We start from the raw sequence: 233,582 nt of genomic DNA, 5'->3' as shown, positions 1-233,582 counted from the left end.
TTCTGTAGCATAAACCCCATGGCTCCACTTGGGAGGCACCATGAGTGTGTCACCTTCCATGTGAATAGCATTCCCAAGAGCTGCCTGGGGCTCCCCGTGTGAAAGCCTCATCACACACACCCTCTCACTCGGTCCTCAGGACACACCTGAGGGTAAATACCACACGCTGACAATACTTTATACTCTGGGGGCAGATGTTTTCAGAACTCAGAACTTTGGATTTTACAAAGTAACATAGTATATCTATCACAGAACATTCCAGCAGTCAGCGGGAGGATCCTATCATGAAACACAGTAGTATTTCTGCAGCTAGATATACAAATACTCACTCCTGGTTGGATAAATAACTATTATAAAGAGCATCACGTCAGTTCAGGTTTGGTCCTGCTGCCAAATGAGTCCATGTCAAACTCAGGAAAAAAAAAATCTGTTTACAAAGCTTTTGGATTCTAGAAGTGTGTATGTGTGTGCATATGAATTACTACCTGCATTTTGCATATGAGGAAACTGAGGCTTAGAGGGACCAATCTGCCAACGGTCTCACTGCCAGCAGATTACAGAGCTGGGAGTCAGACATGAGTGGTCTGACTCCAGATGTCTTAATCTGCACACTGCATTGCCTCCCAATAAAAGAAAAAGGAACAGAACAAAAAAGAATACAGCAACTAAAAACCACAATGAGATAACATCTCACGCCAGTCAGAATGGTGGTTATTCAAAAGTCAGGAAACAATAGATGCTGGCGAGGCTGTGGAGAAATAGGAATGCTTTTACACTGTTGGCGAGAGTGTAAATTAGTTCAACCATTGTGGAAGACAGTGGGACGATTCCTCAAGGATCTAGAACCAGAAATACCATTTGACTCAGCAATCCCATTGCTGAGTATATACCAAAAGGATTATAAATCATTCTACTATAAAGACACACCCACACACCTATGTTTATTGCAGCACTATTTACAATAGCAAAGACTTGGAACCAACCCAAATGCGGCCGGGCGCGGTGGCCCACGCCTGTAATCCCAGCACTTTGGGAGGCCGAGGTGGGCGGATCAGGAAGTCAGGAGATCGAGACAATCCTGGCTAGCGCAGTGAAACCCCGTCTCTACTAAAAATGCAAAAAAAATTAGCCAGGCATGGGGGTGGGTGCCTGTAGTCCCAGCTGCTTGGGAGGCTGAGGCAGGAGAATGGTGTGAGCCCGGGAGGCGGAGCTTGCAGTGAGCTGAGATCGTGCCACTGCACTCCAGCCTGGGCGACAGAGCGAGACTCTGTCTAAAAAAAAAAAAAAGAAAAAAGAAAATGTGGCACATACACACCATGGACTACTATGCAGCCATAAAAAAGAATGAGTTCATGTCCTTTTCAGGGACGTGGATGAAGCTGGAAGCCGTCATTCTCAGCAAACTAACACAGGAACAGAAAATCAAACACTGCATGTTCTCACTCATGAGTGGAAGTTGAACGATGAGAACACATAGACCAGGGAGGGGTACAACACACACTGGGGCCTGTTTTGTGGGGTGGGGGGAAAGGGGAGGGTCAGCATTAGGACAAATACCTAGTGAATGCGAGGCTTAAAACCTAGATGATGGGTTGATAGATGCAGCAAACCACCATGGCACATGTACACCTATGTAACAAACCTGCACATCCTGCACATGTGTCCTGGAACTTAAAGTATAAAAAAAAAAAAAAAAAGAAAGAAAGAAAAGAAAAGAAAAAAAAAGAACGTAGCAACTAAGAGGACAGGGAAAAAGAATGCTTCTCAGCTTCAGGGCAAAGGCTGAAGCCTAGGACATCATCATAGCCACTCAGTTCCCTGTCCTAAGTGTCTTGCAAACAATGATTTCACTTCACGTTGACATTAACCCTGTGATGTGGATACTATTCCCATTTTATAAGAGGTAACTGAGGTTCAGAGAAACCAAGTAACTTGCTCAGAATCATTTGATGAGTAAGGGGTGGGGCTGACTCCCCAGTCCCTGGTTCCTACCCATGTGGTCAGAGTGCCTCCTCCAGTCACGCTGCCCTGTCTGTAGTTGAATGAACTCCTCATTCTTGCCATTCTCAGTTGTCTTGTCTTTTCCCTTCTCTTCGTTCTCTCCTTTGTAAGCTTGGTAATTGCAGAAATCTCATGGAGCATGAAAAACTAGTTCACCAGCTGACTCATAGTAGCACTCAATAAACACTTGTTGGAATGATGGACGGATGGACAATTTTACAAAGATAGGTGATAAGGTGCTTACCCAGGAACTCATGAATTTTCTGTCCTCCAATACACCCTCCCCCATTGCCAGATGTGTAGAAGGTTAGACCAGAATGATCCCACATCCCAGTATGCTCAGAACTACCCTTTACTCTTGCTGTCCCAGCAGCCCTTTCACTCTCTAAAGTGCCCCAGACTAGGGGAAGAGTCTGGAACTAAACAGAAGATTCAGGAACCTAAAAGGGCAAGCCTGGGTGAAGTTGCTGTAAAGACATACTCCACCCACCACCCTCCTCCCACTGGCTGCAGCAAGAAAAGCACCGGAGAGGCCCAGGCAGCTGACACTCAAGACGCCATCTAGGTAAGGCCCTGGAAGGCAGGCCCAGCCCCAGCTCTCCAAAAGGGATCCAGTCCCAGCTCTCCACCACCTCCTGGAACGGGGCCCATCTCTAGCTCTCCACCACCTCCTGGAAGGGGGCCCATCTCCAGTTCTCCACCACCTCCTGGAAAGGGATCCAGCCCCAGCTCTTCACCACCTCCTGGAAGGGAGCCCATCTCCAGCTCTCCACCACCTCCTGGAAGGTGACCCGTCTCCAGTTCTCCACCACCTCCTGGAAGGTGACCCATCTCCAGTTCTCCACCACCTCCTGGAAGGTGACCCGTCTCCAGTTCTCCACCACCTCCTGAAGGTGACCCGTCTCCAGTTCTCCACCACCTCCTGGAAGGGGACCCATCTCCAGCCCTCTGCCACCTCCTGGAAGGAGACCTACATCTCCAGCTGATATGGTTTGGCTGATATGATATGATTTGGCCCCACCCAAATCTCCTCTTGAATCGTAACTTCCACAATTCCCATGTGTCATGGGAGGAACCCAGTGGGACCTGACTGAATTATGGGGGCGGATCTTTCCTGTGTTGCTCTCATGATGCTGAGTGGGTCTCATAAGATCTGATGGTTTTAAAATGGGAGTTTCTTTGCACAAGCTGTCTCTCTGCCATCCACGTAAGATGTGACTTGCTCCTTGCCTTCCACCATGATTGTGAGGCCTCCCCAGCCATGTGGAACTGTAAGTCCTTTAAATCTCTTTCTTTTGTAAATTGCCTAGTCTTGGATATGTCTTTATCAGCAGCATGAAAATGGACTAATACAAAGAATTGGTACCAGGAGTGGGGTGCTGCTGAAAAGGTACCCAAAAATGTGGAAGCGACTTTGGAACTGGGTAATAGCAGAGATTGGAACAGCTTGGAGGGCTCAGAAGAGGAAGGGAAAATGTGGGAAAGTTTGGAACTTCCTAGAGACTTGTTGAACGGCTTTGCCCAAAATGCTGATAGCAATATGGACAATAAAGTCCAGGCGGAGGTGGTCTTAGATGGAGATGGGGAACTTGTTGGCAACTGGAGCAAAGGTGACTCTTGTTATGTTTTAGCAAAGAGACTGGCAGCATTTTGCCCTTGCCCTAGAGATTTCTGGAATTTTCAACTTGAGAGAGATGATTTAGGGTACCTGGCGGAAGAAATTTCTAAGCAGAGAAGCATTCAAGAGGTGACTTGGGTGCTGTTAAAGGCATTTGGTTTTATAAGGGAAGCAGAGCATAAAAGTTTAGAAAATTTGCAGTCTGGCAATGTGATAGAAAAGAAAATCCCATTTTCTGAGGAGAAATCCAAGCTGGCTGCAGAAATTTGCATAAGTAATGTGGAGCCAAATGTTCACACTCCCACCCAGTATCTCCCAGGTACTCTAAATGGGGTATGGAAGTGAACCTAGGGAGCCAAGTGTGTAACATGGGGGGACAGAGAGACCACTGTGGACCCTGTGACCAGAGGTGACAGTGGGCATGGGGCTATCACCAGAGACCAGGCTGGATGAGTCAGACCTTCACAGAAGGCAAGAGGTGCCAATGAGGGGCAGCAATTAGATACATCCCCTCCCTGTGGGTGCAATAAGCCCTCCAGAAGCTTCAACACATCCTTCTTTCCCATTCACTTATCCTGGAAGAAAGGGCGGAGGGTTAAATCCTGACAACAAGTTGAAGCCTAAGACAATAGAAGCCACTGTGAACAGCTGGAAGACTACATTCAGCTTTCTGGATCAGACAGAATGGGGCTCATGCCACATCATGAGGCCATGAAGAAGCACATGGAGAGGCACACCTGGTGAGGAACGGAGGCTTCCTGCCAACAACCAGTGAGTGAGCCACCTCAGCAGCAGAATCCCAGCCCCAGTTCAGCCTTCAGATGACTGTAGCCCCAGATGACATCTGAAGACCCCTAGCCAGAACACTTAGCTAAGCCATTTTCAACTTCCTGCCCTCAGAAACTGTAAGATAATAATTGTTTATTGTTTTATGCCAATTTAAGTTTGGGGCAAAACAAATGTGTTTTGCAGTAATAGATAATATTTCTGTTATACACACACACATAAAGGTAAAATTAATTTCCAGAAATAGAAAAGTAGAATTAGTGTTGGGAGGCCGAGGTGGGCAGATCGTGAGGTCAGGAGATCGAGACCATCCTGGCTAACACGGTGAAACCCCATCTGTAATAAAAATACAAAAGATTAGCCGGGTGTGGTGGTGGGCACCTGTAGTCCCAGCTACTCGGGAGGCTGAGGCAGGAGAATGGCGTGAACCCGGGAGGCAGAGCTTGCAGTGAGTGGAGATCACGCCACTGCACTCCAGCCTGGGCAACAGAGTGAGACTCTTCTCAAAAAAAAAAAAAAAAAGAAAGAAAGAAAAATAGAATTAGTGGCTTATAGGATATGATAATTTCAAATGTTTTTGACATACATTGTCAAGCTGCTTTCTAGAAAGATTACACCAATTTATACTCTGACCAGCATATATGGGACTGCCTATTTTCAGGATACCAGGCAACACTTGGTGTTTTCAGTTTTTTAATAGAACACTGGAATGCAAGGGAGAAGATGGCTTCACATATGTACAAAACGCCCGTTGCTGCAGTTATGTCTAGAAACTTGAGAGGAGACACTCTTGGAGATGAATGCTCATGAAACTGGGATGAAGTCTCTCTCCTCTTCCAACCTGCAAGTCTTGCTCTCTGGACAATACCTGCCAGAACAGGAACTATTTGAAGGAACAGGAACTATTTAGAGCAACCACAGGGAATGCTGGAGTCCAGCTGAACACAGCCTGAGCTCCTTGTCCTTGCTCTCCAGGGCACCCTCAATCCACCAGAGTTGTTTTGTAAAAATGTGCAAGTTGCCATGAAGGCCTCCCAGCCTCAGGGCATAACTCCTCAGACACTGGTTCTATTAAATACACCCCGAGATGCGACAAAACAGTCGTGTGGGAGGGGGTGGTGGAAACCCTGTGCAGAGTGCTATTGACATAGAAGTCTGGGCTGCACAAAATCTGCCATCTGAATCCAATCACGGGATTATTTCCAAAAACATCTCCCAAAGTTGCTATACACAGGTAACCGCTTCTTAGTAAATGCAAAAGAAAGCCATGCTTTCTCATAAAATTGGAACACTGGGTCTCTTGTTGGTGATGGTGGGTGTTTCTAGTTTGATTACATATTGGAAGCATTTCCTAGCAGGGGCCTCTGACAGTGTCTCCAATGCTGAGAACATGAAGGTGCTGCTTCTCTCCTCTTCACCTCCCACTTTCCCAGTCATCTAGATGTCAAATGAAGCTCTGCAGAGAAAACATAAGCCCCACAAGGGCATGAATGTGAAAGTGTGTGTGTGTGTGTGTGTGTGTTTGTTGGTGGCAGGTAGTGGGGGCTGAGACAACGGAGGAGACGGGATGGGAGTGAGTATACCTCATCAAAGTAACTGACTTGGCAAATACACTTATGAAATCTTTCTTGCATATTAAAGAAGTCACCCTCATCCTTTATATAGTTTTTGTTGTCTCCATTCCCCTTCCTCTTTGAAAAACGAAACACACAGAAAAATATAAAGGCTAATAAAACACACACCTTGAAATGACCAAATGTTATCCTTTTGTCGTACTGGCTTCAGATTTTTCTATCATGAAGTAAATACAAATGACAGATAGTTACATCTCCTTCGTTCTCCCTGATCCTGTTCACTTCTCTCCCTCCCCTTAGGTAAGGACCATCATGAAGTTCCTGTTTTACTTTCTAATTCTTTTAGCACACAAACACATTCATAAACAATGTCTGAATTATTGTTCTGTGTGAGTTGACATGCATTGGTACTTATTCAGCTTGCTGTATTCACTCAGCCAGGGCCACAGGTTGGTTGCCCAGGCGATGCACTGCACAGTTCCTGAGGGTTGCATTCATACAGGACACTATGATGGCTCCCTTGGGGATGTGCAGGATGGCAGCCTGCACTCCAAACTCCGTTTTTGAGATCAATGTTGATGCATGACAGTGAGTTCATTTTCATTACCTGATAGCTTTCATCATGTGGCTGGGCCGCATTTCATTTTTCCATTTCCTTAGTGGAAGGCAACATTTTGCTACTGCAAACAGTGTTTCAGGGAACATCCTTATGCATGTCTGCATATGTGCAGGTGCACACATTTCCCTGGGGAATCATCATTCTCTGTTTGAGTTAACTGTGATTTTTAAAAAATGATTCTACTGAACAGTGTAATAAGAAAAAGACAAACGGTAAAACTGAAAATATTTATTAGTATGAATCAGTGTGTGTTAAACCAAAAATAACAGATACAATTAGGCATTGTTGATGGAAATGCTTTACTACAGAATAGAATACATGGCGGAAAGGTCCTAGCTGACTGCAGCGGTGTCTTGTATGTGCAAGAACTGGGTCCAGCCCAGATGGAAGCTCTTTACAAAAACACGAGAAAAAGGAGCAGTTTGCACAACAGGGCAGCACCACTGGACTACAGGGTCTGGTTTCAACAATGATGTTAAAACAGTAAGCTAGATACCCAGTCGGTCTGAATACAGTTCAGAGCTCTTTAATTTATAAGCTAGCTCACCATTCAACTTGCCATGAGCATTGCAGAACAGTGAGAACTGGAGCCCACACAAAAAAGCTCAGTTTCAGCCACCACATGCCAAAGTCCTTGACTGTAGAGGAAATATTTCAGTCATCCAAACCTTTCTCAGAAAATGAACTCAGTTTCCATTGGGGCACAGCCCTTATTGTTAGCTAAAAGTTAGTTTCGGGCCTTCAACCTTTTAGTCTGCAAGGTAACGTCATATTCAACTGCCTAATGTGCCGTTTTTAACCATAAAATGGCAAGTCAATTATGTGGCAATGTAAAATGCTTGCACAACTCCACTGTCATTCTCAGAGATTTCCATTGGGAAGCCATGCCTACTTTATATTAACACATGGCTAGGGGCCAAACTCAGCCAGTGAAATGGATTACATATCGGAGTAACACATATACAATCATATTTACACAGATACACACTCATGCCACACACGAAAGAAAAAAAAAAGGGAGAAGGAACAAATTTTGGAAAACGATGCCAAGGATGCTACACTACATGAAACTACATGACTTTTTTTAGCAACAGTAATTTCCAGGCCTTTACATAATATTACATGGTTATGGTTCAATTATTAGACAGCCAGGAAGTAATCCCGAGCCAAAACAAAGGAAGGTTGTAAAGCCTCATTGTAGACAAGGCCTGAGCATCCACAGAGAAGATACAATGTTTATGTGAATCCTGGTGTGCCCAAGTGTGATCTACTCTCTTCACTGACTACTCTGAGTGCTGATGAGAATATATATATTATCCTCTGACTGGCTTGAATAGCTAAGACAATACAGAAAGGTAACAGAGTGGTTTCACACCCTCATGTGCTTCTGAAATAAAACCATGGGCTCATTAGTGGGTAGCTCACTATCTGTGGCAAAGACTAGACATTTTATGCAAAACACAACCACTGCAAACCCAGCCCAAAGATGCAAAACTCTCAGCTAGGATACTTACCCCTCAGCTAAAAAACCTGAACAGCTATCTAGAGATAAACCCAGGTTCTCAGGGAAAACTGGATGAGGAAAGGTTACAAAATAAGCCTGCAACTCAGCTGGAAAGAGGTCACTTCAATTTTCAACTCATTTTTTTTTTTTTTTTTTTACCTTTGGCAAGGGGTATGATCATTTCTTGGCCTGCAAGCACAATCATGCCAACCATTAATGTGGACAATGTGGAAAAAACCCTAAAAATCCCTGCAAAGCCCCTGTCAAGACATCCAAATGCCGCTTGCTAACAGTTTTTGAGGTACCTATTTGGGAGAGCCAAGTGGAACTCTTGAAGCAAAATAAGTGTTTCCCAGCCTTCACATCCTAACACTGTCAATGAACTCTCTTAAGTTGAGTGAAGTGGAAGCGTGCTGAGTTACTGAAGTGCCAGGTCTTTAATCCAATCAGCTCACAACCTCTTTCCTGACTTTTGCGATATAGATTGTCAATAAAGGTTAGCCGTCCCTTGAATGCTCATGGCAAAGAAGGTACCAGCTGGCCCTGGCTAGCACACAGCATGATTAACCATTTCTGAGCACCAATCCTAATGTCCTTTAAGAATCACCCCCTAATATAAGCCCTGGCAGGAAATCAGCTGCTTCTTGATCCCAACTTTTTATGAAAGTTAGAATGGTAATAGAATTTGAATTTTCAGTAGGAATCAGTTCTCTTCCTTTCCATGCTTTTTCTTCCTTGACTTCCTTTGGATTCAAACATCTTTAATTGAGCAGACAGGGAATCTGAAAAGGAAGGTTTTCATCGGAGCCCATTCTCAGTTCCTTGGCATTCTAGGGTCAGACCTCTGGTTAGCCCTAAAGCCCTTCTCCTCAAGCTAGAAACATAAAAATACTTTTTCTGATTTTGTAGTTTTTTGGGGTCTAGAATTTTAAAGTGCTGACACTTCCTCTGGCTGGCTTTCCTGTAACCTATTATTAATTGTTATTATTAGAAGTTTGCCCAATGATTTAGATTCAAACATTAAATTTAATTCTAGTTAATTCTCTTCCCCTAGATATGACACCAAGAGATATTCTCTTAGTAAAATAATACTATGTGCGTTAAACTTCTCTAAGAGAGGACGAATGTATTCCTGCGGAGGAGATGCATGTCAGGTGGTCTCTTGAATAATGTGTATGTCCTGCATCTCTCACCACTTACATAGTGATTACTTAAATCACTCTTTCAAACTAGGCCACCCAATCCCAAAATTATATGCAGTAATTTAGTTTGATTTGGTTTGTTTGGGTATATATGACCATAACTTAGAAAAATTGTTCACCAATTAAAAGTGGTGTAGACAACAGTTTCTAATACACTTTTCCTGGCTTCTGTAATAACTCAAGTCTCAGTCTGAGTGACGGTCCATTGACACTTCTCTGATTTCCTCCAAAAAGTAATAAATAAAGGCTTACTTCCAAAGCTAGCTAAAAACTAACCTCCTGAACTAAATTTGCCTTTCAGTGAAGGTTGGTTAGGTAACAAAGGCAATGACACTGAAGTAGTTACTGGAATTTGGATAGGTAGCACAGGAAATCCAAGTGGAATGCCACTTTAGAATCCCATACACATAATAAGGCAGTAAGACTTTTGTACACATCCAACAATTTTTAAAGGTTTTTTTTTTTTTTTAGCAAAAATGCAACTACATCCCCTCCATGTGCATTTCATACACTAAAGGCCATTTTGTGGTGGTGTGGTGGGTTTTCCCAGGGTTTTCTAAAATCCTTTTCAGGTACATTTCCTGCCCCGCCCCCTGCAGGTCTTCCAGGATGCAAAGCCAGTGTGCTCACTCTTCTCAAAGTGAGGTGCCAGGCCACCGAGCGTAGGGTCCTTCAGCAGTGCACAGGATGTGGGCTCTGGCTTCTTCAAGTACCGTGGACCACGGCCCTTGGGTCAACAGCACCGGCGGCTGGCTTGCATGGTTGGCTTCTCAACTTTGATTGTTCCATTGTTTCCATTTTCATGGGGGTCCAAGGGTGGGATCTGGCGGCCTGCAACAAAAAGGAGGCCAAGGGTGAGTTCCCTTTCCTACAGCCAACACTGCACACACAGATTTTCACCCTGCTTCAACACTCCTGCTTTGGGCTGTGCACAAAATAAAGGTGTTCCTGGAGGGGCTCCTTTCTCCTTCCTTCCTTTCCTTCCTCCCTTCCTTCTTCCTATCCTTTCCTCCCTAGTTCTGCTGCATGAAGCCCAATTCATGGGCTTAGGAAGTTCAGGTAAGGAACAGTCCAGCAGTTTCCTGGTGGTGTGGAATTCCTGGGCTAGGAAGATCCACTCCTGGGGGCAGCTCCCATCCAGCCTCCGCTCATCAGCGCGCTCTTCCCTCTCCCTGCCTTCCCAGAGACCCATCCTGGTTTAATGAGCGGCTTTCATGGTACCGTGACTTCAACAGTAACAGTGAGTACTCATCCATCTTTTCTGCTTCTCAAAATAGAAATAGATTTGAATTGTAATCTTCCTAGCAGTGTCATTTATTAACACTTAGCTCATCATCCCTCATCCTGCCAATGCATTTAGATCATTAACTGGAAAGCCCTACAGAGACACTTTTCATAGGAAACAGTATTTTAATGTCATCCACAAGTAATCTTATTTTTACTTAACTTAATTTTAAAAATTATCAGAAAGTCTCTATAAATAAACACAAAATCAAAATTAAACAGGCAATGGAAGGGGCCAGGGAGATGACAGCTAAAGGGTATGGGTTTCTTTATGAGGTGATTTTTCTAAAATTGACTGTGCTGATGGCTGCACAGATCTGTGAATATACCAACACCACCGAATTGTACATTTGAAATGGGTGAAATGTATGGTATGTGAATTTTATCTCAATAAAGTTGTTTTCTGAAAAAAGGCAATGGAATCTGGAAATAACCTTAGTAGCTCCCAGTTTTCAAAGATTTTCACAAACACCATCCTCACCTCGCCCTGTGAATTTGATGTAATGGTCGTTATTATCACCATTTCACTGTGACTCGAGAACTTGAGCACTTTGCTGAAGGTCCCATCAATAACAGGCAGTAGTACAGCTGGTGCTTTGATTATAATCTACACCTTGACTTCCTGATGGGTCGCAAGGCCTGTGCTCTTCCCACTGAACCACATTAGGTCTCTTTGCTACTTTTCTATGCCCCTTGAAAAAGGCATGAAACACTAGCTCTAAAATGAGGATTTTGTTTTATTCTTGAGACAGGGTCTCACTCTGTCACCCAGGCTGAAGTGCAGTGGCTTGATCATGGCTTACTGCAACCTCGAATTCCGGGGCTAAAGGGATCCTCCCACCTCAACCTTCTGAGTAGCTGGGACTATAGGTGTGCGCCACCATGCCCCGATAAATTTTTTTTTTTTTTTGTAGAGATAGGGTCTTGCTATGTTGCCCAGGCTGGTCTCAAACTCCTGGCCTCAAGTGATCCTCTCACCTTGGTCTCCTAAAGTGCTGAGATTACAGGTATGAGCCACCAGGCCTAGGCTAAAATGAATATCTATATCTATCTATCTATCTATCTATCTATCTATCTATCTATCTATCATCTATCTATCTATCTATCTATCTATCTATCTATCTATCTATCTATATTATTGGCTAGTTAGTGTATTCATTTGCTAAGGAACCAGTAATTAGAAGTGGAAGGGAAATTGGTTCTAAAGACAAAGTCTTTTTTTTTTTTGGTTGTGGTATTGATTTATTTTTCCCCAGCACATCTTAAAAATCACACATGGGCATTTGCTTAGAAAACAGTACAGTCTAAGAAAACCAGTAAGAGGAGAATCTGAACACACACTGATAGCACGGAATACTGACTATGCGCTGGGCCCTGACAAAGTCTTTTAATGCAAGTGGGTGTTACCTAATGACAATATAGAGCACCAAAACACCCCAGCAGAGGTGCATTTCCACAAGGGACAAAAAGAGTTGATTTCAAAGGTAATAATACATTGTGTAGATCAGATGGTATAGACAGTCACCAAAGCTTCAGCATAAAGATGAAGGTCACCAGCATTTAACTCCAAACTCAAAAGTAATAGTAGAGATCTTCATTTGATGATGAAGCAAATGAAAAGTTTGCAACAATTTCTGCAGCTGTGGCTTTTGCCATTTTGTGTAGCCAACAGAGATCTACAGAGCTTTTGCAGGACATCTCCAAAAACTTCAGTCCCAATCCAGGAGGAAAGGAGACCATAAGTATGAATTTTCCTTTTCTGGACATGCTATTCTTTTAAATTTATCACAATTAAAAGGGAGTAAACAAAATGCCTCTTCTACTTGGTCAACCTTAAGTGATAAATAGAGAAGGAAGTCTCCAATGACTACCAGTACTCTTTAAAGATCTAGCCAAGTCAGATCTTGCCAATAAAGAGTTACTTACTCCTGAAGAGAAAGGGGTGACAGTGTCGAGTTACATCATTATTGAAGTTAGTAATATTTCAGGAGCCTCCTGAGTGTGTTACACACTGCAATCAGGACTTTTGCTTTTGCACCTGAAATATTTTTGGACAGTACTATAATTCTCATGGGTACAGCTGTTGCCCTAGTTAGCCAAGAGCTGTTTACTTATCAGTAAAAGGAGTTGACATTTTAGCATTTTTCACTGTATCAAAATCAAATTCTATGTTAACATCAAAACTTTGTGCTGTCCTTATGCTAATCCTAATGTTAGCAGAACAGCATTAGCTTTTTAGCCCTCCATGACTTTATTTCCCTCATGTCTTGTTTTCATAAGTTTTTTGCTTTGGAAAGTACACAAATTAAAGAAAAAGTTTATATGTAAGACAGTTATTAAAGTGACAAAAGTATAATGAAAATCTAGAAAGGAAGAGCGTACAGATAGCAAAGTAGGATGCCAGGAAGGTCTGTCCACACCTTTCCCCGCTTTCCGCCACCTCCTTCCTCTTTGCTGCTTCTCATTTCTCTCCCCAGTCAACAATGAGCACTGATGCACAGAATGCAAAATTGAGGAAGGCCTGGCTCTGTCTCAAGAAGACTCCCCTCCTGCATGTTTTGAACTCTTAGCAGCACTCTTGAATCAGCTGTTGAACATGGCTTCTTAGGAGTGCCAGGTTCTTTTATCTTCAGAATATTCAAAATTTCACTTATTAGAGTAAAATATTTCTCAGACTTCATTTTTCTCCTTTGGTAGGAAGAGTTTTGAGATGTGAGAGAGTCAGCATTCCAGTTCAATGAACTTGGACCAGTTATTTAAAACCTCCGAGCCTTCCTTTGTTCACCTATAGAACGAATGTGGGAAAGGAACACACACAGCCGTCACTAAAAGGGGAGGAACAAATGATGATGGAGGGAGTCCCCAGCAGTTGAGGGCTTCTGGGCACGGCTCATGGGTTTTGCATGGCGGGGAGAAATGCTGTGTGATTCATGGTCACGGTCAATTCTCAGGGTTCAGTTAGTGGACCGGGACCCATCTCATCTACAAAACTCTCAGCCTGGGATAAGTCACACACATGCCAACCTTAAACACAGGGAGAAGGAAATGCTTCCACGCAGAGAAAGAGAAAAGCCAGATCATAACAATGAGGCCGGCACCTTTAAAAGGAGAAGGGAGCCTGCACCAGGAAACCAGAACGCAAAACAAGAAAGCAAACGCCGAACGCAAACCCCGATCTTAGGGCCTAAGGTATTCAGAATTTACCGGAAGGTTCAAGGCACTTACACAAAGGCATGGTTTTGGAAAATGGCCATGGCTTTCTGTACCAAGGTGATCACCTTGGAACTCTGTTGAATCAGTATTATTTACACAGGCATAGAGCAGGACAAAAATATATACAAAAACATCTGAAAAGGCTCTGAGCCTAGTCTGTAGGTTTCCACTCTTACAAAATGTGCTCTAAGTAGTCAGCCTCCAGAACAAGTTGTCCTTGAGCATAAATTTGAGGCCAGAGTGTTTATTTTAATAGGGTTTGGATTTTGTAAGATGCTGTCTAGGAGAAGTTTAAAAGACTTTTTTTTTTTTAAGTTCAGTTTTCCTGAAAGTTGACAGTCTAGAGGAAACGCAGGTTTTAGAAATGATTCCACAGGAACACAGTATGTGAAAACAAATTCCTAGCCTGTAAGTTTTATCCTGGCTCGGAACTGGGCTGTCATGCATTTACACACAACAAAAATAAAACAGCAAGCTTAGCTGGGGCTGTTCCCTTTCCCCGTGGACCAGCCATTTCCTGCGCAAGCGCTGATTCTCCCGCTAACCATTCCACTGTATGTAATTCTTCTCTCCTTTCATTCCAGTTCCAGTATTTACTTGGCTTGGTTATCTTTTGTTTGGTGTTAGCAATGCTGGCAGTTGCTGTGTAACATCCATTTCTTGATTTGATTTTCTGAATCATCTAGATGAGTAACTTGACCAAGTTTGCTAGGACTTGGCAGTATTCACTCTTGATAATGACCTTTAGCCTCTAGCCATGTAGAGAGGGGGTCTCTGGAACACAGCAATGACTCACGATCATGGAACATCGCCCTAATAATGCAGAACTGGGGGACACACACATGCTACTTGAAGTTATTCCCTATCACTGTCCTCTTGCTGCCATAAAGAAGACAATATTAGGATTACTAGAAGGCCCTGAATATTAGGATAAAGAGGAACGCGCTACATGCTATAAAGGACCGGAATGGATTCTCAGGTGGGAAGCTCATTAGGTCAGGAGGCCTGGAAAGCCCAGGTCAGGGGTTAGGTGAGCCTTAAGTGTGCCACGGGGAAGCAGGAAGCACAGATGGAAAGGGAAACTGTGGAAGATGCTTGGCAGGAGGTGACAACTGCCTGGAGGCGGGAGAGTCAAGACAGAGACCAAAAAGCCTGAAGTTAAAAGTCTAGGGAGGTAAAGAAGTGGTGATGCACCTGCACGAGGGGAATCAGGGGAGGTCACAATTGCTCCAAAATGCTGAGGTGTCCAACAAGGAGAGACTTAAGCTACTTTAAAATCATTAGGCTTCCCCTCCACGTTCTCAGCAAACTAACACAGGAACAGAAAACCAAACACCACGTGTTCTCACTCATAAGTGGGAGTTGAACAATGAGAACACATGGACACAGGGAGGGGAACATCACACACCAGGACCTGTTGAGGGGTTGGGGGTGGGGGAGCGAGAGCATTAGGACAAATACCTAATGCATGCAGGGCTTAAAACCTAGATGACGTGTTGATACGTGCAGCAAACCACTATGGCATATGTATACCTGTGTAACAAACCCGCATGTTCTGCATATGTATCCTGGAATTTAAAGTTAAAAAAAAAAAAAAAGAAAAGAAAAGAAAAGAAAAAAAGAAAACCTTAAAAAAAATCATTAGGCTTCCCTACCACTCAAAGGCACCTTTCTCTTTCTTTTTTTAATTGATAAACTTTATTTATTTATTTTTTGAGCAGTTTTTGGTTTATGGAAAAAAATTGAGTGAAAAATAGAGAATTGGCATATACCTTCCTCTCCTCATCTTCAATTTCTCCCATTTTTAACATCTTAGTTTAGTGGAACATTTGTAACAACTGATGAACCAACATTTGCTGAAGACATTACTATTAAGGATAGTCAGTCTATAGTTCACAGGAGGGTTCCGTTTTGGCACTGTATATTTTATGGGTTTTGATAAACATGTAATAACATGTATCCTCCTTTATAGTATCAGACAGAACAGTTTCACTGCCCTAAAAATCCTGTGACCCACCAATTCATCCCTTCCCTGACAGCCCACAGCAACCACTGATCTTTTCACTGACTCCACAATTTTGTCTTCTCCAGAGTGTCATGTAGTTGGAGTCATACAGTGTGTAGCCTTTTCAGATTGGCTCCTTTCACTCAGCAATATGCATTTAAGGTTCTTCCACATTTTTTATGGTTTGATAGCTCATTTTCTTTTTATCCCTTATAATATTCCATTATATGGATGTATCCCTTTAATTTTTTTTATTTTAACATTTAGAAATTATAAGACAGAAAAAGCACAAATCAAAAGGGAAAAAATCTGACAAACTACACTTCATCAATAATTAAAAACCTCTTTTCTCCAAACAACACTGTCAAGAAAATGAAGACAAGCCACAGCTTGGGAGAAAATAATTGAAAAACAAATATCTGATAAAAAATATGTATCCAAAATATATAAGTAACCTTTAGAACTCAACAATAAGAAGACAAACGACCCATTACAAAATGGGTAAAATTTGAAGAGGCTCTTCACCAAGTTATACAAATTGAAAACAAGCTCATGAAAAGACACTCAACATTACTAGTCATTAGGAAAATGCAAACAAAAATCACAATGAGATACCACTATACTTCCTTTCGAATGGTTAATATTTTACAAACCGACGGTACCAAGCGTTGACAAGGACTTGGAGCAACTGGAACTCCCACACATTGGTGGTGGTAACATACTGTAGTAAAACCACTTGGAAGACAGTTTGGCATTCTAATCTTAGAAAGTTAAAAACACACCTACCAGATAAGACAGCCATTCCAATCCATAGTATTTACACACACAAAGACTTGTAAATGAATACTCATAGCACCTTTACTGGTTATCACCCAAAACTGAAAACAATCCAAATGCTAGGTGAATAGATTAATAAATTGTGGTTTATGCATGCAATGGAATACTATTCAGGAAAAAAAAAAAAGGAACTCAGCAAAATCCATATTGTCTTAAACTCTGCAGGAAAACTGATCTAATTTCTTGGATAAACAAATTGCATAAGGGGAAAAAAAGAAAGATGGAATGGAAAGCTATTGCTTAAGAGAGGCCTAAAAGACATACCAACTAATCCCAGCATGTGGAGATTATTTCCATTCTGATGTAAACAAATGGTAACATGCAAACAAAGAAACCATTTATGACAACTATGAACTTTTTGGAAATTTGACCACTGACTGTTTATTTGATGATAGTAATTAATATGATAACAGCATTCTGGTTATTAATATGATAACATAGTTGTCATTGTTTAAAAAAATTATGGACAAAATATTTATAGATTAAATTAGATGTCTGAGATTCTCTTCAAAATAATACAGGTGGTGAGCACAGGATGGGATAGAGATGGCACAAGCTTGGTTTTGAGTATACAATGGTTCACTATATTATTCAGTGCACTTGTGTATATGTTTGAAATTTTACATAATAAAGTGTTTTTTAAGTTCCCTGGAATCTGACCATCATGAAACAACCACTGTTAACATTTTGATATGTATCCTTCCAAGAAGGATATATTCTTGGAATAATATTTATCATTATATATATTGAAATATATTATGAAATATATGAAATATGATATTGAAATATATTATGAAATATGATATTGAAATATATTATGAAATATATGAAATATGATATTGAAATAGATTATGAAATATTATGAAATATGAGATATATTGTGAAATAAGGATATTATATGAACTGCTCTGTAACTTCCATTTCACATTCAATGATTGATCTTTTTATGTCAGTAAACAAAGATTTATGTCATCCTTTTGAATCACTTGTTTATATGGGTGTACCATGATTTCTTAAAAACTATTTCCTAACTTTTGGACAGTTCAGTAATTTCCTGTTTTCTGCTGTCATGAATAATGTTACAATAAACCACGCTGTGCAATGGGACATGATATAGACAAGCTAAGAGCATGTGCCCCGGAGCCTGCCTGCCTGTCTCTCACTTATTAGCTGTGTGCCCTGGGGAAAGTTACAAGCCTCTCCAGGCCTCAATTTCCTCATCTGTAAAACAGGGATGATAACAGAGCCTACTTCACAGGATCAAGGGTGCATTAATGAGCTAAGTATATATTTCAGCAATTGCAACAAAAGCACAGAATCAGAGCTCCGTACATATTAAACCTTGTTATTATGTTTGCACACCTGAAGAATTTCTTCTTTAGAATTGCTGGAATAAAAGACATGCCTTTTGAGACCCAACTTGCCCATATGCCGAAATGACATTATTTTACATTCACTAAATTAACTTTCTTGGTGTAAGAAAGTCTGTCCACTTTCTTAAGTGGATTGCATTTGGTAAATTAACTTTTTTTGGGGTGAGAAAGTGGACAAACTTTGTCTTTGTCCTTTCCTTGTTCCTTAACTGCTAAACTTACCTTCACCTGACAGCTTGCTGACTATTATAAAATCTGCAAACCTTTTGCTTTGCTTTAAAATTACTTTAACCTGCTACTAACTAAAGGTGCCTAGAGCACAACACTCTGTGAACAAATGTTTCCAGAACAAGACATGATCACTACCCACAAGTCTTAACTTGTTGTCTTTCATATTAACACCCCATTCCAATTTTCCAAGCCAATATGCTTGTACCTCTAAATATATTTACCTTATTTATTTATTTATTTATTTATTTTAGAGATAGGATCTCGTTCTGTTGCCCAGGCTGCAGGGCGGTGGCACAGTCATAGCTCACTGCAGCCTCAAACTCCTGGGCCCAAGTGATCCTCCTGCCTCAGTCTCCAGAGTAGCTGGGACTACAGGTGCACACCGCCATGCCCATATATTCACCTTAATAAAACAAATGTTTCTCACCTTGCTCTCAAACTAACAACAAATATAAAACCTGGTCTAATGTCTCTAGTGTCTCCAAGTGTAATTTTCAGGAGAAAGTCCTGCTTTCTCTGCCACAGTCAACACTTAAATTAACTGGAGCAAAATGCATAGCTATTTTGCTGGGTTCCACCCCAATCCAGACATTTTTCTGCTGAGCCTGCAGCTCCACCTCTCTTTGCCCTCAGGAAAAGTTAAAATACTTTTAAAGAGATATTCGAGTTAAGTAATTAAAATCCACAAACCAGCTGGCCATGGTGGCACATACCTGTAATCCCAGCACTTTGGGAAGCCAAGGCGGGAGGACCACTTGAGCCCAGGAGTTCAAGACCAGCCTGGACAATACAGCGAGACCTCATCTCTAAAAATAAAAAAATAATAATAATCTACAAACCAAAACTTGGGTTCACCACAATCCAGAATCCTATATGCTAGGCTCATAACCAAATCCAGCCCAGATCACTTGTTCCTATGCCAATCCTCCTCATTCCGGCAAACAGAACTTGGGGATGACTCTTGGTAACGCTGTCTTCCTCATTCCCCATCTCCTTCCAGTGTTATTGGTTCTTCTGGAAGATTTCTGAAATCCAGCTCCACTTCCTCCACCCTCGTCCAAGCCACTTCTCTCCTGGATTATTACAATCGCATGCCAACTGATTGAGACATGCGGAGACTTTCCTCCTTTTAAGTGTGATCTTTTTTTGTAAATGTAAATTGGACACTCTGCACTCCTGCTTTAAAAGCTTGAGGGGCTTCCAATTGTTTCAGAGTATCACCCTTACTCCCATGGCAAGGCCCTGCTGAGTCTCTAACCACAACTTCCCACAGCACTCCTTGCTCTTCCTTAAAAGCACCACGACATTTCCTGCCTTGGGACTTGGCTCCTGCGGTTTGCTCTGCCTGATAGCTCTTTGCCCACTGGCCTTTTCTCGTTTTTCAGGTCCAGCTTAAAATCATTTCCCCGGGGAGGCCTTCCTCACCCAATCTAAAGCCACTCCCTCGCCCCATAGTAACCTCTCACAGTCCACTCCTTCGCCGCGCAGCACCAATTACCAAGAGTCACCAGACACCGATCTGACTGTGCCCACAGCTGTCTCCCCGACTCCACTGTCACTGCGCCTTGTCACCGTGCTGTCCCCAGGGTCTAGCATGGCACCTACCCATAAAAGAGTACAGTATATATTTGTGAATAAACGAATCAAGAGTAAGTAGGCTTGTCTAATTTGCTGTTCTTCAACCTTAAATTCCCAGAGAAAAGTGATTACATTTCACTTTATATCATGAGATGAGGACGGAGATCCAAATTCAAAGCCCCGAATTCAGCACCATTCCATTTATTAGTCTCAGCTTCATGGGTAATACAAAAGACAAGCTCCCAAAGAACTTGCAATCTCCCTAGAAGAACAGGCACATACCTAAACGCTTGGAGAATCAATTAAAGATAAAATATGTTTAAGTGTCAAAATGGCAGAACAAACCAAAAGTAACCTCAAGTTTTTACTTTTCTTCCTTGGGTGTAAGAACCCAAGGAAAAAAAAATAAACAAACCCTGGGTAGAAATGCATGGAAGAGAATTAGCCACATGCAGGCAGACAAAGTAGGTCTAAAAATGTGATTTAGAAAAGGGTGCCTGGAGGAATACCAATCAGACGACAATATATTATATGAGGAGGACAAACTGCACAGACCACCCCAAACAGAGCAGCACCTAAATCCTTTACAGGGTAGCTTCAGTCTTTAAAAAGATAACATATTTTTGTAAGCAGTCTCCAGTTAGACACTGTATTTGCCAATGTTCAGAAAACACAGTTGTCCCATTTCTGGTTTATGAACACTATGGGACTGTAAAAGAGAAACATTCATCTCTTCATCCGAGTCAATGTGAATTCATTTTGTTTAAACACACCTTTTTAAAGGGCTTTTATTTTCACAGCTCCTTAACTTTTTATTGCATTTTTTCTCCAGGCATAGTCGACTGTGGAACATTGCTTTGGGGAGCCTAGGTGTCAGCAATATGTAGTTCTATTTTAAGCTCAGGGAGGAGCACATGTAATGTAAGTAGGAACAGGGAAAAGAAAAATAAATGAAAAGTCTGCTGCAGTATATTTAGGTGTACTTGGAATTGTGTTTTAAATTAACCTGCAATTAGGCTACAGAACTCCATTCTGAAGAAATTCACATGAAGGAGAAAAGAGGCAAAAGATCCAGTGCTTACACATGCAGATAGACAGGCGGACAGATGGACAGATGGACAGACAGACGGATGGCTAGATAGACAGATGACTAGACAGACAGATGTACAGATGAATAGATAGATAGACGGACAGATGGATAGACAGATGGACAGCTAGAAAGATGGATATACACACAGATGGACAGAAGGACAGACAGAGACAGACAGGCAGATGGACAGATAGACAGCCAAGTGGACAGATGGACAGACAGATGGAGGGAAAGATGGATAGACAGACAGATGGATAGCCAGACAGATGGACAGACTGAGGTTTTGCCATGGCTGTGTATTTACAAGCTTTCTTTGTCAAGGCAGTTACAACCAAAGTATAATAAAACAGAAACAAACAATTGTTTATGTGACATGAAAGATGAGGTGATATGGGTATTTGATGGCTTATATAGGAATTAATTACTTTGAAACCATAATTACCCATGTTTGAGCAAAGCACTTGTTTTTTCATAAAGTAGACCACCAAGATCTGAGGAATTAACCTGTTCAAAGTCCCTGTCACACACAGGAAGGGATTTATACTGGATAAATGTCTTTTAAGTTATTACTACAAGCCATGTGTGGTGGCTCACACCTGTAATCCTGGCACTTTGGGAGGCCGATGGGGGAAGATTGCTTGAGCTCAGGAGATTGAGACCAGCCTAGGCAACATGGCGAGACCTTGATTCTACTAAAAATCCAAAAATTTAGCTGAGTGTGGTGGTGCACACCTATAGTCCCAGCTACCCAGGTGGCTGAGGTCGGAGGATTGCTTGAGCCCAGGAGGTGGAGGCTGCAGCGAGCTATGATTGCACTACTGCACTCCAGCCTGAGCAACAAAGACTCTGTCTCAGAAAAAAAAAGAAAAAAGATATTAGTACAGTACTTCCTACTCAGGCTTCTTCTCTTTCAGGTCCTTATTTGATATTTTTAAATTTTAACAATGACTTTCATAAACTTCAGAAAGCTTCCCAGCTGGTGCAGAGATCTCAAGCTCAAGTTCAGGTCATACAAGGCACCAGGCTCCCCTGGCTGACCACTGATATCTGTGCTGGGGGTCTTCCAAGGCCAGGGAGCTAAGGAGGAGGAGGGGGCTCTGCGGAAGACGCGGGGCTGTAAGGATGGAAGGTGCTAAGGCAATCGTCCTCAGGAGCTATCTAGCTTCATTCATTAAAACCACCTGTAAAAACAAAATGTTTCATAGCTGAGCATAGCAGAAGAGCCTAACGCCACCAGAAGAGAATGAGTTTAATCTGAGGAAATGTGAGGCTAATGTAATGAGTTCGAGCCCAAACTTAGATGTCACCCAGAGTGACACAACACCAGAGAGCATCTGCACCCACTGACCATGATGGAGAAGGGAGAGGAATGTGGGGACATGGGGTTTCCCACATGAAATTCCAGCCCCAGCCTGCTAGAGTTCAGCCATTCAGGGCAAGGAGCCTGAAACCATTCTGTTGAGAGTAAGAAATCAAAGGAGGAAAGAAAGGGAAGGTGGAAAGAAGGGAAGAGAGTGAAGACCCCAGTGAAGGAAAGGGCCAGCAGCTGGGGAGGGGAGGCTCCAAGCCATTCTTTTGCACATTTCTTTTGCATATCTCTGCATAGTGTAGGTAAGACAGGTCAGAATTCCCCATCTCCAATGAATTCTCCATCAAGCCAACATAAACAAAAGATTCCCTCCTGTGGGTTCTTGGAGTCTAAAGTAATGCACTCAAACCAGTTAAACAGAAATCAAAACTGTTCTGGGAAGCCACGGCTTCTCTGACTTTGAGAGCTCTGCCAAAAACGATCTCAGGCAGGAAAGAGATCAAACCATCAGTTTCCCTTCTGGAGTTGTCTGGAGCTAAGATATTTGAGGACAATTACTGTTTTGGGGTTCAACTCCTCCTAAGGTGGCTATTCCAGGAACTTCAGGGCCAGTATTTCATCAAACACCTGTACTTCTCCCAACGTCCCTGATAATGCTCCGGTCGAACTTTCCTGAGGGTGTCTCAGAGCAGTTTTCCCAGATGGCTGTCAGCAGGGACTTCTCTGGCAGAATCCGGAACAGAATGACACAACCAGAGAACTTATGAAGGTTAAATCTGTTGAGCTGGAAGCCTCACAGCTGCAGATAGATGTGTTGGCAGAGCCATTAGCTGGGAACCAGCTCTGGTTGATAAGGTTATTCCCGGGGAGCCGGCATACAGTGAGCATAACGGGACCCAGCACTGGGACCAGGAAGGAGGCTGTCACCCTCCCTAATTAGCTCACCAGACACATGGGGTACCTGTACACGCCAACCCTGTATCCAATTCCCAATTTCAGGTCAAACAGGATGGAGACATTACTTTTTGTAGGAGATGATCAGGCAAAAAAAGTTACTGGAAGGTTCCCTCAGTTTACCTAGAGTCATCCCATCTAATGGGTGACCTTGAGTTCTATACCTTGTCTATTTTCTCTCTCCTCCTAACATAAAATGCTACAGAATGCATAATTTTCAATTAAAATAAATTTTATTTTTGCAACAGGATTACTTCATTTTAATTTACAGAACTCAGAGTGAACAGGTTCCAGTACAGAATCATGGAAATCTAGAATCGAGAGGATAATAGAAGTGGGTATTAACAACTGCATAGCTGTAGATTTTGTATCCATGGCATCCGATAAATTCACACAGAGGAAAAGTTCACTTCAGAGTTCTAAAATGTTATCCTTTGACTCCCAGAAGCATAAAAATGCAAGTTGGGCTGAAAACCCAATTTCAGGTACTTACTGATTCCTTGAAAGAGCTCTTCGATATTAATAGCATTTTTTGCACTTGTCTCAACCACGATGGCACCTATGGATTCAGCGTATTCCTTAGCATCCTTCAGGGGAACCTCCCTGGAAAAGAGGTCAAATGTAGACAGGAAATGAATGTTTGTTTGTAAAATACAAATCACCCAAAAGACCAGACAGCTTGTGCGGCAACAGCTCCTTTATCTTCTTGTAGAATAATAATTCAATCACTCAGCAAGAATGGACACCTAGTATGAGTGAGACTTTTTAAAGTTTAAAACCCAGTCTCTGGCATTCATGAAGAGAAGATATGCATATATAAAATAGTGTTCCTGCTCCCACAGAAGAATTCCAGAACAGCAGGGAAAACCATGACAAATATGGCAGTACACATTTCAGCTTTCAGAGCTACAGCTGATTTCAACTTTTTTCCCCATTACATGACTCAATATTAAAAAACACCAAACCTCTGTTAGTATGTTTGTGCACACATGCTTTTGTGAAACTTTTTACATATTATCTTTCACAAATCAGAGAAAATATGCAATGTGCTGTGACAGTTTGGAAACGAGCATGGTTATACCGACCATGGCTACAATACAGGATGGCATATCTGGACTTTCATCTGTAAAAGGATGTTCTCGCAAAGGTTTTAGGGCATGAACTCTATTTAAATGAACAATTAAAAAAATCTCCTCGGGAGGCTGAGGCAGGAGAATGGCGTGAACCCAGGAAGCAGAGCTTGCAGTGAGCCGAGATTACACCACTGCACTCCAGCCTGGGTGACAGAGCAAGACTCCGTCTCAAACAAAACAAAACAAAACAAAACAAAACAAAACAAAACAAAACAAAACTCACCTGAACGCACCTGATTTCATCTGATCTTGGAAGCTAGGCAGGGTCAGGCCTGGCTAGTACTTGGATGGGGTCTACGGCCATACCACCCTAAAAAAACCTACTGACCTCTTTTCAATGTGAAAATGCTGTGGTGGATCCAAAGATAAAAAAGATGCAGTTCCTATTCTCCAGCAGCTGCTGCATGCCAGTCCCTCTCCCAGGGGCCAGAGAAAACACAGGTTCTGCCTTCTGGCACCTGTGCTTTAGAACACAGACAAACAGGGCTCATCCAGGGGCACTCTAATCCACAACACTGCGACATAAAGTGCTTCAGGAGCAGAGGGGCAGGAAGTGATGTGTTCTGTTCAATAGACCCCAGGAAGATGCCCAGAGGTGGTCACCTTAAGTGTGGCCATGAAGGCTAGGCAAATGCAGGTCAGACTCTGGGATGGGACAGCCTGAGCAGAGGCCCAGAGACAGGAGAGTGCACACATTCCCGGAGATTATTAAAAGTTGATTCTGCACCCAGCACTGCTGGGGATGTTATGGCGGATTTGCAAATGAATGACACGGGCCCGAATGGAGAGAATGTCAGAGAGGTTGGAGCTGAGAGAGGGAGGCACACCATGTCTGTCTATACCCAGAGGCCACTGAAGGACAGGAAGTGACAGGGTCAGCTCCACAGTCTAGGAAAAAATGGTGCATAGAATGGATGGAGGTGAGGAGAAGAATCTGGAAGCTCCTCTAATGCTGCAGGCAAGAGTATCACAATCCTCGACCAGAAGGATTGCTATTGGAAAAGAGAAGGAAGACACAAAATCAAAACAGGGACAGAGAGTGATGGGAGAGCGCCCACCTCCCCGCCCCTTCCTCCACCTGCCCCAGAGCCTGTAAATGGCTTCAAGAGGTTTAAAGTTACCAAGGAAATTCTACTTTGGCATTCAAATTCCTATGGGACTCAAACCATATGCGGGGAAGACCCTTCAGTCCTAGCTGGAAAAGCGCCTGACTAGGGTCTACCATGTTAAAGGCGATGGCCCCAGCCTCTCAGCCAAAAGAAATATGTCCCTGGAGCCAAGTCAGTGGGCACCTGTGCTTCCAAACTGCAGGGAAAAGTACACCCCGACATTCACTCTCTTGTTTGTAACAGACAAGACCCAGGCCTGTCACAGGGATTATGCTGGAGTTTTTCTGGCAACAGAATTTTATATTTGAAAGATTACAGAAAAGTGCTTTTCTCTGTGCAGTTTGGCATGATACCTTGTTTTTTACTTCCTCCTGAAGTTTTTTTTTTTTTTTTTTTTTTGACAGTGTCTTGCTCTGTCGCCCAGGCTGGAGTGCAGTGGCATGATCTCGGCTCACTGCAACCTCCGCCTCCCGGGTTCAAGCAATTCTTGTGCCTCAGCCTCCTGAGTAGGTGGGATTACAGGTGCGCACCACCACACCTGGCTAATTTTTGTATTTTTTGGTAAAGACGGGGTTTCGCCACGTTGCCCAGTCTGGTCTTGAACTCTTGGCCTCAAGTAATCCGCCTGCCTCAGCCTCCCAAAGTGCTGGGATTACAGGCTTGCACCACTGCGCCCAGCCTCTTCCTGAAGTCTTTATCAAAGCACAGATAAAGGGTGGGGCTCATCTCTGCCCACAATGGGGTGCAGGAGGAGATGTCACCTGCTACCCTACTGGGGGTGGGGTGAGGAGCACCTGGCAAGCAAGGATGCCTCTGGGCCCGCAGGTGAGAGGAAATCACATTCACAGGTGAAGCACTTCCTCAGCCCCTCTAATCAGTCCAACTGCAGGACAAGAAGGAGCGGCACAGGTTCACTAGGCTTACAAAAGAACAGTTATCATGTACCACAGCCCAACATCTCCATCCTTAGGATGACCATGGCCAAGAGGCTAATTCCTTCACAGTCTACAACATAAATATGGAGATGGGAAGATAAGAAAAGCACACCCTCAGACTCCTTCCATGGCTAGAGGTGAGTCTCATTAAATCATCGGCCTGCCGAAGTGACATGCCTAATGAGAGGTGAGACAGGGCTTAACCCAAACCCGTGACTCTGTCCACCTCACTCCTACAGGGCTGCAATGGCACAAGCACCCACCAGCACCACATGCCAGAGGCTGTTATTTCCATCTTGACAGACACATGTGGGGCTCAAAGTGTTTCAAACTGTCACATGCACTGCAGTTGGGGTGGGGCGGGGCAGGAGCCTACTCCATCCTCCTAAAGAACAGGTGCTTACAGGAAGAATCTGGAGGGCCAGTGAAAGTCCCTCCAATGTGAACTAAGATTAGAACGACCAATCACTCTTGAGTCTGCCAAAATATGCTCCCATTACTGTGGCATAATAAAAAAATACAGATTCGGTCTTTGCCCTGGTTCCCGGCACAGTTCTCCCCAAACCCTCAGAGTTTCCTGGGTGATAGGAGTGTCTTCTGGTATTCTTGAAGAGCCCCTTCAGCCATGACTGAGTTTGATAGCGTGTGGCCCTAGACCATCCTGTGGCCTCTTCAGGATGAGCCTGGTTGCTGGAGGAATCAACCACATGGTTAGAGGGTTGAATCTTTCAGCCCCAACGCCAGCCTCTGGGGCTGGAGATTTAATCAATCTTCATTAGTCATCTAAGTAATGAAGCCTCAATACGAACTATTGAACACAAGGCTTGAGAGGGTCCGGGCTGCTGAGCACACTGGTGTGCTGGGAGTGCTACCCCTGAGAGGCTGGAAGCTCCTTGTCCCACTCCCACCCCTCGCCCTCACTATCTCTTCCATTTAGCTACTCCTGAGTTGTGTCCATAACAACAGAACTGTATGTCAAATTAATATTATAGGAGGCCTTTGTTTCGGGCCTAAGCTCCTGCATTAGGCCCCATGAGACCAGACTGAAAATAAAAGTAGTCACCCATGCTTAAGTTCCCCTTCACCAAACCCAAACTAAGTAGTTATCTGACCTTCTGAGAAGTCACAAGAGGTAACAGCCAATTTCCCAAATAGGCCAGCTGAAATCTTCAGTAGCCATGGAATGCAGTTCCCTTGGCTTTAATCCTTACATGACATGTTAACTCATCTGATATTCCATCGTTCTGTTTCCCCGTCCCTCCCTCTGCCTGTCCCCCAAGAAAAGTATCTTTGAAACGACTAGCAGGCTACTGTTCCTTGTTCCTGCTTTCTTCAGCCCTTCTCTGTCTATAAAGCCAATCCCCTCTGCTCAGCCCATGGGAACACTTATTCTATTTTATGGAATGATTTGTTGCCAGTTCTAGAATCATGAATAAAGCCAATTGAGATTTTTTTTTTTTTTTTTTTTTGAGACAGAGTCTCACTCTATCGCCCAGGCTGGAGTGCAGTGGCGCCATCTCGGCTCACTGCAAGCTCTGCCTCCCGGGTTCACGCCATTCTCCTGCCTCAGCCTCCGGAATAGCTGGGACTACAGGCGCCTGCCACCACGCTCGGCTAACTTTTTGTATTTTCAGTAGAGACGGGGTTTCACCATGTTAGCCAGGATGGTCTTGATCTCCTGACCTCGTGATCCACCCGCCTCAGTCTCCCAAAGTGCTGGGATTACAGGTGTGAGCCACTGCGCCTGGCCCAATTGAGATCTTTAAACTAAATTTGGGCCATGCACAGTGGCTCACGCCTGTAATCCCAGCACTTTGGGAGGTCAAGGCAGGAGCATCGCTCCAGATCAGGAGTTCATGACCAGCATCAGCAGCATAGCAAGGCCCTATCTCTACAAAAAATAGGAAAAATTAGCCAGGTGTGATGGTGTGTGCTTGTGGACTCAGCTACTCAGGAGCTACTGAGATGGGAAGATCGCTTGAGCCTGGTGAGTTTGGGGCTGCAGTGAGCTATGATTGTACCACTGCACTCTCGCTTGGGTAACAGAGTGAGATACTGTCTCTAAAGAATATTTAAAAATAAATTTGTTGTAATTCCTTCCTTTGACAGTAATCATAATTCCTTCCTTTGACAGTACAGTGCTTTCCTGAGTTCTGTGAGTCCATTCTAGTGAATTACTGAATTTGAGGAGAGGTCATAGGAGACCCCAAATTTGTAGTCTGTTGGGCAGAAATGCAGATAACTTGGGGATACCAGAAACTTGCAGCTCTAGTCTGAAATGGGAGGCAGTCTCGCAGTATTGCACTCTTAACTTGCAGGGTCTACACTAACTCCAGGTAGTCAGTGTCTGAATTGAACTGAATAGTAGGACATCCAGTTAGTGTCAGATAAATTGCTGTCGGAACAAATGGTGTGACTACAATCTGTGAGGAGAGTTTTGCGAAGGTGAGAATTCACTTCCCAGAATGTCTTGCAAACATGTAAAACTGGGAACATTTGAGAACTCCAGCTGCACTTCAGGAGAGGCCACTGCACAGACCCATGATGCAGAAAGGCTGCCACCACAGGCCTCCCGTCATTACGATTATGGGAGGGTACGGCATCCCGTGACTTTTGTTTATTTTTTTTCAACAAGTGTATAGGGTTTACTATATGCTGGGCATTGTGCTAGGCGTTGAAACAGGTAAACTGAAACGAGTTCACCCAAGCCAAGGTATAAACATGCAGAGAGTTAGTTTTGACGGTAAAGACTATTTTTAGACTTTCTAGACCAATCTATATGCAGAAATCACTGAGAATTACTACGACTGCAGGAAGTGTGGATGCAGATCCCCCCAGGCCAGCCCTGTCCCCTGGCTGCTCCTTCACAGACATTCCCGGAGCTGATCATAGTCTGCGTGGCCCATCAATGTCAGCATTACTCAGGGTTTCTTCTCTGACTGTCTGAAGCACACCCCCATCCCAAAGCAGCAGCGGTGGCCAGCTCCAGTCAGGCTGAGTGGTGAGGATGGAGGGTGGAATTCAGAACCCAGCTGGAGTCCCTCCTGAGCCGCTGCGGGATGGGGAGGGCGGGAGAAGTGGGAAAGCTGGAGACCGCAGGAACGGCTGCGGGACCACAAAAGAGACCAATCAGGCTCAGGTGATGGGAATGAAAGCACTGAGTCAGGATGAAGGATAGGTGACTGCCTCCCACGGTGGACACTGTCCTGCAGAGCATCTTAGGGACCTGCCGTTCATGCTGTGTGGTTACAGGCTCGGGGGCCACAGACTCCACCCTTTCTCTTCCACGTCTGGACACATCTCCCCCTTGAGCTAGCTAGCTGCTGCTCAGGGCAAATGGACTTCACAAATGCAACTTGTCAAAGCCCGACCAACCACCTCTCACCTACAAATCTGCCACTCTTCTTGCAAACCTCAATGCTCTGTGATAAAGCCTGCTTTACCCTCCTTCCAGCCTCACTGCCAATCCGCTGCCTCTGCTGCAGTCACCCCCTCTTCGCTTCTCACAGGGACACCCGCAATTGCCTTTCCTGGTCCTCTAGCCTCCTGCAATCCATGTGCCCATGGTGGGGACTCTTCAAACTGCGAATCTACCAAGTATTCCTGTGAATAGGATTCTCCAACATCTTCTGATTGCTGGAGAATCAAACCAACGCCTTAGCAGGACGGGGCTTCATGCCTTACTCTTCCCCTGTTTGCCCCCGAAGCCACAGCCATTTTAAATCAGCTGCTGGTGATGGAACTTTGGGTTCTTGCACCCACTTCTCCCTGTTCAGGTGGCAACATCTCACACGGCCTCCTAGAGAGCTCAGTCTGGCAACCCCTCCACCAGGCTAGATGCTCTTCCCCTCTTCCTGTCATACTCCTATCGTCATACCATCTCCTTGTGAAGCTGTCTCTCTGTTCAAACAGGCTGTGGATGTCTTCGGACCAGAACCGTGGCTTTTGTTTTCATGTCCAGGGATCCTCACATTACCTGGCTCTCAGGAGGCAATCAGTAAGCATCTGCTGAATGACTAGATGACAAAAATCACCCCAAGTTGCCTTCAGCAGAAAGGAGGAGTGGGTAGTGGAGGAATCTATGGACTTAGTGGGAAGTGTGGTGAGTGCTGAGAGTCAACTGGAAAAGATCCGGGACAAGAGGCTCACCCAGCCTTCCAAGTGGGCTGGGAGGGAGGCTTTGAGGGTAAAAACATGAAAGGGAGCCTCCTCTGAGTCCCAGGCTCTGATGTTAACCAGCCTGTATTCCAGCGAGGTGAGCCCTGAGCTGGTCCCTGGCACTCAGAGGCTTCTCAGCAGGGGAGGGGATCAGGAAACAACATTCTTGCGGGCTCCAGCATTTCCAACAGGCCTGTGCTACCCAATAGGGGTGCTTGTTTTGTTGTTTGTGGAAGTAACCTGGCAACATGGCAGCTGCCTCGGTCTAATTTCAGAGCTGGTTAAATTCTTTGTGGTCCTCCTTCACTGATGGCTGGGGGAATAGAAGACAGGTACACCAGAAGGAATCCTGAAGCCCTGCCTGTGAGGGAAGGGAATCAAATCCACAGGCTAAGGGTAGAAGAATGCTTTTCCCTACGGAGGTTTACTGGGAAGGTTCCTTTGGAGAGAGATGAGCTCCACCTCCACACCAGTCTGCCTGAGTACACTCAGGCGTCTTGACTATGGGTTTTGGCTCAGAGTCGTTCCCAGGTGGCCCAGATGAGCACCTCACATGAGAGGGTAAATACAGGCAGGCAGCCCAAGTGCACTGCTCACAGAAAGAAAGCGATCGTCTCCACCAGTAAATACCCTTCAGTGCTCACCTCCCTCAGGTCTATGTCGTCCATGCATTCCACCAGGCTGGGTGGACATTTTACAGCAATGTTCAGTGTTTACGTAAGGGAAAAGGAGGTTGATATTATAAAGTGCTCAGAATAATGCCGGGCACACCATAAGTGTTATATCAATGTTTCTTAAATGAATCTTTGCAAAGCCGTCTCAGTGAGGATGACAGCATGGCACTACTTTCTTACAGAATGCCAAAAAGACTGAGGAAATGATGCGAGTAGAAGAAACAAGTAAAGGCCCTTTGTAGTGTTATCCAACTCAACCCCTTCATTTTATGCCCAGGAGAGCTCCCGGTCCAATTATCAACATTCCATAGAAGCATGAGGGGAGCACAGGCCAGATCAGCCAACTTGACAAGTATATTAATGTTCATAAGTCACCCCAAGAGTAGAACTGCATCGTACTTTGAAGTCCTTTCTCAATGAAAAAAATCTGACATTAATTCTGAGAAACTTTTATTCAAGGATGGTGAATAACTTTTTAGAAGCCATGAGTGTTTCTTGTTCCATGACATTCGTGTACATGTTCTCTGCCCAGGGTGGTTTTGGATTATTTGAGGGTTTTTCCCTCTTATTTATTTGTAATTGTTCTTTGCATATTATGGAACCTAGCCCCTTGTAATACATTTTCCGAATTTTTTTCAACCTGCTGTTTGTATTTGATTCCTGTTTATGGCATTTATGCCACTCAGAAGTTTCCATATAGTCAGGCTTATTCATCATTTTCAACCATGGCTTCTGAGTTTTGTATCACGATTAAATAATTCATTCCATTTTTAAGATTATTTTAAAAATTATTTGTCTTCTGTAAGTCTCATGATTTCATTGTTTTACATTTAAATCCTTGTTCCATTTTGAATTTATCTTCTCTTATTTTTCCTTCTCTTATTTATTCCACCACTATTTACTGAATTACCTCTTTTTTGCACAGATTTCAAATATCTTTATATACACTAAATCTCCCTATGTATTTCACACCGTTCCTCAAACTGACACTTCTCATGTTTTCCCCCGTTCCTCACATACTGAATCTCCCCGTGTGTCTCACCCCATTCCTCACACTGACTCTCCCCAGGTGTCTCACCCCATTCCTCACACTGACTCTCTTCATGTGTCTCACCCCGTTCTTCACACACTGAATCTCCCCATGTTTCACCCCATTCCACACACACAGACTCTCCCCTTTGTGTTTCACCCCGTTCCTCACACACTGACTCTTCCCATCTATTTCACCCCATTCCTTATGCTGACTCTCTTCATGTGTTTCACTCGGTTCCTCACATGCTGACTCTCTCCCTGTGTTTCACCCCATGCCTCACACACTGACTCTCCCCGTGTGTTTCCCCCCGTTCCTCACACACTGAATCTCCCCATGTTTCACCCCGTTCCTCACACACTGACTCTACCCATGTGCTTCACCCTGTTCCTCACACTGAGTCTCCCCTTGTGTCTCACCCCATTCCTCACACACTGACTCTCCCCATGTGTTCCACTCCATTCTTCATATACTAAATCTCCCCAGACCTACAGAATCGGAATGTCTACTGGGCAAGCCCCAGAAATCTACACTGTAGCAAGCTTCCCAGCAGTTCTCAAGCCTGCTAAAGATGGAGAATGATTCTTGTAGGGGGGACTATAAAAAGTCAAGTCTGATATTTTTTCACTCTATCCAATTCATAATCTGACACTATGAAGCCAGTAGTTTGGAAATCTGTATCAAGATGACTATAGCTAGGGCACAATAAAATATACACTGCTCAGGCACCATTTTACAGTTAAATAAAAATAAAAATAAAAAGAAGAGTGGACTCATTAGCGCTTCCTAAAACAAATTCTCTGGTGGTTCATACATGTTCTAGCATGCATATTATAGTTCTAAAATACTGTAACAGAAAAAACTAAGTATATTATATTCTGCCAGACTCCTGGAATGTAACATTTAACGTCTCCTTACATGTTTTTTGCATTATATTTTTACTCTCTCCCCGAGCCACAGCCCCCTTCCAAGGTCAAGCATAAAAGACCAATTAAGCCGGCCACGAGCAGCACAGCAGCGGTGAGCGGGAGACGGCTGTTAACTGTGTGGTGGAATTATTTTCTGTCAAAACCATCCCACATGTTTAAGGTATTGCAGCCAAAAGCAAGGGAAATCATTCACAACATCTCATCAAAATCAAGCAGAGGAGGGCTGCAGGGCTGTGTGTGCTCTGACGCGTTCTCACAGCAGGCCCCGTTCCGGCAAGCACCCACTGAAATGAATAATCAGAGTTTGTTATGCTCCCCCTAGCTCATATTTTCTCTAAATACCCAAGATGTCTATGTAACACACAGATGAGGCAACCATTTTAACAATAATTAAAGCAGCAAAATCTCTGTTTAAAATGCTAGTTCTTACAGACACTTGGATTTTTACCTGTGAGAAGGAAAAAAACGAAAATAAACTTCTTTGAAAAAAACAAAGAATAGCTACTCCCTTCACAGCAAATATCTGAGACAATAACACATTGCAATGATCTAAGCACTTACAGCTAAAGCACTTGACAACCGTGTACCAGCAAAGAATTTCTGCTCCCAAGGGGCCTCACCTACTTAATAACACATGTCCTTAACTGCTATTCACCTGGGGCTAAATTCCTGGTGTCAGGTTCAAACGAGCAGTGTCAGGTTCTCGCCACAGATTTAAATGGGTTGTTTCTCATGGAAAACATATCAGAATTTGGAATCCAACAGGGACTGGGCAGAAAACAGGTTCTCTAGGGGACTTGGCCATTCCTTTGCCTCTTAATCCCCTTCTGCTGACAGAAATTCAGCCTAGTCCTGAAGAGGCCAGAGAAAGAACCACTGGAAAGAGTTGTCGGCTCCAAATCCTCTGAGCGGATCATACCAGCTGCCGTTTTCTCTCGGGGCAGTTTGGGAGTTCCTGTTTGTACTGTGGGTCCTGTTTGTACTTCTTAGTGGATGCAAGATACCATGACGGTCAAGAACACAGGCTCTGGGATAGACCACTTAGGTCAGAAGCTGGACCCTACACCGTCTTAGCTACAGGACCTAGGATCGACCCCTTGACCCACCTGTGTCTCGGTTTCCTTGTTGATAAGATACGAAGAGGATATTAACTTCATGGGATGGGAGGATTGACATAAACTACACACATGCACACAGTAGGCACTCAGTTAGGGTTGGCAGTGATAATAATTAACTTGTTTACAACCCACTTCCTAAGTAAACAGGAGACAGATCAACTATAAGTAAAAATTGTGCCATTTGAAAGTAATCACTGAGATAGTTGTAGTTCTTAATATTAATATAAGTTACATTATGAAATGCTGAAACTTCTGGGCAGTATGTGAAGTGAAGGCAAAAGAGATTACTCTGTCTTCGAAGAAAATCCCCAGGAACAGAAGATTAAACCACTCTGTTTAATCACTCAGTAGCTGATGGCTTTTAGCATCCTTCCCCCACCGCCAAAGAAGGTTAGAATAGGGCTTGTGGTTCTGGATTAGAGTTAGAGGCATCAATAAGAACTTATGTTCATTCTTTTTTTGAACTTTGAATATTTCTTTATGACTTCTTTCCTTATGTCTCTGTAAATATTGTCTGAAGTTGGTAGAACCTTCCCCTTCAACCCCAGAAGAAATTTATTGCTAATTGTCACAATAGGACTGACAGCTGAATTAGTGAGGAGATCCACATGCCTATAGGAAAGGTGTTTTTGAGCCTACCACCTGCTGTTCAGGTTTGTCCCTTATTAAAAGGCTGCATACTGGGCTGGGCACAGTGGCTCAAGCCTGTAATCCCAGCACTTTGGGAGGCCGAGGAGGGTGGATCACCTGAGGTCAGGAGTTCAAGACCAGCCTGGCCAACATAGCAAAACCCCATCTCTACTAAAAATACAAAAATTAGCTAGGCGTGGTGGCGGGCGCCTGTAGTCCCAGCTACTAGGGAGGCTGAGGCAAGAGTTTTGCTTGAACTTGGGAGGCGCAGGTTGCAGGGAGCCAAGATTACACCGTTGTACTCTAGCCTGGGCAACAAGAGTGAAACTACATCTCAAAAAAGAAAAAAAAAGGGCTGCATAGTGGAGAACTATTTGTTGGACAAAAGACTATATAATTTGTTCAATGTGTCTACCACTGAATCTCAAGGACTTCCCTTAAATCTCATTAATTGGCTCTATTCCAGACGGTCATATCTCTATCAGTATCCCATCTGTCTCATAAAAAGCATGAAGGGATTGACTTTACCCTACTTATAAGTCAATAAAATCATCTGATACAGTCAATGGATGCTGACAGAAGACCCAAGAATTCTGGGTCAGAGACAAAGAACTTTATGACACTTTTGGCACTGTTTTAAAACCAAGGTTTATTCCAGCCAATTTACTGTACTATTTTCTAATAACAGCTCATAGATCAGATATGGCTTATGTCTTCCTATCCATAACGAACACAATGATGTTGAGGTAAGAGAGGCCCTTTTTCTAAACGAAAATGAAATACTTATCCTGCGTACTTATGGAGGGTCCAGAGATGTGGAAATCGTGTATGTGCCAGAATTAAACAATCTTTATCTGAAAAATAGTACCTTACAATCCTAATGCCATCTATCAAACATCAATATAAGCAACTTCAGCATCAACCAATGAACTAAACTAACAAGAGATCGAGCAAAAGTAACTTAAAGGGAGCACCACTGGCTGATGTTCTGCTGAGGCTCTGGGCGTTCAGGACCTGGTTACAGGGAAAACAGAATCAAACCAGCAGGTACTCTGGACCCAAACCCTCACATTGTGACCTGCCTCCCTTCTGGGGGCCCTGTCGTCCCATGGTCCCCCTGACACTTCCGGGCCCCTGTGGGCTGCGGGCAGAACCCCAGGAGCCAAAGCACCACCCCGGAGAAGCTGGAACTTGGCCTCAAAATCAGCTGGCTTCTGCCTGCTGTGGTCATTTTCTTCCCGGAGCGGCTGGAGCGCTGTCTCAGTGGATACAGCAGCCATCCGGCCTTCCTGGGCCATTTTCTCACGGAAGAAGATCTCCCTCTGAAAATTGGAAGTGTCTTTTTTCGATTCCTGGGCCAGGTCTTGGGTCATCTTCTTGTAGTGGTTGCAAGTCTGACACGGCGGTTCACGTTTTCGTGCACCTTTCGAAGTCTCTGGTCGAGGTCCAGGCAGTAGGCGTTCTCCTCCGTGGACTCCCGTGAGACCCCATCACGGGAGTTCTCGGTGCAGTGTAGGCAGCGGGAACCCTCAGCTGCAGTTTTGGAAGCTCCCTCTCCAGCTGTGCCCTCGTGCCCCGCAGGGAGGCCTGCAGGAAGACTTTGGACTTCCGCTGTGAGTTCTTTACACCTTTGGATTTCTTCCCAGGATTGCAAGTCTGCTTTTCCAATCTCCCCCTCAGGATATTCAAAAGACACACCTAAGTCACCATCATCATTCACTCTTCAGAGGGACTTCTGGCCGGGATGCTGAGGGACTGCCATGTCCTGATTCCCTGTTCCCCACCATTGCCAAGTCCTTGTCCTCCACGTGGTCCCTACTGCCCTCGAGCACATGCTCGGAGGGGTGTGGGCCAGGAAGGTCTGCACTTCACTCCGACATTCGCGGCCCGTTCCACTCCTGCCCCTGCCTGCTCTGGCCTTTCCTTCTTCTCCTCCTTCGCCTGCAAGCGTTGCTTCCGTCTCGTAATTTCTTGGCCAGGCAGCTCTGCAGGTTGCTGACGGTCTGTGCTGTCATTCAGATCGTCCACGGTTTGCCCCTGATGATCTTCGTGCTGTGAACCGTGTGGGGTGTACTTTGCATCGGTCATTCCAGGATGTTCAGGAGGTTGTTTTGTCACACTTGTTTTCAGAAGCTCATCTGGGCCCTGATGGGAAGACCTGCTCATTTCCTTCTGAACCCTTGAGCAGAGGGTTTGGAGCAATCGAGGACTGACCTCTGGCATGGGTGATGTGAGGCCACCACCGGCCTGGGGTGCTGGCTGCATCTTGGCCCTGGCCTTTCCGTGGACCTCACCCTGGGCTGAATCCCTTTGGGCCAGTTCTTCCCTTCTTCTCACTGCATGTCGCCTCCTGACCATAAAGGCCACCACAGCAGTGCACGCCCAGATCGCTCGGCGTATCCACAGAGTCACTGGCACTAGTCCCAGGATTCTGTCCATCACTAGCACTGCCGTCCACAGGGGGCCAGTAACAGCTGAGTAGGCATTTCATGACGGGTGGCAGGCCCTCCGTGGCTACCAAGGGCTCCACAGCTCTGCCTCCACTTGCCAGTGGACTGTGAGCCACAACTGGCCACTCAGAATCCTGCAGAGCGTTCTGTCTCTAACACAAACAAGGGCCCACCACCCAGGGTAGACCAGCATGGGCTGCAGGGAGGGGAGGCACCCCGTGTTCGAGAAAACTGTGTCCCTGATTTTGCTGTGCAAGTAGAAAGTGACATTACTTATGCAATGCCTTGGGGAGTGGAAAGAGTTCACGGCAGTCCCCAGCTCAGGCCACTCCAGGCTCCACCTGGCCCTACAGCATAGCTAGAGGGTCAAAGCAGGGCCATGCCACAGCGCCGTGCCCACACACGATCCTCTCAGGGCAGCGTGGTGGCCCGTCCCTGCTGAGGCTCATTACCCTGATTTCAAGTTCCCTTCTGCTGCAGAGAAGCCTGGTCCTGCCTACAAAGAAGCTGTCTACTGCTAGGCCGAGCTCCTTGAAGAAGGGACTGTGTTTCCTGTGGAGTCCTAATTAGGGAAAAGGAGTCAGGCCGACTATAGGGCCGGAGCCAAAAATATCCAAGATAAATCTGAAACAGCTTCTTGTGCCAGAAAGTAAGAAAGTGCTCAAAAACCAAAATGATAGGCATATGTCAAAGGGACAGGGGAGCCAACAGAAAGAAACCCCAGTGGCCAAAGTTGGAACCGTTTGAGCAACGAAATAGATAACATAGTTCTGCATCATAACCCAAAGTACAACATAAGCCCAGTCTCCACCAGACCATAACATGTCCACACCCACACTTCTATGTGCTCATGAAATCTTTTCTGGGGCCCACAAGTATTGATTAAAGATCCCAGAGCATAAGTCCAGACTGTTTATCAAGACTCACGATAAAGGTATCGTAATTAAGTTAGTGCAGTGTTGATTTAAGGATGGCTAAGTCAGCCGATGGAACAGAAGAGACGGCCCAAGAAACACTGTGCACATGACACGCAACGTATGACAGCTAATACTGCAGGTCAGTAGGAAAACAGTGGACTTCACATCCAATAATGCTGAGACAACTGGGTGTCTACATGGGAAAAATTAAGCAGCATACATATCAAAATCCATTTCAAGTGATTTGAAGACAGATAGGAAAACCAAAACTGTAAAGCTTATGAAAGATAGTTAATATTGGGGGAGTAAGTTAATATTAGGGGAATAACTTCCTGATCTTGGAGGTATGGAAATATTTTTAAAATAAGATTTCTTAAAATTAGGCTCTTCCCCCCAAAATAAACCATAAAGAAAAAAATTGATAAATCATGTTACACAAAAATTAAGGACTTCTGATGATGAAAAAACAACACAGCCTGGCATGGTGGCATGCACCCGCAGTCCTAGCTACTCAGGAGGCTGAGGCAGGAGAATCACTTAGCCCCAGAGTTCTGGGTTGTAGTGCACTATGTCAATCAGGTGTCTGCACTAAGTTGCATGGCAATATAGTGACCTCCAAGGGGTGACGGACAATCAGGTTGCCTAAGGAGGGGTGAACTGGCCCAGGTAGGAAATAGAGAAGGTGGAAACTTCAGTGCTGATCAGTGGTGGGATTAGGCCTGCGAATAGCCACTGCACTCCAGCCTGGGCAACATGGCAAGACCCTGTCTCTTAAAAAATGAAAAAAAGAACTGGGTGCGGTGTTTCATTCCTATAATCCCAGGGCTTTAGGAGGTCAAGGTGGGAGGATCCCTTGAGGCCAGAAGTTTGAGACCAGCCTTGGCAATATAGCAACACCCCCATCTCTACAAACACATAAATTTTTTTAAAAAAATTAGCTGGGTATGGTGGTGCACATCTATAGTCCTAGCTACTTGAGAGGCTGAGGCAGGAGGATTGCTTGAGCCCAGGAGTTCAAGGCTGCAGTGAGCTATGCACTCCAGCTGGGCAACTACGTAAGACCCTATCTCTAAAATAATAATAATAATAATAATATTTTTTAAAAGCAAAAGACAACATAAAGAAAATGAAAATATAAGACCTAAATTCGAAGATGATAGTTTCAACACATAGAGATAACAAAAGAATAGCATCAAGTATATATTTTTTTAAATCCTAAAAATAAACAAGATTACGGTAAACAATCCAATAGAAAAAAATGGCAAAGATTTGAACAGGCACTTCACAGAAGAAGAAACTTAAATGGCCAATAAATATATAAAAAGATGACAACTTTATAGGTAATTAGGAAAATGCACATTGAAATGACTGTCAGATAGCACTATATGCCCTGAAGGATCACAATTCTGAAGCCTGGCAAGGAGGCAGAGCCTCAGGAAGTCTCACACACGATTGGCATATTCCATGCCACCGTGAAAGACGTTGGCATTACCTAGTAAGACTGAGGGTGTGCACCCCCTGAAACTCAGCAATTCAACTCTTACCTACCCCAGTCCAGAGAAATGCTTACACATGTGCAAGAACGTTCAAGCAGCAATGTTCATAGTAACACCACGCCAGAAATAACTCAAATATCCACCAATAGAATGAATAGATAAACTGTGTTCCACTCATAAAACGGAACAGTAGACAGCAATGAATATGTAGAAACCACAGCTAACCCCCATCAGGTGAATCTGACAAACATGCTGAGTGAACGACACGTCATCACGTGACACATACAGTCTCATTCCGCTTACAAAGTTCAAAAACGGGCAAATCTACTGCTTGGAAAATGCAAATGTAGGTGTAAAGCATAACGAAAACAAGTGGTTATCACCAAAGTCAGCAGGGTGGTTACTTCTGGGTGGAGAGAAGAGGATACGATTGGGGAAGGGTTCTCTGTGGCACACTTACACGGCTGTTCATTTTATTACCACAGTATTCCTTACGATATGCTTGTTTTATATATTCTTCTTTAAGAATGTTTTAAATTAAGAAAGATTCCAGATGCCTTTGATGGGCTCTCTGGGCAGCTCAGTCTTCAGCTCCCTCCCTCCTCCTGTGACAGCAGCAGGTAAATGGGAGGGGCCACCCGCACCACATCAGTCGCAGAACACGGACAGGCACATCTCAGAGCACACACATTTTAACAGCACAGACTCTATTCTTCCTCATTATCTCACATAAGGAAAACGCATCGTGCATTTAACACTTGCCATGATTTTTCAGGCCTTTTGATGTTCACTGGCTTTAGTGCTTTTAGTATTTGGAATAAATTGGATTTTTAAGGTCCAGCATTTCAAATTCTGTTATTTGGTTTGTATAATTTCTAAGAAACTCCCCTACTCAACTGTGGCTCACTATCAAGACTGGAATGAGTTTTAGAGTCACATGGAAGAGATGAAAGCAATGTAAATTTATTATTCTTAGTAAAAAGTATTTATCTCCAAATATATTTTTAATCTGTTAAAAACCACAACTTTATCCAAAAATGTAAAACAAGTGAGGAGATGGCTGGTGGTGTTTCTAACTTGACCGTGTACACTATGGAAGCACAGGCTCACCCTGGTTTCCAGCTATAGATTGCACAGGAAATTGCATGAATCACACACTTACTCAAGACACTAGAACGGCTCCCACAGCCTCCTTGGAGGATGGCCAATAGGTTTGATCTCTTTAACTGGTAGTGACTACCCGAGGCATTGCATTAAGGAGGAGCCTGGGGCCACAACAGGCTCAGAAGAAAACAGTGTTCTGACTGCCTGGCAATGGGGAAGCCGAGGCGGGCACCATCCTGGCCAGCACATCGAGCCCACCCACTCTGCATGCTTCTGAGACCCACACCATCCCGCCATCTTTCCCACTATTCCCCAGGGCAGGCGCAGGGTAGATATTCTTGACGGCCCCTCCCTGCCAACACGTGCCAAGCTCGCTCCCACCTCCAGGCCTTCGTTCCAGATCTTGCCCCTTCCTGGAATTTCCTCCTCCAACACATCCGTAACTGCCTGTGGCACATACCTCACCTGGGACGCATGTCGTCCCATGCCTTTCCTAGTCACAACAGATGATTCTGACCTCTCCCCTTCCTGAACCCCTCTGTCCTTTCTGGACTGCATCAGACCAACTGGAACTTCATTAAATACAGTCTTACATTGCTCATCAGATACTTCCCCACCCCCTTTCTTGGCTGCCCAAATAGAAGTAAACATTAATAGCTCAAAGGAAAAGACAGTCTCTTTTCTATTCTCACAGCACTTTGCTGCCACAAAAGGACCGTCAAAACGTATTTGCTAATCAAATGACTGAGAGCTGATAGGACTAATTTCCTTCCTCCTACCCTACCCTATTTTCACTTCTAACACTAGATGCCCTTTGTCTTGGTGTATGACCTCTACTCCAGGAAGGAATTCTGGACTCCCTGGCAGCAGTCCCACCCATCCCTCCCAATGTTTCTGTAAGAGGCACCAGAGTGCTTCCGTAAGATGTTAAGAGACCATGATTCCATCCCTCAGAAGAGGCGAGAGTGCATGAGAACAGCCCCTGAGCATCTCCTGGGTTGTATTCATGGGGAGGGTAGGAGGAATCTTAGGCAGAGGCAGCCAGTGACAGCAGAGCCATCTCAAGGTCATTACCCACCACCTCTGAGAAGAAAGTTCTCCCACTTCCCAACCCAGCCCCCATCGTCACTGTTGTTGGGTAACTTCCCACTGCTACCACTTGTAAGATAAAATAAACTAGGTCTGAGGGGTCTTCTCCCATCGGCACTTCCTGATCCCTCCCTCATCCTTCTGATTCATTCGTGGCCCTAAATACACCAGTGAGAGGTGGAATTTCAAGGAAATGCCAACAGGAGACCCCTGAGCTTGAAAAGCAGTTCCATTAGAAGCCATGAAATGAAGGCCAATGTCCAAAAATGACCAGGAAAGCCTGAAAGAGTTTCAAATTGGGAAGAGTCAAAGGGGATTTGTGTAGAGCCAAGAATTCAAAATCAGGAAAACAAGATCAAGCAGAAGAAATGTAGAACTAGAACCTGCTATGCGGAATGTATGGGGTTGGAGTAATTTCTCCCAAGGAATGACTTATTATGGCAGCTATAGGTCAAGGCTGCCCATGCTTGTCAGAGGAAGTGTGAGGGAGTGATTCTTGCTTAAGGGCCAGGGTGGGATAGGATATGCTCTTCTTCCTCTGACCTTCCCTCCTTCGCGGAGGATCCTGGCCACATGGCCCTAAAGCAAATGGTTCCTGAAATACCTGCAGGTCCTCTCACAGAGGTCCCAAAGCCAGGTACCCTTAACCCCTTACCCAAGCCAAAGGCAACCAAGCACAGGCTGGATATAAGGGAGTCGAACCATCCAGAAGAGGGATCATACATTACTTCAGTTTCACAATAATTTGAGCAGAGGAAGAATTTGTTTAGGGTTGTTCAAAATAGGAAAATCTTTCACCAAGATCAGGAACCTAGAAAAAGATCCAAGCTAAATAGGGTAGCCTCATATTAATTTGAACCCAATCACATCTCTTCTCCTGGTGATTATGAATGTGGGGTGTGAAAGGGGGCAGAGAGGCCCTGGAAATGCTTTGGAAGAGATTAAAGATGAAGGGCCAATGGTGTCACTTTTGTGTTTTGTGTGTGTGTTTTTTTAAATAATTTCAACTTTTTTGTTTGTTTGTTTGTTTGTATTTTGAGACAATGTCTCGCTCTGTCACCCAGGCTGGAATGCAGTGGTGCGATCTCAGCTCACTGCAACCTCTGCCTCCTGGGTTCAAGCAATTCTCATGTGTCAGCCTCCCAAGTAGCTGGGATTACAGGCGTGTGCCACCACACCTGGCTAATTTTTGTATTTTTAGTAGAGGGGGGTTTCATCATGTTGGCCAGGCTGGTCTTGAACTCCCAACCTCAGGTAAGCTGCCCACCTCAGCCTCCCAACATGTTGGGATTACAGGTGTGAGCCACCCTGACCAGCCAATAATTTCAACTTTTATTTTAGATTCAGAGGGGTACGTGTGCAGGTTTGTTACATGGGTATGCGGGGTGACACTGAGGTTTGGGGTACAATTGATTCTGTCACCCACGTACTGAGCACAAGAGGAAGTTTTGCAACTGTCCCCCACTCCTTCCTGCCTCTGAAGCTCCCAGTGTCTGTTTCCATCTTTATGTCCGTGAGTGCCCAATGCTTACTTCCCCTTATAAGTAAGAACATGCAGTATTTGATTTTCTGTTCCTGGATTAATTTGCTTAGGATAATGGGTGACACTTTTGAATCCTGAAAGATGATGAGTCATTGTTTTCATTCTCCAGGAAGCCTGAAGGGCAAGAGAGAAGCCCAGACAGTGCAGCCTGCAGTTAGAGACCTGTACAGATGCCAGGATAGATTCTGGGACTTCCTCATTCTTCTCTACCATAAACTCCTACTGACGAAAGCAATGCTTTTCCGAGAATGACCCTTGGACCACTTGTAAAAGGATCACTTTTTAAAATGCACATACCCTTGCCTGCCTCTTCCTATTGAATCAAAATCTCTGGACCTGGTTCCTAGAACTGGAATTTTTAACAAGTGCACTATGGTTTCTTGAATTCATGAAACTTTTAAAACCACTGAGGCAAGGTTACAACCTATTTCTCTTTTTTTCTTTGCAAGACTCAACTGCCCTGTTTTTCCCACCAGACCCAGGAAAAGGACATGCAGCGTCCTGTAGGGCTCTCCAGACTTTCTGAGACAAAGCTTTCTTTTCTATTTAGACCCTAGGCCAATCTGCTGTCCTAGAATAGCACAGACCTTGAATTAGCCCCATGCCATGTGCTACTTGTTCAGAAACTTGCTGCCAGCCCCAGCTCGCACACAGACTAGGTTCTCCTGCCATCTTGACCAGGCAAGTCAGCTGGTACCCCAGATCCTGTGGATTCAATCCATTTGAGGTTCTTATTTTCTTGCAACTCTGACAATCCCTTAAATGTCCCCAACTGTGCAAGCCTAACTCCAGCATCAGCAGATGGTGGAGAGAACAGAATGGCCTGCCCCACCAGGAACTGCACACTCTCCACCCCTGGGAGCTGTGACCAGAACATTCATGGGGAGGGAGAAGAGCGGCAGGAAGGACGGGGGGTTACACCCCTGAGCACCTACTCTGTGCAAGTCCAGGACAGTCTTCTCACATTCCACTTTGCTTTCATGCCTCAAATTCAGAGGGACCATACATTACTTCAGTTTCACAATAATTTGAGCAGGGGAGATTTTGTTTAGGGTTGTTCAAGATAGGAAAATCTCTCACCAAGATCAGGAACCTAGAAAAAAATCCAAGCTAAAAATCCTGAGTGTACCTGACCGGATGCCTCTGAATGCCTTCCACTCTGGGAGTGGGGCGGACCTTTATACCATCTTCTGGAACATGCAAGAAGATGAAACACACTGAACAGGCATCTCTGCCAAGTACTTCTGCACTCAAATGCCTTAAGTGGGCTGAGCCAAGGTTGGAGGGCGAATTCCATTTCCATCCAGCAAATTCTCAAAATAGGCCAGGCAGAGCTCCTTCCAAGAATTGACAAGCTTACACAACCAAAGTGTGTTGGATGAGATCAGTTCCACCAACACACACACACCTACACACACACATCTACACACACACTCATACACACACATCTACACACACTCATATACACATACATCTACACACACACATACACATCTACACACACACACCTATACACACATCTACACACACATTTATACACACATACATCTACACACACATACACATCTACACACACATACACACACATCTACATACACATCTACACACACACTCATACACACATACATCTACACACACACATACACACACACATACAAACACATCTACATCCACACATATCTACACACACATATCTACATACTGTCCTGCTACAACCCTCAGTTAAAAATCAAATACAGTTTTCTGGGAATTACAGGAGAGCAAAGTACTTTGGGATTAGAGTAAAAGAAGGTCAAGCTCTGAATAAGGTCTGGGGTTTAGAGGTTTGGCTAACTCCCCAGAAAAGTTATATCAGCAGGCAGAATCTGGAGCAGCCAGATTGCTGACCAAGAACCGATTCCCCCACCATAGAAACGTGTCAACAAGCCGGTGCCCACTAGGTTCCCAGGCCCTATCACTTACCGACTATTCCTGTCTCACAGGAGACAGACATTCTGGGCAGAGACCCAGGCAGCAGTCTTCCCCTTCCCTCTTTCCTAAATGGGAATTTTTAATACAGTTACCCTGTTTATCTTTTGTACCTTAGGTGTGCTGGAGATGGTTAATTTAATCATTTGGCCCAGTGTGTTTACAAAATTTTTGTCAAATACATCCCCCTTTGTAATTTTTGCCATGTGTATATAATATATATAATGCATATGTATCACACATACCCTCACCTGACTGTTCCAATATTTATTATTTTTATCTAAATCAACTTTTTGTTAATCAGATTTTTTACTGAGATAACCGTAGATTCGTTTACATGCAGTTGTAAGAAACAGTACCAAGCGATTTCTCATACACTTCGCCCAGTTTCCCTAAATGGTCACATCTTGAAAAACTATGGTATAATATCACAAAGAGGACATTGTCATTGATGCATTCTATCTTATTCAGATTTCTCCAGTTTTACTTGTATGCACTTATGTATGTGAGTTAAGCTGTATACAATTTTACCACCTGTGTAGGTTCCTGTGTCCACCACCACAGAGAAGATACCAAGCAGTGCCGACACCACAGGGTCCCTTATGTTGCTCTTTCAAACCCATGCCCACTTTCCTCCCCGTCCCCCACCCCTACTTCCCCTTATGATAGGCCCTGGCAATCAGTAATCTATCCTCTATTTCTAAAATGTTATATAAATGGAACCATGCAATGTGAAACCTTTGGGACTGGCTTCATTCACTCGGCACAATTCCCCTGAAGATGCATTTCGAGCTGTGTGTATCAGCAGTTTGCCTCCTTTTAGTGCTGAGTAGTAGTCCATGGTATGGATGCACCACAGTTTGTTTAGCCATTCGTAACTGAAGGACATCTGGGCTGATCCCAGTTTAGGACTATTACAAATAACGTGTCTATGAATATTCATGTGCAGGTTTTGTGTGAACATAAGTTTTCATTTCTCCAGGATAAATGCCCGTGAATGTGATTGCCAGGCCATATGGTAACTGCACGTTTAGTTTTATAAGAAACTGCCAAACTGTTTTCCAGAGTGGCTGTGCCATTTTGCATTCACACCGGCAACGTATGGATGACTCAGTTTTTCCATATCCTCACCAGCATTAGGTGTTGTCGCTGATTTTTATTTTAGCCATTCTGATAGGTTTGATGATGATATTGAACGTCGCCTTATATCCTTCCTCACCATCTTCCTATTCTCTCAGGTGAAATGTCTGTTTATGTCTTTTGCCATTTTCAAATTTTTTCATGTAAATTTTGTGAGTTCTTTATATAGTCTACATACTAGTCCCTTATAGATATATAGTTTGCAAATATTTCCTCCTAGTCTGTAGCTTGTCTTTCATCCTCTTCACACCTCAATATTTCACAGAGCAAATATTTTTAAGTTTTTAAATTTTAAGGGTGTCTAATTTATCAGTATTTCCTTATATGAATCGTGCTTTTAATGATAAGTCTAAGAACTCTTTGCCTAACCCCAGATCTTTAAATTTATTTTCTTTTAGAAGTTTTTCTAAAAGTTTTATGGGTTAACATTTTACATTAAAGCCTGTGATTCATTTTAGACTAATTTTATATAAGGTTGAGGTTTGTTTTTGTTTTGCCTATTGATGTCCGATTACTCTATTTGTTGAAAAGGTCATTGGTTGAATTGCTTCTTCTGTTGAACTACCTTTGCATCTTTGTCAAAAAATCAATTGAGCATATTTGTGTAGATTTATTTCTGGGTTCTCTATTCTGTTCCATTGATCTATGCATCCGTCTCACTGCCAATACCATACTGTCTCGATTACTGTAGCTATATGGTAAGCCTTCATATAGAACAGAGTGATTCTTTCCATTATATTCTTCTTTGTCAATATCGTTTTAGCTATTCAGTGTCTGTGATTTTCCATATAAATTTTAGAATAGGCTTATTTATGTTTACAAAAAACCTTGCTAAGATTTGACAAAAATTTCATTTAAACCTATAACTCAATTTGAAGAGAATGAACATCTTTACTATGTTGAGACTTTCAATTCATAAACATAATATGTCTCTCCATTTATTCAACTCTTACATGACTTCTTTCATCAACATTTTGTACTTTTCAGCATACAGCTCCTATATATGTTTTGTTAAATATATGCCTAAGTATTTCATTTTCTTTGGAGCAATTGTAAAGAATATCGTGTTTTAAATTTCAGTTTCTGCATATTTATTGTTAGTATTAATATATAGAAATCTGATTGATTTTTCCACGTTGCTTTTGTATCCCACAACTTTGCTGAACCCACTTAGTATTTTTAGAACTTTTTTGGTAGATTCTTTGGGCTTTTCTGTGTAGATAATCATGTCATGTGCATAAATCAACTTTTTTAACATTTTAAAAGAAATATGATATCACTGTCATAAATGCAACACTAGTGTCAACTATCATAAAAAGAATGTAATCCTAAAAAATAAATATGATAAAGACAAAATATAATTAAACTCTAGTTAGACACACTTGTCTGCAGAGGGCCCTCAACCTTAGACTTTCTCTCTAAGGGAGAATAGCAAGTGTAAAAATAGGTCTTAAAAACTTAGTGTCATCGGGCTCACTTAGAACATTCCCCAGGACAGACCATATACTAAGCCATAAAACAAGCCTCAATAAATGTAAAATAATTAAAATCATACAAAGTATGTTTCAGATTACAATGGAATTAAATTAGAAATGATCAAAAGTCAAAATTTGGGAATTGCATATGCTATTAAATAAACAATGGGTTAGAACACGAATTAGAAAATATTTTGAGATTAGTTAAAAACAACATATCAAAACCTATGAGATGCAGCTAGAGCAGTGCTTACAGGAAAATTTATAACTATAAATGCCTACATTTAAAGAGATCTCGAATAAATATGCTAACCTTTCTCCTTAGCGAACCAGAAAAAGAGGAACAAAGTAAATCCAAAGTAAACAGGAGGAAGGAAATAACAATTAGAGGATAAATAAATGAAAGAGAAAAACAATGAAAAGAAATAAACCAAAAACACTGGTTCTTTGAAAAGGTCAACAAAACTGACAAACTATCGACTAGACTGAATGAGAAAAAAAGAGAGAAGTTTCAAATTTCTAAAATTAGGAATGGAAAATGAGACATCACTACTGACCTTATACAAATTAGAAGTATTATTTAATTGGTCATGGGATTAAGAAAAAAAGATTATGAGATAATACTATGAACTACACAGCAAATTAGATAACACTTAAAGAACTGACATCATGGAGATCAAGTTGATGTAGAAAAACAAAGAGAAATGACATCAATCCTTCACAAACTCTTCTAGAAAACAGAGGAGGTGGGAAAACTTATCAACTCATTCTGCAAGACTGTTATTGCCCTGATACCAAGGCCAGACAAAGATATTCTAAGAAATGGAAACTACAGACTAAAACCCTTTATGAATATAGACATAAAAATCCTTAACAAAACACTAGCAAACTAAACCCAGCAATGTATAAAAAGGATTATGCATCATGACCAAGTGTGATTTATCCCAGCAATGCAAGACTAGTTTAACATCCCAAAATCAATTAACATATAATTACATATGTAAAAAGTTTTTTGAAAAAATCCAACATTCAGTCATGACAAAAAGCCTTCAACAAACTAGGAGCAGAAGGGAATTTCTTCAACAGAATAAAAAACATATATGTAAAACCAGTTAGTGTGATACTTACTGGAGCATTTTATCCTTAAGATCAGGAAGAAACAAGAATGTGCACTCTCATTACTTTTATTCCAGGCTGTTTTAGAGATTCTAGCCAGAGAAATTAGTCAAGAAAAAGAACTAAAAGGCACCCATATTGGAAAGGAAGAAGTAAAATAGTCTTTATTCCCAGATAATATAATCTTGTATATAGAAAACTCCAGATAATTTACTAAAAAACAACTAAAATTAATAAATGAGTTCAGGAAAGTTATAGGATACAAGATAAACATACTAAAGTCAATTGCATTTCTACACACTAACAACAAGCAATGCCATAAATAAGAAAACAATCCCATTCACAATACCATCAAAAAAATCAAATACAGAAGAATAAATAAAACAAAAGCAAGACTTGTAAACTGAAAGCTATAAAACATTGCTAAAAGAAATTAAAGAAGACCTATTAAAATGAAAAGACATTTCACACTGATGGATCGGAAGACTTAAAATTGTTAAGATGGGAATAATACCTGAATGGGCCTAAAGATTCAACACAATTTCTGTTAAAATCAAAGTTGCCTTTTGTTTTTCAGAAATTAAGAAATAGATCCTAAAATTCATATGAAAATGTTAAGGGTCCAGAATAGTCAAACAATCTTGAAAAAGAGAACAACGTTGAAGGACTCACAGTTTTAAATTTCAAACTTACTACAAAGCTACAGCAATCAAAATAGTATAACACTGGTGTCAGGACAGACGTGTAGATCAACTAATAAAGTTAAGAGCACAAAAATAAGACCACATTTATGGTTGACTGCTTTTGGGCAAAAGTGCCCCCAAAAGATTCAATGGGAAAGAAACCATCTCTTCAACAACTGGTGCAGGGGTAATTAGATATCCACATGGCAAAAGATGAATTTGGACCCGTATCTTACATTACATACAAAAAGTAACTCAAAATGGATGACAGACCTAAATGTAAGCACTAAGAAAACATTAATAAATATTTGTGATGTTCAATTAGCCAATCACTTGTGAACAAGAGATAAAAGAAAAACATGATAAGCTGGACATAAACTTTTGCACACAGTAAAAATTGTGAAAAGATAATCCACAGGATGAGAGGAAATATTTGCGAATTACATGTTTGATAAGAGACTTTTATTCAGAATACATAAAGAACTCTTACAACTCGATAATAAAAAGACAATCCAACTAAAAATTAGGCAAGGGATTTGAAGAGACATTTCTCCAAAGAAGATACACACATGGCCAATAAACATATGAAAAGACATTTATTAACATCATTAGTCATTAGGAAAACCACAGTGACACAATCTCACACCCACTAGGATGCCTATGATCAAAAAGACAGGCAATAAATGTTGGTGAGGATGTGGATATCTTGCAGTTACTTTGGAAAACAGTCTGTGAGTTCCCAAAATTATTACAAAGAGTTATCATGTGACACAGAAATTCCACTCCTAAGTACATATCCTAGAGAGATGAAAACATACATCCACACAAAATTTGTACATGATTGTTCATAGGAACATTTTTCATAATAGCAAAAAAGTAGAAATAATTCAAATGTTAATGTGTGAATGAATAAATAAAAATGTGGTATATCCATACAATGAAATATTATTCAGCCATAAAAATGAATGCATCACTGACATTTGCTTAACTGAAAGAAGATGGTCACAAAAGACCACATATTGTACGATTCCATGTATGCAAAACGTCCAGAAAAAGCAAATTTAGAGGAAAAAAAGGTACATTAGTGATTACCAGGGCTGGAAGGAGGTGGAAATTGAGAGCGAGTATAAATGGGCATGACGTTCTTCACAGAGTGATAGAAATGTTCTAAAATTAGATATGAGATGACTGTACAACTCTAAAAATATACTAACAGTCGTTGAACTGTATACACTTAAAACAGGTGACCGTGATGTTTTGTAATTTACCTCAATACAACATATTAAATGTTTAAAAATTAAAAATGAATTAGTGTCCAACTAGTCTTTCTCACTGACCTAATCAGAGTTTTAAAGGCAGTCAGCTTCTTGTTGCTTGATTCAATAACAAGTACCATCTAAAATAACTGTGTATAACAAAAGATATACATGCCACACTTTAAAACGCAACTGCAGGATCTTGAGGAGCCACATTCCGACCTCACTGAGGCCAAACAAGAGGAGAAAAGATACTACCAGGGAGGCTGGATGCATGGGACAGTGGCCCCATGACACTACCACTAGAGGTAGCAGCTGGATGGCCCTGCATTTTCTCCCACTGGGGATAGAGAGGCTGTGAGTAAATTCACGGTTGGAAGTGAGATGAATAGATTATGTTAGCTGGGGCACTATGAAAATTGCACATATAAGAATCAGCTGAGCACAAATCAGAACACCCATCAAGAAGAATGCTGTACCTGTGCATAAAAGGCAAATTCCACCCCGAAACACAGCACATCTTTGGGTGCTGGTAGCCACATCTATATGTCACAGATATGTTTTATCTGGCCAGGCTACACTTTTCTAGGAACTGTCCCTCTTCAAGACCACCTGCCTTCCCATTCTAATAGTAATGTTGGGAAATATCATCTCGTACTACCAATCCCCTCTTGGCCACACACGCCTGTTCTTAACCTGGGGAATTCCTCCCTGGCATTTTAGACTGGAAACGAAGAGAATGCCAGGCCAGTATCTCTCCAGAGACTAACTCTGGAACATGTCAAATGCCAGAGCTGAGGGCAGTTCTGTTTTTACCATGTGGATTACCAGTATCTTCCAATAAATTCCCCTTTCTCCTGAATTTCAGTTGTGCTTTGGTTCCACATAACCAAGAATCCTAAGTGATACCATTCAAGTTTAAATCGTTTTCTGCTTAAATTCTAGTCCACCAGCATTCCCACAATACATAAGACTCGGTTCCACTTAAAGGCGCACATTAGTCCCATAATTAGGGGGATTTAGAGATAGCACCTTCTCTCAGCAAAGGTCGTCTCTACCCACCCACCTCACCCTTCCCATGACAAAGGTTAAGGTGATTCTGCTGGGAACACTAGATGAGTAAGCTGTTTGAGGATTACAGTAACGAAGGGAGATAACTAAGTCTGGGAAGTTTGAAGATTTGTCCAAATCCCAGAAAAGTGGTGTTTATGGCTGTTATTATAAACCAACCAGATGCAAGTTGATGCAAACTTTTGAAATCCTAAAGAAACAGAACAGTTCGTTAAATGCTATGTTAAGAGCTTTTGCAAGATCCACTTCCATCCATTATTTATTCCTCTTTGGTTTAATCACACTTTGATTAGCAAAACCAGAAGCATGATGTAGTTGTCTTTATGAAAATCAACGACTAGAATTCCTGAGAATTAAATTAACCAAGGGAATGGAGATACCACAAATTCGCTATTTCCTTTTTTAAATAATGTATTTATTTAGCAAAACAGCTAGCTTACCAGGCTAGGTAAAGCTATCATCAAATCTCTAATTCATGTGTACTGGATCCTCACAACCTCCTTCAAGATATAAGAAGTTCAATAACCCAATACCACTGGGGAAAGTCAAGGTACTCACATACAATGTGTCGTATTCTGATTTTAGAACTAAATAGTGAGATTATGTACTTGACTATATCCTTAAGATAAAATCTAGAACCAAAACAAACAGGTATGCTATGAAAAATATTAAGAATTCTAATGGTCATTACCATAGGAAAGTGTTAGTAAAATTGTGCTAGTAGTCATAATGAAAATAATAATGGAAAAAGTAACAACAGAAATAACAAAACCATCTAGCCCAAAGATATGTAGAGTCAGGGATGTAACTGTGTTATGTACAGGAGTTATAATTTGAACATTTATCATTGTATGGTACATCAGATCTGTATTTCCCTATCATTTTCTCTTATTTCTTCTCTGGTTGAATCAATGCCACATTGACTACCAAAAGTGAAAGGCCATTAATTAAGTTACTACACTGAGGGCAGACATAACAAAGGCATGATACCTTTGTACACTCAGGGATGACACTCAGGGATGGAGGACAGCATCTACACGGATGACACTCAGGGATGGAGGACAGCATCTACACGGATGACACTCAGGGATGGAGGACAGCATCTACACGGATGACACTCAGGGATGGAGGACAGCATCTCCACGGATGACACTCAGGGATGGAGGACAGCATCTACACGGATGACACTCAGGGATGGAGGACAGCATCTACACGGATGACACTCAGGGATGGAGGACAGCATCTACACGGATGACACTCAGGGATGGAGGACAGCATCTACACGGATGACACTCAGGGATGGAGGACAGCATCTCCACGGATGACACTCAGGGATGGAGGACAGCATCTACACGGATGACACTCAGGGATGGAGGACAGCATCTACACGGATGACACTCAGGGATGGAGGACAGCATCTACACGGATGACACTCAGGGATGGAGGACAGCATCTACACGGATGACACTCAGGGATGGAGGACAGCATCTACACGGATGACACTCAGGGATGGAGGACAGCATCTACACGGATGACACTCAGGGATGGAGGACAGCATCTACACGGATGACACTCAGGGATGGAGGACAGCATCTACACGGATGACACTCAGGGATGGAGGACAGCATCTACACGCATGACACTCAGGGATGGAGGACAGCATCTACACGGATGACACTCAGGGATGGAGGACAGCATCTACACGGATGACACTCAGGGATGGAGGACAGCATCTACACGGATGACACTCAGGGATGGAGGACAGCATCTACACGCATGACACTCAGGGATGGAGGACAGCATCTACACGGATGACACTCAGGGATGGAGGACAGCATCTACACGGATGACACTCAGGGATGGAGGACAGTATCTACACGGATGACACTCAGGGATGGAGGACAGTATCTACACAAAAGAGATTTCAATGCATCTTACCTAATATCTGAGAGGTCGCACTTGTTTCCAGCGATGGCCATTACAATGTTTTCTGGACCATGTTCTTTCAGCTCCTTGACCCATTTCTTCAAGGTATAAAATGAATCCTAAACCAACAGTGTACACAAATCATTAGAAAGACCCCTCAATATAATATTTCAACTAAGCAGAAATACAAGCCCAGTACAATTTAATGGAGAAAAATATTTTTAGGAGACTCATGCAGATTAACATACTACCTCTGTCTAGGCACAAAAGTTAATGTTAGCTGAAATATACTTAAATAGACCATATCAAGTTTTCTAAAATTAAAACTTGATCTAGTTAAGAAAATCATATCAGTGATTTTTCTCCTATAAATAACATTAATTTAAAATGATAGCCTGGACTCCACATGAATAAGAATAACAGGACTAAGTAAATGCTCATGCTTACACCAAGGAAGAAACATATATATTTAGAGTCCTGTCTTCCTGTTGGCCCTTCACTCACAATTGTCCTCTAGAAAACAGGCCAAGGGCAACACACCACATTTAGGTAGAAGTGGTCAGGAACTCGTGGAAAGTAACAGTGATGGGTCATTAAACTAACAGTCTTATGTGCTGAGTCAACACTCCAGAGAAAAAAAAGTAAATAATTCAGTTTGCAGGAGTGGGAAAAAATGTCATCAAACTACTGCGGTTATTTGTTGATGGAAGTCTAAGACCTTCAACGTGATAACTAAAAATATACTTATATATACACACACAAAGATTTACTTACATACACACGAATGTTATGCTTGGCATTTTAAGTATGTAGTATGATTGAAACAGTAACAAAAATAAGTATTCTGTAATTATAAAGCATGCAGAAATTAAAAATGATTTTCCTTTTCTTTAAAAGCTGACATTCTGCAGAATAGTACTAGCAGGCATGACTTTGCCTCTACAGTCAATTTTAAGAATGAATGGTCATTATTGTTTAATTTAGCAGATAAATATGGGATGCTTTGTTACATATACATGAAATAAACTCAATATATAGTGGCACGCTACTGGCAAGATGCAAGCAGTGACGTCTCTGCTCCAGTCTCTCTAAGTGAGAGAACCACCATAAATGACATCTAAATTCTGAAGGAGACATTCTTACCTGCTTGGTAATATCATACACGATAACAGCTGCAGCTGAGCCTCGATAGTACATGGGAGCCAATGAATGAAACTGTTTAAGAACAATGAACAGTTTTAGGCCAAAGTGAACAGACTTTATTCAATCCCAAATTAAACATAAACGTTTTATCCTACATCATCCTTACAGGATCCCTAAATTCCTTCCCTATATAATTTTTCCATGGTTCATATTATTTATTTATTTTATTTTATTTTTTTGAGATGGAGTTTCACTCTTTTCACCCAGGCTAGAGTGCAATGGCATAATCTTGGCTCACTGCAACCTCCACCTCCTAGGTTCAAGCGATTCTCATGCCTTGGCTTCCTGAGTAGCCAGGATTACAGGCATGCACCACCACATCTGGATCATTTTTGCATTTTTATTAGAGACAGAGTTTCACCATGCTGGCCAGGCTGGTCTCAAACTCCTGACCTCAGGTGGTCCACCTGCCTCAGCCTCCCAAAGTGCTGGTATTACAGGTGTGAGCTACCGCACCCGGCCCCAGAGTTCATATGAAATAATAAATCTTCCTCCTCATCAACACATATGTATGCTTGTGGTTTATTGACCATGAAATCTACTGTTGGGTAAAGGCCAAAAACAAATTTTATTTTAAATGTTACCATCTTGTGAATTTTCTTTTCCCTGCTGCTCATCATTTCTCTAATATAACTGACTGACCCAGGGTAATCTCATTAGAATTATGCGGCAGTAAAGGAAAGATGTATGGCAAGGAGAGGGAAAGGGAACACTGGCAAAGATCACAGGACCCTTGCTGAGCCATTAATGAGGACCAGTCAGCAAGGGCAACCTTGGCAGCAGCTGCCTCGGGTCTGGAGGGGCTGCCACCTCTCCAACGCGGGGCTTCACACCTACCTAAGGTCCACAAATGACAAGACAGCAGAGGAGCTCCATTCCAAAATGTTAACAAAGCAAGTGCTGCTGGTCACTAGCATCGTTCATCCCCAGACAGGAGAGGTCATTAGTCTCAGAATGCATACATTTTATGTATATTTTGGAGAAGGGTCCAGTCTTAATCTGCATATTTTTTTAAATTAAAAAGTATCCTGGAGGGGCCGAGTGCAGTGGCTCACGCCTGTAATCCCAACACTTGGGAGGCTGAGGCAGGCAGGATCACCCGAGGTCAGGAGTTTGAGAACAGCCTGGCCAATATGGTGAAACCCGTCTCAACTAAAAATACAAAAATTAGCTGGGCATGGTGGCAGATGCCTGTAATCCCAGCTACTTGGGAGGCTGAGGCAGGAGAAATGCTAGAACCCGGGAGGCAGAGGTTGCAGTGAGCTAAGATTGCAAAACTGCACTCCTGCCTGGAAGACAGAGTGAGACTTTATCTCAAAAAAAAAAAAAAAAAAAAAAAAAATAGTATCCTGGAGGGGTTTTGAAAGTCAATAAGAAAAAGATGGCTTAATAGAAAAATGGACAAAGATATATATAAAGGTAAATCACAGAAGACATATACATTGCCAACAAATATTTTAAAACATGTTCAATTAGAATCGGAAGAACACCAATAAAAATAAGGAGACACTTATAAATTATTAAATTGTAAAAAGATTTGTGCTGTTCAGTGTTGGTGTGGGTTTGGGAAGGGAGGCACACATACTCTACATGGAATGTGCTGAATATCTTCTTTCAAAGCAACTGTTGGTAATATAATCAAAAGTTGAAATGTGTGTCCCATTTGACCCAGCAATTCCACTTAGAGGAATATATACTGGAGTGACCATCACACGCAGGAAGACACATCCCTGCGCTGTTTATGGGAGTAAATGGGAATTGACTCATGGTATAATGTTATGAACTGAATGTTTGTGTCTCCCCTAAAATCCATGTATTGAAACCCTAACTCCCAACGTGGCGGTATTAGGAGGTGGGGCCCTTAGGAGGTAATTAGGGTTAGATGAGGTCACAGATGGGATTAGTCCCTTATAAGGAGAGAAGGAGACCAGATCTCCCTTCTCTCCCTGCCCTGCCCCTATGTGAGATACAGCAAGAAGGCGAGTATCTGCATACCAGAAAGGGGGCCCTCACAGGCACTGAATCTGCCAGCACCTTGATCTTGGACTTCCCAGCTCCCAAATGGTAAGAAATCAACGTGTGTTGTTTAAGCCACCCAGTCTATGTTATTTTGTGCACAGATTAATACATATATGTATGTAATGATATTCTATAGCCATTAAAATGATGATTTTTATTTATAGGAAAAGAGATCTTTGACATACTGTTAGATGAGAAATAGTCTCAAAACAGCACATATAGCATATAATTTATCATTTATTATGTGGTTAATTTATCATTATATGATAATATAATGTAGGGTAAAATGTATGTGGGAGTATGTCTCTGTGAGCAGGAATAACACGAGGTTCCTCTAAATCTTAACAGGTGGGATTTCCAGCGATTTTTACATTTTCCTTACAAGCATCTGTATAGCATAAATTTTTACAATGAGTTTTAAATAATATGGTTTTTAAGTTTTGAACAAAGCAGCTGTTTTTATTGGGCAGTGGGGAGAGAGCAGGGAGGAAGGAGAAGTGGATCCTGAAGCTTTTCTGGCAAGCGACAAAACCCTAACTTATTATTTTCTTTCCCACGATACTCATCATTGGATCAATACTTGCCAAACTGAAATGATGGTATTTGGAAATCTGAGTCCCCAGGTTTCCCTGTTACTGCACTGAGGAATGCTGGTGAGGCACTCACAATAGTGTGGAAAGGAAGTGGGCCACCCTCCCTGCCTCCAGTCCCTCCATGCAGGTCTCCATCCTGAAGAGAAAGGACTCTGGAGCCTCTGCGGGTTTCAGAAAAGGGAGAAGGTTGGACGAAGCTCAGGGTGAACCAAGGAGTTCACAGCTGAACTGTGCGGTGGCCGAAGATGCTGAAGGGCCGGCGCCACCCACTGCCCCCATTCCAGAACGCACTTGGGGACAGCGACATTTGCCATGCATGCCTTTCCGTACTCACTGACGGCCCAACACTGTGTTTGGCATAATTATTAGGCATCCATAAATCTATTTTTAACCCACCATTTGGCAATCTACTCCTTACACTTAAAAAACAAAATCAGAATTCCTGCCCAAAGGAAGGAAAAAGCAATAATTTTTTTTAAACATTCCTACTTTTCAAAGGGTAAGGACCGCAGATTAAGTATCCTTTTACCCCAATTATACAAAATGCCCATTTTTTTCAAAATAGCCTCCATATAAGAGTGGTTCATGTAAACGCACAAAGTAGCAGTCAATACAAACTTTATTTCCCAAAAGTAAAGATATTCATGGACTCAAGCTCAAAGAGGAGCAAACTGCGGGTGTCTTCTAAGACAGAGAGAGTTCACTTTAGGCTAAAACACCATGAACTGAATCTAAAACGGTCACTGGCATGGAGGTCTCATGAATTATTGAAGCGATCTTGGTATATAATGCATTACTCATTCTTTCCTTCCTCCAAATGGAATCGCTTTGAAATAAATCTCTGTTGGTGAAGCCACTTAAATGACTTTATTGCTGGGGACTTGAGGGTTTTAATGAGTTAGAAGTTCACGTCTCAGTTCCAAAACCCAATAATGCATTGACCAAAGGGTGATCTTGGTGGAGGACAAAAAGATAAATCACTTCTAGTCTACAATGTTTATGCTTTTCCCCCTTACAAATAGAAAGCAAAAGCACCACAATCAGCCTCAGTCCTCAACATGACATAATTCAATTCCTGTGGGGTCAGAAATAAGACTGATGGAATGCTCACATAAAAAGATTCTTCTGGAAATAAAGTTCACAGTCACAAGAGGCTGATAAAGCTTTATTTTTACATCTTACCTTGAAAGGTTATTTGAAAATTAGCACAACAGATGCCAATTCAAAATCCCTTCTTCCCTGACTACCCAGCAAAACATCTAGAAGACCAAATTAAAATGTTGAGAAATTTTTCAGATGTCATTCAATTATTTAGAAACGGCACAGGGAACTGTGAAAACCCAGTGTGTCTCCTCAAAAGAAATAGCTGTTTATGTCCTTAGTGTGTGTGATTATTTGTTTTCTAATTGCTGGAGGTCCCTGTGGCAGGGGAGACGGGAACGGCCTTCTTCAGGCTCTTGGAGCTTCTCCGGCTGCTCAGCTTTCGCAGATGGACATTAACCCTGCCCGCAGCTGGTAGAAAATAAACGAGCATGACCTTTCTGGAAAGCAGCTGGACAATGTGTTTCAAGAATCTTGCAAATGTTCAGATACTTTGATTTGACAATTCCACCTCTTAAGGGAATAATCAGAGATGGTTACAAAGTAACCAGAATTCCTTTGAAAATTATCAATGATGCTGAAAAACTGTAAGCAATCTCAATGTCTAACAATTAAAGAATGGACACATAAATTTTGGCTTAGCCATATGATGGAATATCCAGCAGCAATTAGACTTAGGTGTTTGTAAAATATTAAATGGCACATGAGGCAAGACAGCCTAGTGTGGTATTTTCCTGAGGGTCTTCTGCAGAACACCAGGCCACGTGGAGGTGGCCAGGAAAAAAGGTTTCCTGGCCAAATAAGTTTGAGAAACACCACATGCTTCCCTGGAGGTTTACAAAGCATAATTAGTGCATTAAAGGCTCTGAAAATTTTCTACAGTAAAGAAACCTATTTATTTTGGTTTTAGTTCAGAATTCCCATTCATTTTTAAAATCTTTTTTTCAAGTAGTATTTATTAACATCTAGGGACCTCGCGTGATCAAGAATCACCTTTGGGGAAGTGAAGAGAACTGGACTCAAAGAGAGTCCTGAGGCTTGGCTTGGCTCTATCCTACTTTTCTTATTTTGTGAAACTGGTGCAGTGGGTGGGGTCAGACACAAAGCTGAGGTTTTTCCAGCTCTGTGACAACCCTCCAGAGCTCACGGCCAAGGTAAAAACAGGCTCAGGATGGAGGCTCTCGCCTTCCGTGTAGTGTGCACTACACTTGTTTTCCCATCCTGTACTGCCTTATGTGCTCGCACACCCACGCGTGCGCGCGCACACACACACACACACCCCTCAGCAGCACAGTGGAAAGTCTTATTCCAGGAAATCTCCTAATCCTTTAGAACACCTACTCTGCCTCAGGCAACATTCCTTAAATGCAGGTTTGTGGCATCGTAAATTCTACAGCAGCAAAATCCTGCAAGTTGGGAATGAGCAGTGGTGGAAAATACATGAAGTTTCCCAACAAGCACAGCTCCAGCTGGGCTCTGCCTCCCAGATGAGAATTATCCAAGCCAGAATGCTCTGGCATCAGGTCCAGGAACTCGGAGTGATGGGCTTTGTATTATGATTTCCAGAGGACGCTCTGTCCCTGTTGAGTCGCTCAGGCTCGGCCTGGGCGCCTATGCTGCTCTGTGGCAGGTCAGGTGCAAGGCCACCATAAGGGAGCGTCAAGGGCAGATGCCAAAAAGAGCCCAAGGTCCACTGGGATTCAAACAAAGAGAGAAGGGGTAGAAGAAAATTCCTGAAATTCTCAACATTCTCAGCTGGCAAAAGTTGAATGGAAAAACACATTACTGAATGTTCTTTCTGTGCCATTCAGAAGAATGCTTCCGACTTTTACATAGACCCTCTCTCTCCACAGAAAAGCAGAGGCCTAGTTAATATGCCTACTCAGATGTCCTAAAACCCGAGTGTATGCAGAGTTGAATGAAACGGGACTGGGAGACAATACATCGAACTGTTAAGATGTTCTCTCTGAATAACGGCAGTACAGACAAACCACCACTTGCTTTGCTGTTTCTGAATTATTCAAAAAACCTTTCTATTATATCATAATACATTACTTCTGCAATGACAGGGGGTGTCTTTTTCTTTTTTTCCCTTTCTTTCATTTTTCTTTGAATGTGTTGTTAGAGCCAAAAAGCTTTCTCAGCATTCAGGGATCCAAGGGTTGAAGCAACAGTACCAGGAGGAAGCTGGGTTTTAGAAGAGACCTGATGAGCACCTGACTCCTTTCTGACAAATGTGCTGCAAGCCTCATTTAGCAGAAAATGACACAACACAAATCCAAACATCTTTCCACAAAAACGATGTTGGGAGGAAGGCATGGATTACTTTTATTGATTGACTGGGACAGGGTCTCGCTCTGTCGTCCAGGATGGAGTACAGTGGTGCCACCACGGCTCACTGCAGCCTCAACCTCCTGGGCTCAAGTAATCCTCTCATCTCAGCCTCCCAGGTACCTGGGACTACAGGTGTGTGCCACCATATCCGGTTAAGTTTTTTTTTAAGTTTTTATAGAGACAAGTTCACGCTATGTTGCCCAGGCTGGTTTGAAACTCCGAGGCTCAAGTGATCTTTTTGCCTTGGCCTCCCAAAGTGCTGGAATTAAAGGCATGAGCCACTGCACCCCGCTGGATTAGTGTTTTTTTAAAAGACAATGTAATGAACTGGAATATTCCAATCCCTAGAATAATGTATAAAAAATAAATCAATGATTTAAGATGCTGTAGAAATGCATTTTTTCCCACCCATGAAATCGTCCAAGGGCAGTGAACGTCAGCTCATGTACCTGCATGTTGGCAAACAAGTGGAATTTCCTAAAACTCCAGAACTATGCCCCACCCCACTCCTAGGTATGTCTATTCGCATCATACACAGCCACCGTGATATGCATTTGCGGGGAAAGCCAGGATGGCCATGACGATCACAGAAAGTTAGTCTCATCTTGCCCTCTCTCCGCTCTGCCCAGGCTGGTTTGGTCTCTCCCATCCTTAGCCTCAAGGTCACAGTAAGCGTACCATGTTCAAGACAAGAGCCCACTGTGTGGGACAGTATCTTCGCTGCACAGCCCTGAGGAGGCCTCCGAACATGCCCCATCACACCAGATGCACTCAAAAACATACGGTGTCATTTACCCCCATGTGCCTAGAGCCCTAGACTCTGCACTTTGCTGTGTGCCAACCCAGGCTAGCCAGCACGGCCTTCAGACCCAGCCCCAGCTCTCACGCAGCCGCACCTCCCTCCTGTCCGAGCAAAGTTCGTCTTGCCTTGACTGGACGTCCAAAGTTTCCACAAGAGCCTTCAGATATCCAGTGAGCTCCAAACTGGCCACACAGCCACCAGAGAGATCCTGTTTTGAAGTGCTGGATTATGATATTTATTTACACTGACCACAGAATGTATTTATTTTTAACTTTCACTGTGGAAATTTTCAAGCATATCCACAAGAAGAGAGACTAGAATAATGGACTTCCATCTTCTCATCCCCTGACTTCAAGATCACCACTAACACATGGACCACTGGCTTCCTTTCTACCTCGTCTCACCTCCCGCTCCATTCCTACCCCCTGGAGTCTTTTGAAGCAAATACTTGACATCATCTTATGTTAACTGAACATCAGAGTGATTGATTTCTTCCTATATAAATCCAATTGTTTCACTTCCCTGTTCAGAATCCTTCAAACTTAGTATAAAAGCCAAGCTCCATTCTGTGGCATCTTGGGTGGGACCTGGTCCCTTCTTGGGCCCGCCCTGGTCCCTTCTTGGGCCCCTCCCCTGCTTGTCTCCAGCCCCGGCCTTCTCGCTGCTCCCTAAACACAGAGGCAGGCCCACCGAGCCTCCGCACCTTCCCTGACGCCTTCTAGCAGCCTGGACCCTCCTCCACCAGCATCCTCAAGGCCCCTCCCTCACTTCTGTCACACCTTTAATCAACTGCCACCCTCCCTGAGAACCCTTCCCTGAATCCCTATCTGGACCATAGCAAGGACTCGACAAATATTTAATGACTGAATGCATGTAATAAAAGTCAATAACCCTGTGAAACCAGGGAGAGAAGACAGAGTTGTTCCTGTTATTCAGATGAGAAAACTGAGGCTCAGCATGGTTAAGTGAATTGCCCAAAGACACACAGCTCTTCTTTTTTTTTTTTGAGACGGAGTCTCTCTGTGTTGCCCAGGCTGGAGTGCACTGGCGCCATCTCGGCTCACTGCAAGCTCCGCCTCCCGGGTTCACGCCATTCTCCTGCCTCAGCCTCCCGAGTAGCTGGGACTACAGATGCCTGCCACCACACCTGGCTACTTTTTTTGTATTTTTTTAGTAGAGACGGGGTTTCGCCATGTTAGCCAGGATGGTCCCGATCTCCTGACCTCGTGATCCGCCCGCCTCGGCCTCCCAAAGTGCTGGGATTACAGGCGTGAGCCACTGCGCCCAGTCGACACACAGCTCTTAAATGGTGGAAAAGACTTTGAACACAGGTCTTGACTCCAAATTCCATGCATTTTCCATTCCTGTGTTGCTTCTCTGAAATGAAACGTTGCTTCAGTTGATATAATTAAGACACAGGTTTACATCAAATGTATTCATTCATTCAACAAACAGTATCTCACTGTTTGAACGCTCAGTATGTGGCAGGCACTGTTCTGAGCAGCAGAGAAACTGGAGTGTGGTGGGCAGAATAGTGTCCCCCAAAGAGGTCCATGTCCTAATCCCCATCACCTGTGACTATGTTAGGTTACATGGGAGGTGGAATAGGGCTCATCAGCTGACCTTCATATGAGGACATTATCTTGCATTCCTTGGGTGGGCCCAGTGTCCTCACAAGGCTCCTCAACAGTGAAAGAGAGAGGCAGGGGAGTGGGAGAGAGATTTAAAATGCTACTCTGCTGGCTCTGAAGACAAAGGAAGGGGCTACAAGCCAAGGAATGCGAGTGGTCTCTGAAAAAGGCAAGGAAACAAGATTCTGCCCTTGTACCTCCAGGAAGGATTAAGGTCTGCAGATATTTTAATCTTATTCCAGTGATACTTATTTCTTTTTTTTTTTTTAATCTTTTTATGTTTTTGTTTTTGTTTTGAGACAAGGTCTCATTCTGTTGCCCAGGCTGGAGTGCAGTGGTGCAATCTCGGCTCACTGCAGCCTCAACCTCCTGGGCTCAAGTGGTCCTCCTGTCTCGGTCTCCTGAGTAGCTGGGACTACAGCTGCATGTCACCACACCTGGCTAATTTTTTAAAAACTTTTTGTAGAGATGGGAGTCTCATTATATTGCCCAGGCTGGTCTTGAACTCCTGGGCTCAAGTGATCCTCCCATCTCAGCCTCCAAGTATCTGGGACCACAGGCATGAGACCCATTTCTGACTTCTGACCTTCATAGCTCTAAGGGAGTCTATCTGTGTTGTTTTAAGCCACTGAGCGTGTGGCAATCTGTTACAGCAACAACTGGAAACAAAAAAAGAAAGTGAAGAAGGTAACAAGGTCCCTGCCCTCAAAAAGCCTCCTCTTTTTTTTGGAGTGAGGGGGAGTCTGGCACCTTCCACCGGGCCACTCTGGATGCAGAGGTCTTCCTACCACAGGTCCGTGCTCACTGCAGCCCAGCTGCCTCTGTTAGGACAGGCTGTCAGCGCCTCAGGAACAGGTTCTTCTGTTACCAAACAAAGTCTATTTGCTAATTTCCTATTCAAGAGTGACACTCATAGGCTTTATAGGGCTTTTCTACTGTATTTTAGCCAGACGTAGGAAATTAGCTCCATAAAAGAAAAGAAGAGGACAGAAGGGAAAGGGAGTGGAAGGGAGGAGAGGAAACAAAACTAGTTGAAGTGCTTCTTAGATTCTCGGCAAATCCACCTCCAGACCCCCTGAAACTCCTGTCTCAGCGGCTCTGTGTTTTGGCCCCACGTCCTCTGAGAGTTGGCAGAATGGAAACTTGGCCTCCACCCAAGAGGCACAGACAGTGCCTCATAATTAGAAGCTACTCAGGGCATCCCAGACTAAAACACACATCAGCAAAATGTCATTGCCTGACCTGGGAAGGTGTTCATCTAGCGCAGTCACTGTACCTCCCAGAGCAGCCTGTCCCCACCAAGGAGGGGGCATATGGAAGAAGGGGACACGCACTGGAGAGCAAAGGGCAACAGCAGGGTCTCCAGTGACAAAAGAACCCCCGAGGGGCAAGAGCAGGGCAGAAGCCCGTGTGTAAGCAGAAGAAGCCTGTCCACGCAGCTCTGAGGCTTTCCCCTCTGGCCGCCTCTGTGTTCCCACGGCCCAGGCCACATCCCTCACTGCCAGCATGGCCACCTCCCGGGCTCAGGGCAGAGCTGTTTACAGTGTTTCCCTAAGAACTCCCGAAAGGTATCTTCGTATATGAACATGTCCTTCCTCCTTCTCTCCTGTCGCTGGCATTCTGACACCCAGGAGGGCTGTTCTGCACCTAGATTCCTATTTTCTTACAGGACACAACCCCCGCAAATGGCACGACAGTTCTGGGGGCCACGTCTGTGGACCGAGGCAGTCCCTGCTCCACCTGCACAGCTGCCGTCAGGGTCCCCTCATGCCCCTCTCCAATACCTCTGCTCACACTTTGCTTTTGTAGTTTCCAGCACCAATTTTCAAATATCAATGAAACTCTTCAGCTGTAAAGTGCTTAATGAAGGATTCCTGGGGCTTCTCCTTAAAGGAGCTCAGCAGGCATGGCCCTCACCACAGCTGTTTATCTCACTTCAACAGCATAAACCCTATCTTCAAGCTCCAGGCCTGCCTCCTCCCCACACAATCATCACTCAGTTTTCTCTTTCAAGAGAGTTACTAGGGGCATGGAGGAAGGGAATATTTCCCTTGCCGGGATCTCAGTTTGCATTGGTAGAAAGCACAGTCATCCCAGCCTGGACAGTATAGTGAGACCTTGTCTCTGAACAAAAAACAAACAAAAAATATTAGCCAGGCATAGTGGCTGGTGCCTATAGTCCCAGCTACTCGGGAGGTTAAGGCAGGAGGATTGCTTGAGTCCAGGAGGTCAAGGCTGCAGTGAGCTATGATTGCACCACTGCATTCCAGCCTGGGTGACACAGCAAGACCCTGCCTAAAAAAAAAAAAAAGAAAGGAAAAAGAGAAGAAAAGAAAGCACAGTGCTCTTGTGAAAGGGTGGGAGGAGAGCAAAAACTCGCATGTACTCTATCCTCTCCCATGAGGAGGAATGCCTACAAAAACGTTCTATCGTGGGCTGGTGGGGATGGTGCAGGTCAGGAGCAGGATTCCGGGCTGTGCTGCTGGCTGGTGTTGCCAGCTGGGACTGTATTTCCAATGCCTGCAGGAGAAAGAAAGGAGCTGCTCATTCTGAGCTTGTAAGAGGCTCCATTCTTCAAGAACTTCCAAAGGTCAAAATTTCCTCTGACTTTACTAATGGCCTATGAATAGTGAACCACTTTTTTGACCATAGATGTTGGGGCCCTGAAGAAAGCAGGAAAGACAGCAAAAGAGTTTCTTTGGATGTCTGTAAAGCCTGAATTTGACCTCAGCTATCTGCTGCCTCCAGTTCCTTTGCTTTCTCAAGGACCCATTCAGACCCAGCGATTCCGCACAGCTTTGTGCCAGTGCATCCCAGCCCTCTGGGCACATGATCTCCAAACACCTAATCTTTCAAACCATGCAGACTGGCAGTCACTTGCAAAATTAATCTGAAGGAGGTGAACAAGCGGTATGGCTGAACAGCCTGGGGTGGCCAGATCTCCTGACTGCATGCATTAAACCGTGGGCTCCTGGAGGATGTCAGTGTGGATCCCTCTTATAGGCATGCACCACCACACCCAGGTAGTTTCTTATTTTTTGTAGAGACAGGGTCTCACTATGTTGCCCAGGCTTATCTTGAACTCCTGGGCTCAAGCTATCCTTCCACCTTGGCCTCCCAAAGTACTGGGATTAAAGGTATGATTCACTGTGCCTGACCTAACTCTTTATTCAAAATTTTTTCTCTGAGGTCAGCATTTCTAACCTACATGTAAATTCCAAAGAGTTGAAAGACAGCTGGCAACTTGCTTATCATTGATAATTTACAGGTTTAAGGAGCAGGTAACCCCAAAGTCATCTACAAAGTCAACATAATCCTGACCAAAATCCCAGTTGGATTCTTTTGATAAATATTTACAAGCTGATCCTAAAATTCATTTGGAAATGCAACATACACAGAATAGCTAAAACAATCTTGAAAAAGAACGAAGTTGGAGAACTCACATTTTCCAATTTGAAAGCTTACTACAAAGCTACAGTAATCAAGACAATGTGGTATTGGCATAAGGAGAAAAAATGTATATCAAAGGAATAGAACTCAGAGTCCAGAATCAGAGCCTCAAATTTATGGTCAGGTGATTTTCAGTAAAGATGCCAAGACAATCGGGCAAAGAATAGTCTTTTCAATAAACTGTGTTGGGACAACTGGACAGCTGCCTGCAAGGAATGAAGCTGGATCCTGTCTTTACAACATGGACAGAAATTAACTCCAAATGCATCACAGGGATAAAAGTGAGAGCTAAGACTATAAAACTCTCAGAAGAAAATGCAGGAGTAAACCTTTACGACCTTAGGTTAGGCAAAGACAAGTGTTGGTGAGTATATGGAGAAACTAAAGCCTTACACACTGCTAGTTTTCCACTTTGGAAAACAGTTTGGCAGTTCCTCTAAATGCTAGTCATAGAGTTACCATATGACCCAACAATTTCACTTCTAGATACATACCTAAGAGATTTTTAAAAACATGCATCTGGCCGGGCACGGTGGCTTACACCTGTAATCCCAACACTTTGGGAGGCCGAGGCCGGTGGATCACCTGAGGTCAGGAGTTTGAGACATCTGGCCAACATGGTAAAACCCTGTCTCTACTAAAAATACAAAAAATCAGCCGGGCATGGTGGCAGCTGGCTGTAATCCCAGCTACTGGGGAGGTTGAGGCAGGAGAATCGCTTGAAAGCAGGAGGCAGAGGATGCAGTGAGCCAAGATCATGCCACTGTACTCCAGCCTAGGCGACAGAGAAGACTCCATCTCAAAAAAAAAAAAAAAATCTACACAAAGAATTGTACATGAATGTTCACAGCTATTCATAATAGCCAAAAAGTTGGGGGAAAGTGGATATCCATCAACTGATGAGTGGCTAAACAAAATGTGGTCTATCCAGACAATGGAATATTATTCTGCCATAAAAAGGAAATACTTTTATGACCCACACCACAAGGTGAACCTTGATAATCTTATCCTAAGTGAAAGGATCCAGTCACAAAGAACCACAGGTTGTATGATTCCATTTGTGTGAAATGTCCAGATTAGGCAAATCTAGAGACAGAAAGTATCCCAGGGCTGGGGGATGTAGAGGGGGAACTGGGAGTGACTGCTAATTCATAAGCGTTTCTTTCTGGACTGATAAAAATGCTCTAAAATGGATTGTGCTGATGGTTGAACAATTCGGAACACATCAGAACCCACCAAGGTGCGTACTTTAGATGGATAAATTGTATGGTACGTGAATCGGATCTCAGTAAAGCTGTTTTTAAATAAAAAAAAAGGGGGGCTGGTCATACTCCACATACTGATAGTCAACACAGAAACAAATGTGGACAAAAGCAATTTTCAGTGAATGTGATTTCTAACTGCTAAAGCTCCAGAGTGGGTTATCCAGAAAAGATGAAAGTTGGCTCATCTGCTTCCAAGGCCAACAGAGAATGAGGACAGAAAGCTCAGAGACAGAAGCTTGAGTGGGTCTAGAACAGGTAAGAAGGGGGTCAGGGAAAGAACTCCCTGCCAAGGAAAAAGTACAGAGAATTCCACCACTGCCGCTTCACTGGGCTCTTTTTAGAAACCATTTTCCAACATGGGGAGGGGCCGTCTGAGCCAAGAGGAAGGAATAAATATATCTTCAGAGCCATGGAAAGTCAAACATTAGCTCTACAGCTTCAGGTTTTTTAATGGGAAATTTGTGTTGGAACGTCATGAACTGTGTAAAAGTATAGCACGGTGGAAAAAAATGGAAGGGAGATGGCTGAAGAAAGTTTCAGGTTGGAAGAAGTTGGTCCTCCATGGTATATAGAGCAAGAGAACCCAGGAGGGGCCGCTGGCAGATGAAAGTATTATCCCCAGCTCTTCACCTCTTCATGAACGCATGCCTTATTTATGACAATGTTGCTTTTCAGCTCCTCTCGCTAAAAGCCACTCTATGTGTTGACTCTAGGCTCCCGCAGGGAGCTGGGCAGGTAAATTACCTTCTGTCGGCTATGGACCGCTCTAGGCATGGCTCCTGTGTACATCCTTGCAAAGGTGCCTGCTGACCTGCTACTCTGTACTGTTCACAGCTTGGTGTGAAGCAGAAACCAGCACAATAACCCATTCCAAGAGGACAGGATAAAAACTTCCCAAAGGCCACACTGATGGTACAACAGAGGGAGCCCAATGGCACTCTTCCCCTCTTCATAGTCCTTGGTGGTACAACACACCATGCACAAATCTTACTAATGTCAAGCTTCCAACAAATGGGATTCAACTGGGAAATGGTTAAATTTTTCAAAAAACATTTTTGTTAATAGATGCACCCTATGAATTACCATATCACCACTGAATGAATGAGATAGGATGCCCATGACACACAGTTGGATTAAAAAAGCAAAAGCAACATTCAGACAGTATCAAGAATGAATAGGCTGGGCACGGTGGCGCACCTGTAGTCCCAGCTACTCTGGAGGCTGAGGCGGGAGAATCGCTTGAGCCCAGGAATTTGAGACTACAATGAGCTATGATCATGCCATGGCACTCCAGCCTGGGTGACAGAGTGAGACCCTGTCTCTAAAATAAATAAATAAAAATAAATAGAATGAATACTCTCTTATATAAAGAGGAGGAGGATCCTTTGAGATTCCTGTGCTCAGGAGAAGAAAAAATAATTTTCCAAGAGTACAAATTTGTACCACAAATATAAGATAGAATTATTACTGGGCAGTAAGTAGGACATTAACCAGAATGCTGTGTATGTTAGGCAGAACTTGGTGCAATCATTCCACAAATAAATAAATATTGAATCATGAACACAAGCAAAGCACTGAGCGGAGCTTTCTTCCTTTAAGGACACAGAAATCCATGTCTTTGGCCAGGCTTGGTGGCTCACGCCTATAATCCCAACACTTTGGGAAGCCAAGTGAAATGGATTGCTTGAGGCCAGGAGTTCAAGCCCAGCCTGCACAACATAGCAAGACCTCATCTCTAACAAATTTTTTTTTTGAGGTGGAGTCTTGCTCTTTCACCCAGATTGGGGTACAGTGGTGCAATCTCAGCTCACTGCAACATTCGCCTTCTGGGTTCAAGCGATTCTCTCACTTCAGCCTCCCAAGTAACTGGGACTACAAGTGCCACCACGCCCAGCTACTTTTTCTATTTTTAGTAGAAACGGGGTTTCACCATGTTGGCCAGGCTGGTCTCGTACTCCTGACCTCGTGATCTGCCCGCCTCGGCCTCCCAAAGTGCTGGGATTACAGGCGTGAGCAACTGTGTCTGGCCCAATTTTTTTTTTTTTTTTAAATTAGCTGCGCATGGTGGCATACACTGGTAGTCTCAGCTACTCAGGAGGCTGGAGCAGGAGGATTGACCAGGCCTGGGAGTTTGAGGTTGCAGTGAGCTATGATTGCATCACTGCACTCCAGCCTGGCTGACAGAGTGTGACCTTGTCTTAAAAAGATAAAATAAAATAAAATAAGAAAGAAAAAAAGAAATCTGTCTTTATATTGTCAAATCATAAACCCAAAGTGATTGTTTGTTTAAAATTATGAAAACTAAAAGAACAATAACATTTCTATGATGATAAAGAGGGGTAATAAAATTCACGGGACTCCAATAATTAATGAGACAGAACAAATAGCAATAGGCACAAGCAACAGCAGGGAATTTATTTTTAGCTCAAACATTAGGCAACATCATTACAAGCACAATTAAAGCCAGCAACAAGCTGCCAAAACAATTGAAAAATTGCCATTACTGGAGAGATGCAAGACTCCACCAGGGGACACCAGACAAGGACAGCCCAAGGATAATGAAATCAGGCCGTCGAGGGCTGGGGAGATCAGGTGACCACATAGCCACATGGATATCAGTCACACACTCTCCACAAATCTAGACTCTAAAAATGTTCACTTTGAAATCGTTATCCCAAACTAAATCCGTCTTCCTCGAAGTATAAAGAAAGAATATCCCTACTGTGGAGTCATGCCTTGCATGTATAATGCTAGTGATTTCTTTAAAATTATGGATGTATCAATGGAGTCAGATGTCTACAACCTCTAAAAGTCAAATTTTAGGAAAAGCAATCACAATAATTAGAAATATGGTCATCTGAAAACTTCCCACTGGTATTTTTCTTTGCGATGGTAAGTGGAACAAACTACAAACTACAATAGTCATTTTCGCAGATTTCAAGTTTCATCAAAAGACTATTCCTTGAATAGCCTGTTAGAGGTAAGTGTTAAACATTCTGTTTTGATCACACAGAAATCTTTCCTTTGTGACACTGTAATATCAAATGAAAACAGCAGGTTATAAAGAATCACAATCCCATTGATATAAAATTATCAATCACGTAGAGATATCTGAAGAACGATCATCTAATATCCATAGTGGAAATATCTGGGTAGTGGGAGTTTGGATAGTTTTACTTTCAACCGTATGGTTTTTTGTGTGATTTTTCAATCAAAATAAAACTACAAAGCTCAGGACCCAGACTGCTGGATTCAATTTTCAGCTTTACACCTTATTAGCTCTGCGACATTGTGCAAGTTACTTAATGTCTCTGTCTCAGTGACCTCACCTGCAAATGGGAATAACGACAGTTTCAACCTCAAAGTGCTTTTGCGAGGAGGGCTGAATGCATCAGTACACACAGGCACTCAGAACAGTACATGGAACACAGCAAGTCATCAGGGAACGTCCGCCAGCAGGAGAAGCAGAAGCATCGCTGACATTAAGCCAGCGATTCGCAAAATTGACTTATTGTGTTCATTAAAGGCAGCTGCAAAAGCAACTATTTCATAGCCAGAGGTAAAAAGAGAATCAAGAAACTCTCTCTGTTTAAGTTTACATAACAATACAAACAAAAAACCAGCAGATCAACTACAAGTAATACACACGTATATCAAGAAGTGAGGTCTCTAAGTAGACATTTTTCCTTGAATGGGTCACCTCATTTGAGGACTAGGCAGGCACAGCTGATGGAGTTAAAGAGGTGCCCCAGGCAGCTGCTTCCCGTGCACAGAAGTCTGTGTTCTCAATTTAGCAGAAAAATAGAAGACTTTCTAATGAGGTTAGCATTTGTAGGCCAGAATATTCATCCTAATTTATTTCTTAAAACTGTTTAAAATGTATTTTTAAGAAAATGTGTTTTATTTAAATATTTAATATAACTTTAATTAATATTTACTTTAGCATTCTGAAGGTCTTTTAAAGCATGTATTCTAAAGCAGAATTCATAAAAGACAGGATTATTGATTTAACCCTAAAAAACAAGTTTGACCATTAGAAACCTAAAATAGAAATTAAAATATAAATAACAAATGGAGACATTATGTATAATTTAATGTTAAGAGATTCTTACAAATTACTCAAGAAAAAAGTGGGTAAAGCTATAATCATTCAATTATTAAGATCAGAAATGAAATAGCTAAAAAATACGAAAGAAGTTTAAAGTCATTAGAAAGCAAATATATATTTTTAAAGGATTATTTTTTCTTTCTCATTTTAATATAATACTTAATTTGGGTAAAAGTGAAAGTACATAACAGTGAAACACTGGGTCCAAATAACAGGTGGATTTTACAGTATGTATCAGAGACTCTGAACTAGCAATTCCACATCTACAATTTTAGATTAAGATTAGGTGCATATTTTAGCTATATTTTAGCATGCTTCTTTTAGCTTTATTTTATTATTATTTTTAAAATTTCAGTAGGTTTTTGGGGAATGGGTGGTGTTTGCTTACAAGAGTAAATTCTCTAGTGGTCATTTCTGAGATTTTGGTGCACCCATCACCCAAGCAGTGTACACTGTACCCAGTGTGTAGTTTTTATTGCTCACCCCCACTCCCACCCTTTCCTGCAAGTCACCGAAGTCCATTGTATCATTCTTATGCCACTGTGTCCTCATAGCTTAGCTCCCACTTATGAATGATAACATACGATGTTTAGTATGTTACTTCATTTAGAATAATGGTCTCCAATTGCATCCAGTTTGCTGGAATGTCATTATTTAGTTCCTTTTTATGGCTGAGTAGTATTCAGTAGTATTGTATGGTGTATATATATACCACATTTTCTTTATCCACTCATTGATTCATGGGCATTTGGGCTGGTTCCATATTTTTACAACTGCAAATTGTGCTGCAATAAACATGCGTGTGCAAGTATCTTTTCTGTGTAATGACTTCCTCTGGGTTGATACGCAGGAGTGGGGTTGCTGAATCAAATGGTAGATCTACTTTTAGTTCTTTAAGGAATCTCCATACTGTTTTCCACAGTGGTTATACTAGTTTACAATCCCATCAAGAGTGTAAAACTGTTCCCTTTTCACCACATCCACGCCAACATCTATTATATTTTGATTTTTTGATTATAGTCGTTCTTGCAAGAGTAAGGCCGTATCATATTGTGGTTTTGATTTTCATTTCCCTGATAATTAGTGATGTTGAGCATTTTTTCATGATCATTGGCCATTTGTATAAATTCTTCTGAGAAGTGTCTATTCATGTCCTTATACCACATTTTGATGGGATTGTTTGTTTTGTTCTTGCTGATTTTGTTGAGTTCCATGTAGATCTGGATATTAGTCCTTTGTCAGATGTATGGATTGTGAAGATTTTCTCCCACTCTGTGGATTGTCTGTTTACTCTGCAGATTGTTTCTTTTGCTGTGCAGAAGCTTTTTAGTTTAATTAAGTCTATTTATCTTTTTCTTTGTTGCATTTGCTTTTGGGTTTTTGGTCATGATTCCTTTGCCTAAGTCAATGTCTTGAAGGGCTTCTCCAATGTTATCTTCTAGAATTTTATGGCTTCAGGTCTTAGATTTAAGTCTTTGATCCATCTTGCATTGATTTTTGTATAGGGTGAGAGATGAGAATCCAGTTTCATTCTCCTACATGTGGATTGCCAATTATCCCAGCACCATTTGTTGAATAGGATGTCCATTTCCCACTTTATGTTTTTGTTTGTTTTGTCAAAGATCAGTTGACTGTAAGTATTTGGCTTATTTGTGGGTTCTTTATTCTGTTCCATTGGTCTACATGCCTATTTTTATACCAGTACCATGCTGTTTTGATGACTATGCCCTTATAGTATAGTTTGAGGTCGGGTAATGTGATGCCTCCAGATTTGTTCTTTTTGCTTAGTCTTGCTTTGGCTATGGAGGCTCTTTTTTGGTTCCATATGAATTTTAGGATTGTTTTTTTCTAGTTCTGTGAAGAATGATGGTAGTTGCTTTTTTTGTTTTTTGTTTTTTTGTTTTTTGTTTTTTTGAGACAGACTCTCTCTCTGTCACCCAGGCTGGAGTGCAGTAGCATGATCTCAGCTCACTGCAACCTCCGCCTCCCGGGTTCAAGTGATTCTTCTGCCTCAGCCTCCCAAGTAGTTGGGACTACAGGTATGTGCCACCACGCCTGACTAATTTTTGTATTTTTAGTAGAGACAAGGTTTTACCATATTGGCCAGGCTGGTCTCGAACTCCTGACCTCATGATCCACTCATCTCAGCCTCCCAAAGTGCTGGGATTGCAGGCATGAGCCACGGTGCCCAGCCTGAATGAAATGATGGTGTTATTTTGATGGGAATTGCATTGAATTTGTAGATTGCTTTTGGCAGTATGGTCATTTTCACAATATTGATTCTACCCATCCATGAGCATAGGATGTGTTTCCATTTGTTTGTGTCTATGTCTATGATTTCTTTCAGCAGTGTTTTTAAAATGTTTTAATCTACAAATATGGGAACTTTTGTTTTAAAAGGGAATTTAGGTAAAATGAAAATTATATAAATTACCACTTGATTAGTTAGGAGATGATAATGAAAATTATAGATTATCCTGAATCCTGGATTCTTCCTTTTAGAAAGACAATAAACAGATCAATAATTGAATTAAGGCCCCAAATGGTAGCTCACACCTGTAATTCCAGCACTTTGGAAGGCCAAGGCAGGAGGACTGCTTGAGCCCAGGAGTTCAAGACCAGCCTGGGCAACATAGCAAGACCTCGTCTCTACAAAAAAAATTTAAAAATTACCCCAGAGTGGTGGTGAGCACCTGTGGTCCCTGCTACTCGGGAGGCTGAGGTGAGCTGTGATTGCACCACTGCACTCCAGCCTGGGTGACAGAGCAAGACCCTGTCTCAAAATAAAGTGAATTAAATAATATATTGGAAGATGATAATAACTGTGGAGAAAAATGAAGCAGGAAGTGAGTGGAGTAGGGCAAGAAAATGAGGTGGTGACATTTTAAACAAGGAGGTAGAGAAGGTGACATTTGAGTTTGGATCAGACAAGGGAAAATTCTACCAATTTTACTCCATAGTCATCAACTCTGATAATTTCAATCAAGCTAACAGCTCTTGGCTAAGACAAGGTATTGGTTATCTCTGCTTGGCTATCTGGCTATCCGTTTCAACTTTTTTTTTTTTTGAGCTGGAGTCTCACTCTGTCGCCCAGGCTGCAGTGCAGTGGCATGATCTCGGCTCACTGCAACCTCCGCCTCCTGGGTTCACGCCATTCTCCTGCCTCAGCCTCCCGAGTAGCTGGGACTACAGATGCCCACCACCACACCTGGCTAATTTTTTGTATTTTTAGTAGAGACAGGGTTTCACTGTGTTAGCCAGGATGGTCTCAATTTCCTGACCTCATGATCCGCCCGCCTCGGCCTCCCAAAGTGTTGGGATTACAGGCGTGAGCCACCGCGTCCGGCCTCAACTTTTATATTATGACTGACACCTGCAATCCCAGCACTTCGGGAGGCCAAGGTGGGAGGATTACTTGAGGCCAGGAGTTCAAGACCAGCTTGGGCAACATAGCGAGACCCCAGGCTCTACAAAAGAAAAAAAAAAAATCAGCCAGGTGCAGTGGCTTGTGCCTGTAGTCCCAGCTACTCAGGAAGCTGAGGCAGGAGGGTCTCTTGAGCCCAGGAGGTCAAGGGTGCAGTGAGCCATAATTGTGCCACTGCACTCCAGCCTGGGAGACACAGCAAGACACAGCAACTTTTATAATATACGCTCTAGTTATTATGCAAGTATCCAGCAATAGACACTGTGCTAGTATTCGTCATTTCCCTTTTTTGAATCTAAAGGCATGACCTTCTAAAATATATAGTCTTCTCCATAAGTATTTTCAGCAAATACAGAGAATTAGGAGTAAAAGAGAAGTCATCCACTGTTTTGATAACCCAGCATCCATTTACCCACTTTTCCAGTAAGAGACCTCAGATTTTCCTTGGGGCGCTAAGCCTACCTGACTTCCTGAACCAACATGGTTCAGGTGGGGCTGACACCAGCCCTTGCCTCTAGGGGTCAGTGTACTGCCAGATCCCACCAGTAGGGGCACCAAACCCCCAAGAACAAGGTACCACCTGAAGTTCAGGAGTGGGCATGGGGCCTAAGGCAGGCCAGTGAGAACTCAGAGGCACTAAGATGTATGTTCCCACTTGCAGAAGAGGTGCATGCTCAGCCAGTAGTTGCTAAAAAGGCTGAAGGTAGGTGTAGAGATGCTTTTGGGGCCATGGTTACCACCCTTGAGGTAAGGAGGGAGGGTGAGTCTGCCTAAAAATGAACCAAATCGAGAGTGCAACCACAACTGCACTAAATGGAAAGAAACAGAAATAAGAGAGATGGGCTCCTCTCACAACACATTTGGGGACCTGAACTCAGCCCCGCCTCACCCTAGGTACCCACTTAGACTTTTCACATAGCTAATGAGTACATTTTCTTTTTGCTTACATCATTTCAAGCTAGGTTTCTGTCACCTGCAACCAAGAGTCTTGTCTAATGCAAACAAACCTTCAGAAACTGATCTTATTTTCACTGGATCTTGTTTTCACCAAAAAACAGCATATACTCACCCGTTCCTGACCAGCAGTGTCCCAGATGAGGAACTTGTGAAGTTCATTTCCACAAGGCACAGTTTTGGTCATAAAAGATGCCCTGAAAAAAGAGAGTCAGCATCTCCACATTACTGCATTGTTTCTTCACAAAGATTCACAAATCAAACAAGTTAAATGCTACACCTCAGCAGGACCCCAAAAAGCCCTGGTCCTTGGGAACCACTAAGACGAGAAAAGGGCTAGAAGACTCATGACACCCAAAATAAAATATTTCTCATTTTCTGTTAGTTCAACTGGGGGTTTTGAAACAAAACAAAACAAAACAAAGGAGGCATTCAAAAGACTGTTTCTGGCCAGGCGCGGTGGTTCATGCCGTAATCCCGGCACTTTGGGAGGCCAAGGTGAGCAGATTACAAGGTCAGGAGTTCAAGACCAGCCTGGCCAATATGGTGAAACCCTGTCTCTACTAAAAATACAAAAAATTAGCCAGGCCTGGTGGCGGCGTGGTGGCAGGCACCTGCGGTCCCAGCTACTTGGGAGGCTAAGGCAGGAGAATTGCTTGAAACCAGGAGGCAGAGGTTGCAGTGAGCCAAGATGGCACCATGGTACTCCAGCCCAGGTGACAGTATGAGACTTCATCTCAAAAAATATGTATATGATAATAAAATAAAATAAAAATAAAACAAAAATTAGCCGGGCATGGTGGCGGGTGCCTGTAGTCCCAGCTACTTGGGAGGCTGCGGCAGGAGAATCACTTGAACCCGGGAGGCAGAGGCTGCAGTGAGCCAAAATCGCACCACTGCACTCTAGCCTGAGTGACAGAGCAAGACTCCGTCTCAAAAAAAAAAAAAAAAAAAAAAAAAAAGACTGTGTTTCTAAAACCAGTTAGCTTCAATTATTAAAATACCCCCAGATCTCAGGAAAGAATACAACCTTGGATTTTAAAAACTTATTACAATAATTAAGAGTGAAAATAGCAGCTGGTATGTTGGCATGTAATGTTTTTGGTCTTACAATGGCATAAAGAAAAAGTTGTCTTACATATTTACTATGCTAATATGAAACCAACACTAGTAGCAACTAATAGAATACTACATCTAAGTCCCAACCTGCTTGCATAAATGCAAGGACGATGATTGGCAGCTTAACACATACTTATGTTTTCTCTATAAAAAAGGAAGGATTTTTTTTCCTCCCTTCTAAGTCCAAAAAGAAAGGATTTTAAAGCCTCAGTAGATCATTAAACACTTACTATTTTCTTTTTTGCATATTTCCTTTTAAAAAGCATTTTCTTTGTGCTCATGAACAGTATAAAAATACCAGGAATGTTCAATAGCCTTGACTTTTATGACAGAAAGTTTTCTATTCATTAAAAAATAGCAAGCATCCCCAGTAGTGGGACAACCTGGTATGAGAGCCTCCTGAAGTGATGGAATAAGAAGTAGATACATCACCTATATAGCATTCTGGCCACAAATGTTTAGTCTGAATTTAATTGTAAGAAAACAATGAGGCAAATGTAGAATGTGAAACATTCTGTAAGACAAGCTGGCCTGAATGCTTCAAATAAGTCAATGTCATGAGAAGCAAACCAGAAAAATACAGGGAGATTATTCTAGAATCTAGATTGAGAGGAAAGAGATAAAACAACAAAATGCAATATATGAACCTTGGCTGGATCCCAGATTAGGGGGAAAACAGCTTTAAAATATATTTGGTCAGGTGTGGTGGCTCTTTTTTCTGTAATCCTAGCCCTTTGGGAAGCTGAAGCAGGAGGATGGCTTGAGGCCAGGGTTTCGAGACCAGCTTGGGCAACAGAGCAAGACTCCTTCTTTACAAAAAAAAAAATTTTTTTTTTTAAATCAGCTGAGCATTATGGCACAGCCTGTAGTTCTGGCAGCTCAGAAGACTGAGGCAGAAGGACAGCTTGAACCCAGGAGTCTGAGGCTGGTAGTGAAGCGCCAAGATTGCCCCAGTGCACTGCAGTCTAGGTGACAGAGCGAGACCCTGTACCCCCTACCCCCACAAAAAGATATTTTAAGAACAACTTTAAAATTTTAAATTCACACTATATGCAAGATATTATCACTGATTCAAATTAATTTTGTAGGTATGATCATGGTGTCCTCATTATGTTCTTATTAGGAGATGGACCCTGGGGTTTTCGGGGTAAAGAGTCAGGGGTTCTTCACCTTACTTTCATATAGTCCAGCCTGGTCAACTAGCATTCATCATAGTAATATTTCCTCAGCCTCTAAATCTTCTAAGAATAAGAGGCCAACTACCGAAGTCCCAAGTAGAAAAGTCTACTGCAATTCCCACACTATCCCCACAAAAACCAAAGGCTAATAATAGTTAGAGAGTTCTAATTACCAACCTACAATTGCAATAAATGAAAATTCTAAGTATTCTAAGTGACAAATCCAGTAGTATCAAAACCACATCTATTCCTTTATTTCTTTAAAAGTGTTTAAAATGTATATCCAGACTACCGGGGAGACCTAATATATTCCAAAAATGTTAATGTCTTTATTACTTTTCCCATTTTAAAAGCAACATATGTATTTCATAAAAAAAATTCAAAAAACCAGAAAGAAAATAAAAACCAATCATATTTCACCACCCAGCCATAGTCACTGCTAATAAATTGGTATATGTCCTTCCCAATTATTTTTATATGACTTTTAAAATGGGATTATTCATTCAGTTCTTTGTTTCCTTTTATTTTTAGCCGGTACACAATAATTATGCATCTTATGGGATACAGAGTGATATGTACATACATGTATGCAATGTGTAATGATCAAATCAGGGTAATTGGCATATTCATCACCTTGAACATTTATCATTTCTTGGTGTTGTGAACACCCAAAATCCTCTCTTCAAGCTTTTCGAAAATATACACTAAATTATTGTTAGCCTTATTCATCCTACAGTGCTACAGAACACTAGAATATTTTCCTCCCGTCTAGCTATAACTTTGTAACTGTTAACCAAGCTCTCCCTATCCTTCCCTCCCCCAACCCTTCCCAGCTTCTAATAACTACAATTCTACTCTACTTCTATGAGCTCTTTTTTTTCAGCTCTTGCATATGAGTGAGAACATGTAGTATTTATCCTTCTGTGTCTGGATTATTTCACTTAACGAAATGTCCTCCAGGTTCATCCATGTTGCCATGAATGACAGGATTTCATTCTTTTTTATGGCTGAATAGTATTCCAGTGTGTATATATACCACATTTTCTTTATCCATTAATTCATTTTTGCTTTGTTTTGTTTTTTTGAGATGGGGTCTTACTCTGCCAACCAGGCTGGAGTGCAGTGGCACAGTCTCAGCTCACTGCAACCTCTATATCCCAGGTTCATGCGATTCTCCTGCCCCAGCCTCCCAAGTAGCTGGGATTACAGGCATGTGCCACCATGCCCAGCTAATTTTTGTAATTTACTTTAGTAGAGATGGGGTTTCACCATGTTGGCCAGGCTGGTCTCAAACTCCTGACCTCAGGTGATCCACCCTCCTTGGCCTCCCAAAGTGCTGGGATTACAGGTGTGAGCCACCACGCCAGCCTCCATTCATTTGTTGATGGATGATGGACACTTGGGTTGATTTCATAGCTTGGCTGTTGTGGATAGTGCAGCAATAAATCTGTGAGTGCAGGTATCCCTTTGATATAGTGATTCACTCTCCTTTGCATAAATACCCAGTAGTAGAACTGCTGGATTGTATGGCAGTTCTATTTTTAGCTTTGTTGAGAAACCTCCATACTGTCTTCCATAATGTCTGTACTAATGTACACAGTGCTTAATTTACCAACAGAATACAAGAATTCCCTTTTCTCTTCACCCTTGCCAGCACTTGTTATTTTTTGTATTTTTGATGATAGCCATTCTAACTGGAGAGAGATGATATCTTCCTGTGGTTTTTAATTTGCATTTCCCTGATGATAGTGATGTTGAGCATTTTTCCACAAACTTGTTGGCCATCTGTATGTCTTCTTTTTAGAGATGTCTACTCAGATTCCTTGCCCAATTTAAATCATTTTATTTGGGTTTTCTTTGCTGTTGAGTTGTTTGAGTTGCTTGTATATTCTGGATTTTCGTCCCTTTTATTTCAAAGTTCAAGTTGAAAGTCATAAATAGTAAAGTAGCCTTTTCAAGAATCTTCAAATAATTGAATAAAATATTTCATAACCTGAAGTTAACTGGCCACTGCCCAACATCCTGGTACCTTTGATAGATATCATGTCATGAGTTTTAACATATTTTGACTTGTAATTGTTCTGCAGTATGAAATGTCGAAAGTTAATCTTGGAGAACTAAAGACTGAGTCATTCCTCATCTGACTCCTCTGATGGTCTACAGTTTCGATCTTTGGGCGACAGCCTCAGCAGGCACATTACATTTCTGTGGTTTCATCAAAAATGCTTATTTCGATGTCTTGTGAGTGTGAAATGTGGATAAAGCCTCTCCTACATACATTACGGTTCTATGATTTTTCTTTAGTATGGACTCTCTGATGTCAATTAATGCTTGAACTCACGATGAAGGGTTTGCCATAATCATTGCATTTGTAAGGATTCTCCCAAGAACGAATTATTGGATGTTGTGGGAGAAGTGAATTGTGCATGAAGACCTTGCCACACTCATTTCATTTGGAAGGCTTCTCTCCAGTATGGACCACCTGATGGTAAGTGCTGACTGCACACTGAAGGCTTTGCCACACTCATTACACTTGTAAGGGTCTTCTCCAGTGTGAATTCTCCAATGTCTTGCAAGTTGTGAATTGTGACCGAAAACCTTGTCACATTCATTACATTTGTAGAGTTTCTCTCCAGTATAAACTCTCTCCAATGATGTGCAAGGTTTTATTTTTGACTAATAACCCTGCTACATAAATCACATTTATGTCATTTCTCTCTGGGATGGATTATCTAATATACAGCATAGAGTGAGTCATGATTAAAGGTTTTGCCACACTCATTTCATTTGTAAGGTTTTTCCCTAATGTGTGCTTTCTGTTCTTGTGTAAGGAAGAATAGATTAAGTAAGTCCCATACTTGTTAGAAATATGGATTTGGGCTTAGAAGGAATTCTTTGGGGTGGTGAAACTGAGGAACCATTGCTGACAGACTTTTCAACTTGACGACATTCATAAATTTTCCCTTTAGCTTGAAATAGCTGTAGTTCAGGCAGATATGACTGAAAGCTTAATCCAAGCTGATTTTTAATAGGCTTGTTGCCTGCATCCCTTCTATCATGTTGGTCTCTTCTAACAGTGAGATTTTTTTTGAGGCACTCTTGTAACTGCTTTCATCACTTCTCCACTGAGACTCAAAGTAGTTTCTATTTTTCTGGATTTCCCTGAAGCAAGTCTTCAACGTCATGGCTTCACGTCTTTCCAATGACACTGTGTGGAATATTTCTCCTGTATTACTTTTCTCTTTGGCAGATAATTCCTTGATTGCATATACAGGAAAGATATCCCTCCGAGAGAAGGAAGCAGAGTTGCCAGAAGCCAGATGTGTAGGAGATAACTCTCTAGAACCATGTTTTTCCTCTGTTCTCACACCACAACCATCAACACAGAAGAGAACCTCTATGACCAAATCTGTGGGGGGTTCTCCCACCACCAGCAGCAGATACCAGCTAGGTGTCCTCCAATTCAATTCTGACACTCTCTCCCTGGAGATACTGTCAGATCCCACAGGTTGAGGGCTCAGTACCCAAGAGTGCTCCTCCACAGACACCAGTCCCAAGTCCGGGCCTCTAGAACTTCTGATCGACAGGCTTCAGGTTGGGGTTCCCACCAACCCCTCTTTGAGTTTGATTAATTTGCTACAGCGGCTTACAGAAACCAAGGAAACACTTACTTATAGTGACCAGTTTCTCATAAAGGATACTGCAAAGCATACAGATGAAGAGACGCTTAGGGCAAGGTAAGCAGACAGGGGCACAGAGCTGCCATGCCCTCCCTGGGCGCCACTTTCCAGGAAACTCAGCTCTCCAGAAGTGCCCTGAACACTTTTCTTTTAAGTTTTTATGGAGGCTTCATTACATAGGCATTCTCTTTTCTTTCTTTCCTTTTCTTTTCTTTCCTTCTTTCTTTCTTTCTTTCCTTTCCTTTTTTTGACAGAGGCTTCATTACATAGGCATTCTCTTTTCTTTCTCTTCTCTGTTACTCTCTTTCTCTTTCTCTCTTTCTTTCTCAGAGTCTGACTCTGTCGCCCACGCTAGAGTGCAGTCGCATGATCTCAGCTCACTGCAACTGGGTTCAAGCGATTCTCCTGCCTCAGCCTCCTGAGTAGCTGGGATTACAGGGATGCACCACCACACCTGGCTAATTTTTGTAATTTTAGTAGAGAAGGGGTTTCACCACGTTGGTCAGGCTGGCCTCAAACCCCTGACTTCAGATGATCCACCCACCTCGGCCTCCCAAAGTGATGGGATTACAGGCGTGAGCCACTGTGCCCGACCTACACAGGCATTCTTAACAATCTTGTAAAAATGTGATTGGACAAAAAGTGCATGATCAAAACCCAGCAAGGCCTGTGTGTTCAGGTTCTTCTTGGCCTCTCTGAGTAGCATCCTTCCTCTAGAAGATGGGGCAGGACTCTCTCTGGAATGACCTGCGATCAGATTAGAGTCCTGCCTTGGGCAGGTAAAAGGAGGACAGGAGAAGGTCAGATAGTGATTCTGTTTTCTGAGGCCTAAAGTGCCCCAAGATTATAACAAGGGTTTGGGAGTTAGGAGCCAGGAACTGTAAGTGAAAACCTATATATATGCAAATATGACATATATATCATGACACCCTACCAGATGAAAGCTGTCCACCATGATAAGATCTTTGCATGTGTTTCTGTTTGAGCTGCAGCACCAGTCTGATCACACCTTTGATACGTTCTCACTCTTTTGGCTTTCTTGCTATTTTCACTTGACTCTCCACTGTCCAGTGGTCTTTCCCTTGCTCCACCAAGAAGATAATACTCAGGTTAGGAAGAGAATTTCCTGCCATGGAGACCAGGTTCCTGTAGCTCTCCAACATCAGGTCCCTGTATAGAGGATGCTGTGCAGGGTCCAAGCATTCCCACTCATCCTCAAAGAATTTTATAGCCACATCCCTGAAAGTCCAGCATCCCTGAGTAAGAGCTGTTCTCGACTCTTTTTCTTTCCTCTTCCTCCTCTTCCAGGCTTCTTCCCAAGTAACATCGGTCTTTATGTCAATCACACTGCAGTGTGACCACCCCTTGTGATCTGCTTCCGAGTTTGCAGGACGCTCTATTTTAACATAACTTTTGCTCTGAAAATTGATCATACTCTATCTAAATTTTGCTTTTCCTCAACTTTATATATCCTGGAAATCTTTCCTTTTCTATGAATATAGATCAATATCATCTAAAATTGGCTGGGCGCAGTGGCTCACACCTGTAATCCCAGCACTTTGGGAGGTTGATGGGGGAGGATCACTTGAGGTCAGGAGTTCGAAACCAGCCTGGCCAACATGGCAAAACCACGTCTCTACTATAAATACAAAAATTAGCCAGGTGTGGTGGTGTGTGCCTGTAATCCCAGCTACGTCGGGGACTGAGGCAGGAGAATCACTTGAGCCTAGGAGTCAGAGGTTGCTGTGAGCTGAGATCACACCACTATACTCCAGCCTGGGTGACAGAGCAAGACTCTGTCTCAAAAAAAAAAAAAAATCACCTAAAATCTTTCCATTTCTATGAATATACATCAATATCATCTAAAATGACTGAAGATCATACATCATGTTATGGAATTATTCAATACCCTAACGATGGACATTTTGGTTATCTATTGTTCACTATTACGACAATGATTCAGTGAATATCCTTATAATTACATCTTTGTGTCCCTGTACAACTATATCCTTAGACTTAATTTTTAAAAAGTAGAGCCGAGCATGGTGGCTGACACCTGTAATCCCAGCACTTTGGGAGGCCAAGGTGGCAGGATCACTTGAGGCCAGGAGTTCAAGACCAGCCTTGGCAACATAGCAAGACCCCTGGCTCTACAAAAGAAAAAAAAAAATCAGCCAGGCACAGTGGCTTTTGCATGTAGTCCCAGCTACTCAGGAAGCTGATGCAGGAGGATCCCTTGAGCCCAGGAGGTCAAGGGTACAGTGAGCCATGATTGTGCCACTGCACTCCAGCTTGGGTGACACAGCAATGCTCTGTCTCTAAAAATATATAAATGTATAAAAATACATAAATAAGCAAATAAAACAAAAATAGATACACTCCACTTTTGCTACATGTGCCAAACTTAGTTGGTACCAACCTACATGTCCATAATGGTGTATGAGATGGCCTTTTCCTCACCATTATTAATCTTTCAAATCTCTTTCAATGTGTTAGGTAGAAAATATCTTATTCTTATATTCATTATGCTTATCACAAGCTTAAACATCATTTTAACATTTATTGTTCGCTTGCATTTTTCTTTGTAAAGGAATTTTTCTCAAGTTCATGACCTTGGCCCACCTTTCAACTGTGGTATTCATCCTTTTCTTATTCATTTTTTGACTATTTTCCACTAAACTTTTGTAGTAGTACATTTTAAATAATATTTTTCCAGTTTAACATTTGCCCTTTAACTTTGTTCTAGATTTTTTCCATAAACTCATTTAAAAATTTTATTAGACAACTCTATCAAAATTTTGTTTTTGTTTTCACTTTTGATGTTAGTCAGATTTTCATTTATTCTTCAGTATATTCTAGGTGCTGCGATAAATAATACAGCAACCCTACTACCCTTAAAAAGTTCTCCTCAGGGTTAGAAAACAAAGTTCATGCCTTTAAAATCTTGGAAAAAATATAAAATATCCAGTCCAACCCCTCCACAGTGCAGGTAAGGGGGGGGAACCAAAATCCCAGAAGACTGCCTGGTTCCTGGTGAAAGAAGAGTGCAGTGGCCTAACCAGGAAGAGGAAGCAGAGGCCCTCACTGCCAGACTCAATGAACCAGCCCGTAAAGCCCTTTGGTTTCCTGTTCTGTGAAATGGGGCCAATACCTACTCTGCATTGAATAGAAGGTGTTTGTAGGGACATATAGGGAAATGGATACCTGCGAAATTCCCCTTGGTTCACAGTGAGCTGTGAGGAGCAACTTTAGTAATAGTAGGAAGGCACACCTCACACACACACATATCCCTCTGTGTTCCTGATCTCTCGCCACTAGGAGAAAGACTCTCAGTATTTGAAATGAGGACCACGACAATCATTGCTTTTTTTTGTTGACTGAGATTTGTTGTTGGTTTTTAAGTCTTTGCTAGCTTTTGATCTTAAGAACCTCATCCAGCCTAGGCAACAACACAGTGAGACCTCATCTCCACAAAAATAAAAAGATTTAATTAAAAACAAAAATTTAAAAACAGCCAGGTGTGGTGGCTCACACCTGTGGTCCCAGCTATTCAGGAGGCTAAGGTGGGAGGATCACTTGAGCCTGGGAGGTGGAGGCTGCAGTGAGCCATGATTGCGTCACTGCACTCCAGCCTGGGTGACAGAGCAAGATCCTGTCTCAAACAAATAAACAAATAAGAACCTCAGGCATCTTTTCTTCTGTGTAGATTACCCTCCAAACTGGTGGAGGAGGCGCACTGGCCCTGATAAACTGACTTCATTATCTGTGGAAACCAAAATCTGGCAGAGAAGTTACACAATTTCCTTACAAAAGTTGAAATAAAAAGGGAGACACACACATACACACACACTCAAGATGTTAATGCAATCTGCTTGAATAGCAGAGCCAAGGTTTTTCAGTGTGAGTCAGAGAGGCCATAAGAGTTAACTCTTTTAATGCTGAAGCAATGGCATTTTACAGCCCATGGCATTGTACCAATGGTCGTGTGATTCCAGTGGGAAGAACAAGGGTGGGCTTTGAGAGTGGACTCACTGGTGTGAGCCATGAGTGGGCTGCTCACGGGCTGTGTGCACCTAGGCAAGTCCCCTAACCGCCCTGGGCCTGGGGGTGGCCAGCAGGGTTACCGCCAAGAAGGCAGTGCCAGGGCCAGGAACTGAAATGTCTAGGGACCAGGCAGGACATATAAATGAGTGAAGCAGGCTAGGTGTGAACGTTTATACTGATGAACATAATAGTAACAATACCTAGCGGGAATGGCATGAAGCCGGGAGGCCTGGCCACCCATGCGGAGTGGCACCGGCTGGCTCCCACCACATGGGAATGGGCACCAGGGCTCCAAACCCACTGATTTTTCAAGAGAAACCAGGAATGCAAGTTTATTACGTGCCAGTCTCCTGATTCTCTATTGGCTTAAAGTCTTTACAGCACTGTGAAGGCTGAACAAAACAAATATATTAATATAAGCCAGTTCCTCAGCCCACCGAACCTACCAGCTTTTGGGAAAGCACTCAAACGTTTTAAAAGTGTTCCATTTATGCCACCTTCCAGGAAAACTGCATGTGTCACTTAGAAAGTGTTCCCACTAGCTTTATTTTTCTGCAACTGGTGTTTGAAAACATTTTCTCAAAATTCCAGAGGGAAAATTTTCATCAATTTTTAAATCAAGAAGTTAAATTATATCAAGAAGACAATACATAAGGGTGGAGGGGCTGAGCCTAACATTGACTCCAGAGGAAAAGCAAGGGACGAGGTAGAAAGCGAACAGGGCTGGGCGCGGTGGCTCACGCCTGTAAACTCCTTTGGGAGGCCAAGGCGGGCAGATCAGCTGAGGTAAGGAGCTCGAGACCAGCCTGGCCAACATGGTGAAACCCTGTCTCTACTAAAAATACATCAGCCAGGCGTGGAGGCGAGTGCCTGTAATCCCAGCTACTTGGGAGGCTGAGGCATGAGAATTGCTTGAACCTGGGAGGTAAAGGTTGCAGTGAGCCAAGATCGCGTCACTGTGCTCCAGCATGGGCAACAGAGAAGACTCTGTCTCAAATAAAAAAAAAGAAAAAAGAACAGCACACAATACCATGCTGCCATCATGTAAAATTGTTTTAACAAAGAAACATTAAGCTACGAGAAAATGCGAACATTTGAAGTTAGAGGAAAAGAATAGAATTCAAAATCATACAAACTTTTACAATTTTATAAAGTTAAAAATTGTACAAAAAAAAATACCTAAAGCTGGTACAGAGATAACCTTTCCGAAAAACAATTTGGTAATATCCATTGAGAGCCTTAAATAGATTTTTATTCTTGGACTAAATTATTCCATTGCTAAGAGTTTAACCTAAAGAAATAATCAGCAGTATACATGGGTATCTATGCCCAACGAGGTACATCATAACATTATTTATTTATGTTTTGTTTTGTTCTGTTTTGTTTTGTTTTTTGAGACAAGAGTCTCACTCTGTCTGTCACCCAGGCTAGAGTGCAGTGGCACAATCTCGTCTCACTGCAACCTTTGCCTCCCGGGTTCGAGCGATTCTCCTACCTCAGCCTCCCAAGGTAGCTGGGATTACAGGCGTGCACCACCATGCCTGGCTAATTTTGCATTTTTAGTAGAGATGGGGTTTCACCATGTTGGCCAGGCTGGTCTTGAACTCCCGACTTCAGGTGATCCATTTGCCTTGGCCTCCCAAAGTGCTGGGATTACAGGCGTGAGCCACCGTGTCTAGCCTCATAACATTATTTATAAAAGTACAAAAGTGTTTAAACAACCTAAATGCCTGAAGTGAAAAATACAACCATTAAAAATTGTTTTTAAAGACTATTTAATGGCATGAAATTCACAAAATGATGTTGAATAAATAACGCATACACACACTTATACAAGAAAAGGGCTGGAAGAAAATAACAAAATGTTTACAGTAATTACCTCTAAGAGGTAGATTATGGGTTTTTAAAATATTTTTCCTCATGTTTTTTTCATTTTCAGTTGTTTATGATGAGTATATAATACTTTTATAATCAGAAAAAATACTTTCAACATGTTTTTGAAGATTATGTGACACTGTAAAAAATGTTCAAAATATATTAAGTAGAAAACACAGAGTAAAAAAAAACTGTATGTACACTAAGATTCCTAGTTTCATGAATTCTGTGTTCTTTGGGTTTTTTTTAGAGTGAACATGAACTTTTTTTTTTTTTTTTGGAACAGTATTTCACTCTGTTGCCCTGGCTGGAGTAGAGTGGCACAATCATGGCTCACTGCAGCCTCAACCTCCAGGTCTCAGGTGATCCTCCTACCTCAGCCTCCCAAGTAGCTAGGACTCCAGGCACATGCCACTACACCCAGTTAATTTTTGTATTTTTTTGTAGAGACCAAGTTTCGCCCTGTTGCCCAGGCTAGTCTCAAACTCCTGGGCTCAAATGTTCCACCTGCCTCAGCCTCCCACAGTGCTGGGATTATAGGCAGGAGCCACCACGCCCAGTCGAACATGAACTTTTATAATCAAAACAATTAGACTTTAATCTTGTCTGTGTCACAATTAAAGTTGAGTCACCTGTGTAAGCCCTATTGCACAACTGCCTGCTTCTATTGAGGTCCCTTTGGTTGCAAGACTCGGAAACCCAACCAGCTTGGCTTAAGCCCAAAGGAGGGGTGAGGTAAGGGTTGTGACCTTCAGCAAACACAAATACAGGATGCCAGTTCAATTTGAATTTCAGATAAAGAACTAATAAATTTTTAGTATACACATGTCCCAAATATTGCACGGGGCATACTTGTATTATACCCTAATTGCAGCCTGCAACTTAATAACAAGTTAACAGTCATCACTTGGCAGCCTGACTCAGTTTCCCAGAGGCTGGCAACCAGCAGTGAAAAAGAATAAGGAGGACCTAAGTGGACTGGGAATGTATGTTGTGGCTTGTTAGGTAAAGTGTGATACGTTTTCATTTTTAGCTTGTATACCTGCATGTCCACAGAAAGTACTTATAAGAAATATGTTTAACATGCACTTTGGACTCTAAATATTGGTTATGTAAATTGAAGAATACGGGATTGAAGAGCTAGCAAAATCCTCTGACTTCACTTTTTATTTTATATATTTCTACATAGTATAAATTTTTTCATAATTTTAAAAACTAAGACATAATTTTTAAACTAATAACAGTTTTTTAGAGCACTTTTAGTTTACAGGAAAAACTGAGAAGAAAGTGCAGAGAGTTTCCATAGACCGTTGACCCTTGAACATGGGTTTGAATGTCATGGGCCCACTTCTAATTCGATCCCTTCTGCCTCTCCCACGCTCAAGACAGCAAAACCAACCCCTCCTCTTCCTGCTCCTCCTCAGCCTACTCAATGTGAAGACAATGAGGATGAAGACCTTTATGATGGTCCATTTCCACTTAATGAATAGTAAATATATTTTCGCTTCCTTATGATTTTCTTAGTAATATTTTCTTTTATCTAGCTTACTTTATTGTAAGAATACAGTATATAATACACATCACTTACAAAATATTTGTGAATTGACTATGTTCTCCATAAGGCTTCAGGTCAATGGTCAGGTATTAGCAGGTAAATTCTGAGGGAGTCAAAAGTTATATGTGTGGCTGGGCACAGTGGCTCACGCCTATAATCCCAGCACTTTGGGAGGCCAAGGGGGGTGGATCACCTGAGGTCAGGAGTTCAAGACCAGCCTGGCCAACATGGTGAAACCCCGTTCCTACTAAAAATACAAAAATTAGCTGGGCATGGTGGCGTGCAACTGTAATCCCAGCTACTTGGGAGGCTGAGGCAGGAGAATCGCTTGAACTCAGGAGGCGGAGGTTGCAGTGAGCTGAGACCTTGCCACTGCACTCCAGCCTAGGTGACAGAGCAAGACTTTTGAGCCAAGTACCGTCTCAAAAAAACAAAAAGTTATAGGTGGTTTTTCAACCACTCGGGGCTCAGCACCCTTAATCCCCGAGTTGTTCAAGGGTCAATTGTAATACATAAGTTTTTTAAAACTCCAAACCACCGAAATGCATTTACTAGACAAAACACTGTCAACTGTGTTTGTTTCCAAAATGGTAGCAGCAATCCATCCCCGACCCTCCCTCCATGCACACACGGCTCCTGCCACCACAAGGCAGCCTGTGTCTCCCCCTTTAATCTGGGCTGGCACAGCAACTTTCTTTGACCAAGAGATTGTGACCAAAATTACGTAACTACCCTATTTACGATGCCTATACCTATGCTTAACACTTACGCTTGTCATTTTTATGTACTGCCCATAATTTGTGGTATGAGTATGCACTGTCTTTTTACTTTAAAAAAGGTCATTACAGGCCGGGTGCAGTGGCTCACGCCTGTAATCCCAGCACTTTGGGAGGCTGAGGTGGGCAGATCACAAGGTCAAGAGATTGAGACCATCCTGGCCAACATGGTGAAACCCCATCTCTATTAAAAGTATAAAAATTAGCTGGGCATGGTGGCGGGCACCTGTAATCCCAGCTACTCAGGAGGCTGAGGCAGGAGAATCGCTTGAACCCGGGAGGCGGAGGTTGCAGTGAGCCAAGATCACACCATTGCACTCTAGCATGGGCGACAGAGCAAGACGCCGTCTCAAAAAAAAAAAAAAAAAAGGTCATTACAAAAAGATTTTATTTTAAAAAAATTTTTAAACAAAAGTTTAGAAAGTAGAAGGCACAAATCTCTCCTCCATCTTCTGGAACCATACTTCACAGTTAATCACTCTTATCAGTTCTGCTTTTTATTATTAAAACACATACACACACACACAAAGTGAAAAATAAGAGAGAGAGAGAAAAAAGTACATTCAGAGCAGAGTGAAACCAATTTCTTCCATAAAAAGTATACCTATCATACAAGCGCGCCTATGTTGGGAGACAATTCTTTATGGTCTCTCACAACGTGCACATCTTGCAAGTAAACACTTTTTTCCGGATTGTGTTTTCAAGGATGCTTGTACATGTTGAGTATCCCTTATCCAAAATGTTTGGTACCAGAATTATTTTGAATTTTGGATTTATTTATTTATCTATTTACTTATTTGAGATGAAGTCTCGCTCTGTTGCCCAGGCTGGAGTGCAGTGATACAATCTCAGCTCACTGCAACCACCACCTTCTCTTGCCTCAGCCTTCCGAGTAGCTGGGACTATAGGCGCGTGCCACCACATCTGGTTAATTTTTGTATTTTTAGTAGAGAGGGGTTTCACCGTGTTGGCCAGGCTGGTCTTGAACTCCTGACCTCATGTGATCTGCCCACCTAGGCCTCCCAAAGAGCTAGAATTACAGGCGTGAACCACCGCTTCCGGTGGATATATATTTTTTTAAATTTTGCAATAATTGCATTATACTTACCCAGTTGAGCATCCCAAAGCTGAAATTCCAAAATCTGAAATATCCCAATGAGCATTTTGAGTATTACCTTTGAGCGTCATGTTGGCACTCAAAAGTTTCAGATTTGGGAGCATTCTGGATTTCAGGTTTTTGGATTAGGGATGCTCAACCTGCACAGCAAGCATCCTTGGAGGGGAGAGTCTCTCTCTGTAGCTGAGGACAGATGTGCTCACTGCCCCATGTAGAAGACTTGCGTTCCCTCAGCTTGGGGTTCCGCTCCCGTAACACAGCCCCCTGCATGTGAGGTGTCTGACTCTAATGTCACCCTATTTTGTGAATACTCTGGCTATTGCTATTGCCTCTGTCTGTGACTCGGGGGTCTTCTGTCTTCTGCCAGCATCCCTGAAACTGAGTCAGGCTAACAAGTCACAACTGCTAACTTGTTAACAAGTTGCAGGCTGCAATTAGGGTAAAATCTCAGACCTTTCCTAATTCTTGATATTTTCATGAGTATGTTTCTTTAAGTCATTTTTAATCTACAAAATGTGGGTTTTCTCAGCTACACAGTTCCAACTACTGGCCTATCAGCCAAGTACTCTTGAGCATCTATTTATTCCCTGCCATGATTTTTCTCCACTTCTGATACACTCTCCCATTCTCAACAATCCTACAGGTTTCCCAAAACATACAGACAAAGACATACATTGCCTACAAAGACTTGATATCTTCAGGGTGAAAAATAAGCAGAGGCCACGTTCTAAGAATGAAAAAGCAGGCACTTCCCGAACAGCAGAGCCAAAGCACACGCGGCCAAGGAGCCCACTGGAAAGGGGAGATGAACAGGAAAACAATTTTGCATCCCAAGCTCAGGAGAATTTAACAATGCACTTCCACCCCTCCCCACACATGACAGTGGAAATGCTGGCATTAGATAATTCCAGAAAAGGGGCTGGGCGCAGTGACCCATGCCTGTAATCTCAACACTTTGGGAAGCTGAGGCAGGTGGACTGCTTTCAGTCAGAAGTTCAAGACCAGCCTGACCAACATGGTGAAACCCCATCTCTACTAAAAATACAAAAAAATAGCCAGGCATGGTGGTGCGCACCTGTAATCCCAGCTACTCAGGAGGCTGAGGCAGGAGAATCCACCCTGGAGGTGGAGGTTGCAGTGAGCCAAGATCACCCCACTGCACTCCAGCCTGGGCAACGTGACAGAGCAACACTCAGTCTCAAGAAGTAAAAAAAAAGATAATTCCAGAAAAGGAAAGTCAATCTGCTCCACAGACTTTGCAGACAGTGCTGAGGTACGGGTGGATGGCATTTTCAGGGTTTATTAGCAGGCAACTTAAAGCAGAACTATCAGGGGTTTGCTCTGCATATCGTCTTCCAACTGGAAATAACGCCAAGATTTGCAGAATAATGCTCTCAGAGATCAAGGAAATGACCTTAGGAGGTAGCATGAGGAAGGCTGACTAGGAAAAAAAAAATGACCGACAGGGACAGTAAGCCTGGACACATACTCAGAAGTCCCTGAATTTCTGTCGGTCTACAGCTGGGATTGATTCTCACTGGCTGGGATGAAAACTGTGGCCCTGCCTGAAGGCTCAGGCACAGACAGAGTGGTCATTCTGATGCCGTGAAAGGAAGCAACGCGAAGGAGAATGACATACAGGAACTTACCCAATAGTAGGGCTGATGTTGTGGTCAAAGTGATCCTGGACAAATCGACACACGATGCTTGATTTCCCAACCCCAGTGTCCTAGGAAAGAATGAGGATACAACCGTGAAGATGAAGGGCGGCAACTCACAGGTTGTGAGGTTAACTGACCTCACAGATTACCAGAGGACACGACTGGCTATTTCTGGTTGATGAGACTGGGAGAGGGAGTGGGGGGATATTTTCTTCTATTTCTCACCAATATTTTCTATAATAAAATTGTATTGCTTTCACAGAAAGAAAAGAAGTATGGTAAAAATCAGTTTCAGAAACATGTCTGACATGTATACAATATTTAACCAAAAATGAACATGTTCACTATGGATGTATTTTCAGAAATTCTGAAATCTTGGGAGGGCTCTAGAGAAGAAGTACGTGAACATACCACATTGTTTGGGCAGAAACAGAATTCATTCTGTTCAAAACCTTGCATTCAAAAGACACGTAATCTGTTTCTCTAGGCATCACCCTTTAAGACCTATTAATTCTAGTTTCTATGTTTCTAGCATTTTCTCTGTAGAATCTGATGGTTGGGTAATAACTTCCAAATTTTGCTTAATTATATAATGGTCTTGTCTCAGTTCTTTCTCTCTTAAATAATTCTTTAAAGCTGATTATGACGAGGGTCCAATTACACACTGGAAATTCAATGCACGCATTTATATCCACTCCCTTCCAAAGCCCTTGTAAAGTGGTTTAAGAAATAAAAGACACAAATTCACAAAGTCAAAGAGATAGGAGAAGAGACAACACCAGACAAGTGATATCAACAAAATCCAGGAGGACAAGCGGTCCCTGAGAATGAAGAAGCTGAAACCAAACTGCTGGCAGGGAGAGAAGCCAATAAAGAAGCAAGTCAATTCATGCCGCAGAACCTCAGGAAACATCAAGCAATGGAGGGCTGAAAACAGATCAGTTGAAAGGCCACACAACAACATACCCTTGGAGCCCCAGGCCACATAACCAGGGTCAGAGCTTTACTCTCCAGGAAGCCTGCATCGGACGGAGCTGGGCTTGGGGACATCAGGCACAGGTAAGGGAGGGGCCAGGTGCTGTTCACCCTAAGCTGGATAAGCCCACACAGAAGCAGTGAAGGCTCCCCTTTAGGTAGGAGAAAAAAAGCTCTAGAGTTCCCGATATTTGGGATCCCCTAACCAAAGGCCATGTGTGCAGCAGTTGACAAGCCCCAATACAAACAGAGCTTTCAACTTACATTTTTAACTTTTTCAATATAATCACTCACTAAGAAATACCTGACATTTATATGCTCCCCTCCACACACACACACACACAAAACAGCAGGATGTTATTTTAAAAGATCGTTGAGAATACAACCAACCTCTTAGAAATTTAAAATATGGCTAGGTGTAGTGGCTCACACCAGTAATCCTAGCACTTTGGGAGGCCAAAGCAGGATGAACACTTGAGGCCAGGAGTTCAAGGCCAGCCTGGGCAACATAGCAAGACCCCTGACTCTACAAAAAAATGTAAAAATTAGCCGGGTGTGGCGACATGGGCCTGTAGTCCCAGCTACTTGGGAGGCTGAGGCAGGAAGATGGCTTGAGCCCGGGAATTCAAGGGTGCAGTGAGCTATGATTGTGCCACTGCACTCAGCCTGGGTGACAGAGTGAGATTCTGTCTCAAAAAATATATATATTAAAAATATGATGGCAGAAATTAAAATTTCATGGAGGAGTTAGAAAATAAAGTCAGGAAGTTGCCCCAAAAGTAGAAGAAAGTAGAAAAAAGCATCTGCCCTCAATTGTTAATGGCTGCTGTTCTGAGACAGGCAGGAAGGGCAGAGGACACAGGACCCAAGGCTTTATCAACACCGATCGCCGTTGCCAACATGTTCCTACTGGAAGGATCGTGGAGGCGTTCTGAAAACTATACACAAAACGGGAACAAGTGATTTATCGAGAGAATGAAAAAATAGCTGATTCAGTTCTCTTACATTAAAGGTATAAATTTGAAAGCCAAAAGATCAAGGATGAAATGTTGAAATTCAGAGAAATGTGGTTTTCTTCAGACACTGAAATATGAAGTGGGATTTGAAATACCAGTTGGCAATCTGAATTATTTTTACTCCTTCTCAGCCCTGTGTTTGGGGGACAATTCCAGCAAACCTGGGGCAACAGGGGACTTGGCTTTTAATACTCATCAGAAAACCCCTCTCCAGAAGGTCTCGCCTCCCAAGGAGAGCAGCCTGCACTGACCCTGAGCCCTAACAAACACAGCACCAAAGCTGCTGTTTATCTGCATCGTGCAAATCGATGCACAGAGTTCAAAGAGGTGACGGCAGAATCAAAACATCAGCTCCTGAGATGCCAATTGATGCCGCTGCTATTTCTGAGCTGCACCTCAAGTATGGATTCTGGCTCATGTTCCCTCGCAGTCCCCCAAACCACAACTCTTTTCATCTCAGTTGTTCTTAAGACCCCCTGTGGAGGAGCAAATCCTTGCCAGACTGTAGCCCACGTAGCCCCCAAGAAACTGGACACTGAGGAACTGTGACAGCCTGCCCTGCCCTGCCCTTGAAGATTAGGAAATTGCCCCTTACAGCAGGCAGCACACTTTCATGAGGCCAGCTGATTCCTACAAACTGCCAAGGAGGCAGGGTGGGGACCTCTCCCCAACACCGACCACGCTCATTTCTACCTTTCTCCATCACAGTTTAGGAATTCTCCTTCTCAGGGCTATTCCATTCAATCGTTCATTCACTCATTCTTCACTCGCCCAACAGGCATTCCCCAAACCCTCCCTTTCCCATGCCAACAGCAGGCTAGACCCCATTGGCGGGGAGATACCATTCCACCCTCCCTGGCCTCCAGGAGTTCTTAAGCAGGGCCAGGCACACGGCAGGAGGACCAGCACACAGTGGTGATGGGGCTGCCCCACCTGTGGCCCCTCTGAGCTCAGGAGACAACTCCTCGATTTGCTCCTTTTTTTCATTCCTTGATACCCAGGCTTACCCTATCACCCAGTGACAAACCTCGCCTGGTTTCTGTGTGCCCCGGGGCCTTCCTCCTTAGGCTGCAGGTGCTTGCTCAGTTCCCTCACGTGCCCCTGGGGCACAGGGCTGAGGGTGCATCTTCTCGGTGGGGGCGCTGGTCTGAAAAGCACCCCTTTGGAATCTATCATTTACTCTCCCAAGGGATGTGCTCAAAACAATGGACACAAGTCTCAAAGCAGCCAACAAATCAATCCTGCAAGGCCAGCCCCAAAACGCCCTTGAAGGCGGAAAAGGGAAGAAGTCACTTGACAATGCTCAATGTTCAGCTTTACTCATCATCCTCTACAAAGGGCTCAAGCGTCAACGCCAACTTGTCTGAAGAGTTACAGCAGCAAGTCTGCTCAAATTTAGATATAAGCACTGATTTTTCAAACAACAAAGTCACTGTCTCTTTATTTTGAAACATTTTAACTCTCACCTCTTTTAGAATGCACTGTCAAATGTACATTCTTACACACTTGATAGGAAAGAAATAACAGGACGAAAGGATAGACAAAGTTTTAGTTTGTCTCAGAAAGGGAAACATTTCTGCAAAGAACACCACCATCGAATCCTCTCTGACCCGTGGCTTGGGACCGCTCAAGTGGATGCAGTTCCCGACCTCCAGGGGCGACTGCTGTTCCTCGGCTGGCCACCAGGGGCACACCCTACCCGCGGTTTGCTGAGGACAGGCCAGGAGCCAGGCTAAGGAGTCACTCCGCGCTGGGAATGCCCTTCCCCGCAGGAAACTCGCTAGGGCTGTGACACACACACAAGGAAAGTGCCAGGGTAATAGTGGCTGTCGCATGTGAAGACACAGAGGTAGGACTCAGAAAAGAGAATGAAGCCTACTGGGTGAAGAAGGAGCCTTGGAAGAGAGAGACAGGATCAGAGAGGCCTGTCTTTAGGGCCACACTGACGGAAACCCATCTATGTATATATTATTCCATTTCGTAAGATTCTGAGAATACCACAGGCCGTCTTGTCCAGTCCCCTCGTTTTGGTAAAGAGGAAACAGTGTGACTTCCTCAAGGTCACATAGCTGGTTGGTAGAGTCAGAACCAAACTCTTTTGAGTCCTAGTCAAAACCTCTTAAGGCTCTCACTAGGTTAAATCAACTTCCCTGCTAAGTGTACATTTTTCCTTTATTTTTTTAAGAGAGAGGGTCTTGCTCTGTCACCCAGGCTGGAATGCAGTGGTGCAATCATAGCTCACTGCAGCCTCGAACTCCTGAGCTCAAGTGATCCTCTCGCTTCAGCCTCTCCAGTAGCCGAGACTACAGGTGTGCACCGCCACACCCTGCTATTTTTAAATGTTAGGGGTTTTTTTGCAGAGACAAGGTCTTGCTATGTGGGGCAGGCTAACGCAAACTCCCAGGCTCAAATGATCCTCCGGCCTCAGCCTCCCAAAGTGCTGGGGTTATAGGCTTGAGTCACCACACTGGCCTAAATTTCTCAAAAAAAAAAAAAAAAAAAGTCAAATTTCTAGAACTCACAAGTACTTTACTAGTGCTTTCTGGTTTCACGTTGCATAGCTCAAGTTACTCATAGCCTGACAGGCTCTGAAGATAGCCGCTGCAGCCTTAACAGTAATGAAAGGGGCTCAAATTATTGACTGCCGGGGAGACATTAGAATAAACCCGATTCTGACTCCAGAACCTGAAATAAAGTACAGTAAAACCCTACCTGTGGGCCAGATAGTGTTTCATTGTATAATCATTTGTATAGTCGATATCAGAGACGTACTCATGCCCAGCAATTGGTTCCATCTACTTCCTGGGAAATGGATCCCTCATATGAGATTCCTCTCTGAGAACAACCACTTATTCTGAAATGACAACCCCTGCTGTTTGAATTGTCACACTTATTAATCACATGTAAATCTATAATTATGAAATCAGGAACCACAAAGTTTTGGCTGCTGCCACACAAAACGCTAGGCACCACCAATCTGTGAAAACCAAGCACTAACACTTGATTCATTCCTGGACTCCTGCAACGGCCTTCAAGCTTCCTATCCCTCCAGATTAAGAATGATACCTCCCACTACAAGGAGGAGCTGCTAACATTCCTTTTGAAACTATTCCAAACAATAGAAAAGAGGGACTCCTCCCTAACTCATTTTATGAGGCCAGCATCATCCTGATACCAAAACCTGGCAGAGACACAACAAAAAAAGAAAATTTCAGGCCCATATCCCTGATGAACACCAACGCAAAAATCCTCAATAAAATACTGGCAAACTGAATCCAGCAGCATGTCAAAAAGCTTATCCACCACAATCAAGTTGGCTTTATCCCCGGGACGCAAGGCTGGTTCAACATATGCAAATCAATAATCGTAATCCATCACATAAACAAAACCAATCACAAAAACTACATGACATGATTATCTCAATAGATGCAGAAAAGGCCTTTGATAAAATTCAACACGACTTCATGCTAAAAACTCTCAATAAACTAGGTATTGATGGAATGTATCTCAAAATAATAAGAGCTACTTATGACAAACCCACAGCCAGTATCACACTGAATGGGCAAAAGCTGGAAGCATTCCCTTTGAAAACCGGCACAAGGATGCCCTCTCTCACCACTCCTATTCAGCATAGTATTGGAAATTCTAGCCAGGGCAACCAGGCAAGAGAAAGAAAAAAAGGGTATTCAAATAGGAAAAGAAGAAGTCAAATTGTCTCTGTTTGCAGATGACATGATTGCATATTTAGAAAACCCCATTGTCTCAGCTCAAAAATCTCCTTAAGCTGATAAGCAACTTCAGCAAAGTCTCAGGATACAAAATCAATGTGCAAAAATCACAAGCATTTTTATACACCAATAATAGAGAGCCAAATCATGAATGAACTCCCATTCACAATTGCTGCAAAGAGAATAAAATGCCTAGAAATACAACTTACAAGGGATGTGAAGGACCTCTTCAAAGAGAACTACAAACCACCACTCAACGAAATAAGAGAGGACACATACAAATGGAAGAACATTCCATGCTCATGGATAGGAAGAATCAATATCGTGAAAATGGTCATACTGCCCAAAGTAATTTATAGATTCAATGCTATCCCCATCAAGCTACCAATGACTTTCTTCACAGAATTAGAAAAAATTACTTTGAATTTCATATGGAACAAAAAAAGAGCCCGTATAGCCAAGACAATCCTAAGCAAAAGGAACAAAGCTGGAGGCATCACGCTACCTGACTTCAAACTATACTACAAGTCTACAGTAACCAAAACAGCATGGTACTGGTATGAAAACAGATATATAGACCAATGGAACAGAACAGAGGCCCCAGAAATAATGCCATACATCTACAAACATCTGATCTTTGAAAAACCTTTGAAAAACAAGCAATGGGGAAAGGATTCCCTATTTAATAAATGGTGTTGGGAAAACTGGCTAGCCATATCCAGAAAACTGAAACTGGACCCCTTCCTTACACCTTATACAAAAGTTAACTCAAGATGGATTAAAGATTTAAACCTAAGACCTAAAACCCCAAAACCCTAGAAGAAACCTAGGCAATACCATTCAGGACATAGGCATGGGCAAAGACTTCATGACTAAAATACCAAAAGCGATGGCAACAAAAGCCAAAGTTGACAAATGAGAGCTAATTAAACTAAAGAGCTTCTGCACAGCAAAAGAAACTATCATCAGAGTGAACAGGCAACTTACAGAATGGGAGAAAAATTTTGCAATCTATCCATCTGACAAAGGGCTAATATCCAGAATCTACAAAGAACTTAAACAAACGTACAAGAAAAAAAAACCCCATCAAAAAGTGGGCAAAGGATATGAACAGACACTTCTCAAAAAAAGACATTTTTGTGGCCAAAAAACATATGGAAAAAAGTTCATTGTCACTGGTCATTAGAGAAATGCAAATCAAAACCACAATGAAATGCCATCTCACACCAGTTAGAATGGTGATCATTAAAAAGTCAGGAAACAACAGATGCTGAAGAGGATGTGGAGAAATAGGAATGCTTTTACACTGTTGGTGGGAGTGTAAGTTCAAACATTGTGGAAGACAGTGTGGCAATTCCTCAAGGATCTAGAGCCAGAAATACCATTTGATCCAGCAATCCCATGACTGGTTATATACACAAAGGATTATAAATCATTCTACTATAAAGACACATGCACACGTATGTTTATTGCAGCACTGTTCACAATAGCAAAGACTTGCCCATCAATGATAGACTTGATAAAGAAAATGTGGCACATGTACATCATGGAATACTATGAAGCCATAAAAAAGGATGAGTTCATGTCCTTTGCAGGGACACGGATGAAGCTGGAAACCATCATTCTCAGCAAACTAACACAGGAACAGAAAACCAAACACTGTATGTTCTCACTCATAAATGGGAGTTGAACAATGAGAACACATGGACACATGGAGGGGAGCATCACACACTGGGGCCTGTCAGGGGGCAGGGGGCTAGGGGAGGGATAGCATTAGGAGAAATACCTAATGTAGATGACGGATTGATGGGTGCAGCAAACCACCATGGCACGTGTATTCCTATGTAACAAATCTGCACGTTCTGCACATGTGTCCCAGAACTTAAAGTGTAATAATAATAATAAAAATAATAATTTTAAAAAAGAATGATACCTCCCAGGCAAATAGATCGCGACTACTTAATCCTGCTCTCATGGCAGACATCAGTAATCAATTCAAGACACATTATCTTATTGAACGTGAAAAGGGCCTTAAAATCTTTTCGACCCAGCCCTGCAGGGAATAATTGTGACTCGATCAAAGTGGGCACTGAGAAGAAAAGGCTGTCCTCTCTGGTCTCTCTTCACGACATCCACCATACTCCTACTGACTCCTTTACTACAAACTCACTAAGCACTGCTCCGCAGACTTTCAGAAATCTTCAGGTGGTGAGGTGTTTGAGTAAACTGGTAAGGGATATACATTGCTGATAACATTATAAATCAACATGATTCTTATGGACAGGAAATAACACTAACAAGACCCATCAACTCAGGGATTCCATTCCTCAGAATGTAGTTAAATAAGAAAAAAAACTAAGCACAAAAATTATGGCATACATGATAGTCTTTCAAACCTTGAGTGCATTCTTCTCAGAATGTTCAGAAAGAGAGAGAATATGATTTGCCTATAATGTACACTACAAAACTGACTCTGTGCATGACATCCCATTGGGGATCACTGATAATTCCAGCATCTCCTTCTGGTCTTGGAATCAGAGATAATCTGTATGAGAAGGATTTTTGCATTTATTTTTTGTATTCAGTCATCCATTTAGTTGAATGTTTAGACTTTAAGGCTTACATACTTCTTTTTGTTTGTTTTGGTTTGGGGTTTTGTTTGTTTGTTTTGAGACAAGATCTCACTCTGTCACCCAGGCTGGATTACAGTGGCACAACATCGGCTCACTGCAACCTACTCCTTCCAGGCTCAAGAAATCCTCCTGTCTCACCCTCCCAAGTAGCTAAGACTACAGGTGCACACCACCATGCTAGGCTAATTTTTTATTTTTATTTTGGTAGAGATGAGGTCTCACTATATTGCCCAGGCTGGTCTCAAACTCCTGGCCTCAAGCGATCCCCACCTCAGCCTCCCAAAGTGCTGAGATTACCGGTGTGAGCCATGCGCCCAGCCACATGCTTCTAAAACGTCTTCAGCATCTTCAGCATTGACAAGGAGTTAAGTTAGGGAATTCAGGAGGCCTGTACAGGGCAGCAGACCTTGTGGGCATAAAGAAATAACATAAAGAGAGAAACAGGCAGAAGTCTGCATGGTTAACAGTTTGGACTGTTCTGACTCCAAAGGTGACCAAAAGAAGTAAAGGTCCCATCAGGCACCTGGGACACCAGCATACACACCCCACCCGCCCGCCTCAGCCCACCCCGCCTGCCAGGCAGGTCCTTGTGTGGAGATGCCTGCAAGCGAAGGCAGTGCATAGTAATGAGGGCAGTGCCACGCTTGCCTGGCTCACCCACTCCGGGGGCAGATGGAGCTCGCAGATGCAGAGATGAGGTCACGCAGGAAGGCGCCTCCACATCTTGGAGCAGGAGGGTGCCTCAGCCCTGTCTGGAAAGAGTGAGAGCCCAGCTCCCGGGCCCTGGCCTTAGCAATCCAGGCCAGGGTTACTGGATGGCTACTCCTCCCCTTTCTACAGCCCCAAAACCAGGGTCAACTCAGAGCAGAAGACAAACGGGCTCAGGAAGCTCAATCCAGGAAGCACTGCACCTTCCCTTTTCGATTTCAAAGAAACCCCACAGAAATATGGCACAAATTCCATATTAACCCACAAAGCACTTTTTTGAAGCTTTGCCTAAGGGGAAGAGAATATACTCCTCCCACCCACTCTCCCCCACCCCCTACACCCGGCCCCCTACACTAGGTTTGTTACAAAGCAATCAACAGAAAACCCCAATCCTATATACCCAACAAGAGTCTCGGGTCCCCAAAGTGAAGTATTCTATCAGTTGGCTGGACCAAAGACTGGAGGTTAAAACAACGAACATCACTCCTCAAACTACCAGTGAACTCCCGGGAGAGCTCCAGTTCCTTCCTCACTTGAGTCTGTGTCTAGGCCTCCCTTTGTGTCAAAGAGATCGGAAGTACTTTGCACCTGGATCCCATTCCAGGGCTTATCAGATTACAGACTTACTGGGCCTGTTTGCTCTGGGCCCTAAATACTATGTTGGTGGTATGAAATAATTCCTCTGTACCTCAAGCACTTTTCACCAGAGGGACAATTATGCACTGAAGAGAAAAAGGTCTGATTTTTACACAGTAACCACTACCAAAAATAAGGTGCCATAAAAGCAGAAAACATTATCAAACTCAAGTCCATCCTGTGCTGTTGTTATTACCACCCATTCTATAAGATTCCTTTTGGGGTAGAGAGAGCAGATCTCACTCAAGCAGAGTAAATCTCAGTCTTCACACTCTGTTCTAGGAAAAACTGAGCTAGCAATGCAAGAAAATGCAACTCCAGGCCTGTTACTGTAGTGAGAAAACCATAACACAAAATTATTTGTGGAAAACACAGTATCAATAAAAAGCTCTGGGCAGCCGGGTGTGGTGGCTCGCACCTGTAATTCCCAGCACTTTGGGAGACCAAGGGGGTCAGATCATTTGAGGCCAGGAGTTCAAGACCAGCCTGGCCAACATGGCAAAACCCTGTCTCTACTAAAAATACAAAAATCAGACAGGCGTGGTGGCGAGAGCCTGTAATTCCAGCTACATGGGAGGCTGAGGCAAGAGAATTGCTTGAGCCCAGGAGGCGTAGGTTGCCGTGAGCCAAGATCGGCATTGCACTCCAGCCTGGGTAATGGAGCGAGACTCTGTCTCCAAAAAAAAAAGAAAGAAAGAAAGAAAGAAAAAGGTGGGTTCTGCACTGGGTCTGAGTCACTAGACTTCATTTTATCTATCTACCTCATGAGGGAAAATATTCCTTACAGAAGTAAATTTAAACTAATACATGGCATAAGTGAACTCAAGCATTTAGATTAATGCCCCGTGGACATTAATGAGCATAGCTTGGAAATGTCCACAGTTCCCTCCATGAAAGAATCAGAAGCCCACATACAGAGAATAAGGTGCCACATTTAAGATACAAAAAAATGGCCAGGAGAGATGTAAAACATCCTACCAGAGAATACGAAAAAATAAGCGGAAAGGAAGGGCATGGAAGCCACAAAAACAAGATGATTCGATGGTGCAAATGGGAGCCCGTGTACCCATGTTCACACACTTATCTCACTTGGTCCTCACAGCAGCCCTTTGTCAAGGGGAGGAGAGATGGCTTCATCCTCAATTCCCGCATAAGGAAAACATGGATTCTCCCAGTGGGCCTGTAACTAGTAAGGGCAGAGTCAAGACTCAGATTTCCCATTCCCCATATCCAGTGCACTGTTCACCAGCCAAACCATCTCTCCAGGAGGCACGCACAAATGCATGCACGAATTCATCCACTGATTCACCGTACGTGCAGTCAGCAGTATGCAAGGACAGGGGATAAAAAGATTATGTCCTGATTCCTGCAGTGAGGACACTTACAAATGAGACTTAAACTTTACAAAGGAATCAAAGGCAGGAGGTTAGGGTGACAGTGACCGAACTAATTGTACAGGCAATCCCCACTCCATCAACTGGATTGCTGATGGCTGAGTTCCAAGTGAGCATTTGTTGGCTACGCATGTGAAACTAAAATATGCGTTTTTCCATTGAACTGATGCTGTAAATAAAGAATGATTATTTCCTAAGCTTGCTGCTGAGCTACAGCACTCTACAGTGGACACCCACATTCACTGACAACATTGTTTCCATAGGAAAACTTACTCTAATTTCATATCAGATTTCAACCAGTGTGACCCCAACTCCAGGCCTTTAGTAGAAGCAGAAGCTCCAGGACTGTAAGAGCTTTGGTGAACAAAAGGCCTAGTGGATTTGGACTCTCATAAAACTGCCATCAGTGTAAATCTTCCACAGGAGCAAAGATGAGCAAAATAATAATATTGATGATGAGAAAAGCTGACATTTACTAACAATATAAAAAGTTCTAGGCACCAAGCTAAGCACTTCCTATGGAAAAGTATCAGCTATTATCTGATCTAACAATATTAGATATTGTTTCTGCTCCATTAAGTCTCTTCTATCCTACTGGAACTCCAATTATGCCTACGTTAAACTTTTTCACCATATATATATATATATATATATAATTTTTTTCTTTATTTTCTATCTCTCTGAGTTTCTCTGAATTTGGAGATTTTCTTCCAGTTCTTTCTACAGATGTATCATATATGATAACCCTATTTATTCATTTCCTAATATCAATTATTATAGTTTTCAGTTATAAATGTTTCGTTTTATTCCTTTCCTAGTTTTCGATTCCTTGATGAATTTTTAAATCTTGATTTTTATTTCCTTGAACATATTAAACATTCATCTTTTAAAGTCCATGTCTGATAATCTCATTCCTTAGATTCTCTGTGGGTCTGCTTCTATTGTCTGTTGAAAGGTTTTCATTTGAGTTGCCCTGTCTCCTCATCTCTCTGATCATGTTTGATTAGGCCTTAGCGTAAGTTTAAAGGAAGAAATTAAAGCAACTCGTCCAAGGACACATGTTACGGCCAGGACACTTTCCAGATCTTTTCAGACTCTGAGATGAAGGTTTAAAAAGAACAGATGGTCTCGGTGCCGGGACATCATCCACCCTAAAGAAACTGTTCCTAATAAGAAAATATTTGTAATATTTAAAAACACTGTCCCTTTCTGCTATTGTTAAATTTATTTTTCTCTCATTCTCGCAGAGCTGGCCTATCTGGTGGATTCCCAAGTTCAGCAATCTTTCAGCCACTGAGCATTCTGGCCTCAATGGTGGCAGCTCCCCTACCCTGCTGGTGGCAAAGGAAACTCCTGTTGCTGAGTTCTAGGAAAGCCAGGGCCACTGACGTTATCAGGAGCAAAAAACCAAAGTGCCAGAGGCTCCATGTCTCCTCTAGCCCAGCTCTTAAGGAAGCCCGCACCACCACTCTCTCCTCCTCCCCTACTCTTCAGATCAGTTAAAGAAGGAAGACGACTTTTAAATGGGGAAGAAGAGCAAGTTCCATAACTCCTTCAGTTCCGTTTTTCTTATAATAGCCCCACAGCTTCTTGGCATTTCCAGAGAGCAGTTTGTCCCGATGTACAAACTCTGTGCAGCTAAGCAGAAATAGAGAATGTGGCCTTAACTGTAAAAAAAAATAATAATTACCACAGTTTCTTACTTAAATCATACTTCCTATCCAAGGAAGCACCTGTCTTTTTGCCACCTTTCTTCACAAGCAACACATGTGTGAGCTCCTCACTGGGCAAGATGGGTCACTGATGAGTGATACAGGCACCCACCTCCTGGAGGGAGCATTCGCAGATCATATGGAATAACCTGGCTTACCAAGCAAGGCACCACGCTCCAAACTTTGGATTTTTTATTGCTACATTCTGCAATTTTTTACAAGACAATCTTTACTGTTCCTGAGTTGCATGTCTAGCAAAAAAGGATGAAGAATCATGACAATTGCAGTAGGCAGCTTCTAAAATGGCTCCCAATAATCCCCGCCTCCCAGTATTCACTCCCATATGGACTGGACCCAATGACTTGCTCCTAAGAAATGGAATGCAGCAAAAGTGGCAGATGTCACTTCCAAGGGGGAGGTTATAAAAGGTACTGGTGGCCGGGCATGGTGGCTCATACGTGTAATCCTAGCACTTTGGGAGGCCGAGGCAGGTGGATCACCTGAGCTCAGGAGTTTGAGACAACCCTGGCCAACATGGTGAAACCCCATCTCTACTAAAAATATTAAAAATTAGCCAGGCATGGTGGTGTGCACCTGTAATCCCAGCTACTTGGGAGGCTGAGGCACGAGAATCGTTTGAACCCGAAGGCAGAGGTTGCAGTGAGCCAAGATCACACCACTGCACTCCAGCCTGGGCAACAGAGCAAGACTCTGTCTTAAATAAATAAATAAATAAACAAATGAAAGATGCTTGCGACCCTCTTTTTTCATACTCCCTCTCTCCCTTTTGCCTGCTTGCTCTTGCAAGCTGCCATGCATGAAGAGGACGCAAGGCAGGGAACTGAGAGAGGCCTCAGGGCACATATACAACAGGCCACCAGGAACTGCATCCTGGTGACAACCACCAAGGGAGCCTGAAAGCAGACCCTGCCCCGGTTCCATCATGAGATGACTGCAGGCCCAGCTAACACCTGTTGTAGTGTTGTAAGAGATCCCCCAGCCCGAGGACCTACTAAGCCATGCCCAATTCCTGACCCACAAAACCCGTGACATAATCAGTGCATGTTGTTTTAAGCTGTTAGGTTTGGGGACAACAGCAATGGGCAACTAATACAGACATAATGGAGGGCATTTAGTAAGCACTGACTCTCCAGGCTTGTTACAGGTTTAATCTTTCAACAACCCTAATGAAGTAGGGTTATCCTCATTTTGCAAATCAGGACATTAAGGTTTAAGGTAGGTCAGCAGTGTGAGGGGTTGATGAGAGCAAAGTTTTATAGGATTATGAGGTTCTGCTCTGCGAGTACTGATTCTGAATATTCCAATATTCCTACAGGAGTCTACTCTCTGGGCTGTAAGAAAGGAAAGATATTACATTGCTTTAACTGACAAAACCTATTTAGAGTGATTTAAACAATAGCGATAAAGCTGCCATCAGCAAATGAAGTTAGCATGGCTACAGAGCTACCATGAAATGCAGTCATTCCATCTAAGAGTAAATCTCTAGGGAAGATATCACAGCATCCAAGATCAGAAAGAAGAGAATTGGGGATTTCAGAACTTGCTTTTAGGATCTCATTATAGACATTTCAGAGTTGCTTTGAGTAGCCATTAAAACAGCTCCCTGTGAAGCGTTATGTCATTTTATTAAGTGCCTTTTCATCTCAGTAGAAAATCTCTCCTTCATTTGATATCCTTTCCACACACTGTGACTCAACAGGGAACCTAACACCAGGATGGGGCTGTTTCAGTTCCTCCCATCTCACCTCCCCATTCCACGCGTCCTTAGCGGGGGCCTTGGGAACTGTGACAAGACATGTTAGGCGAAACAGGATTGTTCTTCCACCCTGCAGATTGCCCACAGCCAGGATCCTTAGTCCTGGGACCCGACAGACAGAGGGAGAAGGGAAGCATGAACACCTCCCGGAGCTCACTGCCTCATCTCTCGGCTTTAAATAATCCTACTGACCCTTCTCATAAGATCATTCTATTTGAAATGCAGGGAAGACTAAATGAAAAAAGAATTTCTTTAAAAAGAGTGAAAAAAAATTGTTCTGAAGAACAGCTGATGGCCCAGCATGGTGGCTTCAGGTCTGTAATCCCAGCACTTTGGGAGGCTTACGTGGGAGGACTGCTTGAGCTCAGAAGTTCAAGACCAGCCTGCACTACATGGCAAGACCTTGTCTCTACAAAAAATAAAAAATTAGCTGGGCATGGTGGTGCACACCTGTAGTCCCAGCTACTTGGGAGGCTTGGGTAGGAGGATCGCTTGAGGCTGGGAGGTCGAGGCTGCAGTGAGCTGTGATTGTGCCATTACACTCCAGCCTGGGTGACAGAGTGAGACCTTATCTCAAAAACAAAAACAAAAACAAAAACAAAAAGAAAAGAAAGAGAAGCTCATTTCATTAAACGAATTCTAAAGCACCAGAGAAAATGTGGAAGATGCATATCTTTAACCCAGGTTAAAAAAATAAAATTAAAATAATCTTTTTCAAAAAAATGGAAATGTGGAATAGCAAAGCCTTCAACGCAAGGCAAGAAACAGGGACCATTTACCCACCCTCACACTTCCCGAGAACGTGCTCACGGGGACCACCTTAGTCTGGTGCCCCCTTTTCTCACCATGTTGTCCCCTCTGAAGTGGACACAATCCTGATAACTCATGCATCATCTGTCAGAGCCCCCAGCACCCCAAGATCCTCTGTGGTGCTTTCCCCTTATAAAAACTTGATGTCACTGACACTATTTCTACCACCATAGAGAGGCAAAATTAAACTTTCCATTCAAGTTGAGAGGCCCGACCATGTATGGAAACAGGTCTCGGGATAGCCTTGCCCTTTTCACCCCTCCTGTCTCTCTGTCTTGACCTCCGGCAAGCATATACCTTGTTGGTCCTCATCACCACACCTCTGGGATGAGGCTTAGAAACAGATCACAGACCTCAGGCATCCAATATCCCCCTAAATCATATGGAAACCTTTGTGAGCAGGTAATTTTTTTTTTTGGTGAGAGGGTCCCTCATGAGATTCGCAAAGCAATCTATGACCTAAATAGTTTTAAGATCTACTAGATAGGACAGGTGCTGTGGCTCACGCTTATAATCCCAACACTTCGGGAGGCTGAGGTGGGAGGTTTACTTGAAGCCAGGAGTTTGAGAACAGCCTGGACAACATAGCGAGACACTGTCTTTATGAAAAATCAAAAAATTAGCCAGGCATGGTGGCATGTGCCTGGTGTCCAAGGTACATGGGAGGCTGAGACAGAAGGATTGCTTGAGCCCAGGAGGTTGAGGCTGCACTACACTCAAGCCTTAGTGACAGAGCAAGACCTTGTCTCAAAACAAAAACAAAAACAAAAAGACCCGCTGTATAGATAAATGTCCTCTAAGTGCCCTCCGCTCTACATAGCCGAGCCGCCATGTTTCAGGCCACCTTCCTCATGTCTGAACGTCTATTCCCAAGGCAGCCCTGGGTCCAAACCCTGGGAAGGACAAAGCTACTACTGCTTCTCCATCTCAAAGCCGCACACTGCTTGATCTCAAAGATTATCAATTCTGTCTAATCTTCTACTGCCCTACTTCCTGTCCCACCCAACAGAGCACGCTGGTTGAATTCTGCAGACGTCGTCAGTTACACTGTCTTGCGGTCCCAGCCACTGTGCTGCACTTTCAGAGCAAAGGCCTCGGCAGCGGTGGTCATTTTTGTAGTCACCCTTGCTTTTGTCCTCATGGGGAGATAGACAGGGGGATGGATGAAAGGTCATGCCACACTCGCACACAGCTGAGACTCAGAATCAGATGCACCAGACCATGTCTCACTTGTGTGACATTGGGAAGGGAAGCACATGGCTATTGCTGTAAGTCCCATGTGTCTACCCTCACAGGCTCCTGGTTCAGTGAGGAACACAGACAAGTAAACTGGGAAGTAGCATCGACTGTGACAAGTGCTGTGATGGGGATGCACAGGGACACCTGCCCGCATCTGACAATCAGGAAAGGCTTCATGGAGGCAGGGGCACTAAATCTGAAACCAAAAGGATGCACTAGCCCAGCAAAGAGACAGGCAGGACTGGTGAATGGAGAAGGGAAGAGGGGGGAGGAGAACACAAGCAGAGGCCACAGAGAAGGAAGGCTGTCCGAGTGAGTCAGCGTGGTCAGACATTTGGGGCTTTTCCCCCCAGGAGGCAAAGAAGCCAGCACCTCCCCATGAACATGTGGATGGAGGGGCCTGGGTTATGCTTTCCACTCCCCCATCCTGCTGATCCCACTCTGACTGGAATGAGCTGGTTCCGTGGTGAGCAGGTCATTTTGCAAACCGACTGCCAAAAGCCAAGGGAACTGAGAGGTCGAAGAAAGAGGCAACAAATCCAGTTTCTCAGAGAGCAACATTTAATGGGACGTATGAACAGGAGCCGCGTCTCGGGTGGCCCACAGGCGAAATGGGGGATCCCTGTGCTACCATCCCCAGGCCCAGGGCTTACGCACCACAGGGGGACAGTGTCCGTGCTTCAGAAGGGATGTGCGGAACAACTGCTTTACAGCAAGATTTACGGTAAGTACGATAACATCAAGGTTGTTTTGACCTAAGGACAAGATTTATGGTAAGTACATGCTCTTACACAAGGAAGAAGATGAAATAGAAATCTTAGAGGCATTGCCAGAACTGGAGTTAATCAGAAGCCGACATGATGGATTAGCATCCAGGATGGAGTCATCTTAGCCCTCCACAGGTGGCCTCAAAGAGGGCCTCTCGCCCTCTGCCCTAACCCAGTGGCTCTATCTCCCTACTTCTGACATTCCTGCACATTCCCCAAAGGGGATCTGAAGCACACACATGAACACACACATACATGCACATGCATACATGTGCACACACATGTCCACACAGCCCACAGAGACACTGTTACACAGACCCAGCATGCGGTGTCCTGGATCATCCTAGGTTCAACGTGGCTAAAGCTAGGAACACCACTCACTTCCCAGAAGCCCCTTCTCCATAGAGTTCTGGACTAGAGTTGACCAAAAAAGGAATCTGCAGGAAGTAAAGACTGGGCATTACTCTCTGAAGGTCTTTAGCACACAGAGATGACAAGGTTCCCAGCAGAGCCCCACTTGTCCCCACTCCTCTCTTCTGTGTCTGACTCTTCTCCCAACAGCGGTCCTCCCAATGTAGGGTGTAGAGGCAGGAGCTACGCAGAGCAGTGGCTGCCCGCAGGCACCTGCTCCATGTCCCCACTGCAGGCCGGCTTCCCTGCTGGGCACCTCTGGCTTCTCAGAGCTTCCTTGAGAGCCACAACCATCCACCATGCCGGGTGCTGCTGTTTTGAGATGTTTCTCTGATCTTCGGGCTCTGACTCCCAGGCATCCCCTTCCCCAGCCACCCACACTGGTATTAAGTGGGATTACTGTAATAAATTCCTTTTCCCATAACACTCAGAGTAGCTCTGCTTCCTGACTGAACGCCAACTCATACTGACATGCCCACCAAGGAGAAATAACCCAGAAACAAGAGAGGAATGAATGTACTGCAGGCTAAGACGTAAACTCTGGTAGGAGCATGTCAGCTAAACCCATAGTGCAGAAAGGCACCAATCAATCAGAACAGACTCCTAAACTTATACAACTGGAGCCAAGGGCACCATCAGTTACTTCGTTAGGGAGTTTGAACTTTGTTCTGAGGGCAATGGGAGCCAATGAGACCACACAGTGGTGGAATTTTAAGAGGACTGGAGGAAAGCAAAACTGGAAACAAAGGCCATTTAGGAGCTGTTCATTCATTTGCTGCATTTTTATTGAGCACCTACTACGTGCCAAGCATTATCATAGATGACAGTGGCCTGATTTAAAGTACCAGAGTCTATCGTATCAACACTAAGACTCCACAATGACAGCTTGGCTTACATTCCATGCTCACTTCTATAGAGCAGACAAAAGAAACAGTTCATAAATCCCAACCATAATAAATTTGAAAAGTCAGCATCCTCAGACCACTCACAAATATGAATTAATGCTCAAGGCTTTGCCGACTGCCAAGCCAAGGTCCTGTGCAATACAGTTAACTGCTGTAATCTCTTAATCAGGGCACTAGATTACAACAGATGTGATTTAATCAAATGAGATATATGCACACTTGCAAACTGTACAGAGAAGAGCAAGCAGTCAATACACTTCCACATTATTTATAAGCTGGGGATATTACAGTCTGCCCACAACTTACCTGCTTTCCTGACTCTACACTGTTCTAGTTAAATAATAATGGTTTTTGACTCATGATGTATTAGGAATTGTCTTATACTCATGAAGGTTAACTATATCAGGGTCTATACTTGATCGCACTGCATGAGGAAAGGAATGTGGAAGCAAGGGAGGGAGTACAGAGTTTGAGAAAACCCTAACTCCCTATCTACTGCATCCCCACAACTACCATGCTCACATGACCTTCTCATGGTTTAAAGCTTCTCCAATCATCCAGCACTTCTGCAAGTATTTAACAGACATTACAAAATATAAATAAAAGTCATCAATGAATTTCCAACTCAAGGGAAATTACTAAGCCCTCATCTTCAATCTATGCTCTTTGGAGAAAAATGCTAAAATATTACTCTTAGTTTAAGAAATTTTACCAGGAAACACAAGGCAGCCTAAACCACAGCTGCCAGAAGAATCCACGCCACATTGCAGCCTCTGAGCAGAGGGCAGCAAAAGCCCCCACTTCCTCTTCCATTGTCCAGGCCTCCTGAGGTCAGAGATGAGGCACGCTAGCATCTTTCATTCATTCAAAGGAGAGAGGGGGTGTGACGGCTGGGACTGACAATGAAAACAGAGACAGCCTCACATGTGGACAAACCTCCTGGTAACAACCTAAATCCATGTACTGCTGCCATGAGGCCATGGAAATTCAGTCTCTGGTTCCTGGACAGTGTCCTCAACTGTTCCCCAGCCCAAGAAGAGCTGAAGCTCAAAGAGGAGGGCAAGTGACTGCAGATCAGCTCCTTACTGCTATGCTGGATATCACAGCAATGAGCTAAAATTGACAGCGTGACATTAGTCCTCAAGTACAGCCTTAGCTTACCAAAAATGCCTCCAACTCCTCCAGCACAGAAAACTAATCTGAAACCTTGCTAGAGAGTACGAAGCTCCTGCTCACAGAGGGTAAGGCCAAGGGCACTGATGGGAACCTGGACTACAAAGCAGGCACATGTGGCCAGTTGGGTTGAAAATGCAGTAAAAAATGGTGACTAAGGGAAAAGTCAAGAGAAGGCAGTCACAGACATCAAGACAAAACGGAGCTAATGAGATTCCAAGTTCCACATCATGAATATCTATGAATTATTAAGACCACTAATCATGTTATTAGTAATGATGGTGATGATAGTTAACATTCTGTTAAGCTTTCCTGTATGCTAGACTCTTTTCATTTGCATCACCTCATTTAATCTTCAATCTAATTCTATGACAGACTTACTAGTGTGACGCCTTACAGTTGGGAAAACAGGCTGGGAAAACAGTTGGGAAAACCTGGTCTGTGCCTCAGAAACCCAAGCTGTAGACCTCCATACTGTACCTACTCCTGCCTCTTCACAAACACCATCTGGGCTTGCAATCCTGTGACAAGTGCCAGAGAGACAAGCAGGTATGGTAATGCCTTTATTCTTCCACTCACTAAACACATATTCCATGTCTAGGCCACACCAGGCACTGTGTTAGACATTGGAGATTCAACAGTACATACAGTTGTCCCTCGGTATCCTGGGGGCATTGGTTCCAGGACCTCTTGCAGATACCAAAATCTGAGAATGTTCAAGTCCTGATATAAAATGTTATAGTATTTGCATATAACCCATGCACATCCTCCTGTACACTTTAAATCATCTCTAGATTACTTATAATACCTATACAACATAAATGCTATGTAAATAGTTGTTATGCCATATTGTTTAAGGAATAATTACAAGAAAAAAGTCTGGGCTGGGTGCAGTGACTCACGCCTGTAATCTCAGCACTTTGGGAGGCCTAGGCAGGTGGATCACTTGAGGTCAGAAGTTCGAGAGCAGCCTGACCAACATGGTGAAACCCCGTCTCTACTAAAAATACAAAAATTAGCCGGGTGTGGTGGCGGGCACCTGTAATCCCAGCTACTCAGGAGGCTGAGGCAGGAGAATCTCTTGAACCCAGGAAGCAGAGGTTGCAGTGAGCCAAGATCGTGCCATTGCATTCCAGCCTGGGTGACAGAGTGAGACTCCATCTCAAAAAAAAGAGAAAAAAGTCTGTACTTGTTCAGTACAGACACAATTTTTTTCCCAGTATTTGAAATCCAAAGTTGTTAAGTCCACAAACATGGAACTCACAGATACTGAGGGCTGAGAGTACCTTATTGCATAAGCACGTAAGATGCACAAACAAGGACAAGATATAGTGCTAGACCTCAAGGTTTCAACAGGATGGAGTTTTGTTTTCAATTCCTCTTCATGACGCAGAGTGGCAGGAGCCCTGCACCCCTCCTGTCTTGGGTGGGACTACTTATGCCCAGTGGTGATGCACTTGGCACCGGATAGTTTTTCTCGGGCTTGGAAAAGATTCCTTACGCATGATACACTAGAACACGCCTTGCATCAGAAGTTCATGAGAAACTCAACAATGCCTTTTCTTCATCTTAACCTACCTATCTTTTAGGAATTACAGCTCGTAGAGCACAAACACGTTCATGGTTGTATTTGATCTTCTGATGACTCTGGGAGGTATCATCGTTCCCATTTTACACATTAAGAACTTGAGCCCCACCACAATTCACAGTCGCGCTACTTGTAGAAATGGGGTTAGAGCCAATTCCCATGCCTTCATCTCCTAGTACATACTTTCTTCATTGCTAAAAGACCTTCAAAAAAGCTTTACAGAATCCACACTGGACCAGGAGAGGCCTTCAAAAGCCAAGGAAGAAAAAAGCTCAGAGCCAAGGTATCTGTCTCCATCCATTTTCTGTTATTTATAGTACCTGAAACTGAGTAATTTATAAAGAAAAGTAATCTATTTCTTATGGCTACAGAGACTGAGAGTCCAAGGTTGAGGAGCTGCATCTGGTGAGGGCCTTCCTGCTGGTGAGGACTCTGTAGAGTCCCAAGGTGGAGCAGGGCATCACATGGCAAAGGGGATGAGTTAGCTCAGGTCTTTCTTTCTCCCCTTATAAAGCCATTAATGCCACTCCTGTGATAACCCATTAATCCCATTAATACCACTCCTGTCATGGATTAACCCATTCATGACAGTAGAGCCCTCATGACCCAATTACCTCCTACAGGCCCCACCTCTCAATATACTGGGAATTAAGTTTCAACGTGAGTTTTAGAGGGGACAAACATTCAAATCATAGCAGTATCACAAATAAAGCCATTCATTTCTTATAATTGAGCAACTTTGGTTAATTTTATATTAAAAATCATTTTATGCAAATAAGTATAGACAACTTAATAAGAATCCCACAGCACAGTCCCAGTCTTCTTTCTCATGATAATGTGAGAATATCAGTAAATGTTTGAAACATGAAATTCCACTGTACATATCTTAAGATCTATGGATATAAATCTCTTTAAGTTTTTTTGGAGTCAAGAAAGAAAATGTGTAGTATGTGTTTATCAAGATATGATCTGTGCCTTGTATGAACCACTGCATATTCCCACAGATATTCTGGATAAACATCCTATACGTAGTGTAGACATTCCATAAAGTAAAAGTCTCCAAACTTCTTTGATTGCACATCCCTAGTTGTAAAAGGGTTTGTGTGCATCCTCGAATATGTGTGTATTCATTTATAAATTGCGTACCTGTACTACTATACTAAAGTATCATAGAATATATAAAACATACAGAAATAGAAACTTTAGAAGAATGATGTTATATCAGTCAGGATCTGCTCAATACTGAGTCACCCAACACAGACGTCAATGGGATGCTGGAGCTGATGAAAGCTGCAGCTGCCCTCAGACCTCCAGGTTGCACAGTTTTGTCCATTTAAAGGGCCGAGCTGGGCCGGGCACGATGGCTCATGCCTGTAATCCCAGCACTTTGGGAGGCCGAGGCGGGCAGATCATCTGAGGTCATAAGTTCGAGACCAGCCTGGCCAACATGGCTAAACCTCGTCCCTACTAAAAATACAAAACTTAGCCGGGCGTGGTGGCAGGCACCTGTAATCCCAGCTACTCAGGAGGCTTAGACAGGAGAATCACTTGAACCCAGGAGGCACAGGTTGTAGTGAGCCAAGATCACACCACTGCACTCCAGCCTGGGCAACAGAGCAAGACTCCATCTCAAAAAAAAATAAATAAATAAAACAGCCAAGCTGGTGTCACAGACAGACATGTAATCAGTCAATGCAAGCACGGTGGAGAAAGGGCTCTCAGCATGTCCTTCCACGCAGAGGCTGGGAAACACACAGAAACAAAGCTGTATGAGTAGAGGCTGGAGGCAGCCTCTTTTACTCCCTACAGGAGAGTCAGCAAGGCGAGAGGAAGCTGGGTTGCAGAGAGGAGCTAAGCCAAGCAGCCAGAAGACAGCACTCTCAGGACTGCAAGGGATTCTAGTACAATCCCTGTCTTCCTGGGGCCCAGCTGTGTTCCTGCCTTTGGGTTGCAAGGGATGATGTTTTGCTCTGTTAACGGAACCTTGGGGTATGCTGTGACCCTCTGATGTTCTCTCATGGCTGGACAGCAGGCATCTAAAGCTTGACTCCCAAGAGGAATTGTCCCAAAGATTTTGTAGATGAGCCCTGGGCACGCCCCTTTCCATTTTGTCCCTTCACTTTGCCGTTACATCATTAAATGAACCACTTTTTTACGTGCACCAGCTCAAGTTTCTGCTACAAGTATTGTTTATATGTCTAACCATGACTTAATCATGTGCTGCTCTACCATTGCGGTTGGAGAGCAATACATCAAAAGAATGATGTCTCCTACCTAGAAATAAGTGGACATGCAGAGTCTGGGAAAGATTGCTGTGGCCCGATGTAAGGGCCTTGCCAACATCCAAGTCCTGCCTCTAGCCAAAGCACCAGGAGCACTCATTCAGCCAGTTATGCTCAGTGTATCAAATCTGCACCGCGGGCCAAGGTCATTGTTTAAAGGCACTGTTGCACATGCACTCAGCATTTCAGTTACAGAAAGCTGTGTGTATCCTCTAATCCATCAGAAAATGTTTGTTTTTACATTCTAGCTTTATAACTGACTGACTTTATTTTAAAAAGAAAAATGAACTTGCAGGGCTGAGGCAGGAGGATCACTTAGGCCCAGGAATTCAAGGCCAGCCTGGGCAACATAGCAAGACCTCATCACTACAAAAAATAAAAAATAAATAAATTAGACGGGCATGGTGGTGCATGCGTATAGTCCCAGCTACTCGGGAGTCTGAGGCAGGAGGACTGTTTGAGCCAGAAGTTCAAGGTTGCAGTGAGCTATGATCACACCGCTGCACTCCAGCCCGGGTGACCATGCGAGACTCTGTCTCAAAAAGACTAAAATTAAAAAACGAAAAAAGAAAAGAGGCATGAAAGAAAAATACATGTGCTAGGAAAGATGATGCCTCGTTCCAGGAGTGAAGTCATTCTGGTTTCCATCTGGACCCTTTGGTCTGTTCACGTTTTGACCCTGGGGAGCAACAGTACATTGCCCCCACTCCCCCGACACCCAGTTCTCTCTCAAGCAGGCAGGAAGATTGCAGTAGGATTGAGGCAACAAGGCCAAAAGTTTGCAGATGATAATTTGATCAGATGAACCAAAGGAAGTATGTTTCTTCACTTAGTGGTTTGGACAACTTCAGAGGTCAGGAAAAATATTGCAGACCTTCTCCGAACTCATAGCTTCAACTTCTGCTCTGCTGTGATCTGACTCTACAACCTCAGCACCTAATTTCAAACACTGGTTTCCTACCCATGAATCTGTTGTCTTATCCAAACTGGCACAAAGGCGCCTTTCCACAGTGCCCACCACACGTAAGAATGCACTGGCCAATCCGCCAGAGCAGTGCCCAGTTTTGCATGCAACTGCCGGCACCTCTCCCCCAGAAAAGGATTCATATATTTAAGAATGACTTCCCAGGGCCCCAGTGCATGCCAAGCCTGCATTTTTACAAGGCGGGATCCTTCTAGACGAATGTCCTTTTCTGCTAAATGGATCTAAATGGCAAACTGTATTGGCAGCGGCCAAGAACGCCAGGGTCAACCGGGACGCAGACAGCAGTATCCTGCTGTTTTGCTGACCTAAGGATAAAGGCAGCCCGAGTTTTCTATTACACTTCATCTTGATCCTAGATCCAAACCAGCTAGTTGTTTACACTCCCGCAAACCAGTTGCAGAAAGGCTGGCATCAGCGTGTTTCCCATTTCTTCCCTCTTCACAAAAGCCAGAACACAGATCCCGGTAGACAACCATCTCGCTGCCCACGCCTCCACAGAGTCACAAAATAGACTCACCCTGTACCTTTCGGCCTGTTCAAGGGAAGCCTGTTGGTTAGCTGCGGTTACAGCTACGTTTCAATCTGGAGCTGAGTTCAGGGAGATATGATGACACAGTGAGACAAAAAGAAAGAATGAATCAAAGGGCCCACTGGACGGAGGTCACGAGCTCAATTTTCTTGTCCCTGCTTTCATGCTGGGACCTGTTCACTTGTGGCAGGGCAACCCATAAAGCCTCAGTGTGCTGCTCTCTCATGTTGCATCCCAGAGGAACAACGAGGACTTTTCTCCCCTACAGGACAGAACCGTCTATAAAGACTTACTGTTGTGTGCAGTCCAAGCTATTAAAAGTATAGATTTTCTGTGCTCTGGACTAATATATCAAGAGCTAGTAGCCATTCATGGGAACAATTCTGCAAACCTCAATCATAACTGTTTCAGTCTTCTTGGTTCTTCCTTTTCTTTTCTAATTTAAGGAAGACAAAATCAAGAAAACCCAGTAAGGTAGAGCCCCTGGGAGACCGAAATGTGAAACGTAGGGCACACACACCTTAGGGAACTGGACCAGAAAACAGCAAAACATAGAAGCTATGTAAACTATAAATTACAATAAATCCCAGCTCTCCCACAAACTAACTGTGTAGAGGAGTAGAATTTTGTGTTGGTGAGAGCCTGGGCTCTGGAATCAGACACACAGAACTTAAATCTCTTCCTGGGTGTCCCTGCACTTCCGTTCCCTCCGCTCCCTCTGTTCCCTCTGTTCCCTCTGTTCCGTAAAATGGGGCAATGGTAGCACCTCCCTTAGAGGGCTGTGGTGAAGATTAACAATGACGACAATGTGTCCACAGCAGTTAGAACAGTGCTGGCACACAGCAAATGTTCAATAAGTGCTGATTATTATCGTGATGATGCAGCCACTTAAATGAATAAAGTACATCCTTAGGTGCTGATACGTGTGGAAAAGGCTTCAAGGTATATCAAGTGAAAAAAGCCATATGCAAATCTGTAATGATGCCTCTATTTTTTTAATTATGTCAGCATATGCACATAACCATAAAATGGTTCTTTGAAGAAAACAAACAGAAATCACAAGAATGCATTAACAGCAACTGTACTAAGTAGAGAAGCCTTCACTTTCCAGTCTGTACCTTTCTATACTATTTGAATCTTGTAATTCTATACATTTCTTATATTTATTTTTATTATTATTTTTTTTTGAGACAGAGTCTCGCTCTGTCGCCCAGGCTGGAGTGCAGTGGTGCAATCTCGGCTCACTGCAACCTCCACCTCCCGGGTTCAAGTGATTCTCTTGCCTCAGCCTCCCGAGTAGCTGGGATTACAGGCACATGCCACCACACCCAGCTAATTTTTGTATTTTTATTAAAGATGGGGTTTTACCATATTGGCCAGGCTGGTCTCGAACTCCTGAGCTCGTGATCCGCCCGCCTCGACTTCCCAAAGTGCTGGGATTACAGGCATGAGCCACCGCATCTGGTCCCCTTATATTTTTAAATATCAACAGATGTGATCTAAGTAGAGGAATTAGGATACAAATTTTACGTTCTTTAGGCTAATCTATATAAATGTAGCTTTTTTGTTTTTGAGACAGGGTCTTGCTCTGCCACCTAGGCTGGAGTGCAGTGGTGCAATCATGGCTTACTGTAGCCTCAACCTTCTGGGCTCAAGCGATCCTCCCACCTCAGCCTCCTGAGTAGCTGGGACTACCGGTCCATGCCACCATGCCTGGCTAATTATTATTATTTGGGGGTAGGGGGTAGAGATAGGGTCTCACTGTGTTGTCCAGGCTGGTCTCCAACTCCTGTGCTCAAGCGATCCTCCTGCTTCGGCCTCCCAAGGTGCTGAGATTACAGGCTTGAGCCACTGCACCCAGACAAATATAATGTTTTACACTAGTATTTTCTCCCTACACTGCTGTCCCTCAAAATTATCAAAAGTTAGAATGACCATCACCTAATCACCTCACCTTGCTTCTGCGAGATACGCCACCAGTAACTTGTAATTAATCAGAGTTAATGATGAGGTGGTATTCAGGAAACTCATCGAAATTGTGCATAATCCTGGGAGTTCCTGGGACTGTGTTTCCTGTGTGGATGCCGTTGACCGTAGGTGTTATATGTGCCATGTGTTTTCAGGGGGAGAATATTTAATACTGTTGATCTAAACCCTCTTCCTACTAGGAACTAATTACTCACATATAAACCATATCAATTTTTGTATGTGCTGAAATTCACATAGCATAAAATTCACCATTTTAAAGTGAACAACTCAGTGGCATTTAGTACATCCACAATGGTGGCAACCGCCACCCTTATCTAACTCCAAAACACTTTCTTCACCCCCAAATCACTCCATATTCATTAAGCAGTTATTCCCCATTGCCCCTTCTCCACCCCTGGCAATCACATATCTACTTAATCTCCATGTACTGACTTACTCTGCACAAGCCCTATGAAAGGAATCACACAATATGTGACCTTTTGTGTCTGGTTTCTCTCATTTAGTATAATGTTTTCAAGGTTCATCCACATTGTACCATGTGTCGGTAGTTTATTCATTTTTACAGCTGAATAATTTTTCATTGTATGTTTATATCACAATTTGCTCATCCATTCATCATAGACATTTGGGTTGCTTCCACCTTTTGGCTATTATGAATGTACAAGTATTTGAGTACCTCTTTTCAGTTCTTTGTGGCATATACCTAGGAGTAGAATTGCTGGGTCATATGGTAACTCTATGTTTAACTTTTTGAGGAATCACCAAAGCACTGTTTTCCACAGAGACTGGACCATTTTACAACCCCACCAGTGTTCCAATCTCTGCACATCCTCGCCAACATTTTTTTAAATAGCCATCCTAGTGGTTATAAAGTGATATTTTACTGTGGTTTTAATCTGCATTTACCTAATGACTAATGATGTTGAGCAGCTTTTTATGTGCTTCTTGGCCATCTGTATGTCTTCTCTGGAGAAGGTCTATTCAAATCCTTTGCTCATTGCTTAACTGAGTACTTTGTCTTTTTGTGTTGAATTGTAAAAGTACTTTATATCTGGATACCAGGCCCTTAACAGATATTTGATTTGTAAATATTTTCTCTCATTCTGTAGGCTGTCTTTTCACTTTCTTAATACTGTCCTTTGATGCACGTTTTTAATTTTGATGAGGTCCAATTTATGCATTTTCTTTTGTTACTTATGCTTTTGCTTTCATGTCTAAGAATCCATTGCCAAAAACAAAGTCATGGAGATTTCACTCTATGTTTTCCATTAGAAGTTTTACAGACTTAGCTCCTATATTTAGGTCATTGAGCATTTTGAATTGATTTTTGTATAAAGGGTATGCAAATGTGTAAGTAGGGATTAAACTTAAACATGTGGATATCTGGTTGTCCCAACACCATTGGTTGAACAGACTATTTTTTCCCTATTGACTGATCTTCGTACTCTTATTGAAAATCAGTCACCATAAATGTATGAATTTATTTCTGAAATCTCAATTCTATTTCCTTGGTCTGTATGGCTTATCTTTATGTCAGTACCACACTATTTTGATTACCATAATTTTGTAGTAAGTTTTGAAATCAGGAAGTGTTGAGTCCTTCAACTTTGTTCTTTATCAAGATTGTTTTGGCTATTTGGGGCCTCCTGCAATTCTGTATGTATTTGAGAGTCAGCATTTCCATTTCTGCAAGAAACACATTTGGAATTTTGATAGATATTGCATTGAATCTGTTGATCGCTTTGGGTAGTATTGCCATCTTACCCATAAGAAGTCTTCCAATCCATGAATAGGGATTTATTTCAATTTACTTATGTCTTCTTTGATTTCTTTCAGCAATGTGAAATGTTCTTTAGTTTTCATTGTATATGTTTTTCACCTCTTTGGTTAAATGTATTTGGTTAAATGTTATTCTTCTAAATGCTATTATAAATGGAATCATTTTGGTAATTTCAAATTGTTCACTGCTGGTGTAAAAACACACAACTTATTTTTGCATGTTTAACTTGTATCCTGTGACTTCACTGAATGTATTAGTTCCAGTAGTTGTTTTTTGTGAATTCTTTGAAATTTTCTATATCTAGGACCATATCACCTGCAACAGAGATAGTTTTACTTCTTTCTTCTCTATTCAGATGCCGTTTACTTCTTTTACATGCGTAATTGCTCTGGGTAAGACTTCCTATGTTGAACAGCCACGGTGAAAGTGGGCATCCTTGTCTTGTTCCTGATCTTTGAGGAAACGCTTTCAAGTCTTTTGCCATTGAACAGGATGCTAGCTGTGGGTTTTTCACAAATGTCCTTTAACATGTTCCCCTCTATCTCTAGTTTCCTGAGTGGTTTCATCATGAAAGAGTGTTGGAATGTGTCAATACTTTTTCAGCATCAATTGAAAGGATCAGGTGGTGTTTTTCCCTCTTTCTATTAATATGGTGTATTACATCGATCCGTTTTAGTATGTCAAACCACCCTTGCACTCCTGGGATAAACCCCATCTGGTCATGGTGTATAATCCTTTTAATATACTTCTGGGTTCAGTTTGCCAGTATTTCATTCAGGATTTTTGCTTCTATATTGTAAGGGATATTGGTCTATAGTGTTCTTGTAATATCTTTGTCAGGCTTCATCAGTATAATGCTGGCCTCATAAAATAAATTAGATGTATTCCCTCCTCTTCTATATTTGGAAGAGATTAAGAGCAACTGATGTTATGCTTCTTTAAATGTTTGGTAGAATTTACCAGTAGAGCGATCTGGTCCTGAGCCTTTCTTTTGGGAGGTTTTTGATTACTGATTCTCCTTACTTGTTTTAAGTCTATTCAGACTTTCTGTTTCTTCTTGAGACAGTTTGGTAGTTTTGTGTGTCTAGGAATTTGTCTAATTCTTCTAGGTTATCTAACCTGTTGGCTTACAAGTGATCATAGTATTCTCTTATAATCTTTTTCATTTCTGTAAGGTCAGTAGTAATGTCCCATTTTGTTTTTAATTTTAGTGATTTACTTCTTTTCTCTTTTTTTCTTAGTAATGTAGCTTAAGGTATGTTGATTTTGTTGATCTTCAAAGAACCAACTTTTGGTTTCACTGATTTTCCCTATTATTTTTCTATTCTCTATTTCATTTCTCTTCACTCTGTATTTCCTACAATTTGTAACTTTGAGTTTATTTTGCTCTTCTTCTTCTAGTTCCCTATGTTGTAAAATTGGGTTATTGATTTGAAGTCTTTCTCTTTTTTTAATGTAGGTGTTTATGGCTATAAGTTTCCCTCTGAGCACTGCTCTGAAGTTTTGGAATGTTGTGCTTTTGTCTTCATTCATCTCAAGGTAATTTCCAATTTCCATTGTAATTTCTTCTTTGACTATTGGTTGTTTATGAGTCTACACATTTTTACAATATTAAGAGAAAAACTTCCAATGTCTTAAGCCCTCAGGATTAATTCATTCTGCTTTTTGCATCCAAGTTCCTCTTGTTAGGGCCCATTCTTGTCACTGGTTAACCAGGAAGCACGGTGCCTTTGTTATTTTTAATAGGGACCATAAAATATTACGTTAAAAATAATAATCAAAGGTAAAATCAACTCTCATACAGATACAAAATGAACATGTCAAAGATTTTATTGACTTCACCATTAATTAGGGAATTAATAAGATGTTACAACCAGTTAAAAGGAGAAGTCAGAGAAGCATAAGTATATATGGAGTAAAGGAATGTTGAAATGAATTTACAAATACGAACTTTGCTTTTCCTACGGCTTGGAGGGGGTCATTTTAGCCATGCTAACAGACATTTTTGCATGTCTACAGGCAATAGTTATTTTGCATTGCTACCAATTACCTACAACTTACGGAGGTATGAAATGGATCAAAGGCTACAATCAGATACCTTGGAAGGGTATGCTCTACACAATGCATAGTTTTCCACTGGAAATACTCAGTAATGTTTTCTGCTAATTCCAAATTTCCTCCTACTATGACATGGAAAATAAAAAGAGAAAAACTAAAGGTGTGGATGAGAACAGAAATTCATGGAGGCAACTCCACCGCTAAATAAAAATGCAAACTAAAATGAGGAAAGATTAATGCACCCACTGTGCCCCATGATTAAAGCACCCACTGCGCCTACAGGGTCATATAGAGGAGGTAAGTGGAGCCTGGGACCACAGAAGATGGGTGAGGGGATGACAGTGAAGTGAGTCAGCTGCCCATCTTCCCAACAGGCACAGACCGCACCCGGGAGTCCACAGTTAGATCTGTCTGCAAACTGAGACCAACAATCAAAAGACAGAGGTCCTGGAGGTGCCAAAGGCAGACAAATAAACAGACTTGGCTGCAAGATGGCGAAACATGGTGCTGCGGTGGCTTCAGCCAAGGTCTCCCTGTGGCTTCCCAGAGGGTGGTGGTGACTCAGAGTGTGTCAGGGATGATTAACAACTGGTTTTGCATGTGGCCTGAGAACGCAGATCCCCTGAAGCCCTGGGGCAGGAAGCATATCCGGGAGGGCCGGACCCAGGAGCTTTCCCAAACCCACCCAGCGCCCAACTCCATGTCCATCTGGGAGCTGTGAGAGGGTGGCAGCTCAGGTGCTACCTCCCTAACCAACTAGCCCTCCAGTGAATCAACCCGCCAGGAAATCTAGAAAATAACAGTAACTTTAAATACTTTTCAGATAGGCACTATATAAACATTGAGGTATTATTATTTGAATTAAGGCAATACTTTATTTTCAAGGGATCAAGATGTTTATAATCCAGGTATTACACTATCTGTTTATTTTCAGTAACACACATATTGTTTTATAGCTTTCGAGTACATTTAAGTTATTTGTACATGTGTTAATCATTCTTCCTCAGGTGCTGGTCATGCCTATACAGGGAAGGTGACCAGACAGAACTGAAGAAATAAAAATCAAAAAATTCAAGGAAAATAAATTATTTCAAGCAAAACTATTTCAGTCAAAAGCAGGTCTAGGGGCTGAATTCTTAAAGCTTTGCCGCATGTCCTCATTTCCCTTGGTACAATGGCATTTCAGAGCCTGTTTACACTGCTTTCTAAATGGACAAGTCCAAACCATGTTTGCTACAGTCCGAGAACATCAACATGTTGAAAGACAGCTTTGGTTTTTTAAAATCCTACTGTATTTCATTTGCGACTTTGAAAAACATTCGTGCTTTAGTGGACTGGATTTTTTTTAAAAAGAAGAAGAAGGAAAAGAAGAAGGAAAAAGAGCCAAGTTGTGGCTCCACCCCTCTGCCACTTGCTGCCGTGAGCTTTCCTGTTCCATTTCGCTGGGGAAAAAGCACTCTGCACAGGTCAAGCCAAACTGTCCGGAGAAGGCGTCTGCACTGCTCATGAGTAAAAGAGAAGGATTTCATTCCCTTTCCTTCCCACATCAAAGAGGGCACTCAGGGAGGAAATAAACTGTAATTGGGCATGAGCCAGCAATCAGACAGCCCCCTTCCTCAGCCTTCCCCAACCCTGCCCCTCCAAAATAAAACAAATAGACATTATCCTCATCTACAACATTTATGAATAGAAACATCTTTTATTAGAAAACAAAAAGCCATGAAGAAGAAAACACGTAGAACGTCCCTAGCGTGGAAACAGGCCGAGCCAAGCAGCCCCCACACTCAGGCTGGCGCTGAGAACTGAGGCCCCTTCCTGTCGGCTTGAAGGGGACTTGCTATTCCTCTGTCTCATTAGCATGTCTTTGCTCTTCCGGACCATCCGCCCAGACAAATGGGAGGACTGTTCCTGCCAGGAACTTCCCTGAAGGCCCATCCACTCTTCAGTAGGAAGCAGTAGAAGTTTGCCCCTAGGAGTCTTTGAAGTCCTCGAAACCCTTGCTTGCTGTTTCCACCAACTCTGCGCTGCAATATCGCGATTCTTACCCAACCCTCACCAAGAGCCTGCTTTGAAAGACCGCCTTCAATCACAGTTGCAACTCTCAATCCAGTCTGACCTTGCCTTCCCACTTCGAGCCCTGCCAGTGCTTTGCCGGGTGGTCTTCCCCAAGACAACAGTGACAGTCAACTCAACTCTGTCTTCTCAACGGCCAGTGCTGGGAGGGCTGGGGACAGCGTGAGACAGGACAAAGGGCAGACAGCAGCAGCCCTATGACACCACAGGCCAGGCAGCCACTTTGGGAAGCCACTGACTCACATTTCCTGGCTCCCTCTGGGTCCCTGGGGACCCTGCCACACCAGGAAACCTGGATGAGGCAGTGGATGAGGGGTATGTCCCGCTCATAAAGCAGACAGAGGAACCGCATGGGAAGTGAGGCGAGCATTTCCAAATGAAATCTCCACCCTCAATGGCAGGCCTGGGTTCCTGTGAAAAGTCAACGGCCCCTGAGGGGGCTGCTGGAGCAGCAGGACAGCCTAGCAGTGGCCTCCACCCCTGCCCACAGCCCTGAGATCCAGCCGAGGGCTGCCATGGACATGTACGTGCTGCACACAGGCTGAGAGAGGCTGGCACTGGCGCAGGACAAGTGGTCCTGCTGGCCCCTTCCTCCCAGCACAGAAAGGACTTCCCACTGGACAGATGGTGCGTGGCTGGCAGGAAAGCTCCATCAGCTCTGACTCTGCAACTCCAGCCCTTGTGATCCATCCACGGTGGTATTGTCTTGGTCACTTAGCACTGACACCCAATTCTGAAGTTTGCCACAATCCAGGGGTGCCCAGAGCAGCTGCCTTTTTTTTTTTTTTTTTTTTTTTTTTTGAGACGGAGTTTTACTCTGTTGCCCAGGCTGGAGTGCAGTAGCGTTATCTCGGCTCACTGCAACCTCTGCCCCACCAGGTTCAAGCAATTCTCCTGCCTCAGCCTCCCTAGTAGCTGGGATTATAGGTGCCCGCCACCACACCTGGCTAATTTTTGTGCTTTTAGTGGAGACGGAGTTTCACCATGTTGGCCGGGCTGGTCTCGAACTCCTGACCTCAAGTGATCCGCCCACCTCGGCCTTCCAAAGTGCTGGGATTACAGGCGTGAGCCACCATGCTGGGCCTAGAGTGGCTGCCTATTACACTATGCAGCACACAATGCCCCAACAGGAGTCACCAGCCTCAATGCAGCCCCTGCCAGGGGTTTTCCCAAGTCCAGCATCTTACACAATAGGGTCTTGTTTTAAGAACCCAGAGGCCACTTACTACAAGCAAGGAAGGCATTGCAGTGTGCGCTGCTACTGCTGACATATCAAAGCCCCCTGGAGGCACCTCTGCCATTAGAGACCCCTGTGCAGCAACTTCCATATGTCATTTCCCAAGAAAACCTGTTTTTCTGTTTACCCCCTTTATTCTAGCATTGGTATGATGTGGACAGAAGATGTGTGAGCACAGTATGATCTGCTTCTGGGTAACATTAACCCACCAAAAGAATTTTTTTTTTTGAGACAGAGTCTTACTCTGTTGCCCAGGCTGGAGTGCAGTGGTGCAATCTTGGCTCACTGCAACCTCCACCTCCCAGATTCAAGCAATTCTCCTGCCTCAGCCTCCTGAGTAGCTGGGATTACAGGTGTGCGCCACCACGCCCAGCTAATTTTTGCATTTTTAGTAGAGACAGGGTTTCACCATGTTGCCAGGCTGGTCTCGAACTCCTGACCTCAAGTGATCCACCTTCCTCGGCCTCCCAAAGTGCTGGGATTACAGGCGAGAGCCACCACGTCCAGCCAAAATAATTTTAAATTTTGCATTTGGAGAAGTATAAATAACTTTACTGTAAAGAGGTGTCATCCTGATGCAATAATGCAAATTAAATCAGGCTCTGAGCAAATTAACTTGTTTCACTGGAAGCGTTAGGTAAGTAGATGATTTCTATGATTCATCCTATAGAGGAAGGAACAAAGGAACTTTTACTGAAAACTCATCATATGACTGGCATTATCCTGGATGTTCTCAAAATACTTGTTACAATGACTTTGTGAGACAGTTATCATTACCAGTGAATCGGAATGTCAGAGAGGCTCAACAGCCGAACTGAAGGCCACACAAACAGCAAGTGAGGGAGTCAGGATTCATCCATTAGGCTGGTCTAACTAGAATCATAGAGCTCCTCTCGTCACCCCAGGGTCTGAGGTCAGAATCAGCTCCAAGTTTGCAGATCAAAGCTCTAGCCAAGGAAGACACAACTGGCCTGGCAGTGTCCTCATTGGAAAATAAAAGATGCTTAGGAGAGAAACTGCTGGGGCTCTGTGATACTCACTCTCCCTTTCAACTATTAGAAAAAGAACCCTGAGTTTTAGCTGGGCCCCTGGTTACCCAGCTAACGATGACATTTTCCCATCTTCCTTGCAGTCAGGGGTGGCCATGTGACCAGGTGCTGGCACACAGGACAGGAGAGTATACAATGTGATGACCCCACAAGCCACCAAACAAGCCCTGAACCAGCCACCAGGAGGACTGAAAAAGCTGAAGTCACTATAATCTGGGATCTCCTGTTTCAGCAGCTTAGTCTGTATCCTCATCAATACAGTGTATCTAAGAAACTTAAAAACCTGTGCTTTACTCTCCATAGGCTAAGAATCATCCAGATAGTTTGTTTACTTTTTTTTTTTTTTTAGCACATTACATCTTCCTAAGCAGTAAATTCATCCTGCACCCTGAGTCTGAATTCTTACAAATTCTTTTTTTTGAGACAGAGTCTCCCTCTGTTGCCAAGACTGGAGTGCAGTGGCACAATCTCGGCCCACTGCAAGCTCTGCCTCCCAGGTTCACGCCATTCTCCTGCCTCAGCCTCCTGAGTAGCTGGGACTACAGGTGCTCGCCACCACACCCAGCTAATTTTTTATTTTTAGTAGAGACGGAGTTTCACCGTGTTAGTCAGGATGGTCTCGATCTCCTGACCTCATGATCCGCCTGCCTTGGCCTCCCAAAGTGCTGGGATTACGGGCGTAAGCCACCGTGCCTGGCCAAATTCTTAGAAATTCTAAGGCAATGAAATCCAAATTTACGAGATGTATTTATATAGTATGCAACTATATCATGCATTACAATCCATTTCTTTAAACTCATATTCTTTCCAGTGTTTTTATTTGGAACATGCCACCTGAGTAGAAAAACAAAATGTTTTTTCTCCTAGTCTACTCTCACAACACAAAATGCTTCTGTGACCAAATGTACAGGAGGTTTTCCCCACACACCAAGCAAGCCACTGATTCTTCAGCGGACACCAGCGTTCTCTAGTTCTCTGAGTGTTCTCTAGTTCAACTCAATTGTGAAGCTACCTACCTGGAGATAATGTCAGATCCCACAGCGGGAGGCTGAGTCCTACAAGGCTGCCTCCTCCTACTCCAGAGGCCTAGCACAAGGAGGAAGGTGTCCTGTGCTTCTGATTGATGGGCTGCAAATCAGGGTTCCCATGACCACTTCCTCAGGTTTGATTAATTTGCTAGAGTGGCTCACAGAACCCCGGGAAACACTTACTGACATTCACCAGTTTATTATAAAGGATGTTACACAGGATGCAGATGAAGAGACTTGTAGGGCAAGGCATGTGGGAAGGGGTGTGGGACTTCCATGCCCTCCCCAGTGTGCCCCTGCGCCGCCCTCCAGGAGCCTCCACATGTTCAGCTATCCAGAAGCTCTCCAAACTCACCCTTTTGGGTTTTTATGGAAACTTCATGACGTAGGCATGCCTGATTAAACCAATGGCCACTGGTGATCAACTCAACCTTCCGCCCCTTCCCTTCCCTGGAGGTCCCTTCCCTGGAGATTGGTGGTGGGGCTAAAAGTCCCAACCCTCCCATCTTGCCTTGGTCTTTCCTGTGACCAGCCCCATCCTAAAGCTACCTGGGGGCTGCCAGCTATCAGTCCATCATGAGCAGGCAAAAAATACTCTTTGCTCCAGAGATTCTAAGGGTTTTAGGAAACAGGGATGAAGACCAAATACACATTTCACAATATCCCACCACCCACCCCACAGTTAGCTCCTCGCCAGGGGGTCTGTCTGCCACACCGGTCTTGCAGTGGCCCAGGCGGCGTTAAGTCATTGGAACCAGGGCTGTGCTTGCACCGCTGCCTTCCATGATGCACTTGGCCTTCAGCTGCTGCATCCACGCTCACCCATTAAAGGCCCGTGGGGTTGCCACAGCAGCAAGCATCATTTAAATGCCGGCCGGCTGGCTGCCTGCCAGGACCACGTTGTTGGTAAGCCTGTCTTGTTGGTTAGCGTGGGGGGCAGACAAAACTCTCTTTATGACCATTCAGTAACAAGAGCTTTTAAAAGCAGAAGGGGGTGGGGTATCTGTTAGAACCCTCTGACCTATTTAGAGACCCCTGCTTGGTTTCCTTATGCTATGGACTATTTCAGCCCCTCCATGCATAACCAACCATCATTACTTGAGATTCTGTAATGGGCATAGGACAATTTGCTCTAGCCTGCAATTTTCTGCCGTCGTGACAACCTTTTACCAATCCAAGATTGATTCACTGTGACACCTGGTGCTAACCCATGACCAGAATAATAAACACAAGCAATTCACTGTGGCGACTCATTTCTGCAGAAGAGCCGCAGGAGAGGAGGACAGTCATCTGCTCGTTAGTGTAGCAGATAAGTAACTGCATTATTTCCCCGCCCAACACCAAGCAGTGTATGGAAAACAAATGGTTTCACAAAGGAAAAACAGCTTTATACTCTAAATATTGAATTGCAGATGCTCTATTATACCACCGACTCAGCCTCTACTACAATGTAAATATATTTATATTCTACATAACTATACATTTATATTACATATTTACATCATGTATGTTACATAAGGAAACAGTGTGTGGGTGTGGGGGTGTGTGTGTGTGTGCACGTGTCACCTGCTACAGAGGCATGGCTGGGGTGAATCTTAAATTAAAACAGATGGAATCGCCAGCTATGCTGACAAAAAAGACTGCTATAGAATTAAACTGACCTATGAAACTGTGCTTTTTGTGGTATCTGATTGGAATTTTTATGGGCTTGACCTTGTCGCAGGGGCAGAATCTGTCATCCATGGAAAGTCATAAAGCTGAGTCACCTTGGCACACTATTCAAAACTCATTAATCGATTCTCTGCTAGACACAGAAATCTATTGATCCATTTTTTAAATTGGTACATAAAACATTTATAAGTGCAAATACATAATAAATTTTAATAGCTATTTGAAAGAGATAATACATATTTGAAAACAAAAATAACGAGTCCTTGCCCCTACCACCCAATAACATCTGAAAACACTCACACCAAAAGCTTTTCAAATGACAGGGGCAAACTTGGAAATTTACCACAAAAGAGTACTGTGCTTTTAAAATAAATTAGCATCTTCTAATACGAATTACACAAAATTTACAAAGCCAAGTTTTTTTACCACCACAATCTGAAGGCTTTCTAGAAACTGTAGGCATAACCCACTTAAGACTTCTCTTGCTTTCGGCAAATCTTATTATTAATAAACATTTGCTGAATTGACTTTGGATATTTAATGGGATATTACACACTGAGCAAATAATTACAAAATACTCCCAAGAGGAATGCCATTATTCTGATGTACAGAGTTGTCAAGGGGTTTACAAATGAACCAAACCAAATTCACATACACTGGGAAATCTCAGCTTTGCCAATCAACAAATGAAAAAAAAAGGGAGGGGAGAGGGCAGGGGCTTCCCCACAGTCACCAGAGAAAGTCCCTGCACTCCAGCATCCAGTACCCTGAGCATCATCTGGGAGGGAGGCCCAACCAACTCTGGTCCTCAAAGGTCTGGACAGGGAATAAGATCAGCAGCAAAAGTGGGCAGCGCAATTCTAGGGCAACGGTTTTAGGTTTAGGATCTAAATGCTAGAATCAAAAGGAAATGTTTTCAGGCTAGGCATGGTGGTTCACATCTGTAATCCCATCACTTTGAGAAGCTGAGGGGAGAGGATCACTTGAGGCAAGTAGTTCAATACCAGTCTGGGCAACCTAGCAAGACCCTCTAAAAAAAATTTTTAATGAAAAATTAGCCAGGCATGGTGGTGTGCACCTGTGATCCCGGCTACTCAGGAGGCTCAGGCAGGAGGGTTGTGTGAGCCCAGGAGTTCCAGACCAGCCGGGGCAACCTAGTGAGACCCCATCGCTGCAAAAATTTTAAAAATTAGCCAGGCTTGGTGGTGCATGTCTGTAGTCCCACCTACTCAGGAGGATGAGGCAGGAGGATCCCTTGTACTCAGGAGTTCAAGACTGCGGTAAGCTATTATCTCACCATGGCACTCCAATCTGGCTGACAGCAAGACTCTGCTTAAAGAAAAACATGTTTTCATATTGGCAAAGAAGATGTTACTGATTTTCTACATCAAAATGATAATGAAAGAAAAATTCCCCTTTGCCCAAGCTGATCTCAAACTCCTGGGCTCAAGCGATCCTCCCACCTCAGCCTCCCAAGTAGCTGGGATTATGGGCATGCACAACTGTGCTCAGCTTGCCCGTTTTTAAAAGGAGAAATAGGTGCTCAATACCTTAAGAGACTTTGTAGAAATCTTCCTCTTTTGTCTGACATGCCATCCAGACTGAGGAAGAGCCGGAAACTTCAGGGCCACACGAGCCACGGCCATGGCCACATCACCGAGTGCGGAAGCACCGTGGAGGCTGTGGTAATGCAGGTGGTGTGCACCACCACAGGATCAACTTTGACAAATGTCACCCAGGTTATGTGGGAAAGCTGGTGTGAGGCATTACCACTTAAAGAGGAAACAGAGCTTCAGCCCAACTGTCAACTTTGACAAACTGTGGACTATGATCCGTGAGCAGACACAGGCAAATGCTGCTAAAAACAAGACTGAGGGCCGGGCATGGTGGCTCACACCTATAATCCCTACACTTTGGGAGGCCAGGGCAGGCGGATCACTTGAGGTCAGGAGTTCGAGACCAGCCTGGCTAACATGGTGAAACCACGTCTCTACTAAAAATACAAAACTTAGGCAGGCATGGTGGCAGGCGCCTATAATCCCAGCTACTTGAGAGGCTGAGACAGGAGAATCACTTGAACCCGGGAGGCAGAGGTTGCAGTGAGCCGAGATTGCACCACTGCACTCCAGCCTGGGCGACAGAGCGAGACTCCATCTCAAAAAAAAACAAAACAACAACAACGACGACAACAAAAAACCACCGCCACCACCAAGAGGCTCCTCCCATCACTGCTGTGGTGCAACTGGGCTACTATAAAGTTCTGGGAAAGGGAAAGCTCCCAAAGCAGTCTGTCATCATGAAGGCCCAATTCTGATGAGCTGAGAAGATTAAGAATGCTGGGGGGCCTGTGTGCTGGTGGCTTGCAGCCGCAGGGAAGGAGGTTCATTAAATGCTAAATACTTTTTAAAAACAAAACCAAACAAAAAGAAATGGATATGGAAAGAATAAAACCACACACAACTTGTCTCTCACCTGGCACACAGTGCTGAGGCGCCAGAGACTCGAGTCCTTCCCCACCCCACTGCTCCCCCGCAGGGGTGGCTCCTCGGGCCCCGCTTTGTTCATCGTATCCGGGATCCTTTCTGCACCCTGCCTGCCTCTCCTTTCTGCTGTTCCTCACCTTCACTAACAATTCACCCCTCCACACCTGCAGATAGGCTCCCCAGGCTGCCAGGCTTGGCTACAGTCATCCTCTCGGCTCACCCTTAGCTCACTCACAACTTAAACTCGCAAGGTTTTGCCCATGTTCTCCTCGTTAGGTATGTAACGCTTCCTGTCCGTGTTCAGGAAAGGCAGCGGGTGTGGTGGCTTCACAACACAATCGCTGGAGTCCATAGGCCAGGAGGTAAGCACAGGTCCTGCCACTTACTGGCTGCGGGGCCCTGAGCAAGTATTTAACTTCTCCAGGCTTCCATCTCAATTGCACAATAGTGACAGGAAGAGCAACACCTCACAGGGCTGTGACAGTGCAGGGAAGGAGTTCGTCCAGTGTCAGTATATAGAGTGCGATAGATACTAGCTCTTATGTACCTGAGGACCTGAGTGCATGACCTTAGTTTAGCCTTCCTCCCTCCCTCCCTCCCTCCCTCCTCCCCGCCACCCTGCCCCCCAGCTTCCATCTCACATAACTGGACACAGGCTCCTGACTACAGGGCATGCCTCTCCCATGTAACAGAACACATTTTCTCCCCTCTTTACATTTGTATTAATAGATACTCCCCTCTTTTCAGTTGGGAGGAATTTGACCCATGCCAGCAAAATTCACTTATTTTTACCAACCAAGCCCCCCCTCCCCAGTAACCATGCCTCCTATTTTTTTTCTAGTCTCTTCTTTCTAAGAGCTACTGCATCAAATTTCAAGGATCACTAGAAAACAACGGTACAATGTCTCTGAGGGAGTCTTGAGGGAAGGATGGGCAAGGGTTTGCAGGCAACGGAGAGGCTGGCTGCAGAAGGGCTGCAGGTGGTGTCTGAGCCCAAGAACCTCATCAACAGAGCAGGGAACCAAGGCCGTGGTCCCAGCAGTCTTGTCCACACCCACCTGTGGACCGAATCCTGGAGGGAACCAGAGCCCAGGAAAATGGAATGAGGCTTGGAGTTTGGATTGGGTCTCCAGGCACAGAATACGAATGAGAATTCTAGGCCGAGCTATTAAGCAGAATGAAGGAGAACCTGGGCTTCCAGAATGCCTGTGGACACTGAAGGGTGGGACAGCTCTGGGAACAGGAAGAGCCATCTTCCAGGACACCTGTCCCTGGTCAGCCTGGAAGCAAGCAATGCTGGAGCCACACTGCAGTCAGGGGTCGTCATTTTGTCCCTCAGAACATACACCATATATGCCACATCTGCACACGTCGGATGGTTCTAACCTGGTGGGAGGAGTGACTCCCTCACAGCTCACTGTTTGGGAAGAGGAAGGATCCAGGATCTAGGATCATTTCCAATATATTGCATGTTAAGCTCAATTTATTCCTAACTTATAGACTCACAATTCCCACTGAATTAGCAATTTCTGGATTAGCTCCAATGGAAGTGATCCCACTCAAACCAAAGTGGAAAAAATAAAGATTTATAGCATGGAAAACACCCAAGTGCTGTGCGCAGTGGAAACTGTCTAACTCGCCATTCTATTTGCTTGTTTTCTACCACTGATCCAAACACATCAGCATCCAGAGCCAGGTGCCACCTGGTGAAAGCTCAGCTCATCACCATTGCTTCCCTTAACCTACCCTCAAGTTTCATTCCTTTAAGCATCCTGCAGCAACCACCAAGTGAATTCAATATAGGTCATGCTCCAGGTTATTATGCTCAGTAAGATGAGCATTAGCACAGACGATGAAAACTCACAATACACTCAGCACCCAGCAAAACTCTTGTGTGTTTACAGTGGCTCAGTCAATACTGTTGCATGAGGAAAGCAATGCATTCAGACTCCAGCCCAGGGTGTTCACGGCACCCTGCAAAGTTCAGCGCCAACCAGCTGATTCCTTCAGGGAATTTTTAAATTTGTCTGAGATGCTGTCACTTTATCATGACAGTTAAGGGGAGAAGGAAAAAGAAGTCCTTGCAGTAGCACCAAGCACTAGGGAGAGGTTGGAGACACGGCTGTGGTGGAGAGCATGGGCTCTGGTGTCAGACAAGCCTGGGTACAAGTTCCAGGACCCACCTCACTGCATGCCCACACCTAACCCGCTAACAGGGCCGTTGTGAGGACCAGAGATTGTGAACAGAGCACTGAGCATGAACTAATGTCACCACAGGGTCTAATGTATTCCAGGGGAGGATTCTGCCCTCTGCTCACCTGGCTACAGCCCTGCCCTGCTGCAGTGGGTGCAGGACTTGGGCCTCTGGGGAGGTTTCTCTGGAGACAGAGCAGACCTAGGGCTCTGATGAAACCCCTGCCCCAGGGGCCCAGCCTCATCCGGTGACCGGCCCTCTCCTTGTTGCCTGCATGCGTGTGACTCCACGTCCCCCTGGACGAAGATGGTCTGGTACCTGCATAGGCAGAGCAGAGCCCATGCTGGATGAACCCAAGAGCTCTGAGGGCATTACTAGTGACTGGTGCCCCTGGGGAGAGGAGTGGCAGAGCTGAGGGAGACGGAGGCTGGGCATCGTTTCTCGCTGCTCATCCTGTGTGTCTTCTGCATTTTGTCCTCTGCGCATGTAAATATATAAAAGAGAAAGTGAATGAAAAATGCAAGCCTACCTTTGCAAATGTGTGCACATTAAAATTTGTCTGAGTTCAATTCCTATCTGTTTGGGTGAGGAGCTTATTATCATAGATAAAAAGCAAATTCAGGCCAGGCATGGTGGCTCATGCCTGTAATCCAGGCACTTTGGGAGCTGAGGCAGGCAGATCACTTGAGGCCAGGAGTTCGAGACCAGCCTGGCCAACATGGCAAAACCCTGTCTGTACTAAAAATACAAAAATCAGCTGGGCGTGGTGCCACACGCCTGTAATCCCAGCTACTCAGGAGGCTGAGGCAGGAGAATCGTGAACCCGGAAGGCAGAGGCTGCAGTGAGCCAAGATCACACCACTGCACTCCAGCCAGGGTGATAGAGCTAGACTCTGCCTCAAAAAAAAAAAAAAAAAAAGCAAATTCCCAGAAAGGTTCTCATCTTTACATCATCACACAGGAATCACCTTGTGAGATCCACTCAGAAAGGGCAGATTCCCTCCCATACAGTTGAATCACTGGTTACCCTCATGACCACTGGCAAAGCCAGCATGGATGAATCAACAGCAGAGAGAATTTTATGTCACCTTGCACAAGTTAATTTTCTAACATAACGATTCTCTCTTTTACTTTATTCTGTCCAAGCACCTGGTAGAGGTAATAAATTATTTAATGTCCAAAAAAACAGCAAAATGGAAGAAAAGACCAAGGGAAGCTTAGGGAAGACCTGACAATGCCAAGTGGTTAAACTGCCCCAAAAATAAAAGAGCCAGCTTGTAGCTGGGCACATATCTGTAGTCCCAACTACTCGGGAAGCTAAGGCGGGACGATCACTTGAGTCCAGGAGTTCGAGACCAGCCTGATCAACACAGTGAGAACCCCCATCTCAAAAACAAAAAACTGGCTTGATATGCAGCTATGTGAAACAGCAGATATGCTGTTAAGAAGACAGAAGCCAGATGGAGCAGAGAAAGAGCATTCACTCACCCTGTGGTTCTGACTTAGCATGTAGTGAGGCTCACATGGAACTCTCAAAACTCAAGAGTTGTTGGCTACAGATCCTGCACACTCAACTCATGGGAGACGATAAACACTGAGACCTCTTCCCTCTCTCCACCAGAACAGAGCTTAAATGCAGATGCTTTCCCCCAAACTCATCACATACCATATAGGAGGAAAGAGAGAGGCTTACGGAAATGAATGCCTGCCGCCCAGCCACCCTGTGCAGAACTTCCATCTCACTGGGCATCTCACATTGACAATACAGAATGTCCCAAGCACCAAACCCTTTGATATCTTCTCTGCTGTCACTTCACACACTTTGCATTAGGAGAATGCTGGTAATCAGGAAAGAGGATTTACATATAGCATTTCAGCTTCTCCACATGCAACTAATTCTGTAACCATGTTTTCAAAAATACAGTGAGGACCGGGTGTGGTGGCTCATGCCTATAATCCCAGCACTTTGGGAGGCCAACATGGGGGAACACATGAGGTCGGGGTACAAGACCAGCCTGGCTAACACGGTGAGACCCTGTCTCTACTAAAAAAAATACAAAAATTAGCTGGGCATGGTGGCACATGCCTGTAATTCCAGCTATTTGGGAGGCTGAGACGGGAGAATTGTCTGAGCCCGAGAGGCAGAGGCTGCAGTGAGCCAAGATCATGCCACTGCACTCCAGCCCGGGCAACAGAGCAAGACTCTGTGTCAAAAAAAAAAAAAAAAGATAAGGTGAGGCTCGAAGGACTTTGTAAAATACTAAGACACTAAATGCGTATTTTAAATTTGCCCATTAAGTTTTGGGCTGCGTAAGAAATTAGTAAAAAATATTTCCAAATAACATGCAGAAGTTGTTTTTAAACTTAAAATCTCATATTTTAGCTACACCCACAGCGATGCTATAGAGAGGAGCTGGATTTCGTTGTATCTGAATGGCTCAGATTATGTTCCTTCCAAAAAAGTTATTTTATGTACGATCATTTTTTATATGAAGCATATGAAAAATCACCCAGAATCTACCACGTATTTACCACATAGACAAATGTCCATCTTTAGATCTGTCATTCAACACCATGTTATTCTTTTTATGCAACAGAATGCAGTGTGTGAGAAGTACATCAAGAGAAGAGTAAAAAAACAACCAGGGGTAAATTCATAATTCGGACACTACTGGCTCTGATTTTTCTCAAATTCAGAAATTAATTAAAATTTTAATAGAACATAGAGTCCAAAAACAGACACACATACACATGGAAATCTCATTTATGACAAAGATAACATGTCAGACCAGTAGATAATGATTATGAATTAATCAATACATGGTATTAAAGCAACCAGCTAGGCATTTAGAGGGGGGTGGGGGAGGGGAGACTAAATCCCTAGCTGGTTCTTTATCCCAAAATCCACGTGCTCAAATAATTTAAAATGTAAAAAAGAAAATATGAAAGTACTAGGACAAAATATAGCTAAACACTTTTTTTTTTTTTTGAGACGGAGTCTCACTCTGTCCCCCAGGCTGGAGTGCACTGGCGTGATCTTGGCTCACTGCAAGCTCCCCCTCCCTGGTTTACGCCATTCTCCTGCCTCAGTCTCCTGAGTAGCTGGGACTACAGGTGCCCACCACCACGCCCGGCTAATTTTTTATATTTTTAGTACAGATGGGGTTTCACCATGTTAGACAGGATGGTCTCGATCTCCTCCCCTCGTGATCCGCCCGCCTCAGCCTTCCAAAGTGCTGGGATTACAGACATGAGCCATCGCGCTAAATACTTTTATAATATTAGAGTAGAGAAGGATTTTCTAAGCAAGACATAAAACATCAAAATCACAAAAGATTGATATAGTTAACTAAATGAAGATTTCTAAATATCGGTATGATTTTTTAAAAGACAGTAAACAGTGAAACATGAAACAACAAACTGAGGAAAAACATATGCAATACAAATAACAAAGAGTTTAGCTTCTTAATATACAAAGATTACTCACAAATCAGTAACAAAAACAACCCAGTTGAAAATGGGTAAACGATGTGAAGGGGCAGGTAACAGAAAAATATAGTCAGTCAATAAACAAATTTTTAAAATATCCATTGTCATTATAAAGAAATGCAAATTAAAATAGATTATCATTTTTAATCTATAATATTAGCAAAAATAAAAAAATTTATTATATTCATGGTTGGGTGGGGTGGCTCACGCCTGTAATCCCAGCACTTAGCGAAGCCAAGGAGGGGTGCATCACGTGAGGTCAGGAGTTCGAGACCAGCCTGGCCAACATGGTGAAACCCCATCTCTACTAAAAATACAAAAATTAGCCAGGTGTGGTGGCAAACACCTGTAATCCCAGCTACTCGGTAGGCTGAGGCATGAGAATCGCTAGAACCTGGGAGGCAGAGGTTGTAGTGAGCCAAGATTGTACCACTGCACTCCTGCCTAGGTGATGGAATGAGCCCCTGTCTCAAAACAAACAAACAAACAAACAAAAAATTAGGTTATATTTTGTGTTGTAAGGGTGTAGAAAATCATGTCATCAAACATTTAAAGGGAGTGTAAATTGGCGCAATATTTGAGGTTAATTTTGCAATATCTTTTTAGATATCAATCTCCTATTCTCTGACCCAACGTTCTATTTCTAGAAAATCCCACAAATACATTTCATTCACGTACATTAAGATTCAGGTACAAAGATTTTTATTGCAGAATTGTTTGTAAAGCCAAAAAATGAAAACTACCTCAACATTTATCATTAGGGCACCAGTTAAGTAAATCATGATATACTGTTGTGAGAGAACACTATGTGACTTTTAAAATAAGTGGGATTGCTCTATACATGGGGCCAAGGAATAATACTCAAGGTTTACCTTTAGAGGAAAAAGGCAAGAAAATGTTTGCATATGCATAGACCATAGCTTAAAAAATACACAAGAAATAGAAGACATTAGTAGAGAAAGGTGGTCTTTTTTACTTTTCATTTTATACCTATGTGTACCTTTTTTATTCTTTACAAGTATACATTAAGTTTAGTCATTAAAAACAACTTTAAAAAGACTGATCTATTTGCTAAGAGAGTAGATCTCAAAGTATTCTTACCACAAAAAAGATAACTATGTGAGATAATGAATGTGTTAATTAGCTTAACTGTGGTAATCATTTCATAATGTATACAATCAAAACATCATATTGCATACCTTAAAAGTGGACATTCAATTTTTACTTGTCAACTATACCTCAGTAAAGCTGGGGTAAGAGGAAAGACTGATCTTAGCAAAGATTTTCTTCATAGAAAGGTTTTGTTCATTAAAAATGGAAACAAGACATTTTTAATATTTGAGAGAACTGTTTTCAAACACCCTTGAGCACTTTAAAATGGCTTAATTATACACAATTAACATGCTTCTCAGGCCGGACACAGTGGTTCATGCCTATAATCCCAGCACTTTGGGAGGCCAAGGCAAAAGGATCCCTTGAGGCCAGGAGTTCGAGACCAGCCTCGACAACATAACGAGAACACTGTCTCTACAAAAAATTTAAAAATTAGCCAAGTGTGCTGGAGGACCTGTGGTCCCAGCTACTCAGGACACTGAGGTGGGAGGATTGTGTGAGCCTGCGAGTTTGAGGCTGCAGTAAGCTATGATCACACCACTGCACTCTAGCCTAGACGACAGAGAGAGACCCTGTCTCTAAACAAAACAAAGCAAAATAAAAGTAATATGCTTCTCATTTTAATCAATTTTACAAGGCCTCTGAAGACACTGCTTTCCAACCTTATTCACATCCCAGCAAACAGAGAAAGTGCTATTATCTACATAGCACCAGGGCATACGGGCCCACATGGCTACAGCTGGAAGAAGCCAAAGGGCCACAGCCTACCCAGCCCATCTCCCCAGGCCAGCATCCATGTCTCTGCACACTTGTGGCCCAATGGCAGCACATTCTGCCCCAGCCCTTTGGTCCTAAGAACGTCTATTAATGCCATCTTAGTATAAGTACCTAAAAAAAACAAAGATCCTACAGTAAGCATCTGCTACAACTTAAAAACAAGCAAAAATAAATGTTACAGTGTTAGAAGTCAAGACAACTAGTTACTTTTTTTTTAAGGTAATGCTTGGAAGGGGGAACAGGGTGGGCTTCTGGACAGCTGGTAACATTATTTCTTGACCCAGGTGTTTACATAGGTCTGTTCCATTTGTGAAAGTCCATCGTGCATTAAACTGAAGATTAGTGCACTTTGTATGTTATACTTCAATAAAAAATTTAGAGTATGTTATAAATTTAGTCGAATGAATGAAAATAATGATGTTCTACAGTATTCATTTAGTGAATTGAAAGCTATTACTCAGCACCTTTTACTTGCCAGACCCCGTAGCAAAGTATATAAAGAGAACAGCTCAGCCAGAGCTCCTCTTGTGGAAACAATCTACTTAAACTCCCTTAAGCCTTAAAGTTACGAGGATGTAAAACAGTCTGGGAGAAGAGGCTGCTAAGGTAATATCTTGAATATTACATGCCAGGCAAGGTTCCCCGTTAGAGGCATTATCTACGCAAACTGTCAGTATTTTGCAATGAGAAAAGTGAGCCCCAGAGATTACATGATTTGCCACAGCGAATACGTGCCCAAGTCCACCTGCTGCCAGGGCTCATCTGCCCTCCACTGTGCCACCCTGACAGCAGTGCTTGCACAGTGACCCAACAGCTGTAATAGCAGACCTGGGAACCTCTGATCTCTAACAGTCCCCTGCAGTCCAGCAGGTTGGCCTTCTGGATTGATCACATTTCACAAACTGACATTTCCTGAACCCAATTTATAGTGCTTAAAAAGTATCCTATGAGAAAGTAAAGGAAGAAAAGAACTGGAAATGGTTGCCTCCTGCACTGTGGAGCTGGGAACCCTGGAGCAGTCACACTGCCTGGCTTAGGGTCCACTTCCCACATGGCCTTTATGACATTGAGCAAAAACATTTCACATGGCTAAGCCTCTGTCCTTCACACCTGCAGATCGAAGACAAAAAGCCAACCACATAGAGTTATTTGAGGACTAAATGAAATAACATGAGGACAGTTCACTGTAAACTGTAAAGTGCTAAACAAATATATTGTTGTCGCTGCTGCTGTTGGTATTATTATAAACGCATTTGAGCCTTTTACTGCCATCAAGGTGAGACCATCTCTGATACTGGACTTTGCCTCTGCACATCTCATACATTCCCAGAAATGACAAACAGTTACCTGTAACTCCAAAGAACCTGACCAGGACCCTAACATTGTGGGAATTTGCATGTTTTCCTTCCACGGAAATGCTTCAAACCTGGTTCAAATTATTCAATAAAATTATTAAATTATGTTTTTAATACAAGACCCCTTATTTTTAAAAAGTCCATTCTATCAGACCAGTGGTGCTCTCCCTACTACATGCCAGTTTTGAACAAATAATTTGTAACATATAACAATAACAAAAATAACTGGTTTGTGGCACAGTTAAGTTATTATGTGCATTGGGATTTAGAATCATACAAAGCTAGTTCTATTGCTCGAAGCATCCTTTATTAGCAGTCAGTCCTTGAGCATGTTACTTAAATCCCTGTGCTGCAGTCTCTTCATTAGCAAGATAAAGATGAGAATAGAACTTGCCCTTATAAGCCTATTAATGTCATAATTTATGTAAAGCACTTATTCAGTAGGGTAGATTAAGGATGATCACAAATTCTTGCTATTCCTCCCATCAAGAGGTGGAGTCTAATTCTCCTCTCTTTGCTTCTGGGCTGAAGCAAAGCATTTACCTTGGTAAAATGCTTGATCAATAAAATGTGGTAGAAATGGCATTCTGGGATCTGTGAGGCTAGGTCAGAAGAAGTCTTTTAGCACCCACCTCCCAAGGCTCTGGAACACTTGCTGTGAACTCAACCAGCCACCATATGACAAGACTGGCCACCCTGAGACTCCATGCTATGAGGAAGCCCAAGCTACCCAGGTAGAGGGGCCACTTGGAGAGAGTTGCTTGATTAGCACCCAACCGACCCAGCCTGCCCGGTCCGCTCACCAGACAGGTAAGCAACAAAGCCTTCAGATAACTAACCACTGCTCATCTGAGCCCAGTCAACCTACAGAACTGTGAGAAATATTAACAAGTTGTTATTTGGAGCCACTGAGGTCAGGGTAGTTTGTTATGCGGCAATAGGTAGCAAACACTGAGCACAGTCCCTGGCACATGAGTTATACTCAGTACAAGTCTACGTGCTTAGGATTATGGGGCTATTACCTTTTTCAAACACTAGAACAATTACAAGCTCATCTGCATAATGACATCCTTCTTAATCAAAGGCATTCTGAAGCGCTTCCTTAAAAGAAAGGCGTGCATTCCAGGGCTATGTACCAATCCTTCTCAATCATTCCTGATGTTGCCGAGATTCACAGCAGAAGCAATTACAAATTATTATAGTGCCTGTGAGTCTACAATTACTGTTTTTCTTTCACCCACGGATATTTTTAATAAGGAAGAAGCCAAGGGCATATAAAGAAGGCACAAGTAGAGTGTAACTACTTTGTTCATAAGCACAAATAAGAATGTGCACATCTGGTTATTTGTGACACAACAGTTAAGATTAACAAGTCAGAAGCAAAGCGCTGATGCAAATGAAGTGTCCAGTCATGCAATTCTCATTAACAGTAGCAACATGTGTAAATCAGTACATTATGTGAAGTATCATTTCAATAATAATGTTTTTTTTTTGTTTTTTTTTTTTTTTTTGAGACGGAGTCTCGCTCTGTCGCCCAGGCTGGAGTGCAGTGGCGGGATCTCGGCTTACTGCAAGCTCCGCCTCCCGGGTTCACGCCATTCTCCTGCCTCAGCCTCCCAAGTAGCTGGGACTACAGGCGCCCGCCACTACGCCCGGCTAATTTTTTGTATTTTTAGTAGAGACGGGGTTTCACCGTTTTAGCCGGGATGGTCTCGATCTCCTGACCTTGTGATCTGCCCGCCTCGGCCTCCCAAAGTGAATAATGTTTTTTAAATACTTATATTTTGATTATACAATATTACACACTAGGTTCTTGCTATGCTTTAGATGTAGTCTGTTTGTCCCCACCAAAACTTGTGTTGAAATTTGATCACCAGTGTAATAGCGTTGGGAGGTGGGCCTCGCGGGAGGTGTTTGGGTTATAGGGATGGATCATTATGAATACACTTAATGCCGTTCCACTGGGGTGGGTGAGTTCTGACTCTAGCAGGAATGGATTAGTTCCAGAAACAATCGGTTGGTAAAGAGTCTGGCTTATTTGGTTTTGCTCTCTTGTATCCTCTCTCACCATGTGATCTCTTTGCACACACCCACTTCGCTTCCACTTTCTGCCATGAGTGGAAGCAGACTGAGGCCCTCACCAGATGCAGCTGCCCCGTCCTGGACTTTCCAGCCACCAGAATCGTGAGCCAATTTCTTTATATATTACCCAGTCGCAGGTGTTCTGTTACAAAACACAAAATGGACTAAGAAAATTGTCTTGCTAAGATTAATCTATGAAAAATAATATATATAACTCATCTTTTTAAATAGAGGTATTTTTAAAAATTTTTATTTGCCATATTTACTAACAATTCCCTAACAAATGAATTGTTTTGGAAGATCTTGAAATGACTGAGTTCATTATTCACATGCTCATAAAAATGCTTTTACAGGCCAGGCACGGTGGCTCACGCCTGTAATCCTAGCACTTTGGGAGGCTGAGGCAGGGAGATCACCTGAGGTCAGGAGTTTGAGACCAGCCTGGACAACATGGTGAAACCCCATCTCCACTAAAAACACAAAAATTAGCCGGGCATGGTGCCACACGCCTGTAATCCCAGCTACTCGGGAGGATGAGGCACAAGAATTGCTTGAACCCGGGAGGCAGAGGTTGCAGTGAGCCAAGACCACACCACTGCACTCCAGCCTGGGTGGCAGAACGAGACTTGGTCTCAAAAAAAAAATGCTTTTATGAACAAAACCTATTGCATTCTTTGCTTTATTTTGCAACACAGACTTCTGAGGTTTCAATAGTATCTGCATCTAGTCATGGGAGTAGCTAGGATTTGCAAGGTTGTCTATTAGTTGTGTCATACCAGAAAAAGTAGTAAAACTGTAGAGCTGAGGAATTGCATCTTGGCAGACACTGGCCATACCTGAGAACATACCTCCATCTTCCACCTGGTGGTGCCACAGGAATGCAGCCTTCCTTGTCCTTGTCCAGAGTCCTGCCAATACTGTGACACTTCGTAAGGGAACAGATCGGTTCCATCAGTCCCTGGATAATCACAGTGGTTAGAGCAGGGTTTCTCAGGCCCCTTTAAGACTCCACATACTTTCATAAGGGGAAAAACAATCTCATGGACCCTGAGGTAGTCATTAACTATTCCACTGTATAAATATACACAAATAATAAGGGTACACATAAACTGTGCTATTCTGAAACTACAAAATAGACACAGATACATTGATTAAATACAAATTAAACTATAAAGCCAACGACCTTCCACTTGACATTAGTTTCACATGATGAACAGTGTTGCTCCACTGTGGCTGGATTCCGAGGTACGCATCATGCACCATGTCATGGTTTAATTCCCTTGTGCTCCATACACAGTCCATCAGCAACGTTTGTCAGCTCTACCTTCAAAACACAGCTTACATGGGATCATGTGCACCACCTTGCTGCTACACTCTGGAAGTCACCACCGCTCCCATGTTCCTTCTGCATCCTCCTGTGGTCAGCCCTCACACAGCTGCCAGGGCAATCTCATAAAAGCTAAGTCAGATCATGTCCTTGCTCTGTACCAAAACCTTAGCAAGCTCTCTCACTTGATTCCAAGGAAATGCCAAAGTTCCTACACCAGCCCGCAAGACCGCGCCTGATCCAGCCCCAAACCTCCCTGACCTAACCCCCTTCTACACCCTCCTCTCCCTCCCTTCTCTTTCCTGCCCCAGTCACACTGCTCGCCTGCTGTTCCTCAGACTCACCAGGCACATCCACCCTGCTCCAGCCTCACAGACCTCTCTGTCTGGTGGCACACATGGCTGCCCTGAGTACTGTCTCTTTGATCTTCACTCAGATGCCTCCTTTCAGAAATGCCTTCTCAAGCCCCTACCTGAAACCACACTCCTCCCAACCAGCATGCCCAGGGCCCTTCCTCACTTTCCTTTTCTCCACAGCACCCCTCACCATCTGCCACACTCGGTATTTGTGCACCGCCTGTCACCCCTACTAGAATATCAGCTCCATGAGGTCAGGGACAGTCCATGTTGTTACCTGCTATTCCCCCAACCCCTAGAAACTGCCTGGTATACAGCAGGCACTCAGTAAACACCTGCTGCATGTGCTGCAGAATCACATGGTCTTCACATGGCCCCAGTTATTTCTTTTTTTTTTTTTTTAGATGGAGTCTCGCTCTGTCAGCCAGGTTGGAGTGCAGTGGCGCAATCTCAGCTCACTGCAACCTCCACCTCCCATGTTAAAACAATTCTCCTGCCTCAGCCTCCTGAGTAGCTGGGATTACAGGCATGCACCACCACACCCAGCTAATTTTTTATATTTTTTGGTAGAGACAGGGTTTCACCATGTTGGCCAGGCTGGTCTGGAACTCCTGACCTCAAGTGATCTGCCTGCCTTGGCCTCCCGAAGTGCTGGGATTACTACAGGCATGAGCCACTGTCCCCGGTCGACCCCAATTATTTGTATACTAACTCTACATCGGTTATTTTCTCCTTAGCCAGTATTAATGACGTTAACGTTGTCACACAGAATTCTGTGACAGGATGATGACCTGGAAGATACAGGATATACTTTTATTTATTTTTCAAATAACAGCACACAGAAAACAGATATGCCACACACAGAAAACCTGTAGAACCCTAAGACGGATAGACAGGCTCATAACTTTCCTAGACCCCATTTTGAGGAATAGGAAATCAGAGAATGGTGAAAAAGCCCAAATATCACCCCATGAAGAGGTCACCATTCCCCAAAAGGAGGTGGCTGCCCTCCCATGATGGACCACGGACCCCAGAGAACGACCTGCACAGGTGAAAGCACAGCACTACCTGCTAAGCCAAATCTGCATCCTGTTGATGCCAGACCTGTCATTTCACCGAAGCTATAAACTCAAACTGCAAGACCCCTTTATAATCGGACCTAGAGTCACTTTCCAATTTCATTACCAGTGTACCACTTATTTCCAGTAAGAACCAAATGGATCTCGCCCTGTCAAGCATCTCCTTGTCCCCTGCAACACATTTTGCAGGTTTTAACGAAATTACACAAAGTAATACATGCTCACTAAATAAACCAATACAGAGAAGCAAAAAAAAAAAAAAAGAGAAAATTACTTATAGGCCCAAATCTACCCCCCGCACCAGGCAGGTAACCACTCTGACACCGAATCTTGGGGAACCTTCTCCCTGTGTGTGTGTGTCTCATGTAAGTGAAGCCACTCCCACCGGCTCCCAGACACGCCCCCTCCGCACCTCACCTGACATCAGCCCTTCTTCTGGTTCATTAGCAGACACCACACGCTCTCCCTGGTCACCCCAAACTCCACCAGCCCTCACCTTCTGAACATCTGGCAACTAAGCATCTGGCGATATCCCACTGGGATGTCTGGTACTGTTACCTAACTTTTCCCATGTACGCCCTAGCAGGCCAAGGACATTGTTAGACTGTAAACCTCAAGGACAGAAACTACCGCATAGCACCCATGTAATACAACTTTGATAACTAAAGATTTCAGGCTGGGTGTGGTGGCTCACGCCTGTAATCCTAGCACTTTGGGAGGTCGAGGCGGGTGGATCACTTGAAGTCAGGAGTTCGAGACCAGCCTGGCCAACATGGCGAAACCCCATCTCTACTAAAAATAGAAAAATTAGCCGGGCATGGTGGTGCATGCGTGTAATTCCAACTACTTGGGAGGCTGAGGCAGGAGAATTGCTTGAACCCAGGAGGCGGAAGTTGCAGTGAGCCGAGATTGTGCCACTGCACTCCAGCCTGGGTGACAGAGCAAGACTCCATCTAAAAAAAAAAGGTGAGCCTGGCCAGGCTTGACGGCATCCCTGGCAGCACCCTGCTGTGCCCCGCGGCTTGCTGAGTGCCTGCTGTGGCACGGCGGGAAGGAGTTTGGCACACTCCCACTGAAAGGGTGGGAGCAAGTGAAAAGCAGGGTTAGAAACACTTTCCTGTAAAAGCGAAGCCTTGGATGCCTCTTTCAAGGAGGTCGGGCTGATGACTCATCGTGTGAAGTGGAGAGAATAAGAAAATAAATTAAAATGATGGAAGAAAATGATCCTGCAGGGGCAGAAAAAAAGCAGCGACATAACAGAAGAAATACAGGGCAGGATGGTGAGGTTGACATTGGTCCTAAAATATAAAGCCGTCCTCCGAACGTGAAACAAAAGACAGAAAAAAAAGAAGTTAAATGAGGAGGTGAGTGTTACAGAAAAGGAGGGCAAGCAGGATGACTTATCTTTGGCTGTGGGATTACAAACAAACTAAAGAGGAGAACAAATAGGATATTGCCAGCTAATACAATGATGTGTCATTATTAAAAAATGGGATTAAAGCCATCATCCTGTATTCCTCACCTCTACAGTCTAAAACTACAACAGCATGTATCATTTCACTACTAGATCATTTCCCCTCCCTCATAATTAGATCAAATTTATTTATTTATATATATATATATATATATATATATATATTTTTTTTTTTTTTTTTTTTTTTTTTTTTTGAGACAGAGTCTTGCTCTGTCACCCGGGCTGGAGTACAGTGGCACAATCTCGGCTCCCTGCAACCTCCACCTCCTAGGTTCAAGTGATTCTCATGCTCCAGCCTCCCTAGTAGCTGGGATTATAGGCGCACGCCACCACGCTCAGCTAATTTTTGTATTTTTAGCAGAGAGGGGGTTTCACCATGTTGGCCAGGCTGGTCTCGAACTCCTGACCTCAAGTGAGCCACCATCCTTGGCTTCCCAAAGTGCTGGGATTACAGGCGTGAGTCACCATGCCTGGCCTTCAAATTGTAATTAGCATGCATCACTTTATGTTATGGTCTGAATATTTGTGATCCCCAAAATTTGTATGTTGAAATCCTGACCTCCAAAGTGACAATACTAGGAGGTAGAGCCTTTGGAAGGTGATTAGGTCAGAAGGCTAGAGCTCTCATGAATGGGATTAGTGCCCTTATGGAAGAGGCCCCAGGGAGCTCCCTTACCCAATGGGAAGACTCAGTCTGCAACCCCTTAGAGAGCCCTCACCAGAACCTGCCCGTATTGGCACCCTGATGGTGGACTTTCAGCCTCCAGAACTGAAGGAAATACATTTCTGTTGTTTTTCAGCCCCCAGTCTATGGTGCTTTACTATAACAGCCCAAAAAGACTAAACTACTTGATAATTTAAAAAATTAGCTCTTTAGAAGTTTATTATGAAAGTTCAGAAAATAAGGCTGGTTGCAGTGGCTCATGCCTGTAATCCCAGCACTTTGGGAGGCCGAGGCAGGTGGGTCACCTGAGGTCAAGAGTTCAAGACCAGCCTGACCAACATAGTGAAACCCCATCTCTACTAAAAATACAAAATTAGCCAGGCATGGTGGCGCATGCCTGTAATCCCAGCTACTTGGGAGGCTGACGCAAGAGAACTGCTTGAACCCAGGAGGCAGAGGCTGCAGTGAGTCGAGATCACACCACTGCACTCCAGCCTTGGTAACAAAAGCAAAACTCCATCTCAAACAAACAAACAAAAAAATTCAGAAAATATTTTAGCTGCTAAAATGAAGTATAAATTAACTACGTAGTATTGATGCCATGAGATGAACTTTAAAAAACACTTTCTAATCCCAGCACTTTGGGAGGCTGAGGCAGGTGGATCACTTGAGCCCAGGAGTTCAAGACCAGCCTGGGCAACGTGGCAAGCCCCATCTCTACAAAAGAAACCAAAAAAATTATCCAAGTGTGGTGGTGGGCACCTATAGTCCCAGCTACTCGGGAGGCTGAGGTAGAAGCATTGCTTGAACCCGGGAGGTCAAGGCTGCAGTGAGCTGTGATTGCACCACTGCACTCCAGCCTGGGCAAGACCCGGTCTCAAAAAAAGTAAATAAAATAAATAAAAAGTAAATAAATAAAACTTTCTTAATTAACCTTGCCATAAATGTAAATGCCCTGGCCAATAATCTGATTATTTAAAAAACAAACAAACACACAAGAACACCTTGCTCTTTCTCCTTGCCAGCAGTGGGCAAATTTTATGTGATACTCCACATACTGTGTGTACGTGTGTCTGTGTGTGTACGTGCGTGTCTCTCTGTCTTTCTTCTTCTCTTCTCCTCTTTCTCTCTTCTTCTCTCCACTTTCTCCCTCTGTCCTTCCCTCCCAGAGCGACACATTATATTTGCAGATCCTAGTTAGGAAAGTGATTCCATGAAGGCAGAGAGTAGTCCTGGAGAATGCAGGTATCCTTTTCTTCAAAAAAAAATACATTGATAGAAAGGCATCTAGCTCTCTGTGACATCCTGTTCAAAGAAGAGAAAATAGAAGGGAAATGACCTCCCTGTGTTCTGTTTGCTGTCCTGCAGGCCCCTTCAATTTTCTGATAACTCGAGTCTCCTAGGCACCTCTGGGGGAACTGAAAGTAGCCTAAGATATCTTCTGGGTTAAATATGGTGCAAACAGAAGCCACATTCATGACTTCTAGAGAATTCAAGCAGGTCTGAGACATCTAAACCAAGGAAATGTATTCGAAAAAAACTCATCAAAAGATCCCACAGTGAAAAACCCATTTGGTGACCTGATGTTAAATCCGACTTTTCGGAAGCAGGAGGATCACTTGAGACTGGGAGGTTGAGGCTGCAGTGAGCTGTGATCGCACCATTGCACTCCAGCCTGGATGACAGAGTAAGACCCTGTCTCAAAAAACAAAAAAACAAAAAAGAAGCCCACTTTTTGGCTGGGCAAAGTGACTCACACCTGTAATCCCAATATTTTTGGGGAGGCTGAAGTGGGAGGATCGCTTGAGCCCATGAATTCAAGACTAGCCTGGACAACACAGCAAGACCCCATCTCTACCAAAAAAAAAAGAAAGAAAGAAAGAAAGAAAATTAGCCAAGTGTGGTGGCACGCCTGTAGTCCCAGCTACTCAGGAAGCTGAGGCAGGAGGATCACTTGAGCCCAGGAGTTCGAGGCTATAATGAGTTATGATCACACCACTGCATTCCAGCCTGGGTGACAGAGCAAGACTCCGTCTCAAATAAAAATTCCATTTTTCTTTTCCTCATTTCTGCTGACAAAGTTAGGTAACAAAAAAGACCACTCTGGCTCCTCAGGACATACTCTCCTCTCCACAGCTCAGCAGCTTACCACAGGAGGAAGCTGTAGGACCAGCGTCAATCCCCGGGTAAATAAGAGGCAGACGCCTCCATCCTGGGCTCTGAAGACACTGAGCACACTCAATTGTCACCCCCGCCAGCCCACTCCCACCTCTTGCCTTCTTTTCCCATAAAGCACATACCACCTCCTAACAGACCATATGATTTATTTTCCCTACCTTCCTGCTAAAATGTAGGCTCCAAGAGGTCAAAGTTCTGTGTCAGACACACCACTGCCTGACACTTGCAGAAGCTAAGAAATTTTTTTAAATAAATGCCACAGAGATAAGTGGGAAAGAGTATTTTAATATTATACATGATCACGTTAAAAAATAAGACCACTCGAGATCGCCTGCGTTGTATTCTCACCCAAACAATGAACCTGAAAGAAGTAATGAGGAAACAATCAGACACTTCCAGATCTTGGGACCGCCTACAAGACAACTGGCCTGGCTTCTTCAAAAATGCCAGAGTCATGGGGAAAAAAGAAGGGGAACTGTTTTAGATGCACAGTGACTAAAGAGACAGGACAACCAAATGAAATACATGATCTCTAACTGGACCCTTTAAATAGCTGGAAAGGACATTTGGGGGCAACTGGAAACATCTGAACATGGACCATATGTTTGATACCCTGTGTTCATGTTCAATTTAGGGGATGGGAGCATAGTATTGTGGTTACATAGGAGAATGCCCTTTTTCCTAAAAGACACATACTGAAGTATTTGTGGGTAAAGTGCCACCATGTCTGCAACTTACTTTTAAATGGTTCAAAAAAAAATGTTTAGTATTATTTATAAACAGAAAGACAGGCTGGGCACAGTGGCTCACGCCTGTAATCCCAACACTTTGGGAGGTCAAGGCAGGCAGATTGCTTGAGGCCAGGAGTTCGAGACCAGCCGGCCAACGTGGTGAAACGCCATCTCTACTAAAAAAAATACAAAAATTAGCTGGGCATGGTGTTGCACACTTGTGATTTCAGCTACTCAGGAGACTGAGGCAAGAGAATCGCTTGAACCCAGGAGGTGGAGGTTGCAGTGAGCCGAGATTGTGCCACTGCACCCCAGGCTGGTTGACAGAGCGAGACTCCATGTCAAAAAAAAAAAAAAAAAAAGAGAGAGAGAGAGACAAAGGACAAGTGACAAAATGTTACTCCTGCTGAATCTAGGGGACATTCATAGTCCTTTCAACTGCTGTGTAAGTTTTAAATTTTTCAAAAAAAAAAAAAGGGGGCAAAGGGAATTAAAAATAAAAGACCCAGTGCTAGAGAGACAGGGAGTAGGGGGTGTCAATGGAAGAGTGGGCAGGCTGGGAGGGGAGGGACTGTGCCAGAAAATACAGTGAGATCCAAGCCCCCTGCCAGGGCCTGGAGTGCACACCCACCTTTCCTTCCCTGTCCCTTTAGGCACTGTTCAAATCCTTCCTACTCCAAGAAACCTTCCCAACTCCCCACTTCACAGCCCCCGCTGTATTTGACTCCCACCATATCCCACTATACATGCAACACCTCCTGCCTCACACCCATCAGCAAGGGCCGTGTTCCTGTGCGTGTGGCACAGGAACCAACCAGAAGCCTCTCCATCCCAGGCAGGGACCAGATCCCTGCCTGACCTACTTTCTGTCTCTAGCAGAGTTAGCACAGCACTGTGCGACAGCAGGTACCCAAGACAGACCTGGAGCAAGAACTTTCTGTCCCTCCCATGCCGTCAAGTCTACTAAGCGGGATGACAGTCAGTATTTCTCATCATCACAACACACTACTTCTGTTCCGCATGGTGGGCCATGGTAAGCACCATAATAAGAATCCAGTCAATGCCACAGAGCTCACTGCTGGTGTGTTCGTGTCTTTGGGAAGGCAACAATCACTGCCATCCTGTCTACATGCAGCCACCCACAGCTCCCAGCATAAAAGAAACACTCCACAAATGGTGAATGGCTGAATGAATGAATACCTATTCCATTTTCAAACACATGTCATAAGTGATAAAAACTAAGATAAATGAAAGTGTAAAATCTGCACAGGCATGCAAACACCAAATAAGCGTTATCTACCAGGCTTAATTAAATTTTAAAGGTCTTTTCCAATTAGTGAACTCAAAAGCTTTTGCGTTCTAGCACAGAGGTCCCCAACCCCTGGGGCGGTACTGACCCATGGCTTGTTAGGAACCAGGTTGCACAGCAGGAGGTGAACAGTGAGTGAGCATTACCAGCTGAGCTCTGCCTCCTGTCAAATCAATGGTGACATTAGATTCTCACAGGAGTGCAAACCCTGTTGTGAACTGCGCATGTGAGGGATCTAAGTTGCATGCTCCTCATGAGAATCTAACTAATGCCTGATGATCTGACGTGGAACAGTTTCATCCTAAAACCATCCCCCGCCTCCTGCTCCCATCTGTGGAAAAATCGTCTTCCACAAAACTGATCCCTAGTGCCAAAAAGGTTGGGGACCACTGTCCTAGCATCTTAAAATGTAAAGTTTCCTATTTTCTCATGGCTGTGGCCTTAGAGCAGACCTAAAGGATATATCACACTCACTAAAACAGTGTCATTGGGCCAGGGCAAAAGTAGAGGCCACATGCCTGAACACTATTGACAAGGTACTATGGAATTAATATTTGTGTCCCTCCAACAAAATTCCCATTTTGAAGCCTAACCTCCAATGTGAGGATATTAGGAGGTGGGCCTTTGGGAGGTGCTTAGGTTGTGAGGGTAGAGCCTTCATGAATGGGGTTGGCGTCCTTATAAGAAGAGAAAGAGACCGAGCACTCTCTCAGTCATGTGAAGTTACAGCAAGAAGGCAGCTGTCTGCAAACCAGAAATCGAGCCCTCACCAGGCACTAGATCTGCCAGCGCCTTGGTCTTAGACTTCCCAACCTCCAGAACTGTGAGAATTAAATGTCTATTGTTTAAGCCCTCCAGCCTATGGTATTTTTGTGACAGCAGCTCAAATTAAGACATAAGGGATGGGGGAAGGGACCATGAGAAGCTTGAAAATGCTCCTCAAATGATTCTGATACACACTCCAGAGATGCACTGAGCTCTGAAAGCTGAGGGAGGATGAAAGCAGCAATGCTGACCCTGAACAAAGGAGGAACAAAGGGACCCTGATGGATTCCATCAGCCTGGGATGGGTGCATAAGACACAGTGTTACCATATGCCAGGCACTGCTGGGAAGATAGCCCACTATATCATATTTATTCTCGTGTAACATAGAACGTACCCAGAGTCACCAATGCTGAACATACTTTCCACAAATGGTTCAATTTAGTAGAGGAATCAGTTGTGCCAAGAAATAAATGCTGTGGCTAGCCACTCAACCCTCCCCACCATCCCCCTTCCCCAAGAAATGCCAGTCTCGGGAGAAAAAATAGTAAGTTACTAGAATCTCAGACTTGGAAAGCAAATGTGATCATTACCTAGCCCAACCCACTATCCTATGCATTACTTCCTTCCACAATAACACTAACAAATTCTTATCACCTTATTGGATACTCTGTCATACAGTGCTCATAGCAACTCATGTGAGGTTGCACAGTTCTGATGATCTGCCTTACTGTGAGTATAAATCTGTTCTACTCTTGCGTCCTAGTGTCCCTGGGGAGACAAGAGGCCTTCCATGCGAAGGCCCTGGACATAGGTGAAGTACCCATTACCCAGATGTCTCACCAAATCCCAGGTATTTGACTGCTCTTTAATGAGCCACCATATACATTCCAACAAAGATCACAAGATGCTTCAACAAGCTCCTTACCAGAAGCAGGGAAGCCATCGGCTCTTTTAACTGATCACTCAGCTATTGAGGAAGTGGTAGGAATTTCTAAATTGTTGTCAAGACAACCAAAGTCCAAATATAAATCTCTTTGGGATTCCATCAGGAAGCAGTTTTTAAGTGCACGCAGTTTTTAAGTGCACGCACACAAATACCCCAAGGAGATAACAAAACAAAGGTCCCCTCCTTCTCTTTCTCCTCCTCCCCACTCTCTCCCTTCCTCCTGCTTCTTGCCACATGGTGATGTGTGTTAAAAATGCATACTGGGAAACTTTTCCACCTTTGGGGTTGAAGCAGCTGCTGCCTCAGTGTTGTTTTTGTTAAGTATTTTTTGTTGTTGTTGTTAACATACTTTGTTGCCTTTAAGCTTCATGTTTCATAATACCAGTTCAGATCACAAAGTGGGACGAATGACACTTTCCTGGTAAGAAGGAAACTCATGGGGTCCTGCCCAGGGTGCTTCCCCCTATCAAGCACACCCTCCTGCACGGCTGACTTCCACAGGTGACTCGGCTCAGGCCAGGAAAGGGCGTTCACAAAGGCTTGCTGGGCTGTCCCCATGTGGAATAAACCCAAGAAAGTCCACACATGAAATGTGAGCCAAGAATTTATAACAGGTAACCTAAACAAACCCAACGCTCTTCAGTCCTTGGTTTTCCAAGAACACAAAGCATTCAGAGAATGTTCCACAGGCCATTATCCATCCCATGTGGGAGCATTCACCAATAGAAATAAGCTTGGACATTCCTAATGTGCCAGGAAGACAGGAGAGGTTCAGGTAAAGAAGACCTGGCACCCGGCCCACTTTCACTCCCACCTGCTGCAAATGACTCTAACGTCAGGAGGTAAGACCTCCGACCCCATGGATGGAGCAGGAAACTACAGCAAAGAGTGACCAGCAGGGAGCCTGTGCTGAAAGCGCCTACTGCCCATGCCTAAAACAACCTATACCTTAAATGCGAAGCATGTCCCCAAGTCCCCACTGAGCACAGTACCAGGCACAAAAAGACCAACCCCTCAGCCTTCCCAGTGAGAGTGATATTTTGTTATGAAGTCTATGTTCTCTATCACCTTATAAGGGAAACCCGACAGAAAGTGATTCTAACAGGCAGAAAGAAGGTGTGGCTGTCAGGGTCTTGGTCATAGCAAGACTTCAGGGAGGTGTCTCATGGCTAAAAAACAGGAAGCTGAATGCCAGCCACACACAAAACTTCACCCAGAAAAGACAGACCTCCCTACGCAAAGCACAAATGAGCCCAAGGTTCCTGTTAAAATGTTGAAAGAGCCTGGGCAACATAGGGAGACCCCATCTCTACAAAAATAATAAAAAGTATTAGCTGGGCTGGGTGGTACACACCTGTGGTCCCAGCTACTTGGCAGGCTGAGGTGGGAGGATCACCTGAGCTTGGGAGGCTGAGGCTGCAGTGAGCCAGGATGGCACCATTGCACTCCAGCCTGGGTGACAGAGTGAGACCCTATCTCAAAAATATACATATATTTTTTAAAGGACTTTTGGACTTAGCACTGACTGATCCACAGGGTCTCTCGAATCAAGAGAATAAACCTAGGCTGATGCAGAAGGATCCACTGAGCCCAGGAGTTGGAGGGTGCAGTGAGCTATGATGGCACCACTGCACTCCAGCCTGGATGACAGAATGTGACCTTGTCTCAAAACAAAAAAGAGGAGAGAGAGAGAGAGAGAAGAGAGTAAACCGAAGACAGTCAAATGGTTTTGATCTCCCTCAATGTTATCCCACCCAGAGAATCAGCCTAATTGGATGAGCAGCTAGAAACACAGCCTGCTGCACACATCTCACCCAGGAAAGAGCCAGCCAAACGAGGGGATGTGGCAAATCTTACTCAGTGTGGACAACAAGGTCATTTGGTCTTTCAAATAAAATGTCCTCTGATTTCAATAAAACTGAAACTTACAGCCACCCTCAAAAAAAAAAAAAGGAAGCCACAAATGTGGTGTGATATGACTGATGTTTCTTTTCTTTTGTTTTCTTTTCTTTGAGATAGAGTCTCACTCTGTCGCCCGGACTGGAGTGCAGTGGCGTGATTTCGGCTCACTGCAACCTCCACCTCCCAGGCTCAAGCGATTCTCCTGCCTCAGCCTCCCGAGTAGCTGGGATTACAAGCATGCGCCGCTACCGCCCAGCTAACTTTTTTTTGTATTTTTAATAGAGACGGGGTTTGACCATGTTGGCCAGGCTGGTCTTGAACTCCTGACCTCAAATGATCCCCCCGCCTCAGCCTCCCAAAGTGCTGGGATGACAGGTGTGAGCCAACGCGACCGGCCACGATTGATGTTTCAAAGCCTCCGTCTGCCCAGAAACCTCTTCTTTCTCTGCTTTGGCATGGTTCTTCCAACTCCAAGTTCAAATTCCTACACACAGAACTGGCAAAGGTAAGGCACTGTCTGCAGGAAGCCACTCAAAGAGTGTGTATCTTTCTTGGAGATAAAAGAAGTAAAGAGATTTCCTCCAGCTTCCTCCTCTCCCAGGTTTGCTAATTGGCACCCTGAACTCATAGATTAGCAGGAAATGGTAACATGTATCTTAAGAGATCATCTGGTGTAGTCCTCTGCCTAAAGGGGGAACATGTTATTATGCCCATTTCATAGATGAGGCCACTGAGTTGCTTTGCTAAAACGACACAGCTCTTTGGTGGGAAAGAACGAGAGCCTAGGTTTCCTGCCTCTTGACACAGGGTTCTTGCCACCTGATCAGTGTCCTGGTAGGAGGACATAGAGACCTGTCCCTAAACACCGAAACTGAAAATAAGGGGTCCTGTGACACGGCAGGGCTTGGACCACCTCAGTAAAAGTCAAGAGAAAAGAGTTGCAGAAAAAAAGGCAAAAATATGTCCTATTTCACCTTTCCCAAGGCCAGTCCTGACAAACACGGCACATCAAGGCTGCCTCTTCATTCCTTGGAACACGACATTCCTTCTAAGTCTCTGAAGGCCTTTCCTGAGGCTGAAATGGCCCCTCAAGAGGGAAGCATGGGATTCCTGGAATTTATGTCTGGAAATATTAGAGGGCCTGGGGAACAGGAAAACCCACTCCTGCCACACAAAAAGGTCAACAGAGAAAGACCAGACTAGATCCTGGCTGTGGCTGAGCAAGTCGGGGGAGGTGGGGATCTGTGCGGATCTGTGCCAGGGGCTAGCAGGGAGGGCAGGGCCTTCCCAGATCCTCTGGAATTCTAAGCCAACCGGACAATCGAGTTAGCGTAAGGGATGGTTTTGGAAGAGGCCGGTGATGGGAGCCGATGATGGGAGCCTGCCGGAGGTTCCACAAGAGCCTAGAGGAAGCCTAGAGACGCTGGCACAATTCAGTCCTCACCGAAATCATTTCCTCTTTCTACAGTTCTTGTACCCCCATCTTGACAGATCAGTTCGCACAAGAATGCGACCCTTTCGCTGCCCTTTTTTAGGAAATGGTTTTCATGAGACCAGCTTTGCCAATGACACGGGCGGGTACACCAGATGCTAATGGCTGCTGAAAACGCCCTTAGAACCGGCTCTTCTTTTAGAAGAAGGAATTCTGGAATGCGGAGTGGGCCCCCGAAAGGAAGCGACCCTACGTTTATCTGAATTCCCAGGGGCGGTTCGCCAGCGGCTCCCTGCGTCCTCGCCGGGTCCCCTGTCTGCAGTCCCCGGGCCGCACGGATTGACTGCTTTTTTGTTTCTGGCTGCTTTAAGGCTTCTTCGGGCGGAGAAAACCCCACTTTAGGGGAGTGATGGTGGGGAGGACTTTCCCAGGCAGCTTCTTTCACCCGCAGCAGGGAAGTTTGCAGGGCGCGCTCCGCACAGGTCACTGCCTCACCTTCCACCCCGGCCGCGCCCTCGGCTTTCACCCCCTTGGCTGGGTTCGCTTTTGGTTTTATTTTTCTGTTTTACGTGAGTAAATCAATTGCCCCCAGGAGGCAAAAGAGCACTCAGCGACTTGGCTGAGCAACTTAAACTTTCTGCCGGAAGGAAACTATCAAAAGCGGAGGAGAAAGCCCTCGGGGCCCCAGACTCGCCGCCACTGCCCCGTCCCCGCTGGGGGTCCCCGCGAGGTCGCCGCGGATCCGGGGACTCGCGGGCCGGGAGGAAAGAGCGGAGTAAGCCCGGGGCAGGCTCGGACCCGGACCCCGGCAGGGTGAGAGCGGGGGCGGACCAGAGGGGCGCACGGACGGCGGGGAGGCGGAGAACAGGCGGGGTGCGGAGAGCGAGGGGCGCGGAGAGCGAGGGGCGCACGGACTAGGGGAGCCAGGGGGACCCGGGGAACCAGGGGGCGCGCGGACGAGGGGGACGGGGGCTACGAGAGGGGTGCGGAGAGCGAGGGGATCACGGGGACTGAGCGCGCAGGGAATAGGGGAGCGAAGGGGCGCGAGAGCGCGGGCCGGGGTCCGCCGGCGGGTGGCGGCCAGGACTCACCCCGAGAAGGCACACTTTGAGCTCCCGTATCGCCATCATGTGCTCGCAGCCAGGCAGTGCCGGGGCTCAGCAGCATCCTCCGGGGCCGCCGCGCCCGCGCCCCGCCGGCGTCTCTCGCCTCTGCCCCTCGCTCGCGCCGCCCGCGGGCGGAACCGCCGCCGCTGCTATTTCTGGGCCGCCGGCCCCGCCGCGGTGGGTCACGTGGCCGCCGGCCGGCTCCTCCCGGGCGCGTCGGGTCCAGCCTCGCCGGCCCCCAGCTCCCAGGAACGCCCCCGGACGGCGTCAGCCACCCGGGACCTGCGGCGTCGCCGGCGGATTGCCTCCGCCCTCGGACCAGCCCCGCGCGGGTCGGCCTCCCCCAGCGCCCTCCGGCATCCGCCCCTCCCGGCCCCGCCTGGCCGCAGGGCCCGGGTGGGTAGGAAGGACTGGACCGGCCCTGTGGAGACCTGGCCCCACTACCAGCGGGTCCCTGAAGATGCCATTCTCATCTGGAAAGCGAATGCTCTCGGCCGAGGCCGTTTGCGTGGCAGCGCGTGGAGGTCTGCGGGGGTCCCATCCTCAAGCGACATTCTGGGTCCCACGCAGAAAAAGTCAGGCCACTGAAGGGGCCGCTGTGAGGACAGGGGTGAGGAGAAGGGGGCTAACTTTTCGGCCTGCCTTTCTCGACGTTCCTAATACCCGAGCTTCCGTTTAACATATGTGTGGCTCTTCAGCTCAGCCAAGTTCATTTTTCTGTATGCAGCTGAAAATGATTCTAGAAGCAAAACTCGCTGTCCGTGTCTGAAACGGGAAACTTGCTTTCTGGAGCAAAAGTCTTTTTCTCAGTAGAGCAAATCCTGCAACTCGTGTGGGCAGAAACCCAGTCCTCAGAGGTACAGGTAGAAACGTGGAGATCCCAGCAGACCCCTGCATCGTTCCTAACTGGGAAATGAGCAGAGTCTGTGGCCGCACACAGTCGGGGAGGCTTGGGTAACTGTGTTCTCTTCTCCATGTATGGCCTAGAGCACCTCATCCACTCGGATGACTTCATTCGTTGCTGCTACAGAAATGTCAGCCTTTTCAATGTAATCTATCTGAACAATTCACTGGCATTTCAGATGGGAAATGTTTTTTTAAAAACTGATTTTTTGAAACTTCATCTCCTATCCCAAACTCTCAGGCCTCTCTCTTAACCTTCCAATTTTAATCAATGGCATTTCCATTCTCCTAGCAGACCACCCACCGTGATCATCTGGCTTTGTTCTTACGGAAGCCAGGTTGAAGCTACCCAGTACCCAAGTAGCCCCATCCAATGGGAAATTCCAAATCAAGGCCTCCAAAGAGATAAGTCCTGGAATACAGGAGTCAAAATGGGCCCCGAAACAGACAATTCACAATTAAATTCCCCAGAAGAGCAGGAAGTTTGCCCTCGAGGTGCAGGCTTGTAGAGATTACTCAAATGGACTAAACTGTACAAAAGGCAGCCATGGACAAGTTACAGGTCCATTGTATCAGTATCCGTCCTTGACTCTGTATCCAAAGCAGAGTCTTCTATGTGGGCAGGGTAAAAAGAGGCTTCCCCAGAATCAAACAGTCCTGATCACAATATCTCCCTGCCCTCAGATTTGCTAATCAGAAAACCACCCCTACACAGTTGCAAAGACACCTCCCCCAAGGCCTTCGCCAGCCCTGAGGGCACCTCCACAGTGAAACATGTCCTTTTGGCTTTCCAGCTTGATTCCCAAAAGCCAGTCAAACCAGGGTGGAAGCCTCCACTGTGTTCTACATCCCGTGCAGTGAGTGGAGCTTTGTGAAGTTGCCTTAGATTGCTAAGGGCAGAACTGTGCCCAGACAGAAATAGGCAAACCGAATTTCTCTTGTGTTCCCTTACTCTTTTTCATGACTGCTCTCATTCTGCTCTCTTCTCCACTAGCCCGGGTGTCTGGGACGCTTGCGTCGTTTCTAGGCTCTCCCAAAAGAGTCTCGTATCCAGCCCTTCCCTCCCTGAGAATCGCCCCAGTCTATTTGTCCTTCTCCCCTCCCCTAGTTCTGTTAAAAATGACCTCATTTGTGTCTCATTCTGATCAGGTCTTGGGCTCTTCTTTACAAAGTGGCAATCCTAGTCTGTCAACTGACTCGTGTTCATGGGTTTATACCCTCTTCCCAGCCAGGTCACCCCTGAGCTTAAACATGGCCTCATGAAAACCAGGTCCCCATGATCACCCTAAGGTAACCTACAAAGCTCTAGCCCTGGAAGGCAGGAAGATGACTGCTGGGAGACATATTTTAAGAGTGACACGTCAGAGGCAGCTCTCGACTTTTTAAAAAAGTGCCATGTTCTCTATTGTTACACTCTATGATTACTGTACTAAGGGCCCATCCTGACTTCTCTGGAATTTTCTGCAAATATGTAGTTCTGGTGTAACTTCAGCAGGGGTAAAAATTCAATGGTACATAACTGACAATTTATCAAATTAAGAAATAGAACATGCAAGTTTTTCTTATAAGAATTTTGTAACGTAAATGGTCATTGTGCTAATTCAGACCTCAACTTCTCTGCTGCTATAAAGTCTCCAACAGAAAAAGCCAGTAATGGTCATAAAACTGATCATGTTTTTTGATTCAGGAAATCCTTTTTTGAACAATAACATACAAAGACGAAAAGTAAACAAAGCTGCCTGTTTGAATATAAACACATATGCAGACAAAAAAAACAAATAAATGGGTTAGAGAAACAACAACAAAAAAATTACATCCATGGAGGTAAAGGGAGGATTGTTGCGTTAATTGTAACTCAAACCTCTTAACACTTGAGGAATGATTAAGCAAGCTAGGGTGTCGTTACTGGGTATATTTGATGGTGTACAATAGTATATGTTACTTAGATATTAAATGAAATGTGTATACTATGTAGATTTATAGAGACGTTTATAGTAAATAAGGTTCTGTGAAAATAATATGACTCAAAATGTTAAATAGGATAAGCAATATAAATGTGTCACAACGCCCTGGAGTGCAGGCTGATCCCTGGAGACCAGTACTGAGTCATCTGGTCTGCTCAAGGGCCAATTAAGGAAAGATAAAAATGTTTACAAACCTTGTTTTTCATAATTTATCTTTTTTATGGAACTATAGTGTCTGCAATATCAGTTAAACAGCCTTTTAGTATTTCTCATTTATGTAACAACTCCTTCCTTCCTTCTTTCCTTCCTTCTTTCCTTCTCTTTCTGAAACTTTCTAAATAGCATGTGCTACCTAACCTTATTTGTAACCCACGCCCTTTAAACAAATTTTGAGGAGATGAATCCTGGACATACCAGGGTAGGAAAGGGATTTGAGGGATTTAGAAAAACAGAGGTGAGTGGACCCCACAATTCACCCACAGACTTGAAAAAGGAGACAATAGCTGGAGGGGGGAGGCTGGAAACTGAAGGAGCCTGTCTGTGGGAAAGGGAGCGTCCCTGAGAACCCCAAGGAAGGTGGCTGCTCGGTGGAGGGGCTATTAGGTAAGCGGATAGAAACTGCACAGCCTCCTTTGCAATTCCAGATGTCTTCATGTGGAAAGTGTGGTGACATCTTAGATGGGAGATGGGGAGGGTGGGGGCTCGCCTCCTCATCGTCTCCATCGCCTCAAATGGGAGTGCTCAGAAGTGTTCCAGAACAAGTAGACAGCTCTCACTGAAGACAGGGAAGGCTCTGTTGGGATCTCACAAAGGATTGGTGTCAGGTGATAATGTTTAAATTTTCCAGATTCCTGAGAGCCAGCACTGGGCAGCTTAAGCCATCCTCAGCATCCAACTGGCCTCTTTACTGACACTCCTGCCTAGCAACCTCCACTGTCCCTTGGATCTCTGGCTGAGCTTAAAGTGTTGGGTTAAAAGAAAATAAGCAATAAGATATATATTAACACCTCCCATGGAAGGTAAACGGATTGATTCAGCTGTGACCACCTCCCGAAAGCCCTAAGTAACATGTAATTCAGTCAGTCCTGTTCATTTTCATTGCTTACTTGTAAAACTGAGAAATTAAACTACAATGATGCAGATCAAAGTCACCACAACCCCAGTTTCGTTTCATAGACTGTCTTGGGTTATTTCTTCTGGCGAGTCAGAAGTTTTCCTGCAATTGCTCAGAGTAATACACGGAGTTTAGGATTTCTTTTTCTTAAAAGGAGTTGTGTTTCACTTTTTTGTACCTTGATATTATTTGCTCTCAAACTAAAAATTGGTTTAATTTTAGATGTTGGCAACGATTCTCATATCACAGGGATTTCTATGTTTAGCTGTTTACCCACCCATTCGGCAAATAGCAGACACTGACTGTGCTAGACACTGGAAGAATGACCAATGGCGGAAGAAGACCCACGTTGACGTCGAGCTATAAAGGAAAGAGACAAACATATAAACAGGAGACTATTGTATGATGTGAAATGTCTGAGGCTTGGTGTAGTTGCTTCATTTTTGTAGATCTTCTTATTCAAGAAATGGGTATAAATTCCAGAGATGCCAAACCTTGAATTCAACTGAAATCAACCCCCAAGTAAAGGAGAAGATGATCAGGATGGTTGGAGTTTGAACCTAGTCAACTGGTAGGTGAGTGTGTGTGTTTGTGATGGGGGGAAAATAGATTTGTGTTTTGTTTGAATTCCCAAGACTGCCCTAGATAAGGAAGAACCTAATGCAGACTCTTCCTAATCTGAAGTGCCTCTAAGAATATCTGCGTACAAGTTGAGTATCCGTCATCCAAAATGCTTGGGACCAGGAGCGTTTTTCCGATTTTGGAATATTTGCATTATACTTACCAGTGGAGCACCTCTAATCCAAAAATCCCGAATCCAAAATGCTCCAATGAGCATTTCTTTTGAGCATTGTGTCAGCAGTCAAAAAGTTTCGAATTTTGGAGCATTTTGGATTTCAAATTAGGGATGCTTAACCTGTACTAAGAGTACTGAACTACTGTACTAAGTATTTAATAGTTAACTGAGTTGCCTTAAGGCTCCAATTACATTAGAACTCTTGCAAATTTTATTTCTACTGAGGTTATTATTGTTAAAAAAACAAAATTTCAACAACGTTAAAGATTTAATTGGCTTTTATTACTGATTAATGAATCAGGCAGCATCCCATCCAAAAATTGAGAAAATGTGCTCCAATGAGCTAGGGAAAAGACTTGACTTTATAGGCAGGAAAGGCTGAAGAAGCAGAAACAGGGAACGAAAGGTAGATTGGCGTTTCAGAGTTACTTCCCTTGCAGGGTTAAAGCATGGGGGACTTCCTCATCAAACCTGCTCAGGTAAACTGGGCCCCTTCTGATTAGCTGCTGTGCATCTCCTATTTTTCTGAAAAGCTGCCCTTTTTAAAGTTCCGTTGGACAGCCTGGCACCTAGCAGGAGTGACTCCATTCTGGTTTGGTCTGGTCCGTTGGGCCTAGTGTAAGAGTTCAGTCCTCCCATAAATTTTATTTAAGATTATTCTTGAACTACTATTCTCCTTGCTATTCATGGGCTTTCCCAATTACCAATATAACAGAGCCTGTTCTGAATCATCCATAATCCAATCCTTCGCATAGCATATATTCTGCACTCTGAAAATATGTGGTGAGTGGGTGGGTGAGAGAGTGAGTTCACCGACCCGACCGATAAATCCCAAGCATGGAGGGTAGAAAGGGCCCTCTGACATCAGACGGAACCAAGTTTACATGCAGGCTCCTTTATGCCCAGTTTGTGTGAATTTAAGGAAGTTATCTGAGTCTCTTCAACCTGTAGTTCCATCCTCTGTCAAAGATGGATACTGAAAGGCTGTTGCATTATTTTGGGGGAGGGTTACACACAATGCTGTGTGTGCGTGTGTGTGTGTGTGTGTATGTGTGTGTGTGTGTGTGTGTGAATAGCAAGTCCAGAACATCCCAGTTTGCATGGGACTGTCCAGGTTTTAGCCCTGATTGTATGGGACTGTCCAGGTTTTAGCCCTGATTGTCCCGCATTCTGGGAAACTTCAGTCGCAGGTGAACTGCAATTGTTGTTACCTTGTCCCCTTCCCTAAGCCCATAAAACTGTTTTGGGTTGTTACTATCCATTAAAAAGGAAGTGCTGACTTCCAAACATCCTCACTTCCTTCCTCAGTTTTTCTGAATGTAAAAACGACTCCACATTTAGAAAACAGCGTAACTACTTCATGCATAGCTATGCACATCTAAATTACTTATGATTCTCCATCTTATACTCAGTTCACGTGGGAGGCTTAAATATGCAAATTCTAACTTCAGCTAAGTAACCATTGTTTTACTGAAAGACATACTGGGTCTAAAAAAGGAACAAAAATAGGAAATAAGAAAAGAGGGCTTGGTTTCCCAGTCTCCTGGTGGGGCCCCAGCCCCTTTTGTGGCCCTCTCCTGACTCCCCGCCCTTCCCCTCCTGCACACTTGTGTTCAGTGTCATATTCTTCTACTGAACTGAACCTTACCCTAAGAACCAACCCTCAGTAGCTCTGGTAGAGGGCATTTTAAGGACTTTAAGGCAGAACCCTCCCTTGGGTAAAGATTTGTAGGAAGCTGGCCTTCCTCCAGACAGTTCTTCCCCTAGCCCACATGTGGTTCCTGAGTTTCAGGCTATGGAACCTCCCCTGGTTCTAGTGTCAGCAGATGTTCAAAAGTGGGGCATCAAGATTAGTCAGTGGCAGGCCGGGCGCGGTGACTCACACCTGTAATCTCAGCACTTTGGGAGGCAGAGGCGGGTGGATCACCTGAGGTCAGGAGTTCAAGACCAGCCTGTGCAACATGGTGAAACATCATCTCTACTAAAAATACAAAAATTAACCAGGCGTGGTGGCGGGCACCTGTAATCGCAGCTACTCAGGAGGCTGAGGCAGGAGAATCTCTTGAACTCAGGAGGCAGAGGTTGCACAGAGCCAAAATCACGCCATTGCACTCCAGCTTGGGCGATAGAGTGAGACTCCGTCTCAAAAAAAAAAAAAAAGATTAGCCGAGGGTTTACTGTGGGTAGCCCAAGGACAGAGGGGCCCTGGCTCCATTTCTCCTAAATGGGGGAGGAAGCGGGGAGAAGGAAATGCAGATTTACTCTCAAAAATCACAGGGAGAAAGACTGACAGGTTCGACCACCAAAAAGTTAACACTTGCTTAATGGAAGAAATATCATAAACACAATTTTTAAAACTACAATCTGGGAAAATATTTGGCATAAATATGACTCGGTTAATAATCAATATAGAAAGAACTAATAGATTATTATTTATCATTATTATTTTTTACAAAACCACCAAGGTCCATTAGGAAAAATGAGCAGATGCAATCAGGGAGTTCACAAGTAGGAAATGCATGTATGAAGAAGGTGTTCAATTTCACAAGTAAGTAAACATACAGATTAAAGCATCAAGAAATAATTTTCGGCTGGGTGCAGTGGTTCACACCTGTAATCCCAGCACTTTGGGAGGCCAAGGTGGGCCTTGAAGCCAGGGGTTTTGAGACCAGCCTGGCCAACATGGTGAAACCCCATCTCTACTAAAAACACAAAAATTAGCCGGGCGTGGTAGTGCATGCCTGTAATCCCAGCTACTCGGGAGGCTGAGGCAGGAGAGACTGCAGCGAGCTGAGATTGCACTACTGCACTCCAGCCTGAGCAACAGAACAAGACTGCCACCAAAAAAAAAAAAAAAAAAAAGATTTTTTCACTTATCAGCTTATCAGAGTTGTAAAACCTAAAGCTCCGTGCTGGTTAGCGGAACAGAAAGGAGAAGGCCCGGTCAGGCTGCTCAAACAATAATAAACTGCTCTTTTAGAATCAGACTGTCTGACTTTATATATGTTCATATCCTGACAGCCATTCTCTGTCACGTGGGTTCCTTCACATATCTTTCCCCCAATGCAATATTTATTTTACTCTCCATGAACAAAATTAGGTTCTGGTGGGTGTGAGAGATAAGGAATCTGAAAGCTCCCTGCTGGTTGCCAAATGTAAATTTGCATATAGAGGATAAGGAAGGGAAGAAAAGGAAACTTAAACGGAAGGTTTAAGGATTATCTAGGAGTACTCTTCTCTTTTGACTGTGAACGTCTGGAAGCAAGCTTGATGCAAGTAACCACAGCAACACTTATTCAGTGTTAATTACTAGCTAAGTACCAGGTACCCATGGGCCCTGCCAGGCTTCTTATGTCAAAGATGTCACTGTCCCCCTGCCTAAAGGAAGGTGTCATTGTTCTTGAAACTGAGGCAGAGTCCCTGCAAAGATCTGCCCTGATGGGCCACAGACAGGCTTTAAGCCCATGCACTTCAGTAAACATGTAAATTACCATCCCATGCGTTCAGTTTTTAGTTTGAGGCCTTACTGAGGATATGCAGGAAAAAAATGTTGAACAGACTGGGAAATAAAATATCAAAGCTTGACATAGAGAATCAGCTGCAAAGATGAGCAGGTCAGTGCTGGCTGGCATAATCACACACACACTGGTCCTATTTCTCCCTGTTGACTGGAGGGGATTCAGAAAATACATTTTGGTATTTTCCCTGCAGGGCTGAAGAATTTCTCCCAAAGAGTAAAAATAATAAATATTTGTAGAACATGTGAGATCACGTCTGTGAAACACATTTCCCTCTCAACTAGGTTATTTTTCGTGCCCTACAGTTCTTACCTAAAGAGTAAACAGCAAACCCAACAATTATATATATATATATATATTTTGAGATGAAGTCTCACTCCGTCATCCAGGCCAGAGTGCAATGACACAATCTTGGCTCACTGCAACCTTCGCCTCCCGGGTTCAAGGGATTCTCCTGCCTCAGCCTCCCAGGTAGCTGGGACTACAGGCATGCGCCACCACGCCCAGCTAATTTTTGTATTTTTTAGTAGAGACAGGGTTTCACCATTTTGGCCAGGATGGTTTCGATCTCTTGACCTCGTGATCTGCCTGCCTCAGCTTCCCAAAGTGCTGGAATTACTGGCGTGAGCCACCGCACCCAGCCTGTGATGGTTACTTTTATGTATCAGCTTGGCTAGGCCATAGATATTTCATCAAACATTATTCTAAGTGCTTCTGTGAAGATAGCTTACATGAGACTAACATTTAAATCAGTGGACTTGCAGTAAACCAGGGTATTCTGCTAATGTAGGTGGGCCTCATCCAATCAGATGAAAGTCTTTTTTTTTTTTTGACATGGAGTCTCACTCTGTCACCCAGGCTGGAGTGCAGTGGCGTGATCTCAGCTCACTGCAAGCTCCGCCTCCCAGGTTCACGCCATTCTCCTGCCTCAGCCTCCTGAGTAGCTGGGACTACAGGTGCCCGCCACCACACCCGGCTATCAGTTGAAGGTCTTAAGAGAAAAAGACTGACCTCCTTAGAGGAAAAGGGAATTCTGCCAGCGGAGGGCCTTCAGACTCAAGCTGCAGCAGCAACTCTCCCAAGAGCTTCCAGCCTGCAGCCTGCCCTGCAGATTTTGGACTTGCCAACCTCCATAATAGCATGAGCCAATTCCCTAAAATCAATCAATCAATCTATCTATCTATCTATCTATCTATCTGTCTATCCGTCTATCTATCTATTCATCTCCCATTAGTTCATGCTTCTCTAGAGAACCCCAATTAATACAATATTCAGCTAATATTTTTTGCCCTGAATCCCCCACTCAGGATGCACACATATGGGTTCTGACTCTGCTCTCCCAAATATGAATTAGGTACTGCTATGTGCCAGACATGCAGCCAGGAGCTAGAGATGCAAAAGGTCATCGAGGAGTCCTGGCCTCAGGAAGCCTGCAGTCCGAGCTCACCTCTGCACCCTGACCCTTTTAGGAAATAGGCTGTTTCCCAGACTTCTGTTGCTGTGGCCCCGGTGTGAGAATTCATGTGTATAAACACGGACTTGGTCCCATTAATGTTATGAGGAAAGGGCAGTAATAATTAAAAAATAAAAATAAAAATGTGAGAAGACAGATCCAGGTCCAAAGCAGAAAAGCTGTGGTCCATAAGGTTAACCTAGTGCCCACGAAGTGGCAGAACCAGAAAGAAGGGCCAGGTGGAGAGGCAGAGTTAAGTCAGAGCTGAAGACGGTGGTTCAGAACAGAATAGCAAGGCCAATGAGTGGGGCTGTGGGCCCGAGGGGAGAAGGCCACACTTTGGGGAGATTTCACTGACCATGCTATCACCTGTCCAGGTCCTTGTCTGGATGCATTATCTAGCCTAATCCCAGGGCATGATCCAGAGAAAAGAAATTAAAAAGGCATTACTTCCTTACTATCCAAGAGATTTGAGAAGGAGGGCTGTAGCTCAGACCAGGAATAGAAAACAGGTGTATCTAGAAAATGGAAAAGAAACAATATAAACACCTGGTGTGTTAAACCAGCCCCAGCAGGCCACAATAACAAGATGTGCTTGCACCAGGATGTACCCTAGATGCTCAGAAAATATTTGTTGAGAAAAATGAATGGAATCATACAATATGTGTCTTTTTGTGTCTGGTTTCATTCACTTAACATAATGTTTCCAAGGTTCATCCATGTTCTAGAATATATTCACACTTCACTCCTTCTTATGTGATACTGGTTTAAACTCTACTCTTGGTCGGACGAGATGGCTCACACCTGTAATCCTAGCACTTTGGGAGGCCGAGGTGGGTGGATCATTTGAGGTCAGGGGTTCGAAACCAGCCTGACCAACATGGTGAAACCCCATCTCTACTAAGAATACAAAAATTAGCTGGACGTGGTGGCTGTGTGCCTGTAACGCCAGCTACGTGGGAGGCTGAGGTGGGAGGATCGTTTGAACCCAGGAGGTAGAGGTTGCAGTGAGCCGAGATCATACCACTGTCCTCAAGCCTGGGCTACAGAGGAAAACTCCGTCTCAAAAAAAAAAGAGAAGATTTTAAATTCTATTCTTCTGTTCAAAACTCTTGTACACCTTCCCATTGCCCATCCAAGTAAAGTCTAAACTCTTTAGCATAGCATTCACTATTCTACAGAATCCCACCTACCCACCTTCCCTGCGCCAACCCACCCTACCTTTTGGTCTCTGTACCTTTGCCGAAGTCCCAAATCTCTGGACATCTAAATTGGTGATTCTCGAAGCATCTCGAGTCTCCAAACCAGGCTCGGCAGAAACAGTTTGGGAACATTTTATCAATATCCTGCCGGGCAGCAAGCCATACTGCTCGCTGAGAGACGGTTACAAGCTCAAATATGCAGGCTTCTCCTTAGACTACTGATTTGGAAACTGGACTCTGTGTGTTCACAAGCCCTCCAGGTAATTCTGATGTACAGTAAAGTTGGAGAAGCATTGGCCTACATCACAGCACTCCTCAATGTCTAGTTTATATGCGGCTTCTTCAAGCCTCCCTGCTTTCTCTTTCCTCTGCCCAGTTCAGAGTATTCCCATTGGACATTTTCATTCCTCCTTGAGAGGATTTCCACATTTTACACTGTGTCATGGTTGTGTCTCCATTATTAGACCTCAGCTGTGTCATTTCTTTCATCTAGACACTGAGAAGGAGGTTGGACAAGATGCCATTGAAGGTTGCCTCCAGCTGAAATCCTGGGGATGAGCTCATGGAGGGCAGGCCTGGCCCTTCTCCTATCTCCCATTGCACATCATGCCTAAAACATGGCTCCCAAGTTGCCCGTGACAAACTGCCACCAATCTGCAGCAAAATGAGAGGGGGGACAAGTAATGTGATAAACTTTTCTTGGCAGGAAATGTATCCAATTATATTATTCTGAGAGTATTACTTTCCTACTTGGGGGTATGAAAATGTCATTTCTAGGCCAGGAGCGGTAGCTTACATCTGTAATCCCAGCATTTTGGGAGGTTGAGGCAGGTGCCTGTTGTAAACTGTCTCAGAGCCGTAGCTCAGAGAAGGTCAGAGAAAAAGAGAAAACACAGCACAAACAGAGAAGGCCCACCACCGGGACTGTCAGGTTTTGAAGGGAAGGCGAGGGTGAAAGAAAGACACACACAGAGGGAGAGGGCAGCTTAAACAGACACCTGCAGAAGTGGGGACCAGCTTAACACCAGAGCCCACCACTGCTTACAGGCCGGGGATACTTATAAGTATGGGTGGAAGGGGTCTGGGCAGTATGGCTTGCTGCCTGGCAGGATGTTGATAAAATGTTCCCATGATGAGGCGGTTCTGGCCCTTGTTCTGGCAGAATGTGGTGTTCCTTGCCCTTTCTCCCAGCAGAATATGATAGGGGTGTTTCTTTAGTTGGGTCTTTGCCTGTCTGCCTTGTGGTCAGGTGGTTAGGCAGGATGTTTCTTGTGGCCCAAACCCTTGTGAAATGTTTCACTTTGACCAAGGTCTGCAAAATAGCAGGGAGCTTACAAAATGGTGCAGTTTGGACTAACAGGAATAATGAGGACCTGCCACATGCACACGCAGGGCATTCTGAAAGCATGCAAACCTCCTGCCTTCCAGCCTTGCGACGTAACTCACACACGCGCCAACTAGAACTAAGGAGACAACTGTTGAGTGCCTTTTGAGAATTAACAGATAAAGTGTCTATGGAAATCCCTGAAATTTGCTTTAATCCTAATGCCTGGGCCCATTCCAGCAGAGATCAGCATGTTGGACCCCACCAGAGATTAAGCAAAAGGAAAGACAGGCTTAGCAGGAAGGGCGGGACAGTTGTCATCCTCCCAGCCGCCGTCGGGGCCAGCCACAGACTGTGTGTGGTGTTTCTGTTTAATTGTTTGACACACTGAGTGTACCATTCCAAAGTGAGTCCAATTTTTCCTATTTATTCCTTTTTCTATATTTACAGAGTCATAAGTTAAAGAATCTTATAGCAGATGCTTTCATGAAGACTCTGCCCAGTTCAGAAAAACTCTTTCCTCCGAAGAATGCTCCTTCTAAAAAAAAAAAAAAGGGGGAGGGTGGGGCAGGAGACCTGGCAGATACTGCTTTACTACTACCCCAACTGCTTGGCCACAGGTAGGCATGGGTAAATGTCTGATCCAAGGCACACCAGTGAAATTCTCTTGCAGGAATTTGGACCTGAGGTCCTGAGGGTCCACTTGGCTTCTATGTGCAACTGGAACTAAGGTGATGTAGACTCAGGTGCTGTGGGGTGGGTCTCAGGCATGAGGTGAGAGAGGGCCTGGAGCCAAAGTGCAGAGAGAGACACAGATGTGTGACCCTGTGGGAGCAAGAGTCTGAGGACACGGCTGTCATTGGTGCCTCTCATGAAGACAGCCACATCCCCTCACTGAGGATCTCTGAGCCACTCATGAAATGCCTAACAGGTCCCCTTCACTGAGCATGTCACTGCAATGCCGTGGAGACACCACAGGGCCCCACAGGTAACCTAGCACCATGCTAGTCCTGGCACCTTGTGGCTGACCAAGAAATATGTAACACATCACCTGTCACCAGACTAAGAAGAATCTTTGAAAGACTGGTATGTTCCATCTGGAGAGGATTAAGGAAAGCATAACAGCAACCTTCAAATAGTGCAAGCATACTCATCAAAGAATAGAAGGATCAGCTCCTGGATTACTTCTTTTCGTATTCATACCTGACCTTACTTGGGGAGCAAAATTGAAGTGCCTCGAAATTCTGAGAAGCTCCACATGGCAGATTAACTAACAAAGTGTGGATGCAGCAGAGCAACCCATCCCAACTCATCTAAAGGAGTGGCTCACTCTCTCTCTCTCTCTTTTTTTGAGACAATCTCACTTTATCGCCCAGGCTGGAGTGCAGTGGCACAATCTCAGCTCACTGCAACCTCCACCATTCAGGTTCAAGCAATTCTCCTGCCTCAGCCTCCCGAGTAGCTGGGATTATAGGTGCCCACCACCACGCCCCACTAATTTTTTTATATTTTTAGTAAAGACAGGGTTTCACCATGTTGGCCAGGCTGATTTTGAACTCCTGACCTCAAGTGATCCTCCCACCTCAGCCTCCCAAAGTTCTGTGATTACAGGTGTGAACCACCATGCCCGGCTGACTCAGTCTTGACAGAGATGTCCAGGTGAAAGAGCTTCTGGGGAAAGGAGTTAGCTGTCCTCCTCCTCTAGGGGCCGACTTGCCACCTGTCAGGACGTCAGCCACATGACCTCCATAGGAGGAATTGCTCCCCAGAACCTATGTGGCGACTCAGCAGCCTGCCACCCCTTTCCTGTCCAGCCTGACCCACGAGTGAGCTAGAGACCTGCTGGGCAATGTGCTGACTACATAGTTAACAGCAATGGATCTTATGCTTAAACACTGCTTGGAATAGATCTTAAATAGTCTCACCCAAAAAAAACAATAGGCATATAAAGTGAAGGATATATTAGCTTGATTTCACCATTCCACAATGTATACATATATCAAAACATCATGTTGTACACCATAACTATATAGTTTTTATTTGTCAATAAAGGAAGGAAAGAAGGAAGGGAAGAAGGACAAGGTGTGTGTTCGCAGGGCTGAATGCGGCCAATTTTTTAAAAACTTAACTCTGAGAATAATAGATTGCCTTTTTGTGGTAAAAATGACATTTTTAATGACATAAGTATGAAAACAGAATGATAGATGGGTTTTTTAAATTTTTATGTCAGTCATTACTAGACAAAGTGGATTAGCAACTTGAGGTCAGCCCCTTCATTTTTTGTTTTATTTTGTTCTGTGTGTGTGTATACATACATATCTTTTTAACTTATATTAGTGTGTAAAATCCAAGAGTCTGCAACTACTGAACTATATGACTTTAAGCCCCTTTCCAACTCTGGATTCTGGACTGTAGGACTGAACTTATTTCCAACAAACTTTACAGTCTGTCTTAAAACTTTATGTGAACAAGCAGGGAAAAGCAATATGGTCTCTCTCTAGAGGCTCTCTGGACCCACTCTAATGTTCTAGCCAGGCGGCTGCTGCCAGAAAGGAGATTGGTAGTATTGGCAGTATTATACCAGAAGTCACCTTGTAGTTTTGCCCCAACTTTTTATTTTGAAATTTTTCAAAGCTACAGAGGAATGGAAAAAATAGAACAAATCATTCAGATACCCTTCACTTACATTCACCAATTGATCACATTTGCCACCTTTGCTTTCTCTTTCTCTCTGTATAGATATAGATATATGGCTAAACCACACATACATTTTTGGTTGAACCTTTTACAAATAAATTAGAGTTCTCATCACATTTCACCCATAAATACTTCAGCATGTATGTCCCATAAACATAAACATTCTCGTATAAAACTATAGTAACATTATCACTCCCAAGATATTTCACATTGATATTAATACATTAATTAATGTCATCCAATAGACACTCTATAGTCACATTTCTCCATCTGTCTTAATAATAGTCTTTAAAACCTGGAACCAACCCAAATGTCCAACAATGATAGACTGGATTAAGAAAATGTGGCACATATACACCATGGAATACTATGCAGCCATAAAAATGATGAGTTCATGTCCTTTGTAGGGACATGGATGAAGCTGGAAACCATCATTCTCAGTAAACTATCGCAAGGACAAAAAACCAAACATCGAATGTTCTCACTCATAGGTGGGAATTGAACAATGAGAACACATGGACACAGGAAGGGGAACATCACACTCTGGGGCCTGTTGTGGGGTGGGGGGAGGGGGAAGGGATAGCATTAGGAGATATACCTAATGTAAATGACGAGTTAATGGGTGCAGCACACCAACATGGCACATGTATACATATGTAACTAACCTGCACGTTGTGCACATGTACCCTAGAACTTAAAGTATAATAATAAAAAAATTAAAATTTAAAAAAAGAAAAAAGAAAAAAATAATAAAATAATAATAGTCTTTAAAATTTTTTTTATTGTTATGGTTGAGCCAAGATCCAATCAAGGATCTAGCATTTATCATGTCTCTTTGAATCTCATTTTATTTATTTGTTTGTTTGTTTGTTTATTTGAGACAGAGTCTCGCTCTGTTGCGCCCAGACTGGAGTGCACTGAGCTGCCCAGTGGCATGATCTCGGCTCACTGCAACCTCCACCTCCCAGGCTCAAGCAATTCTCCTGCCTCAGTCTCCCAAGTAGCTGGGATTACAGGAGCCCGCCACTGCACCCGGCTAATTTTTTGTATTTTTAGTAGAGATGGGGTTTCACCATATTGGCCAGGCTGGTCTTGAACTCCTGACCTCAGGTGATCCATCTGCTCAACCTCCCAAAGTGCTGGGATTACAGGCCTGAGCCAACGCATCCAGCCTGAATCTCTTTTAATCTTGAAGAATTTCATGGCTTGTATTATCTTCCAAGACTTTTAACATGTTTAAAGAGCTACTTGTCTTATAGAGTGTCACACAATCTGTATTTGACTGCTTGTTTCCTCCTAATAAGATTCAGGTTAACATTTTGGCAAGAATACTGCAAAGGTAATATTACCTCTGTGCAAAGGGAGCACAGAGGTAAATTTATCCCATTGTTGGTGAAGCTGACTGGGTTAAGGTATGTCTGCTAGATTTCTCATTGTAAAGGTACCTTTTCCCTTGGTATTTAATATGTATCTGACATAGTAAAGGTTTCAGGGCCGGGTGCGATGGCTCACACCTGTAATCCCAGCACTTTGGGTGGCTGAGGTAGGCGGATCTCCTGAGGTCAGGAGTTCAAGACCAGCCTGGCCAACATGGTGAAACCCTGTCTCTACAAAAACACAAAAATTAGCCAGGCATGATGGTGGGTGCCTGTAATCCCAGCTACTTGGGAGGCTGAGGCGGGAGAATCGCTTGAATCCAGGAGGCAGAGATTGCAATGAGCCAAGATCTCACCATTGCACTCCAGCCTGGGTGACAGATTGAGATTCTGTCTCAATAAAAAAAAAAAAAAATGGTTTCAGATCACCTTTTACTTTACCAGTCAGTTATAGCTGTCAGCTATTTCTCTAAGGTCCTATGATTCCTTTTAATGGGAAATGGTATTTAGACATCAAGATTTTTGTGCTAGGTATTTCAATGATATTGGAGAGGGTATATAGGCCCTTTCAATGGATAAGATTAAAACAACAATTATGAGCCCACACTAATACAACCACAGCTCTTCTTTCTCACTATGACCTACTGGTATTTCCCTCTCCCCTCAGGGAGAACCCTGGCTCCCTACAACATGTAACTTATCTATCCCTCAATATACAGAAAATAATTTCAGTATCACTCAACCAATGCCACTTCCAACAATGAAACTACCAAGTAAATTCAAAATTTCTCCACAGTCTTTTTTTTCTTTCTATCTACCAAGGCTGTACAATCAGAGCACGGGGTTCAGAGGCTAATTTAGTTATTTATTATTTCTGTGTGGTGATGTAATCATTTGATGTACAGTTAGATTTATTTGTTTCTGTTTATATTCAGTTTTAGGTGTCTTTGTTCTGCTTTGTTCCTTTACATATTACTGATTTCTTATAGAAGTCTGGGATTTTGGCTTTTCTGGAAGACTGGGGTCATGGCCAGAATGAACATACAAATAAATAATGAAACAAATCAGCAAGCATATGTGCTCCAGATGTCTCTGCATAAATTGTGGTTATTAATACTTCACAGGACTGTTGGTGCAAATCAGATCATATGTGAGGTAATTCAGTAGGGAAACCAAGCCTGAAGGGAGAGGTTAACCTGAAATGTCAGTGAGGCAGCAATGAAACCAGGATTGAAAGTCACATTTGTCCTAGATCCAAAGCTTGTGACTTTAAATACCATGATATATGCAAGAAATAACCAAAGTTATTCATCCAGCCTGGGCAACATGGTGAAACTCTATCTCTACAAAAAAAAAAAACAAAACCCACAAAATTAGCAGGGCATGGTGGCATGGGCCTGTGGTCCCAGCTGAGGCTGAGGTGGGAGGATCACCTGATCCCAGGGAGGTCAAGGCTGCAGTGAGCTGTGATTGTGCCACCACACTCCAGCCTGGTCAACAGAATGAGACCTTGTCTTGAAAAATAAAAATAGAGGCTGGGCACAGTGGCTCACACCTGTAATCTCAGCACTTTGGGAGGCTGAGGCGGGTGGATTGCCTGAGCTCAGGAGTTCACGACCAGCCTGGGCAACACAATGAAACCTCGTCTCTACTAAAATACAAAAAATTAGCCCGGCGTGGTGGCATGTGCCTGTAGTTTCAGCTACTTGGGAGGCTGAGCTACTGGGAGGAGAATTGCTTGAACCCAGGAAGCAGAGGTTGCAGTAAGCCAAGATTGCACCATTGGACTCCAGCCTGGGCAACAGAGCAAGACTCTGTCTCAAAAAAAAAAGAAAGAAAAAAAAATTAATGTTAAAAAGACCAGGCACAGTAGCTCACGCCTGTAATCCCAGCATTTTGGGAGGCCGAGGCGGGTGGATCACCTGAGATCTGGAGTTTGAGACCAGCCTGGCCAACATGGTGAAACCCCATCTCTACTAAAAATACCAAAAATTAGCCAGGCATGGTGGCAGACACCTGTAATCCCAGCTACTGGGGAGGCTGAGGCAGGAGAATCGCTTGAACCCGGGAGGCAGAGGTTGCGGTGAGTTGAGATTGCACCACTGCACTCCAGCCTGGGTGGCAGAATGAGACCTTGTCTCAAAAAAAAAAAATTAATGTTTAAAGAGAAACTTTAGACAAATTAAATCGAATAGTGTTTAAAAGAGCAAAGAATGATTCATGGATCAGGCAGCCCCCAGAACCCTCAGAGCAACTCCAGGGCTGCCACATGACTTGATAACACATATAGACAGAAAAAACAAGGTGACATACAGAAAATGGAAGGGAGGTACAGAAATAGCCAGATTGGTCACAGCTTGGAGTTTGCTTTATTTGAACACAGTTTGAACAGTTGGCTGCCTGCGATTGGCAGAAACTTGGCCAATTGTTACCAAAATAGGTTAGAGTCTTGTTTACTCATAGGTCACTATGTATGGAGAAACCTTCAGGCCTAACTTAAAATAAATAAGGAGGCAGCTTTAGGCTAAACTTAATTTAATATTAATAAGAATAACAATTTCAGGGATTCATCAATGATAGACTGGATAAAGAAAATGTGGTGTATATATGCCAGGAATACTATGCAGCCATAAAAAGGAACGAGATCATGTCCTTTGCAGGGACATGGATCAAGCTGGAAGCCATGATCCTTGGCAGACTAACATAGGAGTAGAAAACCAAACACCGCATGTTCTCACTTATAAGTGGGAGCTGAACAATGAGAACACATAGACTTGAGGAGGGGAACAGCACACACCGGGGCCTGTTGGGGGAGGGCCAAGGGGAGGGAGAGCATCGGGACAAATAGCTAATGCATTTGGGGCTTAAAACCTAGGTGACGGGTTGATAGGTGCAGCAAACCACCATGGCACATGTATACCTATGTAACAAACCTGCACGTTCTGCACATGTATCCCGGAACTTGAAGTTAAATTTTTTAAAAAATGAGTTTCAGGGATTTCAATGAGTCAGAAGAAAAACTATTCACTATGCATTTATAAATAATAGATAAACATGTGCATGTATGTAGTCATGCACCGCATAACAACATTTTAGTCCACAATGGGCTGCATAAATGACGGTGTTCCCAAAATTATAATACTGTATTTTTACTGCATTTTTCCTATGATGAGATATGCTTAGATGCACAAATACTTACCATTGTGTTACAACTGCCCACAGTATTCAGGACAGTAATCTGCTGCAGGTTTGTACTTTAGGAGCAGTAGGCTATACCACATAGTACTATCTAGGTTTGCCTAAGTACACCCTATGATGTTCGCACAATGATAAAATCGCCTAAGGACACATTTCCCAGATCATATTCCCATTGGTAAGCAATGCATGACTGTATATTTTTTCTCTTATGCATAAGAAAAACCGAACAGGCTGACTTGGATTTATCTGCATAAAGGCAAGGGCATGACTGAACACACTGAGTCGATGACTCAGTGGGACTGAACCTCCCGGTTAGCCTCTCAGCGATGCATCTGTTGAGAAAGAGTGCACACCGAGGAGAGAAAGAATTGATATATCCAAGTCAATCCAGGAGAGCTCAGTGTCGCTTCCATTTCCCCATTTCATAGAGGTGGGAAGGTCTGTGATGACCACACCCACATCCCGCATGAGCGATGGCGCATGCGCATGAAAGCTGCTTTAGGGAGCATGGTCAGGGCTGTGAAAACTCAAGAGGAGACAGCATTCATACTGGAGAGTTTTAAGCCTCGGGAACCCAGGTCTGGCCCTTTTCTTGGTAACTGTTTGAGCAGAACAGAAGTGCCAACACCTGGTTACGGATCCGAGAGACAGAGGAAATAGAGTGTCTAAGTCCAAGGTTGCAGCTGTTCCCCAGGACCAGATCACCTCTGCCTTGCCTCAGCACGTGCCAATAAACTCCCCCTCGGAGCTTAGGCTTGTTGAGGTTGAGCTTTTCACTTGCAAACAAAGCCCCTGACGCGCGTGTGCATCATTTTTAACCCTCACAATAACCCCGTGGGGAAGCTAGTAATACCTTGCTGTTGGGAGATGAGAAACCAAATTTCAGATACCTCAAGGAACTCATTCAAGGACAAATATTTTGCAAATGGCAGGTGGGATTTGAATCAAGGTCCTCCGATGATGTATCACATCTCATTAGAATATGCCATTGAAGACACTATATATTGAACAGCTCTGTGAACAAAAATTTATACCTAGAAAAATGTAGATTGTAATGTGTATTATCCTCGTGTCTCAGTTATGAGAAGGACAAGGAGAATGTTTGTTGAACATCCACTACATGTCAACTGCTTTTGAATCTGTGAGGTCATTATCCCCTCCAGCAAGCCAGTGAAGCATCCACTTGTCGTATTTGTTTTTATTATTAGTATTATTTTGAGACTTGGTCTCACTCTATCACCCGGACTGGACTGTAGTGGTGCAATCTCTGCTCACTGCAGCCTCCACCTCCTGGGCTCAAGTGATCCTCCCACCTCAGCCTCCCGAGTAGCTGGGACTACAGGCACGCACCACCACACCCAGCTAATTTTTGTAATTTTTTGTAGAGACGGAGTTTTGCCATGTTACCCAGTCTGGCATCCACATGTTTTAGTTGAGGACTAAGAAGTTCAGAGGGTGCAATTAGTAATTACCTTTGGTCACACAGAAACAGGACTAGCGTACAATTTCTTCTGACTAAAATTCTGGTGGTGTTTTTTGTTGTTGTTGTTCTTAGTTTGTTTGTTTTGTTTGAGACAGAGTTTCGCTCTTGTAGCCCAGGCTGGAGTGCAATGGCACAATCTCGGCTCACCACAACCTCCGCCTCCCGGGTTTAAGCAATTCTCCTGCCTCAGCCTCCGGAGTAGCTGGGATTACAGGCGCCCACCACCACACCCGGCTGATTTTTGTATTTTTAGTAGAGATGGGGTTTCACCACGTTTGCCAGGCTGGTCTCGAACTCCTTACTTCTGCTTGCCTTGGCCTCCCAAAGTGCTGGGGTTACAGACGCGAGCCACCGTGCCCATCCTCTGGTGTTCTTTTTACTACACTAAATTCCTTCTTCCTAGTGTAGGATTATATTGTTTGACCCCAATTCCATAATTCAAGGAACTAATATTCACCCAGTGGCTTCTAGCCAGGGAGTGAAGAGAGAGCTGATGAGACACTCACCAGCCGCTATGAACAACTCTTCTCCTTCACCCTTATTTCCGTGGTGGAAACTATCACAGCACTTCTAAGCAATCGCCTAAAGTTCTGCTAAGAGCTATTCATGAGTTTCTTTAATATTCATCAGCAACAATGTATTTACAAAAACCAGAATAAGGGTTCAAGCTAATAAACCATTTTATTTGCATGTTATAACTAAGTGTCTTGGATACAAAAGTTTACATTGACAAGAACTAATTGTAGGGCTCTGTATGGTGGCTCACACCAGTAATCCCAGCACTTTGGGAGGCCGCGGCAGGAGAATCATGTGAGCCCAGGAAATTGAGACCAGCCTGGACAACATAGGGAGATTCTGTCACTACAAAAAAAAAAAAAAAAAAAACCTAGCCAGGCACAGTGACAGGCGCCTGTGATCCAAACTACTCAGGAGGCTGAGATGGGAGCATCGATTGAGCCTGGGAGGTCAGGGCTACAGTGAGCCGTGATTGTGCCACTGCACTGCAGCCTGGGCGAGAGTGAGAACTGTCTCTAAAAAAAGAATTGATAATAGAACACAGTTTGAAGGCCCAGATGTTTTTTTCTCATCTTGGATATATTGGGTTAAGTAAAATACATTATTAAGATGAGTTTAACCTGCTTAATTTTACTTTTTCAAATGTGGCTATTAGATAATTTAAAGTAACATATGACTCACATTGTATTCTTATTGGATAGCACTTTTCCAGCACATAACTTTTTTTTTTTTTTTTTTTTTTTGAGACAGAGTCTTGTTCTGTCACCCAGGCTGGAGTGCAGTGGCACGATCTTGGCTCATTGCAACCTCTGCCCCCCGGGTTCAAGTGATTCTTCAGCTTCAGCCTCATGAGTAGCTGCGGTTCCAGATACGCTCCACCATGCCTGGCTAATTTTTGTATTTTTAGTAGAGACAGGGTTTCACTATATTCGTCAGGCTGGTCTTGAACTCCTGACCTCAGGTGATGTGCCCGCCTTAGCCTCCTAAAGTGCTAGGATTACAGGCGTGAGCCACCAAGCCCGGCCTAGCACATAACTTTCAAAACCTAGAAAATATTACATCATTAACTTCCCCCAAGCAATTAGAATTGATTTTTTAAAAATAATAACTGTGCCATGTAATAGGAACCAACTGGAGAGCTAGATTAGGCCAGAAAAAAATGGTAGCTGAGAGGAGACAGTTATCGAGCAGCTTCAATGATATCTCCTAACGTCAAGGAGATGAAACATCTGGGTGTCAGGAAGGGGCTTGCTTCAGAAGTGCAAAGTCCTCCTCCTTTTTCTCTTCTGTTCTTTCTGTCTACAGGCTGGCCTTCTCTGCCTCTCCTGTCTCCACTGCAGGACCTGACCAGGACACCACTCCTGAAATTTACCTACCACAGTTGTAGTCACATGCAAACGAAGAGGCTGGATCTGGGTATCTCCTGCAGTGCATGTGGACTGTGCAGAGAGAAGGAGTCCCCTGGAGTGGGACACTTAGAGCAGAGGGCACCCAGAACCAGGAACCATGAGAGAGGAGTCTCAAAATAGGACACAAAGGGAGTGCTTCACCACGTCACAGTGCACATTGCAGCTAAGCCTCCGGCTCTGCTGGGGTCAGGCCAACATGGAAAGAACCCAGGGACACCCACTCTTCCTGGGCACAGCTGAGAAGAGATTAGGAGCCAGAGAAAGGCCTCCAGGAAACCCAGGGCAGACCAGTAAGAATCCAGAAGCCCAGTCCAAACCGAGGCAGAAAGAGGACTGATGTGTCTAACACCTGGCCTTCGCTACCTCCGAAGAGAGACAGACCAAGAACAAACGAACCAAGAAGGTGAAATGGTTAAATGTGGCGCCTAAGCCTTTCTTTTCCAGGAACTGACATAACTTCTGTCTGTCTGCCTACACGGAGTTGTGGTTAGGAACACATTTCTGGGGGATTGGTTTGGTTTCAATGTTTTCCAGCATCTGGTAAAAACAGAATTATGAAAGTTAAGTATTCAAAGATTGTTGTTTGGGTTTTGAAACAGAAACATTTTGAAATACTGATATGTTTTGCTTTCATAGTATTATTTTACTTAAAGAGATACGCTTGAAGTAAAACCAAATTCTCAGCTACTAACAGAAACACTTTAGTCTTCCTTGTTGCCCAAAAGCCAGTTTGAGATTCGGCAATTTTAGGAGAGAAGGAGGGAGAGAGAGAGGAAGGACACACCACAGATAAAAAGGAAGTTTGAGACAGTTGTGCCTGTTCTTATTGAATGTTTTAGGTGATTCCTATATCCCTTTTCTTCCTTCAGCTGGGGCGATCTTTCCAGAAAATGCAGCCCACCAGGAAAGGTTAGAATTTATCCAGAGCAGCTATTTGCACTTGGTTTTTGACATCTTGAAGTAATGTGTTTGTCTGAGTGCTTTTCTTATTTATACATAAATAATCTTACTATCTATGTTTTATGCTTTCTTACTAGCATGTAGATCTAATGTAGTTCCATTTACTGGATTCTGAGAGAAATATAGACATTGAAAGGGGGACTCTAGACTCCTTCCTCTGGCCAAAATGCAGTAACAGGGGCCAGATTTGTGTTCTTGCCTGAAACAGTAACAACAACAAAAGATGAGACTTAAAAAAAAAGTTTCAAAACATGGATTTAGGCAACGAAGGACAATGAGTGATCCCTAAGCTACTGCCCCATCTTGTGGCCTTGAGACAGTTTCCAGGCTGTGGTGCAGAGTGGAGAACAGAGGCAAAGCCTGGTAGATCCCTGACTTGAGGAGACAGAGGTGAGAGTCAGGAGATCAAGGCAGCTAGAGTTCATGGGAATCAGCACCAGAGAAGAGAGAGCTCCATAAAGAGAGGACTTGGGAGATCTGCAGAGGATCCTTGAATATTCATCAGAGGACCTACTGACCAGCACATTCATGCGCAGGCGTCATCAGAGACAAGGGAGAGAGCCACTTGAAAGGATTGGAGGTTTACAGTGCTCACTCAGAGCAAGGAATCGTGCTTATTCCCACCAGCCAGACCAGAAAACCTCATAGTTCATTGACATTAGTAGTGTTAAACTAAGTTAAGCCTAAAGCTACCTCCTTACATATTTTAAGTTCAGGCTAAATGTTTTTCCATACACAGAGAACTGTAGCCTAACTGGACATGTGACCAGATTGTAAGGCACTCCTGTAACAAGTAGTCAAGCCTCAGCCAATTATAGCAGCCGAATTTTGGCCACTCAAAGGCAGCCAACTGTTGAAACCATGTTTAACTAAGTGCCAAACTGTCGCCAGCCAGCTGTTTCTGTGCTTCACCTCCATTTTCTGTAAGTCACTGCCCTTTTACTGTCCATAAATGTTATCCGGCCACATGGTGGCCCTGGAGTTGCGCTGCTGGTTCTGGGGGATGCCCAATTCATGAATCATTCTTTGCTCAATTAAACTCTGCTCAATTTAATTTGCCTAAAGTTTTCCTTTTAACGGGATGGTACATAGTACAAGGGAATAATTAGACTAAATGCTAATCAGTCCTGCCGAACTAATTCAAAAAGAAAGACCTGAAAATATCAAATTGTTTACAAGTGACATAATTGTGTTCTAGAACAAATATTTATATAAACATAAAAATGTCCATCACCCTACTAAGTAAAATTCATAAAGTCTGGCATCCAATCAAAAATTACCAGTCAAGCAAAGATCCCTGAGAATACAACCTATAATGAGAAAAACAAATTAAATTTGATCCTTAACTGACACAGATGTTAGAATTAGAAGACAAGGCACTAAACTGTATTACATATGTTCAAAAGGTAAGTAGAGACAAGGAAAATATCAAAAAGACTCAAAGCAAGCTTCTATAGATGAAAACTGCAATGTTCAATATGAAAAATTCACTGGCTAGAATTAAAGGCAGATTAATTACCTGGTTGGTCCTGCCTATAAAAACAAATTTAAAAAATAAAATAAAGACTAGCTAGACATTACGTAAGAAAAGATTACTGAACTTGAAGACATAAAAATAGGAATTACCAATAATGAAACCCAGAGGAACAAGAGAATTTTAAAATATGAACAGACTGGGCACAGTGGCTCCTGCCTATAATCCCAGCACTTTGGGAGGCTGAGGTGGGAGGACCACTAGAGGCCAGGAACTTGAAACCAGCCTGGGCAACATAGCAAGATCCCATTTCCACCCACAAAAATTTTTTTTTAATCCAGGCATGGTGGCATGTGCCTATAGTTCCAGCTACTTAGGATGCTGAGGTGAGATGATAGCTTAAGCCCAGGTATTTGAGGCTGCAGTGAGCTATGATTGCCACTGCACTCCAGCCTAAGTCACAGAGTGAGACCCTGTCTCAAATAAGTAAGTACATAAAAATGAACAGTCAGATGACACCCAGAATGATGATACGAGGCCACCACTCCTTGGATTCATCCCCTGACAAAACAACCAAAACTGGTGAAAATTATGAAACAATGACCACTGAAAGTCTCTGAAACTTGTCCTAAGTCATACAGCAAACAAACAAACATTCAAGAAAATCTACCTAATCTCACTACAGACAGCAAGACTCTGTGGCACTTGGGCATAACCTGTTCCCTCCCTTCCCATCAGCCCAGCATGATGGAAGCCTGGCCCTAGGTAGGCATGGCCAAAAAGATGAGACTCCTTTTCCTCAAAGCTCCCAGTCAAGGGCTAGGGTATCTTTCTGGGAGAGAAAGTTTGCCAGCATCTCTCATCCTCTTTCTCCATGTTCTTTGTTACAGAGGCTAAATTATAGGTTAATCCACCCAAAAAGTCAGAGGCTCTCTTCTTTCATCACTTCTTCACTCATAGGAAGGTAGTGCTACCATAGTCATGGCAATCTGATATTGGGCCCATGTCCTGGCCCTCATTTGCTCACAGGGTAGTGGTTTTAAGTTGGGAGAGAGAAGGTGAGAAGACCAGAGACTACCACCCATATCCACCAACCCACTCATAAAGCAACGATGCTACTCCAAGAAAAGTGACCCACTGTCCCTACCCTTAGGTCTGAAGCAGGTACTCAGAGATTTTTCCTAGTGGTAGAGTCAGGCCGTAAGGACAGAGAACTCTGAAACTCTCCCCAAAGAAACTGACTTTATTTGGAGCACAGTGTCAGGGAGTTCAAGCCTAAGACCACTCTCAAAAACAATGGAGAGTTTGGTGATAAGCAATTAAGAGGAAGCAGTAGCTCCATGAGAGCAGCAAGCTAAATTATAGACCAGCCAGTTTACCAGAGAGGACTGAAAAAAGAGATAGCTAAGAAGAACCCTCCTAGAATCAGAACAAACCTCAAAGACTGGCTTCAAAAACTATCCCTGCAAATGTGTCTGAATTTAACAGGATCAACCAGTGGAGCAATTAATCCATAGGGTACTATTGAACACAATAAAGAATTTGATTGGTAATTAGTACAGCCTAAGAGCTGGTTGTGACTCAAACAAAGGCAGACAGCTTAACAGAAAGATTAAGGAAAAAGATAGTTGAAAGTGCCCTACTAAACTACTGTCATCCCAGGGTGACTGTGCATGTGACCAAGTCTGTGTCCTCTGAAGAATGACATCAGAAGCTTTATACTATGAGGGAAATAGACTTCACTAAAATAGTACAGCCAACTTACTAAATAAATAAATAAGCAAATAGCAACAAGCCTAGGAGGGAAGAAGGGAAGGGAAAAATCGGTATGCAAAATTGCTACAATATCTAAAAGTCTGTTTTTTTAATAAAAATTGTAACTCTTGCCAAACAACAACAATCAGTAAAGTATAAATCATACACAAGAAAAAAAAAAGGAAGACAACAGAAATTATCTTTGAGAAGGTACAGGTGTCAGATTTAACTGATTTCAAAGCAGCCATTATAAATATATTTTAAAAACTAAAGAAAACCATGATTAAAGAAATAAAGGAAGATACGACAGTGTCTCCTCATATAAAGTAAATAAAAAGATAGAATATATATTTTAAAATTGATCTATAGATTCAACATAATCTCTATTAAAATCCTAGCTGGCTTCTTTGCAGAAATTGACAAGGTGATAAAATTCATATGGAAATTTAAAGTACCCCAGAGTAACCAAAACAATCTTGAATAAAAGAACAAATTTGGAGGAATTTCACTTCCTTATTTTAAAACTTACTACAATGATACAATTAAGACAGTGTGGCATTGGCATAGGGATAGACACACACACACACACACACACACACACACACACACACACACACACACACATATATATATATATATATATATAAATGGATTAGAATTCAAAGTCAAAAAATAAACCCTTATTTACAGTCAACTGATTTTCCACAAGGGTGAAAGAATAGTCTTTTCAACAAATGGTGCTGAGACAATTGCATATCCATATGCAAAAGGATGAAATTAGACCTTTTTTCACATAATGCAGAAAAATGTACTCAAAATATATCACAGACTGAAATGTAAGAATTAAAATTATAAAACTCTTAGAAGAAAATATGAAGGACTAAACCTTTGTGACCTTGGGTTTCTCCATCAATGCACATCATAATAAAATTGATCAGAACCAGAGATAAAGAGCAAAAGGTAAAAACAGCCAGAGGAAAAAAAAAGGCATATCTACAAAAAGCAACAAAGATAAGAACAGCAGATTATTTGTGATAAACAATGCAAGCCAGAAAAACGTTGAGTAACATGTTTAACAAATTGAAGTTAAAAATGTATCAACGTAAAATTCTATACACGGTGATAGTTATCTTTTTAAAATAAGGATGAAATAAAAACTTTTCAGACACACAAAAGCTGAAAGACATCTTCACTAGCACATATGCAACACAAGAAATATTAAAGAAAGTCTTCAGGCAAAAGTAAAATTATATCAACTGGAGCAGAAGTTTGTTAAAATGCTGATTCCTGGGCTCAGACCCCAAGGACTTATCTCCATAGTTCTGCAGTATGGCTTAGGCACATGGTATTTTATTTTCATATTTTTTTCTATTTATTTTAATATATAAAACATACACATGCCAGAAAATATAAAAAGTACGAAGTGTTGGTAATCACTGGAAGTAGGTAATAGATGCATGGTTCACTATACTGTTCTCTCTACTTTTATCTACTCTGAAATTTTCCATAATAAAAAGTTCTTTTGACTTAAAAAAAAAAAAACAAACCTGATAACAGGCAGAAATTCAGATCTACACAAAGGAATAAAGAGCACCATGTATGGTTCATTAAATGAGTAAATTTATAATATGTTATTATTTAAATATATTTTAAAGATAAATGACTATTTAAAATGCATTGTAGAAAATATAACATACATAAAAACAAAATGTTTGACAATAGCAGCATTAAAACTAAGAAGGAGTCCTCGGCAAAGCCCGAGTCCTGTCCTCTCGCCCTCCTCCCGGAACAGCATGAGCTTCACCACTCGCTCCACCAACTACTGGTCTCTGGGCTCCGTCCAGGCACGACCAGCGTCTATGCAGGTGCCGGGGGCTCTGGTTCCCGGATCTCTATGTCCCACTCCTCCAGCTTCTGGGGCGGCATGGGGTCCGGGGGCCTGGCTGTGGGAATGGCCGGGGGCCTGGCAGGAATGGGAGGCATCCAGAACGAGAAGGAGAACTTGCAAAGCCTGAACGACTGTCTGGCCTCCTACCTGGATGGAGTGAGGAGCCTGGAGACCAAGAACCGGAGGCTGGAGAGCAAAATCGGGGAGCACTTGGAGAAGGGACCCCAGGTCAAGAGACTGGAGCCGTTACTTCAAGACTATCGAGGACCTGAGGGCTCAGATCTTCGCAAATACCGTGGACAATGCCTGCATCGTGCTGCAGATTGACAATGCCCGTCTTGCTGTTGATGACTTTAGAGTCAAGTATGAGACAGAACTGGCCATGCACCAGTCTGTGAAGAGTGACATCCATGGGCTCCGCAAGGTCATCAATGATACCAATGTCACTTGGCTGCAGCTGGAGACAGAGATTGAGGCTCTCAAGGAGGAGCTGCTCTTCATGAAGAAGAACCATGAAGAGGAAGTAAAAGGCCTACAAGCCCAGACTGCCAGATCTGGATTGACCGTGGAGGTAGATGCCCCCAAATCTCAGGACTTTGCCAAGATCATGGCAGACATCTGGGCTCAATATGACAAGCTCGGAAGAACCGAAAGGAGCTGGACAAGTACTGGTCTCAGCCGATTGAGAAGAGCACCACAGTGGTCACAACGCCGTCTGCCAAGGTTGGAGCTTTTGAGGCGACACGACACTCACGGAGCTGAGACGTACAGTCCAGTCCTTGGAGATTGACCTGGACTCCATGAGAAATCTGAAGGCCAGCTTGGAGAACAGCCTGAGGGAGGTGGAGGCCCGTTACACCCTACAGATGAAACAGCTCAACGGGATCTTGCTGCACCTGGAGTCAGAGCTGGCACAGACCTGGGCAGAGGGACAGCGCCAGGCCCAGGAGTAAGAGGCCCTGCTGAACATCAAGGGCAAGCTAGAGGCTGAGATCACCACCTACCGCTGCCTGCTGGAAGATGGTAAGGACTTCAGTCTTGGTGATGCCCTGGACAACAGCAACTCCATGCAAACTATCCAAAAGACCACCAACCGCCAGATAGTGGATGGCAAAGTGGTGTCTGAGACCAATGACACCAAAGTTCTGAGGCATTAAGCCAGCAGCAGCAGGGTACCCTTTGGGGAGCAGGAGGCCAATAAAAAGTCCAGAGTTAAAAAAAAAAAAAAAAGCCTAAGAAGGAAGAAATGGAAGTATACTATTGTAATACTATACATGAATAGCATAATATTACTTAAAGGTAGATAGCAATAAGTTAAAGATGTATACCATAAACCCTAAAATTTAGAGTTGGCCAGGCACAGTGACTCACGCCTGTAATTCCAGTACTTTGGGAGGCTAAGGCAGGTGGATCACTTCAGGTCAGGAGTTTGAGCCTGGCCAACAAGGTGAAACCTCATGTTTACTAAAAATACAAAAATTAGCCGGGCATGGTGGTAGGTGCCTGTAATCCCAACTACTCAAGAGGCTGAGGCATGAGAATAGCTTGAGCGTGGGAGACAGAGGTTGCAGTGAGCCCAGATAGCACCACTGCACTCCAGCCTGGGTGGCAGAGTAAGACCCTGTCTCAATAAATAAATAAATAAATAAATAAAATTTAGAGTTTATCACTTAAATACCACAACAAAGAGTTATAGCTAATAAGCCAACAAAGAAGATAAAACAGAATCATAAAAAGTATTCAGCTAAACCAAAGGAAGACAGAAGAGAAGAAAAAAGGAATAAAGAAACATGGGTCAAATACCAAACAGGGCAAGATGACAGCATTAATAAAATCATTTCAGCAATTACTTTAAATGTAAATGGTCTAAACACCCTAAATCAAAGGCAAAGATTTTCAGATTGGATTAAAAAATAAGATTCAAGGCCCTTCATGGTGGCTTACGCCTGTAATCCCAGCATTTTGAGAGGCCAAAGTGGGCAGATCACCTGAGGTTGGGAGTCCAAGACCAGCCTGGCCAACATGGCAAAACCGCATCTCTACCAAAAATTCAAAAATTAGCTGGGCGTGGTGGCACATGCCTATAATTTCAGCTTCTGGGGAGGGTGAGGCAGGAGAATCATTTGAACCCAGGAGGCAGAGGCTGCAGTAAGCCAAGATGGTGCTACTGCACTCCAGCCTGGGGGACAGAGCAGGACTCTGTCTCAAAAAATAAAAAATCAATAAGATTCAACTGTATGCTGCCTATAAGAGACAGTACTTTATGTATATAAACACAAGGAGTTAAAAGCAAAATAATGGAGAAAGATACACCATGAAAATCAAAAGAAAGATGGAGTGGCTATATTAGTACCAGATAAAGCAGATTTCAGATAAAATATTACCAGGGAAAAAGAAGATCATTTCATAATGATAAAAGCATCAATTCATAAAAAGAATAATGCTAAATGTTTAGGCACACAGTAACAGAGCTTAAAGACATATGAAATGAAAACTGATATAATTGCAGGGAGGGCCGGGCACAGTGGCTCAGGCCTATAATCCCAGCACTTTGGAAGGCCGAGGCAGGTGGATCACTTGAGGTCAGGAGTTCAAGACTAGCCTAGCCAACATGGTGAAACCCTGTCTCTACTAAAAATACAAAAATTAGCCAGGCAGTAGTGGTGCGCACCTGTAATCCCAGCTACTCAGGAGGCTGAGGCAGGAGAATCTCTTGAGCCTGGGAGGTGGAGGTTGCAGTAAGCCAAGATTGCACTACTGCACTGCAGTCTGGGCGACAGAGGGAGACCCTGTCTCAAAAAATATTTTAAAAATTGCAGGGAGAAATTCACAAATCTACAATTATAGTTAGAGATTTCTACAACCCTCTCTCCATAATTGGGAGAACAAGTAAACAGAAAGTAAGTGTATAGAAGACTTGAAAAACACAATCAACCAACTTGACATATTTAACCCATCACAGTCCACTTTCAAGTAGTAATATATCATGGCCACTCTTGTTAAAAACTCTTGGCAAACTAGGAATAGAAGGAAATGTCCTCAACCTGATAAAGGGCATCTTCAAAAACCGACAACTAACATCATACTTAATAGAAAGACTAAATTCTTTCCCCCTAAGAAACAACTGGATATCCATATGGAAAAAAAAGAATTTTGTTCCATACCTGACACCATAATCAAAACATTACTCAAAGTGAATCAGATGTAAATGCAAAACCTAAAAGTATTAAACTTCTAGAAAAACAATAGAAGAAAATCTATCTGATCTTGGGTTAATCAAAGGATTTTGAGATATAACACCAAAAGCGTGACCTATTAAAAAAAACTGATAAATTAGACTTTATTAACATTTAAAGTTTCTGCTCTTCAAAAGACAGCGTTAAGTGAATGAAAAGCCAAGCTACAGACTCAGAGAAAATATTTGCAAGTCATATCTGACAAATAGCTTGTATGTAGAATATATAAAAACCTTCAAAACTCAGGAAAAAACATTTAAAAATGGACAAAAGATCTGAACAAAGATTCACTAAAGAAGATATCAATAGCAAACAAATATTCAATAGAAAAGATATTCAACATCACTACACATTAAAGTAATGCAAATTAAAACCCCAGTAAGGTTCCACTACCCACCTATTAGAATGACTAAAGTTAAGACTGATCATTCTGACTTGGCACGGTGGCTCACGCCTGTAATCCCAGCACTTTGGGAGGCTGAGATGGATCACCTGAGGTCGGGAGTTCGAGACCAACCTGACCAACATGGAGAAACCCCATTTCTACTAAAAATACAAAATTAGCTGGGCGTGGTAGCACATGCCTGTAATCCCGGCTACTCGGGAGGCTGAAGCAGGAGAATTGCTTGATCCTGGGAGGCGGAGGTTGCAGTGAGCTGAGATTGCACCATCACACGCCAGCCTGAGCAACAAGAGCGGAAACTCCGTCTCAAAAACAAAACAAAACAAAAAAAAAACGACAGATCATTCCAAGTACTGGTGAAGATATAGAGCAACTGGAATCCTCATACACTGCTGGTGGGAATGTAAAATGTTACAAACCTTTTGGAAAAGAGTTTGGCATTTTCTTAAAATCTTAAACATTCACCTGCCATATGAGACAGACACTACACTCCTAGGTATTTATCAAGAGAAACAAACGCACATGCTCAGAGCACTCTATTTCTAATTGCCCCGAATGGGAAACAACCCAAATTCAACAGGTGAATGGATAAACAAATTGCGCTACGTCTGCCAAATCCACTGCCCACTCCTCACTGTGCTCCAAATACAAGCAACCAACATTGGTCATTGTCTCAACATAAGCAGAGGCACAGGCATTGTCCATTCACTGCACATTCTTTTGGAGTCTCATCTATGTGGAAAAAGAGGATATTCAAACGACATCGGGGTGAGCCACACTGGGTAACCAGTTTAAGGAGCAGAAGATGGTAGTCAAAAGCTATTTCAAGTCCTCCTTAGCCAGTACTATTTCCTATCATATCTGGATAGGTTTTTTTTATCTCTTTTTAGCATCTAACATTCTCATTTTTAGGGGGACTTCATTTTTCCCCATGTATTTTCAATAGACCGTGGCCCCATCTATTATTTTTGAAGAGGAAAACTCCTGGTGCCAAAAAGTCCACCGATCCTTGGTTCAGACAAGGACTTCCAATTGCTTAATGTCAGATGAATACTGAAAGGTCACCAGAGGATACACCACGGTAAAAACTCTATGAACTCGATACTGAAATTTTCTTGTTAAGCTCATGCTGGAAGGCGGGAGAGTAGAAAATAAGTTGTAAAATGGCCCAGGGCTTAATTTATTTAAAGCTTTGGTTAAAAACGTTTGCTGCTTTGAATTGTTTTAAGAGAAACCACAAAGATGTTCAGTAGTGGAAGAAAAGAATTCCAGAGAGGGCTTTAACTACCCTGTTACCTTCATAGCACCTCCCAGCGGTAATCCACAAAAATGATATTTTTTGTATGGAAAGTTGACCTTTTTCTCAATATTATGCAAATTGAATAAAAATCTGTGCTGTTTTAGATGCTATGCAAGTTAACATGATATCCAAGTAAAAACTCTAAGTTTGCTATGAAATACATCTCTGATTACAGCCAGATTGCTACCTCTGAACATTTTTTAGGCAGAAAAAAATGTAGCCAGCTCATTGGTTTTCTGAGATAAATACCTAAATTTTTGCAACCCAAGACTGTTCTATTTTCTTTACCATCTGGTTCTAGGAACACAGGGACACCATGACTATTGAAGTGTTGAAGATTCCAGATGAAACGTTTTTTAAAATGTAAGCCTACACTGCAGGGCATGGTGTTGTGCCTGGAGTCCCGGCTACGTGGGAGGCTGAGGTGGGAGGATCCCTTGAGCCCAGAAATTCTAGTGCAACCTGAGCAACACAGTGAAACCTCATTTTTAATAAAATATTTTTTAAGCCTACACTTCCTAAATTTTGTATAGTGACTGCACTAAGCACATTATATATTTTCTTCTTTAGTACTCACACTAATAGTATTCAATAACGCTATTGCTTCCTGTTTTTGACAGATGAGAAATATGGGGCATGATGGGAATGGCAAGTGTTGGGAATAAGGGTGTGTAACCACCCTCTTCTCCCAGATGCCTGTGTCCTTGAGCAATCTGCTCTTTGCAAAGAGGTTGGACCAGCCTCTGGGTGATTTCTAACCTCTAACATTAGAGGGCAGTGACTCTAAGCTAAAACGCCCTTGTGGGATCCACCGTGCTGGTATCAAGCCATGAAGAGGAAGCATGTGTGCTACAGAAACTCATAGGTGAAAGCAGCATCTTTTACTGCCTTATACACTTGTAGAGTGGGAAGTTTTCGTTCTGGTTGACACCATGCACAACACATAAGAGAAATGGTTAGACTGTTTGAGGAAGTGCACACTAAAATGCCTGACCCCTGCACAGAGGTGAGTGGATGCCATCTGGCCGAGAGGTTCCTGTTATTAGTATCTAATCAGGTTTCCCTGGTAGCTAGAGAACTGCATGACTTGTTGACTGGAAGGCCTCTTACCTCACAAGGGTGTGGTTTCAGAGGTTTCTGAAGAACAAGTGTGGGAGAACTAACCATGACTAAGGCATCTCAGGTCAATGCAGGTGAATGATTAACCCCAGCTCTCTTTTTTTTTTTTTTTTTTTTTGAGACAGAGTCTCACTCTGTCACCAGGCTGAAGTGCAGCGGCGCCATCTCGGCTCACTGCAAACTTCGCCTCCCGGGTTCAAGCGATTCTCCTGCCTCAGCCTCCCGAGTAGCTGGAACTACAGGTGTGTGCCACCACACCTGGCTGATTTTTGTATTTTTAGTAGAGACCAGGTTTCACCATGTTGGCCAGAATGGTCTCCATCTCTTGACCTCATGATCCCCATGCCTCAGCCTCCCAAAGTGCTGGGATTACGGGATTACAGGCGTGAGCCACTGTGCCCAGCCGACCCCAGTTCTAAGAACTCTTGTTCCATTATGGGTAGGGAGATCATAACTAGGGAAACCATCCAGGTGGTGAGGATGCGAGCCAGAGAAAAGCCAGAGCCTGCCAATTCAGCTTTGGAATGTTCCAGAAAAGCATTCCTGAGACTCTGATAGCATTTATATGCTGGAATGATTTCTATTTCCCTATATAAAGGATATTTTTATTTTCTTACTGGCTAGTACCAAATTCAGAACATGGAGGCTTTAAAAATTATTCAGTGAATAAATGAAAAATAAAACCTTCATTTACATTGAAAACAGGTATTTCTTATATACAATGATTTTTTTCTTCTAATTTATTTTTTCCTAAAAGGAACAAAGGGAAAAAATTATAAAGTCAAGAGCAAAAAATGGATAAATTAGAAAACATAAAACAACACATTTGGTAGACAAATCCAAGAGCTGGTTCGCTGAAGAAAATAGACAATTTGTGTACAAATGTTACCAAGAAAACAAGAGGAGAGTCAACATACATTTGTTGTTAAACAGTAAGTTAATAAGTGAGATTTTGGTGAAAAAAACATTTACTGTGTGTGGAATAGATAATTTTCTAAGAAAATATAAGTGATCAAAACTGATGTTACCAATAAAACTATCAACAGGATTTTTAAAAGTAAACTGATGAATTCTAAATTTCATAGGAAGGACAAACAAACAATAAAGGTCAGACAAAATCTTAAAAAAATGGTATAAGAGGAGAGTGGCCCTATCAGATATTTTAATATATTTTAAAGCTACAGTGATTAAAATTGTGTGGTACTGACACTTGAATACGAAAATCAGCCAAGCATGGTGGCATGCACCTGTAGTCCCAGCTACTTGGGAGGCTAAGGAGGGAGTATCACTTGAGTCCAGGAGTTCAAGGCTGCAGCGAACCATGACTGTGCTACCACACTCCAACCTGGGCAACAGAGTGAGATGCTGCCTTTAAAAAAAAAAAATGAATAAAAAGAAGATCATCTGGAACATCATGTCCAGACTAGACCAAAAGAAATATAGAAATTTAGTATAAGACATAAGCAACATTTCAGATCAGGGAGGAAAGATGTTTTATCTAAATATATTGTGTTGGAGACAAAAAGAATCACAAGGAAATCTTAAATTATGTTGATATTAGTAGTAATGTTAGTATTGATATTTTAAAATTATTTCATACACACAGAAAGATATACACATTGTATGTATGATGTATATACGTAAATACTAGCCAGGATGCAATCAGAGAAGCAGAATCGCTAGAAATAATAGAGCATGAAGGATTCCTAAAGGGATTTGACATTACACAGTTGTGGGAGCTGGCTAGACAGCCTCCGTTTGGCTCTTTACGCCTGACACTGAGCCTGAAGTCATAAGGCCGTGGTCAGGAAGGAAAAATGCATGTGAAATGGGGCCGAGCAGAAATTCCCTTGCCTCACCCCACTGCTACCTCTCCTGTCTTCACACCTGGCCCAGAACTTGGAGAAGCTGCAGGAAGAGATCACATGGGGCCTGGAGGATTCTGCCTCCGGACTCTGTCTGCACAACAGAGGAGCCGGCAGGCCTGCACATGCCATGAGTTCCAACAGGGCCTAGCCTAGCCCAACATTCAGAGGGTGAGCACTGCTACTTCTTGACTGCTGCCTTTCAAATCTCACAAATTTCCCTGTGTCCAACTCTAACCAAACGTCTACCAGGAAGGGAATTCTGGAAAATGTAGTTCTGTTTAACCAAATTGACACATTATTAAGCCACCATTATATACATTCATGTGTGCTCACACACACACATGGACACGTAATCTATTTATCTTTATCTCTACATATGAAATAATTAAGTTAATTTTATTAGGAACCAAGCTATATGATGTAAGAGGGAAAAGATATAAATATAAAATTACAAAATAAAAACCATGAAATATTTAATTTGAATTGAAAAGTATGGGTTGGGTGTGGTGGCCCACGCTTGCAATCCCAGCACTGTGGGAGACCAAGGCAGGAGGATCACTTGAGGCCAGGAGTCTGAAACCAGCCCTTGGCAACATAGCAAGATTCCATCTCTACTAAAAATACAAAAAAAATTAGCTGGGCATGGTGGTGGGCGCCTGTATTTCCAGCCACTCAGGAGGCTGAGGCAGGAGAATCACTTGAAACCAAGAGGCGGAGTTTGCAGTGAGCCGATATAGTGCCATTGCACTCCAGCCTGGGTGACAAGAGTGAAATTCCATCTCAAAAAGAAAAAAAAAAGTAAGTATGAACTCATGATGTATATCCCTTTTGAAAAAAAAAATTAATAGGCTTTTCCCAGCTCTGAAAGCTTGAGAGGCCTAGAAGCCATGGCAATACAGTAGCAGTAAGTATATCTAGCATTCATTTTGTGGTCTCTAAACACCATTTTCCATGGAAAGGAACCAGGGCTTCTTGGAGAAATACTTTTTTATTTATGTGTGTATTTTTATTGTGAGACACTGTCTCACTCTTTCACTCAGGCTGGATTGCAGTGGAATGATCTTGGCTCACTACAGCCTCTACCTTCCAGGCTCAAGCTATCCTCCCCACTCAGCCTCCCGAGTAGCTGGAACTACAGGCTTATGCCACCACACCTGTTTAATTTTTATATTTTTTGTGGAGACGGAGTTTCATTATGTTGTCCAGACTGTTCTCAAAGTGCTGGGACTACAGGCATAAAGAAATATTGAATGTCTTTTTTTTTTCTTTTTTTAAAAATGGGGGTCTCAGCCAGGCACAGTGGCTCATGTCTGTAATCCCAGCACTTCGGGAGGCCGAGGTGGGTGGATCACCTGAGGTCAGTAGTTCGAGACCAGCCTGATCAACAGGGTGAAACTCCGTCCCTACTAAAAATACAAAAATCAGCTGGGTGTGGTGGCACACGCCTGTAATCCCAGCTACTCGGGAGGCTGAGGCAGGAGAATTGCTTGAACCCAGGAGGTGGAGGTTGCAGTGAGCCGAGATCCTGCCACTGCACTCCAGCCCGGGCGACAGAGCGAGACTCTGTCTGAAAAAAAAAAAAAAAGAAAAAGTAAAGAAAGCAATGGGAGTCTCACTTTGTCACCCAGCCTGGAGTGCAGTGGAATGATCATAGCTCACTGCCACCTCCAATTTCTGGGCTCAAGTGGTCCCCTTGAGCCTCAGCCTCCCAAGTAGCTAGGACTACAGGTACATGCCACTGCACCCAGCTAATTTTTAAATTTTTTGTAGAGACAGGGTCTTGCCATCTTGTCTAGGCTGGTCTCAAATTCCTGGGCTGAAGCAATCCTCCTACCTCAGCCACCCAAAGTGCTGGAATTACAGGTGTGAGCCACTGTGCCCAACCCTGAATCTCTTATATCAGAAAGCAAGAAATCTCTGAGACTACAAGGTTAACGCCAAAGGACACAGGAACTAGCTTGAAGAGAAGATTGAAGCATATTGAGTAAAAACTCAACAGTTTATCATCATAGTAAACGAGAAAAAGGGGGTAAAAAAGCCTCAACAACAACACTGCTAGAAACAAAAATGAACAAGTCGGTGGAGGATGTGCTGGGTAATTTTCTGCGTCAGTCTGACTGTGCTGAATGTTGCCTGGATAGCTGGTGAAACATGACTTCTGGGTGTCTGTGAGAGTGTTCTGGAGGAGGGTACCATGTGAACTACACTGAGTAGAGCAGTTGGCCCTCCCCAGCATGAGGGGGCATTGTCCAATCCATTGAAGGCCTGAATAGAACAAGAAGGGCAGAGGAAGGAAGGTGGATTTGCTTCCTGTTTGAGCTGGGACCTCCATCTCCTGCTGCCTTCAGCCATCCGCACTCATGGTTCTTGAGCCTTCAGAGTTGAACTGGAACTTACATGACTGCCTCCCCTGAAATACAGCACAGGTCTTCCTGGTTCTCTGCCTGCAGATGGTAGATCAGGGGATTTTAGGACCTCCATAATCTCAAGACCCAATTCTTGGGCTCTATGTATTCTATTGGTTCCGTTTCTCTGGAGAACCCTGACTAATAAGAGAACTCTCCCCTAAAAAAGGAAAAAAATGGAAAATGAAACAATTCATTTCATTAAAAGATACCCTAACACTAACATAAAAACCTGACAAAAACACAGAAAAATAAACTGACACCTGTCATGTATGATAGCAGTGAAGTATTAATAAAATATTAACCAGTGGAAGACAGTTACATTAGAAGACTAATACAAAGTCAGTCATTCTGAGAGAACCCTGACATAGTTTGAAATTACAAAAACAGGCCAGGCATAGTGGCTTATTGCTGTAATCCCAGTGTGTATGGAGTTGGATCCTTCCAGTGGGTTCGTGGTCTCGCTGCCTTCGAGAATGAAGCCGTGGACCTTCGCGGTGAGTGTTACAGCTCTTAAAGGTGGCATGGACCCAAAGAGTGAACAGCAGCAAGATTTATTGAGAAGAGCAAAAGAACAAAACTTCCACAGCATGGAATGGGACCTGAGGGAGTTGCCGGGGCTGGCTGGGGTGGCCAGCTTTTATTCCCTTATTTGTCCCTGCCCATGTCCTGCTGAGGGTCCATTTTACAGAGTGCTGATTGGTCCATTTTACAAACCTCTAGCTAGCTACAGAGCACTGACTGGTGTGTTTTCACAGAGCACTGATTGGTGCATTTTACAAACCTCTAGCTAGCTACAGAGTGCTGATTGGTGCATTTTACAAACCTCTTGTAAGACAGAAATGTTCTCCAAGTCCCCACTTGACCCAGGAAGTCCAGCTGGCTTCACCTCTCACCAGCACTTTGGGAGGCTGAGACGGGTGGATCACCTGAGGTCAAGAGTTCAAGACCAGCCTGGGCAAAGATGGTGAAACCCCATCTCTACTAAAAATACAAAAGTTAGCCGGACATAATGCAGGTGCCTGTAATCCCAGCTACTCGGGAGGCTGAGGCAGGAGAATCACTTGAATCCAGGAGGCGGAGGTTGTGGTGAGCCGAGATCGCGCCACTGCACTCCAGCCTGGGCGACAAGAGTGAAACTCCGTCTCAAAAAAAAAAAAAGAAAAAGAAAAAGAAAAAGAAATTGCAAAAACAATTCTCCCATGGTTTCTTCCTTTTCTGGTTTCAGTTTTTACAATTAAGGCCTACTTATCCCAGAATAGGGTGAGATATATACCTTTTCTTCCCAATACTATTTTTTATTGTGAAAATGTTCAAACATACACAAAAGTAGATTTTGCATGTGGAAGAGAATGATGACTTCATGTCACTCAGCTTTAACAATTACATCAATATTTGACCAATCTTATTTTATCTATACCACCCATCAAACACATCCCTCCCCTTCAATTCAAATATTTCAGTCACTCCAGAAAACATAGCATTTCTTTCTTTTTTTTTTTTCTTGAGACAGAGTCTCACTCTGTTGCCCAGGCTGGAGCGCGGTGGTGCAATATCGGCTCACTGCAACCTCCGCCTCCTGGGTTCAAGCTATTCTCCTGCCTCAGCCTCCCAAGTAGCTAGGATTACAAACACGCAGCACCACACTGGCTAATTTTGTATTTTTAGTTGAGACAGGGTTTCACCATATTGGCCAGGCTGGTCTTGAACTCCTGACCTCAAGTGATCTGCCTGCCTCAGCCTTCCAAAGTGCTGGGATTATAGGCATGAGCCACTGTCCCTGGCCAGAAAACATAGCATTTCATCAGAAATACTTTGGTATGTATCTCTAAGAAATAAGAATTCTTTTTTTAAAAAAAACCTAACCACCATGCATAGTCTTCTCTTTTTAAAAAGGTTATTTAATAATATTGAATATAGAGCCAATGTGTAAATATCCCTGATTGTCTTATAAATGTTTTTTATTAATCAGTTTGTTCAAATCAGGACTCAAACTGGGTCCAGACAATGTAGCTGATGAATGGTCTCAAGACTCCTGTAGTCTTTAACAATTTTCCTCTCCTCTCCTTTTTATACCTGCCATTTGTTGAAGACATCTGGACAATTTTTCTGTAGAATTTCTCCCAATCTGGATTTGGTTGATTATATTCTTGTAGGTTGTTTAATATGCTCTTCGTATTTCCTGGAAATGGATAGTTGGATTTGGAGGTTTGTTGGTACTCTATTCAGGTTCATTTTGGTTGGGGACAAAAATACTTCAAAGATGGTGCTTGTAGTTCCTATTGCATCTCATGAGGAAGTGCCTTCTTGTCTGTCTGACAATTAGTGGTTCATTGTCGTTAGCCTGACCTGTTCCCCACTGCCTGTTCACCTACCGGCTTTAGAAGACAGGCTTCATCATTGCCTCTATCTACTATTTCATTAGCAGAGGTAACATGGTAATTTTCAAATTCTATCTGCCTCACATCCCCTGCAATGATTAACTTTGATTCTTCTATAAAGAAGAACTTCTTTGGCCAGGTGTGGTGTCTCACGCCTGTAATCCCAGTACTTTGGGAGGCTGAGGCTGGAGGATTGCTTTATCCCAGGGTTTAAGACTAACCTGAGCAACATATTGAGACCCCGTCTCTGTTATTAAAAACCATAAATAATTTTATTTTAAAAAGAAGCACTTCTCCCATCAACTGTTCACTCTGAAATACAGTTCATTAGGGAGGCAGGATAAATGCTTGGTGCTGTCCCTTTACACATCATTTCTGTCCCTTTATGTATCCAGAGCAGTTAAGAATATTTTAGTTGCAGATAACAGAACCCAATTTGGGACAGCTTAAGAAAGTATATAATTTATTGGGAAGCTCTGGATAAGTACAGAATCATAGGAAGAGAGAAGCAGAAAGTGGAGACATGAGGGCAGCTCTGAGCACCCCAGCAGCAGGCTTTGTGGGCTTCTCCATAGAGAGTCGCCCTCTGTGAGACTCAGCAACATTGACTTCCAGAAGCAGGGTGCACACTTAACCACTGCAATTAGAGAGGACAGTCCCCACAAGAGACTGTCCTTACTCTGACACCAGTTGAAAGTTTGGGGGGGTGTTCCCAAAACCACCCTCAGTTTTGATAATTCACTAGCTGGAAGGACTCACAGTGCTCACCAAAAGCTGTTATACTCATGGTATGATTTCTTACAGAGAAAGGAAATGGATTAAGATCTGCCAAGGGCAGAGACTCGTGGGGCAGAGTCCAGAAAGGGGTCCGCCTGTGGAGCTTCTGACCATCCTCTCTGTGTTGTTATGAGCACAGTGAGCTCCTTCCAGCCATGATGGAATAATGCACATGGAGTGTGGCTAACCAGGAAAGCTCGCCAGAGCCTGGGTGCCTACTGTTTCCATTGGTGCTCCATAGCATAGCATACTGACCACATGGCTGGCCTGTAGTCTCTACCCCCTCCTGGAGATCAGTCTGGTAACTTTAGTCTCCAGTCCCTTCTGGAGACAGAATCCATCCTATGTAGCCCACATCCCCCATCATAAATCACATTGGTAGACTGTCTGGTGGTGAAAACCTCCGGCCAGACAAAGGCAGGACATTCCAGTGGCCTAGAAACCACCTCCCAGTAGCTGAGGGCAAAGGCCAGTCTTCTCTTTGAGTAAGGTTCATTCTTCACTGCACACTGGGTCTCTTCATTCCAAGTTTAAAATTACAAAAGAAACGGAGACTACTTGGTCCAGTTTATACAAAATCATTCAGACATGGACCCTGGAGAAAGACCTTGAGAAAGAGCCTTCTATATTTTACATACACACCCCTTTCTCCAGCTGTTTAGAAACGCCCCTAACACAACTGACCTAAACTCCTATGCACCCCTCACTCTCTCAAAAAACATAACCCCAAGTTAGACTCAGCAGCTGCCTGTGAAAGTCACGTCGCGAAGCCATAGTCCCCAAAGCCAGATCACAGGCCTGGCCCATGCTCCTCCAGCTCTGCTGAGATCCTGTTTCAGTGTTCTGCACCTTAGAGACATTAGTACATCAGCCAACAAGGTCACATCCAATATCAAGGAGAAGAAAGGAAAAAAGACAAACTATAATCACGTCTTTAAGAAAAGGGAGCAATTAGCTCCCACTGGCAATAAGATAGTGATGGAAGCATTCCATTTATTTTTCCACAGCATTATTCACAGTAGCAAAAGGTGGAGACGACTCAGGTGTCCTTTGATGGATGCATGGATAAACTCAATGTGGTGGATTCGTATACAGAGGAATATTATTCAGCCTTCAAAAGAAGGGAATTCAGACACATGCTACAATGTGGATGGACATTGAAGACATTACGCTAAGTGAAAGAAGCCAGACATCAAAAGGACAAATATTTTGTGATTCCACTTATACGAGGTATATGAGTAATCAAATTCACGGAGACAGAGAGTAGGAAGGTGGTTGTCAGGGGCTAGGGGCAGTGGGGATGGCAGTTATTGTTTAATGGGTACAGAGTTTCAATTTAGAAACATGGAAAGTTCTGGAGGTGGATGGTGATGATGGTTGCACAACAGTGTCAATGTACATAATGCCATTCAACTGTGCACTTAGAAATGGCTAAAAAGGTAAATTTTATATTATGTAGTTTATGTATTATGTATTTTAGAACAATTTTTTAAAAGGCTTTTAAAAACGTCCTCTATTGCAAATTGTCTGTTCTTGTTCCATGTGAATGAATTCTGAATAAAATATGAACTATTTTTCTTTCATATTTACTTAGAATATATCTCTGAATTTGTAATTTATTTCCTTTGTTGTTTGGAAAATGCGGTTTTTTTGGACTTAAACATTTATCATAATTATGTAATTGTTTAAAATGTTCCTGTGGGATTTCTCCCACAACGTTTAAGCTTCTGAAGTGGCCTACCCCTCTCCGTGTTTTAATTTTTTTAAGCCTTTTACATGGTTTTAAATTTTTAAATGTTTACTTTTTGTAGCAACAGGATCTCACTACATTACCCAGGCTGGTCTCAAACTCCTGGACCTCAGACTCCCAAAGTGCTGGGATTACAGGCATGAGCCACTGCACCCGGCCTCGATTTACTTTTTTAACATTGAATTCCTTAATGCATCTATTGTCATAGCATGATTAATTGAATAATTTTTCTATCTCATTAAGTTGAGATTGATGTGATTTTAATCACATATTAAAATGTAAATATATTCGGTCCAGTTTTTTGGCTTTTTTTGTGTCATTGATCAGTTTCATTTTTCACTGCTACAATGCTATTTAATTATTCTAGTTTTATGTGGCTGTCTTTTGCAAAAATGGCTGCAATAATATTTCCCATCCCACGTGAACCTTCTAGAACCTTCACATTCCTCCAGAAAGATGGAGAGGCTGTGTTCCCTCCCCTTCAAACTGGACAGGCCCTTTTGAATGCCTCAGGAGTACTTTGCAGTGGAGGTGACTCATGCGACTTTTGAGACTAGCCTAGAGAAGGTCACAAAGCTTGTTCTAGGCTCCCTTGAGACACGGGCGTTTGAGCACGAGCCACATGTAAGAAGCGCAGCAGCCCTGAAACTGCCATGTTGGAACCACACAGAGGCAGGGGCAGCCCGGGACCCAGCAGGTCCACCCTCAGCCCTTTGAGTCTTCCCAGCGGACACAGCTGCCCAGCCTGGGAGGGAGCAAGTCTTTAGCCATACTAGCCCAGCTCCCACCTTACTGCAGCCACATGCAGAACCTCAAGGAAGAGCCACCCAGCCCAGCCCGGCCACCCTCCAGATTCATAAGACATGGGACGTAAAATCACTATTGTTTCTTGCGATACTGCGTTTGGAGTGATATATTATGCAGCAATAATCACCAGAACCCTTTATAACATGTTTTAGAGTAGTCCTGCTTCTTTGTTTTTTTTCAGAATTGACATTACTATTTGCATCTATTTATTCTTCTTGTGAATTTCAGATTTATGTGGTCACATTCCTGCTTCCTTCCGATTTCCTTCTTGGAATCTATTAACAGATGTGACCGTGTCTATATAGAATTGTATTATCTTTTAAATAGCATATTTAAAACTCTTTTCTATATAGCTATATAACTTCATAATTATATTTACTTAAATTTTGTCTCTATTATTGGACATTTAAGTTGTAGCATTTTTTTCACAATTATAAATAGTACCATGCCATTTTACAATAATGCATATTTGTGTACCCCCAAAATTCATAAGTTGAAACTTAACTCCTAGTAGGATGGTACCAGGAAGTGGAGCCTTTGGGAAGTATTTAGATCATGAGGGTGGAGCCCCCATGATAGGATTAGAAGAAGCCAGAGAGCTGGCCCTCTTCTTTATTTATTTATTTATTTATTTATTGTGATGGAGTCTTGCTGTGTCTCCCAGGCTGGAGTGTAGTGGCACGATCTCAGCTCACTGCAACCTCCACCTCCCGGATTCAAGCAATTCTCATGCCTCAGCTTCCTGAGTAGCTGGGATTACAGGCACCTGCCACCATGCCCAGCTAATTTTTGTATTTTTAGTAGAGACGGGTTTCACTATGTTGGCCAGGCTGATCTCAAACACCCTACCTCAGGTGACCCACCTGCCTCGGTCTCCCAAAGTGCTTGGATGACCCAAAGTGGTGGCATGAGCCACCGCGCCGGGAGCTGGCCCTCTTCTTTCCTCCACGTGAGGATACAATGAGAAGTCAGCTGTCTGCCTCCTGAAAGAGGGCTCTCACCAAAACCTGACCATGCTGGCACCCTGATCACAGACTTCCAGCGTCCAGCACTGTGAGAAATAAACTTCTGTTGTTTACAATAATAATAATGCTATAACAGATATCTTCATGCATATAACCTTTTCAGATAATGTATTGCCTCTCTGGGGAGACTTTTTTGAGGTGGAAATCACTGGGTCAAAGAGCAAGAACACTTTTAAAGGTGTGATACACAATGCCCAACAGTTATAACTATTTATTGACCCCACCAGGAATGTGCACAGACAGACCCACAGTGCCTCTAGGACTCCCTGTTATGTTTTATGTATTTGAATTAGCGAACAGTTACATTTTATTATTTTTGTTTGACTTGTACTTCTTTCATTACTAGTGACGTTGGGCATTTTCCTATTTATAAATTAAGAATTACCTATTTGTCTCCTTTATTAATGTGTGTATTACTACAGTCATCATTTTTTCTATTAACTTTATGAGCCCTTTAGATAATTACAGTGAATTCTAGGGTGAGCCACCCAGACCCCCCTTGAAGATGGATGCTGTCATTCTCACAGCTGCCAGGAGGATGAGCTGCTGACTTTTGCAACTGCTTCCCTCTCTGCAGATGCCTTCAGGAAAGGGAGCTGCCTTGCCCATGGTTAGGCTCCCAATCAGGGGCCACCCAAAGATCCATCCAGTGGAACACCAACCCCCTTGCCTTAGTTTGGGATGATTCTGAAAGACAAGCTGAGGCCTCAGTCACTCTTGCGTCCCAGGCCAGCTTTGCTCTCTGCTCAGTCCTGCAGCCCTCACTGCCTCACAGATACTGTTTCTAGAACCCTCCCTAATAAACTTCTTGTGTGCAAAGCTTCATCTGAGGTGGTTTCCAGGGAACCTGATCTAAGACAATTGATCATTTCTCATTGACTTTTCATTACTTCCCAGCCATTTTTTTTGCAAATATTGAATTTCAAAATATCATGCAAACACATCTGTATTATTTCTATGTGATTTCTTCTAAACTTAAAAGATGCCACCCCCAACACACACACCAGTGGTTTCACTAATACTCAGTTGTATTCTCTTCTAGCTTTTCGTTTTTGTCTTTTTCTTTTTTTTTTTTCTTTTTCACAGATTCTTCTGGCTTTTCTATGGTTGCCATTTTATTCTTGGCTTCTAATTCTAATGAAATTCATTTTTAGTGAAGGATTTGAAGCAAATGAGTAAATGCCATTTGTTGACGATGTCTCTCTCGTATCATTCATTTGCAATGCCTATCCTTCATTATATATTAAATGGAGGCAATGTTCTCACCATATTCTGCAGCTGTAAGTAGACAGCTGAGAAACCACTGCTTCAAAATGATTTCTGAAGCTGTCCACAATCTCCTCCATGTGTGTGGGCTTTTCAAATGTTCCTGCCCAGGCAGTGGAGACTTTGGGCCAAGCTCTGGCCTCTTTTCCCCATCAGCACAGCCCAGCACGTCACCATGTTTAAGATGAAGCCTGGATCCCAACGCTGAATGAACCTCACTGATTTCCTAGGAAAATTGCCCATACATTAGTGAGCTGGTAACTTTGCCCCCAGTACCAAATGGATCTTTATAGTCAACATTGATGTCCACATGGATAGCCAGATTGCCAAGAAAACATTCACAATTACCTTCCTTCCTTCCTTCCTTCCTTCCCTCCTTCCTTCCTTCGTTTTTATTTTGAGACAGGGCCTGCTCAGTCGCCCAGGCTGGAGTGCATTGGCACAATCACGGGCTCACTGCGGCCTTGATCTTCCAGGCTCCAGCAATCCTCCCACCTCAGCCTCCTGAGTAGCTGGGACTACAGGCATGTGCCACCATGCCTGGCTAATTTAAAAAAAAAATGTTTTTATAGAGACAAAGTCCCACTATGCCGCCCAGGCTGGTCATGAACTCCTGGCCTCAAGCAATCCTGCTGCCTCGGCCTCCCAAAATGTTGGGACTACAGGCTTGAGCCACCATGCCTGGCTTATGCTTCTTAATTAAATCAAATATTATAAATGAAAAATAGAAAAAAAGAGTGTTAAGGTCAGGGTTTCCTCGTCCAATAAGCACGCTTTTTGTATGAATAATATACTCTTAGTTCAGTCAGCACTTCCGTTTTGCCAGGCAGGCAGGAGGCTTACTTCAAAACCTCCCAGTGTATTTGGTGCCAACAAGAATTTTTTATTCAGTTCTGTCTTCACAGCCTCAGCCAATGGGTACGTTTACATGTGTGCATTTTTTCCCCATCAGTGTTCATGAGAAATCTATTTATAACTTTTCCCAAACTAGAATTTCTGAACAGATTTGGGTGGAATTCACACATTTAAAGCTTAGGTGCGGTGCGAACAGCCCGCGTAACCAAGCAAGGGGCCGTAAAACTCAAAGACTTTGGTGTCCGCAAAGCTCCTCCATGCTCTAGGAGCCGTGCACGCCTGCGCAGCCCATCCTCCTCCTGGGCTGGGGCTCTGGGCTCTGAGGGTGCAGTGCACTGGAGTGTGGGGTCTCGTCTTTACAGTGTCTCCAGTGAGTGGATACAGTACTGCTTTGGCCCGCTCTGAAGGGGTCTCCCCCAGCATGCGGACAGAAAGGTGGAAGCACTTCCTGACTCCGGCTCCTCCGGACCCCGAGTGCACTCGTGCACGCCACACTCACCTCTTCATCTCAGGGTCCCCAGCGCTGCAGCCCATGAGTTGGAGGCATTAAGGGAGGGTGATGAGGCCAGCGGTCTGGGCTTTCTCTTCTCACCAGTGCACCCCTGTGTGTCCTACTAGAGAGCCTGCTTTGCTGCCCCAACTTCCCTCAGTAACAGTTCACAGGTAAACCCCTTTTCTCCACATGGGCCCCACCTGTTTCCGCCCCCAGTGCCATCTGTCCTTTTAATTCCTTTTCTTCTCCCAGAGTTCCTGCCTCCCCCATGTCCTGAAAGCTTCGCATCACCCTCTCTCCCAAAGGTTGGTAGGTCTCGAAGCTTCTCTGGCGACATTTTCCCAGCCCCTTCCTTGATCTGTACATCAAGACTCTTTGTCCTCTCTGCCTACATCTGCTGCCAGGAAGAGAAGTACGAACTCAGACGCCCAAGATGAGAGGGGTGGGGAGGAAGGAGTTTGCGGTGATTCTCCATTCCCCACAGGTAGTTAGGGTTTTGCTTTTCTTTGGTTGCTTTCAAGTACATGTATTTTTTAATTAGACATGGTTCACACTTCGAGATTTAATCTCTTTATCATTGAGTCTCCATATGGACCCAAAACCCCAAACCCAGCTGGTGGGATAGTGAACTCTTTTATGAGTTCACTATCATAAAAGAGCGTTAGTTCCACTCTGACCTTGAATTACATGACAAAGCTTCTTCCAATCACTGGGTGTTGGTAGGATCCATGCCAAAGTACCATGCTCTAATTCCTGAGTAATACAACCATATATTTTAGATCCCATCTACATAATTCTACTGGGAGACACGTTATCACTTCTTCCCACCTCATCACTTGCTCCCTTCTCTAACTGTGGAGTGGAGAAATTGGAGCACTGTCTCTGTGGCCTACAGATGTCCTTGGGTAGCTGCTATACCCGGTCAGAGAAGTGGGGAAAAGCTCGTTCATGGATGACCAAAGAGGCCTTGTTGAAACACTATCGTAATTTACTAGAAAAGTTCCAGTACCATATTGGCAGTCGTGTTAAAGAGTAAAGTGCCACCCACAGTATTTGACACAGGCATGATTCAGCCATCAGTACACCCATACCTTCAGCATTCTTCTCCAAGACCCAAATAAAACTACCCTACTCACCTTCCAGTCATGCAGTTATTTACTGACAGCATAGAAAGGATTATCCTATAAATCCATTGTTGGGAAACCTCGCAGACCTGATCACCTCATGTGCTTGCCTGGGGGACAGGCTGAGCAAACGGCAGGAAACTGCCCCAGGCCCGGGCAACTAAAGGCAAGAGGGATTGGCTTGGCTGACTCAGTCACTCCTCACCCTGGGTGCCAGTCCACTTACAGGGCCGTGAAAGTCTCCCCTCCCAAAATCTACCAGGCCTGGTCAATAGCTTCATGTGTTGGAGACTGCTGGCAGTCAATTGCCCCTTCTTCCATATTAATAGAGTGTAAACTAAGCATGGGCTGCTCAGGAAGAGACAACATTTCCCAGACACCCTTGAGGCCAGGTGTGGCCAGGTGACTAAGTTGCTGCGTGACTGAGGAATGAACAACTTCCGTCTTATTGCTCAAAAGGAAATTGCTTCTGGACTTCTGCTGTTTGTCCTTCTCTCGGTTGGAAAGCCAGCGTGCCCAGTTTTGACCAGGCTCGTGAAGACCATGATCTAACGCAGGGGTCTTAGAGCCTTTTGTGCCATGAACTGCTTATAGTGTCTGGTGAAACCTATGGATCCCTTCTCAGAAAACTGTTTTTAAGTGCATAAAATAAAATACACCACAAAACATCCACTAGAGCAGACAAAGTTTGAAAGACTGATAATCTCTGGTATTAGTGACAACATGGGACAACTGGAAGTCATACATTGCATGCTGGTAAGAGTATAGCCTCACTCAACCACCTTGAAAAATAGCTTGGCGGTCTCTACTGAAACTAAACATATGGCTACCCTGTGACCCAGCAATCCCAGCCACAGCTTTATACCCAAGGGAAATGCATTCATGCACATGCCAAAGATGTGTGTGTGCATGTATATATATGTGCATGTGTGTGGAATATATATATATGTTATGTATGTATTATATTACATATATAATGCAATATGTGTTATATATGTAATATAATACATATATAATGCAATGTGTTATATATGTAATATAATACATATATAATGTCTGTATTATATGTAATACATGTTTTATATATGTATAAGAATGTCCACAGAGTGTTTGTAATAGTAACAACAGGAAATGGCCAGGTGTGGTGGCTCACACCTGTAATTCCAGCACTTTGGGAGGCCAAGGCAGGAGGACCATTTGAGTCCACGAGTTCAAGACTAGCCTGGGCAACATAGTGAGACCCCATCTCTACTTTTTAAAAATAAAAAAAAAATAAAATGAAAACAGGAAACTATCCATATGTCCACCAGTGGAAGAATAGACAAATAAATTGTGTCTATTCACAAAATGGAATACTACAAACAATAAAAGGGAATCAATTGCCAATACACAAAAACTTGAGTGCATCTCACAGGAATTATGTGGAGTGAAAGAAGCCAACACAAAAGCATACGCATTGCATGTTTTCTTTTTTTTTTTTTGAGATGGATTCTCATTCTTCTCACCCAGGCTGGAGTGCAATGGTGCGATCTTGGCTCACAGCAACCGCCGCCTCCCAGGTTCAAGTGATTCTCCTGCCTCAGCCTCCCAAGTAACTGGGATTACAAGTGTGCGCCACCACACCTGGCTAATTTTTGTATTTTTTAGTAGAGACGGGATTTCACCATGTTGCCCAGGCTGGTCTCGAACTCCTGGCCTCAAAGAGATCCACCTGCCTTGGCGTCCCAAAGTGCTGGGATTACAGGCGTGAGCCACTGTGCCTGGCCCTGGGTGTCTCTCTCTCTCTCTCTCTCTCTCTCTCTCTCTCTCTCTCTCTCTCTATATATATATATATATATATAAAATTTTTTTTTTTGAGATGGAGTCTTGCTCTGTTGCCCAGGCTGGAGTGCAGTGGCATGATCTCGGCTCACTGCAACCTCTGCCTCCCGGGTTCACGCCATTCTCCTGCCTCAGCCTCCCGAGTAGCTGGGACTACAGGCGCCTGCCAGCACACCTGGCTAATTTTTTGTATTTTTAGTAGAGACGGGTTTTCACTATGTTATCCAGGATGGGTGTCTATATTTTAAACAGGCTTCTCACGTGACTCTGAGGCCTGTGCAGTGTGAGTTTCTCCCCTGACTTACAAACAAGAATTTCTGGGGAATTGGTTGTCAGGAATTGTGTCCCAGCCTTGTCTCGGTTAAATCAGAATTCTTGTTGATCTGTCAGGGATTTCCTTTGACTTTAAAAATTAACATGCAATTAATTAAAATTCATAAAAACCTAGTTCTTTCTTAAGCATTTAAGTTCAATTCTCATATCTTGAACCTAGGAGGCGGAGGTTGCAGTGAGCCAAGATCATGCCACTTCACTCCAGCCTGGGTGACAGAGCCAGACTCTGCCTCAAAAAAAAAAAAAAAAAATATATATATATATATATATATATATATACACACACACCCCACCTCCATTCCAGACTGAATCAGGGATCTGGGGATGAAGCCTGGGAACTGTGGGGTTCTTCTTCTTCTGTACCAAGGATGAGGAGACGTTGGTGCTTTGAAGGGTTTCATATTAATTTCATTCATCACCATGCTTTCAGCGAGGAACTTAAAATGCTTTACATAACGTACCTGATTCATGCTAGTATGTGAATACAATTATCTCTCAGTATCCATGGGAGATTGATTCCAATAGGTAACCCAAAATCTGAGGATGCTCAAGTCCCTGATATAAAATGTCGTAGTATTTGTATATAACCTATGTACACTTTATAACCTCCCGTACACTTTACGTCATCTCTAGATTACTTATAATACCTAATGCAATGCCTAGACATCACTTCATTCTCATGGAGTTAACGTAGTATTTGGTGTGGCAAATTCAAGTTTTGCTTTCTGAAAATTTTTGGAAGATTTTTCTTAAATATTTTCAATCTATGGTTGGTTGAATTCACAGATGTAGAACCCACAGATACAAAGGGCCAACTGTATATGGTAATAATAACTCCAGGCATAGTGGACTTACAAATGTCTCCATGGCAACAATTCACTCTCTGGTTTCCATGGTGAGGTTTATAAGGACCCTCAAATTTACTTTATTTAAAATTCTAAATTACTTTGCTGTTGATCAGACATACATAAAGAGCTATGTTTTAAAAATAACTCTCTAGTATTGTTTCAGGACTCCTATAAAGAAAGAAAGGAAAAAAAAGGAAATGGAAGAAAAATAATAGTAATAAATCAGTACCTCCCATGAAAGCTCCTGTTATGTGGCAATGAATTAGAATATCAAGGTCAAACACTGTAAAACTGAATTAAACAGCCCACATAATTTCTCCATCTGACTCCCATTTGTCAGAATTCATTTTTGTATTAATACAGAAAATGAATCATTGTTCAAACAGGCATCATTTTTATGAATTAAAAATGCATAAATCAACTGAATGTCCTTTATTCAGGAAACATTTCTCTTTATACGTTGTGCAGCTTACACAGATGTCTGATCACGGGAGAACTGACTGACAAAATGTTGATGAGTCAAACTGTCATTCCCCAATAGGGAGAATGCCTCACAATTAAATACAAGATTTAAGAAGATGAGTTGTAACACTAATTGTTCCTTCAGAAATGTCACAAAGGAAGCACATCATTTTTTTTCCCCTTTTGTTGCGATTTGGGAAGAACAAGGGCCTGGGAAAAGTGCTTGTACAGTCCTTCCCTCAAGCAAGGGGCCTGCATGTCATTGGGTTCTGGGACTGGTAGGCTGGGAGCAGTGAGTTTCGCCCCTCATCCTGGGATCTAGGGGGAAGGATGCACCCCTGTTTGCCCCCACTATCTTATCTGGGAGCAATTAGGACATGGCACTACCTGAGCTTCGCTGAGCACAGGATAGTGGCTTATTTTGAATGCAGCCTTAACCATTATCTTCACTGTGTTACTTTATTTTATTTTACTACATCTTATCTTGCTTATACTTTTGAAACAAAGGACTTTCATTCTTTATTATCACGGACTCTAGCCTTGCAACACGTAAGAGACATTGACCTTGTTGAAAACAACTACTGTTGGCCAGGCACAGTGGCTCACACCTGTAATCCCAGCACTTTGGGAGGCTGAGGTGGGCGGATCACAAGGTCAGGAGTTCGAGACCAGCCTGACCAACACGGTGAAACCCCGTCTCTACTAAAAATACAAAAATTAGCCGGACATGGTGGCATACGCCTGTAATCCCAGCTACTCCAGAGGCTGAGGCAGGAGAATTGCTTAAACCCAGGGGGGCGTGGAGGTTGCAGTAAGCCGAGATTATACCACTGCCCTCCAGCCTGGGCAACGGAGCAAGGCTCTGTCTCAGAAAAGCAAAGCAAAACAAAACAAAACAAAAAACTATTGTTGCAAAAGAATTATAAATGTTACCAGTGACGATTTGGAAAGAAACCAGGGTAGGTTCCATTTGGCCCCTCAAAGATCTGCTTCCGAGCCAGGTGCAGTGGCTCACAGCGGTAATCCCAGCCCTTTGGGAGGTCAAGGTGGGTGAATCACTTGAGGTCAGGAGTTTGAGACCAGCCAGGCCAACGTGGTGAAAGCCCCATCTCTACAAAAAAAAAAAAATACCCGGGTGTGGTGATGTGCACCTGTAGTTCCAGCTACTGGGGAGGCTGAAGTGGCAGAATCACTTGAGCCGAGATTGCACCACTGCACTCCAGCCTGGGCAACAGAGCCAGACCTTGTCTCAAAAAAAAAAAAAAAAAAAAAAAAACCTGCTTCCGGTCTAGTGCTCTGACACCGCCTGTATGTCTTTTAAAAATTACTCAGCATCACGAGGCCTCATTTTCTTCATCTGTAAGATAAACTGCAAAATAAATAAATAAATAAATAAATACAAGACAATTTCTAAATTCCCTTCCAGCGTTAGAATTCTTGTCTCTGCTGTCTGTCTCCTGCACCTGGCACAATGCCAGTGGCCATGTTTGTGTTGGACGCTGAGGCCACATCCCTTGGACACATGGTCTTGTGTGGCACAGCTGGTGCCCTGGGGCTGAGTGGAGAACAAGGCCAGGGTTGTGCCGGGTCAACAGCAGTGACTTCCAAGTGTATAACATTGAGTCTGTTACCCGAGAGGCAGCATCACAAGGATCAGGAGTCCACCCCAGATCAACAAGGGAGCTTCCTGGGTAGCCAGAAATCTGGAGCCTGTGGAAAAGCTAAGCTGTAAACTGATGGTGCTAGGAGCATGAGTGCTTCAGTTGCCAGTTTACTTAGACAAATTTCACTGAACAGCATCCAGTCCCTTGTATGGTTCTTATTAAATCAACCACTTCATGCTTGGGATATATTTCGCCCTGGATATTCTTAAAAACGACATTCAATCTCTAATATGCTGTGTGGCAGGTAGAATAATGGCCTCCAGAAATGTCCACATGCTAATCCCTGGAATCTGTGTATATGTTGCATGGCAAGGAAGCATTAAAGTCACAGACGGAATTAAGGTTGCCAATCAGCTGACTGTAAAACAGGAGATTATCCTGGACTATGTTGGCCTAGTGGAATCTCAAGAGTCTTTTAAAGTGGAAGGTGGGCAGATGAAACAGGTCAGAGGCAGAGGGAGACTGGAAGATGCTGCACTGCTGATTTTGAAGATAGAGGAAGGGACCACCAGCCAAGGGATGCAGGTGGCCTCCAGAAGAAGGCAAGGAGACAGATTCTCCCCTGAGCCTCCAGAGTGAGCTCAGCCCTGCCCGCACCTTGGCTTTAGCTCAGAGAGACCCATTCCAGACTTCTGGCCTCCAGAACTGTAGGAGGATAAATGCATTTTACTTTAAGCCACTATGTTTGTGGTAATTTTTAACAGAAGCAATAGGAAATTAATAGATACTGTGTATTCTAATGTCAGAGTCTAGATTACTATGATAATAAAAAATACAAACAAAAGGAAAAATATACAAATTTTTAAAAGTGAAGTAAAATAAAATGCTTCAGAGATTTACTATAATGAGTTCATTAAGATGACTGGAAATTGATACATTCAAAGCAAAAGAAATAGTAAATTAAAAATTCCAGAATAAAACTACAAAGAAATGAAATGCACGTTATTCTTGTGAGTTGAAAATGCGCAATTGTTTTTTTTCTCCTTCAGAGTCACTGTGAACTGTGAGCTCCAGTTAATCATGGAGACTTGTCAGGGGAGGGTGGGAATTATGCACCAAGCATGAAATTGGGTTGAACCTGGGAGTTGCTTAATTGCCAGATTCCGTATTCAAGGGAGAAGTCAGAAGACCAGAAGCACATGGGTAGTAAGTCCTCTGCAATGCATCTGGCCAAGCAGGTATGGGAGGTCGGATAAAGACTATGAGTCAAGAAGGAGGTCAGGCCGGCACGGTGGCTCACGCCTGTAATCCCAGCACCTTGGGAGGCTGACATGGGCAGATCACGAGGTCAGGAGATTGAGACCATCCTGGCTAACACAGTGAAACCCTGTCTCTACTAAAAATACAAAAAATTACCTAGGCGTGGTGGCGGGCACCTGTAGTCCAAGCTACTGGGGAGGCTGAGGCAGAAGAATTGCTTGAACCTAGGAGATGGAGGTTGCAGTGAGCCGAGATCATGCCACTGCACTCCAGCCTGGGCAACAGAGCAAGACTCTGTCTCAAAAAAAAAAAAAAAAAAAAAGAACCAGGTCATACAGGAGTCCTGAAGCTCAAGGTAGGGGCAGGAACTAGAAGAGGATAATGACAGCAGACAAGGGCACCCCAACAAGGACACCTTCAAAGTAAGGGAACCTCTACATCAGCCAAGATGCCTCCTGCTGAGTCAACAGCGTTCCTAGGGCACAGAGGCAGGACTGCATCAGAGGGATTAAGGAATGCCAGTGAGGTTAGTTTGGCAGGTGGGTGGGTGGGGGTCACAGCAAAGGACATATCTTGACATTTGCTTGATGATAGAATAAATGATTTTATCTATCTGATCATTTTTAAAACTTTACTTTGAAAATTGCAGACATATACCAAAGAAGTGAGATGGCCACCTTTGTCAGTATCCTCAACCACTTGCCCCCTGGGGAAACAACTCCCAGCACATCACTTCACCTGTAAATATTTCAGTATTTGTCTCTAAAAGGATTCTATTTGACCAATTTTTAGTAAAAATACCCACACTAAGTTATTTCAGCTGACCTGCTTTTCTAGTCCCTGTTCTCCAGCAATCTGATTACCTTTATCCTTTGGAAACACTATACCTGGCTAGCAGCTGAAAACCTATGCACCATCTCTACAGTCAAGCTGACATCAACACAAATTCCCATTTGCGTTGAATTTTACCACTTACAAAAGACTTACACAGACTTATATCCGTCCTCTCCGTAATGCTTGATGTCCTTTCCAACACCAACATTTCTTGCAGTCTCTTCTTCTTTTCGGGTGTAGAGATAAATGAACTAAAGTTACAGGCAGGAAAGTGAAGTTTTGCAAAGCTGTTTTCCATAGGTAGGATCACAGTCTCCAGACATCTTGTCCCTGCGCATTGTTAAACATTTGCAGGGAGCAGGGGACTATGCTAGGTATTTTATTTTATTTTTATTTTTTACTTTTATTTTTATTGTTTTGGAGATGGAGTCTCACTCTGTCACCCAGGCTGGAGTGCAGTGGCACAATCTTGGCTCACTGCAACGTCCACTTCCCAGGTTCAAGTGATTCTCCTGCCTCAGCCTCCTGAGCAGCTGGGATTATAGGCATGCACCACCACGTTCAGCTAATTTTTGTATTTTTAGTAGAGACGGGGTTTCACCATGTTGGCCAGGCTGGTCTTGAACTCCTGTCCTCAGGTGATCCACCTCGCCTACCTCGGCCTCCCAAAGTGCTGGGATTACAGGTGAGAGCTACTGTACCCAACCTATGCTAGGTGTTTTAGACATATTCTTTTATTGAAACTGCACCCTGAAATTGGCATTATTACCAACTTTTTATAAATGCGAAATCCCAGGCTTGAAAACGTGGAGTCACTTGTCCTAGATCAATTCTGGAAAATTCTGGAATACCAGCCCAGGTCCCTTTGGCTCCTATGCCTGTGCTATGATTGACTACACCAGGCCTCATGCTCACCCCAGTCTCCCTTCCTCCTCCTCTCTCCTCCCCTTTTCCCTCTACCCCAGGGACGGCAAAGGAGTTGGCTGTCGGAACCTAGTCCCTTTTCTCCCTAATACAAAACACTTGGGAGTCACCGTATTTTAGTGAAGGACAAAGAATAAATAGATGTCTGTTCTCCAAGCATTTCAAATTTTGGAGATCCAGATGTGGATTTTCTAGAAAGTTAATGAAGACTGACAAGAGTCTCTCACTTGCTGAGACCTCTGTGGGGCCCTGGGAGGAGCCCTAGCAATATGTTCACACAGACTTATATTTCTATAAAACTGGCAAAAGCTACAAAAAATTAGCCAGGCATGGTGGCGGGCGCCTGTAGTCCCAGCTACACGGGAGGCTGAGGCAGGAGAATCCCTTAAACCCGGGAGGTGGAGGTTGCAGTGAGCCAAGATCGCACCACTGCACTCCAGCCTGAGCGACAGAGCAAGACTTTGTTTAAAAAAAAAAAAAAGAAAAAAAAAAAAAAACACTGGCAAAAGCAAGAGATTTTTAAATTCCTCTTCTGAAAAGCTCCCCCACCCCCAGTTTGTGTCAGCTACAGGCCCCACAGCCCAGATCTTCCCTCACAAATCTCACCCATCACAGAAGCCTTCACTATCCTTGTGCCTTGGCTGAGACCCAAGGGGGCTGCAGCCAGGGAGGAAAGCTGGGGAGTGGGGACCCCTGCCCCTGAGCCTGGGCAGCAGGAAGCTGTGTGCATGGCTCCAAACATGAGAAAACAGCCTGAATTTTCCCACAGGAACCCTGACACAATATTTATGCATACAGTCAGGCATCACTTAATGATGGGGATTCTAAGAAATGTGTTCTAACAAATGTGTCCTGGGAGATGTTGTCATTCTGTGAACATCATTGAGTGCACTAACACAAACCTGGATGGCAGAGCCTACTACACACTGGGGCTGTTCGGTGTAGCCTATTGCAGCTAGGCCGCAAAGCTGTACAGCGGGTTACAGTCCTGAATGCTGTAGGCAATTGTAACACAATTGGGTATTGAAACATATCTCAACATAGAAGAGGTACAGTAAAAATACGATATTATAATCTTATGGGACCACTGTTGTATATGCAGCGCATGACTATAGTTGAAAGAATGTATTTATAATAGTTCTCAGGCACATTGTAGATTTGTGGGCATACCAGGAGACCAAAGACCACACTATTGTTTCCATGAGAAATATGTTCCAAATACCAATGGTCAATCCCAAAAGAAATTGTCTGGGCACCATTGATGAAAGTGGTTTTAAGCAACCCCACAAGTACAGATTCTGCCCATTCTTCAAAGCCAGACTAAATATCTGCCTGAGGAGGCCTCCCAGGATTGTCTCTGAGCTGAGTCCCATCCCTGAAGTCCTGAAGTCCAAGCACACTTCTCTCTACCTCTCTGCGGCACGTATCACCTACAACCTAGATTTATATTTGTTTGTGGACATGACTTAGCTTGTCTACTTTACTGTAAGTCCCAGGGGCAGGTCCCTTTCTTATTCATCCTGAAATCCCCTTAACACCCAAACACGGAAGTCCAGAAATACCGTCTGGCTGAATGAGTGAAAGAATTGGTGCTTGAATGAATGAAATCTGTTAGGGGTCCATCTCTCTTCTGAACTTCTAAATCACTTATTTGCCTCTTTCCTCTAGCAGTTATTTATTAAACATGTGACACATTCCCTATGTCAGCTCTTGTTTTGTTCACTTTTTCCCCAAGAAGAAGTTTAGCTTCTTAAGGAGAAATCGTGGTCTCTATTTTTTGTATACTTCATGATGATGAACATCAAGATTTGCTCAGAGTAAGAGCTCAGCAAATGTTGGTTGGCGGAATGACTAATCTTCAGGTGGAGGTGCTTTAGAGGATGTAGAATCACACAATTACTAAGCATAAATAGGTCTTGATGTATCAGACAGGCATTTATTCTCAGGAAAAATGAACTGCGGGAGACTTAGTACTGGTCAGCATAACAGACAGTATTCCCATCTCATTTAAATGTCTTTATTACCAACTCTGGACCAAGATTGCTCTGAAATTCCTTGAACTGCTGGAAATAAAAGAAGTAACCCTTTTAACTCTCAAAATGAAATTTAAAAAATTAAAAATAAAAAAATCAAGTAAAATCTAATATCAGAAATCATAAAACCAAAAGAGCATTTATGTTGGTCTGTGTCATTGTCTCAGGTGGGAAACTTTTCTTACAGGGAATTGATGCTTTTCTTGCAGAGAATAGGTGCCCTGAGTTTCTGTTCCCACAGACACAGCGATGAGTTGGCAGAATTCATTTCCTTTTCATGCCTGGGTAAAAATCTTAAGCAACAACACAGGGAGTTCAGGTCCTTGCAAAAGCAGGTCCATCCTCCGACAGTTCGGAGACGAGAGCAGGGACCAGTGTGGTTCTGGAATAGGTATGAGGACGGGGACACCACACAGCTCATGTCCAGAGGATGGAATCGCTTTGGCTCTATGCCATTATCAGGACATTCTTCTGCTTCAAACTGGTCTGAAACAAAATGGTACTTGTTTAAAAAGAAAGAAATTCCATACATTTTTCAAAACAAGGTAAGAGCTAGATAAACAACTATCCAGTTCAGTTTGCATTACGCAGTATTCCAGGGGTTACAGATTTTGTGACCCAGGGAGGGTCCCTGGAAATCAAATCAGAACAAGAAACCCCAAGTCAGTGCCACAAGAAGAGTGGGAGTGTATAGTTTGTCCAGACCCAGCAAGGCCATGCATGGGCTCTGTCACAACAGGCTCATATTTTGGTCGGTGCCACTGTCTTGTCACCAGGCCAACCCCTAAGTTTGCAGATGAGGAAAGTCAGGCCTAGGTAGCTTGAGGTCTTGTTTGAACACTGTCAGTGCTAGAGGGAGAAGGAGGAGATAGAGATGAAGGGAGGAGGATGAGCAAGGGAACTGAAGCTCTGGCTAAACTCCATGCATTGCAAGTCTTCCTCTTCCATTACCCTAGTCATGCTCCTAGTGATTAAAGCTAGCAAAGGCCAGCCGGGCATGGTGGCTCACGCCTGTAATCCCAGCACTTTGGGAAGCTGAGGCAGGCTGATCACATGAGGTCAGGAGTTCGAGACCAGCCTGGCCAACATGGTAAAACCCTGTCTCTACTAAAATACAAAAATTAGCTGGGCGTGGTGGCAAACACCTGTAATCCCAGCCGCTTGGGAGGCTGAGGCAGGAGAATCACTTGAACCCAGAAGGCAGAGGTTGCAATGAGCCAAGATCACACCACTGCACTCCAGCCTGGGTGACAGAGCCAGACTCTGTCTCAAAAAAAAAGAAAAAGAAAAAAAAAGCTAGCAAAGACCTCACAATCAGACAGATTCAGATGAGAGCTTAGTTCTGACTCTTGCTGGCTAACAGCAACTCAGTTTGTCTCAGCAGTTTTCTTTCTTTTGTCAGAGATAGTACTTCCTCACAGAGTTCTTGTGAGCTCAAAATGCAATGTGCACAGAGCCCGAGACACAATAGACACTCAGTAAATGATATTCCCAGCCCTCCCTCTCCATAGCCATATTTCAAAATGGAGCCATATGTTGTACAGCATCTAGGTTTGTGTATTTGTATTGAGTCCTTAGCCTGGAAGGATCTTTGGTCTTAGGGTATTGAGATGTGATGGAAAGCTCCGGACCTACTTCTTTGCATTTGCACAAGTTGTCATGTGTAGGAGCCAGGAGGTGACTGAACATGGCTGCTGGGGACCCCCCTTATTCCCAGCAGCTTCTCTAGCCTGAGCCATTTCAGGTTTATCTCTCCCATAAAAAACAGGGGAGCAACAATCTCGCTGTTCATATTGTTTGCCCTAGACTTTGCGATTGCCCAGGGCTGTGATGCATGGCACAGCCAATGGGCCTGCTCCTAACACACTGGAGTTTCCTGGAGCATAATCACTTAGTACGAAGCACTTACCGTCTCCTGACTGGAAAGGAGTCAGTGAGGCACAAGAGATACTCAGCAACTTCATTGTCCTTGATGCCCAAGCTCGGTTGACTTTTGCAGCCTTACTTCAGTTATTTATGCAATTGGAGTAGCAAAAGACCTCCGCAATTGTGCAAAGAACCGTCACCAACCAAGGTTTAAAAGAGGGCAAGATACATGAGCAAGTGCACTAAGTCAAAGGAAAAATTCAATACAGACAACAAATAGGGAAAGAATTGTGAATGCCAAATAATATCACATGTTTTAAAGTGGCACGAGTCAATATTCTTCTTTGTGTGATCCAAATGGCTTGTTTTTAGTGTCCCGTGTTACTGACTGCATGTTGGTGCTAGTCTATTATCAGTGAAAGTGCCTAGGTTTTATTTTACAGAGATGGAGACAGCAGTACCTTGCCTAATTTCTTTATCTGTTATTTGAGAGACTGTCACCTTAAGAACTTTCATTTTTAAACATTCTGAAAGATGGGCATCTTGAAATTACCTAGGTAACTACTAGCAAGTACAGTTCCGACACTGTTGGCCCTAAATTCTGGATGCCGAGGTTGGGGGCTGGTCGGTGAGAAATAATGGTCATCTGTGAAAGAGAGGGCCCTGACTGCTTGGTGTATTTATAACAGGAGATAAAAGCATGTTGACCAATAGGGGTTCGAACCTTTATTTAGTGAAATGAATGGGTTAGGAAACAGAATAGGTTTGTAAGAGATCCATCCGTCAGAACAGAGCCATGCCAAAAATTTAGTATAAAAAGAAGTATGAGAGGAGAATTGCAAAGGGCAAGAGATTTCCTCAAATACCCCTGGCTTTGTGTCAGTATGAATATGTTACAAGGAAGTATATTATTCTACTCTAAAATTGTTTAATTTTTTTTTTTTTTTGAGACAGAGTCTTGCTGTGTCCCTCAGTTTGGAGTGCAGTGGCGCGATCTCAGCTCACTGCAAGCTCCGCCTCCCAGGTTCACGCCATTCTCCTGCCTCAGCCTCCCTAGTAGCTGGGACTACAGGCGCGCACCAACACGCCCGGCTAATTTTTTGTATTTTTAGTAGAAACGGGGTTTCACCGTGTTAGCCAAGATGGTCTCGATCTCCTGACCTCGTGATCTGCCCGTCTCGGCCTCCCAAAGTGCTGGGATTACAGGCGTGAGCCACCGCGCCCGTCCGTGTTTAAAATTTTTAAAGAAAGTCTTGTTGACTTGTTGATTTACAGTGGATACATAGTTCTGGGAGTGATTTATTAGACTTCTAAAATGCGTCATTACACAAGACCACTGAATATCAGTTTAGACCAGAAAATACTTGTATTTTTGCCTAGCAAATAATGTTCATTGTACTAATTATAAGCACGTTTTCTTTACAGATACACCCTTGAACAGCGTGTAGCGTGTTCTTGACCTTGACAAAAGGGCAGTAATGTATACAGAATGTTTACACTGCAGGCTGAGTTCAGCGTTAATAGTTTAGTGTTGGCCAGGCGTGGTGGCTCATGCCTGTAATCCCAGCACTTTGGGAGGCCGAGATGGGCGGATCACCTGAGGTCAGGAGTTCAAGACCAGCCTGGCCAACATGATGAAACCCTGTCTCTACAAAAATACAAAAATTAGCCGGGCATGATGGCAGGTGCCTTAATCCCAGCTACTTGGGAGGCTGAGGCAGGAGAATCACTTGAACCCGGGAGGCGGTGGTTGTAGTGAGCCGAGATCACGCCACTGTACTCCAGCCTGGGTGACAGAGCAAGACTACCTCTCCAAAAAACAGCTCAGTGTTAACAGTTGGGCCTTGTTAAAAGAAGGAGAGAAAGGGTTTCAGTCCCTTCCTAGAAAACTTTTTTAGTCATTTGGTTTGATTTAAAATATAAACACAAAAAAGTAACTTGAGCTATAATAGAATTTTGCCTGAAAATTCCAATTCATAAAACTTTTGCCTAAAAATTCTGATTCATGAAAATTCCAATTAATGAAAATTCTGATTACATAATCATTCAACTTTTCAATTTTTTGAAATTAAATATGTAATTTTAAATCCTTTAGAGTAAGCAAGGGAAACTAATATTTGGAGAGTGGCTACCCTATGCTGGGTATTTTGCTAGAAACTTTAATACATTGTTCTATCTAATCCTCACCATCACTCTAGGAGATGTGGTTGGAGCTGCCACAGAGAAGCTGTTATTGTACCGCTTCTAGTTGTATCAAAAAAAAGGCACAAGTTGCTAACCATCATTTTCCAGTATATCTATTACAAAAAGAAAATAAAATTAGGGAATGGAAGTGCTTTTCTCAGAGAACATGACTTTACCACTGTTAAGCCATTTGTATCTTGTGTGATTTTAAAACTAATACAACAAAAATTTACCTGGGGAACCAAATAGATACAAGTTTTTCTAGACAAAACTGCATGTTTTTGTGTATCATCCTGAGGTTATAACTTGAACAATGGGTATTAAGGTAAATATAGTTATGATCAACCTTAACACACAAATAGGAAACATTATTCTTATAGGCTTTTGGCTTATTTTTAAAGTGCATTTCCAAGTGTAATATTTGCTCCAATGATATTATTCTATCAAAACCCAACGATCCAACTATGAATTTATATAAACATTTCTTGGTCATGTTTTCTGTTAAATATATGGTTCTGACTTTGGAAGGACAGATGAAAGAAAAATTTAATAGGTTTGTGAAAGTGATCTCCAAATCCCTGAAGTGCTTGCATCCGTTCTTCATTCCTTAGGTCGTTTTTACAGAAGTGTATAAACATATGGGTGAGTACCCTAGCAACCAGAAGGAGCACGTCAGCAGAAAGTCATTCAACTGCATTCCACAGCCATTACTCTTCCCTCAGCATAAAGAGCTTGGAACATTCCTCCCTTCCCTAAATGTGAAAACAATTAGATTATTTATTATGCAAATCTACCTAAATGCATAAGGAAGAAAAAAACTATATACATAAACCCCATATCTTTCACAAGATATGATTCCTTTATGGTTGTAAGGGAGGAATTGATTATGGATATTTTTGAATTATTAGAACTGGAAAAATCATAACTTAGAAAAAGATACATGGGGCATCCAGTTGATGGCTGATAGATGGAGTTGATCCCTGCCCAGTGCTAATATGACATTTTTAACATGTTATTCTTTGTGAGGTATTTACATTTACATTTTGATCAAGAATGCTAGAAACCTAAAATCCTAAAATCCCCTTAAGATTCAAAGGGACACACCCCAGATGGTGGAACTTTAGGCGTTTGATGCCTTGAGATGGCTGTCAGGGAGATGTGTTGTGAAAAGCAGTTCTGCACCCTGTGCGGTTGCCCACTAATAAGCCCCGGGGCTGGCTCCACTGAGAATTCTCACTAGAAACAAGTACATTATTTCAACGTTTGGTGTGTCTGAAAGATTCCATGCAGAATATATTTTGACACAATCTTCCTATTTTACTTAACAATTGCTGCTTCAATAAACCTGTTCTCCAGGCAAGAAGATGATTTTTTTTTTTTTTTGAGAGTCTTGCTGTGTCGCACAAGCTGGAATGCAATGGTGTGATCTCAGGTCATTGCAACCTCCGCCTCCCGTGTTCAAGTGATTCTCTTGCTTCAGCCTCCTGAGTAGCTGAGATTACAGGCATGCACCACCACATCCGGCTAATTCTTGTATTTTTGGTAGACATGTTTTTGTATTTTGGGGTTTCACCATGTTGGCCAGGCTGGTCTCGGACCCCTGACCTCAAGTGATCCACCTGCCTCAGCCTCCCAAAGTGCTGAAATTACAGGCGTGAGCCACTGTGCCCGGCCAAGAAGATGAAATTTTTTAGATTAAATTGAAGTGAAATTTCTTCTATGAATGTGGATTGATGCTAACTTTTATCATAGAAAATATACATGTGATATCCTAATCACATTCTTCTAATTGCACTTTCTGTGGCTGCTTGGTTCCATCGTCATGAATTCATTTGTTCATTCATCCATATTTCCTTAGTGTTCAACCCCATGCCAGGCACTGCCCTAGTTACCAGGGTTCCAGCAGTAGCATAACAGAACCCATTAGTACAAGAATGGGTCTCACATTCTTATTATCATGGAAAATAAGGAACTTACTATATTCTGTCTGAGGGTAAATTTTGGATAGAAAGTTATAGGAAAGACACCAACAACATTTAGTTGGGTTTTTTGTTTGTTCGTTTCTTTGTTTGTTTTCGGTTTTGGTTTTTTTAGAGACAGGGTCTTGATCTGTCACCCGGCTGGAGTGCAGTGGTACAATTGTAGCCCACTGCAGCTCTGAACTCCTTGGCTTAAGTGGTCCTCCCACCTCAGCCTCCCAAACAACTAGGACTACAGGCACATGCTACGCACGGGCAAAATTTTTGAAAATTTGTTTTGTACAGCCAGGGTCTTGTACAGAGTTGTCCAGGCTGGTCTGCAACTCCTGGCCTCAAGGGATCCACCTAGGCCTCCCAAAGTGTTGGAATTACAAGTGTGAGCCACCATGCCTAGTCTTTTTTTTTTGAACCCCCTAAATATTTCTTGCTGTTTGGAAAACTGTTACATCAAATGTTTCAGAGTAGAATCAACAGCAGGTCACTTTTGTGCAACTGCACAGGATTCTACAGAGTAAAACGCTAGATATCTCTTCAATCAATGATTATTTATGAAGCACTGTGATGGTTAATTTCATATGTCAACCTTGCTCAGCCACAGTATTTGGATCTATTCAGACATTACTCTAGCTGTTTCTGTGAAAGCATTTTTTAGATGAGATTAACATTTAAATCAGTAGACTTTGAGTAAAGCAGATCATCCTCTATAAAGTGGGTGGGCCTTATCCAACCAGTTCAAGGCCTTAATAGAAAAAGGCTGACCTGCCCTAGAGGTGAGGGAATTCTGCCAGCAGACAGCCTTCAGATTTGAGCTACAGCATCATCTCTTCCCTGGGTCTCCAGCCTGCAACCTACTCTGCTGATTTTGGACTTACCAGACTCCACACTCGCATAAACCAATTCCTTAAAATCAGTTCCTATCTATCTATCTATCTTTCTTTCTTTCTATCTATCATCTATCTATCTTTCTTTCTATCTTTCTATCTATCATCTATCTATCTATCATCTATCTATCTATCCATCTATCTATCTATCTATCTATCTATCTATCTATCTATCTATCTATCTTTCTATCTTTCTATCTATCTTTCTATCTATCTATCTATCTATCTATCTATCTATCTATCTATCTATCTATCTATTATCTCCTATAAGTTCTGTTTCCCTGAACAACCCTGAGTAATCCATGCATCATTTTGAGAGATGATGTGTGTCTTTGGAATCTAGAGTTTCTTTCAAGACTTTTTTTTTTTAATGGGGTCTTACTCTGTTGCCCAGGCTAGAGTGCAGTGGTACCATCATAGCCCACTGTAGCCTCAAATTCCTGGGCTCAAGCTATCCTCCACCTCACCGTCCCAAGTAGCTTGGACTACAGAGGTGCACCACCACACCTGGGTAATTCTCATATTTTTTTGTAGAGACAGAGTCTCACTATGTTGCCCATGCTGGCCAGGAAACACTACTAATCAAGGCAAGACAAGCAACCTCACGGACCTTCCAGGGAATTCTTCTCCCCTTTTTGACTCAAGAGCCTACCCCACAAATTATTGATTCCATTCAGATAATGTTTCCCATTGAACCTTACCAAAAAGATCACTATCATTGTTCTTTAATTTAAAAAAAAAAAACACAGATTTCTTTACTCTTTCCTGCAAGAAAAAAGAGAAGATGAGAAAAGCCATATCCTAATTGTAGCCATCCATGTCATCTATTTTGCATTCTCATTGTACTGCTATACAAGGTGTTGCTGTTTAGGGGAGGGGAAGGTCTTGGCCACAATGCCCTGGTCAAATCCTGAGGGCCTCTTTCCAGGCTAGTCTCATCCCAGCTGCCTGTTTAGCAAGGTCTGAAGGGATTCAGAACACAGACCTCCTGGTCTATTGCTTGCTTTTCTTCAATACAAAGGTGTCTTTTGGGGAAACGATCATAGATTCTTACTATATGAAATTTTGAAAATCTCCCCAACGGTGCCACCACTTCTATTTTTAAAACATGTTCATTGAAATTTAAAAAGAAGCAGTTATTCTTTAATGCAAATTTGTGAGATTTGTACAGGCTTTCAGCACAAGCTTTATGTATGTCAGTGGTGCTCAAAGTATGGTCTCCAGACCAGCAGCATCTGCAACACCTGAGAATTTGTCAGAAATGCACATTATCAGGCCCCACCTCGGACCTATGGAATTGGAAACTCTGCCAGTGAAGCCCAGCAATCTGTGCTTTCAAAAGTCCTCCAGGGAGTGGAATGATAGTTGTCAGAGGCTAGGAAAGGGAGTGGGATGGAGAGAGGTTGGTTAATGGGTAGAAGCATACGGTTAGATAGAATAAGTTCGAATGTTCCACAGTACAGCAGGGAAGCCATAGTTAACAATAATTTGGCTAGCGCGGTGGCTCACGCCTGTAATCCCAGCATTTTGGGAGGCCAAGGCAGGTGGATCACCTGAGGTCAGGAGTTCTAGACCAGCCTGGCCAACATGGTGAAACCCTGCCTGTACTAAAAATACAAAAATTAGCCAGGCTTGGTGGCACGTGCCTGTAATCCTAGCTACTTGGGGTGCTGAGGCAGGAGAATCGCTTGAATCCGGGAGGCGGAGGTTGCAGTGAGCCGAGATCGTGCCATCCCACTCCAGCCTGGGGGACAAGAGGGAGATTTCGTCCCAAAAATAATAATAATAATAATTTACTGTATATTTCAAAATAGCCAGAAGAGAAGATTTGAATTGTTCCTAGCACAAAGAAACAATGTTAGAGGGACTGTATATCTTAAATACTTTGATTTGATCACTATACCTTGTATGCATATATCAAGATATCACATGTACCCCATATAATTATTATTATTATTATTTCGAGATGGAGTCTTGCTCTTTTGCCCAGGCTGGAGTACAGTGGTGCCATCTTGGTTTACTGCAACCTCCACCTCCCAGCTTCAAGCAATTCTCCTGCCTCAGCCTCCTAAGTAGCTGGGACTACATGTGGACACCACCAAGCTCAGCTAAACCCCATGCAATTATTATGTATCAATTTTTAAAATTTCAAGCCCTCCAGGGGATTCTAAAGCATGCTACGGTTTGAGAACCCCTTATACATGTATTATGCAACTCACTCAGCAGGCAGCTAAGCTCCCTAACCCAAGGGGGTTGATTGAATTTATGGTAAACTAAAGCATGTCAATTATATAATTTTCTCAATATGATACTTGTTCAAATATGATACTTGTCCTTGAATAAACATCATCTCTTTAGTCATCAAATACAATTTAAATAAATATGCGACAGGAAATTGTTTGCACATTCTTGTGCTAGTCCTCTAGACAAAAGCAGGCAGAATAGAGTATTAGTGACATGGTGGCCACAGGTGGAGAGCTGAACACAGGGAAAAACACACCGACGAGCTCCAATCCATGCTCATTAGTTGCAAGAACAGACCTGCAGACAAACACCAGGTGTGCCGTTTCAGCAGACTTCACAATGAGGTGTGACTGTGTGCCCATGCCCATGGATTAACTGAAATGTACTCAGAGGAAATCTGTTCATCTTGCTAGACCAGGACTCCCTACAAGCGAATCTACAGACAGGCTCTCAGTGAATTCCATGAAATAAAACCCCTTTAAATTATCTGCATGGAAATGGTTATCTAGAATAAAAGTGGGGAAAAAGACACACTAAATAGACAACTATACAAATTAGTTCATGTACATTTCACAGATTGAAAGTAAATTGGAAATGATAATTATTCACAATTCAAGGTTTATTAGGCTCACCTGTCTCCAGAAACGGTGTCTGAGCTGACCTGGGGCTTGGGCGCAGAGGGTGGGGAGCTACAGGCAAGGCCACCTGGGTGCCCACAAATGGATGGTAGTGGGGGAGGTCACTTTATCCTCGAAGCACTGTGCTCACAACTCTACCCCCTGCACATGGCTAAGGTGAGCGCTGAGCCTCCCCCCAGGTCCATTTCCCTCACGAAGGAGGACACAGAAAACTGACGCCTGCTACTAGGCATGTTCAGCATTTACAAAAGACGACATGCTTCTCTTAGGATCCCTGACCAAGTATTTCTGCCCAGTCTTCTCAGATCCACCCTGTGTGTTCCCAGAGCACCTTCTGCTTCCTTCTGTCAGAGCCCTTAGTGCATTTTGTTACAATTCTTTTACTTTGTTGTCTCTAGACTGTGAGCTCCTTTTTTATATTTTTAGAGACAAGGTCTCACTGTGTTGCCCAGGCTGGCGAGCAACGACACAATCAAGGCTCACTGCAGCCTCAAATTTGTTGCCTCAAGTGATCCTCCTGCCTTAGCCTCCTAAGTAGCTGGAACTACAGGTATGCCACCAGGCCTGGCTTATTTTATTTTATTTTATTTTATTTTATTTTATTTTATTTTATTTTATTTGAGACGGAGTCTTGCACTATCACCTGGGCTGAAGTACAATGGCGTGATCTTGGCTCACTGCAACCTCCACCTCCTAGGTTCAAGCAATTCTCCTGCCTCAGCCTGCAGAGTAGATGGGGTTACAGGTGCCCACCACCATGCCTGGCTAATTTTTTGTATTTTAAGTAGAGATGGGGTTTCACTATGTTGGCCAGGCTGGTCTCAAACTCCTGACCTTGTGATCCACCTGCCTTGGCCTCCCAAAGTGCTGGGATTACAGGTGTAAGCCACCATGCCTGGCCTAATTTTTTAATTTTTGTAGAGACAGAGTCTCGCTATGTTGCCCAGGCTGGTCCCAGACTCCTAGCCTCAAGTCATCCTCCTGCCTTGGCCTCCTGAACCCAAAGTGGTAAGATTACAGCAGCAAACCACTACTTTCGCAAGCCGCTTCTTCTGGCCTAGACTGTGAACTCCTTGAACGCTTTTTACCCTTACAGAACACTAATACTGGAGCACAGGCACTCTGTAAATTGTTTTCTGCGTGAATAACACTTGTGTCATAAGCCTGGTTTCTTGGGCATTTGCCTGCTTTGAGACCAGGACTTCCTGAGAGTTGAGATAAAAGTGAAAACTTATTTGCCCTTTTTTTCAAATAATATATGTTTCCCACGTGAACCTTCAGTGTCTCTAGTGAGCACTGATACTGTTTAACAAGAATGATGCTAAACCCTGTCCTAAAAGAATGAGTGGGGCCAGGGCTCGCCGGACAGGATTGGTTTACAGCGTTTCAGAGCTTGAGTCCAGAGGCCTGCATAGACCCCAAGGCACAGCATTCTTGAGAGCTGATCTGCAGTCATGGAGATTGACCAATGGGTCAGACACCCAGGGCTACGTCAGAGAGAAACACCCCAGGCACAGGCTACGGGGTGAAGACTAGGGTGGTCAGGTGGCAAAGAAGCTTCAAGCAGAGGATGGGAGCCTGCACCAGGAGGAACTCAGGTATCTGGGGGTGCTGCAGCCTTAAGCTTTCATGTAACTCAGTTTTTGACCTTGGGATCCCCCTTGAAGTCTCTGGTGTGGATACATCCTTCATCCTTTTAGACGTCCTAGCCCTGGACCTAAAGGAGTGTACTTGTCTTGGATGGAACTTTTTCATCTTCCCCAACTGAAGCTCTGTACCCGTTAAACTCCCATTACTTGCTCCCCCTTACCCCCTACCCTGGGCATCCACTATTCTTTCTTTCTTTTTCTTTCTTTCTTTCTTTTTTTCTTTCTTTCTTTCTTTCTTTCTTTCTTTCTTTTTTTCTTTCTCTCTCTCTCTTCCTTCCTTCCTTCCTTCTTTCCTTCCTTCCCTTCCTTCCTTCTTTCCTTTCTTCCCTTCCTTCCTTCCTTCCTTCCTCTCTCTCTCTTTCTTCTTTCTTTCTTTATTTTTTTTTTGAGATGGAGTCTTGCTCTGTCACCCAGGCTGGAGTGCAGTGGCATGATCTTGGCTCACCACAACCTCTGCTTCCCGGTTCAAGCAATTCTCCTGTCTCAGCCTCCTGAGTAGCTGGGATTACAGGCGTACAACACCAGGCCCGGCTAATTTTTGTATTTTTAGTAGAGATGGGGTTTCACCATGTTAGCCAGACTGATCTTGAACTCCTGACTTCATGTGATCCGCCCACCTCGGCCTCCCCAAAGTGCTGGGATTATAGGTGTGAGTCACTGTGCTCGGCCCCATTCTTCCTTTCTCCATCAATTTGACTACTATAGGCACCTCATCTGAGTGGCATCATACAGTATCTGTCCTTTTGTAACTGGTTTATTTCACTTACCGTTATGTCCTCAAGTTCCATCCATGATGTAGCCTGTGTGAGAATTTCCTTCCTCTTAAAAGCTGAGTCTCATTCCATTGTATAGATATGCCACATTTTGTTTATTCATTCGTCTATCAATGAACACTTGGCTGTTTCCACCTTTTGGCTGTTGTGAATAATACTGCTATGAGCATATAGGTGACATAGTCTGAATATTTGTCCCCACCCAAATCTCATGTTGAATTGTATTCCCCAGTCCTGGAGGTGGGGCCTGGTAGGAGATGTTTGGCTCATGGGGGTGGATTCCTCATGGCTTGGTACTGTCTTGTTGACAGTGAGTGAGTTCTCAGAAGATCTGGTCATTTTATAGTGTGTGGCACCTCCCCCACAACTCTCTGTCTCTCTCTCTCGCTCACTTGCTCCTGTTTTCGCCATGTGAAGTGCCTGCTCCCACTTCACCTTTCACCATGAGTAAAAGCTCCCTGAGGCCTCCCCAGAAAC

The 233,582-nt window shown here is 43.5% G+C and overlaps 1 protein-coding gene, 3 long non-coding RNA genes and 4 pseudogenes across 4 annotated transcripts, besides 13 other annotated features; 4 read left to right on the top strand and 4 right to left on the bottom strand.

Moving 5' to 3' along the window:
* Positions 1 to 6,811: 6,811 nt before the first annotated feature.
* On the bottom strand, positions 6,812 to 161,062 carry RAB31 (RAB31, member RAS oncogene family). Its single transcript, NM_006868.4, has 7 exons — positions 160,919 to 161,062; positions 94,006 to 94,085; positions 77,128 to 77,209; positions 55,272 to 55,343; positions 54,141 to 54,247; positions 23,672 to 23,781; positions 6,812 to 10,135 (listed from the first exon to the last, which is right to left on the bottom strand). Exons 1-7 carry the CDS (start codon positions 160,955 to 160,957, stop codon positions 10,038 to 10,040), a joined length of 588 nt encoding a protein of 195 aa, NP_006859.2. The 5' UTR covers positions 160,958 to 161,062; the 3' UTR covers positions 6,812 to 10,037.
* RNA5SP449 (RNA, 5S ribosomal pseudogene 449) lies at positions 24,517 to 24,646 on the top strand (annotated as a pseudogene).
* Positions 36,444 to 36,989: an enhancer, noted in NCBI's record as "H3K4me1 hESC enhancer chr18:9832371-9832916 (GRCh37/hg19 assembly coordinates)". NCBI's record gives its function as "activates a minimal SCP1, AML or CMV promoter by ChIP-STARR-seq in naive and primed H9 embryonic stem cells {active_cell/tissue: H9 hESC(naive and primed)}" and the evidence as "EXISTENCE:reporter gene assay evidence [ECO:0000049][PMID:30033119]".
* Positions 36,990 to 37,535: an enhancer, noted in NCBI's record as "H3K27ac-H3K4me1 hESC enhancer chr18:9831825-9832370 (GRCh37/hg19 assembly coordinates)". NCBI's record gives its function as "activates a minimal SCP1, AML or CMV promoter by ChIP-STARR-seq in primed H9 embryonic stem cells {active_cell/tissue: H9 hESC(primed)}" and the evidence as "EXISTENCE:reporter gene assay evidence [ECO:0000049][PMID:30033119]".
* On the top strand, positions 38,736 to 39,033 carry RN7SL862P (RNA, 7SL, cytoplasmic 862, pseudogene; annotated as a pseudogene).
* Positions 59,799 to 60,449: an enhancer, noted in NCBI's record as "H3K27ac-H3K4me1 hESC enhancer chr18:9808911-9809561 (GRCh37/hg19 assembly coordinates)". NCBI's record gives its function as "activates a minimal SCP1, AML or CMV promoter by ChIP-STARR-seq in naive H9 embryonic stem cells {active_cell/tissue: H9 hESC(naive)}" and the evidence as "EXISTENCE:reporter gene assay evidence [ECO:0000049][PMID:30033119]".
* Positions 81,497 to 84,236, bottom strand: ZNF415P1 (zinc finger protein 415 pseudogene 1; annotated as a pseudogene).
* Positions 97,949 to 97,998: an enhancer, noted in NCBI's record as "active region_13078". NCBI's record gives its function as "activates an Ori minimal core promoter by ATAC-STARR-seq in GM12878 lymphoblastoid cells {active_cell/tissue: GM12878}" and the evidence as "EXISTENCE:reporter gene assay evidence [ECO:0000049][PMID:35858748]".
* Positions 125,537 to 125,831: an enhancer, noted in NCBI's record as "tiled region #12333; HepG2 Activating non-DNase unmatched - State 4:PromP, and K562 Activating DNase matched - State 5:Enh". NCBI's record gives its function as "activates a minimal TATA promoter and a strong SV40 promoter by Sharpr-MPRA in HepG2 and K562 cells {active_cell/tissue: HepG2 | K562}" and the evidence as "EXISTENCE:reporter gene assay evidence [ECO:0000049][PMID:27701403]".
* Positions 134,262 to 134,761: an enhancer, noted in NCBI's record as "H3K4me1 hESC enhancer chr18:9734599-9735098 (GRCh37/hg19 assembly coordinates)". NCBI's record gives its function as "activates a minimal SCP1, AML or CMV promoter by ChIP-STARR-seq in primed H9 embryonic stem cells {active_cell/tissue: H9 hESC(primed)}" and the evidence as "EXISTENCE:reporter gene assay evidence [ECO:0000049][PMID:30033119]".
* Positions 146,498 to 146,557: a silencer, noted in NCBI's record as "silent region_9289". NCBI's record gives its function as "represses an Ori minimal core promoter by ATAC-STARR-seq in GM12878 lymphoblastoid cells {active_cell/tissue: GM12878}" and the evidence as "EXISTENCE:reporter gene assay evidence [ECO:0000049][PMID:35858748]".
* Positions 153,007 to 160,691, bottom strand: LOC105371981 (uncharacterized). The gene is made up of 2 exons (XR_935131.2): positions 159,370 to 160,691; positions 153,007 to 153,102 (listed from the first exon to the last, which is right to left on the bottom strand). It is a non-coding gene; the product is annotated as an uncharacterized LOC105371981 (long non-coding RNA).
* Positions 160,468 to 160,697: a silencer, noted in NCBI's record as "silent region_9288". NCBI's record gives its function as "represses an Ori minimal core promoter by ATAC-STARR-seq in GM12878 lymphoblastoid cells {active_cell/tissue: GM12878}" and the evidence as "EXISTENCE:reporter gene assay evidence [ECO:0000049][PMID:35858748]".
* Positions 160,798 to 161,367: a silencer, noted in NCBI's record as "silent region_9287". NCBI's record gives its function as "represses an Ori minimal core promoter by ATAC-STARR-seq in GM12878 lymphoblastoid cells {active_cell/tissue: GM12878}" and the evidence as "EXISTENCE:reporter gene assay evidence [ECO:0000049][PMID:35858748]".
* LOC124904244 (uncharacterized) lies at positions 161,391 to 185,900 on the top strand. The gene is made up of 2 exons (XR_007066281.1): positions 161,391 to 165,489; positions 183,783 to 185,900. It is a non-coding gene; the product is annotated as an uncharacterized LOC124904244 (long non-coding RNA).
* Positions 171,411 to 171,613: a silencer, noted in NCBI's record as "fragment chr18:9697747-9697949 (GRCh37/hg19 assembly coordinates)". NCBI's record gives its function as "represses an EF-1alpha promoter that drives an FKBP-Casp9 reporter gene in an ReSE screen in HepG2 liver carcinoma cells and phorbol 12-myristate 13-acetate-treated (for megakaryocytic differentiation) K562 erythroleukemia cells {active_cell/tissue: HepG2 | K562(+PMA)}" and the evidence as "EXISTENCE:reporter gene assay evidence [ECO:0000049][PMID:32094911]".
* A 4,664-nt stretch (positions 185,901 to 190,564) lies between the features above and the next one.
* KRT18P8 (keratin 18 pseudogene 8) lies at positions 190,565 to 191,177 on the top strand (annotated as a pseudogene).
* Positions 195,913 to 195,962: an enhancer, noted in NCBI's record as "active region_13077". NCBI's record gives its function as "activates an Ori minimal core promoter by ATAC-STARR-seq in GM12878 lymphoblastoid cells {active_cell/tissue: GM12878}" and the evidence as "EXISTENCE:reporter gene assay evidence [ECO:0000049][PMID:35858748]".
* Positions 220,773 to 223,253, bottom strand: LINC02856 (long intergenic non-protein coding RNA 2856). Its single transcript, XR_002958226.1, has 2 exons — positions 222,801 to 223,253; positions 220,773 to 221,377 (listed from the first exon to the last, which is right to left on the bottom strand). It is a non-coding gene; the product is annotated as a long intergenic non-protein coding RNA 2856 (long non-coding RNA).
* Positions 223,891 to 224,397: an enhancer, noted in NCBI's record as "H3K27ac hESC enhancer chr18:9644964-9645470 (GRCh37/hg19 assembly coordinates)". NCBI's record gives its function as "activates a minimal SCP1, AML or CMV promoter by ChIP-STARR-seq in primed H9 embryonic stem cells {active_cell/tissue: H9 hESC(primed)}" and the evidence as "EXISTENCE:reporter gene assay evidence [ECO:0000049][PMID:30033119]".
* Positions 225,345 to 225,918: an enhancer, noted in NCBI's record as "OCT4-NANOG-H3K27ac hESC enhancer chr18:9643443-9644016 (GRCh37/hg19 assembly coordinates)". NCBI's record gives its function as "activates a minimal SCP1, AML or CMV promoter by ChIP-STARR-seq in primed H9 embryonic stem cells {active_cell/tissue: H9 hESC(primed)}" and the evidence as "EXISTENCE:reporter gene assay evidence [ECO:0000049][PMID:30033119]".

The sequence above is a fragment of the Homo sapiens genome, chromosome 18, assembly GCF_000001405.40.
Source record: "Homo sapiens chromosome 18, GRCh38.p14 Primary Assembly".
In the NCBI taxonomy this organism is placed as follows: Eukaryota; Metazoa; Chordata; class Mammalia; order Primates; family Hominidae; genus Homo; species Homo sapiens.
Note: the sequence above shows the minus strand (reverse complement) of the source record. Positions and strands in the feature narration are given on the sequence as shown.

What these genes read in the sequence shown, in the direction of transcription:
- RAB31 (NM_006868.4), bottom strand. Translation starts at nt 160,957, where the DNA reads ATGATGGCGATACGGGAGCTCAAAGTGTGCCTTCTCGGG. An exon ending in AACATCAGCCCTACTATTGG is followed by an intron (nt 77,210 to 94,005) that starts GTAAGTTCCTGT and finishes CTCTTTTTTCAG; the next exon opens with GGCATCTTTTATGACCAAAA. An exon ending in TGTATGATATTACCAAGCAG is followed by an intron (nt 54,248 to 55,271) that starts GTAAGAATGTCT and finishes CTGTTGGTTTAG; the next exon opens with GATTCATTTTATACCTTGAA.